Source organism: Salvelinus namaycush, chromosome 5 (genome assembly GCF_016432855.1).
Source record: "Salvelinus namaycush isolate Seneca chromosome 5, SaNama_1.0, whole genome shotgun sequence".
NCBI classification, from domain to species: Eukaryota; Metazoa; Chordata; class Actinopteri; order Salmoniformes; family Salmonidae; genus Salvelinus; species Salvelinus namaycush.
Genome location: NC_052311.1, coordinates 52,416,778 through 52,705,135, shown reverse-complemented (window position 1 = coordinate 52,705,135; position 288,358 = coordinate 52,416,778). Strand labels below are relative to the sequence as shown.

The 288,358-nt window shown below is 43.1% G+C and overlaps 10 protein-coding genes, 1 non-coding gene and 2 pseudogenes across 16 annotated transcripts in view; 8 read left to right on the top strand and 5 right to left on the bottom strand.

Annotated features, from left to right (window-relative positions):
• Positions 1–6,784, bottom strand: part of LOC120047648 (immunoglobulin superfamily DCC subclass member 3-like) — an 11,077-nt gene extending 4,293 nt beyond the window's left edge. Inside the window, exons 1-5 of the mRNA XM_038993193.1 lie at positions 6,457–6,784; positions 5,607–5,751; positions 5,376–5,518; positions 5,098–5,235; positions 4,574–4,732 (exon numbers count right to left, since the gene is read on the bottom strand). Coding sequence (XP_038849121.1) covers positions 4,574–4,732; positions 5,098–5,235; positions 5,376–5,518; positions 5,607–5,751; positions 6,457–6,784 — 913 coding nt within the window. The remainder of the gene's footprint in view (positions 1–4,573; positions 4,733–5,097; positions 5,236–5,375; positions 5,519–5,606; positions 5,752–6,456) is intronic.
• A 17,703-nt stretch (positions 6,785–24,487) lies between these two features.
• Positions 24,488–66,126, bottom strand: LOC120048469 (DENN domain-containing protein 4B-like). Its single transcript, XM_038994460.1, has 27 exons — positions 65,868–66,126; positions 46,163–46,480; positions 45,393–45,645; positions 45,215–45,284; positions 44,827–44,996; positions 39,643–39,884; positions 39,424–39,490; positions 38,643–38,701; positions 38,314–38,458; positions 38,015–38,190; positions 37,790–37,890; positions 37,286–37,501; positions 36,921–37,066; positions 36,542–36,675; positions 36,059–36,173; positions 35,226–35,561; positions 34,966–35,110; positions 34,667–34,819; positions 32,370–32,607; positions 31,971–32,253; positions 31,533–31,813; positions 30,984–31,134; positions 30,645–30,884; positions 30,433–30,532; positions 30,166–30,331; positions 27,716–27,774; positions 24,488–27,608 (listed from the first exon to the last, which is right to left on the bottom strand). Exons 2-27 carry the CDS (start codon positions 46,459–46,461, stop codon positions 27,463–27,465), a joined length of 4,491 nt encoding a protein of 1,496 aa, XP_038850388.1. The 5' UTR covers positions 46,462–46,480; positions 65,868–66,126; the 3' UTR covers positions 24,488–27,462.
• A 4,111-nt stretch (positions 66,127–70,237) lies between these two features.
• On the bottom strand, positions 70,238–87,611 carry LOC120048468 (CREB-regulated transcription coactivator 2-like). The gene is made up of 14 exons (XM_038994459.1): positions 87,219–87,611; positions 83,846–83,947; positions 83,524–83,637; positions 83,226–83,287; positions 82,059–82,127; positions 81,548–81,648; positions 81,326–81,352; positions 81,058–81,187; positions 79,952–80,190; positions 77,535–78,013; positions 76,292–76,837; positions 73,467–73,541; positions 73,134–73,335; positions 70,238–72,859 (listed from the first exon to the last, which is right to left on the bottom strand). The coding sequence occupies exons 1-14, from the start codon at positions 87,390–87,392 to the stop codon at positions 72,660–72,662; spliced, it is 2,520 nt and encodes an 839-aa protein (XP_038850387.1). The 5' UTR covers positions 87,393–87,611; the 3' UTR covers positions 70,238–72,659.
• Positions 87,612–87,947: 336 nt separating this feature from the next.
• LOC120048467 (zinc transporter ZIP1-like) lies at positions 87,948–92,506 on the bottom strand. The gene is made up of 4 exons (XM_038994458.1): positions 92,350–92,506; positions 91,614–91,905; positions 89,874–90,004; positions 87,948–89,501 (listed from the first exon to the last, which is right to left on the bottom strand). The coding sequence occupies exons 2-4, from the start codon at positions 91,801–91,803 to the stop codon at positions 88,806–88,808; spliced, it is 1,017 nt and encodes a 338-aa protein (XP_038850386.1). The 5' UTR covers positions 91,804–91,905; positions 92,350–92,506; the 3' UTR covers positions 87,948–88,805.
• Positions 92,507–102,928: 10,422 nt separating this feature from the next.
• On the top strand, positions 102,929–107,500 carry LOC120048466 (cyclic AMP-responsive element-binding protein 3-like protein 4). 2 transcript variants are annotated; one of them, XM_038994456.1, is made up of 10 exons: positions 102,929–103,096; positions 103,837–103,965; positions 104,148–104,412; positions 104,529–104,671; positions 105,101–105,190; positions 105,405–105,511; positions 105,784–105,852; positions 105,954–106,038; positions 106,134–106,230; positions 106,322–107,500. In XM_038994456.1, the coding sequence occupies exons 2-10, from the start codon at positions 103,840–103,842 to the stop codon at positions 106,645–106,647; spliced, it is 1,308 nt and encodes a 435-aa protein (XP_038850384.1). In that variant the 5' UTR covers positions 102,929–103,096; positions 103,837–103,839; the 3' UTR covers positions 106,648–107,500. The 2 variants fall into 2 exon arrangements, with proteins under 2 accessions (XP_038850384.1, XP_038850383.1); XM_038994455.1 differs by having other exon boundaries at positions 103,837–103,980.
• An 8,129-nt stretch (positions 107,501–115,629) lies between these two features.
• LOC120047647 lies at positions 115,630–119,405 on the top strand (annotated as a pseudogene).
• Positions 119,406–130,842: 11,437 nt separating this feature from the next.
• On the top strand, positions 130,843–191,649 carry npr1b (natriuretic peptide receptor 1b). Its single transcript, XM_038994454.1, has 22 exons — positions 130,843–131,709; positions 132,708–133,522; positions 151,191–151,378; positions 152,666–152,779; positions 157,294–157,429; positions 174,425–174,519; positions 176,919–177,054; positions 177,259–177,343; positions 177,499–177,619; positions 177,723–177,797; positions 177,923–178,000; positions 178,123–178,227; positions 178,455–178,526; positions 178,763–178,922; positions 179,086–179,241; positions 187,769–187,937; positions 189,634–189,780; positions 189,982–190,105; positions 190,235–190,303; positions 190,429–190,603; positions 190,699–190,797; positions 190,924–191,649. Exons 2-22 carry the CDS (start codon positions 132,757–132,759, stop codon positions 191,079–191,081), a joined length of 3,228 nt encoding a protein of 1,075 aa, XP_038850382.1. The 5' UTR covers positions 130,843–131,709; positions 132,708–132,756; the 3' UTR covers positions 191,082–191,649.
• A 7,685-nt stretch (positions 191,650–199,334) lies between these two features.
• Positions 199,335–227,276, top strand: gon4l (gon-4-like (C. elegans)). Of its 4 annotated transcripts, none has more exons than XM_038994452.1 (31): positions 199,335–199,415; positions 199,944–200,200; positions 200,413–200,505; positions 201,176–201,405; positions 201,516–201,590; positions 201,725–201,757; positions 201,873–201,923; positions 202,058–202,156; positions 202,235–202,351; positions 202,685–202,861; positions 203,530–203,737; positions 204,277–204,378; positions 204,496–204,536; positions 204,620–204,741; positions 214,805–215,024; positions 215,218–215,304; positions 217,403–217,595; positions 217,776–217,929; positions 218,346–218,496; positions 218,610–218,726; positions 218,849–220,993; positions 221,181–221,448; positions 221,592–221,752; positions 221,915–222,112; positions 223,366–223,509; positions 223,600–223,896; positions 223,986–224,096; positions 224,193–224,400; positions 225,974–226,298; positions 226,388–226,490; positions 226,609–227,276. In XM_038994452.1, exons 1-31 carry the CDS (start codon positions 199,402–199,404, stop codon positions 226,726–226,728), a joined length of 6,621 nt encoding a protein of 2,206 aa, XP_038850380.1. In that variant the 5' UTR covers positions 199,335–199,401; the 3' UTR covers positions 226,729–227,276. The 4 variants fall into 4 exon arrangements, 3 of the variants coding, with proteins under 3 accessions (XP_038850380.1, XP_038850381.1, XP_038850379.1); XM_038994453.1 differs by having other exon boundaries at positions 201,725–201,775; positions 225,998–226,298; XM_038994451.1 differs by having other exon boundaries at positions 201,725–201,775.
• Positions 227,277–227,492: 216 nt separating this feature from the next.
• LOC120047184 lies at positions 227,493–232,621 on the top strand (annotated as a pseudogene).
• A 2,367-nt stretch (positions 232,622–234,988) lies between these two features.
• LOC120048462 (T-complex protein 1 subunit gamma-like) lies at positions 234,989–239,300 on the top strand. The gene is made up of 14 exons (XM_038994450.1): positions 234,989–235,089; positions 235,710–235,771; positions 235,897–235,947; positions 236,043–236,105; positions 236,217–236,313; positions 236,574–236,691; positions 236,817–237,003; positions 237,119–237,268; positions 237,392–237,524; positions 237,633–237,714; positions 237,817–237,997; positions 238,182–238,427; positions 238,518–238,649; positions 238,987–239,300. Exons 1-14 carry the CDS (start codon positions 235,062–235,064, stop codon positions 239,077–239,079), a joined length of 1,623 nt encoding a protein of 540 aa, XP_038850378.1. The 5' UTR covers positions 234,989–235,061; the 3' UTR covers positions 239,080–239,300.
• Positions 238,749–238,882, top strand: LOC120048925. The gene has a single exon (XR_005477074.1). It is a non-coding gene; the product is annotated as a small nucleolar RNA SNORA15 (small nucleolar RNA).
• Positions 239,301–251,871: 12,571 nt separating the features above from the next.
• Positions 251,872–255,844, bottom strand: LOC120047646 (transmembrane protein 79-like). The gene is made up of 5 exons (XM_038993192.1): positions 255,747–255,844; positions 254,343–255,185; positions 253,891–254,085; positions 253,554–253,770; positions 251,872–253,350 (listed from the first exon to the last, which is right to left on the bottom strand). Exons 2-5 carry the CDS (start codon positions 255,034–255,036, stop codon positions 253,149–253,151), a joined length of 1,308 nt encoding a protein of 435 aa, XP_038849120.1. The 5' UTR covers positions 255,037–255,185; positions 255,747–255,844; the 3' UTR covers positions 251,872–253,148.
• An 8,432-nt stretch (positions 255,845–264,276) lies between these two features.
• On the top strand, positions 264,277–277,631 carry LOC120047645 (death-associated protein kinase 2-like). 2 transcript variants are annotated; one of them, XM_038993190.1, is made up of 12 exons: positions 264,277–264,686; positions 271,933–272,064; positions 272,341–272,562; positions 273,381–273,519; positions 273,695–273,824; positions 274,680–274,728; positions 274,854–274,880; positions 275,143–275,295; positions 275,408–275,453; positions 275,647–275,736; positions 275,973–276,059; positions 276,401–277,631. In XM_038993190.1, the coding sequence occupies exons 2-12, from the start codon at positions 272,003–272,005 to the stop codon at positions 276,479–276,481; spliced, it is 1,086 nt and encodes a 361-aa protein (XP_038849118.1). In that variant the 5' UTR covers positions 264,277–264,686; positions 271,933–272,002; the 3' UTR covers positions 276,482–277,631. The 2 variants fall into 2 exon arrangements, with proteins under 2 accessions (XP_038849118.1, XP_038849119.1); XM_038993191.1 differs by lacking the exon at positions 275,143–275,295.
• The last annotated feature ends 10,727 nt before the right edge of the window (positions 277,632–288,358 follow it).

Sequence of the window (288,358 nt, the reverse complement as noted above, 5' to 3'; positions counted from 1 at the left end):
GTGAAGGGGCTGGGGGCATGGGGGGTTGGGGCGGCCATCAATCAATGGCAGGGATGGATTTTATTTCTAACCAGGGCGCTGGGCCTCAATCTCTTTGCATTAACAAGGGACAGGAAAATAAAAGATGACATACAAGCTGGGCCTCTAAAGCTTGTGGACCGAAAAGATAAACATAAATACTTGGTTTAATCTTGTGGAGATTTGAGGATATTGAGGAGATATATATCTGTTAGGGTTCCCAGGGTAGCAGAACTTGGATATGACAACAAATTGTGCTAAACGTTTTTATATTACCACAGGAACATGTTTAGTCTGCCTAAAAGTTTTTCTTCTGTCGTCTCCCTAACAGAAATCCACCTGAGAGCAAAGCATAGGGCCAAATATTGGTTTAAGGAAAATTGAAACAGTAAGCTGCCATATATGGCCCTCTAGACATATCCATCAGCAACGAACTGTCCAATTCCTTATGCCTAGACTGACAGGAGTACTCCAAACAGTCTAGAATAAGTGTTTAATAAGTGTGTATTTCACTTCAGCTCCAGCAGTGTGGAGAGCTGAAATTGAGTTAGAGTAAACCACATGGTGGATGTGTGTGAGAGCCTGGTGACAAAACGGCAGTCAGGGTCATTGTCATTGTCATTCTGTTTGCAGAGAGAGCTCCCCAGCTGTCCCAGCCTGCCCCTCTGCAGAAGGGACCGAGGGGGTAGAAAAGAGGTGGGAAAGGGAGACTGTGGTTAGGGTGCAGGTTTGCTGGTTTGCTCATTTGAGAGCAAAAAAGATGGCTCCAATTGTGAGAGTGAATGGGGGCTGCTCCATACTACTGCATTTGGGGGAAGGACAGGTAATGAATCTACCCTCTAGCATCCCTCTCTCCTGTGCAAGAGTGCACTTCACACTTGGGCGAGGCCATTTATTTAGAGTAGAGATGCATTCAAGCCCTGTTATTTCAATGAGGGTTAGTGGTTCCTTTTGTTTCAGTGAACTAGAGGAGAAACCTGCAGTGAATGCTTTTCTTTGGGTCTGCCTGTCCCTCCGTCTAGATGTTTGCCTACCAAAGGTGTGGCTGGACTATATAGAGTTTTCTGTGTTCCTGTACGTTGCTGTGACTCTTATTGAATACAGCAGACTTCGGCATCCTGGTCATACACACATTTAGGTCCTCAATCATGAAAACCAATCACGGTCATAGATTGGTTTTCAACTGTTTCACATCATTTCTCATACAGAACTATACCGAAATATATTGAACTATCCAGAAATATACTGAATGTGCTTCCCTCTCTGTAAACCTGATTGCAGTGTCATCAGAGCAATACAATGAGTTGACCATGACCATGGCTAAAATCGAACACAACTTCCATCATGACAAAGTTCACGACACATAGGTCCCAATTAAACACCACATGGCAATTGTGAATTGTCCTAACTTCCCTGGAATATTATGCACATTTTCAGAAGGTGTGAATGAAAAGTAACTCTCAGCTCTCCCTATGCATGAGGATGCTAACCAAAAGCCATGGGAATGGCCTGTAGGCCTACACATAGATGTCCCTTAGAATAAGCTGTTTTGCAAACACACAATGGCTGTCATGTCCCTTTGTGTCCTGAGCCCTTCTGTGTGTCTGTCTGGCACTCGGTGGCCTCTGTCCCCTGAACTTGGCCTTGCCTGTGTCTGTCGCCTGCAGCTGTGACAAAGACAAGTGTCCCCACAGGCCAGGGAGGTGGAGCGGGGACCGTCTCGCTGCTCTATCAAGGCCTGCCAATCATAGGCCTATAGCACCAAAACCCCCATCATAGCCCCACCCCTACCACCAAAACTCAAACACCACCCCCAACCATCTCACGCATAATTTCCTTAGGGCCTGCAGGGAGAGGGTCAGGGGTGGGAGATCAGAGGTGATCCCTCACTCTGGCATGATTACTCTGCTCCTCCTCCTGCACTTGGGGTTTGCTAGCACTGACTGTTTTATTCTGTTTCTATATCTTGTTATCTTTTTTCAGTTCTATGTTTTACAATTTCTTCTGTATCTGTTCTCCCTATATCTCTCTTTTTCTCTCTGTCAACCTACAAATGTAGGATCTTAAATTGATCACCCTGTTGCAGAAAAACTTTCCTGCAATGCACTTGTAGTGTATTTGGGGTTAAAAAGGCTTCTTATGAGGCTTGGTTGTAAGTTCCACTTTAATATTTCAGACTTGATTTTCCCCTTTTTTTTATTTATTATCAACCCCTACAAAAATGTCCATTAATTCTAATCCACATAGTAATTCACATTTCCTGTTGCTGAAGCATTATTTTCCTTCTGTAGCAAACTGGCTCGAAATAAGATCCTACATCTGTATTTCTCACTGTCTGTTTTCTAATTTATTATTTTAAATCGTCCCTTACTCAACCTCTCTCTGCTTCCCTGTACATTATATCTCTCCTTGCTGTCTATGAGTGTGTACAGTATATCTCTCCTTGCTGTCTATGAGTGTGTACAGTATATCTCTCCTTGCTGTCTATGAGTGTGTACAGTATATCTCTCCTTGCTGTCTATGAGTGTGTACAGTATATCTCTCCTTGCTGTCTATGAGTGTGTACAGTATATCTCTCCTTGCTGTCTATGAGTGTGTACAGTATACTGCAATACTCCATTTCTGTATGCCTTTGTTTCCCTTCTCTCTTTTGTGTTTAGTGTATGTGTACATGTCCCACTATTTCTATATTTCTCCATGCATCTTTCTCTCTCTCTGTCTCTTTCTCTTCCCCACAGATGGTGGCTATGCAGCCATTGTCTGACTGTGGCCTGCATCTGTCCTGGTCAGGTGGTCCCCTGGTGCAGCCAATTTATGACCCCCAGCAGCCAGCACCCCAAATTAGTTTTGGGGAGGGGGGCAGAAGGCAGACGCAACCAGGGAGATGAGGTCTGAAAGGGCATCCCATAATATGCAAAGCCAGCCCAGACTTCATAAGACCGAAAAGGTCTGCAGAAGGTAAAGGCTGGTCAAGTAGAATCAGTGAACTTAGGAGATTTTCAGGCACATTGAGGCATATGGTATTTGACATGAGATATCAAGGGATTGAGTTAACTAGAATTAATATGGTATGTTTTATTGATGTTCGATTTGGGTATAGCCTGAGTCCCTGATATAGATGGTGTTAACATTATGGACTGGATTTTTGATATCTACCCCCACATTAACTGTATGAGTGGTTTTAGAAAGAGCAGCAATTTTATCCACACTGTAACATACATACATGTGTTGATCAAGTTATGAAAAAGCAAGGGAAACTAAACCGATTCATATCTGTATATGAACGCTGACTGCAATTGTACTCCTCCAAACCTATTGATGGTTTGACCTCGTTGTTTTCAATTCAAGTTATGCTCTTTGTGCCTTTTCCAACGTCAATCAATAAATTAATGAATATATTCACCAAGCCCAATAAGGGTGCTATGCCAGATCCTGATTTTGAAAGACACAGAAAGCAGATATTGATTGATTGAGTTGGGTGGCGAGGACAAGCAGACAAACTCAGCCATTAACACCAGCTACCAGTATACATTTACAAATGTGTGTACTATCGTGCCATTTGGCAGTGTATTACTGATGTACAGGAAAGTATCACCTGACTAAACACTCCAACTATGAACACATACACACACTCACTCTGAAACTCAAATTTGAGTGTGTTTGTGTTTGAGTGTTACTCTGAGTTTATATTTGTGTAAAGCATAATTGTGAGTTGAATCCATGGGATGAACCACCATTAAGATGCTATAGTATAAAACAAGGTATTATGAGCTAAAATAGATAGAGCAGAGAGGTAGGTATATAAAGTCTCGGTGAAGTAGAGGGAGGGTCACCAATAAACGGTATCTCCTCCTTCATCTTTGTCCAGCTGGAGCCCAATGCCAATAGAACATGTTGGCCAACAGCAGAACACTAAGGCCCCGTGCCATGAGGTCAAAGGTGACCAAAAGAGTTGGGGGATGTCAGTTCACCCTTAAGGTCATGGTCAGATCTACCAAAGGTTAATATAGTCTGACCTTCCTAAAATAACCCCAGCATCCCCACCATCCTCCATCCTGCTTATTACCTCTCTCCCTCCATCTCCCCATCCCTCCCCCACACCCCTCTATCTCTACCCCCCAAAACAGAGCCCTGGGAGAGCCAGGTGCTCCCCTGAGGGAGACTTGAGATTAATTTCCAAATGGACTCCCAGACCCGACTCCCTCAGGCTCTTCTGTAGATCTGGAAAGACCACATAGGTTTCAAAAAGATGCTAATAGCTTCACCTTGTCTCTTGAGTGGCTGGGTGGAATGTCTGACATGTTTTTTCTACCTATCCACTCATTTCAGATCTACAGAAGTGTTTTCTGGGTAGGGGCTAGGGGGGCATTCAGCATAGGCCTGGGATGCACTGGTCTAGGGGTGATGGTTGAGTGGTTTCCTGGAGGCTGGTAATGGTGGCTCGTAGATCTGAAAAGTGCTGTATCAACAAAGCCAATATTGCATTGTGTGTATTTGGTGTTTGAGGGTTAATGCTAGTGTGTTTGGTGTGAGATTGATGGGTACCACGACTCACCCTGCACCACCAGTCTGCCCAGCGCGGTACGCCTCATTCTGGTGCCAGGGCGGTTGGCAGAGCACACGTACACCCCAGAGTGTTGCAGGTTGGCATCTGAGATCATCAGGTTCCCCGTACCCAGCACCTGGATACCCTCCACCCCGATGGAGCGCCCGTCTGGAGGAGAAGAAAGAAAAGAGAAAGGGGGAGAGTTAGAGTGCTGAAAGTCTCATCTGTAGCAAACATGGATGATCTATTTAGCACAGAACTACTCAACAATATTAAGGCAGCATTCAGTCAATGTTCAACTACCAAGGACACATTGAAGTCTTATATCATGTGTATGTTTGCTGTCACTTCTGTAACCCGAATAGGTGTCAGAAAGGTGACAATAACAAATAGATTTTAACGGTTAGCGATAACAAATTGATGTTACGAGACAATACTCTCTGTGGTAGAATAATTTGGTATTGGGTTTGGACAGTGATGTAGGTTGTGTGATAGGGAACAGTGATGTAGAGTGAGAGGGGGCAGAACCCTACCCAGCCGACTCCAGGACACGATGGGTCGAGGGTTGCCAGTGGCGATGCACTCCAAGATGGCGGTCTGGTGCACAGTGATGGTCAGGTTCTGAGGACCCGACAGAATCACTGGCTCCTTGTAGATCCGTGGAGCTGCCACTGTAGAGACAAAAAGAGAGAGAGAGAAGACAGGAAATGGTGACAAAATAAAAAATACAGATATCAGTAAATACACAAACAGATAGGCATATTTGTTATTAGCAGATATGATCACTGACACATACAGACTCAGAGAGGACAGCTTCTCTTACCAGTGACAGTGAGCTGGGCCTCGTGGCTGTAGCGAGTGTTAGCGATGTTGGTGGCTACGCAGCGATACACACCACTGTCAGCCCGCCTTACACCGGTTATCTGCAGGATCCCTGTGGGTAGGATGGTGTACCTGAATACAGGAAAGGAGAATTATAGTGTGTGCGTGCGTGTGTGTGTGTGTGTGTGTGTGCGTGTGTGCGTGCGTACCCATGCGTTACCTGTTATCATCAGTATTCACAGCGGTTCTGTTTTTCTCCCAGGAGATGCTGGCCTCTGGGATTCCGTTCACCTGGCAGGTCAGTCTGGCAACGCCACCCTCATCCACCGACTTGGACTCTGGGTGTATGTGGAACTTAGGGAGAGCTATGTGTGAAAGAAAATAGATCAGAGATTTTAAATAGACATGTCCAAGACGGTTTTCAATGTCCTAGAACCCGAAAAACAACAAAGTCCCTGGAGACAGTTCTTTCTGATAGGCTTAGAGCAACTGCGTTTTTCTTAAATGAAAGTGAATCACCATGGTAACCCCTTTCCCTGAGGGGAGCACCACCAATCCTTCCAATAGCCATAATTCTGCTGGTTTACCAAAAATCCCCTGCACCTCCCAACCCCCAACTGCCCACTTCTGGTTTTATTTGGCCAGAGGGAGGGGTCAGGGGAGTGAGCGAATGAAAGGTTGTCCACTCAGTGGGGCGTTTAGAGTGGGGGGAGGTGCTGTGGTTATTAATGTTCAGTCCCAACTGGGGACAGATAATGGAGGAAGGGGTGGGAAGGAAGGATTAAAGCAGTCAGGTATGATTTAAAGGCACAATGTGCAGTATCAAATGAATGAACACACATGAAGAATGTCTTGACCAGCATGGGAGCCGGTTTATGTGAGATGCTATGTTCACTTCAATGGCTTGCTAGCCATTTCAAAGAGTTTACATTTAACTTCTGCATGCCATGTAATGTGTCACACATGACTCTTACAGTATACAGTATGTGTATCATCTGTCTTATGTATGACTACTAATGTGTGTGTGAGCACTCCAATATGTATATGTGTCTGTGGTGTGTGTAACTTACATGCCAGCTGAACCCTGGCCTTGCGGCTGATCAACATGCCATAGTGGTTCTGAGCAGCACAGTCATACTCCCCAGCGTCCGTCTCATTGCTCTCTTTCCTCTTCTGGAAGCTCTTGATCAGGAGAGTTCCGTTGGTCAACACGCTAGCCTTCGGCCCGGTGGGAACGGGCACTCCGTTGCGCCGCCACATCACAGAGATAGGCCCCTCCCCTTCCACCTGGCAGTCCAGCATCAGGGGCCGATCACGCACGGCGATGACATCATTGGGCTCCTTCAGGAAGGCCAGCTCAGAGGCTCTGCCCAACACTGGGTGAGAGAAGAGGAGCATGGGAGGTCAGGTACTGCTGAAGTTCTCCTCCATTCAGATGATGATAAGGATGATGATGGAGGTAAGAGGGCTGATGTAGATGACAAAGGAGATCCTCAGGACAGAATGGAGCATCTGATGACGATGATGGTGGTGGTGGTGGAGTTGATGATGAAGAGGAGGACAATGATGGAAGTAAGAGGGCTGTTGAAAAATGACAATGATGAAGATGAGAATGAGGATGATAATAATGATGACACACACACGCACACACATGCACATACACACACACGCAAAAGACTCTTAAAGCTGAACTGACATCAGGAATATGACCTATCACATACTATTACACTACTACACCAATCAATCAGTGATTCCAGTACAGAGCCTTCAGAGGGCCAGAGGTTGAATCTCTCCCTGCCTGCAGGCTATACAATGTTAACCTCAAGAAGCAGAGAAGGGCCAGGGGTGGTGCTCCTCAGTTTATTGAGTCATGAACGAATTGAAGACCACATTTTACAATGCCCATTCAACGTTAAGGTGAGGGGAGGAGGAGGGAGGAAGACACTGAAAGATGGCTGATGAAGCCATCCAAGTGCTGATGTCATCGATCTAAGTGGACTTTGTTCATAAATGATTCTCTGTTAACGACCTAACTATTGGTTTGGTGTAGTGCCTTAAGCACATATCACATTGTGTTAGATCACCATTGTAAAATATAGCTCCTATATAGTTAGCAAGTTTAGGAGCTTCCAATACCGACAATATATGGCCATGTGGTTCTGGGGAAATACATTGAAGCACCTTTCTTGGTGGATTGATTTATAACAAATAAACAGTGGGTCTTAGAGTTCTTGAGGAATCTACCATTACGACCCATTCTCTACTGACATTTCGTATCTTGTTTAATGTATTTTCCATTATTCATCTTGCGCTACAGCTCCTTTATATTGAAATATCAAGTAAAGGTTAAGTCAAAAACTGGAAAAAGACCCAAACTTTTCCAGTGCTCTATCTAAACCAAGTTGTGCATCTCTGCCCAACTAGATGTTGGACATAATCCAGGCCCTTGTGTTCTTAATAACACCTTAATTACCGCTGAATAACAGGGTTGTTAATGAGAGATTAAGAGGGGAAAAAGAGGACGCTGGATTACTGCTTGGCTGGGTTTATAGCACCAGGCTGGGAATCACACACTGATAAATGGCCAGTTTCATTGAGTAAGAGCAGACAGCCTGAAGCCCTAACTCTTTCCCCACAATGAGACCCTGTGAAAAGTGGGACTGCCGCTCTCAGTGGTGTGCCCCACACACAGTGTGCACTGGTGACAGCTTCATTCTCCAGACGGGGGTGTGCATGAGTGTGTGTGTGTGAGAGTGAGAGTGAGAGTGAGAGAGAGAGAGAGAGAGAGAGAGAGAGAGAGAGAGAGAGAGAGAGAGAGAGAGAGAGAGAGAGAGAGAAGGGGGTATTGGTCTGAAAAAGTGAGAAACAACAGCGCAGAGGGAGGGGAGCAAAGATAATGTCTTCAGAGGAGTCTGTTTGGGTAGTTTTCAGAAGGGTGAACTTGCACTTGACTTTCCTCCAGCCTGATTGATAGCTCTGTTAGTCACCTCCACCCCCCATCCTATTCTGCCTTTCACAGTGCCCCCCCTCCTTCTCCCACACGCAAACACAATTAATTCCCAAAACTGCCTTACAATAGTGCCGAATGCCATGGAGCCATTGAAGCAAGAGAGGGCCTGAACAATGCAAGAAGTGGGGAAGAAGGGGGGAGAGGGGTTAGGGGTCAAGTTTGGATGACTTCAATGAAGTCTGGGTGGATGACTAGTGATAGCCCCCCCACACACCCCCTTTCCCCCTCTGTCCCCTTTAGTCATCGCCCACTCAGATGAGAACATCTGCCCCCCTCTCGCCAGCCACTCTACTGCACCCCCCTGTCCCCCTCTCCCCTTTTTAACTTGAACTTGGAGGTGACTTTCCCATGCCACCCCCATCGCTCACACTTCGCTGAACCCCGTCACCGATTCCGTCGACACGCCCGTCGCCCCATTATACGCACCATTTGGCGATACCCCTTCTGTTCCCCCTGATTTTTAACCCTCTCCCTTTCCCCTTACCCATTCTAAAGTCCAATCCACCTTTCCCAGATGTTCAAGATAAAAAAAAAAAGGAGAGATGCTGAGAGGAAGAAAAGGTTCAGTTAATTTTCAGTCTCTTATGTTAATATGGCGAGCTGTGGAATTGTAGCGTGTGACGTCTGGATCCCCTGACCCTGTGACCCTTCTGAAGAACAACAATACACACTACCCAGACACAACAAACCCCCTCCAACATCAACACGGCCGACCACAGCGAACCTCTGCAACCGTCAAACATCCCACCAAAACACGCCAGACAGCTGCTCTTTCTTTCCTAACTCCTTCCCCCCATCCATCCATAGTCTTCCCATCCTAGCCATAGTCCTCTCCCATAGCCCCCTCACCCACATCAGCTCATTCTGGGAGACCCAGTCTAAACTCCAACTCCTGGCTCTGCTCCAACACATGCTGTGTAATCTCCACTGCCTCCAGTTGTTTTTTTTGTTTGTCCAATTAGCCTCCCTTTACTCCATTTAATCCCTCCCCCTTTTCCCATTAATCCACCTCCATTGACTTTCTCTGTAACAAATAACAACTAACCAGAAACTACAGTCTATTCACAGTATAGCTGTGCATCCACAGGACAGATCCTTAAAGCATCTTAATCTAAATGAAGATATCTTCTCGCTCCAGTAGATACCTGATCATTACATTTACATTCTGGTTATACACCTTTTAATCACTGACATACAATTATTCTCAATCACCTGCACCTTCCAACAACTATATATTATATGAGTGCTTGGGCCATTCAGGGTAAAACTCCATCATTTACACAATCAATGCACACATGGATGCATGCCAAACAAGCAGACACAGTACAAGAAATCTTAAACCCTTCAAACTTATTTTACAATCTCCTTCATATCTGCTCTGCAAAATATATAAATTCTGGATTTCAATACTATGACCCAGGACCAGGTCGAAGCTTAAGTGACTCTGGCCTGGAGTCTTAGAACAGGCCTGACACAGCTGGGAAGCTTGGGCCCCAGGTCTTTGTAGTTCAGAACGACTGCTTGCGCTACCCAGAGACACTCAGTCAAGCTTAACATCTGATGTAAGGGGTAGCAGTGGATAATGGAATACCTGGGATGCTGGGGATGTAAAGAGAGTGAGATGTCGGTCACGGTAACTAAGGATTAGCTGCATGTCAAATCTTCTGTGGGGACATATTGGATTAGAGATATCTGGGGACTTCCATGCTGGGGATAGAGGGAGAGTGTAATGTAAGAAGGGACTATGAGGGAAGCAGTTAAGTGCACAGTTAAGACTGATGTCAAATTGTGTTGACTGAGGCTTTGAGGGGTGAGAGTGCTGTAATCAGCACATTATTTTTGGGTTGCTCAATTAGGAAACCTTAATCATTCGTTTGTGCTTGAAATCAGAGGCATAAAGCGAATTATGATATTATTTATTATCTACATGTATGTATGCCATATAAAAGCAGCCAAGCCCAGCTGTGCCTTATAAATTCCCAGCCATATTCCACAGTCAAAATGCAAAGCCCATCTTTACCACTGCAGCCCTGCATTCACCCCTGTGCCGCGGAGTGTGATTAAGTGTTAAGTTTAGGGATAAATTCACCACCCATCTGGTGCTCATAATAAGCAGAAGGGGGGCTATCCAGAACACTGAGGACAGGGACCCCCGGCCCCATCACCCAGCTTTCCCTCACACTCCACCCCACCAAAATCCCAAATCTCCACCCCTCAGCCCCAGACTGTGACCCCAGACCCTAAAAGGTCATGAGAGAGTTGGCTGAGAGGACTGAGGGGGCCGGGGTGGAGGACAGCTTGCATTCGGTCACCAAAGCACCCCCCTACCCCAGTCCCTTCATTGTTTATTGTCGCCTCAGACTTGGCAGTGAACTTCACAGTTTCCATTGTGACTGTGGCGTGAAGGTCGCTAAGCCCCCCAGGACAATGAAAAGGGGGTTCAGGGTCAAGGCAGAGAAGGCAAACAAGTAAATCCCTTCATTGGTTGCGTCCTCTATATTTTTCCCTGTGTGGGATTGTATGTTTTTTGTGTGTGTGTGTGGGGGGGGGGGGGGGGGGGGGGGGGGGGTGCTGCTAGTGAGTCAAGCCCAGTTGCAAGTCTGTCGCTGAATCCTTAATTGACTTGTCCCATACTGTCCCCTCTCCCTGACCCTGGGAACCCCTGCATGAAGGGGAGAGGCCGACTTTGGAGATAGACGGATGCCATAGTGAAAATGAACGTCTTTTATGTGCGCTTCACTTATTGTGCTTTCCTAAATGTTTACAGTGTTGATAAGCTCCATTAGGTGAAATGGATAAGATCAATGACCATGCTATAATAAGCATAGAATTCTAAAGGCTTAGTTGTATTATCAGCTCAAGTTGTACCACAGGCATACCCTCTGGTATAGGCTTAAACATGTTTTATTACCAGTGGATATTGCTATAGCCAGCAGCTCTCCCTCTCTCTTTTCACCTTTTCCTTCACTAGCCTCCTTCACTCTTCATCATAGCAGAGGGATAGGCACAGATGATGTCTACTGAATTAGGCCCATGCAGGCAGGCATAATGGATGGAGGGGAGGGGGGTAGATAGGCCTGTATAAGTATTGGGGTCTGACTCCTAGGCCCAGCTGGGATTGAGGATTGGGGGTGCTGGGGCAGGGGGCTGTGGATTTGGGGACTGACGTCGCAAGGCTGGGCCTATTGTCCCACTAATAGAAGTTAAACTCCCCTCTCTACCCCTCTCCCAGCCCCAACCTTGACTAGCTGCGTGGCACGCTCTTCTTTATGGCTGGCGATGGTGCACCAGCAGATCTGCTCCCAGCATAGCTCCTCTCCTATTGTTTAAACAGCCACTTCTTCATTAATTGCCAGCCAATTTGGCATTAGTGTGTGTGTGAACACGAGACCCTTTTCCCAATGCGCTAATTAATTCACTTCCGCCTACAAGCACTTCCTTACACACCCATGGGTTCATTCAGCAAGTGTAGGGGGCATTTAAGGACCAATTACAAGGGGTGGCATTGTAGGAATGTGGGCAATGTTGGCAACAGACCAAGCATCCATTATGCAACGTTTGGAGATAAGCTAAATATGTTATCTGGTATTCATCATTCAACAACCCTTAATGGCCTAGTTAATGACAATACATTCTAATGACAACACACAGTGATGATGAAATCATCAGTATTTTAACACTTGTTCTAACTACTTAGAATATGCTGCAAGCATATGTTTTATTTATTTTGGCCAGAGTCTGTATTAAAGCGAAAATAATTTTCCTCAATTTTTCTCACCCCCAGTTTGCTGTAAGTGGGATAGGCCTATACTTCGTTCAACACTCTGTGGCCATGTAAAAACAGCACAATCAAAATAAGACAGATCCTAAACTAACCAACTTCGCTTTCCCTTTGCCTCAGCCTGAGTTCCTCAGAAACATGTTAGAGAGATGCAGTGGAGCGCATTTTGTCAAAGTAATTGCAACCCCGAATCGAGATGACCAAAATGTATTGACATTGTTGGACAGAAATTGCCTATGTCATCTTGTACTGCTGCTTGTGAAAGTGGCTTCTGTCAAGAAGTCAATATCAGGTCTCATTGACCACCAGCAGTTGATTGAATGGATTTCACTTTTAATAACAGGAAGTCTAGTTTATGTTTAATCGAAAACAATGCCAGAACGAAGGTTGTTTCATGTTTCTATTCAGTAAAAGGGGCATCGGTATTGTTTCAATTAAACTGGTAGATAGAGATGGACATGTTTTTCCAATACTGTCCTCAGAATTCACTTTTACACACTTTGAGGTTAATAAACCTCAGTGTGTCTTTCTCTTTCTCTTATAAAAGGTTTCATTGTATAGTGAACACAATGTTATTTTCAGTCTCTGTACATCCCACCTCAAAGGGCCTTGGGAGAATTTTACTCTCAATGTATGATACTCGTGGTGTAAATTGTTCTTTCACCAAGCCCATGATACACAGGCAATTTGTTTTGGCAATATTAATCTTATTGACTAGGTGGCCCTGCCGATTAAATTTCCCCAGATAATAAAACGATTTTCATTTGCAATGGAAAAAGTTTCGGGAACCATTACTGGCAACATTGCTCTGCAATATTGCATCAAATCAATGGCCAGTGTTGCCTTTGGGTCTTGCTTAAAGTCCTATAAAATGTAATACATATTGAAACGCATACCTACAAACTATATGTCATTCATAACTGCTGTCAAAAAGGGTTGAATACCTGCATTTTATATTTGGTCTATGCATGTAATTAACTCAGTTTTTAAACTGTGGGGAACTTTCTTATCCCTGATACACACAGCAATAACAGCCAGCAGCACTGTTTCTATGAGCCAACTTCAGTCTTATTAGTTATATATGAACCCAGGGTGGGTCCAGCCACATAAGTGGTGAAGAAGTGGTTGAGGCCACCAGGGAAGGCTATGAGGCTATGGCACAGAGAGCAAATATGTCTGAAGGAACTAAGGCCAAGCTTTTGAGCCTCATGGCAGAGTAGCGCCTTGGCCCTGATTCTACCTCATTGTAGATCTTTGGGATTAACACCCCCAGTCAGAAGGGTGTCTGGTTGAGATTAGGAGAACACTGTCTGTGCAGGCTGGGGGAGAATGTTAGTGTGTGTGTCTAGGTTTTAGGGGATGTCTAGTAAGGCGGCTACAGGGGGATTACTGAACACCCAATCCCACACACCATCATACCCCCAAATGAGGTGTGGGGTGGGAGGCAGACAGAGAGGGTCTGTCTGCTTTACGTAAATTAAGGTGTGAGGTCGTCCATCAATGTTTGACCCCAATGTTCAGTCCACCTGGCTGCCCTGTGTCTGACCATGGCCATGAAGGGTAGATGAGTCTGATCTGACTAAATATCCCTGACCAAATATCCCTGAGATTTCAATACACAAGTGGTAGCCAAAACATTGCCATTTCCCATTATATAGTTATTGGATTTACAGATATGTTCCTTGCCTGAGTTTGACACTATTTTATGAGAAGTGTAAACATGGTTCTTATGGAAACAGTTACAAACTGCACATCTTGGTTAAAGATGATACAGTGTTTTGAATCAGATGGAGACTTGAACAGCCAATACCTGATTAAGGAATAAATGCATGAGAGGCAATAGTCAGGTTCAGGGGATGAGTCAAATTTACTAGCATGTTCAAGGTTAGTATTGAAAAGTTGTATTGGATTATTGTTGTGATGATTATGTGAAGTTTGTTTGATGGATAGCCATTGTCATTAATTGGTATTAAGTGGTGTAATCAGAGAAAATAATGTGGGAGCTGACTAAATTTAATAACATGAAGCCTGACATGATAAAGCACCGTGAGTTCCTGTCCCCAAATTGTCTTATTGAGAAGTAAACTTGTGCGTAAAAGGAGAGAGAAAAGGCAAGTATCTTTACGCATCGGCTGAATGGTGCATCATACTAGCACACGTTGAACTCTCTGATCAAACATGTCAACTTTTGTGCTGATAACACACAATTAATGAAACAAATTGGAATAAAAAACGTTTTAAAAAAGTATCTAATGCTCTTGTATTTCACCTTTCCCGAATCAATAACAACAATGTTTTCTATTTTTTGAAGGCTCTTCATTCTGATTTCCACGCATAATGAAAATATTAACACTATAGACATGTATGTTGAAGGTCAAAAGCTTCCCTCCAAAGACACAGTTGTAAATATCCTGACGGTTCCAACTTGGCCATTCATCTTTACGCGCGCCTTAATAGCCCCCATTGATTTCTCTAATTACACCCATGGTATCCCAGAGGCTGCAAACTACACGTCCCCTAATCGACACCAATGACTTTATGGAAGACATACACAGACGAGATGGAGTCGACAGGAAAGGAAAAATAGCTTTTACGCACTGCAATAGGCTAGAGAGGCAGGTGCACACTAAAGACTTGTCTTCACGTTCACCTCAAATACAGGAGATAGTGAGGCTGCATGCTAAAATCATTTCAAAGTCACATGCAAGTAGCAAGCCATTCAGTTGGTTCCGCATGGAGCACATTTACTTGACGTTTACTATCGTTACCTATTCAAAGCTCGAACACTCATGCGCTTAAATATGAAAAGCAGTACCTGAAGATATGACCACCAATAGAAAAAGCAGAAAAATCCTCGTCTGGTTCATGTTTTAGTATTAATCCCTTTTAGTTTGAGGTCTAACTATTATAGCGACGCTTTAATAGCGAGCTTCACTCCTTAAAATGTATTAAATAAAAATCCCAACAAAATCTCAAAAAATCATTTCCGCAGATTAAGTTCCACTGTCCAGCGAACGGCTGGCTTCTGAACGCGTTCAAGGCTGCTTTGAGAATGTCCTGTTTGCTATTGTAGAAGGGCCCTCGCGGGGTTCTGGGGCTATTAGTTATGCGTAAGGTATTGTTGTCCCCGCTGACATCCCGGTCAATGAATGGACACTGATACCAACAATAGAACTGGCCAGCGGAGACTGGGGCATGTAAACGAGCCAATGGCAGGATGGGGGCCAGTCAAAAGGGGTGGCCCCTTCTGCACCCCAAAGCATCACTTGAGGGGACCTGCTAGAAAGAAGCTCCAAAAACCAAATGTTGTCTTAATATGCAGGTCATCATCATTATATTGTCAACCTACAACTCTATACATACACTTTAATGCTGTTATAGTGGTTATTGCTGTCAGTTGTGGAGGTGCTGGCAATGACAATGTTACTAGTACTCCAGTAACCACTTTCCAAATTACATTGTGAGCATCTGTAAAAAAATAAATATATATATATATACAGTGCATTCAGAAAGTATTTAGACCCCTTGACTTTTCCACATTTTGTTACGTTACAGCCTTATTTCTAAAATTGATTAAATAAAAAATGTTCCTCAATCTCCACACAATACTCAATAATGAGAAAGCGAAAACAGATTTAGAAATGTATGCAAATGTATTAAAAATAAAAAAAACAGAAATACCTTATTTACATAAGTATTCAGACCCTTGCTATGAGATACGAAATTGAGCTCAGGTGCAGCCTGTTTCCATGGATCATCCTTGAGATGTTTCTACAACTTAATTGGAGTCCACCTGTGGTAAATTCAATTGATTATACATGATTTGGAAAGGCACACACCTGTCTATATAAGGTTCCATGGTTGACAGAGCATGTCAGAGCAAAAACCAAGGTTTTTGAGGTCGAAGGAATTGTCGGTAGAGCGCCGAGGCAGGATTGTGTCAAGGCATAGACCTGGGGAATGGTACCAGCACATTTCTGCAGCATTGAAGGTCCCCAAGAACACAGTGGCCTCCATCATTCTTCAATGGAAGAAGTTTGGAACCACCAAGACTCTTCATAGAGAAGGCCGCCCGGCCAAACTGAGCAATCGGGGGAGAAGGGCCTTGGTCAGGGAGAACCCGATGGCCACTCTGACAGAGCTCTATAGTTCCTCTGTGGAGATGGGAGAACCTTCCAGAAGGACAACCATCTCTCCAGCACTCCACCAATCAGGCCTTTATGGTAGAGTGGCCAGACTGAAGCCACTCCTCAGTAAAAGGCACATGACAGTCCGCCTGGAGTTTGACAGAAGTCACCGAAAGGACTCTCAGACCATGAGAAACAAGATTCTCTGATCTGATGAAACCAAGATTGAACTCTTTGGCCTGAATACCAAGCGTTACATCTGGAGGAAACCTGGAACCATCCCTACAGTGAAGCATGGTGGTGGCAGAATATTGCTGTGTGGATGTTTTTCAGCGGCAGGGACTGGGAGACTAGTCAGGATCGAGGGCAAGATGAACAAAGGACAGAACAGAGATCCTTGATGAAAACCTGCTCCAGAGCGCTCAGGATCTCAGACTGAGGTGAAGGTTCACCTTCCAACAGGACAACGACCCTAAGCACACAGCCAAGACAACGCAGGAGTGGATCTGCAGAGAATAATGGGAGAAACTCCCCAAATACAGGTGTGCCCAGCTTGTAGTGTCATACCCAAGAGACTCAAGGCTGTAATCGCTGCCAAAGGTGCTTCCACAAAGTATGAGTAAAGGCTCTGAATACTTATGTAAATGTGATATCAGTTTTTTATTTTTAATACATTAGCAAACATTTCTAAAAACCTGTTTTTGCTTTGTAATTATGGTGTATTATGTGTAGATTGATGAGGAAAATCAAACAACTTCATAAATTTTAGAATAATGCTGTGACATAACAAAATGTGGAAAAGTGAAGGTGTCTGAATACTTTCCAAATGCACTGTATATATATATATAAATATATATATATATCCTATATGTTAACACTTAACTTGACACCCAGCATCATAACCTGTTATAATATAGTCATAACACTGTCATGACATATTAAATCAAATGTTATTTGTCACATGCGCCAAATACAACAGGTGTAGACCATACAGTGAAATGCTTACTTACAAGCCATTAACCAACAATGCAGTTTTAAGAAAAATAAGTGTTAAAGTATTTACTAAAATAAACTGAAGTAAAAAAGAAAGAAAGAAAAAAGAAAAGAAATGCAACATAAATAGTCCAGGTCGCCATTTGATGAATTGTTCAGCAGTTTTATGGCTTGGGGTAGAAGCTGTTAAGAAGCCTCTTGGACCTAGAGTTGGTGCTCCGGTACCGCTTGCCGTGCGGTAAGAGAGAGAACAGTCTATGACTAGGGTGGCTGGATGGCAGGAAACTTGGCCCTAGTGATGTACTGGGCCATACGCACTACCCTCTGTTGTGCCTTGTGGTCGGAGGCTGAGCAGTTGCCATACCAGGCCGTGATGCAACCAGTCAGGATGCTCTTGATGGTGCAGCTGTAGAACTTTTTGAGGATCTAAGGACCCATGCCAAATCTTTTCAGTCTCCTGAGGGGGAATAGGCGTTGTTGTGCCCTCTTTATGACTGTCTTGGTGTGTTTGGACCATGATAGTTCGTTGGTGATGTGGACACCAAGGAACTTGAAGCTCTCAACCTGCTCCACTACAGCCCCGTCGATGAGAATGGGGGCGTGTTCAGACCTCTTTTTCATGTAGTCCACGATCATCTCCTTTGTCTTGATCACATTGAGTTAGAGGTTATTATCCTGGCACCCCACACATATATTTTTAGACCTGTTGTGACATACAGTACCGCAAAAGTTTTAGGCAGGTGTGAAAAAATTATGTAAAGTAAGACTGCTTTCAAAAATGGATATGTTAATAGATTATATTCATCAATTAACTAAATGCAAAGTGAGTGAACAGAAGAACAATCTAAATCAAATCCATATTTGGTGTTACCACCCTTTTACTTCAAAACAGCATCAATTCATGTAGGTACACTTGCACAAAGTCAGAGGTTTTGTAGGCATATAGTCAGGTGTATAATTAAACAAGTATACCAAATAGGTGCTAATGATCATCAATTCAATATGTAGGTTGAAACACAATCATTAACTGAAACAGAAACAGCTGTGTAGGAGGAATAGAACTGGGTGAGGAACAGCCAAACTCAGCTAACAAGGAGAGGTTGCTGAATACAGTTTACTGTCAAAAGTCATACACCATGGCAAGACTGAGCACAGCAACAAGACACAAGGTAGTTATATTGCATCAGCAAGGTCCCTCCCAGGCTGAAATGTCAAGGCAGACAGGGGTTTCCAGATGTGCTGTCGAAGCTCTTTTAAAGAAGCACAAAGAAACGGACAACGTTGAGGACCGTAGACGCAGTGGTCGGCCAAGGAAACTTACTTCAGCAGATTAAAGACACATCATGCTTACTTCTGTTCGCAGTCATGAGATGTCCAGCAGTACCATCAGCTCAGAATTGGCAGAAAACAGTGGGAACCTGGTACACCCATCTACTGTCCAGAGAAGTCTGGTCAGAAGTGGCCTTCATGGAAGACTTGCGGCCAAAAAGCCATACCTCCGACATGGAAACAAGGCCAAGCGACTCAACTATGCACAAAAACACAGGAACTGTGGTGCAGAAAAATGGCAGCAGGTGCTCTGGACTGATGAGTCAAAATTTGAAATATTTGTCTGTAGCAGAAGGCAGTTGTTCTCCGAAGGGCTGGAGAGCGTTACACGGATGAGTGTCGGCAGGCAACAGTGAAGCATGGGGGAGGTTCCTTGCAAGTTGGGGTTGTATTTCTGCAAATGGAGTTGGGGATTTGGTCAGAATTAATGGTCTCCTCAATGCTGAGAAGTACAGGCAGATACTTATCCATCATGCAATACCATCAGGGAGGCATCTGATTGGCCCCAAATGTATTCTGCAGCATGACAACGACCCCAAACATACAGCGAAAGTCATAAAGAACTATCTTCAGCGTAAAGAAGAATAAGGAGTCCTGGAAGTGATGGTATGGACCCCACAGAGCCCTGATCTCAACATCATCAAGTCTGTCTGGGATTACATGAAGAGAGAGAAGCATCTGCCTAAATCCATAGAATAACTGTGATTAGTTCTCCAAGATGTTGGGCCAACCTACCTGCCGAGTTCCTTCAAAAACTGTGTGCAAGTGTACCTAGAAGAATTTATGCTGTTTTGAAGGCAAAGGGTGGTCACACCAAATATTGATTTGATGTAGATTTTTCTCCTGTTCACTCACTTTGCATTTTGTTAATTGATAAATATAAACTATTAACATTTCTATTTTTGAAAGCATTCTTACTTTACAGCATTTTTTCACAACTGCCTAAAACTTTTGCATAGTACTGTATATTGCGTTATTGTCTGGTTATAATACCTACATAAGAGTGCAAAAACCCACAAAACCTACCACACAAGGCAAAACATTCCATTACACCTTAACCTACGTTTCAACAGTATGTTTATGTTGTAATTTTTTTTGTTAAATTGACCATGTTAAATTATCCTTGTAATTGAGCACACAATGATGTCAGACATGCACGTACCCCAATGCTCTGTTGCTGATGACTGGGATGAATGCAGGAGCAAATATCAGGAGCAGGACAAGACACCCTCTTTTTGATTGATGACTGACATCAGGGCATGTACGGCAAAATAATAATGCTTCTTGACAGTGTCATAAAGTTTATTTTCTTGGTCAAAGTAAAGTGACACAGGATGGTCATAATGCTTCATGACAGTGTCATAAAGTGTATTTTCTACAAGCTATTTAAAATATGATGAAAAAAACATCACTGTAAAGAATTCATCACAACAACAACAAAGCATTTAAGAAACAAACTTTTAAACGAAAGGAAACTTCTTAGCAAGGGAAAAACTCATTTGAATAAATGTGGGTTTTGACACACTCACTTGTAGGTGTCAAAACCAGCCATAAAATAACATAATATATGTCACAACAGGTGTAAATATGGGTCATGACAGTGTTATGACCATATTATGACATCGTTATGACACTGGGTGTCAAGTAAAGTGTTACCCATACAGGTAGTGAAGTAAGAACATTTAACATGAAATTACAACATAGGTATTGTCATCATGTTGTTCCTCTTTGGTGTTTTTTTTCTCCCCTAAAAAATTAGATTCTTGATGAGAAGGGGAAGCATATTGTACTGCAGCTTTACTAAAAACACAGTCATAGTAGCTACAAGCAAGTTGAAGGTCTGTTCAATGAAGACCATTCACCAACTCAAATCATCTCAACTCCACCAGCCTCAAAGAAGTTCTCAACCTTGGGTACAATAACGAATGTTTAAATAGAAAAACACATTCAGTCACCCTCTGCCCCAACGGTCCTCACTATGGAGTTGTAAAGGAAGGGGCTCCATTACCCAAGCTGTTGGAATGCGGTGCGGCTCACAGCAGGACAGACCAGCCAATTAACAGGCATCAGCCCCGATAACACACACAATACGCACCCCTCTTAAGAGAGAACAACAGGCTAGTAGCAGCGTGCTATTCATTAGGTAGTCTTCTGTTCATATAAAGGGATCTAATTGGGGATCGGTCCAAGTGGGAGTGGCCTGGTCTATTATGAGGGAGATATCAACATGCAAAACAAGGATCTGGGAGGAGAATGAGATGCATGTTTTTTAGCCATCTGAGGGAAGAGGCATAGAGCCTACCTACACACACAGTTTTTGTTATTTTCTTAACTAGCTCATTAGTAAGTAGCTCAGTGACTGTTCCTATACTAATACCCCTGGTTCTCACCATCATTAAACCATCAAAAATGATCTGATCTTCTGGTCACTCATCCTACTCTATAATCAAGCTTATGTTCCCATGCTCCCCACCCACAGTACAACTTTTATTAAACTCACCATACAATGTAGTCCCCATTTAAAACATTCTTTTTTACACATCTTGAACACCAAATATAATGTTTTACACAGTCTGGTAAGGGAGTGAAGGTGGTCATGCTTGCCAATTATACAGGACAGCATCAATCAACTGTCCCCCATGGGCTCGTTAAAACTATACTACAGCTGTATCAGCATCTCATATCATACATTCTCCTAATCTGGCCATTAAAGTTGCTTGGGAGATAGAAAGGTTAGAGGACATGAAAAAATATATATAATCAGGGGTCTGGTCCAACTGGGAATGTCCTGAGATATATACATGCAGAGTCAGAGAGAAAGAGACAAAACATTCCAGGTTCTTTGAAAGGGTATAGACATAGTCCCCCCTCAGCCCCCCCCCCCTTATGATTTTCGTAGCTAACTCATTAGGCAGCCCAATTCTGATATTTTTTCCCAACTAAATGGTCTTTTGACCAATCACATCAGATCTTTCACATCAGCTCTTTTTCAGAGCTGATCTGATTGGTCAAAAGACCAATTAGTGGAAAATAAATATCAGAATTGCGCTGCCTGTCTAAACGCAGCTTTTGTGATTTCTCATAATCACCCTGGTTCTTCTCACCACCATTAAATCAGTTCCTACTGAAAATGTACCTTCATCTGCTGAGCCAAGAATGTTTAAATCTACATACTGCAAGTATCATATGGTGTCAATGTGTACATAATGTTTTGTAGACTTGTAGTGAAGCCGATCAGGCGTTACTGTGCAACATCACTCAAATATCCCTCATTGACAATAAACCTCTGTATGATGCAGTTAGTTTAAGAACAAAACATCTAACCTCATATATTACTAAAATTAGTCAAATTCATATTTTGTAGCACATACACTTCTGTTTATGGTATCACAAATTAAAGGAATTCAGCGCTTTAGAATGAAGTTACTTTGGATTCAACAATCAAATTACAGGGATGCTCAACACTCAACAAACTGACATGAACCTTCAACCTGTAATGCATCAGACGATGTGAATCAGTAATCTTACCCTGCAGGTACATCAGCTTATAATAGCCTATGATATTTCACCCAAGAGAAAATGGCAAATGTGCATTTCAATCGATAGGAGCACTTTATCCTCCATAGTATGCATACAGAGACTAATAGAGTTATTCCCAGGCCTCTGTGGTTAAACAGTGTGCAGTAAGCATGGCTGTATTGAGAACCCTTTGTTGCTCATTGTCCGCCCAGCAGTAGCGAAGCTTTATCCTATTAGCCACATAATGGGGTTTAGGGTTTCACATAGTGACGATCACAGTGGTCTAATCTGAGCTGGCCTGGCAAGACCTCTTCTCACTGCATGCATACGGCTCAGATTTTTACACCATTCCTCTCTACAAGGCTTGTGGTCATGGAGGAAATAGGATGGAGAGGAGTAGAGATAAAGATGAAGATTATTTGCTTCCCCACCTTTGACTTTTCCCTGTTTACATTTGAGAAAAACACTGTTTCCTGCAGCAGACTTGTCCTTGACTACACAATGTACCAGAAACTACATTCCAATTCATGGAATAGTAAGTAATCAGAAAATAAACAAGCTGAGGCGTATAGTATAAAGACCAAAAAAAACAGAGGCAAAACAACCCCAACACATTTTGTGCCCAACCGCCAGGGAAGAAAATACCACTTTGATATATTGTTCTTGAAATAAAGGTGTCATGTACAGACTTATACTGACTGTGGAATAAAAAGGTCCATGGCAACTGGACCAGATTAATTGGTTTGGAATGTATACCTCACTGGGCTATTCCAACTACTGTACAATGTAGATCAGAGCTTTACTGTAAGATGACACCGCTACCTAACCTTATGCAGGATATGATGATCTCATACTGACTATACATAGTTCCCACATACGGTGAGCACTTGTTGGCTGCTTTTCCTTCACTCTGCGGTCCAACTCATCCCAAACCATCTTAATTGGGTTGTGGCCGGGTGATTGTGGAGGCCAGGTCATCTAATGCAGCACTCTCCTTGGTCAAATAGCCCTTACACAGCCTGGAGGTGTGTTGGGTCATTGTCCTGTCGAAAAACAAATGAGAGTGGGACTAAGCGCAAACCAGATGGGATGGCGTATCGCTGCAGAATGCGGTGGGAGCCATGCTGGTTAAGTGTGCCTTGAATTCTAAATAAATCACACCAGCAAAGCACCCCCACACCACCTCATCCATGCTTCACGGTGGGAACCACACATGCAGAGATCATCCGCTCACCTACTATGCGTCTCAAAGACACAGCGGTTGGAACCAAAAATCTCAAATTTGGACTCATCAGACCAAAAGGACAGATTTCCACCAGTCTAATGCCCATTGCTCGTGTTTCTTCGCCCAAGCCAGTCTCTTCTTCTTATCGGTGTCCTTTAGTAGTGGTTTCTTTGCAGGAATTGACCATGAAGGCCTGATTCACGCAGTCTCCTCTGAACAGTTGATGTTGAGATGTGTCTGTTACTTGAACTCTGTGAAGCACTTATTTTCTGGGCTGCCATTTCTGAGGTGCAGTTAACTCTAATGAACTTATCCGCTGCAGCAGAGGTAACTCTGTTTTCCTTTCCTGTGGCAGTTCTCATGAGAGCCAGTTTCATCATAGCTCTTGAAGGTTTTTGCAACTGCACTTCAAGACACTTCAAAAGTTCTTGACATTTTCTGGATTGACTGGCCTTCATGTCTTAAAGTAATGATGGACTGTCATTTCTCATTGCTTATTTGAGCTGTTCTTGCCATAATATGGTCTTTAACCAAATAGGTCTATCTTCTGTATACCATCCCTACCTTATCACAACACAACTGATTGGCTCAAACGCATTAAGGAAAGAAATTCCATACAAATAACATTTTAAAGGCAAACCGGTGCGCTGCCCTATGGGACTCCCAATCACAGCCAGATGTGATACAGCCTGGAATCAAACCAGGGACTGTAGTGACACCTCTTCCACTGAGATGCAGTGCCTTAGACCGCTGCTCCACTCGGGAGCAGTTTAACACTTTTTTGGTTACTACATGATTCCAAATGTGTTATTTCATAGTTCTGATGTCTTCACTATTATTCTACAATGTAGAAAATATTAAAAATAAAAACCCTGGAATGAGTAGGTGTGTCCAAACTTTTGACTAGTACTATATATATATATACACACTTACATTTTTGTAATATACACACAATTGAACAATATTTGCGGCTTTATCTAGCCTGAAAGCTTTTCAATAGTTCAGAACAAAGATGGATCAGAGAATACTATTTGAGGATGTAATTTAGAGCAGCTCTAATACTATTGTTAGGCATAGAGAAAATCATACTGTACATTAAATCACAAGAAAACTAAACTTTGGGGAATCGGTGTGTATTTTCTTCTATAAAACAAGACATTTACAACTGAAGTCACATCCATATAAATTACAACAGCAAACACAATATATTTTAAATACAGATCTCCTCTCTTCATTCCTTTGCTCACTTGACCAATAAAAGAACAGACAATATAAATGTCCCTTATATTCACTTGCAGTCAGATGCATTGAAATAGCAGCCATAAATGTAATATTGCCTACGTTGGAGAACAAATCTACCTACATTATTTTTTATCTAACTCTGGGCTGGGAAATCTTAAATTATATACCATTTTATCAACCTACTATCTATACAGATCACTACTTTTGACCAGAGCCAAATAGGGTGTAATTTGAGACGCTGACGATAACTCAGTCTTAACTTTTAAACAGCATTCCGTCTTGGGTCTCCTTTACGTTATGACCACTGATAGGTCATTTGAATAAACAGGTTCCCACCATGTTATTACTAAAGACATGTCAATTCCAAGACCAGGGTTGCCTTAGCCTGTTCAAGCCCAATTCCACTACCAATGGCTAGAACTGGACTCTGTATGCCCTACTGCCCTCTAATGGTAGAGAATGCTCAATGCTTTGCTCCAGTCTGTATATCCCTGTTGACTGGATGGCTGAGTGCAAACAATGTCTCTCTTGTACTTTAATGATATATGGGTACAATATCACACAATGATATCAGTGCCATCTGAAATATCTCACCCTAAGGTTAAGACTAAAATATGAGATATGAAAATTGTTCTCCCTACAACTTCACATCCCTAGTTGTAATTACAGCTTTACTCCCCAGGTGGGACAATCATTTATGTCACTCACACAATCTTCAAAGGCAGAACACAAGGTATTCTCTCGTGACGCTGCTATATAACACTGCAAGAACAAAAACAAGGTATGACTGTAACAGAGGCATTTAACAGTGTGACAATGAAATTGAAAGAAAATGAAATGGTAAAAAATGAAAAAAATGATGTTTTCATATACCATGCTGAACAACAAATAAAGGGTTAAAATATGAGGGGAAGGCCTCACAGATATTGTACATGAAAACAAGAAGCTAGTAGGTAAGTATGGGCTCCACGGTGAAGTACCTTCCTCTCTTTAAATCCTTCCACTCAAGTGGATCTTCTGAAGTTCTTTAATCTCTGCCAACAATCCATAACATACTAGTGCCTAAATGTGTGGTGAATAACTGTGTGGTAAATGAAAAATTGGTGATGTGTGACTAAAGGTCCATCATAGTCTACTACTACTAAAGATCCATCACAGTCATTCCTTGTGGACCATCCTCCCAGACAAATCACTCCCGTTTAACACGGGAAAAGAGGTGTGAGATGAGGTAAATATGCATAAAAGGTGAGAAAACACTTGACATCGTACATACCATAATAAACCCCCCTTCCACACGTTTTTCTTTTTTTCTTCTGTCAGCCACTTTTCTGGTACAAATACCTCGATCACTGACAATCAGTTCTTGAACTGAGAACCCTCAATCACACTTCGAATTCACAAGAACAGTACAGGGAATTAAAAACACAATACAACTGATAAATCTTGTATGCGATATGTATGTGTGTCCGTGTATGAAAAGTCCTTCCTGGTTGTGACTTGTGGATTATCCTCGACTGTCAGTGTCTGTTCCCAGTCACACCCTCCCTCCACTTCCTGCCTAACATAATGTTGCAGGCATAGAGACGCCTGTGCAGAGTTCCCACTTCCGTTAGGTTGAAAATACTGTATCCCTGAAAACTGGATGTTAGCATTTTCTGCCGATTCTGCATAGGCTATTTCCTGCCTTACCCAAAGTTTGACCATAGCTCCATTCCACACCATGAGCTGGAAAACACACACACTAAGGAAACCATAGTGATAGTGATCAAACCATTACATTGCTGATCCACACTGCTACCATCTGCTCCCAAAACCGATAGTTAACATCATCCTCTCCAAAAATCAATAGGAAACATCATCCTTTCCCAGTCGACATCCTCCTTTACCAGAGTTGACATCTCCCAGGTTTGACATCATCCTTTCCCAGTCGACATCCTTTTTTAGTTGACATAATCCTCCCGAAGTCGATAATCAACATCATCCTCTCCCAGAGTAAACATCCTCGTTTGGATTGGCTGAGACTTGCTGAAGCGGTCTCATCCGAAAGTTAGACTTTACCACGAATGTCCAGTTGACAGAATTCTTTCCAGAGAGTGAAAAAGAAGCAAGAGAGGCATGAAATGCAATCTAATCTAAAAGTTTTGACTGCGACTGTGAGTGATTAGTATGTACCCTTGCAATGTAATGTGTTACAGTTCGATGATATTGGCACTTCCCATCACATCAAGAATCACTAGACATCTCCCACTCTTATGAGATTTTCTGTCTGAAAGCAAAGCAATGCAAGTTATAGAATATGTTCACATTGAATGCATAGATTGCAGGTCGGTAATATTCCTTACAAATTTCATACATATGAAATGCATGGTTTATGACCTACAAACCAGTATGAGTTATACAGGTGAGGCAGAGACCATGTATATACGAGCAATGAGCAAAGTCCAAGGGGGCTGGGTTGTATGTACAGTACCAGGTCCAATAATCCCTATAGCTAAACTATAGGCCGAGAGGGTTGTGTTTAGTTGTTGAGGAAGCTGTCCATAGGCCAGTTGCACAATGGAAATGAATGAAGGTCAAATGTAGATATCTGGCTCACACAAACAAGGACAGTGAGGTACAGTTGCACAGTTGGGGGGCTTTTATAGTGTGGCCAGGCTGTGCTAGGGGAAGCACAGCGAAGAAGTCTAAAGTGAAAGGAGAAGGCAGAATTTTCTGTCTGTTGTTTTCTGTCTAGCTTTTCTCATCCCTTCTTCTTGGCAGCTGGGTATCAGTGTTCCGAGGGAGCGGAGGCATCAGCGATGGGGGTGGATCTGGATTTGAGTGGGTGGAGGCTGCAGGCTGGAGGTGGTATCAGCACTCGAGGGGCAGCAGGAAGCTCCGTCTGCAGTCCACAGCCTTGGGGCTAGGTGGCTGGGCTCGCTTCCTGCGGAGCTCCTCGCGACCCAAGGAGCCACTCAGCCGTTGGTACGCAGCCTTGTATTTCTTATCAAACGCAGCTAAAAGACAGAGAAAGTGCTGTAAGCAATAAGCCTGGTTGGTCTGAAACTATAGTGAAGTTCTAGTATTCCAACTGTGTTTAAAGTGTCTTAAAGAGGCTGCTTACCAACGTGATCTCTACCCATGGCAGCAAGCGTGAGGAAGAGCATCTCTCTGTACAGACTCCTGGACAAACAACACAAAGTAGTATCGATCACAATTGTGCAATCACATAACCAATACATTGCCTTGACAAAGTACAGTATTCACACCCCTCGACTTATTCCACATTTTGTTGTGTTACAGCCTGAAGTCAAAATGGATTAAATAGATTTTTTCTCACCCATCTACACACAATACCCAATAATGACAAAGTGAAAACATGTTTAGAAATGTTTGCCAATATATTGAAAATTAAATACAGAAATCTCATTTTCATAAGTATTCATACCCCTGAGTCAATACTTTGTAGAAGCACTTTTGGCAGCGATTACAGCTATGAGTCTATCTAGGTAAGTCTCAAAGCGCTTTCCACACCTGGATTGTGCAACATTTGCCCATTATTATTTTCAAAATTCTTCAAGATATGTCAAGTTTGTTGTTGATCGTTGCTAGACAACCATTTTCAGGTCTTGCCATAGATTTTCAAGTAGATTTAAGTCAAAACTGTAACTCGGCCACTCAGGAACATTCACTGTCTTTTTGGTAAGCAACTCCAGTGTAGATTTGGCCTTGTGTTTCAGGTTATTATCCTGCTGAAAGGTGAATTCCTCTCCCAGTGTCTGGTGAAAAGCAGACAACCAGGTTTTCCTCTGTGCTTAGCTCCATTCCGTTTCTTTTATATCCTGAAAAACTCCCCAGTCCTTAATGATTACAAGCATTCCCATATCATGATGCAGCCACCACTATGCTTGAAAATAGGGAGAGTGGTACTCAGTAATGTGTTGTATTGGATTTGCCCCAAACATAACACTTTGTATTCAATACAAAAGTGAATTGCTTTGCCACATTTTTTGCAGTATTACTTTAATGCCTTGTTGCAAATAGGATGCATGTTTTGGAATATTTTTATTATGTACAAGCTTCCTTCTTTTCACTCTGTCAATTAGGTTAGTATTGCACAGTAACTACAATGTTGTTGATCCATTCTCTGTTTTTCCCTATCACAGCCATTAAACTCAAACTGTTTTAAAGTCACCATTGGCCTCATGGGAAAATCCCTGAGTGGTTTCCTTTCTCTCTGACAACTGAGTAAGAGAGGACGCCTGTATCTTTGTAGTGACTGGGTTTATTGACACATCATCCAAAGTGTAATTATTAACTTCATCAAGGATATTCAATGTAATAATTTAAATGTTTTACCCATCTACCAATAGGTGCCCTTCTTTGCGAGGCATTGCAAAACCTCCCTGGTCTTTGTCGTTTAATCTGTGTTTAAAATTCACTGCTCAACTGAGGGACCTTACAGATAATTGTATGTGTGGGGTACAGAGATGAGGTACCAAAAATCATGTTAAACACTATTCATTCAACATTTTTACTCATGAACTTATTAGCCTGTAAAAAATATAAACGCAACATGCAACAATTTCAATGATTTTACTGAGTTACAGTTCATATAAGGAAATCAGTCAATTGAAATAAATAAATTAGGCCCTAATCTATAGATTTCACATGACTGGGCAGGGTCGCAGCCATGGATGGGCATGGGCCCACCCACTGGGGAGCCAGGCCCAGCCAATCAGAATGAGTTTTTCCCGACAAAAGGGCTTTATTACAGACAGAAATACTCCTCAGAAGTCAGATGTGGAGGTCCTGGGCAGGCGTGGTTACATGTGGTCTGCGGTTGTGAGGCCGGTTGGACGTACTGCCAAATTCTCTAAAAAGATGTTGGAGGCGGCGTATGGTAGAGAAATTAACATAAAATTCTCTGGCAACAGTGGACATTCCTGCAGTCAGCATACCAATTGCACCCTCTCTCAAAACTTGAGACATCTGTGGCATTGTGTTGTGTGACAACGGCACATTTTAGAGTGGCCTTTTATTATCCTGGGCACAAGGTGCACCTGTGTAGTGAGTATGCTGTTTAATCAGCTTCTTGATAGTCTATCCACCTGACAGGTGTGGCATATCTTGTCAAAGGAGAAATGCTCACTAACAGGGATATAAACTAATTTGTGCACAACATTTTAGAGATATTAGCTTTTTGTGCGTATGGATAATTTCTGGGATGTTTTATTTCAGCTCATGAAACATGGGACTAACACTTTACATGTTGCGTTTATATTTTTGTTCAGTATATTTAGGCTTGCCATAACAAAGGGGTTGAATACTTATTGACTGAAGACATTTCAGCTTTTCATTTTTAATTAATTTGTAGAATTTTTGAAAAACTTTGACATTATGGGGAATTGTGTGTAGGGCAGTGACAAAAAAATATAAATGTAAAATTCTGAGTATAACAACAAAACGTGGAAAAAGTCAAGGGGTGTGAATAATTTCTGAAGCCACTAATACTCACACAAACAAAAAATGTAATAAACAACTGATTATTCAGAGGCCATTTCCTGCACTCACCTTTGTATCTTGGGCGTGCCTGGTTGCTTAGCAATGGTTTCCAGGAAGAGGGTGATTCCCTTGTGTACCTCGTTCATGCCGACCCAGCGCAGCACTTCCTCCAGGAAGGCCAGGGTGAAGGGGTGGTTGTGCCTCCGCCAGCTGTGGTTCCGCATGGGTACGCCACCTGAGAGAGAGAGAGAGAGAGAAAGAGAGATATGTAACTCATGAAAGGATCTGAACCTGTATCATCTGACTATTTCCGTGTGAATAACGTGTGTATCTTACTGTGTATCCTCCACAGGATGTAGAGGGGGGGCCAGTGGTCTGTGTCAGGGGTCAGTGTGTCCCACAGCAGCCTCACCCTCACTGCTGAGTTCTCTGAAGTCTGACATACACACAGACAGGAGCTCAACATTAGAATGAGGACATTATGTATTGTAATATACTAATGCTAATAATTCATCACTAGGCCCCAAGAAGCCTGGGAGCGGAGTTACCTGTGCTAGTTGGTTGGCCAGCGGTGAGGAGCGAACCAGCTGCAGCAGGTTGCTGGGAAGGCCCAGGCGATGGAAGTACCACACCAGGTTCCAGAAGATGATGGAGTGGCTGTCCAGGAGCTGGCCCTGTGCCAGCACCGCCTCGCCCTCGTTCTCCAGCAGGCTCTCAAGCTCCTTGCGCAGCACCAATGGGCTCAGGTAGGCCACCGTCACCTGGGGAGACTCGCCCACCGATGAACCCTGGAGTCAATAACACATTAACTGTGGATATAGCAAGACTGAATATTTCCCAGAAGCCAACAGATAAAGATGAGAAATAAACCAGTGTTGGTAGAGTACCATGGTAGCGCTGCTGCTCTCAGAATAACTGCTGGTCTCAGAGCTGGAGTCCTCACTCACACCGTTGTGACCCAGGATGGCCTCCTGGCCACCAGGGGGCTTGGCTGCGCTCTCCACCTCCTCAACCGTGTTCCAGTTGGTACGTTCCAGGCTGTGGTGAGCGCTTTGTTAGTCAAATTGAAAAGATTGGGTGACAAAAAAGTCTAACGTTCATTCAGTTTAAGAATCATACAGTCCTTACCATACATTACACAGTCCTCACCATACATTACACAGTCCTCACCATACATTGCACAGTCCTCACCATACATTGCACAGTCCTCACCATTTGTATTTAGACAGTAAAAACCGTAGCTTCACTTTCCAAATACATATGGTGAGGACTGTACATGGCCCTGAATAGACAGATTGAATAAGAATAGGAGTCAAAATGAAGGGATTTTGACTTCTACGGGCCCTGGTCAAAAGTAGTGCACTATATAGGGAATAGGGTGCCATTTGGGGGACACAAACGTTTGGGTGATGTTATGATGAGAGGAGTAGTTCTACCTGCTGATGGGTCCTAGGTCACAGATCTCAGCGTTGAGAAGGGGGACGAAGGTGGTCGAGCAGAAGGGACAGTTGGAGTTGAGGTTGGAGTCGTCAGACGTCCACCCGGCCATTATCTCCTCGTCATAGACCAGGGAGTTACAGCTCCGACACAAGGAGCAACTCGACATCAACACCTGTAGTCCCGCTCCGTCTTGGTTGGTGTCCCAGGACTTGCGGAGAGGAAAGGCCAAATTGGTGGTGTCAGGGAGTTCGACGTCACTCCCCACCGACAGAGAACTCTACAGAGGGAAAGGATGGAGGAACATTAAGCATGTTTTGACAGGTTTGATAACTCCCTACATCTGCAAATGCATTTTACCACAGTAAACTAAATCAGCTGGCCAATACAGTGTAGTTAGACTATAAGCTACAACAACCCACATGTTGTCCCCTCACCTCAGAGGTAGCATTGTAGAGCCTCTCCTTAGCCTTGAGCAGGCTCTCAGCCACCTGGGCTTTTCGGGACTGTCTCTGTTCCGACACCCTGCGCACCGGCCCGTTTTCTCCCCCCGAGCGCCGGGCGTCTACACTGGCGGCCCGCCGCCCCGAGACTCGATGGCGAGTAGGCGTGAGCAGCTGCTGCAGTTTCCCCGTCAGGCTGCCCCGACTCGGCGGTGACACATTGTTGTAGTTCTCGTCCACGGCCTTGCGGCTCACAGTGTCTCTAGGCCCAGGTGGCCTACATTGAGAACAGAAGAATGGGAGATATACTCTTATAGTATATCAAAGTGATATTCAAACTGTAATCCAAAAACATATCAGAACATATCAGTCCCAGCTTCTCCACCCCCTCACCTGCCGTCTCTCTCCCCAGGCTGGCAGCTGCAGTCAGGGTCAGAGTCGGCCGTCTCGGCACAGTCTTTGTAGAAGGTGGACAGGCACACCTGGTCGCGGCGCACCAGGACACCACCAGAGGGAAAGGGAGACGGGGTGGCGGTGTCTCGTGGCCCCACGGGGGGTTTACGGGAGGCGGGATCGCTGCAGCCATTGGCACCTGCGTTCCGGAGCACCGCCTTCATTGAGAGCTTAGACTCTGTGGGGTGGAAATTGTTAGGAGGGTGGTTCCCAAACAGACACAGTGGTTTGATGAGAGTGTTATGTTACATTAAACCAAATCAATTTTTATTTGTCACATGCGCCAAATACAACAGGTGTAGACCTTACCGTGAAATGCTTACTCACAAGCCCTTAACCAACAATGCAGTTCAAGAAATAGAGTTAAGAAATTATTTAATAAATAAAGTAACAAATGATATGTAACAATAAAATAACAATAACGAGGCTATATATTGGGGGTACCAGTACCGAGTCAATGTGCAGGGGTACAGGTTAGTCAAAGTAATTTGTACATGTAGGTACTGGTAAAGTGACTACGCGCAGATAATAAACAGCGAAAAGGGGGAGTGGGGGTGTCAATGGAAATAGTCCGAGTGGCCATTCGCTTAATTGTTCAGCAGTCTTATAGCTTGGGGGTAGAAGCTGTTTAGGACCCTTTTGGACCTAGACTTGGTGCTCTGGTACCGCTTGCCGTGTGGTAGCAGAGAGAACAGTCTATGACTTGGGTAACTGGAGTCTTTGACCATTTTTTGCGCCTTCCTCTGACACGGTTTGCTTAGGGGGAAAAGGCGGTGTCATGCCCTCTTCACGACTGTCTTGGTGTGTTTCGACCACGATAGTTTGTTGGTGATGTGGACACCAAGGAACTTGAAACTCTCGACCCGCTCCACTACAGCCCCGTCCATGTCAATGGGGGAGTGTTATGCCCTCCTTTTCCTGTAGTCCTCGATCAGCTCCTTTGTCTTGCTCACACACACACTGCCATGTCTCTCACCTTCTAGGCTGTTTCATCGTTGTTGGTGATCAGGCCTACCACTGTTGTATCATCAGCAAACGTAATGATTGTGTTGGATTTGTGCTTGGCCATGCAGTTGTGGGTGAACAGGGAGTACAGGAGGGGACTAAGCATGCACCCCTGAGCGGCCCCCGTGTTGAGGATCAGCGTGGCAGATGTGTTGTTGCCTACCCTTACCACCTGGGGGTGGCCTGTCAGGAAGTCCAGGATCCAGTTGCAGAGGGAGGTTTTTAGTCTCAGGGTCCTTAGCTTAGTGATGAACTTTATGGGCACTATGGTGTTGAACGCTGAGCTGTAGTCAATGAACAGCATTCTCACATAGGTGTTCCTTTTGTCCAGGTGGGAAAGGGCAGTGTGGAGTGCGACAGATTGCGTTGTCTGTGGATCTGTTGGGTCGGTATGCGAATTTGAGTGGGTCTAAGGTTTCCAGGATGATGGTGTTGATGTAAGCCATGACCAGCCTTTCAAAGTACTTCATGGCTACCGACATGAGTGCTACGGGGCGGAAGTCATTTAGGCAGGATACCTTAGTGTTCTTGGGCACAGGGACTATGGTGGTCTGCTTGAAACATGTAGGTATTACATACTTGGTCAGGGAGAGGTTGAAAATGTAAATGAAGACACTTGCCAGTTGGTCCGTGCATGCTCTGAGTACACGTCCTTGTAATCCGTCTGGCCCCAAGGCCTTGTGAATGTTGACCCGTTTAAAGGTCTTGCTCACATTGGCTACGGAGAGCGTTATCACACAGTCGTCCGGAACAGCTGATGCTCTCATGCATGCTCCAGTGTTTCTTGCCTTGAAGCGAGCATGAAAGACATTTAGCCCATTTGGTAGGCTCGTGTCACTGGGCAGCTCGCGGCTGGGTTTCCCTTTGTAGTTCGTAATAGTTTGCAAGCCCTGCCATATCCGACGAGCATCAGAGCTGGTGTAGTAGGATTCAATCGTTGTCCTGTATTGACGCTTTGCCTGTTTGATGGTTCGTCTGAGGGCATAGGGGGATTTCTTCTAAGCATCCGGATTAGTGTCCTGCTCCTTGAAAGCGGCAGCATTTAACTCGGTGCAGATGTTGCCTGTAATCCATGGCTTCTGGCTGGGATATGTACGTATGGTCACTGTGGGGACGACGTCGTCAATGCACTTATTGATGAAGCTGGTGACTGAATTGGTGTACTCCTCAATGCCATTATATAACTTTCCAATGACAGTGCTATTTCTATATAATAGATATCCATCACTCACTGTCTGTTGAGCCTCTCATGCTGTTCAGGCTGTTGCTCTTCACCATAGACCCCGTCAGCGATTCGTGGCTGGAGCTTTCACTCAGGCCGCTCCAGCTGGACTGACGAATCAGGTTAGATTGTGGGCGGGATCGTTGGTTACTGTCCATTGTATCTTTTTAAAAAGACAAAACATGTTTCACCTCTGTTTTTACATATATATATTTTTTTTTAATCATTAAAAAGGCCACTCTAAAACCAATGACCATTTTTTGTTACAAAAAATAGTAAAAAATAAATAATATGTAAATATGTCCTGACCTGTCCGCGAGCCTACTGAACCACTTTTCTGCCGTTGTCTGACTGGCTGTCTGAACTGCGCCACGGCCATCAGAACGTTACGCAACTTGGCCCAGCGCAGACGGCCACCCTGGTTGGTGGAGGGCCACTTGCTCTCCAGCACTGCCTGAGGAGAGCGGGCAAAGCCAGAGGTGAGTCAATATGGAGAAAAAATATATAAACACTTACAGATGGGATCACAGACGGGGTTCAACTTTTAATTGAAGTAAATAATGTCTCACCTTGTTGTAGTATGCATAGGTGATGGTGTTGGGTGTGATCCCAGCTTTCTTCATCTCCAGAAGTACCCTAACAGCGAGCACAGGCTGCCCGTACTGCCCACACAGCTGCATCAGGATCCTGTAACACACCTCATCCGGTAGTACCACCTTCCTGGTCTCCATGTGCTTGAGCACCTCGTATGCCGTTTGCAAGGCACGCACCTTGGCACTCTCCGCCCGCACAAAGGTGGGCAGGTAGATGAACCACAGCCCATAGCAGTGGCCCAGCAGGCATTTGGACCACATGTCGGGCACTGCCGAGTATATCTGTGCCCGCTTCTGTGCCAGCTTAATCTCCTAAAGGAGAGAGAAAGATAGAGGAGTTATGTAATCCAATCTAGATTTACTAAAGCTGTAATAATGTGGTTCCTATGTGTCCTAGTAGGCCAACTTAACAACCCTGAAGGGTGCTTGGGGTATTCACCCAAAATACACAGCCGCCACTGTGCTTCCTGCTTTGAAATATTGAATGAAGGATGAAATATGAATGCTCATTAAATTCAAATGGCACAGAAAAACAGTGAAGCATGTTCCCTCTTAGCTGTGGAAAACTGGGTTATCATAAAGCTAACTGGGGAGTCTTGAACAGATCAAGTTGATTGATGCTAAAACATTTTGATTTGCTGGCAGGGTAATGCTCTTAATAGAATAATAAAGATTGAAATTAAACAGCGTGAGTCAGCCTCTTATTATTGTATAGTTCTTAGTGGTTTTGATAAAGTGGATCCACTGGGGTTGTGTTGGCTTTCAGTGGGGTTGCATTGGGGCTCTGGTGCGGAGGTTGAGGTCTGTACCTGTTTGGTCCGTCGCGGGGCAGGGCTGCTGGGGGCACTCCCCTTGGTAGGGACACGTAGCTGGTCCTGAGGCTGGTCAAACAGATCCATGCAGAGCACAGGGAACGTCTCATAGCTGTAAACAGACAAACACGCACTGGTCACAGCATCAGACAGTATAAAGTGCCAGGGCCCTTATTTGTGCTCATCTAGAATCAGATCAACCCTCTTATTCTTTAAAAGACTAAACTGATCCTAGTCCCAGCCCTACTCTGAGAAGCTTAGTGAACACATACCCTGCTATATGTAGCGCCTGTGTTACGTGTAGTGAGTGGGGCACTCTGAACCGTCTGGCTCCTGGGGTTCCTCTGGGGGCATGATGAAGACCCTGCTATATGTAGAGCCTGTGTTACCTGTAGTGAGTGGGGCACTCTGAACCGTCTGGCTCCTGGGGTTCCTCTGGGGGCATGATGAAGACCCTGCTATATGTAGAGCCTGTGTTACCTGTAGTGAGTGGGGCACTCTGAACCGTCTGGCTCCTGGGGTTCCTCTGGAGGCATGATGAAGACTGTGTGCTCCCCACTGTGGGCCTCGTCCAGGTCTATCAGACGCACCTCCTCAGGCTTCTCCACATCCGACTGCTTACACACACCACATATATATATATATATGTAGATACATGCCGCAAACACAGGTCACATACACAGGTATACACAAACATTGACAACATAGAGGGCAGGAATGGGATCACACACATTTCCATTAGCTGCGCAAATACAAAAAGGCTCATCCAGTTTCAGTATTAGAATCAACACACTAAAGGCTTCCATAAGATATGGTGCATCACTAAACATCCTGTAAAACACGAAGATGTGATTCTGACCTTCTGGACACACTCGTCGAAGAACTCCAGACAGGCGTGGCGGTCACTGACGAATGAGCACTCCTCGATGAACTGAGTGAACATCTGGGTCCTGGTCAGCTGGGTGTAGAACTTCTGGTGGGTGCGTTCACGAGACTTCAGGAAGCCTGCAAGACCCAGGGAGGGGTTAACTTCAGAAACACATTAAAACACTAGCTTCACAGGGATGCTGGTTATCAACACAGTAATAAGTAGGTGAGGTAAAACACCCACACACACGTACTCAGCTAGAAAGTTATATAACATTGTGTACACTTGTGTACATTTTTTTGTGAGTTATGAGTCACACACACAGGCAGTCACCTCCCCCACCCCCCCACACTGACCCTGCAGGTTGAAGAGGGAGCTGCAGTCGGTGGTCCTGTCTGAGGGGGCCTGGGTGATGGGCAGCAGGTAGGCACGGTAGCCCCTCAGCAAGCAGCTCATGAAGCGCAGGAAGGCCTCCTGGATCTCCAGCTCCAGCTGCTTCTGACGCCCGTAGATCAGGTCATAGTCCGTCAGCAGGAACTCCAGGGTGGCCTCCTCTTGGCCAGTGGTGTAGACTGATGGAGAAGAATGTGGGGAGGGGGTAGAGGAAAAGTGAGGGAAATGGGGATAGTGGTGGAGAAAGGCACAGAGAGAAAATTATGAAGATAAAAAGCATTGGCACATTGAATTATCAAGAGTCAGATGTATTGCACCAATATGTTTTAGCTTGTACTCATTTTCCAGCATCAGTCCCTAGATGGGCTTCAGAATAAGTAGGCTAGATGATGTAAAAAATGATTGACAGAAAAAGGGAGATGAGAAGAGAATGCATGTCATGAATGGAGTCTCCAGCCATCACCCACTTTTCTCCAGAGTCTTCATCAAGTTGGTGAGGGTATTCACCAGCATCTTGCCATGCTTCCTTGGTAGCGATCGCCATGACAACGGCTTCTTGTCCTCTGCTCTGCAGGAGAAGAGAAAACAAAACTATGGATTTCATCCTTTCAAACGTTCGTATGTTTGGTTTTGTTGCTTCCTCTTCCATCAGTTGCATCCTGGTCCAGGTCCTTCAAGGTCAGTGTACTCACTGAAAGATGGTGTTGGTGTCCAGGTCAACACACACCACGTCAGTAGGGGGGTCATAGAGGTCAAAGTAGCTGGAGTGGACGCCCACGATGAAGGGCATGGGGGCACACAGTACGTCTGCCAGCCGCAGCGGGCACAGGGGGATGTACGGGCATTGCCAACGCAGAGGGAACGTCATCTGGAGGGATAGAGTGCATTCTTTGATTGGAATGAGTGTGTGTGTGTACGTATATGTCTTTGTGTGTGTGGCGGTGTGTGTGCGCATATGTGGGTGTAGGTTTGGCGTTGGTGTGTAACTCACAGACACCAGGGCCTCGCTGACGGAGGTGAGGACGTCAGGGCGGAGAGAGTGTAGCAGTAGTTTGTGCTCCGTCAGCACGGCCAGCAGCAGGACACAGGCGTTCTCAGGGCCCAGGTTCTGCAGCAGCTTCACAAAGCTGGCACCACTACAGACAGAAAAGAACAGCCTCTTTATCAATTCATTATTGTTTTAATGGATTCACTTCAACATAATAGAAATCCCTCAGGGGAAACTAAGCCATTGTTGGAGCGATAGCTCCTAGCGCAAAATAACGCATTCCACCACATAGTTTATTGCAACTCGACCTAATGCAGATTTACTGTACTGACCTGAGCAGTAAGGGGGAGGAGACAGGCTGACAGAGGAGAAGGTTGTCATAGGGGGAGAGCTGAAATGACACACACACACATTTTTCCATTAACAAACCTACATGGTGGACAATAATCTATAGGTCTAAGGAAGAAAGTTTAGCCATGCTTCAATTTCATAGACCACCATTCACCAAATTGATATCTGTTGATTTGAAACAAGCCATAAGGAATCAAGTTTGAAAAGCCCCATTTGACTCGATTTGAGTTTGAGAAAACCCCAAACAATTGTCTCTACTTTCTAGAGCCGGAAGGATCATTCAGTGATGTGAAATTATTTTAAATCCACAGTAAATTATAGATTGTTTTAATTGGGTGTTATTTTTACCCTGTCCATCTGCACACACTAACCAGTGAAACCATCAATTAATCCATGCCCATTTCCTGTGGGGGAGGAAGTCAAATCTTTAGTGAGAAACACCACAATGCTACTGGTGTCAAGTTCAAATAGAACTCAAGCTGAGGTTCTGCTTGTAACGCACACACAGGCATATACAAGCACACACAGAGCAAGCAAGCTTTTGTTCTAAACTAGCACTAAAACACCTGACTCAACTAATAAATCACAGTCATGCCTTACTTGAATTAGCAGTTTTAATGCTGCCTTCTGTATAGCCCTGAGCTAAACCAATGCTTAGCAAGGTTTTCCATTCCACCTTTCTGATGCTTTAAAGTGCTTTGATGTGTTAATAAGGAATAAAGATGAGAGAATGTGAATTGAGTTAAAGACAGGTGTCCCTACCTGCACTAGGATGCGAGGCCGCTGAGGCGAAGGGAACGGAACGTTGTGCATGAAGCTGGAGATGTGCCTGGAGAGCAGAGTTCATGTTAATAAATCAACCAAACAACCAACCATAACATGAATCAAAAGCCAATAGGATTACGGTTTGTTAGCCAGTAGATTAGCCAGTTTAAGTTCATAAAGACACATTGCTGATATTTGCCATGAAGGGCCACTGACTTCTCGAGGGGCAGCACGTGGGGTCCGGAGATGGAGTATCGGTAGACAAAGGTGAGGAACTTCTGGAAGACAGTGAAGAAGGGCCAGTGGGAGAGAACACACACGCTCTTCTTCACTTGCAGGGTGCGGTTGGTGATAGGCCGCCGATCCACCACGCTCACCAGGCCCAGACGGACACTCTGCCGCTCCGAGAGGCACTCCCGTGGGAACGCCTCATAGAACTGGATAGCAGCACCGTAAACCTGGGACGGGAAGAGGAGAAACAGGACTGTTAAAAAGGATTCAGCTAACGCTAGATGCTTTGAACTGTGTGAACAGTTAGCATTTAGCAAATGCTAGATAGATTTATTTTTAATTAAACTGTGAGCGAGTTCATACTGGACTCATTTGCATCTCAATGTTTTTGTTGTTTTTATAGCTTCTTGCTGCTGTCGCAGATAAAGTCTATATAGTGGGCCAATTTACAACTTGTAATTTAAGTAGGCAAGCATGATATTGAATAGCTGCATTGATAAATAACTACACACAACTCAATCAACAGATAGTTGGTATTTATCAACATTAGAACTTGTCAATGTTCATATATCACACTTGATATGCATTTCTTTGTGAGTGTGTATTTCTGAACCTTGTCAGCCACTGTAGGTCATGGCATTTTGTAGAATTAGAAATATTTCAGCCCATTTGGTCCTAGAATTAGTTTTTGTTGTCGCAACCATAGAATTAGCAACATACTCCTTACTGGTGGCCTCACTGGCGTGTGATTGTGATGTCATCACTCATGACGCTGATTCCCTGATCATAATCAGATTAGTTCTGAGTTACCATAGTGATGATTACTATATCAAACAAAATCAATGGAACATCATATTGCAAAATCGTCAGTCTGTGAAAAATCCTTTGAAGAGTCAACTTTGCTATTTCTGCAGATTTTTTCAAGCTGATTTTTCACATTCATTGGAACTTCTGTTCAACAAACCAATGAATCGAGGACCAAGTGTGTCCATGTCCCGAAGAACTGCAGTTTCTGATGAAGAGAAAATTGTCAGCCGTGCGAGAGGTCGATCCAGGGCTAGATGCCACTGCCCTACATCGGTAAACCAGCCAATACATAAGACTGTACTTATTAGTAACACAGACGTTCTGTAATAAACTTTTTCAGTTCTGTTTCAAATGAAAGCAAATTTGAGAGTGGTCTTGGCTGAGAGTTGTTTAATTTTGTCCATACAAAGGAGAGAAGGCACTGACTGACTCTGTGACCCAAACAGTGAAACACCCTCAGAAGGCAGAAAAGGACATAATGAATCGTGGACGTAGTGAGTGTGTCCCTCGAAGAAGGGGAAGATCTGTAAGTTTAAAAAATCATATGAAAATGTTGTTTTAACACGATAGCCTAATCTTAGATTTATTCATCTGATGCCATATGCAAATCATTCCTGATCTATGTCATGTTCATGGTGATAAAACATGTTCTATTTTCAGGAGGATGAGAAATCTGTCTGCGTGAGAGAGGCAGATCCAGGATCAGACACCACTGCCCAATTTTGACAAACCAGCCCTTATTCTCATTGGTTAATACCGTATGGAGGAACACTGACATTTTCTGAAAAGTTATTTATTTATTTTGACACCTGATTCCACCTCAACTTTCAATCTAGGCTAACAGTTATTTCATTGTCTTAACAGATCCATACAAAAGAGAGATGGCACTGACTCTGTGTCCCAAAAAGTGGACTACTCTCAGAACGCAGAGAGGGACGTTATGACTCGCGGACGGAGTGTGTCGTCTATCCCTCAAAGAATGCCAACTGTGAGTTAAAAAAAAGTACAATAAATTTAAAACATGCTACACTAATCTCAAATCTCATGCCATACGCCAATCATTCTTGATCCATGTCATGTTCTTGTCATAATGATAATTGAAACCTATTATTTTTTCAGAAAGACGAGAAAACTGTCTGCCGTGAGAGAGGCAGATCCAGGACCAGACGTCACTGCCCATCTTCGGTAAACCAGCCCATACATTCATTATGGCACTAGGCATTTTCATTTTTTCAGATCTGTTTCAAGTGAAGGCAAATGTGAGAGTGGTCTTGGCTATACTCTCCATATAGGCTAAGTGTTGTTCCATTTGCACTAACTCTGTGACCCAAACAGTGGAACACCCACAGAAGGCAGAGGGGAATGTAATGAATTGCTGACGTAGTGCGTCTATCCGCCCAAGAAGGCCAATAACTGAATTTAAAAAAATGTAAAACTCAAATATTTCCAAAACACTACAGCCTATTGCCATACGCTAACCATTCTTGATCAATGTAATGGTCTTGTTTGCATGATTATATGGAAACCTATTCTTTTTTCAGGACGACAAGAAAATTGTCAGCCATCAGAAAGGTCGTTCCAGGACCAGACACCACTGCCCAACTTCGGTAAACACTGGCATTTTCTGATTCGCTTTTCTGCTCCGTTTCAAGTGAAGGCAAATGTGAAAGTGGTCTCGGCTAAAATTCCATATAGGCTTATAGTCGTTTCATTTTGTCTAAACAGATCCATACAAAGGAGAGATGGCACAGACTCCCAAACAGTGAAACCTGCACTGACTCCCAAACAGTAGCGCACCCTCAGAAGGCAGAGGGAGATCACATGAGGAAAAAACAGGACCTAACCCTTTTTGAACAGAAATGTGACAGAATGTTCAAGAGAGAGAGGGAGTGGTTAGAGGACAAGAGGAGACAGATCAGAAAGAGGGAGATCCTATAGAGACAGAAAACTGGAAGTAGAGGGTAGATACCTAGCCAAAATGGAGGGATTGCTAGGGGACATGGCTTGGCAAGTCCAGGATTTGTCCAGAGAAAGACGGAAAAACAAAGGGTGGTCAATCAAAGGTGAGCTTTAGTGACTAAACTCAGCAAAAAAATAAACGTCCCTTTTTCAGGACCCTGTCTTTCAAAGATAATTAGTCAAAATCCAAATAACTTCACAGAACTTCATTGTAAAGGGTTTAAACACTGTTTCTCATGCTTGTTCAATGAACCATAAACAATTAATGAACATGCACCTGTGGAACGGTCGTTAAGACACTAACAGCTTACAGACGGTAGGCAATTAAGGTCACAGTTATGAAAACTTAGGACACTAAAGAGGCCTTTCTACTGACTGAAAAACACCAAAAGAAAGATGCCCAGGGTCCCTGCTCATCTGTGTGAATGTGCCTTAGGCATGCTACAAGGAGGCATGAGGACTGCAGATGTGGCCAGGGCAATAAATTGCAATGTCTGTACTGTGTGACGCCTAAGACAGCGCTACAGGGAGACAGGACGGACAGCTGATCGACCTCGCAGTGGCAGACCACGTGTAACAACACCTACACAGGATCGGTACATCCGAACATCACACCTGCGGGACAAGTACAGGATGGCAACAACAACTGCCAGAGTTACACCAGGAACGCACAATCCCTCCATCAGTGCTCAGACTGTCCGCAATAGGCTGAGAGAGGCTGGACTGATGGCTTGACGGCCTGTTGTAAAGCAGGTCCTCACCAAACATCACCGGCAACAACGTCGCCTATGGGCACAAACCCACCGTCGCTGGACCAGACAGGACTGGCAAAAAGTGCTCTTCACTGACAAGTCGCGGATTTGTCTCACCAGGGGTGATGATCGGATTCGCATTTATCGTTGAAGGAATGAGCGTTACACCGAGGCCTGTACTCTGGAGCGGGATTGGTTTGGAGGTGGAGGGTCCGTCATGGTCTGGGGCGGTGTGTCACAGCATCATCGGACTGAGCTTGTTGTCATTGCAGACAATCTCAACTCTGTGCGTTACAGGGAAGACATCCTCCTCCCTCAAGTGGTACCCTTCCTGCAGGCTCATCCTGACATGACCCTCCAGCTTGACAACACCACCAGCCATACTGCTCATTCAGAGCGTGATTTCCTGCAAGACAAGAATGTCAGTGTTCTGCCATGGCCAGTGAAGAGCACGGACCTCAATCCCATTGAGCACGTCTGGGACCTGTTGGATCGGAGGGTGAGGGCTAGTGCCATTCCCCCCCAGAAATGTCCGGGAACTTGCAGGTGCCTTGGTGGAAGAGTGGGGTAACATCTCACAGGGAGAACTGGCAAATCTGGGTCAGTCCATGAGGAGGAGATGCACTGCAGTACTTAATGCAGCAGGTGGCCCCACCAGATACTGACTGTTACTTTTGATTTTGACCCCCCCTTTGTTCAGGGACACATTATTCCATTTCTGTTAGTCACATGTCTGTGGAACTTGTTCAGTCCATGTCTCAGTTGTTGAATCTTATGTTCATACAAATATTTACACGTTACGTTTTCTGAAAATAAACACAGATGACAGTGAGAGGACGTTTCTTTTTTTGCTGAGTTTATTTCAGCACTATAATGTTGTTTCTACTATACTATCCTTCTGTTGAGTAAATTATCATCTCTTCAACGTTGCCATTTTAGAACGAATAAAGTAGTAGCAGTAGTACAACTAAACAAGAATCAGTAGCTATACTAGTATTCTGTTGTTTTTGCAGTTAAACAATACTTGTTATCTTTCTTAGAAAAAGAATGGCCAGGTCCCCCAGGTGACAGGACAAGGCAGGGGATAAGAAAACACGGCTTGAGAGCAAGGCTGAGAGGAAAGAGCAGAAAAGGAAGGATAGGGAACAGAGAAAGGAAAGGGGAAGAGGGTGGTAATGGAGATGATGGTGCAGGGAAAGAGTACAGGGGTGATTTGGCTTGAAATAGGTCTGAGGAGGGTCTGGAAACAGTTGAAGAAAGGTGTCCGGATCTAATAGGATGATATGATTTACTTTTTGGAATAAACTGAGCTTTTATTATAAAAATGTTTGCTTGTTGTCTGGATTTAATATGAATTAGGAAACTTTACTATTACCATTATGATTGGTACTGTTACTGCAGGCATCATGGATGGAGTGAAGAATTTCAATGTCTGACAAATAATGACATCTTAAGTTATTGTTATTTGTTGAAATTGACTGAACCGGTGACTTGCAACGAGCTAAAATAGATTATACATTCACCTGATATTATATAGAGAACCTTCCTACACAGCTTAACACATAACCCAATGGACTCAATAGCTTAGCCACTGCGCAGTGTTAGAGTGTTGGAGAGTGTGTGTGAGAAGAAGGCAGGTAGGCGGACCCACCTTGTCGCCACAGGCGCTAGTGAGGACGAAGGTAGAGAAGACAGGGAGCTGGTACTTGGTGTTGAGGGGCCAGCTCTCCACCGTCACACCCATGGGCAGACAGAACATAGGCACAGACTCTGGCAGGGGGAACGACTCTACGTCCGCTTCCGGATACCGACTGATCAGACCTGGGGAAACACACACAGAGACAGACGGTTAATAAAAGTACCATTTTGATTAGTGACTACAGAGAGACTTTCATTTTTGGTAGAAAGTCTCTTTCTACTTCTAAATGTATTAATTGTGAGAAGTAGGTCAATAGGCCTTCTCTGTTTACAACGTCACATATCCCGACGCAGCAGAATAAGTGCTGTGATACCATCAGAAAGGAACAGTCTACCCTCACCTGCTTCATAGACTAGGGCGTTGGCTTTGGCTACAGCTCTCTTGTAGCACAGGTATAAGGCTGGACCCCACTGTGGAGCCAAAACAACAAAGCACAGTGAGAGAGAGAGGGATGGAGAGAGATTAAGAATTAGGTTAAAAAAAAAACACAGTAGAAAAACAGAGCGCTTCAAACGCACTATGCCAGTGTTGAGGTTCTTCTCCACCCGGCAGAAGGTGTGGGGGGCCACCTCCCCCTTACTGGGCAGCAGGAGGGAGATGTCTGTGACCCCCAGGGTGTGGAGGGCCTGGGACTCTGGGGCCCGGCGGTAAGTCAGGAAGGTGCGGTGGGTGGCGGGCCCCCCGGAGCTCAGGCTGGCTGAGCGGCTGTAGGGGGTGGTCTCGATCAAGTACCAGCCCTGCTTCACCACCTCTTTGCCCTCGTACAGCACCCTGGGGACCGGGGGAGGGGGCAGAGTCAGGACAATGAGTCAGTCAATGTCACTAGTTATACAGTTAACAGAAACCAATTTCTATCACTCATTCAAGGAAAGCTTTTCTTTTCATGTTTAGAAGACATCCCGCACTTTGTCCAGAATTAATGTATCATGTGACGTGCATAGCTCTTTCCATTAAAGAATCTATGGGTATGTATACAATTACATTTTGCAGTCATGTAAGGCTTGGCCAGACATGCTTAATTTAATGATTATGGCGGTTCAGGGCTACATAGCAATAGCATACAATAAAACCTTTGTGGTCACACGTACATGGTTACAGCATGCAGTATGTCGATAATTGCAAAATGCAAGCTCAAAGCATTGTTATGCATTAACTACAGTATGTGAACTCCAGTATGTGAACTCCAAGCACCATGCATAGCTTTAAATTGATGTTGTAGCTAATGTCTGACTCCAGCACACATTAGAATAGAATGATCATTTTTTTCATCACTGCTGGAGTGTCTCACCCGAGGTCAAGGATGGGTGGCTTGTCATGCCCACGGCGGTAACACAGGTACATGTGGGGGTTGTTGATGAGTCCGGTGCTCAGCTCGGCCGGGTGGCCCCCCTGGGTCTTCTCGATGCAGGTGAAGCCCTCGGGCACCTCCTCTCCCAAGCCCCGGGCGATCACCGCCAGGTCTGTGACCGGCTCCACCACCCGGCCCCCTCTCTGCTGGCCCTCTTCGTCCAGTAGGGCCGAGCCCCCCGGAGCCAGCCCTGCCACCACAAAATAGTCCACTAGCTGGGGGCATTTCTCCTCCGTCATGCCGCCTGTCTGCCAACTGCTGTAGAGAGGGAGGGAGAGTGGGAGAAAAAGAGAGCGAGAAGTAGAGGGAGGGGGAACCAAGGTGAGATTGCGCGATCTTGCTTATGTAAACATACATCTGGCTGAGCAGTTGATGATGAATGGATTTCTTCCTTCCGACAGTCATATAGAAACAAAACCTTATTATTCAAACTGACAATATTTGGTTCTCATCATTGGCAATAGATAAACAACCAGGAGAGTGATAACAATATCATTGCACGTGGATGCCGCACAGTCCCACACACACAAATATTTATTTTTGACTCAAAGGCCTTGAGTCATTCGCATTTCATACAGATATGACCCGTCAGAGGTAGTCTGAGGGTCAACAATAAGCTGCTAAGTTCTGCTGAGAGGGGAGATCCAACCAATTACCACTCATCCTCTCCCTACCCATTAGTTGAGTTTGTTTATTTCAGTATACATGGCAACTAAAAGTTGGATTTCATATGCATCAGGAAATACAACAAGAAAACAAAACAATAAATGTGAAACAGTTAGAAAATCAAGAAAGTTAAGAAGTTGTGGATGGGATCAGGCTTGCACTTCGGATGGTCAGCGGAGGTCCGTAGCCTCAGCAGCACAGAGCACACCTCTCCATTCCCAACTTCCTCTCTGTGCGTCGGGCTTCGTAGATAAGTCTATCCCTACCCTAACCCTTTGTAGATGCCAATCCTGCCACTGGCGCACAGGCTCACCATACATTTTGTGACAGTCAGAGTAGTGGACAACCTTCACTACTGCAAGCCATCTCTGCTAATGCAGTCCTATTTACTTCTGTAGTGTTGTGGCATTCAAAGCTAACTAGCCAACATCACTAGTAAGGTAAATCAAACCAAACGCCAACAAATACGTCAAATCTATTTAAAAGCTCATCAAAAAACTAAAAGCGATTCAGCGAATTATTAGAAACAAATTATGTGGATTCCTTCTCCAATCATTTCAGAGGGAGCATTACTGTCTAGAGAGCATTTATACAGGATGGATAGGCCTTCCTCACAGAGTGGATGAGTCGATAATTCACTGCTAGGAAGACAGGCCAGTGCAGGAAACTGCAGTCATTTTCATTATTCTTAGCAATGATTTAGGAATCCTTGTGAGTAAGTATTAGCTAGGTTGCCACTTGTTCGCCAATTGAAATTTAACTTCAGTTCATGGAAATAAATAGCTAGCCAGCTACTTAACCCTGTTGCCCAAAGATAAAGCTAGCTGGCTGCTTATAACGTTATCTGGCTAGTGAGGCTCGACCGGACCGGTTTATGTGTTGTGAAGCTAGCCATAGTAAGGATTAGGCACAAGTGGAATATGCGGTTTGCCTTCAAAATAAAAGTATGTAATTGACAGTGAATACATAGTAGAATTATGCCATACTTTTATTTTAAAGGCTAGCCGCAAAGTCCACTATTGTCCGACCACCATTAATCAAATAAGAACTGTCTTATAAATTAGGGTTATTTTAGATGATGACACCTAGCTATATAGTTAGCTAGCTAACTATTGCTACTGAAACATATGTCGTTTTGCTATGCTTTTGGGGAAGAACATTGTTTGCATCCATGAGCTATTTAGCTTTTTTTTAATGACCAGCACTGTAGGTGGGCGAGACAACTTTACCAGCATCATAGCATACGTATCGATGAATCGTTGTGACATATGAAATGATAGTGTAATAACTACGTAAAAAATGTAAGGTCCAGATTGGTCAACAAACTTATGACAGTCAAATAGTGTTATTTGACACGTTAAACAGTATATTTGACGACACGCAAAGACCCAAACGCGTTCCATAGAAATCCTGGTTGAGAATGAAGCGACTGAACAACGAAATAGCACAGCAAGTAAGGAAAATATTGGATATTGGTATCGGCCAAAAATGTCATATTGGTGTATCACTAGTAGAGGTCGACCGATTATGATTTTTCTACGCCAATACCGATTATTGGAGGACCAAAAAAAGCCGATACCGATTAAGAATCGGCCTATTTATATATATATATATGTATGTAATAATGACAATTACAACATTACTGAATGAACACTTATTTTAACTTAATACATCAATAAAATCAATTTAGTCTAAAAAATAATGAAACATGTTCAGTTTGGTTTAAATAATGCAAAACCAAAGTGTTGGAGAAGAAAGTAAAAGTGCAATATGTGCCATGTAAAAAAGCTAACGTTTAAGTTCCTTGCTCAGAACATATGAAAGCTGTTGGTTCCTTTTAACATGAGTCTTCAATATTCCTAGGTAAGAAGTTTTAGGTTGTAGTTATTATAGGACTATTTCTCTCTATACCATTTGTATTTCATATACCTTTGACTATTGGATGTTCTAATAGGTACTTTAGTATTGCCAGCCTAATCTTGGGAGTTGATACGAGCCTTAGATCATTAATATGGTCAAATCCGGAAACTATCATTTCGAAAACAAAACGTCATCATTTCGAAAACAAAAATAAGGAACCTTTCCGTATTTTATCTAACGGGTGGCATCCCTAAGTCTAAATATTGCTGTTGCACAACCTTCAATGTTATGTCATAATTATGTACAATTCTGGCAAATTAATTACGGTCTTTGTTAGGAAGAAATGGTCTTCACACACTTCGCAACGAGCCAGGGGGCCCAAACTGCTGCATATACCCTGACTCTGCTTGCACAGAACGCAAGGGAAGTGACAATTTTCCTAGTTAATAACCTGTTGAGGACAGAGGGCGCTGTTTTCACTTTGGGGGAAAATCGTGCCCAATTTAAACAGCTTCGTACTCAATTCTTGCTCGTACAATATGCATATTATTATTACTATTGGATAGAAAACACTCTCTAGTTTCTAAAACCGTTTGAATTATATCTGTGAGTAAAACAGAACTCCTTTTGCAGCAAACTTCCTGACAGGAAGTGGAAGATCTGAAATCGATGCACTGTTCTCGGGGCTGCCTATTAAAGTCCTTGATATTTATTAGTTTAGATGCACTTCATACGTCTTCCACTAGATGTCGACAAGCAGTGAGAGAAGAAATTGAGTGTGTAACTTGATCTGGGCTCGAATAATAGCTCTTGGCATGACGTGTCACCAGTTTCCTGTTTTCTGGAGAGCGCGAGAAGGGACCTGGATTTGCCTTCTGATAAGCTGTCGTTATGGACGACTAATATCTCCGGCTTTGATTTTATTTGATACATGTGACAATATCATCGTAAAGTATGTTTTTTCAATATAGTTTAATCAGATTATTGAAATTTTTTCGGGAGTTTTGCCGTGTTCCGTTCTCTGAGTTTGTTAACGATGGAGAGATTCGCGCCACTTGGCAAGTGTGCTTGCTAAATCGAGAGGGAAAAAGGCCGTTCTAAAACCAAACAACGATTGTTCTGGACAAAGGACCCCTTGTACAACATTCTGATGGAAGATCAGCAAAAGTAGGACCCATTTTATGATGTTATTTCATATATCTGTCGTACATGTGAACTAGTCGTTTGCGCCCAGAGTTTGGGCACTCTCTCGCTATACCTAAGCTGGATGTCGTAATGAAGTTATTTTTAGAATTCTAACACGGCGATTGCATTAAGAACTAGTGTATCTATCATTTCCTACTCAACATGTATTTTTTAGTTATGTTTATGAATAGTTATTTGGTCAGAATATGTGTCAGAAAAAGTGTCAGAAAAATATCCGGACGTTGTGGGAAAAAGATGCTACGTTAGCACAATGTATAACCACTGATTTCAGCTCTAAATATGCACATTTTCGAACAAAACATAAGTGTATGTATAACCTGATGTTATAGGACTGTCATCTGATGAAGCTTATCAAGGTTAGTCAAAAATTATATATCTTTTGCTGATTTATTCGCTATCGCTAACGTGCCTATTGCTATCGCTAACGTGCCTTGATGAATGAATGCGGTAGTGTGGTAGGCTATTGTAGTAAGCTAATATAATGCTATATTGTGTTTTCGCTGTAAAACACTTAAAAAATCGGAAATATTGGCTGGATTCACAAGAGGTTTGTCTTTAATTTGCTGTACACCATCGATTTTTCAGAAATGTTTTATGATGAGTATTTAGGTATTTGACGTTGGTGTCTGTAATTACTCTGGCTGCTTCGGTCCTATTTGTGACGGTAGCTGTGATGGTAGCTGCAATGTAAAACTGATTTATACCTCAAATATGCACATTTTTCGAACATAGATTTATTGTATAACATGTTATAAGACTGTCATCTGATGAAGTTGGTTCTTGGTTAGTTAGGTTGGCTTTGTGCATGCTACCTGTGCTGTGAAAAATGTCTGTCCTTTTTTGTATTTGGTGGTGAGCTAACATAAATATATGTGGTGTTTTCGCTGTAAAACATTTTAAAAATCGGACATGTTGACTGGATTCACAAGATGTGTATCTTTCATTTGCTGTATTGGACTTGTTAATGTGTGAAAGTTAAATATTTCTAAAAAATATCTTTTGAATTTCGCGCTCTGCCTTTTCAGTGGAATGTGGGAGGAGTTCAGCTAGCGGAACGCCAGAGCCAGACAGGCTTAAAGAAATTCATGTTAGCAGGCAATATTAACTAAATATGCAGGTTTAAAAATATATACTTGTGTATTGATTTTAAGAAAGGCATTGATGTTTATGGTTAGGTACACATTGGTGCAACAACAGTTCTTTTTTCACGAATGCGCTTGTTAAATCACCCGTTTGGCGAAGTAGGCTGTGATTCAATGATAAATTAACAGGCACCGCATCGATTATATGCAACGCAGGACAAGCTAGATAAACTAGTAATATCATCAACCATGTGTAGTTAACTAGTGATTATGTTAAGATTGATTGTTTTTTATTAGAAAAGTTTAATGCTAGCTAGCACCTTACCTTCTCTCCTTGCTGCACTCGCATAACAGGTAGTCAGCCTGCCATGCAGTCTCCTCGTGGAGTGCAATGTAATCGGCCATAATCGGTGTCCAAAAATGCAGATTACCGATTGTTATGAAAACTTGAAATCGGCCCGAATCGGTCAACCTCTAATCACTAGTATTTAGCACATTAACGCGTAAGAGTACTATGCGTAAGAGTACTATGAAAAAGTGAGAGTAGAGGAAATCGATGGAGGTTGGGCTCCAAAGGTTAACTGGCAAACAGGAAGTGGCCACTGGCAGCCTGTTTCCTGTTATATTCCAAGAGTTCATCAGTAGCTTCCTAGTGACACTGGAGCACGGTGACACTTCTCCAAAGGGGAAATTATGACAGGCTACAGTAGGTGATAATATACAGTGAGCTCCAAAATGACAATTTTTTGTTGTTTTGGCTCTGTACTCCAGCACTTTGGATTTGAAATTATACAACAAATACAATAACTTTGAGGTTAAAGTGCAGACTGTCAGCTTTAATTTGCGGGTATTTTCATCCATATCGGGTGAACCGTTTAGAACTGTTTTTGTACATAGTTCCCCCATTTTAGGGGACCAAAAGTATTGGGACAAATTCACTTATATGTGTATTATATGTGGATGCTAGCATGACGACGGACAATCCTGAATGAATTGTGAACAATGATAAGTGAGCAAGTTAGACCCACATATATAATACACTCCCCCCCCAATAATGCCGACCTCCCGTTATTGTAATGTTGAGAGGTTAGCACGTCTTCGGGGTATGATGTGTGTGCATCTCTAACTTTCTCACTCATCATTATTCACAATTCATTCAGGATTATCCGTAATAATGGTAGCATCAAAATGTCATCCAATTCATAAACAGTTCACCCGATATGTATTAAAATACCCTCAAATTAAAGCGGACAGTCTGCACTTTAACTACATAGTCATTGTATCATTTCAAATCATATGTGCTGGAGTACAGAGCCAAAACAACAAAAAATGTGTTACTGTCCCAAAAGTTTGAGCTTTTGAGTCTTATTAATGTCTTATAAAAATAAATATTTCAGTGCAGCATTTGATGCAAAACAAACACACCAGTATAACGGATCTGTTAGGCCCTAAGGCCTACAATGGTACTATAATAAAAGGGTGTTGCCCTGCTGGGAGCTTGTCAAGGACACTGAACCTCAGGGTTTTTCAGAAATTGCTGATGTAGGCTAATAATTGCTGGTTCCCTTTTTCATAATACCCTACGTGCATGGTAACGTGCACTTTCTATCTCTCACACACACACACGCTTGCGAATGTACACACAAACACACACACACTGGAAAACCCCTTTTGAGTACTGGATTGCCCCAATGTCCAACATGTCTTAATATTAGTCACAATCCTTGCGACTGCAAGTTATTTCAATATGTTTGTCAATATAACTAAGAAATTAATTCATTAAAACTGTCAGTGGTTTGAGCGAGAGAGCAAGCTCTGGGACTAGAGTGCCCACATCCTGACAAGAGGCTTTTGAAGTCCCATTCGTATGAAACCCAGTGCATCATAGATATAGAATTGAATACGCCATATTTAGACAAGCAACAAGAGAGAAGTAAAGGTCTTATTCCCCAGAATTATGACATGTCTGACAGTGCACTTCAGCCTGGAAGCAGTGGACCACCACCATGATCATACAAACTGACATCAATGTGAAGTATTAGACCATGGCCTACTACTGAAGAAGAGGGGTTGTTTTAGGGCAGGGGTTCGGTCTGTCATTCTGCTAGTTCCTTGCGGCCGTCAAGGACTAGAGTTGTGCATCCCTGCTTGGTTGAACTAAAGTCAGAGTTTCTGAGTCATAACTCATGAAAAACATCCACAGGCGTACACAGATGACATAAGATTCAAACAAGTTGAGCACATGAATTCGGGTCGCTACCCACTTCTCCATCTAGTCTGTATTGCATCTTGAACATATCAGCCAGCCTCTCCCTCTGGCTGCTTTTCAAGTTATTATAATAATTTACTGATGTTATTATTCAGTGGGGTGATACAATACTTAAACATACAAAAACAAAGTCTGTTGTGTGCACCCTGAGGGTTCACCAAGAATTCATTGAGAAACAGTGGCTTACACAAATTTGTCAAAATAGGCTAGCTAATGCTCAGAAACAAAACTGCAACTGAAAGCCTTCCAGCCACTCACATCATACCTCAACCTCCTCAGAAAAGTAGTTTCAAACAAGCAGGAAATAAAAAGAGCCACAAGATATTTAAAACAGATCATGAGTTTGGTTCTTCTTTTAATTCACCTGCTTTTGTTGAGCACCAGCCAGGCTGGAAGGCTTGAATATATATTTCCACAAGATTATAAACCTCTAATGCAAGCTACTGAGGAATGAGTCATTTCAATGAAAATTTTCTAGGAAAGGAGAAATTTACTCTACCTTACGTAGGTTAAATCCCCATATCAGTCAAATAAAGCAGTTAGTTATAGCTCACTGTGTATGTGAATTACAGTGTAGCCTTGCCCCCAACTGATTGAGAAGAGTTATTTCTGAGCCAGTGCAGTGACAACACTCAACCCGTACCCCCACATCTCTACAGGTGTGAGCTCCTGATAAGGCCACTCCAAACGGACAAGGAGAGCTCTGTTCAGGCTTGGCAGCTAGAAATCCTGCCCCCGAACTGGTAGACTGGCACTCTCACTATACAGCAGGTTCTCAAACTCCTGACATGTTTGAGAATGTGTGAAATGATGTATGTGAAGAGGTGCTACGCACATCATTTCACATGTCAACATTTCTTCATAGCTTTGTCAATAACACCCTCGAAAGAACAGATTTTTACTTTGTGTTTTGTAATACCTGGGGGAACATTTTGACAGCACAAAAGTGTGGAGATATTTAAAAAAACTCCCAGAATTGCCAATACTCACCACAGCACTCACAGAATGTATTTGAAATACAGCAGAATGTACAGTGCTAACAGCTGTTATGAACACTTGTATCTTGCAACTTAATGCCATACATTCTTCCTCAAAATATGCTTGCCAGCTGATTTGGGGAGTTTTTCCTAGCCACTGTGCTTCTACACCTGCATTGCTTGCTGTTTGGGGTTTTAGGCTGGGTTTCTGTACAGCACTTTGTGACATCAGCTGATGTAAGGGCTTTATAAATATATTTGATTGATTGAAATAAATTTGATTGAAATAAATTTGATTGATTTGCCTGTCAAAACAATGCTTAAGATAAAGTTGTGAGGGATGAATGCTGTCCAGAGGCAGTGCCTTTGCTCTTGTCAGAATGCTGCTGCCCATAGCTGGCCTTCAACCAGAGCCACAGCTAGTGACAGAGGAGGTATTCAGGGTCGCTCTTCCCAGCGAGATGATGCTGGAAGTCAGCGACAGGGAGAGAGATGCCTGGTAGCTGGTACAGCCATGCCCACGCCAACTCAGGGGCATCGCCACAATACCATTCTAAAATGGAGGCCCGGATGGCCCACAATGCCCCTTTTGTATGCACGGGGCAAGCACGTGATGACGTTAAGAGGGGACATACATTCACACAAATGCGTGCATAGCCTACACACACACCGTGAACAGAGTGAGGCCCAGAGGGGAGTACTGTACCACAATGGTCATTTCACAAGCGCACCACAATAAATAGCATTATCCAAAGTGTTGACAGTGTGAAAAAGCCATTATCACACACTGTTTACCAAAGACCACAACTCTGACTTAACAGAGCTGCTTGGAGGAAAAAAAAGTGTAGGCCTAGAAGAGCGATAGTGGAACAACACGATAGGGAACACTTCCATTAGTGTGAACTTAACTTGAAGGGGTATGATGATTAAATATTGTAGGGTGGTGGGGGGACAAATCCTTCTCTGTCCAGTCAGCATGTTGTTATGAAGGTGATCTTGGCCCATTAGACCACTAAAGAGAAGGCATGACCTACACCAGTGTTTTTGGCAGTTATCAGGAATCGACAAGCTATGCTCCTCCTTCTTGGAGTCAGTGTTACTTAACTAAAACTAGCACTAGAGGGTAGACTAAAATTGGTGTTAGATCATCGGATGTACGAGTAAGTGACATCTCATGGGCCAGTGCCAGTCCACAGTCCAGGGGTTGAGAAACACTTAATGACACCTCTCTAGATGACACGAGTCATGACTCCGAAAGGGGGGGTGGGGGGGGGGTTCATAAATAGCGGGCTGGGGATAGACGACAAACTAGGTCAACAATCCAACCTAAACATGGCCTGGCTGAGACATTCTAACTGAGCCATGGTATACCTGAGGAACAGGTATAAGGTTGATAAAGATTAGGCCTAAGCCTACCTAATAAGCTTCATGTGGATACTGTGTTTAATTTTTAATTCATCACTTTGTATTCAGCAAGTCAATAGTAGACAGCACGCACCATGTGTTGTTCTATATTTGACTCTGGGATTTTCAAAGTAGTTCTTAAACATTGTCTTGCTGATGTTGCAACACAGACTGGCAGAACTAAAATGATCAGGGTATAAGAGTGTCTTCGATGTGTATAACTTGCAGAGTTGATCCTTGATAATGCTTTGATAAATCTAAATGCCATCCACAATTAAATTCAGGAAACTTGATACAGGCAACCACAGTGGGAAAGGTTAGTCATTTCGCTTACTCCAAAAAAACAACACGACTAGGCCTACTTAGTCTCAATTCAAACAAAAGGTTTTCCTCTGCTAGTCACTCTCCTCCTACTCACTTTCCTAGGCCATAACAAACTAAAAGGGGTCGAGAACAAAACCAACACAGAGAGCCTCTCAGGCTGCATGGTCCCCTGACCACGTCACAACGCAACATTGTCCAGGGTGTCTGAATTCACCCTGGTAATACCTCAGGGCAAGGAAAACACACCATTCTCAAGACCACATAAGATTATAACAACAGTTCTGGTTGGTTCACCCGAAGTCAGAGAGCCAAACAGATTCCGAGACCTCGGTGGCCCTAACAGCAGGGTTCATGCTACCAGCGCTGTTAATTCCGCTCCAGCAGCGTCCATTGAGCCACGTGGCTGGCACTGTCTCTGACTGTCAGCACTCCTGAGAAATGGTTATTTCAAACGACGCTTCTATTTAAAGCCTGCTCAGAGAGTCAGTTCTGCCTCTCTCTAATAAAGAGACCTGCTTCAGAAGCACTCTTCTTCTCTCGCTGTTGCTGCTGAAGTATTAGAATTCAAATTCAAACGTCTCCAGGTATTGGTGTGATAACTGACTTCAACATACAGCAGCTTCCCAGGATTTCTGGAAAACTGTCTCCCGTGGGCCTCGTCAAAATGTAAAGGATTAGCCTATTGCCAAACAACAACATGGGAAAAGACAAGAGACCTAACTGTTGAAATGAGAGGGAAAAAAAACAATGACAGACACTTGAAGGAGATTAAGATATCTAGCTATAAATATCCAAGACTCCCTACTGGGCGAGGCTGAGAGCATCATGAAAGGCACTTCAGTCAATGCTGGCTTAAGTGTACAATATGATGCACCAAGCAACGATCTCATTATCTCGGATTTGGATACTATCCATGAAAATAAAAAGTGTCCGTAATTTTTTTTAGATGCTAGAACCAAGATGTATCCATCCACATTTAACAGTTGGTAGGGTACTAGACAATGTTAGAGATTTTGGTGTGGGCAATTGCCAATTATTGTGATTGTTCTACCAAGATCAAATGCCCATATTGTCCTTGTTGTGGAGCACTGGGCTTTGGCCTAACCCCTATGGTAATGTGGCTAAAGTGTTTATGCTAGTTTAGTGGATAGAGGACGGAGGGACAGACTTTGCCTTTATCTGGCAGAGATGGAGTTCGGAAAGAGAAAGAAAGGTAGAGGAAGGAGGGATGAACTACAGGCTGTAGCAAGGGAACTGGATTTGTGTGTGTACGACAGGGGGGATAGACACAGTGTGTGTGTGTGTGTGTAGGTGACACACTGATGGTTGCAAAGTCAGCTAGGGCTGAGAGAAAGTATGAGCAACAGAGGAAGACAGGATTGAAGGGACAGATGACAGGGAAGAGGCAGAGAGCATGATAGCCAGAAAGAGAAAAGGAGAGGAGAGAAAGGAAGCGTAGAGAGAGAGGTTTATTTTAAGCAGTTGCCAGGTTTGATTTAGCCAGCACAAGTGGGATGATCATTACATTGCAGTGGACAAATATATTCCTTGACGTTGAACGAGGTGGACTATAAAATGTGGCTATAACTGATATTCATGCATTTCTCTAGTAAAACTTTACATAATTTCCCCTCTTTGTGTTGCATAATGCAGCATACAGTAGGCCTACATATTACACACAGTATGAGTCTTAAGTGATGCTCTCTTTTGAGAACAGTCATTTACACTGCGTTAGCCATAGCTAGTGAGGAAAAGATACAGGATGCAAGTGAAAAGAGGAGACATCCATCGCAGATGGATACATAATCTTGACACTGGCCATTTACCAATGGGGCTCGAGGCTATAGAGCTGTTCTCAAAACTAATCAGAGTGTATGTGAGTGCAGACAACCCAACAGTAGCGATACGGGGCTAAGCATTGTGAACCAGGCCCTATAGCACAGTGTATTATGCGGCTGTTACAGCAGTACAAAGGAGAGATTCTTGGACAGGTGACAGACTGGCTAACTGTTACTAAGCCCGTTTCTACAACAGCATCAGGTTTGCTGTTAGGAGTAACCCGTTTAGAGAGGCTGACAACGATACACAGGTTTAGGCTGACAGAGGGGTTACATGAGTTTCAATGGCCTCCCAACCTGACTTCATTGTGGAGTGAGGAATAACAAAGTCTGTTTGCTTTCCATCTGCATTATCAGTGATCACAGTGCACCTGGACTCCACCAGGAAAAGTAGACCCAACCTGCATCATCTCACAAATGTATTCACATCATATTCTCCCAACACGACACCCACTTCCTAATCCGATATTCACTAGTTGGATGACGTGCCACTTCCTCAGATTGCCTAAGCACTTTCAACACATGAATGTAAGACCTCATTCCTCTTCTCTTATGATGACGAGGGAGGGCCATACACATCTGAGAAGGACTCTCTAGCCTTTCCTCAGAATCAAATTGTATTTGTCACATTACGGTGAAATGCTTACTTACAAGCCCTTAACCAATAATGCAGTTCAAGAAATAGAGTTAAAATATTTACAAAATAAAGTAAAAATAAATAAAAGTAACAAGAAATGTACATAATAATGAGGCTATATAAAGGGGGTACTGGTACAGAGTCAATGACTGGGGGTACGGGTTACTCGAAGTCATTTGTAAAGTGACTATGTATAGTTAATAAACAGAGAGTAGCAGCAGTGTAAAAACAAAGTGTAGACCGTCTGGGTGGCCATTTGATTAGTTGTTCAGCAGTCTTATGGCTTGGGGGTAGGAGCTGTTAAGGAGCCTTTTGTTCCAAGACTTGGTGCTCCGGTACCGCTTGCCATGCAGTAGCAGAGAGAACAGTCTATGATTTGGGTGACTGTAGTCTGACAATTATTTGGGCCTTCCTCTGACACGCCTAGTATATAGGTCCTGGATGGTCCTTGCCATACTAGAAGGTGATGCAACCGGTCTGGATGCTCTCGATGGTGCAGCTGTAAAACCTTTTGGAGGATCTGAGGACCCATGCCAAATCTTTTCAGTTTCCTAAGGGGGAAAAGGTGTTGGTGTGCCCTCTTCACAACTGTCTTGGTGTGTTTGGACCATGATAGTATCCACATCACCAACAAACTAAGGAACCTGAAGCTCTCTACCCGCTCCACTTCCGTCCCGTCGATGTGAATGGGGGCGTGTTCGGCCCTCCTATTCCTCTAGTCCAGGATCAGCTCCTTTGTCTTGCTCACATTGAGAGAGGGGTTGTTGTCCTGGCACCACACTGCCAGGTCTCTGACCTCCTCCCTATAGGCTGTCAGGCCTACCACTGTTGTCGTCAGCAAACTTAATGATGGTGTTTGAATCATGCTTGGCTATGCAGTTGTGGGTGAACAGGGAGTACAGGAGGGGACTAAGCACGCACCGCTGAGGGGCCCCAGTGTTGAGGATCAGCGTGGCAGATGTGTTGTTGCCTACCCTTACTACCTGGGGGCAGCCCGTCAGGAAGTCCAGGATCCAGAGGGAGGTGTTTAATCCCAGGGTCCTTAGCTTAGTGATGAGCTTTGAGGGCACTATGGTGTTGAATGCTGAGCTGTAATCAATGAACAGCATTCTCACATAGGTGTTCCTTTTGTCCAGGTGGGAAAGGGCAGTGTAGAGTGCAATTGAGATTGTCATCTGTGGAACTGTTGGGGCGGTATGCAAATTGGAGTGGGTCTAAGGATTCCGGCATGATGGTGTTGATGTGAGCCATGACCAGCCTTTCAAAGCACTTCATGGCTACCGACGTGAGTGCTAAGGGGCAGCAATCATTTAGGGAGGTTACCTTTGCTTTCTTGGGCACAGGGACTATGGTGGTCTGTTTGAAACATGTAGGTATTACAGACTCGGTCAGGGGGAGGTTGAAAATGTCAGTGAAGACACTTGGCAGTTGGTCCGTGCATTCTCAGAGTACACGTCCTGGTAATCCGTCTGACCCTGCGGCCTTGTGAATGTTGGGATGTTTAAAGATCTTGCTCACATCGGCTACAGCGAGTGTGATCACACAGTCGTCTGGAACATTTGGTGCTCTCATGCATGCTTCAGTGTTGCTTGCCTCGAAGCGAGCATAAAAGGCATTTAGCTCGTCTGGTAGGCTCGCATCACTGGGCAGCTCGCGGCTGGGTTTCCCTTTGCAGTCTGTAATAGTTTTCAAGCCCTGCCACATCCGACGAGCGTCAGAGCCAATGTAGTAGGATTCAATCTTAGTCCTGTATTGATGCTTTGCCTGTTTAATGGTTCATCTGGGGGCATAGCGGGATTTCTTATAAGCATCCTAATTATTGTCCTGCTCATTGAAAGTGGCCGCTCTAGCCTTTAGCTCAGTGCGGATGTTGCCTGTAATCCATGGCTTCTGGTTGGGAAATATAAGTACGGTCACTGTATGGACGACATCATTAAGGCACTTATTGATGAAGCCGGTGAATGAGGTGGTATACTCAATGCTATTGGATGAATCCCGGGAAGATATTCCAATCTGTGCTAGCAAAACAGTCCTGTAGCGTAGCATCCGCGACATCGGACCACTTCCGGGTTGAGTAAGTAACTGGTACTTCCTGCTTTAATTTTTGCTTGTAAGCAGGAATCAGGAGGATAGAATTATGGTCAGATTTTCCAAACGGAGGGAGAATCTGTGCGACACTGGGTCATAAAGCAAAGGTCAGTGGTTTGATAAAGTTGGTGAGGAATGAGGCCAAATTTCACTATTGAGATGAAATGGTATATGACTGCTGGCTGGTATGATGACATCATACTGACACACTCCCTGTATTAGCCAACTGAACATGTCTCAAGATAAACCCTGGTTCCTCCTTCTAAACATTCCGTTTCCACTTCATTGTTATGACATTCAACATGGACCATTATATTTTGCATTAACTTACAGGTTTATGTAAATGTAGCACTAGTGTGAAAGGTTAAGCAGAAACATAAGCAATCCCTCATGCACAAAGCATAGCCTACATCTGCAATGAGATATGATGTGAAAAGGGAACTGGGAGATAGCATTCCACCTTTAGTGTTTACACTGAGGAGATAGTCTGAGTGAGGCAGACTGTTGGAGACTAGACATGATTTCAGATAAACATTCTTTACGGAAGGCTCTAACACTACTGACCAGACTATACCTTGAAAAATCCTAATTCAAAGTAAATAGCAACCTTCAATTCTGGAATTTGAGCTTCTTGACTGAATTGAAATGTAATTGACTCCCAACCCTAGTGCCCAGAGAGTTATGAACACTGACAATGTGTTGCTTTGAGGTTCCTTTCTTCAAGAAACATTCCCCAGCTGTAGCAAACCCCTAACAAGAGGTGACAGGTCCCAAGTGTGATCGCAATCTCAGGTATCATGCAGACAGACTACTGTCTACTGACATGAGGAGGAGGCGGCTGTGAAAGAACACTGGAGAGCCATAGAGAGGTATAGTTAGCAAAAGCTGATAAGTAGGCCTAAAAGAGGACAGAGTACCCTCTGCAAACTATTTCCCAAATTCAACTACAAGGTTACATTGAGTGCTTTAGATGCATAAGGGGCTTTGAGAAAGTTGCCTTTATGGATTTTGTGACGATAAGTGGAAACAGTCAGTGGACTTTTAGTTGTGTCACAAAAAGACTTGCTAAATCAATGATGATTAATTAGTTGGTGCATGGCTAATCTAACTAGTCACTCATTTTCCACTAGTGTAAGTGGTGAGGATATGGAACAATCAACAATGCAAGCCTCCGTTGTCTATGCAGAGGAGTAGCTAAGTAGGCCTGCCAGCAGCGAATAGCAGTTGTAATATTATATTACTCATTTCATGTCAGGTAGCTGTAGGCTCAGTTCCTCTACTACTTAGAACAGCTTCTCTTCATTTTAGAAATTAGTGTAAAGAAATGAATCATCTAAACCATCTGTCCAAACCTGTACCCACAGCATCTACACATACATTTAGACTAAGTGTGCTATTTTTTTTATTTAACCTTTATTTAACCAGGTAGGCCAGTTGAGAACAAGTTCTCATTTACAACTGCGACCTGGCCAAGATAAAAACAAAAACAAAAAAAACAACAGAGTTATACATAAACAAACGTACAGTCAATAACACAACAGTCAATAACACAATAGAAAAATCTAAGTACAGTGTGTGCAAATGTAGAAGAGTAGGGAGGAAAGGCAATAAATAGGCCATAGAGACAAAACAATTACAATTTAGCATCAACACTGGAGTGATAGATGTGCAGTAGATGATGTGCAAGTAGAGATACTGGGGTGCAAAAGAGCAAGAAGATAAATAACAATATGGGGATGAGGTAGTTGGGTGTGCTATTTACAGATGGGCTGTGTACAGGTACAGTGATCGGTAAGCTGCTCTGACAGCTGATGCTTAAAGTTAGAGAGGGAGATATAAGCCTCCAGCTACAGTGATTTTTGCAATTCGTTACAGTCATTGGCAGCAGAGAACTGGAAGGAAAGCCAGCTAAAGTAAGTGTTGGCTTTGGGGGTGACCAGTGCAATATACCTGCTGGAGCGCGTGCTACGGGTGGGTGTTGCTATGGTGACCAGTGAGCTGAAATAAGGCTGGGCTTTACCTAGCAAAGACTTATAGATGACCTGGAGCCAGCGGGTTTGGCGACGGATATGTAGTGAGGGTCAGCCAACGAGAGCATAGAGGTCGCAGTGGTGGGTAGTATATGAGGCTTTGGTGATAAAACGGATGGCACTGTGATAGCAAACTGGATGTAGTCTGAGTAGAGTGTTGGAGGCTATTTTGTAAATGACATCGCCGAAGTCAGGAATCGGTAGGATAGTCAGTTTTACGATCGTATGTTAGGCAGCATGAGTACTTCTCTGTGCGAGCTCAGTACACCACAACAAAGTAGGCCCACAAACCTACAGCTTATTTTCCCCAAAATGAAAATCTAGGTGTGTCAAGTTGAAATCATATTTATTATATTTTGTCTGGAATTGAGTCATCTGTAAGGAATGAATGGGCAAGAAAACATGCTGAGGATTACTGACAGCATGTCGATGTTGAGCTCAATTGACATGTGCAAATTGTTATTTTAACAGGGGTTTGTACAGCAATGTTTAAACATCAGGAACAGATAGCGAGGACATGTCATGAGACCAACACAACAGTGTTCAAAACATTCCATGACAGACTGACCTGGTGAATCCAGGTGAAAGCTATGATCCCTTGTTGATGTCACTTGTTAAACCCACTTCAATCAGTGTAGATGAAGGGGAGGAGACAGTTTAAAGAAGGATTTTTAAGCCTTGAGACATGGATTGTGTATGTGTGCCATTCAGACAGTGAATGGGCAAGACAAAATATTTAAGTGCCTTTGAACAGGATATGGTAGTAGGTGCCAGGCGCACCGTTTGTGTCAAGAACTGCAACGATGCTGGGTTTTTCACACTCAACAGTTCCTGTGTGTATCAAGTATGATTCTCCACCCAAAGGACATCCAGCCAACTTGACACAACGGTGGGACGCAATGGAGTCAAAATGGGTCAGCATTCCTGTGGAACGCTTGACACCTTGTAGAGTCTATGCCCCGACGAATTGAGGCTGTCTTGAGGGCAAAAGCGGGGGGTTGCAACTCAATATTAGGAAGATGTTCAGGCTAACTGTTGTAGAAGATAACATCGCATGAGCATTCCAAAAATCATGTTTGTGTTTAGCCTACAATTCTCCCCGCCAACAGATATTTGACCCTAAACATCACCTATGAGCTTTAAAACAGCTCTATCATTGGTCCCTATTCAATATCAGCACAAAAAAATGCTACGGGCAAAATATTTTATTCCATATGCTGAAACATGAAACACATGGGGTTAACATTTGTTTGAAACATTGTAAATGGGGAAGAATATCCAAACAACCGTATTGCCAAAATGATAAATAAATCAAATCAATGACAGGTGTGAGGCAAGATGCATGACGCTGTCAAAATAGTAACGTTATGCATCGAGAGTATCATTCTTTGAGGTACTCCCCAATGGCATAGCACACACCCCCGCAAGGCGAGCTCAGAGATTCTTTTCCGGCAAGGAAGCTTTATTTATATAGTTATTTGAGATTAAAATTTACATTTTTGTGGGGGATCATAATATTTATTCATCCTTTATTTAACTAGGCAAGTCAGTTAAGAACAAATTCTTATTAACAATGACAGTCTAGCCCGGCCAAACCCGGACGACGCTGGGCTAATTGTGCGCCGCCCTATGGGACTCCCAATCACAGCCGGATGTGATGCAGCCTGGATTCGAACCAGGTACTGTAGTGACGTCTCTTGCACTGAGATGCAGTGCCTTAGACCGTTGCACCACTTGGGAAAATATTTGTTAAGGATTTTCAAAATACTTCCATTATTACTCATTTCCATGTCGGCTCTATGCCTGGAAATGCCCTTGTCCGGTGCAAAGGATTCCTATTTCAAACAGTCCAAAAAAAGTGTTAAAAAAATTATAATTTAACTGCCAATATTGGATATTAACTGAAAAATGTTCTTATGTAGTTTCTTGCAATATCCCTCTGTGACTTTAAAGAATAGCTCTCCCAAAACTGTTATTCCTAAAAGACGTGTCCCGGGGTTTGGTCAACTCCGCCAGATTTCTCTAAAATCCTAAATTAATCAGGAATGAGCAGGGTCAGCATAAGGAACCCTTATTCATGTCCTCATTACATGTAGTGCAACAAGACCATTCACTGTCTGTAAAGTTATCAACTTTTGACATGTTTAAACAAACAATATTGGAATCACCATGGTCAGAACCATAATCTGTCAACTGCATCTGCCTGATAAATTAATATTCTTTGTTCAAATATGCTACATTTAGTTAGGTTTTAGAAATCATAAAATAACTGGAAAAACAAAATTGATACAGTCTGTGTATACCACTTGAAAAGACGAAAAACGTACTATTCAACTCGTAAAACAAACTCCATCAGATTTTTGTCTAACGTCAACTCCATGAGAACGCTGAAAGATCAGACAGAATGGTTGTTTTTAATAGGGTATTTTCAAATGAATAATTTTCTATATTTTACAAATGTATTTATCTTTTTTTTGAGACACAAATATGTCTGTCTTGAGTGTCTGTTGTCAACTCCTTCAATATTTGAAGTCAATTTTTTTCTGGTCAATATTCTGAATAAATATTGCTCGGACCTCGAGGGGCCCACGAAACTACGCTACACTACTGGTATACCCAAATCGTTGTGGAAAATTAAGCATTTGCAGGATGTAGGTATGCTTAATACTCAAGCAGAAACACGATAAATGCACAAAGTACCATGAATGGACAACACAGTATATGAGATGGCAAATGCAGAGAAATGCGTTCCAATGCAAAGCATGACGCACGCGCAGTACAACGTCAAATATCCTTGATCAATGTCCGAGCTGGCAACATATTTTTACATTTTGGACTAGGGGCAGGGAGCACCAGGCGATGTAGTATTACTACCAACCTTTAATTGCTTTAAAATCGGTTGTACCATATACATTTGGGTCAGTGCTTGGTACCACTCATTGGATCACGACACGGGCCAGCATGAGAAATAGCCTAACGTTACACACACCACACTACTGTTTTATCGCTTCGCACATTAGCCGGTTAGCGCAGCACTACGGCCACAGATACTTTGGTATTTTGGCTAACAACTATTATTGTGGGTTTCGAATAAAAAACTCGAGGGGGTTTGAGTTGTCACCATACCTGAATTGTGTGACATTAATCCAGAGCAGAGACAAGTATTAGCTAGCTGACGTTACTTAGCTTCCTAGCTAGCTAACAAACAAAATATTGTGGGGACACTAACGCTACTACCACAATTTAACTAGCAATATAATTTACCTTGTAATCCTTGCTGGCAGTTCCGATTGCTCACTTTGGATATCATCCTGTTTAGGACATATTTAGACATTTAGCGTCCATGTTTGCGGTCGTGTGTACCATAGAGTCGGTTTCTAATTAGAGCCAGTGCAGATGTCTGTCGTATCAGTCCGCTTCTTGCTGGTTGGGAGGTTAGCTGCAAACAGCACCTTCGGTCGAGATGGAAACTAAAACACTGTCGTACTTCCAGTGCCACAGACCGAAAGAGCTCTCAGAACACAGAAAATTGCGCCTTGGTAGTGCGCTACTATTTTACTAATAGATACAAACTAGTTATTAATTTGTTCAACACCCTGCCGTCTATTGTTGTGCATTTAAAAACACGTTTGCTGTGGCAATATTCATTATAAAACTAAAGGAAATTGCGAGGGTAAAAACAATTGGTGGACACCCCCGCGTGCATGCAGCTGTTGGGTTTTGTTTACAGCTGTCACTGTACTGAAGACCAGTGAATCTGTTATGACAACGCGGATAATAATACAATATAAAACCAGCCTTTGACAGGATTTTTTATTTTTTGTAAAATAATGTTAAGGTACAAATATTTTCTTGTTAGGTTTAAAGATGCACAGTGGTTTAGGAACAGTATTTACATCATACATGGGTTCCCTGGATATTACAATTTAAAAATAAAGATGTAAAATAAACATTTAAATGTATTCCTCTGAAAACGCAAAATACATATGGTTTTGACCCTAAACATAAAGCAAAAATGTTTTTATTACAACCGTAAAATATACTGAACAATAACACAGCAATTAATATGGCAATCTGACTGATCCCTATCACACATAACTTCACTGTTCAACAGCAGCCCCTACTGGCAGTGTTATTGCCGTGCATGGTCTTCAACTACACTGTTATTGCATAACAGACAGATGCTGAGAGATCTATGAAATTGTAAGCGCAGAGCCTCCATGTAGTCCTAAAAATCGGAAATGAAACCTCAGGTTCGTTCAAGCCGTTCCTATAGAGGAAATTAATGAGGTTTGGGGCTAAACGCCGCAAATAAGGTCCGAGGTTAACACATCCTTTGATGATTTTATATGCTTTGTCTGTTAACATGACCTTTATGAATTATGAACCCTTTATGTGCTTATTTTGATTACATAAATGCTTCAAAATTCACAAAAAAGTAACTTTAGGTGATGAAGATGATCTCATAGAACAAAACATAAGATCTCCTAAGCCTGTGTTTTCCACACAGGCCTTGTTTTTTGCATTTATCAAAACAAACCCCAAAATAATTTCTCCATAGGCTTTGGCCAACAAGCCATGGTGGAGTAAGCCTAGCTCCAATAGTGCCTACAAAAAGACCACATTACTATTGCTCTCTATAGGCATGACAGCTGAAACATCAAATTGCAGCTGTGAAGAATTGCCAAGACGTGAGACAAATTCACTTGGTATAACTAACTAATACTGAGGGGGAAAACATAAATGAGCAAATATTGCTCCTTTTCTCAGTAACTAAAAACTGCAGTGTACATATTCAAACTTTAGGATACACATGATAATTTTGGGCTCCTGAGTGGCGCAGCGGTCTAAGGCACTGCATCACAGTGCTAGAGGTGTCACTACAGACCCTGGTTCGATTCCAGGCTGTATCATAACCGGCCGTGATGTTGTGTGCAGCAATTGGCCCAGCGTCGTCCGGGTTAGGCTTTGGCCAGGGCGTCATTGTAAATAATAATTTGTTCTTAACTGACTTGCCTAGTTAAATAAAAGTAAAATAAAACATTTAAATAATTGCATGAAGAAAATGTTTCAACAAGCCAACTATATTGGCAAAGTGACCGATATCTCTCTGATGCATTACGTAACATTGTCACAGATTCTAAATCAAACAACTAGTAGAGCTTCACCCTGGACTAATCAAGCAGGACAACCAATGGCGGGCGTGCTCTTGGGTTTTCAAATGACAAATTGCAGAATAATAGTGAAAACAATAAAAATGACTTTCTCTGCATTTCAAGCCTTTTCTCACACCAGGGGAAGATAGAGATCATATAATCATCACACCTCTTGAGTCAACTGCCAGCGCTGACCCTGAAACTAACTGGTACTTCATCAGAATACCCTTCAGACCCAATCTAAAATATACTAGCCACACTTACATGATTCCTTCTAAACAGACAAGACATTTCATCCACTCTACCCTACAGTCCAATTAAAAAAAGGCCTCATTCAAATCTCCATTATATAGCCTATCAATTCAAATAGCACTTCAAAATAATATTTTCAGTTTAGGTTGGGAATGCTCCACAGTGCAGAACTAAACAAAATCAGAAAATACAGGAAACATGCCACAGAAAATAGGGAACACAGGACTAAGCAATGCAGAAAAACTTGTAACACTTTCAAATTTGATTTTCACGCTAACTTGATATTTTTTATACCTCCTCATTAATGGCTAAATTGGAAATGCATTATTATGACTCTTCAAAATGACTTGTGGTCTTACCAACACCACCAGCCTAGTAAGAAACAAGATATAAACTCAGCAAAAAAATAAACGTCCCTTTTTCAGGACACTGTCTTTCAAAGATAATTCGTAACAATCCAAATAACTTCACAGATCTTCATTGTAAAGGGTTTAAACACTGTTTCCCATGCTTGTTCAATGAACCATAAACAATTAAAGAACATGCACCTGTGGAACGGTCATTAAGACACTAACAGCTTACAGACAGTAGGCAATTAAGGTCATAGTTATGAAAACTTAGGACACTAAAGAGGCCTTTCTACTGACTGAAAAACACCAAAAGAAAGACGCCCAGGGTCCCTGCTCATCTGCGTGAACGTGCCTTAGGCATGCTACAAGGAGGCATGAGAACTGCAGATGTGGCCAGGGCAATAAATTGCAATGTCCGTACTGTGAGATGCCTAAGACAGCGCTACAGCGAGACAGGACAGACAGCTGATCGTCCTCGCAGTGGCAGACCACGTGTAACAACACCTGCACAGGATCGGTACATCCAAACATCACACCTGCGGGACAGGTACAGGATGGCAACAACAACTGCCCGAGTTACACGAGGAACGCACAATCCCTCCATCTGTGCTCAGACTGTCCGCAAAAGGCTGAGAGAGGCTGGACTGAGGGCTTGACGGCCTGTTGTAAAGCAGGTCCTCACCAGACATCACCGGCAACAACGTCGCCTACGGGCACAAACCCACCGTCGCCGGACCAGACAGGACTGGCAAAAAGTGCTCTTCACTGATGAGTCGCGGTTTTGTCTCACCAGGGGTGATGGTCAGATTCGAGTTTATTGTTGAAAGAATGAGCGTTACACCGAGGCCTGTACTCTGGAACGGGATCGATTTGGAGGTGGAGGGTCCGTCATGATCTGGGGCGGTGTGTCACAGCATCATTGGACTGAGCTTGTTGTCATTGCAGGCAATCTCAACCCTGTGCCTTACAGGGAAGACATCCTCTTCTCTCATGTGGTACCCGTCCTGCAGGCTCATCCTGACATGACCTTCCAGCATGACAATGCCACCAGCCATACTGCTCGTTCTGTGCGTGATTTCCTGCAAGACAGGAATGTCAGTGTTCTGCCATGACCAGCAAAGAGCCCGGATCTCAATCCTATTGAGCACGTCTGGGACCTTTTGGATTGGAGGGTGAGGGCTAGGGCCATTCCCCCTCAGAATTGTCCGGGAACTTGCAGGTGCCTTGGTGGACGAGCGGGGTAAAAATCTCACAGCAAGAACTGAGAAATCTGGTGCAGTCCATGAGGAGGAGATGCACTGCAGTACTTAAATGCAGCTGGTGGCCACACCAGATTCTGACTGTTACTTTTGATTTTGACCCCCCCCCCTTTGTTCAGGGACACATTGTTCCATTTCTCTTAGTCAGATGTCTGTGGAACTTGTTCAGTTTGTCTCAGTTGTTGAATGTTATGTTCATACAAATAATTTCACATGTTAAGTTTGCTGAAAATAAACGCAGTTGACAGTGAGCGGACGTTTCTTTTTTTGCTGTGTTTACGTCGAGGCACAACATTGGCTCACAGTGGTAAAAGAAGACTTTGCAAACCCACACTATTACTGTTGGATAGGGGGCAGTAGTGAATGGGTTTTACCATAGGTTTGATACTCAAACCACTTCAACCACCACTCCTGTCAAAACAGATTTGCATTTGGCTCATATGATCAGTGTAAAAGCAATATGGTTGAAATAAAGCATACCGGTAATTAGAGGTACTTCAATATCTGTCAATAAGGGGGTTAAACTCTATGTTAGCACAACTTCAGAACAGCACTACTTCATTTTAGGATGATGTTTTAACAATCTATGATGTAACAGTTGCACACAGCTTTCTATATCCAAATTGCAATGCTTGTGTTTTATTAAGTCTGTCAACCATGGCCTCTTTCAGTCCACACTGTAAAGAAGGGCTGATTTCCATAATCTTTGTCATTATGAAAGTTAAACGATATTATCTCAAGCGCTCTAACTTCCTGTTGCTACCACACAATGTCAAACTTACAGTAGTCGTCAGACACCAATATCAAACATTGTCACCAAAGCAAAATACGACCATTTAAAAACCGATAAAAAAGCAAAAACATTTTTTTCAATGTATTTTCAATACAATAGTATAATGCAAATGTACTATTTGTAAATGTACTAAATTAAAAAAAATATTTCACAACTCCCAGACAGTCACACGAGACATGCACAAGAACACTTTGCATAGCAAATGGACTACATTGTTCAGAACCTGTTGCTTTTCAAATCATGCAACCGGTTTAAGGGTGTTGCGGAACCAAAAGGCTTCTCTTCTTAAATATACTCTCAGTTATTTATACATTTATATACAAAGACATAGACCACCTTTAATTAAAAAATAAAACTTCATAGTAATAACTACTTTGTTACATAAAAATATGTTACTATAATCTGGCTATGGCCCTTGCTGTGGCAAGACAGGTGCAGCAGGTGGGAGGGGTTAGAGGTGTCAGTCACAGTGGCTAGAATTACCTGACTAAAACGGACACTAAAGCTCCAAGGCCTTAGGATAGTAGTAGCAGTTAAAATATATACTATGGCAAAAATGTTGCTATGCATTAGTCTACTTGGTTTTGGCCTTGCCGTTTCCCAATTACTCAAAGATAAAAAATACAACTCCAATTCATGTAATTGAAATGTATTGACGGATTTTCCTTTTCCATATCAACAACGCCAATTCTCTTGATGAAAGGCAGACACTTTGTCAATAGCACACATTTAAAAACAAACAGTCCCTAGTTGCTTCAAAGGGAATGTGCAGAAGAGGGTAGGTCTAAGATCTGAGGGGGAGGTAGCAGGCACACAGGGGTGGTACATAGCAAAAGGTCCTCGGCTTAAACTTACTGAGAAGCTCAATGGTATAGAAGCAGGCTGGCAGAATGGCAACAGCTGCCATGTTGGGACATATAAAAATTTAAAAAAGAATACAAAAATATTTTGTCACACACCAGACAGGTGCAATGAAATGTGTTATTTTCTGTGTTGTTTTTATAAACAGGAGAGTTGGATAATGGATTCTGTGGACTACTTGGTTCAATATGAGGACAATATCCTTAGACGATTGATTTAGTAATTTTTTTAGATTCGGAACCATCAAGACGATTCAAGTTAAGACGTCAAATGAGAATGGTCAACTTAGCTGGGTCTTGAACACAGACACAGTGATAATCTTACAGACGAATATGCCATCCAGACACTAAAATGGCCCCTTAAGTGCCAACTTGTCCTGAGGGACTGAGAAAGTCACATCTCCAAAAAGACACTTTCTTCTCTTGTCCGTTGAAAGACTGAACTATATCTGAACTATAGCTAGCAAGGTCCGCCATTGAATTACCTTCACCAAACTTATATAAAATAGAAACACTTAATGACATGTCAATTGGCAACTATTGGTTGAACAGTCTCTGGTAGGGTTGATGTAATCCATAAAATACCCCAGATCTACTGTATGTTCTTGCAGTAGAAAGATGGCGAACATGGCCGATATTCCAGCCTCCCCATACTGGCGTTGGAATGATGGAACACCGACAGACAAAGCCGAAAGACCAGTCGGGAAAGTCCTGTCTCATAGAATGCATATTGTATGGTTTTTAAGACGGCATTTTCAAGTGCAACTGACCTCATGCGTGATCCCTGCGTTTATGCATTATCTGAAGTGCATTTGTTTACATGCAGATAAGACTCGTACAAGCTAATGCCTATATTTTCTTTTTTTCTCTTAAGCATCACAAGTGCATTTTCGATAACTGCCTGGATGTAACGGAAAGAACCGTAAACGAACTTGCTCCACCACTGACATGTCAGTCCTGTCCTCCAACCTTCCCTACCACCACATCACCTCACAAAAAGCATGTGGCGAGGTCCCCACTAAACCAGGTGCCTCCAACTCTGGTCCTGGAGAGCATGTAGAATTCTATTCAAGCCCAGCACTAACACACCCGATTCAAATAATCAAGGTCCAGATTAAAGACAGTGATTAGCTGATTATTTGACAGGTGTATTAGTGCTGTGGTAGAACAGCCTGCTCCCCAGTTTCTCTCCTGGACCAGTCAGAGATCCATGCACTAGACTGTCCAAAACCTCCCACCTGACCTTTTATTTGCAGATGCTGTGGTTGCGTCAATCGCCAAGGAGGGGGAAACGAAGCAGGGCTCAACCCCACCTGTTCCACTTCAGTCTGGGGTCGTTCCAACCCCCTTCCCACCTCACTCCTCCGTATCCACTCCTGGGAGTGGTTACTTGAGGCGGTCGGAGCGGAAGGAGTCTTCCACGGCGGGGTCGGTCAGCATGAGGTCCCCGTCCAGCATGCCCAGCCCCTCAAGGGCCAGGGGGTCCATCCTGAGGGGGTCTTCCAGAGCAAAGGAGTCCATCTCAAACCCTGGCACGTGGGACAGGGCGCTGGCGATCTCCTTGGAAAGGCCCAACGAACTGTCTCCTGGTGAAGAAAGAAAAAAGGGCAAGTAATACATAATAATAAATGTGCCATTTAGCAGACGCTTTTATCCAAAGGGACTTTCAGTCATGTGTGCATACGTTTTCGAATGGGTGGCCCAAGCGGGAACCAAATCCACAACCCTTTACATTGTAAGTGCCATACTCTACCAACTGAGCCACTCAGGGTTAGTGTTAGTTGTAGTTATAATTATGTACTTGGAAAGCATTCCTCTCCGACAGGCGAGTAATAGCCGAAGTGGTAGCCCAGATCTCACCTGGGAGGATGATGTTAGGGACGTTGTGGCATCCCTCTCCCCCAAAGTTCTGGTTGTTAAGGTGCCGCCTATCCCCGGAGTCGTGGAGCTCCAGGAAGCCATGGTTGGGGTGGTAGGATTCCTCCTGGCCTTTTCCACCACTCCCACAGCCCAAGCCACCGTGGTTGAACGACAGGCTGTCTCCCGGAGTCTCCATGTTGAACTGAGACAAAACACCAAACGTGAATTCAGGCAGACAAATACAGTACAACAGAACTCCGCAATGAAAGCAGAGGTACAGTAGTCAATACAAATGAGCCTGAGAGAAATAAAGTGTCTGCAGAAATGGTATACCTGCTGGTTCTGTCTGGAGGCGATCTGCAGGCCCAGGTAGGGATCATCCAACAGAGAGTTTAACAGTAATGTGTCCTACAACACAAAACACAGGTACTTTAGTGTAAAGACAGAACAACACGTCATACCAAGTTATGTTGAATGACATCACCTACAACATGACTGTAGCAGTGAAGTGGAGCTTCATTGATGCGACATCCTACAGGCCAATTTCACTGTGGTCCCAATGTCACCGCCCTTCAGCACACTAAGACAGTCAGCTCTCTGGACTGCTATTAATAGAGACATTCAACAACAGAGCCCAGGATTCATTTCACCTCACTTGGGCATGACATCAGCGTTCCCTCTCAAGTTTCACACACCGCATTCTGCAGCTAAAAAAATTGTGTGCATGTTCAATGTCAGAAGGATGTTGTGAAACAATCTCCAGTGGCAAGTTATGGAACCAAGTTGAGACTTGAGTGAGCATTGGAAATGTATTGAGAAGCTATACAGGTCCAGGAAATGTGAAGCATCATGTAGGAAATTATTGAGCCACAGTTATAACAAGATGGCCTCTTGAATAGCCTAAGTTCTGTTTTGAATACAGTACCAGTCAAAAGTTTGGACACACCTACTCATTCAAGGGTTTTTCTATATTTTTTACTATTTTCTGCATTGTAGATAATAGTAAAGACATCAAAACTATGAAATAACACATATGGAATCATGTAGTAACTAAATAAAGTGTTAAACAAATCAAAATATATTTTATATTTGAGATTCTTCAAAGTAGCCACTCTTTGCCTTGATGACAGCTTTGTATTCTTTCAACCAGCTTCATGAGGTAGTCAACCTGGAATGCTTTTCCAACAGTCTGGAAGGAGTTCCCACATATGCTGAGCACTTGTTGGCTGCTTTTCCTTCACTCTGTAGTCCAACTCATTCCAAACCATCTCAATTGGGTTGGGTGATTGTGGAGGCCAGGTCATCTGATGTAGCACTCCATCACTCTCCTTCTTGGTCAAATAGCCCTTACACAGCCTGGAGGTGTGTTGGGTCATTGTCCTGTTGAAAAACAAATGATAGTCCCACTAAGCCCGAGCTGACAAGGTAAAAATCTGTCGTTCTACCAGAGCAAGGCAGTTAACCCACTGTTCCCCAGGCACCGAAGAAGTAGATGTCGATTATGGCAGCCTCCCACACCTCTCTGATTCAGAGGGGTTGGGTTAAATGCGTTAGACACATTTCAGTTGAATACATTCAGTTGTACAACTGACTAGGTATCCCCCTTTCCCTAAGCGCAAACCAGATCCGATGGCATATTGCTGCAGAATGCTGTGGTAGCCATGCTGGTTAAGTGTGCCTTGAAGCAACCCCACACCATCACACCTCCATACTTCACGGTGGGAACCACACATGCAGAGATCATCCGTTCACCTACTCTGCGTCTCACAATGAGACATCAGACCAAAGGACAGATTTCCACCGGTCTAATGTCCATTGCTCGTGTTTCTTGGCCCAAGCAAGTCTCTTCTTATTGGTGTCCTTTATTAGTTGTTTCTTTGCAGAAATTCGACCATGAAGGCCTGATTCACGCAGTCTCCTCTTTACAGTTGATGCTGAGATGTGTCTGTTACTTGAACTCTGTGAGGTGCAATCTGAGGTGCAGTTAATTGCCGATTTCCGAGGTGCAGTTAACTCTAATGAACTTATCCTCTGCAGCAGAGGTAACTCTGGGTCTTCCTTTCCTGTGGCAGTCCTCATGAGAGCTAATTTCATCATATCGCTCAATGGTTTTTGCGACTGCACTTGAAGAAACTTTAAAAGTTCTTGAAATGTTCTGGATTGACTGAACTTCATGTATTAAAGTAATGATAGACTGTCGTTTCTCTTTGCTTATTTGAGCTGTTCTTGCCATAATATGGACTTGGTCTTTTACCAAATAGGGCTATCTTCTTTATACCACCCCTACCTTGTCAACACAACTGATTGGCTCAAACGCATTAAGGAAATAAATTCCACAAATTAACTTTTAACAAATTGAAATGCATTCCAGGTGACTACCTCATGAAGCTAGTTGAGAGAATGCCGAGAGTGTGTAAAGCTGTAATCAAGGCAAAGAGCGGCTACTTTGAAGATTCTCAAATGTAAAATATATTTTGATTTGTTTAACACTTTTTTGGTTACTACTTGATTCCATGTGTGTTATTTCATGGTTTTGAGGTATTCACTATTATTCTACAATGTAGAAAACAGTAAAAATAAAGAAAAACCCTGGAATGAGTAGGTCTCCAAACTTTTGACTTGTACTGTATATCCCATAACAGCAGAGTAATGTGTCAAGTGTAATGAGATGATATTATACTATTTGATACTTGAGGATGTCACACACTAAGAGGCTGAACAGTGATCAATTTGCATGGCCAAATTTATAAATAAATTAACTGATTACACAAATATACAATACAAAATAGTGAGCTAATTCTAGCTAGATGACAGAGTAAACTCTTTAAAAAAATATGTCCTGGTGTGCCCAGAAGCCATCAGGCTGTCACTGGTTATGGTCTTGATAATAGCTGTACAGATGATTACATCATCCGGATCATTCTATTGACCTCAGTTTCTATCACAACCAACGTTTACAACATTGCGCTTGCTTTAAAAACACCATGCGTTTACAAAGACATCAAGCCATGGTGGCAGTCATGCCCCTCTGCCCCAGAGAGGTGAGGTAGGTTAACCGTGACGGACCGATAGTAGGAGGACATAGAGGAAATTGTGGCTTTATTGGGCCAATTGGCGGCAGTGTGTTGTGTGTATGGGCTGGCACTGACTCCACTCACGTTGTAGAGGCCCAGGTCTGTGGCCAGAGAGTGGCTGATGTGTTGCAGCTGGGGCAGACTTCCCTGCTGCCTTTGCTGCTCCATCTGCTGCTGTTGGTCTTGCTGGTCCTGTTGTTGCTGCTGCTGCTGCTGCTGCTGTTGATGTTGGGTAGACTGCGGGTCTTGCGTTTGCAGGCACTGAGAGTTCTGGCCCTGCTCACCCTGCTTCTCAATTTTGACCGACACCCTATGCTGCTGCTGCAGGTGCTGCATCTGGGCATTGCGCAGGTTCTGCAGGTGCAGCTGCTGGAGGGCCTGCTGAGACTGGGCACATTGCTGCTGGTGCAGCTGGTGTTGCAAATGCAGCTGATGGTGTTGGTGTTGATGCTGTTGTTGATTTTGTTGTTGCAGTACCACGGACGACTGGGAGAGCTGCTGTCCTACCTGAGAGGCCTGCTGGGGCTGATGGGATGCTGGAGGACCTGGCTGATGAAGCTGCTGCTGGCTAAAGGGGTAGGGAGGGAGCCTCTGGTCCATGGGGAGTTTGCTGGTGTCCAGAGGGACACCCTGGGAGGAGATAAACACATTGATTGGAAATGGAATACAAACTCAATTGGCATGCAGGTCGGCCAATGTTATGGTGCCTTGTAGGCTTGGGCGGTTTACAGTATAAACTATATATACACCAGGGTATTTTGAAATACTCATGGTATGATTTCAATACCGTCAAAAGAATTGGGCAATTTTTCTCAGCAATTTGAATATATATATATATATTTATTTTTTTAATACCTACAGTCAACTTGTGCACTAGGTTAATAGATAAAGCAGCATTAACTACCCTTGCATGCTGACGAAAATGGCAGTTTAGTTAACCAACAGTATTTCAATCTACTCGATTCATCATAATTAGGAGTACAGCGCCATCTCCCATTCCTGGATTGATGTACGTTTTCCGAGCCATATCTCGCGCCGGCTCCGGGGTGTCCACATTCTAGCATAGCACAGTTCCAACCAGAAAGAGAAGTAATTAACGTCTAGTCAGGTTCTTTTGTCTAACTAAGTGGCTAGCTTGCAAGATCAATCTTCTTGGTTACAGCAGAGACAAATCCCCTCCTGGATCAAGATCCCTGACGTCTACTATTTGTTTTGTGTGTGCAGCACAGGAACGGTATGAACATCTGGATACCGCCCAACCCCAGGGCAGTGCTTATTCTGGCCTGTGATTAAATCATGGTAAAAGGAGAATGTAGGTAGACATTACCTGTGTTATGGAGGACAAGTTAGGAGAGATGGTGGGGGAGAACTGTTTGGAGTGGTGCCGGCGAGTCTCCCCTCCCATGGGTAGGATCAGAGGGGAGAGCTGAGCTCGTCTCCGTGGCAACGTGCTGAGAGGCGACTGCCCCTGGCTAGTTAGCAGTGGCGAATAAGAGGAGCACGAGCCGGACCCTCCCACCCCGCTACTGTAACTAGGGTTACTGGATGCGGTGTGGAGGGACTGGCCACTCAGGGAGGAGTTGCTGAGGGAGGAGTGCAGGGATTGGTTGCTCAGGGAAGACTGGAGGGAGGGGGAGGAGCTAAGGGAGGACTGCAGGGAAGGGTTGCTAAGTGACGAGTGCAAGGAGGTGGAGCTGAGGGAGTTGGGGAAGGAGTGGCTGCTGAGAGATGATTGGATGTTGGGGTTGCTTAGCGAGGACTGCAGGGAGGGGTTACTGAGAGTGCCCTGAAGAGATGCCAGGAGACCTGTTCAAATAAACAAGACCGATAAACAGATTTGAATATAGAGCTACATAAAATAATACACACACATTGAGTCCTGGTGTGAAAAGTTGTGGTAATGCGTACATAATAGACTGAACAAAAATATAAACGCAACATGTAAAGTATTGGTCCCATGTTTCATGAGCTGAAATAAAAGATCACAGAAATGTTCCATATGCACAAAAAGCTTCTCTCTCAAATTTGCACACAAATTTGTTTGCCATTGAAAAGGAGTGGAACAAAATAGTACAGGCCACAATCAACAGCCTGATCAACTCTATGCGAAGGAGATGTGGGGAAATGGTGGTCACACCGGATACTGACTGGGTTCTGTTCCACGCCCCTACCTTTCTTTAAGGTACTGTATCTGTGAGGAACAGAAGCATATCTGTATTCCCAGTCATGTGAAATCCATTGATTAGGAATTTATTTCAATTGACTGGTTTCCTTACATTTCAAATAACTAAAATCTTTGAAATTGTTGCATGTGGCGTTTATATTTGTATTCAGTGTAGAAGACTACAAACATCTAAAATTCAATGAAAATGTATTGCAACATTTCATCGTTTTAACATTTAATATGACAAACTGCAAACACAGTTTGTCTCCTGGCGATCATATCAGGAGGTACAACGCTAGCTCAGCTCAGGTGCATCTCAAGAGTCAAACTAGGTTTCCTTTCATCATCTCCTATCCTTAATTTGCACTGATGTGAAAGAACTAGAATAATACCAGCAAATATCTGGTAAGCATTCACCATACTGTTTTCTCAAGAGATGAGATGAGAAGAGCAAGCCACCTCAGACTATTGACATGCACCCTAGGCCTTGCCTCAAGACTGAAGTTAACATTTCCTGTGTGTGGTCGGCCAAATCACCTCAACACAGATAAGGTCAGTAGGGCCATATATATACATATCTGTTAAATTTCTTGCCTGATTGCGTTAGTTATTTTTACACAAATTCCGTTGAGTTTTACAGGTCTCTGTTTACCCCGGTTTCTTTCAGGCTTTCACTCTACAAATTACACTTGAATTGAAAAACAACTAAATGAGATTTTAAGTCCACAACAATGCTTAAACCACATTAGGAGACCACTTTTGAGGTCTGGGAATTGTTTTTGAAATTTAGATTTTTGGGTGTAGTTACCCTTTAATTTGATTGCACACCTAGCAAGAGGCTGTTCAGCTGTGTTTTTGTTATGATAGTTTGCAAAACAAACACCCACTGGCCTGATGCAAATAATCATGATATCATTCTGCCAGGTAGGCATAGGCTTTGTTGTTAACATTTAATTTAGAAGGTTTTTGGGAAAGCCTTTCCATCTACCAGAAGACTGTTTTCATTAGCATCAACGCTAATAGCTACACAAAGTGGTAACTGCGCACACCGCACATACACAGATGGGGGAATTCTCATTGCCTCTTCAGAAAGTTGCAGGAAATACAAATCACTGATGCATTCTGTTCATGTCTTATGATAAACCTGGGCTAATTAATAAATGTTCAATACATTTAGTTGACTCCCTACTAAGATCTATAAAAAAAAATTATATTGTTGAATTCCGCTTTATCTGGATTCTCTGATTCTGTCCGCGTTCTCTGCATCAGGGATTTTATAGGGCCCTAGGACAGCTACTTTTTCAGAATGCACAGCCCTGCACTTTACCTCCATTTTCTAAATACATCTTACCCACCTAAATGAATATTGGCCTGTCTCCCTCTTGCACCAACACCCACTAGCTTCCTCCGTTTGAGTCACAACTTAGACATTTTAACTAGTGTGACGGAAAGGGTTGTATTGTTCCTAGCATGCCTGCATGAGCACACACACTAACATACACTCAAGAGAGAAGTGCTGAAGATCAACATGGCACACACACACACTCCCTCAGCCTCTGTCCCACAGTCCCTCCCTGTACCTGGCGAGTGGCGGAAGGCGTTGCTGGCATTGATGCCCAGCTGGGTCAGGGTGGAGGCCAGGTTGCCCGTGCTGCTGCCCCCACTCAGGGACGAAGGGTAGCCCGGCTCGTCTGGGTCCAGCGGGGTGGGCAGCGGCGACGGGAAGTGCAGGCTGGAGAGGTCGGGCAGGGAGCCCCCCGTGTTCAGGGCTGAGGGAGCATGGGGGGTGCTGGACTGCTGATCAGGGGAGGGGAAGATACTGGAGGACGAGATGGAGAAACTATTTAGAAAGACAAGAGAAACCACAGTGGTGTCTCACATTCGTCAAGAATTAGACACTGGGGCGTGTGTGATTTCCAGACAGGATGACCTCAGCGTCCCAGAGCTAAACTGATCCACACCAAACAGCAGCCTCCAGACACACGCAGAGAGAGAGAGAGAGAGAACGACAGAGAGAAAAAGAACAGAATAGACCGAGAGGGGAGAAAGCGAGCGAGAGAATAAATTACAGAGGAGAGAGAACGAGAAAAAAAGAAAGAAATGGAGAGAGATAGAGAGCAAGTGAATGAGGAATAAATAAAGATTGGAACGTGTGTGTAGTGGACAATCTAAACCCCAGCTATGAGAGAAAGATAAAATAATGCGCAACGAAAGTCATGCTAGTCATGACGAAGAAGAGGAGGATAGACAGAGGATGAAAACGGAGGAAGATATTTAAAATGGATGTTTCAATGGAAAACAAATGGAGATTGAGCTTGAGGCTTTTACATCAACAGAAAGTGTTCAACAGAAAATCAGCCATGCATTCATATGTCATACCTGAGGGCACACGCTAGCCATAGTACAATACTATGTCTCCTATCAGACTCCCCTCAATATATTGCTGCTTCACATTAAATTAAACAAATTACCTTAATGTAAGCAGCAACAACAAATTCCATTAGTTCTAAATGAATGCACAACATCGCAGGTTTTTAATAACTGTGTGTCTGCAATGAAACAAATTACTGTAGATAATTAATTGTGTGAAAACTTCTAGAGCCACAGACATTTTCACATAAGTTATTCTGTCCTGTGAGAAAAGCTGTAGAAATGACTTGGATGTGTTTTAGAAGGATTTACTTACTTGATACCGGGAACTTCACAGGACTTGGGTCGAGAAGACAGCAGGGGCAACTTCTTGGTGTCCCAGGGCTTGAGCAGTTTGCCCTGATCCAGAATGTTATCCTCAATGGGGGGAACTGGGTACGGAAACACTGTGGATGACAAACAACATGATCACAAATCAAAGTCTCCTAGTCATAAGCATTTCTTTCCATTGTCAAGATTATTTGTGGTGTGTTTAAAGTAGGACCGAATTGTTAGTGTACAGCGAGTGTGACTGTTAGACTCACTTCTTCTCCCCTCTCCTTCACTCTGACCTAGAGGAGCACAGAGAGATACAAGTCAGAGTACTGAGGCAAACTGGGAATGGGCTTAAGGCACAATCACACTTAAACAATTATAACAATATGGTAATTTAGCAGACACTTATCTCAGTGGGAAACCCTCAACTCCCACTCCGATGTGTTAACTAAACACATATGCTGTTGGTTTAGTCTTTAGTGAGTCCTCACCAGTGAGTCTGCCCTGAAGGGTGAGTGTGTGTCCAGCGTTGAAGAGGTCTCCTGCAGGGGGGTTCATCACACTGGTGTGGAGGGCAGAGTCTGAGTTGGTCCTGCATAGACAAAAAGCATTAGGAGAGGAGAAAGATATATCCAGGAGGTCTCTTTCCATTGCCACATCAACCCACATACACATTCACCAAACAGGAACCAACTACTCAAGTCAATCCATGACTCATTAGAAAAGTCCTCCGGTAACCACATCATGACAATCACCACCTTACTTTTGCTTCTGCTCAGCCACAAACTAACTCCATCCATGATATATTGGAACTCAGTCTTAAATATCAATTCATTCAATATAAAAAGGAAAAACTCATTCAATATACAAGCTCTTGGAAGATCTTTGAATGGTCATATCTTGCACTGGCACAATCGTCTGTTAATGTCTGCCCCAGGACAGTGAGTTGATGCCCTATGTTGAGGGGGAGAAGAGAAGATAGATGGAGAGGGTGGGATTCACCTGTTGAGTGCCATGGTGGGGAGGCGAAACAACTGGCTTTTGTCTCCTGGGAAGTTGCCCGAACAGTTCCTTTTGTGATCAACAACAAAAATGGCCGTTATTCTCCAGAGAAGGATTAAAAGAGAGAAAAAAAGAGAGTGAAGGCTTGGGACGAACGGCTAGCATAAGAGACGCAGAGATAGAGGGAGGAAGAGAGGGATACTGACAATCTACAGAACACATGGCCCATCCATAGATGCTTTTTTGGGATACAGAGAATATTGAGTGAATTGAGTGCATTTGTGGGTGTGTGTTACTGCATGCTCATGTGCACAAATATATGCATTCACAAGAGTGAGCTTGCGCTCATGCGTGTGTGCTCATGTGCTTCTGTAAGACTGGCTATTATGAAAGAGGTTCTTAAATTCTCTGCTAAACCGGGGTCTCGCAGCGATCGGTTCAAGTCAGTTGAATTTACGAAGATGTTTATCAGTGTTTCCAGCCCCAGTGCTGATCTGGAAAGAATCGGACAGACGTGTGCCAAATCCACCACAAACAAACTTCAGGAGCAGCTCCCTCCATTCACCTGATTGATGGAGGCTATTTCCCAAAGCGCAGCATCCAAGCGAGCAGGGATGAGAAACGCTGGTTTAGAGCGGCCTTCATTTCATTCATGCATCAACGCTGCTTTATAAGTCATCTCGACATGCCTTTATTTTTTCAGACAATAAGATAAACAATGGAACTGTTGGGAGGTGTGTAAGAGTCATATAATTTCATGTCAAAGCCAGTTTCCCTTTCTCAAAGAGTTTGTCCTTTTCCATTTAGCAGAGAAAGAAAGAAAAGAAAAAGAAAAAAGAGGACTGGCAAGAAGGAAAAGAGGTGGGAGTTTCTTTCCAAAACTTGAAGAAAAAAAGAGTGTAAGTGTATTCGTATGCCAGAAAAAAGGGAGGAAAGTGAAGAAAATAAAACTAAAAGTTCTGAAAAGCAACTAAATTCAAGGCTATGAAGGAAAGCTAAAATCAGGCGTCTTGTTAGTCAGTCCCAATCGCGTTAGCATGCATTGTTACCGTGAGACCAAGCTATAATGCTGCAGAGAAAAACTACTAAGCAAAATACATAAAAATAAAACAGGCTCCCTGAGGACACCCATGTCTCTGCAGATTGGGGTCCACTCCAGATCATTACCTTCTCCAACTGGTGTCCGGAGGCGGGGACAGATAGGCTGAGTTGTACGGAGAGCTGTCCACCTGAGGAGCACACAAGTCAAGGCAACAACTAAATTGTTACACTTTTTACTCTTCTCATCCACAATCAGAGATTAACAACCAGGGATTTGGTCAGTAATATAATATATCAGGGTTATGGTCAATAATATATCATCAAAGCAGTTCTTTGCCAAAGTAGAGCAAAACTCTGGATTAGCTCCTAGATTGTGCAACAAGGTCTGACGATGTTCTGGTCTCAGATGTATTGTGAAGGATACTTGTTTCCTGTAGGGGCGCACTGGGGAGATGAAGCGTCTGTCCCTCTGGACCCGCTCTACCAGGCCGTGGTGCCGTGTGGAGCGACTGGAGTCCAGGTTAGAGTGGAACAAACCCTAAGAGAGGGGGACCGATGATGGAAATAAGTAGGAGAAGCGAGAAACATAAAGGGAAAGAGCATAAAGAGGGGTGCAAGAGAAGAGGGAGAGACGCCATGGTGTTTATATTGGTGTCAAGTGATTGTATGGATAGATTTTTAGGCTATATATTAAATGTGGACCCACACACACACACTGAGGATAAAAAAAGGTGAACCTCTCTCACCTGAAAGTCGCCTGGGTTCCTGCCGATCTGATTAACGTTGGGTAGGGAGCCCCCATAGTACGGGCCCTGGGTTCTAGCCAGACGCACTTTCTGAGCCTGGATCTGGAGAACAAAGAGGAGATGAAGATTTTATGAATACCTAATGTCTTTTGTAAGACAAACTGCAATACTTGTGCCCTTGACATACTTCACTGCTGGATTGCTGCATAGCCTACACAGAGACAGAAGCCACATCAGTGGATTGAGATAATCAAGTGGGTAACAAGATCCTCAAGAGTTTGTTGTAGTGTGCTTTATCACCTGCAAAGCTGTGGTTGTCCTACGTCACGATAGAATGTTTGAAATGAGCTGGCCCGTTCTTTTAGTAAGACACTGTCTGGCCATTTTCATTAATGACAGCCAAACATCTTGGTGTCTTTTCAGACCTTGTTCTTTTGAGTAAAAGCTTGACATTTTATAAAATGTGCTGTCCTGCCTCTGACATCTTTCATGCAGTCTCTCAACCTTTAAAACAGACGGCAGTGAGTTCATCATTGTAAAAAATAAAAAATAAAGGACAATCATTCACAGGGAAAACCACAAGTATTGAGGAAAAGCTGTAAAAAAATAAGAACTTTGAAAACAGTCACAAAGCAACAATATCCCCACCAGCATATTGGATATCGCTAATAACACCCAGGAGTTGCCTAATACATTCCAAGTAGGACAAAACATTTCCAGTGAGGTGACAGTGAGAAAATACTGCTTTGTGTACCTCCCAAATGTGACATTGGCAGTGTAAAATATTATGACAGCAGAAGAATGAGACAAGGTCTTCATAGGACATAAGATTAAATCTGCCCTTACAAAGTTCCCTTCTAAAATGGATTCATATGAACCACTACTGTTCCAGCATACAGATAAGATAGGCCGACTGTGTCATATTTTACAAACCCATCTAAAAATGTCCAAAAGCCTTAAAGCTTGAATCCTTAATTGTGAAACTGCGATATTACAACAACAAAGAAGTTAACACAGTTTCTTTCCCCTCTGACATCATTGCACGAGCGATAGAACAGCAGAATATGTGATACAATTTTTACTATGATGGGTGACGCTCCTCACCTTTGCTTCGTCAACAAAATAAAAGCAATAACAACGGCCATGCGTTGTAGCGCTGTTTCCCCTGTGCGGATTCCATCTTTAAATCCCCTTTCTCTTTTGCAGGCGAAGACGATTTAAGTAGCTAGCGCTTTCAGTATTCATCACACTGATGACAATATGAATTCTCCACACATATACAGGTTGTACAACCAAACTGATTCATAAATACAATGAATGAATGGAAGTCGGTAAATCCATGGTAACGGATTTACACACTCAGATTTTTCACTTTAAAATGTATACAAATCAAATTTATTTATATAGCCCTTCATACATCAGCTGATGTCACAAAGTGCTGTACAGAAACCCAGCCTAAAACCCCAAACAGCAAGCAATGCAGGTGTAGAAGCACGGTGGCTAGGAAAAACTCCCTAGAAAGGCCAAAACCTTGGAAGAAACCTAGAGAGGAACCAGGCTATGAGCTATACCAAACAAAAAACATTGATTTATAAGTTTAACAACCCATAGAACTCTATTCACAAGTACTACTTTTAACAATTTCCACTGAGCATTTTACAAAAGTACATTTACAGGATGGGGGTCCTAAGTCTGAAAACAAATAAAACTGAGTGAGAATTTACCATAATTCTGTTACGAAACTTTGACCCTGTACAGTTTTTCCAGTAAAATGATTTTTTATTTACTATGTAAATTGTTCAAAGTAGTCATTGTGCATCGAATTGTATGGTTTGTTCAACTTTGAAATCAATGGTTTTTGTTTGGCATACATTTTAAAGTGAAGTATCAGCCTAATTCTGCATTACTCTACTCCATAGTTTGTGCCTTCTCTCTCACACACAGCACATCAGTTTCACAGCTTGCTCCGTCTCCATTTACCGGTAACCACATGCCTGCCTTGCTATTAGGCTGATTGGACCACCCTGACAAAAAGTATATTAGATGGGGAGGTTGTAAAGGACAGGACTCAAAGGAATTCCCAGAAACTACAGTGGTTGAGATGGCAAAGGGGAATTACCATGAATGAAGAAAGTGGGGTGCTATGAGGGGTTTGGATGAGTCAGTGTAAGACTTGAGCCCTTGAATGTGCTGCCCAACAATGCAATTTAGGAGGGTGAGTCGTAACTGAATTTGACTTGCCCGCTCTTCTCTATTCCTCCCACCCAGTCTGCATCACATTCACCTCAAAATGTATAGGATATTCATAGAGGTGGGGAATTCTGGCCATTATCATGTTTCTAAAATATTGAATGTTCAAAAAAATATGTTGAATTCATTAATAACCAAATTAATAATTAGTATCTGTTTGAAAAGCAGTTCAAACTTTATTCACTTCAAATTGAAAGATCCTTAGAATGAAATCTGGGGTGTATGTATTATGTCTTGCAACGGAAACACGTTAAAGAATCAAACTTACACAAACAGAGCAAACTATTAAAAACGGCGAGGGACCTACCTGAATTTGTCCAATAAACTAGTTTTCGTTGAACAAAAATGTATGTTTGGAGTAAACGGTTAACGTTGCTAAACGTTTTGGAACAGAATCGGTGTACTTACTACAGCAGTGGAGTTCCTATAAACACACAATTTTGTGAATGTTAAACTCAGTGGGAAAATAATGGAGTGGGTTTCAGTTATGCCAAGAGATTGCAATCTGTTCTGCTGTGGTGGTTGACAGCAACCACTATGTGCCACTTCACTTGATGCACCGCCTGTCTGACCAACTAGCTAGCTAAGCACTGAAAAACTAACGTTAAGCCAAAACATGGCTGGTAACTAACGTTATCAACCAGTCACACAGTTCAGCAGGTTTGAAAATGTATTAAAACTGTTAGTTACAATATATCGTTAACATTAGCTTGCTAAGTAGTTAGTGAGCTAACGTTAAGTAACGTAACGAACTAGTTAACATTAGCTACTGAATTTGAAATACTACTTAGCCACATATGGCTAATTCAGGGCTAGCTAACTCGTTTATTTACGCTAACTTTAGTTAACTAGCTAGCTGGTTCGCATTACACTTTTGACAAGTTAGATAAGATAGCAATCAACATCGTAGTTAGCTAGTTAACGTTAGGTAGGTGAAATAACTAGAAGACATTCAAACTCCAACAGATAAAAGGCAAATCGTGGATAACGTTCATTCTTGGCTAGAGTTAGCGCGCTAAACTTATATTGGTTTATCATTTTCGTATTTTTTGTTTACCCTCTTGACAAGCCCCGGGCCTGTACTTACTCCAGCTTTCCTCTCCTGCCTCCCCCTCCGACTTACCCTGGTAGAGGTGATGTCCATCATAACCTCCTGAAAAGCGGCAGTCTCTTCAGCCTGACGTTGGGTATGTAGAGCTATTTTCTCGCTAAATTTTCGAGGGTTTGATGCCCCGGACCCAACACCCGAATTGGGTCCTGCTCCGGGTCCACAACCGCCTACATCCGTAGCAGACATCTTTGCCGAACGACTTCACGCAGTGGGATGATCTGACTTGGTCGTCACTAACGTTAGTTACTGTAGCCACAAAGTGATACGGGCTGCCTATTTCTACAATTTATCTTCTTAAAATGTGATTTTAAACCTAACATTAACACAGTAAACCTTAAGTGAAGACCAAAAAGCTATTTTTGTTTTCATGAATTTGTACGACAAATCATTTTGACTTTGTAGCTGTGGTAACTAGCTAGTCGAAACCATCTGACTTGGTGGGGGGAGGAGAAAGTGAGCGCCCAAGCCAATCTGGGGCATGTAGTTTATTTTATTTTTATGCAAGGCTAGGTCAACACAGAAATTACAGTACTGTGTAATGGATATTTTGGATATTGATTAAAAAACGTTAAATTGTTCCAAAATACAACTATTGTATTGGTTGATTTTCTCAAAATAAAAAGGCTGCATATTAACCTGATTATTCAGTAGTAAAATACACTGCCAGACTGGTTGTCTGATCACTATCATACTCATCACTAATCCTATCGCTCTCCAGGCGAAAAAGAAATAGGAAACATGTTCAATTATTTCAGATTACTTTTAATCAGTAAACCAGGTACAGATAAACAAGTGCTGATATAAAAGTGAACATAAAAACAAGAGCAGCCATTTCAATTATTCAAACTCAAGTTTTACAAGAGAATAGAGGATGAATTCAAAGCTCTCACCACATGGCAGTGAAATAAGGGCCTATATTTAGATCTCAATGTAAGGCTCTGACAAAGAGCAACCACTCCATGTATCTTTTTAAGCATTTAAAGTAGTAGCCAGCTGTATATGCTCTTATGTTTTTTTTAGGGGCTAGGCAGTCATACTACTGAACAAACAAATGTGTGTACAATTCAGGACACAGCTAGTTAGATTTCACAGCCAGCAAAACATTAGGTATGCTATAATATCAAACCAGGAGTTATATAATGCTCATATTACCTTTTTTTAAATCAGGTCATTTTGACCACATCACGGTATACAGAAAGCCATTTGTGAAGTATGTTATTGTTAATATAAAAAATATAGATACATTCAAATTCTCATATCTAAAATAGAAAATGTTATATGATGTTAATTTCAAAGCATGGCAGGATTAGCATATCCTTTTTTAAATCTGAATGAATAACATTCATCTACATATTAAAACTAAAAGAATCAAGTTTCCAGTGCAAGGCAAACCAGCATTCTCCCTGCACCTTAAGAAAACTTGTTTGAATTAATAACACGCTTGAGTATCTTTTGGTCTCATGCTGTAAACATTGTTTAATGCTTATCAGTCCAAATTGCATTCTCACGGCGCAAGACGAAATTTGTTTTTGTCTTAACTCCCAGAAGGGTTGTCAGTTTTTGATCGAATCAGACCCAAAAGATTGATCTACAGAATATTTACATTTTGATGAACAGCATCCCAGTGACCACTGCGAACCCAGTGAGAATCATGGCCACCTTGGGGATGCGGTTCTGCGGGGAGCTTAGCTCATGGGGCAGGATCTCCATGAAGGTGATATACATAAAGGTGCCAGACGCCAGGCCTTCTAAGGTGGACCTGGCCAGCTGGTGCTGGGGGGATGACTTGGTCTCGGTGAGGGCAATGCCCAGCCCAATGCCCATTGGGGACATGAGGGCAAAGAGCAGGAGGCAACCTACCACGGCTGCCCGCCGCAGCTTGCCCTGGGCCAGCTTTAGGGCTAGACTGAAAGAGATGATGCTCTTGTGGAGGAGTAGAGCAACACAGATCTCCAGCACCTCTTGACTGTCCTCCTGTAACCCCACAGCCAGGCCCTCGAACACTGAGTGCAGAGATAAGGAAAATACTAGAATGAAGGCCCGGATGGCCGAGGTAGAGTTAAAGTCCACATGGAAGTGGGCATCCTCTCCCCCTAATTCCTCCCTACCATGGGAGTGGTGGGAGTGTCTCCGGCCATCTCTGTCATGTGATTGGACGCTGGAGTCCACCAATAGTGCGCGTCTTTCTTCAGAGTGGCCCGCCGATCGGTCTTTGAGGGCCAAGACTATTTGCTCCAGCACCAGGACCAAGAAGAAGCCCATGGCTATGATAAACTCAGGTAGAGGGAACTGAAGCTGGAAGGGGTAGATAGACAGATAAGAGGATAACACACAGTTTATAACTTACTTGGAAGAACTAACAACCGCAAAGATAGCCTAATCAGTCAAATTAAGCTGACAAATGTAACATTAAAAAAAATCAATTAAAAAAAGGTGTCTGCGAACAGAAATTGATGACTCTACAATGACTCTCTCTAAGTCATTCATCTGTATTTTTCTCAGCATTCAAATTTGACAAAGATTAAAAATGTAATTCTGACATCAAGTAATACAGGGCAGGCCAAGATAACGCTGTACTTCCTAAATACTAATCAGATGTGAAATGACTAACAGAAGGGCAGAAACCAAAAAAAGACACCGCTAATGGGGACTTCCCCAAATTCTTACTGTGATGCCCAGGCTACTAAATGCTTCATTGATCCCAGATAGGTAGTCAGGCACCAGGTCCAGAAGGCAAGTAGCAAAGAACACTCCTCCAGCGAAGCAGCTCACCAAGCTCACTACCTTGTGACGCGTTTCTGTGGAATACAATAGACCCAACTCAGCCACAAATGTATCAGCCAGTCATGCAAGTTTATTGAATGGCTCTACAACAATGTCAATGTTTTAACCTGTTTGTCTTCATCTGGTCTCCATGGAAAAAATATACAGATTTGACAGACTACATCTGACAACATCCGGGAACAGATTACACAAAAGTGAGTAGGTATGTCTTCCTTTTACTAATTTATCTGCACTTTATTATTCAGCCCTGTGCAAAGTTATCAGATGTGCATGGAAGTTGAACCCACTTACATGCTACTGTCTTTACATGGATTTGGGGGTCTTTCTGTTTCATGTAGGGTTTGTGAAAGGAAGGAACACATAGGAGTCAACAAGTAAGTTTACACCCAGGACTTCCTTTCGGATAAATCCGTTTGAATTCAATCACTTTTTGACAGCATCCCTTTTGATTTAAACAAAACTTTCCTACATGTTTTCCCATGGAAGAAGTGGTCAGAAAGTGACTTTTTGGACCTCGATCCCAAAACATTCAGGAGATAAGTGCTAAAAATTGACCCATTTTGCATACCCCACCATACAATAAGACATCCATGTCTTCATCACTGGAAAAAATAAACGGTTGAGTTTGATGCCATTTAAAAGCTTACAAACAGGGTTATCAAACTACTTAATAATTTACTGAAAAATGTTTTTAATAAATATTATTTTACCTTAACATCAATTATCTAAAAAATAATCTTCATGGTCACATACATATAAAATATATTTTGATCTGTTTAACACTTTTTTGGTTACTACATGATTCCATATGTGTTATTTCATCGTTTTGATGTCTTCATTATTATTCTACAATGTAGAACATTTTAAAACTAAAGAAAAACCCTGGAATGAGTAGGTGTGTCCAAACTTTTGACTGGTACTGTATGTTGTAGCTTAGACCCTATTTTTACATCTGAGGTTTTTTGTGTTGTGCCTGCCATCGGTTGAGACGCAACATGCTCTTGAATACAGGGTGGGTGTCATTTCAATCATAGAAATATATTTCATAGAATGGACCTATCCCTTTAGACCTCTGTAATTTAGCTGGTACACCATTGACATTTTAATTTAAATGACATTTTTACTTCTAATTACTAACAAAGATTTCCGCTGGTCCACCCATTGTCGAATGTCAATTTAAAATGGTCATGTCTATTCTATGATCTATATTTCAATAGGTTTCCTATGGAGGATTGACAGTATAATATAAAACTATTGATATTCCCATCCAAGTCAACATTGTGTGTAATTGACATTTAAGAAAAAAAAATGTTTTAAAAACATGTTCATAAGCTTTTAAATATGTAAATCTCAACTGTTTATCTTTTCCAGTGATGAAGAGATGGATGTCTCATGGTATGGTGTGTATGCAAAATAGGTCAACCGAGTATTTTATCTCTTGACTATTTTGCCATTCAGGTCCAAAAAGTAACTTTCTGAGCACTTCTACAATGGGAAAGAAATGTAAGGAAGGTTAGGTTCTATTAAATTCAAAAGGAGTACTATCAAATTTTTATTTAATGCAAATGGATTTACCTTTAAATCACATTCTCAAAATTCATTCTGATCTAAAGTACCACTTACCTGGGTCTACATTGCACCTCCCTGCCCCCCTGACTAAGCACAAAGGGGCGAAGCCACAGACCAGTGTGATGGAGAAAAGAACAACCAGTGCTCCCAGCTTTACCTCCAGGCCAGGGACATAAGCTGGGTTCATCTGCACTTCAGATGGCCACCCGGAGAGGGCAACAGAAGATCCTTTTCTGAGAGCCATCTCTGCACTCCCTGCTTCTCTTTCACGCCTGAGTGAAACAGCAAAGAGTAGCTCTCAGACGCCCTCCATTGGCTTACAGTCGAATGGGGAGGGGTAGACCACCTGCATCAGAGAAGTTTGAGGAACATTTACCTACATTCAAATCAAGTCAATACAAATAAACGCAGTTTGACATTTATTGCATACATTTTTTCATAGTGCCCATGGTTTAGGGTGAGAGACTTCTGTGACAATGTCACATTGTAGCATCTGCTCTGGGATCTTGGCAAACAAATAACATGAATTCCCAGATACAGTATGTGAAAGGATAGAAACGTACAGTTTGTGAAGGAAAGGGGGGGCATAGAAAGTATGTGACTGATCTAACATCAGATAGATAACATTAAATTGCTTTACCGGGACTGTTATAATATCATGTACAGCTGTTTAGAAAGTTAAAAACTATCGCTAGTCCATAAAAAGTTTTCAACAATTTGACTAAACGTATAGCTTTCTGCCTATGGCATCTCTCACATTATAAATAGCAAGCAATAAATAATGTACTACCTTCTGTCGTATTCTCTCATAAAAGGACAGCCTTGGTGAGCAGCTTGTATTGGCACAGACTTAATAACAAGTGGAAAAAAGGCAGCAAAATTACATTACTGCTATGCCAAAAAACTGCACTCTGTACGGGAAGTGATGATTCAACTGATCAGAATGAGGCTGGGACGACCTCGAGGGAGGGGCATATCCCGGATTCATCAACGCTCAGTGAAATCTGATCTCAAGTCAGATCTGCGTTTTAGCTGTCGATAGTTCATCTCAAGATTGGGGGTCCGATAAACAGATAATTTATCAGTTGTTTCGGAGCAACTTCGAACTATCGCGGTCTATTCATTCGTGGACTTTTGATACAAGAAATTCTGTACATTGTATCACTTATTAAATCGTACACAATTGCAACAGATGAAGGATTGAGGGGACATCATGTGCCATCTCTAGACTTTGTATCAGTCCAGTAAATGTGCGAAATATGACAATGGCATGCGTTCCAGTACCACACCTCTGCTGCATTCCCTAACCTAGTAGGCTACATACTAGCTAAGCATTTACCGTCAGGCAATGTCATTTGGACGTCGTTTTTTCTGGTCCTGTCTGGACCAGTGGTATTTATATATATTTTTTTGCTGCGGTCCGGACTGGCCTTGATTTCAACGTCAACAGACGGCTATGATCGGTTTAGATTAGGTCTGGTCCAGGCTGGCGTTGATTTGGCTACATATATACTTCTATGATTGGTCCGACAGGGTGTTTGCCTTTCACGCCAAGAACCGAGTTTGTTGTTTGCTACACCGGTGTCAGAAATGGGATGACAGCCATGACAATGAAACATGACGAGTAGCCTAAGAAAAATGCTGGAATCTCCTACTATCCCCAAATTCCACTGATCCTGCTTTTAGATTTGTGGGAAGTACTATAGTGAACAAGTATAGGCCTACACTTACCAACCAAGCATTTACAGACGTTGATGTCTTTTTTTTATTTATTTTTTATAGTGCTCTGTATTGTACCCTACTTTACTCTAATGTACTCTACCTGTACTCTATTGAATAAAACTCCTGTACCGGGCCATACCGTACTGTGCTCTACTGTACTAAACTGCCGTACTCCAATGGGATGTTTAAACTTGTTAAACATACTGGCTGAGCGTACCACCCTCGTTAGAGCCTTGCGGTCAGCGACGGTGGAGTAGCCATACCAGGCAGTGATGCAGGGTCGAGTGTGTCAGGGACGGAGGAGGTGATGTGGTCTTTGACTAGCCTCAAAGCGTGAGTGCTACGGGTTGGGATGATAGTGAAGATCTTAAAGCAGGAGGGGATAACGGCCTAAGCTAGAGAGAGATGAAAATGTCCGAAAACACATCAGCTCTGAGGTTGCGGCTCGGGATGCCGTCTGGGCCGGCAGCCTTGCGAGGGTTAACACGTTTGAATGACTTACATATGTCCTCTGTGGCGACTTAAGCACGTAGCCCTCCTTGGGGCTCTCCTCGGCAGATCAGAGTCGTTAACGCTCGAAGTGTGAGAAAAAGGTGTTTACAGTGCCTTGCAAAAGTATTCATCCCCTTGGCGTTTTCCTATTTTGTTGCATTACATCCTGTAATTTAAATTGATTTAAATTTGGATTTCATGTAATGGACATACACAAAATAATCCAAATTGGTGAAGTGAAACGAAAAAAATAACTTGTTTCAAAAAATTACAACGGATAAGTGGTGCGTGCATATGTACAAACAGGTCAGGAACAAAGTTGTGAAGTACAGATCAGGGTTGGGTTATAAAAAATATCCGAAACTTTGAACATCCCACAGAGCACCATTAAATCCATTATTAAAAAATGGAAAGAATACGGCACCAAAATCTAACATTAAGTGCATGTGACAGATGGGAGCAATAATAAATATTCTGTTGCAGTCTTCAGTTGCAGTCTTTCCTATATTATTGTGATAGAATACATACTTCATTGAGAATGTATGTGCAGTTGAAATTTGTCCATAGCATCAATGACAGAAAAATACATATGTTTCACGTCTGTAAATTGTCTTTTTGACATCCATTACAGACGTATTTTTTATGTCCGTATAAGACGTCTTCAAACCTTTCATTCAGCACATGAAAGGCACGTGATGTCAACGTATGGAAAACTATTTTCAAAGTAATTTTGCTCAGTGGGTAATGTATGTTATTACTTCCTGTATAGAATAAAAATATATTGATTGCATAGTATATTGTTTAGAATTTAGGCCCATCTGTGTTTTTCAAAAGATCACCAACACAATGTTTTTAATGTTTTTATTGAGGCAGAAATTGCTGATGCCACAACCCAGTTCTTATGAAGTGAGATCATAAAGAGACAAACTTTGCCTTGTATAAAAAAAGAGAAAAACAGAGTTCCATGAGTCATATATAACTGTCCTATTTTGCCATAGTATACAGGAGATCCTATCCAATTTATATTTGCCATAATATGAATAAACCATGAAATACAGTATAAAGGACATGAATATATTAAACACATTGTCTGACATTTTGGCTAAAGGCCTGGTTTGGAATTCAGTATGTAGATACGGCTTTTGAATTTACGGTGTTATTATATGTACATGCATGCTCAACGACACAATCCGACACAGCGGATCCAAGATGGCGTAGCAGTAGGACATTTGTATTTGTCTTATCCCGTATCTTATCCTGTGTAAATAGCCGGTCTTTTTCGTATATATCTTAATCTCACTTTCTATCTACGAACTAAATATACTTTTTTGCAACCCGCCTCACTCAATGTGGTACGGCTCTGCTATTTTTATTCCTTATAACTGGAACTTCCATCAGGAGCTAGCCAGCTAACTAGCTACTAGTTCTTGTTAGCCGCGGCTAGCGGTCTTCACCTTTTTCTCGGTCACCAACCAGCCTTAGCTCGGACAACACCTGCCAGTCTGCACAGCGCGATATCAACCCAGAACATATCGGACTGCCTCTCTCTACCACAACACCGGATTCCTGCCGCTCTGGATCATTACACCGGATCATCGCAGCTAGCTAGCTGCAAACGAGTGGCTACTGTTAGCTAACGGCTCTGTCCCGAAGCAAGCACCATCTAGCCTTTAGCTAGCCTCGAGCTAGGCCCATATAGCAGCTAATTCTAGGGCTACAATACCTCCTTTGCCAATTGGCTTGGACCCTTTATTGTCGACATGGAGACCCGCAGATCCATCACGACTGGACTGCCGACGTAATCGCCCGATGTGGTCTCAACAGGCTATTCTGTTACGATGTTGCCGAAGAACCATCTACAAGCCCCGGCCCGCTAGCTTTTCTGAACGCTGTGTCCCCTGCTCGCCTAGCGTAGTAAGTGACTACAGAACGGCACCCTGGCTCAAATATTGCTTCTCTTTTGCCCCTATGATCACTCGGCTGTTCTGGCTAGTTCTTATTGTTTTATTTCACTGTAGAGGCCTCAGTCCCGCTCAAAATGCCTTAGATACCTCTTTTGTCCAACCCCACACACATGTGGAGACCTCACCTGGCTTAATTGGTGCCTCCAGAGGCGAAACCTCTCTCATCGCCACTCAACGCCTAGGTTTACCTCCACTGTACTCACATCCTACCATACCATTGTCTGTACATTATGCTCTGAATCTATTCTAACATGCCCAGAAATCTGCTCCTTTTATTCTCTGGCCCCAACGCACTAGACGACTAGTTCTTATAGCATTTAGCCGTACCCTCATCCTACTCCTCTGTTCCTCTGGTGATGTAGTGGTTAACCCAGGCCCTGTAGCCCCCAGTTCCACTCCTATTCCCCAGGCGCTTTCATTTGTTGACTTCTGTAACTGTAAAAGCCTTGGTTTCATGCATGTTAACATCAGAAGCCTCCTCCCGAAGTTTGTTTTATTCACTGCTTTAGCACACTCCGCCAACCCTGATGTCCTTGCCGTGTCTGAATCCTGGCTTAGGAAGGCCACCAAAAATTCAAAAATTTCCATCCCCAACTACAACATTTTCCACCAAGATAGAACTGCCAAAGGGGGGGGGGAGTTTCAATCGACTGCAGTGTTATGTCATGCTATCCAGGTCTATGCCCAAACAGTTCGAGCTTCTACTTTTATAAATTCACCTTTCCAGAAATAAGTCTCTCACTGTTGCCGCTTGTTATAGACCCCCCTCAGCCCCCAGCTGTGCCCTGGACACCATATGTGAATTAATTGCCCCCCATTTATCTTCAGAGTTCATACTGTTAGGTGACCTAAACTGGGATATGCTTAACACCCCGGCCATCCTACAATCTAAGCTAGATGCCCTCAATCTCACACAAATTATCAAGGAACCTACCAGGTACAACCCTAAATCCGTAAACACGGGCACCCTCATAGATATCATCCTGACCAACCTGCCCTCTAAATACACCTCTGCTGTCTTAAACTAGGATCTCAGCGATCACTGCCTCATTGCCTGTGTCCGTAATGGGTCCGCGGTCAGACGACCACCCCTCATCACTGTCAAACGCTCCCTAAAACACTCCAGGGAGCAGGCCTTTCTAATCGACCTGGCCTGGGTATCCTGGAAGGATATTGACCACATTCCATCAGTAGAGGATTCCTGGTAATTCTTTAAAAGTGCTTTCCTCACCATCTTAAATAAGCATGCTCCATTCAAAAAAAATTGAACTAAGAACAGATATAGCCCTTGGTTCACTCCAGACTTGTCTGCCCTTGACCAGCACAAAAACACCCTGTGGCGTACTGCATTAGCATCGAATAGCCCCCGCGATTTGCAACTTTTCAGGGAAGTTAGGAACCAATATACACAGGCAGATAAGAAAGCAAAGGCTAGCTTTTTCAAACAGAACTTTGCACCCTGTAGTGCAAACTCCAAAAAGTTCTGGGACACTGTAAAGTCTATGGAGAATAAGACCACCTCCTCTCAGCTGCCCACTGCTCTGAGGCTAGGAAACACTGTCACCACTGATAAATCTACGATAATCAAGAATTTCAATAAGCATTTTTCTACGGCTGGCCATGCTTTCCACCTGGCTACCCCTACCCCGGTCAACAGCTCTGCACCCCCCACAGCAACTTGCCCAAGCCTCCCCCATTTCTCCTTCACCAAAATCCAGAAAGCTGATGTTCTGAAAGAGCTGCAAAATCTGGACCCCTACAAATCAGCCGGGCTAGACAATCTGGACCCTCTTTCTAAAATTATCCGCCGCAATTGTTGCAACCCCTATTACTAGCCTGTTCAAACTCTCTTTTGTATCATCTGAGATCATTAAAGATTGGAAAGCTGCCGCGGTCATCCACCTCTTCAAAGGGGGAGACACTCTAGACCCAAACTGTTATAGACCTATATCTATCCTACCCTGCCTTTCTAAAGTCTTCGAAAGCCAAGTTAACAAACAGATCACCGACCACTTCGAATCCCACCGTACCTTCTCCGCTATGCAATCTGGTTTCAGAGCTGGTCACGGGTGCACCTCAGCCACGCTCAAGGTCCTAAATGATATCATAACCGCCATCGATAAAAGACTATACTGTGCAGCCGTCTTCATCGACCTGGCCAAGGCTTTCGACTCTGTCAATCACTTCATTCTTATTGGCAGACTCAACAGCCTTGGTTTCTCAAATGACTGCCTCGCCTGGTTCACCAACTACTTCTCAGATAGAGTTCAGTGTGTCAAATCGGAGGGCCTGTTGTCCGGACCTCTGGCAGTCTCTATGGGGGTGCCACAGGGTTCAATTCTTGGGCAGACTCTTTTCTCTGTATACATCAATGATGTCGTTCTTGCTACTGGTGATTCTCTGATCCACCTCTACGCAGATGACACCATTCTGTATACTTCTAGCCCTTCTTTGGACACTGTGTTAACTAACCTCCAGACGAGCTTCAATGCCATACAACTCTCCTTCCGTGGCTTCCAACTGCTCTTAAATGCAAGTAAAACTAAATGCATGCTTTTCAACCAATCGCTGCCCGCACAAGCCTGCCCGTCTAGCATCACTACTACTCTGGACGGTTCTGACTTAGAAAATGTGGACAACTACAAATACCTAGGTGTCTGGCTAGACTGTAAACTCTCCTTCCAGACTCACATTAAGCATCTCCAATCCAAAATGAAATCTAGAATCGGCTTCCTATTTCGCAACAATGCGTCCTTCACTCATGCTGCCACACATACCCTCGTAAAACTGACTATCCTACCGATCCTTGACTTCGGCGATGTAATTTACTAAATAGCCTCCAACACTTTACTTAGACTACATCCAATTTGCTATCACAGTGCCATCCGTTTTGTCACCAAAGCCCCATATACTACCCACCACTGCGACCTGTATGCTCTCGTTGGCTGGCCCTCGCTTCTTATTTGTCACCAAACCCACTGGCTCCAGGTCATCTATAAGTCTTTGCTAGGTAAAGCCCCGCCTTATCTCAGCTCACTGGTCACCATAGCAGCACCCACCCGTAGAACGCGCTCCAGCAGGTATATTTCACTGGTCATCCCCAAAGCCACCTCCTCCTTTGGCCACCTTTCCTTCCAGTTCTCTGCTGCCAATGACTGGAACGAATTGAAAAAATCACTGAAGCTGGAGACTCTTATCTCCCTCACTATCTTTAAGCATCAGCTGTCAGAGCAGCTTACCGATCATTGCACCTGTACACAGCCCATCTGTAAATAGCCCACCCAACTACCTCATCCACATATTGCTACTTATTTTTTGCTCCTTTGCACCCCAGTATCTCTACTTGCACATTAATCTTCTGCACATCTATCACTCCAGTGTTTAATTGCTAAATTGTAATTATTTCGCCACTTTGGTCTATTTATTGCCTTACCTCCCAAATCCTACTACATTTGCACACACTTCATATAGATTTTTAGTTTGTGTTATTGACTGTACGGTTGTTTATCCCATGTGTAACTCTGTGTTGTTTGTGTCGCACTGCTTTGCTTTATCTTTGCCAGGTTTCAGTTGTAAATGAGAACTTGTTCTCAACTAGCCTACCTGGTTAAATAAACGTAAAATAAATACAAATTGTGTTTCCTCCAGCTCCAGATATTGATAAAGGTCTCCAGCAAAAGCTCCTTCCAATAATCCTTGAAGAACATGACACTGGAAGGGTTCTGACAAAACTGCTTTAGCCCAGGATGGATACTGGGATGCACATACAGTACCAGTCAAAAGTTTGGACACACCTATTCATTCTGGGGATTTTCTTTATTTTTACTATTTTCTACATTGTAGAAAAATAGAAGACCTCAAAACTATGAAATAACACATATGGAATCATGTAGCAATAAAAAAAGTGTTAAACAAATCAAAATATATTTAAGAATGTTGATTCTTCAAGGTAGCCACCTTGATGCCTCACTGACAGCTTTGCACACTCTTGGCATTCTCTCAACCAGATTCATGAGGTAGTCACCTGGAATGCATTTCAATTAACAGGTGTGCCATGTTAAAAGTTAATTTGTGGAATTTCTTTCTTTCTTTATGTATTTGAGCCAATCAGTTGTGTTGTGACAAGGTAGGTGTGGTATACAGAAGATAGCCCTATTTGGTAATTGATCAAGTCCATATTATGGCAAGAACAGCTCAAAAAAGCAAAGAGAAACAACAGTCCATCATTACTTTAAGACATGAAGGTCAGTCAATTGGAAAATGTCAAAAACTTTTAAAGGTTCTTCAATTGCAGTTGCAAAAACCATCAAGCTATGACGAAACAGGCTCTCATGAGGACCGCCACAGGAAAGGAAGACCCAGAGTTACCAATGCTGCAGAGGATAAGTTCATTAGAGTTACCAGCCTCAGAAATTGCAGCCCAAAAAATAAATGCTTCACAGAGTTCAAGTAACAGACACATCTCAATATCAACTGTTCAGAGGAGACTGCGTGAATCAGGCCTTCATGGTCCAATTGCTGCAAAGAAACCACTACTAAAGGACACCAATAATAGGAAGAGACTTGCTTGGGCCAAGAAACACGAGCAAGGTACATTAGACTGGTGGAAATCTGTCCTTTGGTCTGATGAGTCCAAATGTGAGATTTTTGGTTCCAACCGCCGTGTCTTTGTGAGACGCATAGTAGGTGAACGGATGATCTCCCCATGTGTGCTTCCCACCGTGATACATGGAGGAGGAGGTGTGATAGTGGTTTGCTGGGGACACTGTCAGTGATTTATTTAGAATTCAAGGCACACTTAACCAGCATGGCTACCACAGCATTCTGCAGCGATACGCCATCCCATCTGGTTTGCGCTTAGTGGCACTATCATTTGTTTTTCAACAGGACAATGACCCAACACACTTCCAGGCTGTGTAAGGGCCATTTGACCAAGAAGGAGAGTGATGGAGTGCTGCATCAAATGACCTGGCCTCCACAATCACCCGACCTCAGCCCAATTGAGATGGTTTGGGACGAGTTGGACCGCAGAGTGAAGGAAAAGCAGCCAACAATTGCTCAGCATTTGTGGGAACTCCTTCAAGACTGTTGGAAAATAATTACAGGTGAAGCTGGTTGAGAGAATGCCAAGAGTGTGCAAAGCTGTCATCAAGGCAAAGGGTGGCTACTTTGAAGAATATACATTCTAAAATATATTTTGATTTGTTTAACACTTTTTTGTTTACTACATGATTCCGTATTTGTTATTTCATAATTTTGATGTCTTCTATTATTCTACAATGTAGAAAATAGTCAAAATAAAGAAAAACCCTTGAATGAGTAGGTGTTTCCAAACTTTTGACTGGTACTGTAAGTATAGAAGATGAGATATCCACTCAAGCATCAGGGCAGGTTTCTAAGCTGTGCCAGGAACAGAGTACTGACTGAATCAAGGCTGTGACCAAAAAATGTTGATGTTAAAATAGAGGGCAACGTGGCAATAGGGCGCTGGGTGTGGTCTGGTGCGGAGACTGAGGGTATTGGGCCTGAGTGGGCAGTCTGCTACCCAGGTTAGCCCCCTCCTGCAAAGCACTTCCAGATTAGCCTCCATAAACTTCAGTGGCTCTCAGTCGTTGATAATGGTGCAACCCGGCAGTAGGTTTGCAACTACGTATGTGCTCAGCACTGCTTTTTCTGCCTCTGCTTGGCTCAGGGTCACTGGGTTGAAGGCCTCAGCCTTGTACTCTTGGTCGAGTCTCTGTTGTAGTTCCTCAAGGAAAGGTCCTATGTCACCTACCTCACAACACAAATAAAGAACAATACACAATAGGTGATTCAAGAGAGAAGGCTATTTCAGCTCAAGATACATTGCATGATGCTTGTCCATACATACACTACCGTTCAAAAGTTTGTGGTCAATTAGAAATGTCCTTATTTTTGAAAGAAAAGCTAATTTTTCTGTCCATTAAAATAACATCAAATTGATCAGAAATACAGTGTTAATGTTAATGTTGTAAATGACTATTGTAGCTGGAAACGGCAGATTTTTTATGGAATATCTACATAGGCCCATTATCAGCAACCATCACTCCTTTGGCACGTTGTGTTAGCTAATCCAAGTTTATCATTTTAAAAGGCTAATTGATCATTAGAAAACCCTTTTGCAATTATGTTAGCACAGCTGAAAACTGTTGTTCTGATTAAAGAAGCAATAAAACTGGCCTTCTTTAGACTAGTTGAGTATCTGGAGCATCAGCTTTTTTTTTTCCTCGGCACAGTCTTCGGGCAAGTGACCTGTGGAAAGTGACTGCAGGCATACACTGCAGGCATCTCTGGATGGCACCAGTAATCCCCTGGCCACTCACACTAGGAGCCACCCACAGCCCTTGCACTACAATGGTCTCCCCACCATCCACCAGCAGGACAAACTCTAACGCCACCTACAGGGTAAAGGGAATGATACAATTTCACAAAGTTGCATTCAAGATCGCAACATTTGGCTGCCTTTTCCATTCTTGATCAGTCAATCAACTACAAAGAATGGCGAGACAAAAAGATTAGTGTCTATTTGAAATAGATAAGTGCAAAGAGAGCAGTGAACACATACAAAGATTGACTCACCACTCTGCTATCCATTTTTGCAAGGAACACCAACCGACCAGGCTCTTCCAACCATCATTGACGTGTCAACCATGTAGTCCAAACCATCAAAACTGCTTTGACATATCCATGACCTGTTCAAAGTCAGAACTCCAGATGGTGTGACACACTTTTAGATTTTGCCATGATCCCCTGGTTTTGCTCTGACTTTCCTACTGCAAAAACGTCTCATTAGAGAATGTTGGCAAAAGTATAGGTCTTTTGAGTTCAATACGATACTGTAACTGTTCTTTTCCAGTATGTCCAGTACAATCTCTAATTCACTGCTACATTGTGCCCACACATTTTTCACACATAAATTGCCCTGCCGAATCAAAGGCGTAAAGTGGGAGGGACTTCGGGGTTATTTGACGTTTATGAACTGTACAATGTTGGTGTAAATGTACTGATTTATAAAAGGGACATGTTTTTGCATTATGGAATAAGTAAGAAACAGAGAGAAATCCACATACTCTATCAGTTAGTGATTTTAGAGCCAACGGTTGCGTATAGGCGACGCACATCCGTCGTGTCAGTATGGTTATTCGCCCTCCGGGATGATTGACATGAGAATTGCCAGCTGGATTTTTGGGAGAAATGCGTCTTACACTGGTTGATCTTTAAACACTACTCGTCTGCATTTTTCTCCTCACGTTGGGCCTACTATTGTTGTAATGTTCTTGAAGTAGACCTATATATATATTCGGAAGAATCATCGCTTCTGAAAACAGCAGCAGACAAGTAAGTTGTTTGTGGTGACATGAAGTTATAGTCGGAGAGTACAATGTAACACTTGTTTATCCTGCTTGACAGGGAACGGAATCCTACACATGACCGAGGTGTCGTGTCAAACTCAACATCTAATACGAACCAAGAAGGAAATCGTTTACGAATGTTGAATTTTAATGGATCAACTTTATTTAAGTTCCGGCATTTAATAGTGTGAGATCATTATCTGAACAATTGGCTGAAATATTCATGCAATAGCCTACGATATAGAAAACATACGTGTAGACAGACTATAGTTTATTAAATACTAATGGTGTGGGTCACGTGCTATTATTATTTCTGCTAGCCTAACTAGTAGGCCTACATATTAAATATGAGGCCAAAAAAGGGTAACAGTTGTGATTTTATGAGGGGGTACAATTGCTATTGAGAAAGCCTATCAGTTTTTAATACAACTGTGTGTGTGTGTGCGTGCGTGCGTGTACCAGGATGCTGATATCCTCTTGCGAAAGGACTCCCACTGATCAAACAGTAATAATAGATATAGCTCCACCCTTTAACAGCTCTCTGAGCAGTTGCCACACCTTCTTCATGCTTTATAAATCTTAACTTACAACAACATAGATATGAGTTTCAAACACTTTAATAACAAAGAGTTGTAACATTGACAGTGCAATAAGAGAAGTACACAAAAGTGAACTGAATTGATAAATATTTTGTAATACTTCTAACTGCTGTTTTGTTTCTTCTAGGACATGGATATAGAGAATGGAGAGCTGTTTTTCGGACACAAAGCAGAGGAGAGTTGGGGACTGGAAGGGCCATTTTCTTGCTCTGATGTTATCTATGCTGGCTCTGAAAAACCCCTGGATGAATGCACGGTAGACCCCCAAAGTGTGCGGATGGTTTCCCATTATGACTAGTTGTACAAAATAGTGAGCCAAGTTGTAAAGACCTGGGGCAATATTTACTCAACTTTATTTATTAACACATTATTAACATGTAATAATGTATTATACCCATTTGCTTAAAGTATTACCAAATTCCTCTCCATATGTTACAGGGTCTAAACGACAGCGAGCCAGAGGATGTGCTTTATGCCATCAATCCAAATGACGTCTTCCCTACCAGAGACCCAGTGGAGACCTCCTCAGAGAGCGACAGTGGCATCTCTGAGGAACCCTGCTCCAAGAGCCCCCTAACTGCCACGGTGGACCCCTCTCAGGTCCCCACAACTATCTATCAGGTGGTCTATGACATCAGCACCCTGGCCAACATCAAGACGGAGCCAGAGCAGCATAGTGTTGATGTCATTTCCATAGAACTGGGTGAGTGTGTGTGTGTGTGTGTGTGTGTGTGTACGCTAGCGCACACGCATATGTGTGTGTGAGTCCATGTGTGTTGGGTGGGAGTTTACTCTCTTTTCCTATGTCTTCTGCTACAGATGAGTGGAGTTCTCAGATGTTGATCTCGGAGTCCTGTATCGTCAACGAGTTACCCCTAGTATCCGCTGGTAGATTTGACCATGGTCACCTTTCTACCCTCTCTGGTTCCACCTCAGGCCCCACCAGTCCAGACAGCCCGCTGGTGAGACTTAAAAGGGGCAAGTTGACTCCAAAATAAGAGTTTTTTGGTATTTTCACACCACAAAAGTGGTCTTATGCCAAGATAAATCCATATTCAATGGCATCTGTTGTGAAGATCCCGCCGTATGCATTAGGACAAAGCTGCAGGGCTCAATCCCAAATGAATAGGGAATGTTTTTACCATCTAATTAGATGTAATTACATAGTGACAATCTTTCCCGCTTATTTATAATGGAGGCCTGCAAATTTATTGTAAAGATGTGGTGAAATCCATAGGCCTCAATCCCTAATGAATGGAGAAGATAGGCACAATAAGAAGATAGTGGGGGAGGGGGATTGTTAGTCTGAGACCCCGGTGGTTGTTCAAGTGTCTCTCTATGGGATTATGGCGGTGAGGATTATAAACACAATATCCTCTTCTCCTGATCAGCTTTACCCTGACCTCACACTGACTGAGGAGGAGCAGAAACTGCTGAACCAAGAGGGGATCTCTCTGCCCAACAACCTGCCCCTCACCAAGGTCAGACACACACGCACGGTAGATGGTACACTATTCTATGTACCCCAAATCCATTACTTCCCTGCATGCACTTGGATTACATTACTTTTGCATAACAACTTTGACATAACAAATTACTTTGCTGTATATTTTATATGATTTGACTGAAATTGAGGGAAATTGTTTAGCTCTGAGTTGAATTGCATCTAAATGTACTGGACTGAATTCCTTCTAGGCCGAGGAACGGATTCTGAAAAAAGTGAGACGCAAAATACGCAACAAACAGTCAGCCCAAGACAGCCGTCGCAGGAAGAAGGACTATGTGGATGGGCTTGAGAGCAGGTGAGGCCTGAGGCTTCGATTAGGCTCCATGAAAATTGGACCCACTTTGTAGTCCATGGTGGATAATATCCTCTATAAACAACTCACTTGCATTTCCTTAGCATTTTCATTTGTGGTACAACAGTGAGGCATGTGCAGTAGGAAGTCCTGACAATGGGTCCTTCTGTTCTATTCTGCCACTGAGTTATTGTTGACTCTCCCCAATGGGGTGACACTGCCGGACAGTAGGAATACTTTTCTGTCAGTGACCCTAGGTATTTTCTGTGTCTCAGGGCAGCAGCTTGCTCAGTGCAAAACAAAGAGCTGCAGAGGACCGTGGAACAGCTGGAGAAACACAACATGTAAGTAAATTGGCTAACATCACCTTTTTGCACTGATGATGCTCAATGAAGATGTCTGTGTCTTGTTAGTTCTGGTGTTTTTATAATATCTCCATGCACAGGTCTCTCCTGGCTCAGCTGCGCAGACTACAGTCGCTGATCAAGCAGACGGTCACTAAAGCAGCACAGACCAGCACCTGCGTCATGGTGAGATCAACATGTCTTTCATCCATGCCTTTGGGTACTTTCAGGGTGATCTTTAAAAAAAGTTAATTGAATGTGTGTCTGTTGTTTCCCATCAGATTATCATCTTCTCTCTGGGCCTCATCATCTTCCCAAGTTACAGCCCCTTCCACTGGGGCGCCTCATCCATAGAAGAGGACTATACACCAAAAGGAGGTTAGTTATCTATTTAGGAATTAATAATGGATCATTTTTCTTCTGAAAACTATGAAAGTTAAATAGCCTTCCCTCTTCTTTACCATTTCAGTTATCTCCAGAAACATCCTCACAGATCCTGCTTCATCCTTGCAAGCTGCTGAGGATGTGGACAACCGTATCATTCAGCCCGATTCCCTACCCGTTTCCCGTGACCTCAGCCAATCAGATCCCCCGGATGCTTCCATAATACTAAAGCAACCAATAGAAAGTCCCAAAATCACTGACATTGAGGGTGTGGCCCTGGAGGAGAGCCAACCAGGGAACAGCTCGACTCTGGTTGACGGGCTTACTGAACCTCTGGCCCTGGTGTCAGCAACAGGAAAAGGGAGTGCAAGCCTTGACCCCACCAAACCAGCCCACACTGATGAGATGTAGACATTGTTGATGAACTAGTTTGACAACATTCCATTTGCTTTATAGAGCTCTTCAAAGCTCCTTGAATTCATTATGAACAATGGACAAGTCCAATATGCGGCCCCATTACCACATTGGTTTTCAACAAGACCCCTTTGGGTGCCTTCAATGCCTAACCATTGCCTTACTCTTTTTTGGTGCTGTGGTGCAAACAAAGTTTAATCTGGGATTCGGTGGAATGGTCCTCAAAATGGGTTAAACATTTTTGACTGTTTTGACTTTTCTATTTAAGCACCACTTCTTAATGTTTGTATGGTAAAGGTTTCAGTACATTTCTAACTTTGAACTCCGAGGAGTTAGTTAGTACATCCTGTGGGAAGGATGAAGGTTGTTAGATTGTAGCCTCAAAAACACCACAGATATGAATATATTGTTTTGGCTATGCATACTTTAAGCAAGTCTTAGTGTACACCACACACACACTCCTTGAAAGTGAGCCTACACCGATGGATTATGTTTTGGACTAACTACCTACTCGTGTGCAAACTGTTTGTGAAACTGCCTAGCTAGTTTCTGACTGACATCTGTGCTCAATGTAGTTTGCAGCTCCCATAACTGAATGCTGAGAGACTCATTTTGCACTGTAAGCAAACTGTCATATCTTTTGCGTGTACTTAAAAATGTCCTTTGGCCCTCATTCGGTTAAGAGATAAACGGTGTGTACAATCCAAACATGTCCTTATCTTAAGCATGAAATTGTGGTCCAAATGTATACTCTTCACAGAACTTGCTATCCTAATTTTAGTGGTTGCTGGTGTACTATTTTATGTGCTTTACTTTACTTTTTATATTTATTAAAATGGGAACAATACTGGTTTTGCTTTATCGTAATTATACAGCCTACCTGAAGTTTGACTATTCAGAGCATTGAAGAAATCCATGAAAAAATGTATTGACAACTGCCATAACTACGCTTGCCCTGAGGATAATCTCATGCTTTTGAATGCTGTTGAAGATGACGAGTTCCCCTCTTTACCGGTTACTCCGTGCAAACCTCCACCCTCCAAAAAATCAAACATGGACTCTGACATCGTGGCTACCCTCTCCTTACTCATCAACTCCAGGTCTGACACCATTGAGACAATGGTAGGTGCGAACACCGTGGTAATCAAAGGCTTGAAAAAGACTGGAGTTTGCATGTGGTGTAATCAAGGATGTCAAAATGAGAGTGGCTAAAGTTGAAAACGTGCGTTAAAGGTGGAACAGGACGGGACGTAGACCCCGCTCCACCTCTGGCTCACCCCCCGTCGCAGGAGGCCCCGGACTGGAGACCGTCGCAGGAGGCCCGGACTGGGGACCGTCGCTGGAGGCCCCGGACTGGGGACCGTCGCTGGAGGCCCCGGACTGGGGACCGTCGCTGGAGGCCCCGGACTGGGGACCGTCGCTGGAGGCCCCGGACTGGGGACCGTCGCTGGAGGCCCCGGACTGGGGACCGTCGCTGGAGGCCCCGGACCGGGGACCGTCGCTGGAGGCCCCGGACCGGGGACCGTCGCTGGAGGCTCCGGACCGGGGACCGCCGCTGGAGGCCCCGGACCGGGGACCGCCGCTGGAGGCCCCGGACCGGGGACCGCCGCTGGAGGCCCCGGACTGGGGGCCGTCGCTGGAGGCCCCGGACTGGGGGCCGTCGCTGGAGGCCCCGGACTGGGGGCCGTCGCTGGAGGCCCCGGACTGGAGGCCGTCGCTGGAGGCCCCGGACTGGAGGCCGTCGCTGGAGGCCCCGGACTGGAGGCCGTCGCTGGAGGCCCCGGACTGGAGGCCGTCGCTGGAGGCCCCGGACTGGAGGCCGTTGCTGGCGGCCTGGTCTTTGGAGGAGGCACAGGATGGACCGGGCTGTGGGGGAGCACTGGAGATCTGGTGCGGATCCCTGGCACCACTCTTCCCGGCTGAATGCCCACTTTTGCCCGGCACCTCCAGAGCGCAGGCACAGGTTGAACCGGGCTGTGGGGGAGCACTGGAGATCTGGTGCTTGACACTTGCACCTCTCCTCTTGGCTGAATGCCCACTTTAGCCCGGCATGGGCGGAGTGCAGGCATAGGATGCACTGAGCAGTCACAGCGCACAGTGCGCAGAGCCGGCACAGGATACACTGGGCCGGAACGGCGCACCGGAGACCAAGCGCGCTGAGCTGCCACAATCTGCCCTGGCTGGATGCCCACTCTAGCGAGGTACTTGCGGAGAGCTGGCATATAGCGCACCGGACTATGAGAGCGCACTGGAGACACCGTGCGCTTTACCGCATAACACGGTGCCTGACCAGTACCATGCTCCTTACGGTAAGCACGGGGAGTTGGCTCAGGTCTATACCTTGACTCTGCCAATCTCCCTGTGTGCCCCCCCAAAAAATGTTTTGGGGGCTGCCTCTCGTGCTTGCTCCGCTGTGCCAACTCCTCGTACTGTCGCCGTTCCGCCTTTTCTGCTTCTAGCTCCTCCTTAGGACGCCGAAATTCACCAGCCTGTGCCCAGGGTCCCTTGCCTTCCAATATCTCCTCCCATGTCCATTCCTCCAGAAAGCGCTACTCCTCCCGGCCACGCTGCTTGGTCCTTTGGTGGTGGGTAGTTCTGTCACGGCCGTCGAAAGAAGTGGACCAAAGTGCGGCATGGTGAGCGTACATTTCCTTTTATTATAGAATGTCGCCAACAAAACAAGAAACAAAATAAACGACCGTGAAGCTTCCGAGAGCTATAGTGCCACTAACAAAGTCAACTACCCACAATCACAGGTGGGAAAAAGGGCTGCCTAAGTATGATTCCCAATCAGAGACAACGATAGACAGCTGTCCCTGATTGAGAACCATACCCGGCCAAAACATAGAAACACAAATCATAGAAATAAAGGACATAGAATGCCCACCCAAATCACACCCTGACCAAACCAAAAAGAGACATAAAAAGGCTCTCTAAGGTCAGGGCGTGACACAGAATAGTCCCTGATAACACTAAAGAGGGTTTTTTAGTCTCTCTTACTACAGAGAACCCTTGGTTTGGTTTTGAAAATCATTTTCTGTTAAGTTGAATTTCAAAAGCCGGATAACAACTAGCTCAGAGTTTATGGGATAAGCTATTTTCTCTTTAAGTTGACTTAAATGGTGCAGATCTCAGTTCCTTATCGCTTACGTTCACTGCTCCAACGTTTTTGACTCATCCTACAGTTTATACTTTTATATTGTCTTGTTTTGTCTTTGTCTGTAGTTTATCTTAATGCTAGGGGGTTACGAAACAATGTGAAGCGCAAGGTCTTATTTTTATTTGCTAAACAATTTCGAACAGATTTTTGCTTTTTTCAAGAGTCTCACTCAATTTCTACTGATGCCAACTTTTGGAGGTCACAGTGGGACAACGATATTAGGCTATCTCATGGATCTGAACGCTCCACTGGTGTCACTACAATGAAAAATATCTTTGGTGGTAATATTCTACACTCGGAATGTGACCCCTTTGGTCACTTTATTTGTCTTGTGATCAGTTACAATGACATTACGCTCATTACTGTAAACTTCTACGGGTACAGCACCAAACTTGAAAATGATGAGTTGCTTGAATCTATAGAGAAACATATACTTCATTGGTTATCTAAATTTGCCAATTCGTTATTATTTATAGGAGGGGACTTTAACATTACTATAAATAATTCATCTGATAGATGGCCCCCAGGTAGGCCAACCAGTCAGAATGTGAGTTTAATACTTTTTATGGAAAAGTTTGATCTTACTGATATATGGAGAGAGAGGTTCCCGGCCGACAGATCGTTCACTTGGAGTAACAAAACAGGTTCCAGAGAGTCCAGAATAGATTTTTGGCTCATATCCAAATGTATTGATAGTGAGTGTGTTACTACAAATATTTGTGCTACTCCCCTCACAATTGATATTAAAATATTTACCCTTGATACTGACCTTGATAGAGCATCCTACTAGAAGCTAAATAGCTTGTAATTAAATAATAATATAGTTAAGTTTGAGGTTAAAGATCTGCTCTCACACTTTTTGGGAAAGGGCTTGTGAAGAAAAATCATATTACAATAACTGGGAGCTCTTTCAATTTGAGGTGTCCAAATACCTTAGAAAATATGGTAGGAATCTTGCTACGACCAGAAGAGCTGAGGAGGAAAAGGTGATCATTTAGATAACTTCCCTTTCTCAGAGGTCCCCAGTCGGCCTCTCAGGGGAGGAGAAGATGGAACTAATTGAGTTACAAAATAAACTGGATAATATATATAGATTAAATAAACTGGATAATATATATAGATTAAATAAACTGGATAATATATATAGATTAAATAAACTGGATAATATATATAGATTAAAAGCATGAGCTTTTATTAGATCTAGGAAAAAATGGCTTGAGGGAGAACAGAATTCATCCTAGTTCTTTAGACTTGAGAAATGTCACTCTACAAATAACACTATCCATTGATGGTGTTATTACAGATGACCAAAAATGAGTCGCTAAATATGGTAGCAATTTTTACAGGAAATTGTATAGCTCTATGTACTCCCAGGAATCCACATATATGTTTTTTGACTCACTGAATAATGTTCACTCTATCAGTGATACAGAATCTAACAGTGTGATGAACCCATCAAAGTTGAAGAGATTATAGAGTCTTTCAAACATCGAAAGAACAATAAATCCCCAAATGTTGATGGAATTACATCTGAATTTTTGAAATTATTTTCTGAACAAGTAGCTCCCTTCCTACTTGAAGTCTTTTTAACGAGTATTAAAAACAATGTTCTCCCTCCTACAATAAGTCAGGGGTTAATAACACTGATACCTAAGCCTAAAAAAGAAATGGTGCTCATCGATAACTGGCGTCCAATTTGACTTCTCAATAATGACTATAAGATATAAGCCTTACTACTTGCAAAAATAATTTAATAATCCTGGATGCAATCATTGATGAAACACAGTCTGGCTTTATGAAGAACTGTCATATTTCTAACAATATCAGCCTAGTATTAGACACACTTGACTACTCAGACCTAATAACCGAGGATAGCTTCATATTATTTTTTGATTTTTATAAAGCATTTGACACAGTAGACCATCAGTTCCTCTTCCACTCCCTTGAGAAATTTGTCTTTGGGGATTTTTTCTGTAAGGCTATTAAGACTCTCTTTAGAAATGGTAACAGCTCTGTCAAACAGAAACATGGCACCTCACCTAGATTTGAGTTAAAGAAAGGAATTAGGCAAGGTTGTCCTATCTCTCCGTATCTGTTTTTATTAATCACCCAACTTCTTACAGAATCTTTAACTAATAGTCCTGTACAAGGTATTTCCATAGCTGGTAAAGAAATGATTAAAAGCCAGCTGGCTGACGATACTACACTTTTTCTGAAAGACGCTAACCAAATTCCCATATCGATCAATGTGATACAATCCTTTTCCAAAGCATCTTGTCTATATCTTAACATGAATACACGTGAACTCATGGCTGTCAAAGATTGTGACACCTTCATATTATGGTATTCCAGTGAAAGAAGAACTTACATATTTAGGCATAACCATTACTAAGGATCACAAGTCTCGAGGCTTACTAAATTTTAACCCTCTTATTAAAAAACCCCAGAAGAAGCTAAATCAATGGCTACAGAGTGACTTAACTTTAAAAGGAAGAGTCCTAATAACTAAGGCTGAAGGTATCTCTAGGCTAGCATATGGCGCTTATCTTTATGTCTTGACTGTAAAATAAGCAAGGAGATAGACCAGATGCTTTTCAACTTTCTGTGGAGAAACCGTACCCATTACATTAGGAAAACTGTTAAACTGTTGTAATGAACACTTATGAGTATGGTGGGATGAATTTTCTGGACTTTACTACCTTAAATAATACTTTTAAGATCAATTGGAAAGAACAATTCCTAAGAAGAACCACTTCTATGTGGAATTTTATTCCTCATCATGTCTTCTCTACTTTTAGTGGCCTTAACTTCATGTTGGTTTGCAATTATAATATTGACAAAGTTCCAGTGAAACTCTCTGCTTTTCATCGGCATGTTTTCTTGTCAAGGTCCTAAATTTATAAGCATAATTTTTCTCCACAGATATTATTTATGGAATAATTGGGATATATTGTATAAAAACACCAAAGTTGTGGTTAATATTACCATCCTTGAGCTTCCACATTTCTTCTCACCACCCTGCTCCACAACACTCTTTAGATGCAGAGTTTCCTTCTACTAGAAATAATTGGACTGATGGGAAGATGTTGCTACTTACATAATACAACATGATGTGTTAATAAATATCTATTTCCCCTTGTCTCAGTGTGAAATAGCCTTCCCTTGCCTGCCCCTGATGAGACAGCCTTCAGTGAGGCCCTACTGAAGAGGAACCAGGACCTTGGCCCCACCTCTGTTGAACAGGTCCGTTACTAAGCGCACACGTGTTTACATGACCATTTACTATTTTAAACATGTTCACAAGCAGCAGACTGTACAACTGGAGTAATTCAAGTGAGGTGGCCTGACCAGACACTACAGCAGCAAGTGCCTTTTTTTAGTTGTGTGTCTGTAATATAAGCTGGGAATAATATCCACTTATGGTAATGGTCGCTTTCCTGCCGAACTAGATGCGCCGGTGCAGCATTGCATCAACCAATGGTAGCATGCCAAGTCAATCGACTGGGCATCAATTGCTATATCATATGATGTGGTTAGCTAATATGTCTAATACTGTAACGGGAATTTCCATGTGAAGAAAAAAAGCAGGCAGTCATTGATAAAATCTCTGGTTTATTACAAGTTGCAAAGGAGAGACACCTCCAGAACAGGAGCAGAGAAAATGTCTAACAATCCTTCTCTGAGAAGGCCCTTCTATATTAATCACACCGTACCGAATGTTCTTTAAACACAAGCCCGAGAGGCTTGTAGGAAGTCACAACATCAGGGTTGTATATTCATTACGTTTTGCAACAGAAACCGTTTACCTTTAAGAAGCAAATGGAATGAAATGGGGAGAGGCCTACTTGAATTTGTCAAATAGAAACACATTTTCTGTTTGGAGTAAATCGTTTTTGTTGCAAAACATTTTGCAGCAGAATCATCGTAATGAATACACCCCTGCTGCTACAGAATCACACAGTTACCAGGTTTCCATCCTACCTTCTTATGCAAGTAAAGTACATGACGGATAAAAAAAATGTCACGACAGGTCTGATGGAAACAGCAAATTTGTTAACTTTCCAAATGTCACCAAAACAAAATACACTAGACGAGGTGGGATCTTTTTGTGTCGGTAAAATTAAGTATGTGAGAGATGGCGGTAGAAATGCCTTTATGTACAAATATTTATTTACTAACCATATCAAAATAAACTGCGATTCACAAAAAAATATTTTATGCTCCTCTCACTACGACTCGGGAAAACATGGTTTATTTGGCTACAGATGAATTATGTTATGAACATTACAGGGTGGTTAAGCGCACGGTGATGAGCTTGATGTTCCTTTCCAATAAATATTGAGGGTTTTATTCTGATGACATGATGATCAATGTTTGGCTACCATTTAACAAACAAAAATAATCTCTCTCTCATCATGTAGGTAGCCTACCTGGACTGTATCTGTGAGCTGTTGGCTAAAGTGCACGTGCCAAGACCAGAGATTTGCTGTATAACGCAACATTTCTTACCAAACCAACAGTCGATTTGAGAATGTGATAGAAACCCATTTAACTTGTATTTTTGTATTCAGTACATGAGAATTGAACCGCAAAAGTTATTATGTGCACTACGTCATCACGCAGAGACTGTTATCCGTAACAAGTCAATTTGATGGAAACACATCTCTGAGAATTGATTTAGTTTGTATGCAGATTTTAGAATATTCACATGAAAATCTGTTGCCAATTGGATAGAAGCCTAACTACTGTCAGTAAAAACTAAATGCACAACATTCAACACTTGGCAGACATTTGATACAGGTCAAAGGTAAAATCATCAGTACATAGTTACATCAGATAATGATAGATTAACAGGCGCCAAATGGCTTCATTAAATATGGTACTTAAACATTAATGGTTAACTCCTTTTTCCCTTCCCCAAGGGAATGCTTCTGTCTGCATGGGGAGCCACAGATACAATCTACTGCAGCCATCATCCTCCACATACCACACCCGTTCTGCCAGTCACATTCTGTTAAAGGTCCCCAAAGCACACACGTCCCTGGGTCGCTCGACTTTTCAGTTCGCTGCAGCTAGGGACTGGAACGAGCTGCAACAAACACTTAAACTGGACAGTTTTCTCAATCGCTTCATTCAAAGACTCAATCATGGACACTCTTACTGACAGTTGTGGCTGCTTTGTGTGATGTATTTGTAGTCTCTGCCTTCTTGCCCTTTGTGCTGTTGTTTGCCCAATAATGTTTACCCTGTTTTGTGCTTCTGCCGTGTTGTGCTTCTACCATGTTGTTGCTACCATGCTGTGTTGCTGCCATACTATGTTGTTGTCTTAGGTCTCTCTTTATGTAGTGTTGTCTCTCTTGTCGTGATGTGTGTTTTGGAGGAGGCCTTTTGGTAGGCTGTAATTGTATTAAGAATTTGTTCATAACTGGCTTGCTTAGTTAAATAAATACAAATAAATGTTTATTACCTATCAATCCATATCCACAGTAACTCAAATACAGGTATATAGTTACTATAATTTCCCATTACAAATACCTAATTGTTGTAAGATCTGGCATGTGTCTGCAATGTTTACGGGCAAGAACTGTTGTGGCTGTGATGTAGGTTTCAAGTGCTCAAGAAGTTGTGTGTGTTTATGGCAGTTTGATTTCAGACACTTGGTGGCAGCCTACTCCATAGTTTAGTGGTGCCCGATGTGTTACTTCACTCCAGCTGTGTGCTTCATAGACCAGTGTTTCTTAACCCATTTTGAACCAGTATCCAGGATGACACCAATTAAACTAGCACATTAGAACTGCCATCAGACAGTAGTTTTAAAACCTTTTCTCTCTGTCTTCTAGTCATCCATCTTGTCACTGGTCAACAGGATCACCAACGTCATTGACAACGTCATCGTTTCAGCTGGGGCTGATGAAGTGGTACGTACTACAGTGTCAGATTTGATCTCAACAGAGAAATAGTTTGGTGAATCCTCAAATGCAGGGATGAGGGAATTTCAAACAAGTTAGTTGAGTTGAATATAACATTGTTTTCATACTTTTCTAACTCTAGGAAATTGAGGAAATGAGACAGGTGGGCGGGCTCCTACAAGAAAGGCACCATGACAACAGGACACAATGTTGCAGACCTTGCTGTCATTCTGAAGATATTGCCTTCTGGAAAGTTTTTACCTAAATGCATTTCTAATGCCCCTATTACTTGATAATCACTACTCTGAGGAAATGGGGTAGTGGATGGAACACGGTCAAAACTGACCACTAATATGACTTTCTCCCAGTGGAGACAGTGACCGCGCTGGGCACCAAGGTGGTGGAGACCCTACGCACACAGGACCCTTCGGAAGGTAATGCACATCACTTTTCTTTACATTATCATCAGTCTTTTCCTCATACATCTCCCCTCAGAAACAATCTGAGATTATGACCTTGGTAAACTACAGTATGTGTTTGAATATGTTTCCCCAGTACTCTCCATGCTGCCCAATGAGATGGGCTTTGAGATCAGTTCGGGCCGATGCCACCGTGAAGATCCTCATTGCCACCGTGCCCCACAACATGCGCAAGCTGGAGCCTGATGTGCACAGTACATATAGTTTAGCGAGGATTAACAGTCACACTCTTACAATGGATGGGGGATGAAGGGTGGATGGAGGCATCCAGAGATATGGGGATGGTTTAGCTGTTAACCTTTCACCTCTACTGTCTGTACCCTCTGATCAAAGAAGCCAGTCGCTGAAGTATTGCTATTACAGCTGACGTGAGGGACTAAAACATCAATGTCAGGCAGGTTTAGCCAGATATATTGAGTGATTTCTGTCTGCCTCCCTTCTCCACAGTCGATATGAAGCTCCTGCAGAACTCCCTGGCTGCTGTTCGCCAAGCTCGCTGGTTTGAAGAAAATGCCTCCCACTCCACGTGAGCTGCCACTGCGAACACCCACCCACCTATGGTTTCATCAGTAGTTTATTTTTTTTCCTGTAAATTTTGGAATGACATATTGTTTATGTTTAATGTACCTATCCAAACATGTCAATTTGTCTGTGTGTGTGTGTGGGGGGGGGGGGTCTGGTTCTGGCCTATCAGGGTGAAGGTCCTGGTCAGTTTGCTGAAGGACCTGAGGACCCGCTTCCCAGGGTTTGAACCCCTTACCCCCTGGATGTTGGACTTACTGGTGAGCCCCATGCACAGCTGTTTGCATACACTCAATTTATCGATTTTATGTTGTATGCCTGTCCTGACCCTATTTTAGCAAACTGGTTGTAGAGTTTGTGTGTTAAACCTGAAGAGGTGTAAAAACCACTCCCATATGTTAGTGTCCTCATTAGACTTCAGTGCATAATATTTGGATTTCCTGGACCTCATGTAGTGGACATGCTCCTGACAAGCTTCATTTGGAGGAGAGGTTTTGGTTTGCTCAGCAGTTGGATACGCACTCAAGAGTCTCTGGGTGTCATTCATTACCCAAGCAAACTGCACTTTATGAGGCCGAAGAAATGGCCAGCCCTGCTATTTTAGCGTTGACACAACAGTCAATATGTGTACTGGCACAAGATGCTGCCTGCCTGCTTAGTCTGTTTTTCCGTGGTGAAGATTTTCGGTTTCTCTCTCTCTCTCTCTCTGTCCAGGGTCACTCTGCAGTCATGAACAACCCCAGCAGACAGCCACTAGCCCTCAATGTGATCTTCAGGCGGAGCCTGCAGATGCTGTCATCAGGGCTTTTCTTGCCTGGTTCAGCTGGGATCGCAGACCCCTGTGAGAATGGACACTACCGTGTATTCACTGTCATGAACCTGGAGCAACAGGTACTTACCTGCCGGCCTCTCTCCATTACATTTACATGTTTTGTCATTTAGCAGATGCTCTTATCCAGAGCAATTTAACAGGAGCAATTAGGGTTGAGTGCCTTGCTCAAGGGCACATCGACAGATTTTTCACCTAGTCGGCTCTGGGATTCAAACCAGCAACCTTTTGGTTACTGGCTCAGCACTCTTAAGCGCTATGCTACCCGCCGGCCTGTCTCTTATCCTATCTTGTAAGAGTGTAAACCTGTACTTTCTGAATGCAATCTTGAATTATTGTTTGATTTCTGTTTTTTTTGCTTGTCTAAACCGTAGTCTGCGAGACAGTAGTCGTGGCCTAATTTGTAATACTAAGGTAACAAACAATACATTTTCAGTGTGTTCTCCACATTATACCAAGATGCTGACATAATATTTGCTCTGTCCAGGACATGGTGTGCCTCACTGCTCAGACCCTGGTGAGGTTGCTGTCTCATGGCGGCTACATGAAGATTCTGGGTCTGGATGGAGACGCTAGCTGTAAGTCAACTCACCTGAACATGAGGCATTTGCAGCACTTTTATTAATGATTGAACTTTCTCCCCCACGCACGTTTACCTGTTCTGTCCTCTCTGGTCAGATCTGGTGGTGGAGACATCCACGTGGGATGGAGTGACAGTGAAGCCTTCTGAGAAGGCGTATGAGAAGATGCCGGAGTTGGAATTGGAGGTGGATGATGTTGATAGTGATGTAGAAATGGAGGGCATGGATGCTAAAGAGGGCATGGACGCTAAAGAGTGATTGTGGTAAAGGGCTTTATTCAGTTTATCATTCGACTGTGTTGCATGGTCCCCTTCTGAGGAGGGATGGGGATTTATATTTTATTTTTGTACCGTCTCCTACCCGCGCCCAGTTTAAGGGCTTGTTTTGTTTTCAGACAAACCTGATACTAGGAACACAAGGTGTGGCTTCCTATGTTTCATTTCATATCAAGTCTTGTTAACAGAAATTGAACTATTTTCTCTTGGCTTATTGTGTCAAAGATTTTGATTAAAAAAAAGTTGAATTGGAAAATCTTATTTCTATGGTCACTCCCAATTGATGGTGCTCCAGTGTACAGTTTCTCACTGAGCTGGCTGTCAAAAATGGATAGATCATGTCAGTTTGGTGTCTGAAGATACTGAGCAGCCAGTGGAGACCAGACGTGTCTCTGTTTATGTTATCTGGACTATTACATACAGCGGTGGTGTTGTCAGTAATAACTGGGCTTTAATCAATGAACCCAATTACGGAGTCCCTTGACAGAAGAACTGCAAAATGTCATAATCAGTTAGAGGAGCTGTGATGGGAGGGGGAGGCAGTAAGCTGCTAGCACTCAGCAATTAAACCCAAGGCTGGCTAATTGAGGTTTTCTCTGGCTAGACGGAGATCGAGCCATGGCTGATAGAATATCATCAATTTTGTTTGATATGAGTGCACAAAATACTATGCTATTGGTATGAAATCTTTAAAGTATCTGTTTCAGTGCTTTCGTAAGCCATTAAACTCAAGGATTTATTCTGTCCCACACATCGAACAGAGCTTTTTCAATATTTAAACTTTTTCTTGAATAATTAAGCTGAAAAAACATGCCGTAGTTATTGTTGATTCTCCAGCTGACTAACCACATCCTCTTCAAATGGAATGTTGCAACTGTGGTTTTGGAGTACTTGTCCTCAGACGGCAGAGGTTTAAACTTTTGCATCCTTCTGGGGGTTCCAACCATTCTGAGAAAAAACATAGCTGGATGTTAAAGGAATTTTATTCCTATATGTTAGCAACCAATTCAATTAAAACACTCTGCCCATACATAAGAATTTGTAAGATACTTATTAGCATAAAATGGACAGAAACCAGTCTCAAAATCAATCAATCAATAGCGTTTATTCTCGAGAGTACTGATCATAGTACAATTTAGATCAGGTTATATAATAAAACTGACGTCATAGGTTTTAAAATGTCCTTCCTCCTCTCGGATACAATGGCAGTACAGTTAGCGTTCTTATTGTCTGCCACCTGTTAAACAATCTGCAACCAGCCCAAGGTCTCACCCCTCCCTGGGTAGAGACAGAATTTCCTGTAAGGAACACATCATTCCAGCCAGTCTGAAGATAACTCCATTCTTTCTAACAAGGAACACATTATATTCAGCATTATGATTATAATAAGATTCATTCATCCATACAGTAACATAGTAGTATTCTGTTTAGTTATAATTCTAAGTCAAATGTATACATATTTAGTCATTATCCATAAAAATCCCGTAACACTGGATAGACTACTTTTGTGTCAAAATAACAGAAATGATGCTGTTTTTTTTTCTCTTGGACCTTGACCATGGTTAGCTTTTCAATGGGTTGTTGATTTGCAGTATTTGTCCACTCGTACCTGTATGCAGTTTGAAAATGGCGGATTTGGACACTAATAAGCTTCTAAATTGGAACGCTGTACAGTAACATGCTATACGTGAAATCAGAGCTCTGGATCTGCGTTTCACAGCTCTATATTGGTTTTGACAGACAGCTCTATATTGGTTTTGACAGACAGCCGTTCTGAACTTGAGCAGCGCGTAGGACAACAAGTTGCCCCCATCCTTCCCGCTAATTGGGCAGGTAGCCTAATGGTTAGAGCGTTGGGCCAGTAACTGAAAGGTTGCTAGATCGAATCCCAGAGCTGACAAGGTAAAAATCTGTCTTTCTGCCCCTGAACAAGGCAGTTAACCCTCTGCCATTGTAAATAAGAATTTGTTCTTAACAGACTTGCGTAGTTAAATAAATGTTAAATATAAAAAATAAATTACGTCTTTTGTATTCTCTATGTATTTTCAAAGATGGGACATTGACAACTATTAATAAATATGGCTTTGCTGTCATACAAGCAAGCCAAACACCGTGAGTACAAATGGGCACTTCACATTACCATATGAAACTTGTAATATACAGTGTTCATGTTTATGATCACTATGTTTGTACAGTTACAATATGTTATGTGGTTATACCCTGGGTTGTACTGAACAGAATGAGTCCATGTTTGTTGTATTGTGAAGAACATTTGCTGTGGACCATGCATCTGAATGCACTCATGACAACATTCTATGCTCACAAATTACAACCTGCTTCTCTGAATTGCCTTGTGAAAGCATAACACTGTAAGATCATATTTTATCATTTTGCTAGTCATATTGGCAATAGAACAAGCTTTCAAATTATGCCCACCTGACCCAGATTGCGATTTATATTGGACAGTTTTTTGATTGCGTAAACAACCGTAATTGTGTAAAGGATGGATGAACTGCTGTGTTCCAAACAACTACAAGTGTTCTTGCTCTAGTTCCTCAATGGCAGAGCAAGGAGACAGTAAATATAAAATGCACCAAAAAAATCAACAGTCATGTTTGGATTGTCCTGTCAGGTGAACTGTTGTCCTTACCTTTAGTCTTAATATCCCCATAATCTGAACTGTTCCCTTTTAATAGCTGCCATGGGTATACATATGATTTCCATATTTCTTCTGTAAGAAACATTTAAATTCATCCCTATCCATATAGGCCAATTCCCACACATGTAATTCAGCAATGTATGTCTATGGAATTCAATGACTGGGGACAATGTAATTAAATCTGCATGATAGAATTTGGCCTTCAGCAGTGGCTATCCCGTTGCTATGCTGTAGCAGAGCCATTCTGATAAGAATATAAAAAAGTAAAATGACTGCAGGCAAAACAATTAGAATTCAAAACCGATTTGACATGTTGGAGCTGATATGTGACGAGAGAGGTGTGTGTATGTATGTTATATATATATATGCCTAGGGCTGTGACTGTCATGGAATTTTGGATGACGGTTATTGGTCAGCCATATGACCGTGGTCAAAATTATAATCGTGAATAGCAAAATATATATATTTAATACGCACATTCTCTCGTCCGCTCTTGACTGACTGAATGTGCTGTGCTGCTGCAGGGAGGGGGTGTTACCTAGGAAACTAGACTTGTTTGCTACAACACCATGTTGTGCATTACTGAAATAAACAAAGTTTCATGTTGCAAAGGGTCCATGTTACTGCGGAAACTGACTCAACCGCATGAATGCCCGGCCGTCCCGTCTTCAGTCAGCTGTTGTTTTTTTACGGTTATGGCAGTTATTTTATTTTCATGACGGTCTTCATCCTTAATCGTTGGTTACACAATTATACGGTAATTGTGTCAGCCTGTAAATAAAAAAAGATCTGATGCTTTAAAACAAAAAAACTACCTAACATCTCATCCCAAGCTTTTGAACATGGCTGTCTGCTATCATCATGGAGCCGTGACTTTTCCTCTGGTACATACTAGCCTACATCCCCGTTTCCACCAGGTTAGGTCTCACATTCTGTAATGGAATTAAAAATTAATGCTTTGGTTCAAGTAAAACATTTTAACAAAGTTGATTATTCTACTATTTATTTTTAGTGTGTGCTGGCTTTGTGACCCTAAACTCATTTTTAAACTTAGAAAACTGACTTATCTTTTTATTTCAAAAAGTAGGATTTCTTTCCAATCTAATAAAATGATGCAGCACAGAAAGAAGATGGATGTCAAATTCGCTCAACAGCAAGCATTAATATGTTTTGTTGACGTTCAGGGACACTGATGAGCATCTTGCCCTGAGCCGATGGGGAGGGTACGGAATGTGAATTTTGCACACAATCTACTGAGACAGATTGAGTGAACTGAGTCGTTCTTTCACTCAGGAACTCTCTTCTTCCCTCCCAGTCGGCATTTCATGGGAACAACAGTGAGACGTAACAGAAACCTAATTTGCAGCAGGGTATAATGCTGTCCCAGTGCCATATTCATTTTGCCAACCAGGTAATCTGTTAATGTGGCACAAAATGCACCTTATATGAGCTTCTTTTGTGGTGATCTTCTGGAAAACGGCCACCCATAACTATTGTAACATGAAATCTTTAGTCTTCTACTGGCAGCCCGGTGAATGTGATATGGTCATTGATATAGATCTAATTAATTACATACAATTGAAGTCGTAAGTTTTCTTACACTTATGTTGGAGTCATTAAAACTTGTTTTTCAACCACTCCACAAATTTTTTGTTAACAAACTATAGTTTTGGCAAGTCGGATAGGACATCTACTTTGTGCATGACACAAGTAATTTTTCCAGCAATTGTTTACAGACAGATTATTTCATTTATAATTCACTGTATCACAATTCCAGTGGGTCAGAAGTTTACATACACTAAGTTGACTGTGCCTTTAACCAGCTTGGAAAATTCCAGAAAATGATGTCATGGCTTTAGAAGCTTCTGATAGGCTAATTGACATCATTTGAGTCAATTGGAGGTGTACCTGTGGATGTATTTCAAGGCATACCTTCAAACTCAGTGCCTCTTCGCTTGACATCATGGGAAAATCAAAAGAAATCAGCCAAGACCTCAGAAAAAGTTTTTTTTCCAAAAGCCTGAAGGTACCACGTTCATCTGTACAAACAATAGTACGCAAGTATAAGCACCATGGGACCACGCAGCCGTCATACCGCTCAGGAAGGAGTTGCGTTCTGTCTCCTAGATATGAATGTACTTTGGTGCGAAAAGTGCAAATCAATCCCAAAACAACAGCAAAGGACCTTGTGAAGATGCTGGAGGAAACAGGTACAAAAGTATCTATATCCACAGTAAAACGAGTACTATATCGACATAACCTGAAAAGCCACTCAGCAAGGAAGAAGCCACTGCTCCAAAACCACCATAAAAAAGCCAGACTACGGTTTGCAACTGCACATGGGGACAAAGATCATACTTTTTGAAGAAATGTCCTCTGGTCTGATGAAACAAAAATAGAACTGTTTGGTCAGAATGACCATCGTTATGTTTGGAGGAAAAAGGGGGAGGATTGCAAGCCGAAGAACACCATCACAACCGTGAAGCATGGGAGTGGCAGCATCATGTTGTGGAGGGTCTGGTGCACTTCACAAAATAGATGGCATCATAAGGAAGGACAATTATGTGGATATATTGAAGCAACATCTCAAGACATCCGTCAGGAAGTTAAAGCTTGGTCACAAATGGGTATTCCAAATGGACAATGACCTCAAGCATGCTTCCAAAGTTCTGGCAAAATGGCTTAAGGACAGCAAAGTCAAGGTATTGGAGTGGCCATCACAATGCCCTGACCTCAATCCTATAGAAAATTTGTGGGAAGAACTGAAAAAGTGTGTGCGAGCAAGGAGGCGTACAAACCTGACTCAGTTACACCAGCTCTGTCAGGTGGAATGGGCAAAATTCACCAAATTTATTGTGGGAAGCTTGTGGAAGGCTACTCAAAACGTTTGACCCAAGTTAAACAATTTAAAAAGGCAATGCTACCAAATACTAATTGAGTGTATGTAAACTTCTGACCCACTGGGAATGTGATGAAAGAAATAAAAGCTGAAATAAATCATTCTCTCTACTATTATTCTGATATTTCACATTCTTAAAATAAAGTGGTGATCCTAACTGACCGAAGACAGGGAATTTTTACTAGGATTAAATGTCAGGAATTGTGAAAAACTGAGTTTAAATGTATTTTGCTGAGGTGTATGTAAACTTCCTACTTCAACTGTATATACCATATATATCTTGGCTGTATTGGGTACTCCTATTTATCCTAAAATAGCCCAATACTGGAAACTACAGTACATGGAAAAATTGCCACAGCCGCACTTAGGTTTGCTTAGCATGGAGCCCTGAGGAGTGGTGCAGTAATCTGTTCTTGGGTACTCCTTCCTACACTTTCCCTGATAAGGAGAGAGAGGTGCAGGGCTAGAGGGCACCAGAGAGGAAGCTGACATGACAGACTCCCACACTTTGTTAACCCACTAATGGACATTCCTCCCCACCACTAACCCCTTCATTGCACGGACTTGTCTGTGTTAGCAAAAATGAGGAAGGAAACATAATGCAGGAACAGATAGATCGAAATTGTGATGAAAAGCAACTATATTAACCATAGATGAAAATGAAATAGAATGTATACATATCTAGGTGTCCATCTAATTGGTGATAGATTTTCATGCAAATATTTTCAAAATCTCCATTAAGAAAATATGTGTATTTTCCCACCAGTGGTGTTTCCACCAAACTGACTTGTTGCGGATAAAAATCAGTACGTGATGATGTAGTGCACACAAAATTGAAAGTTCAATGTGTTTCCATTGCTTTTTCAATTCTACAGATAGTTTTGTCACAAGAACTGTTGCTTTAAATAGCAAATTTGTCTACTCTGGTCTTGGCACGTGCACTCTAGCCAACAGCTTGCAGATACAGTGCAGGTAGGCTAGTCTACATGATGAGATTATTATGGATAAGAGCAAGAATTGTTTTATTTGTCAAATGGCAGTCTAGCATTGTTCATCATGTCAAGACCCTTGATATTTATTGGAAAGGAGCATCAAGCTCATCGTCCACTTTCACAACCCTATGAAGTTCATCATAATTTATTTAATCTTTAGCATAATAAATGGTATAGTTTCCTGAGTCATAGACCAACCGCCATATTGAGTGACTCTAAGTTTGCTTCAATATGATGGTTATTATATCAATATTTGTGAATAAAGGCATTTCTACCGCTATTTCTCGCATACTTAATTTTACAGACACAAAATGATCCCACCATGTTGAACGAACAAATTCTGTCGGTATTTATAACATTGTACTGAAACTTCCTGTTTCCATCTCTAAGCTGTTGTGATTTTTTTTTTGTATGATATGACTTTACTCTAAAAACTGTGGATGGAAATGTGCTAACAGAGACAGAGGAAATAATGTTCAATGCTATGGTGGCACAGTGCCAGAGCTCTCCATGATTTCCCTCGTCTGTAGTGGAACAAGAAAAGGTTTTCTTGTTACCGGTTGGCTTTGATCCAAAGGTCATGGTTAAATATGAAATATTCAGTGATCAAGCAAGTGAAAAGGGTATATAGCAGCATCTGCTAGTCTGTGCTTGCACAAAATACAGTGCCTTCAGAAACTATTCACACCCCTTGACTTTTTCCACATTTTGTGTTACAGCCTGAAATTAAAATGGATTAAATAGAGATTGTTTGTCACTGGCCTACACACAATAACCCATAATGTCAAAGTGGAATTATACTGAAGAAAAATATAAATGCAATATGCAACATACATAGGCCCACCCACTTGGGAGCCAGTACCAGCCAATCAGAATGAGTTTTTCCCCACAAAGGGCTTTACCACAGACAGAAATACTCCTCAGTTTCACCAGCTGTCCGGGTGGCTGGTCTCAGACGATCCCGCAGGTGAAGAAGCAACATTTGAAGGTCCTGAGCTGGCGTGGTCACACGTGGTCTGTGGTTATGAGGCCGGTTGGACATACTGCCAAGTTATCTAAAATGACGCTGGAGGTGGCTTATGGTAGAGAAATGAACATTTAAATTTGTGCAGTCAGCATACCAATTGCGCACTCCCTCAACTTGAGACATCTGTGGCATTGTATTGACTGACAAAACTGCACATTTTAGTGGCCTTTTATTGTCCCCAGCACAAGGTGCACCTGTGTAATGATCATGCTGTTTAATCAGCTTCTTGATATGCCACACCTGTCATGTGGATGGATTATCTTGGCAAAGGAGAAATGTTCACTAACAGGGATGTAAACAAATTTGTGCACAAAATTTGAGAGAAATAAGCTTTTTGTGCATATGGAACATTTCTGGTATCTTTTATTTCAGCTCATGAAACATGTGACCAACTCCTTACATGTTGCATTTATATTTTTGTTCAGTATATGTTTTTAGATTTTAAATTTTTAATTAATAAAAATAAATAGCTGAAATGTATTGAGTCAATAAGTATTCAACCCCTTTGTTATGTCAAGCCTAAATAAGTTCAGAAGTAAAAATGTGCTTCACAAGTCACAAATTGCATGGACTCACACTGTGTGCAATAATAGTGTTTAACATTATTTTTGATTGACTACCTCATCTCTGTACCCAGACATACAATTATATGTAAGGTCCCTCAGTCGAGCAGTGAATTTCAAACACAGATTCAACCACGAAGACCAGGTAGGTTTTCCAATGCCTTGCAAAGAAGGGCACCTATTGGTAGATGAGTATACATTTCAATAGCACACATTGAATATCCCTTTGAGCATGGTGAAGTTATTAATTACACTTTGGATGGTGTATTAATACACCCAGTCACTAGAAAGATAGACAGGCATCCTTCCTAACTCAGTTGCCGGAGAGGAAAGAAACTGCTCAGGGATTTCACCATGAGGCTAATGGTGACATGAGTTTCATGGTTGTGATAGACAACTGAGGATGGATCAACAACATTGTAGTTACTCCACAATACTAACCTAAATGACAGAGTAAAAAGAAGGAAGCCTGCACATAATACAAATATCCCAAAACATGCATCCTGTTTGCAACAAGGCACTAAAGTAATAGAATAAAAATACATGGAATAGAGCTACGTGTAACGGATGTGAAATGGCTAGTTAGTTAGCGGTGCTGCGCGCTAATAGCGTTTCAATCGGTTACGTCACTTGCTCTGAGACTTGAAGTAGGGTTTCCCCTTGCTCTGCAAGGGCCGCGGCCTTTGTGGAGCGATGGGTAACGATGCCTCGTGGGCGACCGTTGTTGATGTGTGCAGAGGGTCCCTGGTTCGCGCCCGGGTCGGGGTGAGGGGATGCCGTAAAAGTTAAAACTGTTACATACGTACAGGCTATATCATATAGGAAAACCTAGTTCAGTATGCTTTCCAACAGACATTGGGAGACAAATTCATCTTTCAGCAGGATAATAACCTAAAACACAAGGCCAAATATACACTGGAGTTGCTTACCAAGACAACATTGAATGTTCATGAGAGGCCTAGTTACAGTTTGGACTTGAATCGGGTTGAAAGTCTATGACAAAACTAGAAAATGGCTGTCTAGCAATGATCAACAACCAACTTGGCAGACCTTGAATCATTTTTTAAATAATAATGTGCAAATATTGTACAATCCAGATGTGGAAAGCTCTTAGAGACTTACCTAGAAAGACTCACAGCTGTAATCGCTGCCAAAGGTGATTCTAACATGTTTTGATTCGGATGTAAATACTTTTGTAAATTAGATATTTCTGTATTTCATTTTCAATTCATTTGCAAACATTTCTAAAAACATATTTTAACTTTGTCATGTGATTATGGGGTATTGTATGTAGATGGGGAAACAAAATCTATTTAATCAATTTAGAATTCAGGCTGTAACACAATGTGGAATAATTCAGAGGTTATGAATACTTTCTGAAGGCACTGTAATTGGGGATGTGTTCTCAAACCACAGCCTTGGAGAGTAATTTAGAGATTGAAGAAAAAGTGACAGCGATTCTGGGGGAGAATTCGATAATGAGTGTGTTAGATATAGATATGGGGAAATAAAGGGACATATAGAAAGGAGAGTAGTGTGTGTTAATAGGTTACAACTGTTGCATCCTGTTAAGTGGTACTTTATCTGCATTTTACATGTGCTCTGTCTATGCATGTCTATAAGTGAGCAGGGTAGAGGCGAGGGAAACCGACATGGCACAGCACTGGTGTCATCTTGGCCACAAGGGAGATAAACCTCTTGGTTGAATGCCAGTTCATTGGCAAATGTGATTTACGTGGGGCGTCTCCCTTTCTTGTTTTTCTCCTAGAATTGTTTGTTTGTCAAAGGGATTTGTTGAGTTTATTGATCTGTAAACTGCTGTTGGGTAAGAGGGCATAGAAGAGAGGAAAGATAAGCCCTAGAGAAAGAATAACACAAAAATATGAGGGGGAAGGAAGACATTGGGGTGAGGAAAAGACTGCAGGATTCTACAGCTCTTCAGGGAACAGAGGAAGGATTAGAACGGCCACAATGTTCATGGCTTTCACATGGAAATGTACAGAATGCATTTTTCACTCAAAACGGCATTTTGCTTCACCTACACAGCTATAATGTACGGGGTCCTAGCTTTATTTTAAATTGAATATCGGAAGGCAATAACTATTATCTGCCCACGCCAGGTCTCAAGAAATGTCTCTCTGCTATTACATATGCCTGATGATGAAGAAATGGCAGTAGGTTGTCAGTCAGTCACCAAGCAACACTTTTGTCTTGACACAATGAAAATATTTTTGAAAAGGTATGACAATCATACATTTTACATGAGTGAGAGTTATGACTTGCACATGCACAAAATAGGGAAAGGGGGATAGGTAGTCAGTTGCACAACTGAATGCTTTCAACCGAAATGTGTCTTCTGCATTTAACCCAACCCCTCTGAATCAGAGCGGTGCGAGGGGATTCCTTAATGGACATCCACGTCATCAGCACCCAGGGAGCAGTTGTTAACTGCCTTGCTCAAGGACAGAACAGCAGATTTTCCCACCTTGCTGGCTCGGGGATTGGAACCAGCGACTTGCCTAATGCTCTTAACCGCTAGGCTACCTGAGGCTGAGAGACAATGTTTCCGTTTTAAATCTAATAGCTGTAATGATCCCGCGGTGAGGGAATCAGCTCAGTGGCAGTTTGACCACGAAGAGATTGGGCACTCATACAGCACAGCTTGTGCCTGCTGTCTCATGCCTCCAGAGATCAGGGACTAAAATACTGCCTAGTTTAAAACCGTTCAACTGATGTCTCCTCACTGGACAGATGTGCTGTTCAGAATGAATGAATGAAATGTGAGTTCTGTATATGCTGTATAATACTAGTCTATTTTATTAAGCACTTAATTTAAAATGGTTTTTAGATGGCCATGAGGTGTTTTTGGATTTTGAGTTCCTCCTGTGTGCATTTTGTTTTAGACTTTTTTTTAAATCTTTTTTTTACCAAACGGGGATGCAGAGCACGTACCCCGGGGCCCCGGCTCCAGGGTCAGGGGCCCCCAGATAGCATATGATAGAAAGATGTGTAGCATTGCAGGAAATTAGCTTTAAAACTGCAATATTTTGTCTCAGCCTCATGGAAAAATGTAAACAAACGCATGAGATGAGCTGTAAAACAGCACATTTTCCCCCTGCCCTGTGGCAACAGTGTAGAATTGCAGGAAAGGTGCTTTATAACTACACTTTTCTCTCTGCACCATGGCAATATGTGTTGAAATGCAGGAAGTTAGCTGATTTCCTGACCTCCTCAGTGGGCCCCTGAAGGCCGTTGCCTCGTGGCCCCAAATGCAGTAGTCAGGCGGCCCTGATCATGGACTTCACATGTCACAAACAGTTGCTCTCAGAAAATATATTCGCTCACATCATGAGTATGGTTACCTGCACACAATAATGACATTATTGTGGATAGTCAGATTAATATAACAGTTCGACTAAAATGTTACGTTAGTTAACCTATATGCATTGCAAGAAGAACGATTTCGCCTAATAATCCTGTTTACTTGGACACATCTGAAATCAGGCTTGATGGCACTCTGATAAATGCAGAAAATCGGCAATCAATATAAACGTTATACAACAGCGACTGTGGTATTTTTGGGATGCATATTTGATTCTGAGTTCGGACATATAAAGTTTGTTTGTTAAAACTACTAAACGCATTCATTCAGTTGTTCGGAACTCACTTCAAAGAGGGAGGCTCTCTAAGCTAGTGCTAGCACAACCACAGATCAAATACACAGCTGGAACGCCGGTGTTTAGGTCTACATAATTCGAAAGATTGCTGGTGTTTTAGTTGGCGTATGCTTACTTCGATTTTGACTTTACGCCGATTAAGATAAACAGAGTAAGGTTTTTACATGACTATTGCATAATCTGCCTACTGCCATAATCAGTTTAATCTATAATTATTACTGTGCATGTAAACGTACTGTGTGTGTGTAACCTGATATACATGTTCAACCCCCGATATTTTATGAGAAAGATGCATGCACTCAACAACTGGTATAATTTCTCTCAACGTAGACTGTTGGACATGCTTTTAAATACAGATCCTCTGTGGTATAATTATTTACCACTGTGCTAATTGCGCGATAAGAAATATTTGTATAATAGATCCACTCCTCCTCTCTCGCATTCTCTCTCTCCTCCCTCCCGCTCCAGTGGAAACGAAAGCCTACCCCTGTGCCCGAGTAAAACGGCGCCACGAGATGAACACACACACTTTCATACAAGCACATACACACTGTTCCAGCGTCAGGCAGTCAGTCTCTACTCCGACTGGCCAAGGCTGCCTCAGGCTATCCAGCGCAACACTGAAATAGACAGACAGAGTACAAGGAATACTGTCATGAAACCAGACATACACACACAAACAACAGGGGGTCACAAACACAGGGATCTACAGCTGTGTGAGAAGCCGGACACACCCTCAGACCAGACGAAGGGAGGTAGAGTGTGTGTGCGCGTGTTTCTTTGACCTGTGGCTGTAGAGGATTATCCTGGTGTGTGACGGCACACTACTTTTGTCATCTCGTTTTCTCTACCTGATGCGGTGGGATTTCCTGACCCTGGAGTTCAACAGCTGACCCATGCAGGCCTAGAATCCGCTTCCCTGAGTTGGAGACCTGCAACACAGCTAAAGGTGCTGAGCAGTGCTGGTACTTTGCTAGCCTTTCCCTGGACTATTTTCTAATTCAGGCAAAAAGTTACACCTTCTCATGCTACAACTATGAAACAACAGGCACATTTTCTGCAGAGATAGGCTACTCTGTCTGACACAGCAAATAACCAACGACTGTCATGGCTTAGCCTAAAATAATTGAATCGGGAAAGCCAACGTCAACTTTGTCCAGTCTGTTTTCTTTGGTAATAAGAGGTGGGAGCTAGTACCTCTCAAATGACTGACTGTGGCTGTGCATTCATTCGGTTGATTTTCCAATTTTATTTGTTTCTTTGGGCGCAACTAAAAGGAAAAACTTAATTGACGTTTTTTTGGTCGATATCCCCGGCTTTCGAACCACGCGTTGCCTTTTCGCGGGTTTCGCTTGCCCATCAGTACCTCTGCCCACGCACGACTCGAGCCTCCCAGCTGATATTTCACCTCAGTCACTGACAGTCACACATGCCAAGACGTCGTAATAAACCAGAGTTTGACATGGAGGGAGAAAACTCAATTTAAGGTAATTGTATTGTATTTAGGCAGATGTCAAATATGTTTTTGTAGCTGCAACAAATTATATCGGCTACAGCCAGACAGTGCACCACGTTTTCCAAAATTACTTTTGAGTGTAGGCTATGATGTGAGAACAAATATTTAGGCTTAATATAAGGCTAATAGCTTTAAAAAACCAGGCATACCGTCCTTATAACGTTTTAGGTTTTGTTATGTATACATTTAGAAGTTTTAAATATGTGTTATCTACTAGAAAAAGCCTTTATCTGATTTCAGACATCAGTTTATCATAACCCTATGCGCTCTATTACTCAATTGTTTTTGTTTTTGATAAAATACTTTATAAACAAGATGTAGCCTATAGCTTCAAATGAATCAAAGTAATTGCCCTCAGATTGAACACTGTTCTACCAAGCCTACATGCATGTGAAAATGGCATGCAAGGCAACTTCGATTATTGCTAAATTGTTTAGGTATTTGGTGGTGTACCAGGCTTTGATGCTAAACAAATCTCAACGAGTGCAGTTTAACAGTTAAATCAATGCATATCATGTCAGGTGCAAGCACAATGATCTACCAGTTTGATAGAGGCAATTAACAACCATGTAATTGTCTAAGAAAGTTCACCTTCACTATAACTTACTAAAGGAAGCTGTGACAAGTATTTTGTCACACATGTTGACATTCTTTGATGCATGGTTAATTATTCTGTTTATATTCTCAACTCCTGAGTATAAATCTGATTTGAGGGATCATAACTGCCCAGTAACTCAGTAACTTCAGTCTGGTATAAGGGAGTCACCCTCTCACAGATGTTCTATAACATGGTAGTGCAAAGGCCATTCAAACGTGACATGAAGAAAAATAGTTTGAGGGAATTCAGTTGTGACGAAGCAAAACAGCTCTTTGAACAGAGTTGAACAGACATGAAGAGACTTAAAACTGAGCCTTTTGTGTGTGTGTGTGTCTCTGTGTACAAATGTCTTCCTATGTCTCCCTCTTTAGCTCGACAGGATAAATAATTCACAAGGACATTATTCAGCAGCCTAGCAGGATGAGGATGGAGGGAGTGAAACTGTTGCTGGTTCTTCTTCTGCTGCTGGGTGCCTGTCTCCAGTGGGTCCAGTCTGGCAAGTCCTCCCAGCACCGTGATTCACACCGACGCCCCAGAGAGCACCGGGACCATCGGCAGCACGGGAACATCACGCTGGCCATCATCCTACCACAGAGAAACACTGCCTACCCCTGGGCCTGGCCCCGTGTGGGTCCGGCTCTGGACCGAGCCATCAACACCATCAACGCTGACCCAGCGCTCCTCCGTGGCCACCACCTGGGTTACGTGTTTGAGAACAGCGAGAACGAAGAAGGCATCTGCTCTGAGTCCATCGCCCCACTCATGGCTGTTGACCTCAAGTTCGCCTACGACCCTTGGGCTTTCATTGGGCCGGGCTGTGACTACACCTCCTCCCCAGTGGGCCTCTTCACCACTCACTGGGACATCCCCATGGTAACTGCGGGCGCCCCAGCCGTGGGCTTCAACGGCATCAACATGTACCCGTCCATCACCAACACGGGCCCCACGCACAAAAAGCTGGGCAAGTTCGGCCTCCATATCTGCAAGCACTTTGAGTGGAAGGAGCAGGTGCTGCTCATGTTCAGTGACAACAAAAAGGATGACCGGCCGTGCTACTTTGCTGTGGAGGGCCTCTACTCAGAGCTGCACTTGAACAACATCACCTCGGTGGACCTGGTGTTTGAGGAGAACACTGGACCAGTCAACTACTCTGACCTGCTCCACAACATCAAGCAAGATGGCCGAGGTGAGTCCCCTATGTTCACTACACTTTATTCACAGCTTTGTATTCTACATATTGTGAGAGCAAATCCGTTAATGTTCAGTGGGTTGGCACAGTGGAACTTATTTCATTATGGTTAGCCTAAGAACAGCCTAAAAAGAACATTCTTGGAGCATGTTATTTATTCAGCCGAAGCCCTCATGACATAGATTTCTTTGAATTTGTTTGACACAGCTGTACAAAAATAGCTAAGCTGTATGTGCTTGTTTTCACATTTACGATTGCATGTGTGTCTCACTTATTACCTATGATATTTGTTGTCTCCTGCCCTCTGAATGATTCGTAGCAGCATGGCTTGTTAAGCGTGGATATTAGCTTTTGATCGTTGCTGCAGGGCATGAATGCGCCGGCAGCCTGAGCAAGAATTATGAGCTCAATCGATGCTTTGCAGTTCAGACAACTCACTGCTGCAAATGGCCTGTCCCCAGGACAGACAGAGATAATAAGATCGGCGTCATTTGATGATACAGCAGTTTTATGGACCCCTCAAATTTTGTCCATCGAATGAAAAAAGAAATATATATATATATATAGATATATATATTTTTTAATATTTTTTTATTTTTTATTTAAAAAAATAAAAAATTCCACTGTATTTTGGTTCAGTTTACCCTTCTGCTGCCTTTGAGGAAATGGGCACAGTGAGTACTGTACAAAGCAAATATAATTCATTGCTACTCCAATCTATCACTTTCTTTGCAAAGTCAAGTGAGTCAACAAATAGATAGATAAGCCTCTCGATTGGTTCCCTATGAGCTTCCCTCTCCCGTTCCCACACGGGTATAAAAACGTCTCCAGAGAAGACATTTATTAACAGAGGTCAAGAGCCCTGCGACCTTATAAGGGAGCTGCAGTCAACATATCAGATCTGTAGGTATTTCCTGCTAAACAGACTCCGTCATTGGGCTAATTACCCTGGCCCTTTGCTTTTTGTTGGTCTGCAGTTCATCATATTTAACCAGAGGTGAGCAAATTATGGACTTAGTCAAATTAGGGATTTGTTCAAACAAAACTGGTAATCCATGTCCTGGAACAAATATTAAATATGAGTATTTTTGTTCAACAAGAAAGCATGTGAGACTTAACATGTTTCTTTTTGTTTTCACACTGTGAACTTTGTTGTTTTGGTTACATGGACCCAAATGTGTACTTTATGGAGCGCCAGAATACTGTTGTCTTTGGCTTATTCCAAATTCACAGTCAACAGGGTGTGATTGATTAGGGCTTTTAGTTAAGGTTGTCTGACTGAGATCTGGTAGAATGGCCACACTAATTTGAAAAAGGACATGGGACCAGAGCTGATTGTAAAGCCATGCATTTTGATGGAGTGTAGTTGACCTGTGTGTGCAGACCTTATGAGTTGTTTTATGTATTTAGGTTAAAAGGGCAATCTGCAGTTGCTACATCCATGTTTGGACTTATAAATTAATTATATGTACTCATTGATTCTTGAAGAATATAACTTATACATGCCTCATTTATAAGCAAAGTAAATATAAACTATATAGCCTCAAAACATGGTTAAATATATTATTTTGATATCATGGATGGTCAGTCCTTGCATCCATAGCTCTGTCTATGAATTTGAGAGTGGTTACATTTCTCCAGCCCCATCCCTTAGCTTTTTACCGAAACAGGGACCGGAGATGACTTTATTGTTTTAACTACTGATTGCCACTTTAAAGTGTCTGTTTGGCATTAACAGTCAGGAAATGTTTAACCCAAAGACCTTCGTAGACATATGTTTTTTATTGCTCATACACCTGCCTGGGAAAAAGCCATCATAGGCGATGCAATTGTTCATTAGATTGGGACCGGTGTAAAATATAATTAATATCTGAGTAAAAAGGCAGTTTCCTGAATATAACCTCCGCCATGGCCCAGTTAGGAATCAAAATAAACTAAACTCCCACGGTATTTATCAGAAAATCTCCTATGCTTGAAACAGCCATTTGTACAACTCCATTTAGAAGAATACCCATGGAAGAGTTATAGTGGAAATATGACTGACTCAAAGGAGAAAAGACTAAGTCATAAAGTAGCAAGTGGAACATTTGGGTTAGCCTACACAGTATATGAGAGTACAAAAATACTTCCTGATTGTAACTCTGTTCTGTCAGAGCACACAATCAGCAGCTGATTTACATGTTGTTGTGGTGGTTGTCAGTTTGTTTCAGAACAGCAGATGGTTTGAGGATCAGACAGACCTGCTTTATATTCAGATTTCATGTACTGTATTGCTTTTCTCCACGTGTGGAAACTCTTTTCACAGCTCAGAGACAAGTAATACCACAACAACACCAACACTCATCTCACGCTATGGTTGGAGAGAGTGAGGGGCAGGAGTGCTTAATGTGCAAAAAAATTATAATGTGTGTGGGGTGCGAAAAGATAATGTAACAACCTCCCCAGCCCACCGTAACACATAGACACACATCTGTCACACTCACCAGCAGTAATGTGACCTTTTCCTCAGCACTCATCAAGAGAGAGGAAGCCTTTCACAATATGTCCCCCCACCTCACCACCCCCTGCCGCCATCCCCAGGGACCAATAAATAAATACCCACACCATTATGATGAGGAAATGACGCCAGAGACGGTTTGCGTGCTGCAGGAACCTCAGTCTGTTGTTTGGGTGCATTCATTGTCTCACCAACTGTTGCTTCTCTCAATTGCCCCCTTTACTGAAAAATAACATGGCTTGGATTGTTTTAGACTGGTTTCATTGTTGCTTCAGGGGCCTTAACAATAATCCAGGAAAAAAAGACTGAAAGTGTGGTCTCTCATATCTCTTTGTGTGTGTCTACACCCAAAAATGAAAATGTCTTAGATTTTCCACAGACCTCAAAAGTGGTCTCCTGATGTGGTTTATGCATTGTTGTGGTTTTAGAACAGGGATGGGCAACTGGCAGCCGCATTTGAAGGCAATCGAATCAACCCCCCCCTCAAAAAAGTATATATTTTTTTGAACTCAGTCGAGGTCTCAACTTACTTGAGTTAAAATACTAGAATATACAAGGTGAAATTTCTAAATATGGTTGTGGATCAGCTGTTTTTCTCTTGTTTTGTCAGTCACTGATAGTCAGTCAATTAGCCCATGTCAGCTAAAATTATTTTAGATTGCTAAATTAGTTTAGCTGCCAGCTATCTATACTTGTTACGCATGGATGTGGGTGTGCAGAACCGTGAGCAACCTGTGGCCCCTCATGATGAGTTCAGATTTTTGTGGCCCCCACCCCTATCAAAGTTGCCCATCCCTGACTTAGAACATCCAGTTTTGTTGATTTTGTATAATAAAAAAACTAATTTTGAGAGCGAAAACCTAAAAATAGGGAAAACAAAACTGAGAAAAATAAATTTGGGAAACACTAAACAGAATTAGTCAAGAAATAAAACAGATTTTATAGGAACAGTACAAATGCCCTTTAGCTGATTGAGCACTTTGACCCCCTGTTCCAGCTCCTTTCAAAATAGGATCCCTACCAAACCACCACTGCTGCACTGCAGGGAGCAGGATGGAGATGGTGGTGTATTGAATATTGATCAAGTTTAGGGGTTTAAATAACTCAACGTTGGTAACTCATCATATAACTTGGAGAAGAGCTAAGCCCAGTGGACTGGGTGGGTGTACATGGTGTGTGAAATTTAATAAGGGGCCATTTTCTGAAATGTCAAAAAGATTTAGTCAACAACAACAACAGAAAATCAGCCATTTGTTTCCCCCAAGAGTCCTTTCTTGAGCACAGCATTTATCAGATGCAATAATTATAACCATAAATATAATAATGGAGATAATCTTATACAGAAAGGAAGAGTTGAATATTGTGAAGGGTCATGCATATTTTATGAGTGGATTTGCACAGTCGACTGCACTTCTTGTCAATTATTTTGGTGTTAATTCCTTAAAATTAACCTGTTAATGTTGTTTCCTGTCAGAAATGGTGTTTCTGGGAGTAACAAAGCTCTGTCTCTGTGATGGTAGTGTAACAGTGTTGCTTCCGTCCCTCTCCTTACCCCAACCTGGGCTCAAACCAGGGACCCTATGAATATATCGACAACTGTCACCCAGGAGGCATTGTTACCTATTGCTCCACAAAAGCCGCGGGCCCTTGCAGGGCAAGCGAAACAACTACTTCAAAGTTTCAGAGCGCGTGACATCACTCATTGAACGCCATTTCACATAGGCTCCAGTAGGAGTAGTTCTCCTCTGGGGAGGTTGGCCTACATAGACTAATCGATAAATGAATGCTGTGTGTGGAAGGAGCACAGTTTATTTCAGGACAGCTCTGTTTGGTTAGCTGTTTTTAACATCTGGAATAGTAATCTTCCCCACATTGTGTGTGTGTGTGTGTGTGTGTGTGTGTGTGTGTGTGTGTGTGTGTGTGTGTGTGTGTGTGTGCGTGTGTGTGTGTGTGTCTTTCATCTTTATCAACCAACCCAATTGACTACGCTAAAAAAGAGCAACAGCCAAAAACATTTGGCAAAGTCTGAATTTTTTATCTACTTTGCTGAAATGGTTGGACAGAACACAACAATACATTTATCAGTTTCGTAACCTTTTTGCACAATATCTGGTATTATGAAAGACCAGATTGGTTCTTGTTTAATTACACAAGCCATGGAATCATGTGAGTGGGGCGTTTATCAACACAGTCCTGACCTGAATTTAAAGTTTCTGAGGTGACATAGAAAAAGTGTGAAAGTGACTTTTCATTTGGACTTTGATATTAGCAAATATATTTGAGCAAAGGTGAAATGTATCACTAAATGATGGACCCATGTGGACACAGCTCTCCCCTTGCCACCCCCTCTCTGCCCCACCTCCATCTTGCCCTTCTCTTTGCTCTCCTCACCTCCACCTTGGTATGCTAATCAGTTATATTTTGGAACAGGCTGTTTTAATCAAGGACGGTGTAGCTCCACGGGTGGTTCAGTATCAGTCCCATTCATCTTATTGATGAGAACTCTATCTTTTGTCAAAGCCATACAGTAAAGATAATCACTTCCAAAGAAAGACGATCAAAGAAAGGCTGAGTTATTTTCCTTTTCACTACACACACCCACATGCCCAGTGATTACATAACTTCTATAGGTTAGTGAGAGTACAGTATGCGAGGAGAAAAACTATGCACTGCGTATCCAAAAGCAACGCATGGCTTGTTAATCATTAGTTGAGGAATTATACAGCACCCAATTGCTTGACGAGATAGGAGCACTCAATTCATCCCAATGGGATTACCTGTCTATAAAGAAATTTATTTTACGCTACTGCTACTCTCTGTTCATCATATATGCATAGTCACTTTAACCATATCTTCATGTACATACTACCTCAATCAGCCTGACTAACCGGTGTCTGTATGTAGCCTCGCTACTTCTATAGCCTCGCTACTGTATATAGCCTGTCTTTTTACTGTTGTTTTATTTCTTTACCTACCTATTGTTCACCTAATACCTTTTTTGCACTATTGGTTAGAGCCTGTAAGTAAGCATTTCACTGTAAGGTCTACACCTGGTGTATTCAGCGCACGTGACAAATAAACTTTGATTTGATTTGAAATGTCTATACACAGTTCCAAGAACATCACACTACCTGTGAAAGGGGGGGGGGGGGGGGGTTCAATTACCTTTCATGGTGGCAGATCTTTGTAGAAAGTGTTGATGAGCGAGAGAGTTTTGGCAGTTGAGCTTGTTAACACAGTGTTAAGAGGGTTGTTGACATCACCCTTGCCTCCACATGACTCCTTCACCCCATAGCTTGGACTTCCCAAAAGGGGTGACGCAAGACCCTGGAGCTTCCATCTCTTCTAGCTCACCTCCTCCTGTCGCTATGGTTGCCGAGGCAGAAGGTGGCCATGCTGAACTTAACTACCCACAAGGCCTTGCCTTTCCCTTTTCTCCCCCTCAGCCCCCTCGGCCCCGTCCATCTGGCTTTAGTTAAAAATGTATATTCTGGAATCCTGGAGAGGCAAGGAGAAGGAGGGGAGCCAGACATGTAGGCCTATAGTTTGCCTTAGAGCCTGGGGGAGATAGTAGTGGTGATGGTTTTGGGTGGTTTTAGATTTGTTGGTTTGCATGAATACACATAGATGAGTCAACACACACGTTTAGTTATCTTGGTGAGTTTAGGCCTGCTGTTCATCACAGGTGGAGTCTAGAGTCCTGGTAGGGACGGAGGCTGCTTCTGCCATAATGGTTCAGCTTTGAACACACTCCTATCCCAGTTTAACATCTAACAAAGCTTTTTATAGTTAGACATTGTATAATTGGATGTTTTCTGTATGATGTTGGATATTCACTCTTAGAAAAAAAGGTGCTATCTAGAACCTAAAAGGGTTCGTGTCAGATGGTGAGTGTAGCTGGTGCATGAAGTCAGGCGCAAGAGAGCAGAATGAGTGAGAAATGTACTTTACTCAACAAGGCACAAGGTAACAATTACACTTGACCAAAACAAGACGGTAAAGATAACGCACGGGCACCCGTCAAAAAACCAGCCATCAAAATAAACCTAACTGAACATGTAATAATCCCGCACAACACCATGGGGGAAACAGAGGGTTTAAATACAGGAACAAATAATTGTGAAATGGAAAACAGGTGTGTGAAAACAAAGACAAAACCAAAGGAAAAAGAAAAGTGGATCGGCGATGGCTAGTAGACTGGCGACGCCGCCCGAACAAGGAGAGGCACCGACTTCGGTGGAAGTCGTGACAGTTCTTCTGTTGTACCCATAGAATAACCCTTTGAAGAACCCTTTTGGTTCCAGGTAGAATTTTTTTGAAACCAGAAAGGTTTCTATATGGAACCAAGAAAAGGTTATCCGACGGGGACAGCCAAAGAACCCTTTTGGAACCCTTTTTTCTAAGTGTTTAGATAAGAGAGCACAGCTCTAAACTAGACACTGAATTGTGTTTAGTCATGGCTGTTAATTCCATGCTGGGGACAAATCTACAGACTTCTCTACCACGTGTGGGGACACTGACACACACACACACATACACACTGATACACACACATACACGCACACATGCACACAGTCTCTCTGAGTGCATCTCCTGCTGAGGAAAATCATGATGTCAGAACCTGAAGTGTCATAAAAAATAACACAACCTTCAACATTTGTTCTTAGAGAGAGATAGCACAGGACTAAATTCAAAAGACTCTTGTATCTCTCAATTAGCATAAGAGCATTTTACATTTTGAAGGCTGACCCTGTTTAGACTGTTTTCCACAATTTTCAGCATTCACAATTCATGAAAATAGTGAACTGAGGAAATGTTCCTCCACAGACAGAAGTGAGCAAAATCATTATAAAAACAAAAGTCTGTGGGACTCAATGTTCCGAGTAACTTTTATTCAAACCTCTGGTGTGGCCTCTTGTACCATCTCATCTTTGATCAGAAAGTCAGTTCCACTGTTGAATCAACCAGATCATTTCTCCCTGGGGTATTTTCCAAGGCTTCCCAACCTGTTTGTGTTGCGTGTTTGTGTCAGTATATATCCATCTAAAGCTTGTGAAATTGTCTTTTGAGTCATCAGATAAACAATACCATATTTCTGGTCAGATCACTGCAGGCCTAACCTGCGATACAAGAGGCTTTTGCTGATCTCATCCCACCTTTCAATAAGGCCCTATTGGGTTTGTTTTGTGTGCTGTGGCTGATGGCAAATGAAGCAAAACAGAAATTCAGTATGAATGGGTTGATAGTAGCCACAGTCTAAGAGAGGTATAGTATCTCAATAGTGTTCACTTATAGATATCCCACTGGGCACAAATGTTGTTCAAAGTATTTTGATTTACATCTGATTGGATTGTCAACTAATGAGAAATGAACCAAAATTTGAACCATGTCATTGGATTTGGGTGAAAAATTGGGTGAAAAAAAGACAAACATTCCCAAAATACTTTTAATTGAAATGACGTGAAAACAACGTTGATTCAACCAGTTTTTTTCCCAGTGAGATGGTGACTGCATGGACACATAGAGGGGTTGTTTGGAGTGAAGTACACAGTGACATACTGGTACATACTGTTACATCATTCTCATTTAATTTGCCTGCTTCTTGCTTTCATTCAAAGATCCCAATAGGTATGCCTAGCAGCAATGTTTCTAAGTAATATCCCGCATAATAAATATGAATTGGGATTCACTTCCACTGTCTGCATATCACAATTTGTAATTGTAATGCAACTAGATAATGTAATAGTTAATCAAGAACCATGGAAGTCTGCTGTCTCTGTCACTTGACTGCAGAATTGTCTGTGTGTTCAGGAGGAAGTTGACAGGTTCTACATCACAGTAATTCAAAGACTTAATCAAGTGTCTTTGTTTCTCTGGAATGTTTTTGGAGATTACACTGACACAGAGGGATTGATTATGTTATCACTCACCAATTTATAGGAAAGGAAGAAGTTGTGTGGGGTTGTGAGAGACAGAGTAAAGAAGGCTACAGAATTCAACGTGGCGAACATACATCCGTGACTCGATAACAGCCAATTAAGTTATTAAATAAAACATTTTAAAAAGTTTGTAAATATATAATAATGGTCCATCAGCCTGTCGCTACTCTGCGGTTGTGGACTCTGAATTAAGTTAAGAAAAATAAATGAAGGTGGAGGGAGAGAAGGAAATAGAAAAAGTAAGAAATGTTCTTATTCCTTCCTTTCATCACCCTCCCTCTCCTTCTAACACCCCCCTTATCTCTCAATGTCACCTTCTGCTAACCTTTTGTGAAGGTAAGAAAATCAGACAGGATGGTGTGGTGACGTGTGACAGACATTCTATTCGCTATCTCCGCCTCACTCTTGCTCTCTCAGCCAATCGTCATGGTATCAGCTGGGCTGTCCACAGTGAAACCACTACATCATCAGCTCTTCTGAGGTTCGAAGTTCAAAGGAAGTGTCAGACCGTCTGAAGATGATAGTGGAAGTGTGTGTGACGGTGCACTTATCAGGCATGAAAGGTATGTAAAGTCACAGTGTTTGCTCCGCCTGGTGCCGGGATCAGGGGTCAGGCCTGGGCTTTGCCCCCTTGTACCGCTCTACACTCCTCTAGCCGTGATGCCATCCTGGTTTGTTTCCATCCACTCATGTTGCACATTGGGTCAGCATTCATAACAAAAGCAAGGGTGTCAACAGCTTGTCTTACACCAAATGTTATATATCTTGGTGCCACTAGAAGTTGAGTGTGGCACCAAACAACTGGTGGCGCCATTGTTTGTAGGGGATCCAGATAAGGATGGAGTCTCACCAGGAGGAGGGCACTCAGACCCTCCTTATACTTATAAGTCTCCTGAGCCCAGGGCAACCCGGGAGATCCCTTTTAGTCTCCTTAGGTTTGTTGGTTTGGTTCCACTGCTCACTTCCTGACCAGGGCCATTAAACCCTGAAACAATAGAGCCGCCAGGACAGGAAGTGCGTGCTACAGGAATGTCATCACATCCCTGGAGACTTCCTGTGCCACTCTTCCAAGCCACATGGTGCCAGACCAGACCACAATAAACTAGATAAGACCCTAAATAGACCATAACACAATAACCCATCAGACTAGACCAGCCCAGAACACAATACACTATGACATTGACACGTTAGAATAGACTAGACTAGACTAGACTAGATCAGCCTAGACCTACCTGTACTAGAACAGGCCACACAGGATCACAGCAGCACAACCTGCTTATGGGGTATAGGGCTTAAGGGTTGTTTTTGGACCAGGCAAAACTAACACAATGGCGCACAGAGAATGCTGAACACGGTTTGACATCCACACACACTTAACGTGTGCTGCCGTGGCAGTGCCAGGTACTTGGCAGCCTGCAGTAATTACCCAGGCTAATGAAGGGTCTGACCGAGGTAGTTACCCTCTAGCTGGGAGCAGAGCTGATCATAGAGCTAATAGAGCCCTGTTTCAGATCACTGTCTCTGACACACCACCGCAGGCACTACTAAACCCCAGCACAATTAGCCTGCGGGCTAACATTGAGTGTCCCCCCTCCTTTCTCTCATTAGCCCTATTTACAGTACCTTAAGAAAGTATTCATACCCCTTGATTTATTCCACAGTTTGTTGTGTTAAAGCTGAATTTATAATGGATTAAATATATTTTTTCTCTCACCCATCTACAAAGAATACCCCATAATGACAAAGTGAACAATTTTTTTGATATTTAAGCAAACTTATTGAAAATTAAATACAAAAATATCAAATTTACATATAATACCTGTCAACATTTTGGACACACATACTCGTTCAAGGGTTTTTCTTTATTTATACTATTTTCTACATTGTAGAATAATAGTGAAGACATCAAAACTATGAAATAACACGTTTAGTAACCAAAAAAGTAAAAACATAAATATATATTTCTTCAAAGATTCTTCAAAGTAGCCACCCTTTGCCTTGATGACAGCTTTGCACACTCTTGGAATTCTCTCAACCAGCTTCATGAGGTAGTCACCTGGAATACATTTACATTAACAGATGTGCCTTGGTAAAAGTTCATTTGTGGAATTTCTTTCCTTCTTAATGTGTTTGAGCCAATCAGTTGTGTTGTGACAAGATTGGGGTGGTATACAGAAGATAGCCTTATTTGGTAAAAGACCAAGTCCATATTATGGCAAGAACAGCTCAAATAGGCAAAGAGAAACGACAGTCCATCATTACTTTAAGACATGAAGGTCAGTCAATCCAGAACATTTCAAGAACATTGAAAGTTTCTTGAAGTGCAGTAGCAAAAACCATCAAGCGCTATGATGAAACTGGCTCTCATGAGGACTGCCACAGGAAAGGACGACCCAGAGTTACCTCTGCTGCAGAGGATAAGTTCATTAGAGTTAACTGCACCTCAGAAATTGCAACCCAAATAAATGCTTAACAAAGTTCAAGTAACAGACACATCTCAACATCAACTGTTCAGAGGAGACTGCGGGAATCAGGCCTTCATGGTCGAATTGCTGCAAAGAAAGCACTACTAAAGGACACCAATGATAAGAAGAGACTTGCTTGGGCGAAATCTGTCCTTTGGTCTGATGAGTCCAAATTTGAGATTTTTGGTTCCAACCGCCGTGTCTTTGTGAGATGCAGAGTATGTGAATGGATTATCTCTGCATGTGTGGTTCCCACCGTGAAGCATGGAGGAGGAGGTGGGGGTGCTTTGCTGGTGACACTGTCTGTGATTTATTTATTATTCAAGGCACACTTAATCAGCATGGTTACCACAGCATTCTGCACGATACACCATCCCATTTGGTTTGCGCTTGGTGGGACTATGGGACTAGTGGGACTATCATTTGTTTTTTCAACGGGACAATGACCCAACACACCTCCAAGCTGTGTAAGGGCTATTTGACCAAGAAGGAGAGTGATGGAGTGCTGCATCAGATGACCTGGCCTCCACAATCACCTGACCTCACCCAATTGAGATGGTTTGGGATGAGTTGCAGAGTGAAGGTTAAGCAGCCAACAAGTGCTCAGCATATGTGGGAACTCCTTCAAGACTGTTGGAAAAGCATTCCAGGTGAAACTGGTTGAGAGAATGCCAAGAGTGCAAAGCTGTCATCAAGGCAACGGGTGGCTACTTTGAAGAATCTCAAATATAAAATATTTGTTTAACCCTTTTTTGGTTACTACATGATTCCATGTGTTATTTCATAGTTTTGATGTCTTCATTAATATTCTACGATGTAGAAAATAGTAAAAATATAGAAAACCCTTGAATGTGTAGGTGTGCCCAAACTTTGGACTGGTACTGTAAGTATTCACACCCCTGAGTCAATACTTTGTTGAAGTCTTTTTGGGTAAGTCTCTAAGAGCTTTGCATACCTGGATTTTTCTTGATTTTTTTTTCAAGCTCTGTCAAGTTGATTGTTGATCTTTGCTAGACAGCCATTTTCTTGCCATAGATTTTCCAGACAATTTAAGTCAAAACTGTAACTAGGCCACTCAGGAACATTCAATGTCACTTTGGTAAGCAACTCCAGTGTAGATTTGGCCTTGTGTTTTAGGTTATTGTCCTGCTGAAAGGTGAATTTGTCCCCCAGGGTCTGTTGGTAAGCATCCTGAACCAGTTTTCCTCTAGGATTTTACCTGTGCTTAAAGCTGTATTCCGTTTCTTTTTATCCTAAAAAAAACTCCCTAGTCCTTGCCAATGACAAGCACACCCATAACATGCTTGAAAATATGAATAGTGGTAGTCAGTGATGTGTTGTGTTGGATTTGCCCGAAACATGTTTTGCAGTGCCTTGTTGCAAACAGGATGCATGTTTTGGAATATTTTTTATTCTGTACAGCCATCCTTCTTTTCATTTAGGTTAGTATTGTGGTTAGTATTGTTAGTATTGTGGAATAACTACAGTGTTGTTGATCCATCCTCAGTTTACTCGAATCACAACCATTAAACTCTGTAACTGTTTTAAAGTCACCATAGGTTTTTGTCCTCTGAGTTAGGAAGGACGCCTGTATCTTTGTAATGACTGGGTGTATTGATACACCATTCAAAGCCTAAATAATAACTTCACCATGCTCAAAGGGATGTTCAGCGTCCGTTTTTTCATCTTCTACCAATCGGTGCCCTTTGTGAGGCATTGAAAAACCTCCCTGGTCTTTGTGGTTTAATCTGTGCTTGAAATTCATTACTCGATTGAAGGACCTTATACTTATCTGTATGTCTGGAGTATAGAGATGGGGTAGTTAAATCGTGTTAACCACTATTGAACACGGAATGAGTCCATGCAACTTATTATGTGGTTTGTTATTTTGACTCCTGACCTTATTTAGGCTTGCCATGACAAAGGGGTTGAATACTTATTGACTCAATACATTTGCTTTTTACAAACAAAATTCTACTTTGACATTATGGGGTATAGTGTGTAGATCATTAAATCTACATTTAATAAATGTTAAATTCAGGCTGTAACACAACAGAATTTGGAAAAAGCAAAGGGGTGTGAATACTTTCTGATGATTCTGTATCTCAGTATCTCACACCGCAGTAAATGCCTGGTGACTCATTATTATTGGTATAATATGACTTCCGTGGTACATAAACCATTTTTTTTTTAATGCTTTACTTGATGGACTTTACAAGCCTGAAGTGGGTGCGTCTTTGAAGAAAGTATGATTTGAAGTGCCTATTAGGTGTTGGTCTGTCTGTTTGTCTGTTTGTCTAGACGTCATGTGTAGGGTTGCACATTTTGGGGAATATTCAGAGGTGGAAACTTTCCTTGGGAATATATGGGAATTAATGGAAATATATGCAAATTAATATTAATACCATTTCAATGTAGATGTTTTTTGCATTGGATATATTTACCATATATGGAGAAAGAAACATAAACCTTTTACCTTATCATAAGTAGACATAATTGCAAATTATTAAATCCTTCCAATATAAATAAAACAAACTATTTAGTTACGAATTGAACTTTATTTAAATAAGTTGACTCTTCACATGGGATGATTTCGCTGAACAACAAAAGGGAATATTGAATGATTCCCAATGATCCATCCATCGCATCTCCCAAAAATGTTTTCAACATACATCTGTAAAATGATAGTCTAGAAGCTAAAGCTTTGGCTGTCTTCCTCTCAGGCTTCCAAGTCTTCTCCCTGGACCTCCTTAATGTCCACCTCTTGAACATAGGACTCTGAGGCCTCATCTTCACTGTCACTTTCCAACCTTTTTGAGGATGGCTCAAAAAGCCTCAAATTTGCCCGGATGGCCACCGATTTTTCAACCCTTGTATTGGTCAGCCTGTTGCGTACTTTGGTGTGTGTGTTCCCAAACAAGGACCAGTTGGGCTCTGAGGTGGCTGATGTTAGTGGGATTTGGAGGACGATGGAAGCAACAGGGGAAAGAGCCTCAGATCCACAAAGTCCCTTCCACCAGGTGGCTGTTGAGATATGTTGGCACTACTGCCATATTGCATCTCCATCTCAAAGCCCTTGCTTGGAAGTCTACTTCGCCAGACTGCCAAGAACCTTGCCCTCATCCATGCCAAGGTGGCGAGACACGGTATTGATGACACCATGTTCTTGCCAGCATACTGGGGTCCAACATGTATGCTGCAGCGTGTATGGGCTTCAGGCAGAAGTCTTCATGTGTTTTGATGTATTTCAGAACTGCAGTTTCCTCTGCTTGGAGCAACAGTGAAGTGGGCAGGGCAGTATGAATTTCTTCTCTTACATCTGCAAGCAGAGTCTGAACATCAGAAAGGATGGCGTTGTCTCCCTCAATCCGTGCAATGGCTACTACTATAGGTTTCAGGAGTTTCAGGCTGCTTATCACTCTCCCAAAATACATCATCCAGGAGGATCCTCTTGATGGGGCTGTCCATATCGGCAGACTGTGAGATGGACATTTCTTGGAGAGACTCCTTCCCCTCCAGGAGACTGTCAAACATGATGACAACACCACCCCAATGGGTGTTGCTGGGCAGCTTCAATGTGGTGCTCTTATTCTTTTCACTTTGCTTGGTGAGGTGGATTGCTGCTATAACTTGATGACCCTTCACATACCTAACCATTTCCTTGGCTCTCTAGAGTGTATCCATTGTTTTCAGTGCCTGAGCAGCACAGCCAATGGGTGTGATGTGAGGGTAGGACTCCTCCACTTTAGACCAAGCAGCCTTCATGTTCGCAGCATTGTCTGTCACCAATGCAAATACCTTCTGTGGTCCAAGGTCATTGATGACTGCCTTCAGCTCATCTGCAATGTAGAGACCGATGTGTCTGTTGTCTCTTGTGTCTGTGCTCTTGTAGAATACTGGTTGAAGGGTGGAGATGATGTAGTTAATTATTCCTTGCCCACAAACATTCAACCAACCATCAGAGATGATTGCAATACAGTCTGCTTTCTCTATGATTTGCTTGACCTTCACTTGAACTCTGTTGAACTCTGCATCCAGCAAATTAGTAGATAAAGCACGTCTGGGTGGAGGGGTGAATGCTGGGCGAAGAACATTCAGAAATCTCTTCCAATACACATTGCCTGTGAGAATCAGAGGTGAACCAGTTGCATACACAGCTCGAGCAAGACATTCATCAGCATTTCTCTAAGTTCCTCAATTGAGTCAAAAAAACTTCTGATTCCAGGAGGACCATGAGCTGTTGCTATCGATAAGGTGTCTGATTCATAATTTTCACCTCAAATAGAAGTAGAGGGACTTTGTCAGAGGTTCCTTGTTGTGAGCGCTGAGGAAACTTTATGCACCTGGCCAGATGATTCTGCATCTTTTTTGCATTCTTCACATATGATTTGGCACAGTATGTGCAAATGTACACAGCTTTTCCTTCTACATTAGCTGCAGTGAAATGTCTCCACACATCAGATAGTACCTGTGGCATTTTCCTGTAAAGATTTGAAAGAATGTGTAAAAAAAAACATACAATTCCATGTACAGATAAATAGTTAAGCAGTTAGATTAAACAATTCCTTTGTAAGATAAATGTTTTAAAATGAAACATGTATGGAAACAGGTGAATTAACACTCCTCAGGTAGCAGGCTCAAGCAAGCTAAAACCCACATGGTAGCAAAAACTAACTAGCAGAAATTGTTAACAAGTTTGAAATGATTTAAACACACTTTACTGTAGGCTATTATTTACTAGTTAACAAAAAATCATGTATGTCATATAAAATATATTCACCCCTCCCAGTATTGTAATCAAAACGTAATCATGTTGTCCTTGGCTCAGACAGTGTAGTAGTGTGGGCTCAATAGCACCTCATTAGTGTGCAAGATCTTGAGAATCAGCTGTATATGTGATGGAAGAGTGCACTGCACATGTGATGTAAGAATGCACTGTGCATGCAGAGGGTTGAAATTCTATTGAATTGGGGATAGTTTAACCAAAATATGCCACAAGACCTAGAATTGCCTTTTGTGTATCCAACAAAAAAGGTTCACTGTTATAAGCTAACTTTTTTGATGAATTTAAGCAGAATTCCCGGAAAAATTCCACAAATTTACCGTAAAGATGCCGACCCTTTGCAACCCTAGTCATGTGGCCAGTGGTTGTTGTGTAAGGAAAATAAATAGATGGTCATGTATGCTCTCATTGTACTGGGTTGGTATACTGAGTCACCAAGGTGTAGTAGGGTCAATCCGATTAGGATATTGATCACTTATGCATTGTAAATGGGTGGTTGACACAATAAGCCCTTGGACTAAGCGGTGCACCATTCCTGGTTCCAAGGATTGTAGTGTTTGCTGGTTTAAAATGCATTTAGTGTGTTATTTCTCATCATACAGATGTAAGATCTTAATTTGATCACCCTGTTGCTGGAAATGTTAAACTTGTAGTGTATTTGAGGATTAAAAAGGCTTCTAAAGTTTGTAATTTCCACTTAGAAATTTCAGACTTGATTTTCCCTTACGAAAAATGTATCAACGACTACAAAAATGTCCATTAATTATAATCCACATAATAATTTACATTTCCTGTTGCTGCCGGATTATTTTCCTGCAGTAGGAGACTGGCTAAAATTAGCTAAAATCATACATCTGTATGATGATAAGTGTGACTAGGCTAACCAGAGTGACTAGGCTTGTCACGTTTGTCATAAGGAATGGACCAAGGCGCAGTGTTCGTAGAGTTCCACATATTTTAATAAATAGAAACTCACCAAACAAAACAAACAAGCACAAACGAAACGTGACGTTCTGGACTACTCACAGGCAGCTACACAAACACAAGATCCCACAAAGCACAAAGGGGAAATAGCTGCCTAAATATGATCCCCAATGTCGATGTTGGCCTGTTATGGTTCCCAATCAGAGGCAGCTGTTTATCGTTGTCTCTGATTGGGAACCATAACAGGCCAACATCGACATATAAACACCTAGATGTCCCACCCTAAATCACACCCCGACCTAACCAACATAGAGAATAAAAGCTCTCTATGGTCAGGGCGTGACAAGGCTAATAAAGCATTTCAAATACAATTAGGAGATTCTTAACCTAATCTATTTATGTGTTTTTACTTTCCTCATTCTGCTCACACAACATTGGCCTGCAGGTTGAACTAAATTGAAGACCTGTCACATTGTTACAGATGTAGGATCTTTATTTGAGCCAGTTTGCAACAGCAGGAAAATAACACTGCAGCAACTGGAAATGTGAATTATTATGTGTATTATAATTCCAGGATTTTTTTTGTAGGGGTTAATACATTTTTTTTAGGGGCAAATCAACTCTGAAATTTTGAAGTGAAAATTACAAAATTTAGAAGCCTTTTTAAACCTTGAATACACTAAAAGTTTTCTGCTATGCAGGAAAGTTCTCATCAACAAAAGAGTGATAAAATTAAGATCCTACATCTATATGCTCTGTTTAAAGGATGGTTTTTAAGATGCTTGTTGAATACACTTGAAAGAAAATTGACATATTACCTTACATGCTTTTGCTTCAGAATTGGTTGAATTGCTCATTCATTTACAATATTCTTCTTATTCCTACATGTATTAGACAGGTCTATAATTTAAAGTCAGGACCTTGGTTGTTGTGTATTTTGCTAGAAAAAACAATATTTGACCATATGTGCAATAACTATCATTACACTCCCATTGTCTTTACTCTCTTCTTTTTATAACCCTTTTATAACCCTCTCTCTCTCTCTCTGCCCCCGTAGTGGTGTTTGTGTGTTGCTCTCCGGACACGTTCAGGCAGCTGATGGTTCACTTCCGGCGTGCAGGCCTTCCTCAGGAGGAGTTTGTTTTCTTCTACATTGACATGTTTGGACGCAGCCTGGACTCCCAGAATGCTCAACCGTGGGCCAGAGGGGACCAAGACGACCTTGTCGCCAAGGAAGCCTTCCAGGTAAGCCTTGGATCAGAGTCAAGTGTATCATCTCATTCCTCATCTCTTTCCCATCATTACCTTGGAAACAGGTATGTGCTGTATTCTCCGCTGACTTACATAGCAGGCCCTGAAGCAATCATATTTTGATATCCCTATGTTTCCCCATGGCTGTCATTGGTGTTAAGTGTGCTGCCAGGCAGATGAGAAATCTAATCTTGTTTATTTTCCATTCTCTCACTGTGAAGTACTTTCATTTTCTTCTCAATTCCCTAGTGAGTAACAGACTCTCCAGCGAGGGGGAGAGAGGCAACATAACTATATGTTTTGTGACATCCCGTCAATGTGTTGATATCAGTCTCATCTCACAAAGCCTGAAAGAGCAAAACAAATGGGCCAGAGGTTTAAAAATGTAACTGATGCATGTACTGTACTGGTGGGTTGTGGTCATATTTCTTAGGTTGAATCGGATTTTAAGTGGGTTCTTATCGTCTGGGAACCAATGCCATAACCCATACTGTCACGCCCTGACCATAGTTTGCTTTGTATGTTTATATGTTTTGTTTGGTCAGGGTGTGATCTGAGTGGGCATTCTATGTTATATGTCTAGTTTGTCTGTTTCTGTGTTTGGCCTGATATGGTTCTCAATCAGAGGCAGGTGTTAGTCGTTGTCTCTGATTGGGAACCATATTTAGGTAGCCTGTTTTGTCTTTTGGTTTGTGGGTGTTTGTCTTCCGTGTCAGTGTTTGTCGCCACACGGAACTGTTTCGTTTGTTCACATCGTTTATTGTTTTGTTTAATTAAAAAACATCATCATGAACACTTACCACGATGCGCTTTGGTCCTCCTCTCTTTCTCCCGAAGACGATCGTTACACATACGTATGAACACTTCTCTCACTGCTGTGTTTTTACAAGTTATCCTTCTCAGACCTTAGTTTTCTGCTTGAATGAGGTTGGGCCTGTATCTACACAGACTGTAGGAATGGGAGGGGGGAGATGAGATGATTTTATGAAAGTTATTGGGTGTTTTGGAGGATGTGTTTTGGATGACTGGTCGTATTGACAACATATAATATGCCAACTAGGGTCTAATAACAGTTTATAACTGTTTATAAAACTGTTTATAAAAAGGACAGGCCTGGGTAAGAGGAACATACTGTTAATTTCTACCACAGAAGTGGTGTTTCTCACACCTGTGGTTCATTCATTCATTATCAGAAATCATCATGTGGTATGATTCTGTATAATTCAGTGAAACCTTTGTCTTATGAATCACAATCGTTTTTTTTCTTTGTGTCTGTCTCAGAGTGTGAAAATCCTGACCTATAGAGAACCACAGAACCCTGAATATAAAGATTTTGTGAGGGACCTGAAGACAGATGCCAAGAGAATGTTCAACTTTACGGTGGAGGACTCACTGGTAAGGGGCTGCACTGTGTGTGTGTGTGTGTGTGTGTGTGTGTGTGTGTGTGTGTGTGTGTGTGTGTGTGTGTGTGTGGTGGGGCTCTCTTGGAGAGAGGGAGGGAGGGAGGGAGGGATGGAGGGAGGGAGGGAGAATTGAGATCAAAAGGAGTATTTATAAAAGCAGACAGAATTTGATCTCAATGTGGCACAGACTTGAGGCAATATGAAGGAGAAGATTTATGCTAAGGCATGAAGACTTCTACTACACAGAATAAAGCTCTGTATAATAATCTATACACTGAGAGTACAAAACATTATTTACTTGACATAGGCTGACCAGGTGAATCTAGGTAAAAGCTATGATCCCTTATTGATGTCACTTGTTAAATTCACTTCAATCAGTGTAGATGAAGGGGAGGAGACAGTTTAAATAAGGATTCTTAAGCCTTGAGACATGGATTGTGTATGTGTGCCATTCAGAGGATGAATGGGCAAGACAAAATATTTAAGTGCCTTTGAACGAGGTATGGTATTAGGTGCCAGGCGCACCGGTTTGAGTGTGTCAAGAACTGCAACGCTGCTGGGTTTTTCACACTCAACAGTTTCCCATGTGTATCAAGAAAGGTTCACCACCCAAAAGACATCCAGCCAACTTGACACAACTGTGGGGAGCATTGGAGTCAACATGGGCCAGCATCCCTGTGGAACGCTTTCGACACCTTGTAGAGTTTATGCCCGACAAATTTATGCTGTTCTGAGGGCAAAAGGTGGTGCAACTCAATATTAGGAAGGTGTTCCTAATGTTTTCTACACTCAGTGTAGGGCTATCAGATTTTAGAGAACATCTCATTATGAAACATTTGATTGAGCCACATCTGACAGGCAAGCAATACATACAACACATACAATGAACTAGTAGTACTAGTTCATTTAGCAGTAGTACTAGTTTATTTAGCAGTAGTACTAGTTCATTGGGGTTTGCACATCTGAGAGTGTGTTTGTGCGTAGAAAGTGAAGATGGAGAGGCTGCAAATAAGTAGGCTTATATGTAATTGGCTCGCCTGCAATGCTTGGACAATTGATTCAATTTATTTTGGAAGAGAAAAAGCTGATTTAGTTAGTGGAGCTTATCTTCTTATTATGTTCCCTACAAAGGTGCACAATGATGATATTCTACACACTTCTGCAGCTGAATCACTGGTGTCTTGTTTAGGGGATGAGAGACACACACACGTATGCGCACACACACACACACACTCACAAAGATTGGCACGATACATCCACCTATCCTCAATATGGCAGATTGACTGCATTCAAGTCCATCTTTCATCTCTGACTCCGGATGGAGGTGTCTGTCCTTGCATGCATGTGTGGGCTTTCGCGTCAGTGACAATTTAGGAAGCAAAATAAAAACAAAGAGCTTGACAGGCCACGTCATCTAACTGCCCTCCCCGTTCGACACACACAAATCCAGAATTGTACGTCAGGGCTTCTATTCCATCCCCGGGAGGAAGGGAGGCTCGCCATTGGTCTGTCTGGCACACCTCACAAGCCGATGAATCACTTGTACCAGACAGCTAAGTGCAGTCAATGTGATAAATAGACACGTCTGACTCTGGAGGATGAGAGAGAGGCACAGAGCATGAGAGCTCTGCCCTGGTCTACCTGGTCCTCATTCACCCTGTCTGAACATTGTGTCTGTACGTTTTCAATTGATGCAACTGAACTGAGTGAATTGTCTGAGTGGGTTATTGTCCTCATATTCCATTTTGTGATTGACGTGGACAGTTCTTTTGGTTTGGGGCCATTGTTTGGAGAGATGATGAGATAGAAGAGGAAATTGTTTCTCAGGCAGAATTGTGAAATTAATAAAGGGGTAGAAATAGGTACGGAGATGATAGGAAATATTTATCGTTGGAAGAAATAGAAAGTGGTATTAACTTGAAATATATCAAACACTGTAGAGAAGCTTGTAGAAGAGACAAGTAGTTAGCAGAAGAAGTTCTGCTCTCCATGGCAGTGTCACAAATATACAGTTGAAGTCGGAAGTTTACATACACCTTAGCCAAATACATTTAAAAACTCAGTTTTTCACAATTCCTGACATTTAATTCCAGTACATATTCCCTGTCTTAGGTCAGTTAGGATCACCATGTCACGCCCTGGCCATAGAAAGGCTTTTATTCTCTATTTTGGTTAGGCCAGGGTGTGACTAGGGTGGGCATTCTAGTTTCTTTATTTCTATGTTTTCTATTTCTTTGTGTTTGGCCGGGTGTGGTTCTCAATCAGAGGCAGCTGTCTATCGTTGTCTCTGATTGAGAACCATACTTAGGTATCCCTTTTTCCCACCTGTCTTGGTGGGAAGTTGACTTTGTTTAGGGCACATTGCCTTTAGCTTCACGGTTTGTTTTTGTAGTGTTCGTTGTTTTGTTAGGTGTCTTTTTTTCCAAATAAAGAGAAAATGTACGCTTACCACGCTGCACCTTGGTCCTCTTCTTTTAACGGCCGTGACACACCACTTTATTTTAAGAATGTGAAATGTCAGAATAATAGTAGAGAGAATGATTTTTTTTAATTTTTTTTATTATTATTATTATTATTTTTTTTTAAATTTTATCCCCTTTTCTCCCCAATTTTCGTGGTATCCAATCGCTAGTAATTACTATCTTGTCTCATCGCTACAACTCCCGTACGGGCTCGGGAGAGACGAAGGTCGAAAGCCATGCGTCCTCCGAAGCACAACCCAACCAAGCCGCACTGCTTCTTTAACACAGCGCGCCTCCAACCCGGAAGCCAGCCGCACCAATGTGTCGGAGGAAACACCGTGCACCTGGCCCCCTTGGTTAGCGCGCACTGCGCCCGGCCCGCCACAGGAGTCGCTGGAGCGCGATGAGACAAGGATATCCCTACCGGCCAAACCCACACGACGCTAGCCCAATTGTGCGTCGCCCCACGGACCTCCCGGTCGCGGCCGGCTGCGACAGAGCCTGGGCGCGAACCCAGAGACTCTGGTGGCGCAGTTAGCACTGCGATGCAGTGCCCTAGACCACTGCGCCACCCGGGAGGCCCCAAGAGAATGATTTATTTAAGCTTTTATTTCTTTCATCACATTCCCAGTGGGTCAGAAGTTTACATACACTCAATTAGTATTTGGTAGCATTGCCTTTAAATTGTTTAACTTGGGTCAAACATTTCGGGTAGCCTTCCACAAGCTTCCCACAATAAGTTGGGTGAATTTTGGCACATTCCTCCTAACAGAGCTGGTGTAACTGGGTTAGGTCTGTAGGCCTCCTTGCTCGCACACGCTTTTTCAGTTCTGCCCACACATTTTCTATAGGATTGAAGTCAGGGCTTTGTGATGGCCACTCCAATAGCTTGACTTTGTTGTCCTTAAGCCATTTTGCCACAACTTTGGAAGTATGCTTGCGGTCATTGTCCATTTGGAAGAACGATTTGCGACCAAGCTTTAACTTCCTGACTGATGTCTTTAGATGTTGCTTCAATAAAACCACACAATTTTCCTACCTCATGATGCCATCTATTTTGTGAAGTGCACCAGTCCCTCCTGCAGCAAAGCACCCCCACAACTTGATGCTGCCACTCCCGTGCTTCACGGTTGGGATGGTGTTCTTCGGCTTACAAGCCTCCCGCTTTTTCCTCCAAACATAATGATGGTCATTATGACCAAACAGTTCTATTTTTGTTTTATCAGACCAGAGGACATTTCTACTAAAAGTATGATCTTTGTCCCCATGTGCAGTTGCAAACCGTAGTCTGGCTTTTTTTATGGCGGTTTTGGAGCAGTGGCTTCTTCCTTGCTGAGCGTCCTTTCAGGTCTTGTCGATATAGGACTCGTTTTACTGTGGATATAGATACTTTTGTACCTGTGTCCTCCAGCATCACAAGGTCCTTTGCTGTTGTTCTGGGATTGATTTGCACTTTTCGCACCAAAGTACGTTCATCTCTAAGAGACAGAACGCGTCTCTTTCCTGAGCTGTATGACGGCTGTGTGGTCCCATGGTGTTTATACTTCTGTACTATTGTTTGTACAGATGGACGTGGTACCTTCAGGCATTTGATTTGTCGAAGTCAGAAGCTTCTAAAGCCATGACACCATTTTCTGGAATTGTCCAAGCTGTTTAAAGGCACAGTCAACTTAGTGTATGTAAACTTCTGACCCACTGGAATTGTGATACAGTGAAATAATCTGTCTGTAAACAATTGTTGGAAAAATTACTTGGGTCGTGCACAAAGTAGATGTCCTAACTGACTTGGCAAAACTATAGTTTGTTAACAAGACATTTGTGAAGTGGTTGAAAATCGAGTTTTAATGACTCCAACCTAAGTGTATGTAAAATTCCAACTTCAACTGTAGCTAGACCTACGCAGTAGATTTCTAATTATAGAAAATAATATCTATTGGATGAGGGAAATAGATACATGTGTGGTATGGTTGATCTAAGCGATCTCATAAAAAAATAGGTGATAGATTTAATAACTTTTCTACAATTTCCTCTTGCTTCCCTGCAGATGAACATAATCTCCGGAGGGTTCTACGACGGGCTGATGCTGTACACACACGCCCTGAATGAGACCATGACCTCGCCAGAGGACAGACCTGTGGGGAAAACCGTAACCAGGAGGATGTGGAACCGCACCTACAACGGTCAGTCCACTACACGCACCTCAGTTCATAACCTGGATCTTTATTCCATTGAATCAGGGGTCCGAAAGGTTCTAGGTTTTTTTTGGAACATGTGTGAATATGTTTTCAGTCTAGCACTAGCTCTGTGCTCTGTCTCTGGTAACTACAGTGGTCTGCGTTTTGTCACAGAGACAATTTCAAAAGATTTGTGTGAAGACAAAATGTTCCATGTCACTGGATTAACTCTGAGCTCTGGCTTACGATCTCTTGTCAGTTTCCACCTTTGAGGAGGTAGTTCTGTAACAACAACACATTCAATGTCTTCCTTGCAATTTCTCTGTAGATGAATTATTGAGTGATTTGTGGCAGAATGAGAGAGAACCAGCACGATATAACAATACTCCCCATTGCTTTGTGTCTTTAAAATGAGATGTACACCTCCTCAAGAGCTCTTCAAGACAAGACATTGATTTAGTTGCAGGCCATAAGAAGTCATATGGCTCTCAAATGCCTGCTGGACATGTACACTACATTACCAAAAGTATGTGGACACCTACTCGTGGACACCTACTCAACAAAAAAAAATCATAGGCATTAATATGGAGTTGGTCCCCCTTTGCTGCTGTAACAGCCTCCACTCTTATTGGAAGGCTTTCCAATAGATTATGAACATTGTTGCAGAGACTTGCTTCCATTTAGCCATGAGCACTATTGAGGTTGGGCATTGGACCTGGCTCGCGGTCGGCGTTCCAATTCATCCCAAAGGTGTTTGATGGTGTTGAGGTCAGGGCTCTGTGCAGGCCAGTTAAGTTCTTCCACACCAATCCCGACAAACCATTTATGTATGGACCTTGCTTTGTGCACGGGGGCATGCGTTGTCATGCTGAAACAGGAAAGGGCCTTCCCCGAACTTTTGCCACAAAGTTGAAAGTAGAGGTCGACCGATTAATCGGCATGGCCGCTCTCGGCCATGGAAACCCATTTCATTAAGCTGCCAACGAACAGTTCTTGTGCTGACATTGCTTCCAGAGGCAGTTTGGAACTTGGTCGTGAGTGTTGCAACTAAGGACAGAGGATTTTTACGCGCTATGCGCTTCAGCTCTCACCGGTCCCGTTCTGTGTGCTTGTGTGGTCTTCCACTTCGCAGCTGAGTCGTTGTTGCTCCTGGAAGTATCCACTTCACAATAACAGCACTTACAGTTGACTGGGGCAGCTCTAGCAGGGAAGAAATTTGACGAACTGACTTGTTGGAAAGGTGGCATCCTATGACAGTGCCACGTTGAAAGTCACTGAGCTCTTTAGTAAGGTCATTCTACTGCCAATGTTTGTCTATGGAGATTGCATGGCAGTGTGCTCGATTTTATACAGCTGTCATCAACGGGTCTGGCTGAAATAGCCGAATCCACCATTATTGTATATACAGTATAGTGTAGGTTTACACCAGTGGCGGTCAGTGCCTTTTAACATGAGGTAGGGCGATTCTTTTTTTTAATGAGCATGGCCGTATTTCTATTAAAGCACATTAGATGACTGTCATTCATATTCCATTCAACCAGCTCAATGTAACATTGATAGGTTTAGGCTACTACATGATACTCAAATTTTCCCTATACCCATCTTGAGGTTGCTACAACCTAGCCTATGAATGAAAGTTTACAACTTAGGTGCACACACAGGTCGAGAGAAATGTTTGTAATCAATGTGACAGACAATCTTGCCTCTCTAGCTGATCTCGGGTGTAATCATTAGTCCAACAGTTGCAAGCGAGAGTTTCTGTTGGACAAATTCAGGTATGTTTATTCCTGTTTCGTTCCATTTGCTTTCGTTTAAGAAGCGTTTTTCAGCAGAATCGGCGGAATGAATACACTCCTGATCACCACAAACACAATTCACTTTCATAGCAGCCACATACATACAGCATGATCCCTTTTATCGTTGGATTATTCCTTATCGCATCTATGCGCTGCTAACCGCTACACAGAGCCTACATCATTGTCACCATATTCACTAACGTCAAGACAACATAACCACTAGAACTAACGCCTTAGTAAACCCGCTACAATCATGCAGTACAGTGTACAGTTAGCAATAAATTATTAAAACCAAAAGCTTACCTTGACTTGGAAGAGTTCCAGTGTGGGATAGCCATAGCCAGCTAGATAACATAGCATCCCTCTCTGAGCCTGGTGTTTGAGTAGGTTAAACTAGTTAGCTGCATTGGCTAGCTAAGTAAGTGAAAGGTAAACAAATAAGAAATATAGCTAGCTCTCTCTCTTGCTTCTCCTTCATTTTTTAAGAAATGTATTTGTTAAAAACGGTTCAACTATTGTCTTTCTCTCTCTTTGAATCAACTACTCATCACATTTTAAACACTGCAGTGCTAGCTAGCTGTAGCTTATACTTTCAGTACTAGATTCATTATCTGATCCTTTGATTGGGTGGACAACATGTCAGTTCATGCTGCAAGAGCTCTGATAGGTTGGACGACATCCTCCGGAAGTTGACAACATTTCTGTGTAAGTCTATGTAAGGGGGTGAGAACCACCAGCCTCCTAGGTTTTGTATTGAAGTCAATGTACCCAGAGGAGGACTGAAACTAGTTGTCCTCCAGCTACACCATGGTGCTTGTCACACCAGCCTTCACTTTGGCTCGCCCTCTTGTCCAGCTCAGGCGTTCGGCGTCGCCGGCCTTCTAGCTGCTGCCGAACCTACTGCTGGCAAACGCGCTTCACTCATCAACCCCGGACTTGTCTCGTCATCATTACACACACCTGGTTCCAATCCCCACTCTATCACTGTATATATCAAATCAAATCAAATTTTATTTGTCACATACACATGGTTAGCAGATGTTAATGCGAGTGTAGCGAAATGCTTGTGCTTCTAGTTCCGACAATGCAGTAATAACCAACGAGTAATCTAACCTAACAATTCCACAACTACTACCTTATACACACAAGTGTAAAGGGATAAAGAATATGTACATAAAGATATATGAATGAGTGATGGTACAGAACGGCATAGGCAAGATGCAGTAGATGGTATCGAGTACAGTATATACATATACATTATATTAAGTGGCATTGTTTAAAGTGGCTAGTGATACATTTTTGATCAATTTCCATCAATTTCCATTATTAAAGTGAGCTGGAGTTGAGTCAGTATGTTGGCAGCAGCCACTCGATGTTAGTGGTGGCTGTTTAACAGTCTGATGGCCTTGAGATAGAAGCTGTCTTTCAGTCTCTCGGTCCCTGCTTTGATGCACCTGTACTGACCTCGCCTTCTGGATGATAGCGGGGTGAACAGGCAGTGGCTCGGGTGGTTGTTGTCCTTGATGATCTTTATGGCCTTCCTGTGACATCGGGTGTTGTAGGTGTCCTGGAGGGCAGGTACACCCTCTGCCATTTGTCTTTATCTTTCATTGTAAATGTTACTTGTTTTCCTGAGAGGAATCTCTCCTACTATTTCCAGAGTACTTTATATTTTTGTTTGTGAAGATATATTTTGAGCACAACAGTGTTTGGGTTTCGTCCCGCTTTGATCTATGGTGCTTAAATAAATTCAGTAGTTCTAAACCTTCGACTGCTTCCTGCCTACTCCTCTCTACACCAATGACAATGCTACCCTACAGAGTGATGTTGAGACCTTCATTGCAAAACCGTGTATTTTTATCAATTATTTGGTGACATGCGAATATATGTAGTCTAAAAAGGATAGCTTTTTAAATGTTTCACTATTTTTATTTTTATGAAATTCACTGAGGAGCATGGTCCTCCCATTCCTCTTCTGAGGAGCCTCCACTGGTTTACACTGTAGATACCATTTATGTTAGATGTTATAAGGTGGGAATAGGCTTTATAACTGTGGACATGTCCTTTGTGGGGAAGTTTTGCCAAAAACAGAAATCTCCTCAAAGCAGGGAAAATATTAAATGGAAAGGATCAATTAGCGGGCCATGGTTGTGTCATTTGGCCTTTTGAAGAGAGGTAGATGTTTCCTCTCCATATCTCTGCAAGATCTTGGAAAAGAAAGAAATAGCGTCAAAAAGAAACAAAAAATGCCAACATTGTTATTGAACAACATTGTTATTGAACAGCCTTCTTCATCTCCGCTGGCAGCTGGTTTGTAGTCAAGCCAAGGTCTGTAGCGGAAGAAAATTCATCTTCACGTTAGACTTCGAGCAAACACATTCCCGGACACTGCAAATGAATGTGTCCCTCAAATCCATTCAAATGAATTTAATTGTGTCCAGTTCAGTAAAAAAAGGAAGGAAAAAGGAATTTAGCACAGAGTCCTTGGTATCTCTTAATGGAATGTCACTAGCTGAGTCAATCTGGTGACATCATTGTCTTTTAAAAGCGAATTAATCCATTAAAGAACATCTTTATGACCACAAAACACAAAACTTTTCCCCTGTGTTATGCATTCTGGAGGAGGTAGTCCCCTTGCTGAACATTTCTAAATTAAATCATTTAATCACCCTTTTACTTTCTGAGGAAGGCCTCCATTGTGTTTTGTGTGCCAGTACCCCACTCCCCCCAAACACACACACCTCACTGACTAAGCCATAAGGTTACGTGTGTTTACCCAGACTTGTGGGTTTGCACTAGTGTTTGACATTATTAATGGCCGATATAAAAGATGGTGGTCTCAAAGCTTGTAGCAGGATGTCATCACCCCTTCTGTCCCAGTCCCAGTCCGTTGTGAGGGACCTGAAGACAGATGCCAAGTCATAGCAACCTCTGTTTATTGGGACTTGAAGGGAATTTGAAGGGTTGGGCTGTTGATCTGATGTTTGTTTGGTTGGTCACAGAGTCCAAGGGTCAGAGAGTCAGATTATGTGTGAGGTCACAGGAGACAGTGAAAGGCGCTTGACACCAAGTCAAAGGTAACAGCAAAAACAAATACGTTGAATCATTGGAAGAGTACACATACTTGAGGAGGTGACATAAGTCATCAGGGACATAAGTTATCCCTCCATCCATCTCAGGTAAGTACCCAGGTTGTTTGCTCTGCACTCCTCTATCCTTCCCTCTTTCACTCTGCTTCCCTATTTCCCTTTTATTCCCTCCATCTGTCCTCCATTACTACCCGCCTGCTCCCTCTTTTTCCTTTAATCTCCTTGGCTGACCTCTCTTTACAAATGTCCATCCTTCTCTCCTCAATCACTATGAGTTGGACCAGAGCACACAAACAACAGAGATGAACACTTCAGACAGACAGTGGGAGGGCAGAGCGGGCAGCAGCCAAGAACAGATGGAGTCTCCTCACACTGATTCTGTTAGCCCATCCGAACATAGGCATTGAAATGCTGAGGGGTTTGTTTGGTTGCATGCGAGGACAACGCTTCTTTTATTATTTTTGCCCACACCGTTGCATACTGAAACGTAAGCTGTTTGGTAGCTTTAGTTCATTGTTATGCTTCCGATTCAGTGCTTTTTAGTTATATTCTGTGTTATGTTTTGTTAGAAAGTGAAGACAGCTTTAAGTTGGTCTAGTGAAATACAAACCTTCATCTGAAACTTGACTTCAGCGTTTAAACTACAGTATATGACTCATGAGTAATTGTACGTTATAAACTTGTGAAAGTGTGTGAAAATAATATTTCAGTGTCAGAGGTGGATGTCCTGCTGTGTACACCAGCTTGTTAATGCCAGTCTCCCTATCTTTTCTATCAGTCATTGTCCTTACTCATTGTAATTCCTTCACACCTTCTTCTCATCTCATTATTTCCTGGTCTAGCGCTCCTCTCCTCTGCTCTCAATCCTCTCCTCTGTGAACAGTTCTCTAATTCCATCCCACGGGATCTGCCTTCCTCTTTTTCCTTCTTCCTCCACCAATCTGTCCATATTTTCTCTGTCTTATCAAGGTGTTCCTCCTCACTTCACTGCTCTGTCATATTTTTCCTGTCTCAATGTGTCTTATCCTCCCGAACTCTTATTTTACCCTCTTCTCCTCTCCTACATGACCTCTCTGTCTCCTCTAAACTCTCTGTCCTTTGCCATGGAAAGATCTAATTTCTCTTTTGGCTGTCATGTTACAAAAAGTCCCCCTGGAAAAAAAGAGGAAATCCCCAAAATAGGAGAGTAATCTAATCAGGTGAAACCAGAGCTCCCGTGGCCGTGTCAGCAGGAGCCATCTCCCTCAATCTCCCTCTGACGTCAGCCTCCACCCTCCGCTCATCCCTCTATCTCTCTCTGTCCATCTGTCTCCACCTCCTTCTCTTTTCCCTTTCTCTCCCTACCATCCATCACTCATTGTCCTTTTTCTCTGTCTTCTTTGCAGTGGCTCTGGTCACTTAGGCAGCTGGTATTTCCAATGGAAGGTCTGGCCTGGGTCGACCTGATAATGAGCTGTGTGAATCTGAAGCCTTGTCATCCGAGCCACAGTGGAGCACAGGGCTGGAGTGTAGAGTGCACTGTAGAAAGGAGACAGGCAGACAAGTGGGCAGAGGGGGATAGGAACAGAGAGAAAGAATGAAGCACTCTTGTGCTTGTGCCCTTTGGTTCATCATGTGTACGGAAACTCTACAGCTACATGGTACATGGTAGGCCCCCATTGTTCCAGAAGTCTTTGGTAACTGGAGAATCTTGTCAATGCTATTAGTGGGCAACGGAGTGCCTGTAAAAAGGATTGACAGAGACCCTACAGATCTTAGTCTAATAGCATTTAGCGAAAGAGACCCTTTCATGTCATTCATAACTAGAGGTCTTGCTCTCTATTTCTTTCTCTCTCTCTCTTTCTCTCTTTCTCTCTCTCCCTCCCATACTCCCTATCCCTCCATCAGAGGCTAAGAAAAAATCCCATGATGAGTCTAGATGAATAATGAATACTATACATTATTCATAAGTAAGTCCTAGAATAGTAAATTTTTCCATCCTTAGTTACCTATATATTTCATGAAACAACTATGTTTATTTATTGACTGTTGTTGACTGATGTGATAAGGTTCAAGGTAATCAAAGTAAACACATAGATTGCTGTACATTTTTGGACATGACAACAGGTGTGTGCCATCCTTAGTCTGTTAGGCTGGGGCTGTTACAGTTGAAGTCAGAAGTTTACATACACCTTAGCCAAATACATTTAAACTCAGTTTTTCACAATTCCTGACATTTAATTCTAGTACATATTCCCTGTCTTAGGTCAGTTAGGATCACCACTTTATTTTAAGAATGTGAAATGTCAGAATAATAGTAGAGAGAATGATTTATTTAAGCTTTTATTTCTTTCATCACATTCCCAGTGGGTCAGAAGTTTACATACACTCAATTAGTATTTGGTAGCATTGCCTTTAAATTGTTTAACTTGGGTCTGTCACGATCGTCTGTAGAATAAATGGACCAAGGCGCAGCGTGCGTAGAGTTCCACATGTTTAATAAATGAAACTCACCAAAACAATACAGAACAAAACGAACGTGAAGCTATGCAGTTGTCACGCCCTGACCATAGAGAGCTTTTATTCTCTATGTTGGTTAGGTCGGGGTGTGATTTAGGGTGGGTCATCTAGGTGTTTATATGTCGATGTTGGCCTGTTATGGTTCCCAATCAGAGGCAGCTGTTGATCGTTGTCTCTGATTGGGGATCATATTTAGGCAGCCATTTCCCCTTTGTGCTTTGTGGGATCTTGTCTATGGATAGTTGCATGTTTGCACTATTATTTGCTTCACGTTTCGTTTGGCATTTTGTTGTTTTTGTTCGGTGTTCATTTAATAAAGGAAAATGTACGCCTACCACGCTGCACCTTGGTCCATTCATAATGACGAGCGTGACAGAAGATCCCACCACAAACGGACCAAGCAGTGTGGACAGGAGGAACAGGTATCCTGGGCCTGGGAGGATATCCAGGAGGTAAAGACATCCTGGACTTGGGAGGAGATAATGGCAGGAGACGAAAGCCTTCCATGGAAGCAGACGCAAGCGGTGAAGGAAGGAGAGCGACAACGCCGGGGTTCGCGGCCACGACGCAAGCCAAAGAAGCCGCCTCAAAATATTTTTTTTGGGGGGGGGGGGCACACCGGGTGGTCGGCGAAGTTGAGGTGTGAGACCGAGGAGTTATTGGACAAATTGGAGGAGAGTGAACGGAGGGGAGAGTTAAGGAACTTCGAGGAGTTGTTGGACAAATTGGAGGAGAGTGAAGCGAGAGAGCTATTGGTTTGGCGTAGTATGCACGGCATTCGTCCTGAGGAGCGTGTTAGCTGTCCGATGCCACCTGTGCCAGCTTCCTATACTCGTCCTGAGGAGCGTGTCATTTATCCGGTACCATGTGGGCCGGTTCTACGCACCAGGTCTCCAGTGCGCCTCCACAGCCCAGTACGTCCTGTGCTAGCTCCCCGCACTCACCGTGCGGAGTGTGTCATCGTTCCGGCACTATCTGTGCCAGCTCTACGCACCAGGTCTCCAGTGCGCCTCCACAGCCCAGTACTTCCTGTGCCTGCTCCTCGCACTTTCCCTCAAGTGCGCCTTCCCAGTCAGGTACGTCCTGTGCCTGCTCCTCGCACTCTCCCTGAAGTGCGTGTCTCCAGTCAGGTACGTCCTGTGCCTGCTCCTCGCACTCTCCCTGAAGTGCGTGTCCCCAGTCAGGTAAGTCCTGTGCCTCCTCCCCGCACTCGCCCTGAGGTGCGTGTCATCAGCCCGGTGCCACCTGTACCGGTCCCACGCATCAGGCCTCCAGTGCGCCTCCACAGCCCAGTACGTCCTGTGCCTGCTCCTCGCACTCTCCCTCAAGTGTGCCTTCCCAGTCAGGTACATCCTGTGCCTGCTCCTCGCACTCTCCCTGAAGTGCATGTCCCCAGTCATGTACGTCCTGTGCCTCCTCCCCGCACTCGCCCTGAGGTGCGTGTCATCAGCCCGGTGCCACCTGTACCAGTCCCACGCATCAGGCCTCCAGTGCGCCTCCACAGTCCTTTACGTTCTGTGCCTCCTCCGCGCACTCGCCCTGAGGTGCGTGTCATCAGCCCGGTGCCACCTGTACCGGTCCCACGCATCAGGCCTCCAGTGTGCCTCCACAGTCCAGAGCTTCCGGCAACAGTCCGGAACCTCCTGATACGGTCCACAGTCCGGAACCTCCTGAGACGGTCCACAGTCCGGAACCTCCTGAGACGGTCCACAGTCCGAAACCTCCTGAGACGGTCCACAGTCCGGAACCTCCTGAGACGGTCTACGGTCCGGAACCTCCTGAGACGGTCCACGGTCCGGAACCTCCTGAGACGGTCCACGATCCTGAGCCTCCTGAGACGGTCCGCGGTCCAGAGCCTCCAGCGACGGTCCGCGGTCCAGAGCCTCCAGCGACGGTCCGCGGTCCAGAGCCTCCAGCGACGGTCCGCGGTCCAGAACCTCCAGCGACTGTGGCTGTGGAGGCGCACTGGAGGTCTGGAGTGTAGAGCTGGCACAACGTGTCCTGGACAGATGACAACCTTCGCACGGCAAGTGCGGGGAGCTGGCACAGGACGTACCGGGCTGTGGAGGCGCACTGGAGACACGGTGTGTAGAACCGGCACACATTGTACCGGAACGATAACACGCTCCTCAATGCGAGTGCAGAGAGCTGGCACAGGACGTGCAGGGCTGGGGAGGCGTACTAGAGACCTTGTGCGTGGAGCCGGTACAGTCTTCACCAGACGGCTAGCACGCTCTTCAGGACGAGTACGGAGAGCTGACTCAGGTGGCATTAAACTGAGGACACGCTCCTTAGGGCGAATGTCGTGCCTCATGCACCAACACAACAGCTCTCTCATAACTCTCTCCTCCAATTTCCCCATCAATTCACTGACTGTCTCTGATTCACTCCCTTCACTTCCCTCCAAGTTCACCTTCCTCTCCCAGACTGGCTCTGGTTCACCCCTCGGCTCCGCCGACCACCACGTGTGGACTGGCTCTGGTTCACACCTCGGCTCCGCCGACCACCCCGTGTGACCACCCCGTGTGCCCCCCCCCCCCCCCCCCCCCCCCAAAAATGTTTTTGAGGCTGCTTCTTGGGCCTACGTCGTGGCCGCGAACCCCGGTGTCGTCGCTGTCCCTCCTTCGCTGCTTCCGCCTGCTTCCATGGCAGGCTTTTGTCTCCTGCAATTACTTCCTCCAAAGTCCAGGATGTCCTTAACTCCTAGATCTCCTTCCAAGCCCAGGATACCTGCTCCTCCTGGGCACGCTGCTTGGTCCTGGGGTGGTGGGATCTTCTGTCACGATCGTCTGTAGAATAAATGGACCAAGGCGCAGCGTGCGTAGAGTTCCACATGTTTAATAAATTAAACTCACCAAAACAATACAGAACAAAACGAACGTGAAGCTATGCAGTGCTCACAAGCAACAATACATAAACAAGATCCCACAAAAACCCAGTGGGAAAAGGCTGCCTAAATATGATCCCCAATCAGAGACAACGATAGACAGCTGCCTCTGATTGGGAACCATACCAGGCCAACATAGAAATACAAAAACTAGAGTACCCACCCTAGTCACACCCAGACCTAACCAAATTAGAGAATAAAAGGCTCTCTTAAGTCAGGGCGTGACAGGGTCAAACATTTTGGGTAGCCTTCCACAAGCTTCCCACAATAAGTTGGGTGAATTTTGACAGAGCTGGTGTAACTGAGTCAGGTTTGTAGGCCTCCTTGCTCGCACACGCTTTTTCAGTTCTGCCCACAAATTTTCTATAGGATTGAGGTCAGGGCTTTGTGATGACCACTCCAATACCTTGACTTTGTTGTCCTTAAGCCATTTTGCCACAACTTTGGAAGCATGCTTGGGGTCATTGTCCATTTGGAAGACCCATTTGCGACCAAGCTTTAACTTCCTGACTGATGTCTTGAGATGTTGCTTCAATATATCCACACAATTTTCCTCCCTCATGATGCCATCTATTTTGTGAGGTGCACCAGACCCTCCTGCAGCAAAGCACCCCCACAACATGATGCTGCCACCCCCGTGCTTCACGGTTGGGATATTGTTCTTCGGCTTGCAAGCATCCCCCTTTTTCCACCAAACATAACGATGGTCATTATGACCAAACAGTTCTATTTTTGTTTTATCAGACCAGAGGACATTTCTCCTAAAAGTATGATCTTTGTCCCCATGTGCAGTTGCAAACCGTAGTCTGGCATTTTTATGGCAGTTTTGGAGCAGTGGCTTCTTCCTTGCTGAGCGGCCTTTCAGGTCTTGTCGATATAGGACTCGTTTTACTGTGGATATAGATACTTTTGTACCTGTGTCCTCCAGCATCTTCACAAGGTCCTTTGCTGTTTTTCTGGGATTGATTTGCACTTTTTGCACCAAAGTACGTTCATCTCGAGGAGACAGAATGCGTCTCCTTCCTGAGCGGTATGACGGCTGTGTGGTCCCATGGTGTTTATACTTGCGATCTATTGTTTGTACAGATGAACGTGGTACCTTCAGGCGTTTGGAAATTGCTCCCAAGGATGAACCAGACTTGTGGAGGTCTACAATGTTTTTCTAAGGACTTGGCGGATTTCTTTTGATTTTCCCATGATGTCAAGCAAAGAGGCACTGAGTTTGAAGGTAGTCCTTGAAATACATCCACAGGTACACCTCCAATTTACTCAAATGATGTCAATTAGCCTATCAAAAGCTTCTAAAGCCATGACATAATTTTCTGGAATTTTCCAAGCTGTTTAAAGGCACAGTCAATTTAGTGCATGTAAACTTATGACCTACTGGAGTTGTGATACAGTGAATTATAAGTGAAATAATCTGTTTGTAAACAGTTGTTGGAAAAATTACTTGTGTCATGCATAAAGTAAATGTCCTAACCGACTTGCCAAAACTATAGTTTGTTAACAAGACATTTGTGGAGTGGTTGAAAAACGAGTTTTAATGACTCCAACCTAATTGTATGTAAACTTCCGACTTAAACTGTGTGTATGCAGAACACACTTTGATCCAGGGACATAAGCTGCAGGTGGTTTGCAGACTGGCAAACTATTTCACGTCTGCCTGGGTAGAATAATGCCATAGTTATTTCTCACAGTAAATGCAATTATTTCAAGGAGAGGTGCTTGTGGGGAGGCATTAAAAGCATTCCAAAAAATAATTATAATTAACCGATTAATTTTTCGACAAAAGTAATCACATTCTTCTCCAATGCAAGGCCAAAATTCCAAGCCTGTGTTTTCAGACATCAGACAACTAAGTAGAGTGAACAGAAAACAGCCTGCAAGTTAACCTCCTGGTCTAGCTGATGTAGAGCTGCAATATCATATCACACTACAGTGAGTGTACAATAAGGTCAATATTTGCATATACTATATGTGACAGGAGTGCTCCCACGTTTAGCAGCAGTGATAATAAATACACAATATATCACCTATTCCCATGTGTTCACTCTGTAGATAAGAACAAAGGCTGTTTATGTGGCTCTAATGGAGCTCTATCAGCAGCTGCTCTCATGGCTTCACAGCAGCTAGGGATTGTAATCACCTGGTTGGCACCATACATATCCATAAACTACACTGTGACTTGGTGGAATATCAAATGGTGCAGTGACACTTCCACTGTGCACTTTGTTAACGGTTGTTGTTATTCATAAGTGCTTTCTCCAGATTTAAAGTCAAAGTACTTTCCAGTTATGCCCTGAATTAGAGAAGTGTTTGATTGTAGGTTTCATTAATGTCTAGGGGCACACTGCGACAACCTGCATTGTGTTGCTAGTCTTCCCTCCGTGTGCCCTTTTCAAATGCCTTGACAGTTGCCTTGTGCATTTATCGACCAGAAGCCTAAAAACCACAACATGCCACTAATATGGACTCACCTCTGGCTTTTTCATGGACATTTTCTTTCAGACACTCTACCTTTATTTCTACCTTGTCAATATGTTTCTGGAATCTTTTGTTTGACTGCGAGATCTTCTTGTTATACCCCAACAAAAAGAGGACCAGACTAAAACGATGTGCGTTGTGCAGTCTTGGATGGAGGGAGTTGACACCTGATTTAGGAATAGGCAGCCCAGGAGCATGTGCCTGGTGACATCTCCCCCAGGTTAGCCGTCAGTACGGAACGGGTCATGCAATGTTTTTTCAATCAGATGTTAACTTCCTCCATCAGGATCACACTGCTGTGCAAATCAAACATACTTGGAAAGGCGCAGAGGGGAAACTGATTCCCGTTTTAGTTTAGGTAATTACAAGGATTTGAACAGTGAGGGGAATAAGATGAGACAAATAGGATGTTTTACTGTTGTTGATGATATATGAATTTACATAATGTACCAAGATACTGTATATACAGTACATAAAGATAGGCAGCCAGTATAGACCTTATACATAGAGAGAGGGAGGATGTCAAGATGGAAGGATCAGGTTACAGCTGCTTTTCTCTCTGGCTTCTGTTCCATTAACTAATGGGCCTGGATGGGTGAGAGAGATTCAGACACTCTAGGAGGACAGTGGAAGATGTATAGAACTTGCTTCTTCATTATTGAAAACCGCATGTTTTGGCAATACAGCCTTCATGTGATATACTGTACTTCCAATACGCATCACTCATGACTTTACATCAATACAGCCTTCATGTGATATACTGTACTTCCAATACGCATCACTCATGATGTTACATCAATACAGCCTTCATCTGATATACTGTACTTCCAATACGCATCACTCATGATGTTACATCAATACAGCCTTCATCTGATATACTGTACTTCCAATACGCATCACTCATGATGTTACATCAATACAGCCTTCATCTGATATACTGTACTTCCAATACGCATCACTCATGACTTTACATCAATACAGCCTTCATGTGATATACTGTACTTCCAATACGCATCACTCATGATGTTACATCAATACAGCCTTCATCTGATATACTGTACTTCCAATACGCATCACTCATGATGTTACATCAATACAGCCTTCATCTGATATACTGTACTTCCAATACGCATCACTCATGATGTTACATCAATACAGCCTTCATCTGATATACTGTACTTCCAATACGCATCACTCATGACTTTACATCACTACAGTCCATTTGAACTTTTTAAGAAAGCATACAGGTAGTTATAATTTACCAAACTAACACACTAGCTGTCAAGCTACTGCGCTGTACCGTAGCTCACAATGTGCCACCTTTCTCCACCCGCTCTGAATGCCTGCTCTGATTGCTAGCACATTGTGCAAATGCCCCCCCCCCCCCCCCCGGCTCTGTTTTTTGCAGCACAATTAAAGTCTGTCAGCACTACCAGACTAATACAGCTCTGGTGGACTGAGCCTCCATCACTGCAGCCCACTAAATTCAGCCCTCCCCCCACCATTTCCATTCAAGGTCTAAGAATTATAAAAGAGTTATTAATAAAGAGTAAGACAGCAGTAAAAGGTTTGTGAGGCTAAGAAAAATTGATGGGTGGAGGGATGGATACATGGACGGACAGAGGGATGGTTAAAGGACCCTGGGACTAAACAGCTCCCTCTGCAACTGGGTCCTAGACTTCCTGACGGGCCGCCCCAGGTGGTAAGGGTAGGTAACAACACATCCGCCACGCTGATCCTCAACACGGGGGCCCCTCAGGGGTGCATGCTCAGTCCCCTCCTGTACTCCCTGTTCACTCATGGCTGCATGGCAAGGCACAACTGCAACACCATCATTAAGTTTGCTGATGACACAACAGTGGTAGGCCTGATCACTGACAACGATGAGACAGCCTAAAGGGAGGAGGTCAGAAACCTGAACATGTGGTGCAAGGACAACAACCTCTTCCTCAACATGATCAAGACAAAGGAGATGATTGTGGACCACAGGAAAAAGAGGACCGAGCACACCCCCATTCTCATTGACGGGGCTGTAGTGGAGCAGGTTGAGAGCTTCAAGTTCCTTGGCGTCCACATCAACAACAAACTAACATGGGGTCAAGCGCACCAAGACAGTCATGAAGAGGGCACAACCAAACCTATTCCCCCTCAGGAGAAAATATTTGGCATGGGTCCTCAGATCCTCAAAAGATTTTACAGCTGCACCATCGAGAGCATCCTGACGGGTTGCATCATTGCCTGGTATGGCAACTGCTCTGCCTCCGACCGCAAGCGCCAAGTCTAGGTTCAAGAGGCTTCTAAACAGCTTTTTCCCCCAAGCCATAAGACTCCTGAACAGCTAATCAAATAGCTACCCAGACTATGCATAGCCACTTTAACAACCCTACCTGCATGTACATAATTATCTCAATTACCTCGACACCGGTGCCCCCGCACATTGACACATTGACTCTGTGTCACGTTCTGACCTTAGTTCCTTTTTTATGTCTTTATTTTAGTTTGGTCAGGGCGTGAGTTGGGGTGGGCATTCTATGTTGTTTTTCTATGTTTTGTTCTGTTGGTAGATTTCTATGTGTTGGGCCTAATATGGTTCTCAATCAGAGGCAGGTGTCAGTCGTTGTCTCTGATTGGGAGCCATATTTAGGTAGCCTGTTTGTCATTGTGTGTTGTGGGTGATTATTTTCTGTTCTGTGTTTTTGCTTCACCGTACAGGACTGTTCGTTTGTCGTTTTATTGTTTTTGTTCAGTGTTCAGTTTTCTTATTAAAACAATATGGACACTTACCACGCTGCGCATTGGTCCTCCTCTTCTTCCACCCACGACGAGCGTTACACTCTGTACCGGTACCCCCTGTATATAGCCACGCTATTGTTATTCACTGCTGCTCTTTAATTATTTGTTTTTCTTATCTCTTTTTTCTTAATTTAATTTTTTGGGGTATTTACTTAAAACTGCATCGTTGGTTAAGGGCTTGTAAGTAAGCATTTTACTGTAAGGTCTACTACACCTGTTGTATTCGGCGCATGTGACAAATACAATTTGATTTCATTTAAAGGCTACATTTTTTACTGTAAATGTGTCTCCATTATTTTATATACTTCCCATACCTAGTTTGCCTTAACACAGACAGACCAGCCAGGGACCATCCCCCAAAAAAGTGCTACTCCCAATTCCTGGAAGTCGTGATGACATCACCCACATGACTCATTGGTCAATGTTAAGTGTATAATGTTCTATTAAATAGGTACTAAATCATGACTCCACTCCCCTTACTTCCACACCTTAACCTGTCCCAGACAACCAAACACCATGCAGCCCCCCATGCAGACGCTGGCCAAATGTCATTTTCCCAGACCAACCACAAGGTTAATCATTCTCTAACCACTGCCCGCCTGTGTGTGTGTGTGAGTAGGGCAATAACGTCTGTGGGAAAATGTGTGTTCTTGAGTATGTGCGTTTGTGCACGCGTGCATGCTACCCTATCTTCTGCATGTCCCTCTAGCCGATAATCCGTCCCATATCATAGCACATCTCTCAGGCCCTCTCTCCTCTGATTAGAGGGATGACGCCTGTATATTTCTTTATTACTAGGATAACCCCATTTGGATTGGACATTTCCATGCTGGTAATGGCATCGCCTGTCATGTAATTTCTCCCTATAGACACCTCTTTCCATTCACACTCAATATGGAATGGCTCTCAGGCTATTATCTGCACCTCCAAACCAACCCTGGGCTGTTGTCTTAGCCGGAAATGAAAGTAATGTTATACAAGATGGCCATCTACTAGATTTATTAGCAAGATAGCCCAGCTATATTACTGTGATTATGGATGAATACTTTTGGGTGGACCTAGGGTGTACCAACTTATACTGTTTGTGTTTGCATCTGTGTATCTCCAACACCATCATTTTAAGTGAAATTGTTGTCATGACCAATGTTTGTTTTGATAGTTATGGCTGTTTATTTTTTACGTTTGAGATGTTGTTATGGGTGTTCTAACTTGCACAATGGTTGAGATTTTTTTCCGGTGTTAGCTAATCGGGACAACCTCAAATGTAAATCTGCTCTTGTTTCGTAACGACAGTAATAATTTGTAATAATTACTGTTACCCGCTGAGTGCTTTGATGATTATTTTCATCCCTGAACTGGATATTAGTGTAAGATAACATTAATTTGGTCCCTTTAAATATTGTCTGACTCCTCTACCTCCTTTTGGCTCTTCTCCTTCTGGTCCTCTCAACAGGTGTAACAGGCCTGGTGCAGATAGATGAGAATGGGGACAGAGAGACAGACTTCGCTCTCTGGGACATGACTGACACCAACACCAGTATTTTCCAGGTACTGAAAACACACACATCTCTCTCACTCACTCACTTACTCTCACTCTCACTCTCTCTCTCACTCTTTCTCTCTCGCTCTCTCGCGCACTCTCTCGCTCTCTCTCTCGTAAACTAAGGCTCCTCATCTCTTTCATTCTGCCAGTGCTCATGAAGCTGCCTGCCTGTGTACACAGTCTCTGTGTGTTTTGGAGATGGGTGCCAATGTGTTTCTCTTATGTAATGACAGAATGATAAATATTAATTGGTGGCAAGCCACTGAGGTTAATGACCAACTGATCCAGCGAGATCTAGAGTATGTACATGTACAGTTGAAGTCGGAAGTTTACATAAACTTAGGTTGGATTCATTAAAACTTGTTTTTGAACCACTCCACAAATTTCTTGTTAACAAACTAGTTTTGGCAAGTCGGTTAGGACATCTACTTTGTGCATGACACAAGTAATTTTTCCAACAATTGTTTTCAGACAGATTATTACACTTATAATTCACTGTATCACAATTCCAGTGGGTCAGAAGTTTACATGCACTAAGTTGACTGTGCCTTTAAACAGCTTGGAAAATTCCAGAAAATGATGTCATGGCTTTAGAAGCTTCTGATAGTCAATTGCAGGTGTACCTGTGGATGTATTTCAAGGCCTACCTTCAAACTCAGTGCTTCTTTGCTTGACATCATGGGAAAATCAAAAGAAATCAACCAAGACCTCAGAAAAAAAATTGTAGACCTCCACAAGTCTGTTTCATCCTTGGGAGCAATTTCCAAACTCCTGAAGGTACCACGTTCATCTGTACAAACAATAGATCGCAAGTATAAACACCATGGGACCACGCAGCCGTCATACCGCTCAGGAAGGAGACGCATTCTGTCTCCTAGAGATGAATGTACTTTGGTGCGAAAAGTGCAAATCAATCCCAGAAAAACTTCAAAGGACCTTGTGAAGATGCTGGAGGACACAGGTACAAAGTATCTATATCCACAGTAAAACGAGTCCTATATCGACAAGACCTGAAAGGCCGCTCAGCAAGGAAGAAGCCACTGCTCCAAAACTGCCATAAAAAAGCCTGACTACTGTTTGCAACTGCACATGGGGACAAAGATCATACTTTTAGGAGAAATGTCCTCTGGTCTGATGAAACAAAAATAGAACTGTTTGGTCATAATGACCATCGTTATGTTTAGTGGAAAAAGGGGGATGCTTGCAAGCCGAAGAACACCATCCCAACCGTGAAGCACGGGGGTGGCAGCATCATGCTGTGGGGGTGCTTTGCTGCAGGAGGGTCTGGTGCACTTCACAAAATAGATGGCATCATGAGGGAGGAAAATTATGTGGATATATTGAAGCAACATCTCAAGACATCAGTCAGGAAGTTAAAGCTTGGTCGCAAATGGGTCTTCCAAATGGACAATGACCCCAAGCATACTTCCAAAGTTTTGGCAAAATGGCTTAAAGACAACAAAGTCAAGGTATTGGAGTGGCCATCACAAAGACCTGACCTCAATCCTATAGAAAATTTGTGGGCAGAACTGAAAAAGCGTGTGCGAGCAAGGAGGCCTACAAACCTAACTCAGTTACACCAGCTCTGTCAGGACGAATGGGCCAAAATTCACCCAACTTATTGTGGGAAGCTTGTGGAAGGCTACCCGAAATGTTTGACCCAAGTTAAACAATTTAAAGGCAATACTACCAAATACTAATTGAGTGTATGTAAACTTCTGACCCACTGGGATTGTGATGAAAGAAATAAAAGCTGAAATAAATATTTCTCTACTATTATTCTGACATTTCACATTCTTAAAATAAAGTGGAGATCCTAACTGACCTAAGACAGGGAATTTTTACTCAGATTAAATGTCAGGAATTGTGAAAAACTGAGTTTAAATGTATTTGGCTAAGGTGTATGTAAACTTCTGACTTCAACTGTACATGTGTGGATGTGCGAGTACGTGCGTGTGTGTGTGCGTGCGTGTGTGTGTTTATGTGTGTGTTTATGTGTGTGTGTGTGTGTGTTTATGTGTGTGTTTATGTGTGTGTGTGATAAGGGAGAGAGAGTGGATGCTTTTCACCCAGTGTGAGGGGGTGAGTGTCAAGTCTCTGGGCTGATTAGTGGCTCATTGAAAGTCGTCTCCCATTATCACCCTATGCTAATGCATTGCATTGAGAATAATGTGTCAATCTTGCCAGCCTACCATCTCACTGTCTAAGAGGACCAAAATGGAAATAAGCCTTCTGGCTTTATTCTGTTTTTATCCTCTAAAATGTTTAATTATGTAATGTTGTCCCCGGCTGGAACAGCCTACTGCTTTAAATGATCTAATACATTCAATCAATCAATGTGTGGTATGTTATTTGTCTATAACATTAGACATGTAATAGTAAGTTATACTGTGTTCCTTGCCAGATTGTGTTGGTGTACAACGGCTCTCAGAAAAAGCTGCGGGCCTTGCCTGGGATGGACATCCAGTGGCCAGGGGGCGCTGCTCCTTTAGATGTGCCCGTCTGTGGCTTCAAGAACGACAACCCAGCCTGCCTCGCACGTCAGTGGACTCCGTCTGTCTCTCACTCACTTTTGTATACACTGCCCCCCCATAAAATGTCTTAGTTTGCATGACGTAGCAGAAGTTATAGTAGTCATAACCAGTCAAAACGGCTTACGATGACTGACTTTACACTGTCATGCAGTGGCTGTATTGAAGGAAACCAGGGGACCATAAAAATGTTTCCCCTGTCTCTTTTTCCAGGAACCATCACAATCCACCAGATGGTAACAATTGTGGTGTTCTTCATCATTATCATCATCCTCACCATTACTGTCTTCATATACAGGTGAGTGTAGACAGGCCAGTTCACGCTCAATCAGCAAGTATGCACAGGGCCTAGAATCTACGGGAAGAGTTTTATGTTATTACATTTATAGCATTGTTCACATATCTAAAAGAGCAATCTTATCATCTCTCTCTCTCTCTCTTTCGCACACACAGGAAGCTGAAGCTTGAAAATGAGCTGGTGGCTCAGCTGTGGAGAGTCTCCTGGGAGGATATTCAGATGAGCAACATGGAGAAAGTGCTGCGAAGCGCAGGCAGCAAGCTCACTCTGTCCCTGGTGAGTCCACACTCACATGCACGCTTGCAACAACACACACATTTCACAATACACACAGTCTTGCACAAAACTGATCCCATCCCACCTTTCGCTTTATTTACAGAGGGGCTCCAACTACGGCTCCCTATTAACAGGAGATGGAAACTTTCAGGTATTTGCCAAGACAGGCTACTACAAGGTAAGTAGGGTGTGCGTGTGTGTATGCGTGTGTGCCTGTGCGTGTGTGTGTGCGTGTGTGCATGAAAGAAAGTAACCTTTTAATGTCAACTGGATTGAATGCATAATGTTTTCTCTGTCTTTCAGGCGAATATTGTGGCCATCAAATACATCAACAGAAAACGCATTGAGCTCACCAGAAACGTGCTGTTTGAACTGAAACATGTGAGTCCTCATGAGGTTGTAGTGTGACTTGTGTATTCTCCAGAAAGCATATGTGCATCAGAGAATAGCGCTGTCCCTAAATGTGTAAAACACATGGTGTCCTCCTTTCCTTCCCTCTCCAGATGCGTGATATTCAGAATGAGCACCTGACCCGCTTCATCGGAGCCTGCATCGACCCCCCCAACATCTGCATCATCACAGAGTACTGTCCTCGGGGTAGCCTACAGGTAGCCACCCTTCACCACATCTCCACTATAAGATAGTCCACTGACCCATTACAAGTCTTTAGGAAACATTTTCCTTGTCTAAATGGTGTGTGTGTGTGTGTGTGTGTGTGTGTGTGTGTGTGTGTGTGTGTGTGTGTGTGTGTGTGTGTGTGTGTGTGTGTGTGTGTGTGTGTGTGTGTGTGTGTGTGTGTGTGTGTGTACGCATGGGTGTGTGTTTCATCCTTCAGGACATCATGGAAAACGAGAGCATCACACTGGATTGGATGTTCAGATACTCTTTAATCAATGACATTGTCAAGGTAACCACTGCTCTACACACTCTCCTGCTTATCTTTCCATATGTCAGCTTCAATTGACTTCAGATAACACATTTGCATCATTCAAGTGAACGTCCATATGCTTTGCCAAACATTTTTAGACTAAAGCTGAATATAAATAACTCATTTATATCTAATCTCTCCTTTTGACTATCCCTTTCTCTTCTCTTTCTACATTTTACCCTCTATCCCTACCTCCCTCCTCTTCTCCTTACCAGGGCATGGCTTTCCTCCACAACAGTGTCATCGTCTCCCACGGCAACCTGAAGTCGTCCAACTGCGTGGTGGATAACCGCTTTGTGCTGAAGATCACTGACTACGGCCTGTCCAGCTTCCGCACCGAGAGCAACACAGACGACGCCCATGCTTACTATGCCCGTTAGTCACCTGGCTCTGCAGGAAATTGCCCTTTAGACACAGATCTAGGATCAGCTTAACCTGATCAAATCCTTAAGAGGGTGAAATACGAAACTGACCTTAGATCAGTGCCTGTAGGCAAATTGATTATGCTTTTAGTCAATTTATCCATCTATGTGTGTAGGGAAGCTGTGGATGGCCCCAGAGCTGCTGAGGTTGGAGAGACCACCTCCATGTGGCACACAGAAGGGAGACGTCTACAGCTTTGGCATCATTCTCCAAGAGGTGGCGCTACGCCACGGTGCCTTCTATCTGGAGGGAGAGCCGCTCAGCCCCAAAGGTAACACACACACACAGACATACACACGCACTCTCTCTTTCTACATGACAGACATTTGGGACCGATTTGATCCTATGTAGCAAAATTTGAAATTGTGTTTTTTTTTTTTTACATTGGATAAAAGTAGAGATTCAGAGCGCGAAAGTTATAGATAATACACTACAGTTGAGGAACAATGGGAAAGTAATTTTGCTTTGAAAGTTGATAAACTTGTAACCCCACTTTTGAGAAAATGGCTCTTGAATGTTTTGGTACACCTACTAGAGAGCTCTTCTTTGTCTAAACCCATTCAGGATCATTCACAACCTCTTAAGCCTTAGCCCCACCCATCTCTTTAAGGATTCACATGTGAGTCCATGTGCTAAACAGAGTGAGTAAGTTCCCAGACAACTGAGAACTTGGAAAAATACAAGGTGAAATCATGACGTCAGTGATCTTCAGGTCAAAAAGTCAGGGCTCTAGAAAGAGGCCCGAGTTCCTGAGTTGGAATTCTGAGTTGGATGACAGTTCAAAATGATTTTTCCTAGTCGGAGCTAGTTTTCTGAGTCCCCAGTTGTCTTGAACACACTGAAGTCGGAAGTCGGAAATTTCTGAGTCCCCAGTTTTTGAACGCAGCAATAATCCCAAACCATACTACTAGCAATACAAACTGATTGTCATAGCTAGCCACCATGCATGAATATCCAGGTAGCTAAAGCTAACCAACTAGGTTCAATGTTAGCTAGCTAGCTAACATTAGGTTATAACTAGCAATGCAAATAGATTTCGGAGATACAAATAATAATATTACACAGATCATACACGTAACGTTAGCTAGTGAGCCAGCCAGCTAACGTTAGCTAGCTAGCTAACACTACGCTTTAACTTAAAATGAAAATGACATTCTGACTAAATTTGAAATGTATAATATCTGAAAATGTATCTAGCTAGACTTTCTTACCCGTATACATGGATGAACGCTTCTCCCTCTCTGTCACCGTTGCCATGGTTGCCCTTAGTTTGAAGATGTAATCCGGAGACAGGTGTTTTATACAACAGCTTTCTGTGTTCTCTTTTCGACTCCCGCTGCATATTTGCAATCAAACGCTAGAATTTACTCCATCTCCATAGCAATCATACTCCGCTACCACCGGGCATTCAACTTCTTCCGTGACAACAACATTGTTGATCGCTGTTTCTGAAGACTCTACAATGTCTGGTTCAATTAAAATGTTTTTATCTAAATCAGGGATTTCCTCATCGTCTGATTCATTTTCAGAGTCAGAGAGAGTCAGCATGGCACGATCGTCCTCCAGACAGTGGAGAGCAGTAGCAATACTTCTGCAGTTTTTTATGATATCTTTCAAAAAAGCTGTGGTAGAAAGGATTACCTACACATACTGAGCAGCTCATGTTATAGACAGAAGCATGCTACATGGCTACATACTCATCTCTCTATAAGAGCTCAGGGCCAGACCCAGATGCAGACACGGGAGGCAGATGGTTTGAGTGTTTGATATTTATTAGTTCCAAAAAGGGTAGGCAAGAGAATAGTCATGGACAGGCAAAGGGTCAAAACCAGATCAGAGTCCAGGAAGTACAGAGTGGCAGGCAGGCTCGAGGTCATGGCAGGCAGACTGGTCAGGCAGGCGGGTTTAGAGTCCAGAAAACAGGAAAGGGTCAAAACCAGGAGGACTAGCAAAAGAGAGAATAGCAAAAGCAGGAGCACGGGAAAAACACGCTGGTTGACTTGAAACAGACAAGACGAACTGGCACAGAGAGACAGGAAACACGGGGATAAATACACTGGGGAAAATAAGCTACACCTGGAGGGGGTGGAGACAATCACAAGGACAGGTGAAACAGATCAGGGCGTCACACTCTCGGCATGTCCAGCCCATCCATTATCTCAGCCAATCATGGCTAGCTGGAAGGTTCCTGTCTTTTCCCGTGGCTAAACCAACTAGGCTTGTAATTTATTCATATTTACAGATGGCAAACAAGTTTGTTATTAAGGCACAGGAAAGTTCATTGTTCCAGAAGGCATTTCTGCACAAAAAAGCATTTTGATAAAAAATTCAAATGTTCATGTTCAAATGCCTCTCCTGTGAAGTAGTGACATGCGACATACTCCTAGTTTCCTGAAACTAGTCACATTTGTGCTCCCATACACTTTTGGTCATAAGCACACTTATTTGCACATAAACACAGATGTATTATAAAAGAAAGAGAGAATACCATTGCTGCTGAGTAAATTATACTCCAGATTGTGTCCAAGATAAACATTGTTTGTATGTTTCTTCCATCAAAAGCATAACAAACAAACCTAACAAGCCTCCTTCTTCTCAAGGCTCTGTGGTCTTTGCTGACTGCATTATCGCCGAGTAGCGATAAGGCAATTAGAGCAACTCAAAACAAAAGCTGTTATTCTGCACATTGCACCCGCAAGTCTGTTTACTCAGGAAAGCTCTGTAGAAAACACAAACCTATCAAAAAACACATAACAGCTCCAGTGACTCAACAAAGCTACAGTATGTCGTTACATTTTACTCCATGTGAACTGTATTCTTTATATTTCAAGGTTCCTCCTTGACTCTACTCACAAATAAACATGACATGAAATTCAACAAATGAAGTGTAGACATCCAAATATTGACACAACCCAATGTTCATTTCAGAGCTGCTGACCAATATGCCACGACGTTAAAATGGAGACATGGAACAGTTTTGCAATTGCAACCATTTGGCAACTTCAACTAGGGAAAGTTCATGAATTTGTCGAACACGCTCCCAAAAGTGACAGATTTTTTGCCTCCTTTTCTATTTTCTCACTCAGCCCCTCTTGCACCCCACTTACCCTGAAGAGCCTACTCTAATGATATGGAGGACGAGAGCTAATATACCTCTCTGCTTTGTACTAAGGATAGTTAAGCCCACACAAACACTTGTAGGGACAAACACACAGTCACATGCTTTATATAACACAGAAACATATTATATTTGTTTACCTTCCACTGTACTGTTTTCTGTGTCTCTGTCTTAGAGTAAAGCAACACAATTTTAATAAAATATCAGATTGTAAGTACATAGCTGCAACCAAGATATTTATTTTTCATTTGAGCAGGGGTGTGTGACTCTTTAGAACGTTTTTTATTATCAGTCAAGATTTCAGATTAAATTGTAGTTAGTTTGGGAACAACAATCTGTCCTATCTTCCTTCTTTAGAAAACTGAAAAAGAAAGAGATTGGATTTCTTGCTATACAGATCAGCAATAACAGCTGTTGTTGTGTTCCAAGTCAAGTCTCCGTCACAACGTGTTGAGGAGAAAACCTTGCTGTCACCCATGTCTGCCAACCACCACTACTCAGTGAATTCGTTTTTTTTCAAAACCATAATTGCATGAAATTGTGCAAAGTTGTAGAAAATTGAACGTGATTGTAGTCGATTGCAAAAGTGGTGTACTGAGAGAGAAGCAAGTGTTTGTATTTGCTCATCAGAGTGTAACACGTTGTACTGGCAGACAGCAGCTGTTGTGTGACAGAAAGACAATGAACTGACTTAGAACCAGAGCATGCCATTTATGCCACTGACACCACTTTATGGTCTTAACTCAATTAGGCTGCATGGACTGCTGTTGGGTCTCTGTGTGTGTGTGTGCGTGAGTGCGTCTGTGTGTGTGTGTTTGCATGCTTAATTTTTTTTCTGAATGAGCGCAGAAACAGGGGAATAGGGTGAGAAATGATGAAAGTGTGAAGGAGAAGATAGAATACCTTGGGAGGGAGAGATAATGGAAAGATTGTGAAAGCATATGAACACAATGGAAAGGAAATTGGACTGGAATCTCTGAGAAGATGAAAGCAGAAGGAATGACACTAGATAGGAAATATAACATTTTACCATCTATAGGAATGCTTTATACACTGTCACGTTCTGACCATAGTTCTTGTGTGTTTTACTTGTTTTAGTGTTTGGTCAGGACGTGAGCTGGGTGGGCATTCTATGTTGTGTGTCTAGTTTGTCTGTTTCTATGTTTGGCCTAATATGGTTCTCAATCAGAGGCAGGTGTTTTGTGTTGTCTCTGATTGGGAATCATATTTAGGTGGCTTGTTTTGTGTTGGGGTTTGTGGGTGGTTGTTTCCTGTCTTTGTGTTCGTTTCACCAGAAAGGACTGTTTCGGTTTGCCACGGTTGTTATTTTTGTATTGTGTAAGTGTTCACATTTATCGTCTGTCATTAAATCATGTTGAGCACGAACTACGCTGCGTCTTGTTCCGATCCCTGCTACACCTCCTCTTCAGACGAGGAGGAGGACGGCTGCCGTTACAGAACCACCCACCAAACTTGGACCAAGCAGCGTAGTAACGGGCAGCAGCGACAGCAGCGGCCCATTACACAGGACTCCTGGACATGGGAGGAAATTCTGGAGGGTAAGGGACACTGGGCTAAGATTGGAGAATATCGCCGGTCTCGTGAAGAGCTGGAGGCAGCTAAAGCCGAGGAGCGGTGGTATGAGGAGGCAGCACGGAAGCGTGGCTGGAAGCCCGAGAAGAAACCCCAAAAATGTCTTGGGGGGGAGCTAAAGGGGAGTGTGGCGAAGTCAGGTAGGAGACCTGCGCCAACTTCCCGGGCTTACCGTGGAGAGCGAGAGTACGGGCAGACACCGTGTTATGCGGAAGAGCGCACGGTGTCTCCTGTACGTGTGTATAGCCCGGTGCGGTACATCCCAGCTCCACGTATCGGCCGGGCTAGACTGAGCATTGAGCCAGGTGCCATGAAGCCGGCTCAACGCATCTGGTCTCCAGTGCGTCTCCTCGGGCCGGTGTACATGGCACCAGCCTTACGCATGGTGTCCCCGGTCCGCCAGCACAGCCCAGTGCGGGTTATTCCACCTCCCCGCACCTGGTCGGGCTACGGGGAGCATTCAACCAGGTAAGGTTGGGCAGGCTCGGTGCTCAAGGGAGCCAGTACGCCTTCACGGTCCGGTATATCCGGCGCCACCTCCTCGCCCCAGCCCAGTACCACCAGTGCCTACACCACGCACCAGGCTTCCTGTGCGTCTCCAGAACTCTGTTCCTCCTCCACGCACTCTCCCTGTGGTGCGTGTCTCCAGCCCGGTACCACCAGTTCCGGCACCACGCACCAGGCCTACTGTGCGCCTCAGCAGGACAGAGTCGGCCGTCTGCCCAGCGCCATCTGAGCTGCCTGTCTGCCCAGCGCCGTCTGAGCTGCCCGTCTGCCCAGCGCCATCTGAGCTGCCTGCCTGCCCAGTGCCATCTGAGCTGCCTGCCTGCCCAGCGCCATCTGAGCTGCCTGCCTGCCCAGCGCCATCTGAGCTGCCTGCCTGCCCAGCGCCGTCTGAGCTGCCTGCCTGCCCAGCGCCGTCTGAGCTGCCTGCCTGCCCAGCGCCGTCTGAGCTGCCTGCCTGCCCAGCGCCGTCTGAGCTGCCCGTCAGTCAGGAGCCGCTAGAGCCGTCCGTCAGTCAGGAGCCGCCAGAGCCGCCCGCCAGTCAGGAGCCGCCAGAGCCGCCCGCCAGTCAGGAGCTGCCAGAGCCGCCCGCCAGTCAGGAGCTGCCAGAGCCGCCAGCCAGTCAGGAGCTGCTAGAGCCGCCCGCCAGTCAGGAGCTGATAGAGCCGCCCGCCAGTCAGGAGCTGCCAGAGCTGCCCTCCAGTCATGAGCTGCCCTCCAGTCATGAGCTGCCCTCCAGTCATGAGCTGCCCTCCAGTCATGAGCTGCCCTCCAGTCATGAGCTGCCATTCAGTCCGGAGCTGCCATTCAGTCCGGAGCTGCCATTCAGTCCGGAGCTGCCATTCAGTCCGGAGCTGCCCCTCTGTCCTGAGCTGTCCCTCTGTCTTAAGCTACCTCTCTGTCATGAGCTGTCCCTCAGTCCGGAGGAGTTTTCTCAATCTAGTGGGGACCGTTGTGAAGGTTCCTAGGCCAAGGTCGGCGGCGAGGGTCGCCACTCAAAGGACGCTAAGGAGGGGGACTAAGACAATGGTGGAGTGGGATCCTCGTCCAGCGCCGGAGCCGCCACCGAGGACAGATGCCCACCCAAACCCTCCCCTAGAGTTTTAGGTGGTGCGTTCGGAGTCCGCACCTCAGGAGGGGGGTTCTGTCACGTTCTGACCATAGTTCTTGTGTGTTTTACTTGTTTTAGTGTTTGGTCAGGACGTGAGCTGGGTGGGAATTCTATGTTGTGTCTAGTTTCTATGTTTGGCCTAATATGGTTCTCAATCAGAGGCAGGTGTTTTGTGTTGTCTCTGATTGGGAATCATATTTAGGTGGCTTGTTTTGTGTTGGGGTTTGTGGGTGGTTGTTTCCTGTCTTTGTGTTCGTTTCACCAGAGAGGACTGTTTCGGTTTGCCACGTTTGTTATTTTTGTATTGTGTAAGTGTTCACGTTTATCGTCTGTCATTAAATCATGTTGAGCACGAACTACGCTGCGTCTTGGTCCGATCCCTGCTACACCTCCTCTTCAGACGAGGAGGAGGACGGCTGCCGTTACATACACTGAGTGTAGAAAACATTAAGAATACCTTACTAATATTGAGTTGCCCCCGCCCACACACACACACACACACTTTCTCCCTCAGAACAGCCTCAATTTGTCGGGGCATGGACTCTAAAAGGTGTCGAAAGCATTCCACTGGGATGCTGGCCCATGATGACTCCAATGCTTCCCACAGTTGTGTCAAGTAGAGGTCGACCGATGGCCGATTAATTAGGGCCGATTTCAAGTTTTCATAACAATCGGTAATCAGCATTTTTGGATGCCGATGATGGCCGATGACATTGCACTCCACGAGGAGACTGCGTGGCAGGCTGACCACCTGCTACGCGAGTGCAGCAAGGAGCCAAGGTAAGTTGCTAGCTAGCATTAAACTTATCTTATAAAAACAATCAATCTTAACATAATCACTAGTTAACTACACATGGTTGATGATATTACTAGTTTAACTAGCTTGTCCTGCGTTGCAAATAATCAATGCGGTGCCTGTAAATGTATCATCGAATCACAGACTACTTCGCCAAACAGGTGATGATTTAACAAGCGCATTCGCAAAAAAAGCACTGTCGTTGCACCAATGTACCTAACCATAAACATCAATGCCTTTCTTAAAATCAATACACATCTATATATTTTTAAACCTGCATATTTAGTTAAAAGAAATTCATGCTAGCAGGCAATATTAACTAGGGAAATTGTGTCACTTCTCTTGCGTTCTGTGAGTCAGGGTATATGCAGCAGTTTGGGCCACCTGGCTCGTTGCGAACTGTGTGAAGACCATTTCTTCCTAACAAAGACCGTAATTAATTTGCCAGAATTGTACATAATTATGACATAACATTGAAGGTTGTGCAATGTAACAGCAATATTTAGACTTATGGATGCCACCCGTTCAATAAAATACGGAACGGTTCCATATTTCACTGAAAGAATAAACGTTTTGTTTTCGAAATTATAGTTTCCAGATTTGACCATATTAATGACCTAAGGCTCGTATTTCTGTGTGTTTATTATATTATAATTAAGTCAATGATTTGATATTTGATAGAGCAGTCTGACTGAGCGGTGGTAGGCAGCAGCAGGTTCTTAATTCAAACAGCACTTTCCTGCGTTTGCCAGCAGCTCTTCGCAATGCTTGAAGCACAGCGCTGTTTATGACTTCAAGCCTATCAACTCCCGAGATTAGACTGGCAATACTATAGTGCCTATAAGAACATCCAATAGTCAAAGGTATATGAAATACAAATGGTATAGAGAGAAATAGTCCTCTAATTCCCATAATAACTACAACCTAAAACTTCTTAACTGGGAATATTGAAGACATGTTAAAAGGAACCACCAGCTTTCATATGTTCTCATGGTCTGAGCAAGGAACTTAAACATTAGCTTTTTTACATGGCACATATTGCACTTTTACTTTCTTCTCCAACATTGTGTTTTTGCATTATTTAAATCAAATTGAACATGTTTCATTATTTATTTGAGACTAAATTTATTTTTATTTATGTATTATATTAAGTTAAAATAAAAGTGTTCATTCAGTATTGTTGTAATTGTCATTATTACAAATATATACAGTATATAAAAATCGTACGATTAATCGATATCGGCTTTTTTTTGTCCTCCAATAATCGGTATCGGTATCGGCGTTGAAAAATCATAATCGGTTGACCTCTAGTGTCAAGTTGGCTGGATGTCTTTTGGGTGGTGTACCATTTTTGATACACATGGGAAACTGTTGAACGTGAAAAACCCAGCAGTGTTGCAGTTCTTGACACAAACCGGTGCTCCTGGCAACTACTACCATACCCCGTTCAAAGGCACTTAAATATTTTGTCTTGCCCATTCCCCCTTTTAATAGCACACATACACAATCCATGTCTCAATTGTTTCAAGTCTTAAAAATCATTTTTTTTACCTGTCTCCTCCTCTTCATCTACACTGATTGAAGTGGATTCAACTAGTGACATCAATAAGGGATTCACCTGGTCAGTCTATGTCATGGAAAGAGCGTAATGTTTTGTACACTCCCCCTTCCTCTAGAAATCATGGACCGGGTGGCTCTGGGTGAGTGGCCGTGCCTGCGGCCTGCTGTCAACCCTCAGATCCACAGCCAGGAGCTGGGCCAACTCATGCAGCGTTGCTGGGCAGAGGAGCCCACCGAGAGGCCCGAGTTCAACCACATCAAACTGCTGCTACGCAAACAGAACAGGTGGGTGTAGGGGGGTGGAAGTGGGGAGTGTGTTCCATGATTCCATTAATGGCTGTGCGTCTCCATTCCAAAAAAAGAGTATGACTACAGTACCAGTCAAAAGTTTGGACACACCTACTCATTCAAGGGTTTTTCTTTATTTTTTACTATTTTGTACATTGTAGAAGAATAGCGAAGACATCAAAACTATGAAATAACACATATGGAATCATGTAGTAACCAAAAAAAGTGTTAAACAAATCAAAATATATTTTATATTCTTCAAAGTATCCACCCTTTGCCTTGATGACAGCTTTGCACACTTTTGGCATTCTCTCAACCAGCTTCATGAAATATGCTTTTCCAACAGTCTTGAAGGAGTTCCCACATATGCTGAGCACTTGTTGGCTGCTTTTCCTTCACTCTGCGGTCCAACTCATCCCAAACCATCTCAATTGGGTTGAGGTCAGGTGATTGTGGAGGTCAGGTCATCTGATGCAGCACTCCATCACTCTCCTTCTTGGTCAAATAGCCCTTACACAGCCTGGAGGTGTTGGGTCATTGTACTGTTGAAAAAAAAATTATAGTCCCACTAAGCGCAAACCAGATGGGATGGCATATCGCTGCAGAATGCTGTGGTAACCATGCTGGTTAAGTGTGCCTTGAATTCTAAATAAATCACTGACAGTGTCACCAGCAAAGCACCATCACACCTCCTCCTCCATGCTTCACGGTGGGAACCACACATGCGGAGATCATCTGTTCACCTACTCTGTGTCTCACAAAGACACGGCGGTTGGAACCAAAAATCTCATATTTGGACTCATCAGACCAAAGGACAGATTTCCACCGGTCTAATGTCCATTGCTCGTGTTTGTTGGCCCAAGCAAGTCTCTTCTTATTATTGGTGTCCTTTAGTAGTGGTTTCTTTGCAGCAATTCGACCATGAAGGCCTGATTCACGCAGTCTCCTCTTTACAGTTGATGTTGAGATGTGTCTGTTACTTGAACTCTGAAGCATTTATTTGGGAATCAATATCTGAGGCTGGTAACTCTAATGAACTTATCCTCTGCAGCAGAGGTAACTCTGGGTCTTCTTTTCCTGTGGCGGTCCTCATGAGAGCCAGTTTCAGTAATAGCGCTTGATGGTTTTTGCTACTGCACTTCAAGAAACTTTAAAAGTTCTTGAAATTTTCCTGATTGACTGACCTTCATGTCTTAAAGTAATGATGGACTGTTGTTTCTCTTTGCTTATTTGAGCTGTTCTTGCCATAATATTCACTTGGTCTTTTACCAAATAGGGCTATTTTCTGTATACCACCCCTACCATGTCACAATATAACTGATTGGCTCAAACGCATTAAGAAGGAAAGAAATTCCACAAATTCCAAAACTTTTAACAAGGCACACCTGTTACTTGAATGCATTCCAGGTGACTACCTCATGAAGCTGGTTGAGAGAATTCCAAGAGTGTGCAAAGCTGTCATTGAGGCAAAGGGTGGCTACTTCGAAGAATCTCAAATATCAAATATATTTTGATTTGTTTAACACCTTTTTGGTTACTAGATGATTCCATATGTGTTATTTCATAGTTTTGATGTCTTCACTATTATTCTACAATGTAGAAAATAGTAAAAAATAAAGAAAAACCCTTGAATGAGTAGGTGTGTCCAAACCTTTGACTGGTATTGTATATATGTGTGTGCGTGTGTGTGTAGGGAGTGCAGCACTAACATCCTGGATAACCTGCTGTCCCGTATGGAGCAGTATGCTAACAACCTGGAGGAGCTGGTGGAGGAGAGAACCCAGGCCTACCACGAAGAGAAACGCAAGGCTGAGGCCCTGCTCTACCAGATACTACCACAGTGAGTCTCTGCTATACACACACAAACACACACACACACACACACACACACACACACACACACACACACACACACACACACACACACACACACACACACACACACACACACACACACACAAACACATACACACACACAGTGAGTCAATGCGATATATACACACACACACACAGTGCGTAATGTTACTGTCTGTACCTGCAGTTCAGTGGCGGAGCAGCTAAAGAGAGGGGAGACGGTACAGGCTGAGGCCTTTGATTCCGTCACCATCTACTTCAGTGACATTGTGGGCTTCACAGCCATATCAGCTGAGAGCACACCTATGCAGGTGAGAGAGCACGATCACATTGACACTACTCCCACAGGTGTGACAAGTTACAAAGATAGACTTTACAAGGGAGGCCATAGTCAAACCAAACAATTCCTATTCTGCTCTAAAAAATGTTTGCGTCTTTAGGTTGTGACCCTGCTCAATGACCTCTACACCTGTTTCGATGCCATCATTGACAACTTTGATGTTTACAAGGTAACATTATATTTCTCATCAATGTGCAGATGAAGGAAAGGAAAAGAGGAGATGAAGCCTCTATTGAGATCCTCCATGAGGACACACTGACCTCCCTGCCCCTGCTGTTTCTGTGGCGCCCCCAGGTGGAGACCATCGGCGATGCCTACATGGTGGTGTCCGGCCTGCCGGTGAGGAACGGGAAGCTACACGGCCGAGAGATCGCCCGCATGGCCCTGGCTCTGCTCAACGCCGTACGCACCTTCAAAATCCAACACCGGCCTGACCAGCAGCTCAAACTACGCATTGGCATCCACAGCGGTGAGCGGCACGCAATGGTCACATACTAGCAGACTCAGTGGTGATATACCAATTTCAGTTGTGTGATTGACCAATTCACTCCACTCTATATTCAGGCCCTGTGTGTGCAGGAGTGGTGGGGCTGAAGATGCCACGTTACTGTCTGTTTGGAGACACAGTCAACACCTCTTCACGACTGGAGTCCAATGGTGAAGGTAAGCCACAGAGTAGTCATACAACATGTGGGTTTTAAATCAGTTCCACAGATCTGCTGGTTTTCATATCTCTGTGGTAGTTAATTGACTAATTAAGGATTGCTCTCCTCACCTTCTCCCTCACAGCGCTGAAGATCCATGTGTCTGCGGCCACGCGTGACGTCCTGCAGGAGTTCAACTGCTTCCAGCTGGAGTTGAGAGGAGATGTGGAGATGAAGGGGAAGGGGAAAATGACAACCTACTGGCTACTGGGAGAGAGCAAGAGCAACGAGTCAACGAGCTAAGGGGACGAGCCAAGGGAAGGAGGGAGGAAGGTCATGAATGAAGAAGTGGTGGAGGCAAACATGAGCAAATAATGGGAACCACTGATTTGAAGTGCTGAAGCAAGTAATCAAATGAAGAGGCCTGGTGAATGAATGAGGTGGGGAGGGGGGAGGTAGATGAGGAAGAGGACAAGGAAGGAGGATGTGGAGAACTTTCTTCACTTCAGCCCTCCTGCACTCGAACATCTAGATTCTAAGGACATATAGAAAGCTACATGCTCTGAGTGTGTGTGTGATGTTCTGTGTCTACGTTTTTCCAGTTTTATTTCTATGTTGGAGGTTTTGGATGCAACACTGATGGTATTTTAGATCGGTAAAAAAAATTGATTCACAAACACACCTTTACAGGAGGTTGTGGATATTGCTACCTGGTGGTCACATTATGTAACTGTTTTTTGAATTCATGTATTTTATGAGTAGTACACAGTATCCCACTGGGCACAGACGTCAGTTCAACATCTAGTTTTGATTTAATTTTGGTTGAGTTGTCAACTAATGTGAATTCAACATGAAATAAACAACAAATATCACTATGTCATTGGATTTAGGTTAAGAGTTGGGTGAAAAAAATACGAAATGCCCTTACGTTGATGACTTTTTTACAAATCCAATCAGTTTTCCATGTTGACTCAACATCATCACATACATTTTCGGGGTTGAAATGACAGAAATTACGTTCAAACTTCTTTTATCCAGTGGGATTTATAATTTGATTAATTTCCACTGTAGTCTTTGTGATTATGTATCCCCAGACCCCAACCACAATAACTGAGCCTACTCTGGAGTTAAAATGACTTGTTTGATGTGTGGGTGTGCGTGTGTGGGTGTGCGTGTGTCTAATGTCTCATCAGTGTATATGATTTGTATGTTTACAGTCATATCGGTCTTATTATTTTGTATAATACAGATGTTGTTTATTTCTCAATAGATTACTTTTCTATTGCCTAAAGGGCAATTCACAGAAATGCACTTAAGATAAAGTCAAGCATTCCACTTCTTCGGCACCATATACAGTTTCATTATTTTCACTGAAGTGTACGATTGCCTATGAATCTGTCTTATGAAGATTCAGTTTAATGCATTATTGTTGTTAGTGAAAACATACAGCTGAGCTTACATCATACACATCATACACATATGCCATGGCCGTCTCAGTCACCAGATCTCAACCCAATTTAATACTTATGGGATATTCTGGTGCGTTTTCCACCACCATCAACAAAATACCAAGTGATGGAATTTCTCGTGGAAGAATGGTGTCGCACTTGTAGAATTTATGCTAAGGTAAATTGAAGCTGTTCTGGCTCAACGCCCTATTAAGCAACTTTATGTTGGTGTTTCCTTTATTTTGTCAGTTACCTGTATTCAACAGTGATTGAAGACAGGTAACCGTTTTCTGCTGGAAAGACAGGCTCTTGACAGAGGATAGTTTTATGACAATTGTGGCTGGACAGCTGGACACACACTGGCTCCTGATTTCTGAATGGATTTGTCTGAACTGCTACTCTGAAAACACCCTGGAATAAAAATTAAGAGGTCACCAGGGAACTTTTAGAAAGGGTTCGCACTGAGAACCTCTGTAACTTTGCAATAACTAACCGCGTCGAAAGGACTTAATGAATTCTGGGGTAGATATGTATAAAGGACTAAATTAATTCTGGGGTAGATGTGTATAAAGGACAAAATTAATTCTGGGGTAGATGTGTATAAAGAACTAAATTAATTCTGGGGTAGATGTGTATAAAGGACTAAATTAATTCTGGGGTAGATGTGTATAAAGGACTAAATTAATCCTGGGGTAGATGTGTATAAAGGACTAAATTAATTCTGGGGTAGATGTGTATAAAGGACTAAATTAATTCTGGCGTAGATGTGTATAAAGGACAATTAATTCTGGGGTAGATGTGTATAAAGGACTAAATTAATTCTGGGGTAGATGTGTATAAAGGACTAAATTAATTCTGGCGTAGATGTGTATAAAGGACAATTAATTCTGGGGTAGATGTGTATAAAGGACTAAATTAATTCTGGGGTTGATGTGTATAAAGGACTAAATCAATTCTGAGGTAGATGCATATAAAGTTCCATATTTTGGTTTGGTGTTCACAGTAACCTTTGCGTTTCAGAGTCATGGAGAATGGTATTGTTTTTTGCGTCTCAAGACAACAGTGTTCATCATCTGTTGAGAAGTGTTGAACAGATCAATATTGTCTGTAAGACCTCATAAATCAGCCTGTCGACATGTATTTTCATCTCGTTTTTTCTGTTTGAATCAGTAAATATGGTATAAGTGTATTAGTGGCTGTTTTAGTTCTGTGTGTCCCTATCAGTGGTGGGGTGTATGTAAGTGTATTCACTATTCAGAGCATGTGTGTGAGAGGAGGGTAAAAAAAAGCAGACACCTTTACAAGTCTTTTACAGGTACGTTTTCTCCACCAAACCCTTTCATCACTTATCGAATCTCATTTAAACTATATCTGATCCCCACGTTCACTATTATCAAATATCTTTAGATTACTTCATTAAACCCTCCTCTAATCCAGGGCAGCCTAGACAAAATGAGCAATACTGTAGTTTAGGGTTCTTTCTCCCTGTCCCTGTCCCTCTTTTCTCTTTCTCAGTCAATCATCTCTGACTAATCTCTCTCTCTCTCTCCCCAAGGATCAAATGTAACCCTTTCCCTTAGATCAGAGCCCAAAGGTGGGTATTAGAATAAGCCTTAAGCTGTAACCTGTCATCCATCATAAGGTAATGTAGTCATTATCTAATGTGTCTTGAAGCCTGTGAAGTATGTGTTTGATCTCTGTAACATCAAGTGCTTGAGTGAAGTAGACAATATATATATATAACTGTTTCTATTTTGCTTTGAAATGTGGTACTAAAATGTATTTTACTCTATTTCCTTTATCTTGCTTGTTGGTTGATTCATTTCAACTGTCATATTTATTGTGGTAAAAACTGAAATAGACAAGGTACATTTTTATTTTTAATGCATTCATTTCTTCAAGTCAAGGACATGGATAAGTTAGCACAGAAGGAAAATAGGCCATATAGTAGGACAGTATACTGAACATTGTGTTCAAATGTTTGTGAAATTTATATGGGAAACCTAGACAATGTTGTGGATTGAAAGATCAGCAATGTTATGCCTCTCTTGAGAGGTATTTTGAGGGATATATGGGTGTATTTTGAAAACACAGTATAAGTGGAAGCCCCCCCAAAAAATAATTGTTGGGGAAAACTACTTTTTCACCTGGATTTCAACACATTTTGCCATGGGGCAGAGAGAAAAATGTGCAGTTTTATCATGCTACTCTATATGTTTTGTCATGTGTCTGAGAGAAAATGTTGCAGTTTTAAAGCAAATGTTCAACTATTCTATACATTTTTCCACGGAGCAGAGAAAACGATAGCTAATCTCGTGCAATTCTTCACATTTTGCCACGAAGACGAATCGACCTGTACTGAATATTGGGGGCATCCTCCGTGCCAATTTCGCCAAGTGGCACATCAAGAGTCTGATGCCTGGATCCCTGTTCCCAAAATGTTGTCGCTCTGCACAAATGGAGCGTCTCTTTTCGCCGACCGGTACATAGCCCGAACTGAAGCCAGACGCTTCTCGAATAGTCGCTTTATTTGTCCATTCCCCGGGGAACACAGTGGCAGAGGTCCGGGATGATCAGTGTCCAGACAGAGATGCTCAGAATGTCGATAGTTTTCTGACTGACGTGAGGCGCAACTGTGAGTTGACGCCGCGTTGTACGAAAAGGAGTGCGCTATCCTCCTAGAGCCAGGGATCGTTTAAAAATCTGACAGAGGGCGTCTGATCTTTAGTCGACGAGGGTGTGCCGGCCCGTTGTGTCCCGTTGATCATCGTTGATCATGCAAGACTGTGTAAAGTCATCTTCAAAAATGAATGACTCCCACCTTCGGACGCAGGGTGAGGAAGCCATATGGTGTTGTGATTTTGGGTAAATGCGGAAGAGACATTGCCGCCCGTGTCGTTGGATCCACCAAATCTTCTCTTGCCATGTATTGATGCTCCGGGAGAGGACCGTCGTGATTCAGTGCTCGACAGAAGACAGATGTGAGCGCGGTAACAGTGGAATTGTATAGCGACGTCCGTGGACCAGCGAGCATCCTTCCCGGTCCCTTGGAGTTTGCAGACATCGTGCGTGGCGCGCCTGTCCGGGGGGTGGAATGGTAAACTCTGGGATGCGGTCAGGTGTCATCACATGTCCTTAAAATATATATGTTTTTGTCTTTGCAGCCGTCTAGGTCGGTTGCAGTTGCGTTGACATTTTCGATTTTTCGGAATGGGATCCGATTACTTTTACGCACATCCACTTTTACGCACATCTAGACGGCGTTAACGAAGCCAGTAGACCTCACTGTTGGCCTGCTGTAGCTTATTGTTTTACATTTGCTAATCTTTTGCTGTTGATTTAGTGTAAGACTTTAGGACCATATTCGACTGCAGACTAGATATGGAATGAAGGAGTGTCCAATTTCTCGGAGATATGCTTCTGAAGTGACAGATAAAGCTGTGCCCATATATTTAAATTACAGGTATATCACATGCCTCATTGGTTCTCAGATACTATCACTTACTTATTGACGTCAACAAGCGCTGTCTTTTTCAGTCAACATCTGAACTGAACTCCTCCCACGGGGTTGGCTAACAGATGCCCTTGCCATGCTGAAGTTGACTTTATAAGCACCTCTGTGCATTCAAATCATCAATGACACTGTCATAAACCATTATTTTACAAGTGCTAAAAGCAGTGGCGGTCAGTGTCGTTTAAGATGAGGGAGGAGGATTTTTTTTTTCATGAGCATGGCCTTATTTCTATTACAACATATTGGATGACTCTCATTCATATTACATTCACCCAGTTCAATGTAAGAGCGATAGGTTTAGGCTACTATATGATACTCAAATTTTCACTATACCCATCATGAGGTTGTTACAACCTAGCTTATGAATGAAGTTTACAACGTAGGTGCACACAGGTCGAGAGACAAATTTGAGGTAACAGACAGTGACATTCAATACCGCCTTGCACACTCTTGCCTGATATAGGGTGTAATCATTAGTCCAACAGCTGCAAACAATGTTTATGTTTATCCCTGTTTTGTTTCGTTTGCTTCCGCTTAAACGTTTTTCAACAGAATCGGCGGAATGAATACACCCCTGATCACGTGTAAACACAGTTCACTCTCATAACAGCCATGTTGTATTCCTTCTCTTCCCTTCACTTGTGGACTTCAACGCACAACACATCAGCTGAATAGTCAGCATAGCTAATAGTAAACCCGCTACAATCATGCAGTAACATTAGTGTACAGTCAGTAAGCAGTTACACCAGTAGGCCCTGGTGGCAATAAACTTGTAATGCCAAAAGCTTACCTTGACTTGGAAGAGTTCCAGTGTTGTGTTGGAAAGTCATAGCCAGCTAGCTAACATAGCATCCCTCTGTTTGAGCAGGGTGTTTCTGTAGGCTAAACTAGCTTGCTGCATTTGCTAGCTAAGTCAGTAAAACTGAAAGGGGGAGAAAAAAATGACTCTATTTCTCTCTTGCTTCTCCTTCACTTTGGAAGAAATTAATTTAACTGTTCAACTATAGTCTTTCTCTGTCTTTGAGTCAACTACTCACCACATTTTATACACTGCAGTGCTAGCTAGCTTTAGTTTATGCTTTCAGTACTAGATTAATTCTCTGATCCTTTGATTGGGTGGACAACATGTCAGTTCATGCTGCAAGAGCTCTGATAGGCTGGAGGATGTCCTCCGGAAGTTGTCATAATTACTGTGTAAGTCTATGGAACAGGGTGAGAACCATGAGCCTCATAGGTTTTTTATTGAAGTCAAGGAGGACGGAAGCTGGCTGTCCTCCAGCTACACTATGGTGCTACCCTCAGAGTGCTGTTGAGGCTACTGTAGACCTTTTTTACAAAATAGTATGTTTTAATCAGTTATTTGGTGACGTGATTATATTTAGTATAGTCTTATCTAAAAAGGATAACTTTTTAAATGTTTTACAATTTAAATTTTTATGAAATTCACTCAGGAGGACGGTCTTCCCCTTCCTCCTCTGATGAGCCTCCACTAGCTAAAAGATTACCAAAACGTTCAACCATTAATCGTGTTGATTAATGGTTTATAGAGCACAAAAACAACTTAACTAGGTTATATCTATTTTGTAGTCTCGGAAATCCCAGACCTAGCTAGGGCACCAGCACTGTGCTGGAACATTGTAAGATTGTGGGAGGCAATCCATCTGTCTAGAGACTCTAGTGAGACTAGCTACAGTATTTAGTGGCTGGGGAGAAATACTTTTTTCTCCTAATATATAGTAGGAGAAATTTAAATATATGGCTGCAAGTTCTCATGTATATAGCATTAAGAAATTATATATATATATTTTTTTTAAGCTTTTAGTCAAGTCAAGCGTTGAAGATTTTATCAGCAGTACAGCTCTAGGGTGGTTACATTACTACATTACATGTCCATTGGGCAGCTCTCTCTGGCTGTTGTTGCTAAGAATAGTGATTCTCAACACACTGACTGATGACTGTTATGTGACTTTTTTTTAACCAACTTTATATTGTTGCAATCTTTAAGTTAAGAACTATTCTTGTGTGCATATGTGTGATCGGCAATGTGGCTGGGTGCAAATACATATGAGTAAATATCAATGACTCTCAACTTCTTCTGGCTGGGAGGTATATTGAAGAAGCGTTTGGATGAGTTGAGTTCTACTTGTTCCATCTGGCTGGCTGCTCTTTTCTGTCCCCTTCCAGATGCCTCTAAGGTACAGCTGCTTTCTCCTTCCATCTGGCTGGCTGTTCTCTTTTGCCCCTTGTTGCTAGCCGCCTTATCTGATGTACGGGCAGAGCCCCCTTCACTCTGGCTGGCTGTTGTCTTCAGTCCGCTGCTGCCATGGACGGGTTTTGTCCCCTGTCGCAGCTTGATGAGCTTGAGGATCCATTTAGGCCTCTGCAGCTGGCTCCATTTCTTTTCCAGCTCCTTTCTTTTAATTTCTTTCTTTTTGATATCGTCCAATCTTTTAATTTCTTTCTTTTTTATGTTGTTCAGCTGCTTCTCTGTCAGGGGGAAGCCAATTGTCCTCAGGATCATCTTGATTTCATTGGGGTTGATGGGGTCAACAAGCAGGATGGACTCATATAGGACTTTAGCCTTTTGGGGCTTTGGGAGGTGGTACGGGTCAGCAGTAGCCCTGTGATCAGCTTTGCCCTTTGAGCCAAAAGATGGAGGTGTTGCTTCGCTGTTACCCATGGACACCAGAGACTTGACCTTTAGGCCCCTGTCACTTTGGAGCCTGGGGTTCCCTGACTTGTATGCTATGGATATCTGTAAATTGGAGAGAGAGAATATTCTGAGTTTACAAACAAGTTGAATTTACACTAAATACATGAATATTTTGATTTGGAAGGGTGAACTTTGACCAGTACTGAACATTTTAAAGCACTTTTTTAGAATGGCTTTAACAGGCAAAACCAGTCCACTTTGACAATTTTTTTTGCATAAAAGTAGCTTAAACTTGTTTATTGTAAAGAGTACAAATAATAATAATACTCACAGTTTCCATTTCAGGCATTCATATGTAGAAGATTTTATTTAAAAAATGACTTTCAATGGAAGTTTGTTGATAAAACAGTTATTTTAGGTTTGATCCGTGGCTATGTTTATTCCATATTCATATTCTGTGTTGGTGCTTTTCCAAATATTCTGGAACGATGCATCATAATAGAGGTGCGTAATAATAGTCTTTGGGAGCGTCCATTCCTAGTAGCTCGCAGCTTTGCTGTCATATGGTTTGTTTCAGGTATGAAGGTGCAAGATTATCCAGATCCCTCCAAATAAGTAATATAAATAGAGTAATTTTTTGGGGTGTTATTTATTTTTATTTTTTTACAAAAACAACCACGACAAATAATCGAATAAATAATCTAAGTGCGTGTGTGTGCATGTGCGCACGTGCCATTGTCAACGTTTCCTCCATCCATTAAAACCACTGTAAGAAAACATAACCTGGTGAATCAACTTGAAAGATTGTGTGTGGTTAATAACACAAACATTTAATGTGGGCTGCTGAAACAACGTGAATTGAATAGTCTAACCTTTCACTGTACTTGAGGTAGGATCTCTAATGCTATGGGGAAATTAATTGGGGGTGGATTTATCTGTGACACGCGGGAAAGGGCGCTGTAAATTATTTTGAGATTTGCTTAGTTCGTTATCTTCTCATGGCACCAAATGCCTATTTGCGGGTAAGTGACACCAAGAAAGTTACTAAATTTGAAAGGTCAATGTACTGTCAACCTAGAAAAGTCGGGCGTCCAGTTCCGAGACACACAAACACACAAGGATTGTTGTTGACAAATATACGTCGTTAGCCAGCAAGCTAATAACAACAACACAAGCTAGCTAGCTAACTACCCAAACAACTACTTCAGGGTCATTAGCGTGACTTTTATAATACGATTATTTTAGCTAGTAAGAAATGTTTTCTATAGCTGTGTTGACTTGGTTGTGCTTTTTGTACTGCAACTGAGAAAGCGGCAACACTAGCCTGCTAACTTGGCTAGATAATAACAGCTAGCTAGATAGTATCTTGGATTGCACACACATGGGACACATTCGTTAGCTGTTTTACTCGGCTATATACATTTTGTCTAGCTAGTAACAACTGCAAATATTTCATCATATTGTCATATTCTATGACAGAGTATATTTTACTGTCTGCTAACGTTAGCCCCCTCATGTAACTGTAACGTTAAACTGTTGTGTTCTTTCAGGCCTCGAAGCATGAAAGCCCAGAAACGCAAATCGAGCACCCCAGAACCACGGCCCATGCGTTCTAAAGCCTTAAAGAGGGATGAGACAACCTGTGCCCCCCAGATCTCCAATGGTGGTCCACTCTGCACACTCTCTGTTAACAGACATATCTCAATTTCCACCCCGGCTAAGGGAAAGGGCTGTGGGATGACGGTCACAGATGGGCTGTCACCAATGAGACACTCTCCCAGGTTCAAGCAGAGGACCATTGCTTCAGGTACGAGGGATGAGAAAAGGAAGGGGGAATGGAGAACTAGAGAAAGGGATGACAAGTAACGCATAGTGTGTTGCTGAGATATGAAGGGATGTGGGAGTTTATGTGCAAGGGCATTTCATTGGTTTTACATTTATTGGTTTTACATGCTTCAGTGGTGGGAATGTGATTAACTCCTATCTCATTGTGAAATCTTTGTTTTGTGTCTGCTGCAGGCCAGCTTAAGAATGGGGAAGATTGTCAGCTATCTCCCAGCCCCTCTGAGGCAGAGGAGGAGGACACAGAACTGGGCCTGGTAATCACCTTAGGTGAGCTTCTCAACTCTGCTTCTTGTGACACGCCGATTTAAACAAGAACAATTTCCAAACCCCCCCCCCCCTGCCCAGACAACCCTCAGATATCATATTCAAAACTGCAATAATTTCTCTTCACCGTATGGCGAAATTAGTATAATTGCAGGAAATTAGCTGTAAAGCCCCCCAAAAAATATCTTTGCCCTGTGGCATTTAAAAAAAAAGATTTGCATGAAATTAGTTATTAATTTGCTAAATCTTCTCTCTGCCCCATGACAAAATATGTAGAATTGCAGCAAACTTGCTTTCCAAACCCCTTGGCAAAATGCTTTCACACCCCTTGGCAAAATGTGTGGAATTTAAGGAAATTAGCTCTCTCCATTGTCAAGAGTGGGGGCTGCTAAAATGTTTTGCTCCCAACAATTTCACTTAGGGCCCCCAAAAGTCTAGGGCCTGCTCTGACTGCATGTGTGGGTATGGATGTTGGTATGCAGACCCGTGAGCCACTGCAGCCCATCATGAGGAGTTCAGATTTATTCTGGCCCCCATCCCCATCAAAGTTGCTTATCCCTTCTTTATAGGAAGTGGACATACCCACCATTTTGGAAACACTGAATCTGATTTCTAGTGTATGAGAATTGGGTTTCTGTTTTGATGTGCACAAATTCATTACTTCTGTCTGAAGATGGAGAGGATTGTGGGGGCCAGAGGCTGTCAACGAGGAAGAGCAGCTCGAAATTGAAGAGCACTTTAGACAATGGGCAGGAAGAGGGACACTCCGTGGCTGGAAAAAGGTCGTCGGAAGATTCATCCAGTGACAGTGAGGAGGATGAGTTTGAGCAGCTGGATATGGATCTGGAGAGGAAGTCACAGCAACACAACTTGACTTCTGTCAACGTACGGACCATCCTCCATGTGAGTTACCTGGAGTCTCAATCCGGGCAAAAGAGGGGTTAATGCTAACTGCTAAGTATTAACGTTAGTGTTGAACATTTTTGACTGACACCTGTGAATGTTGCCCTCAGGAGGTGATAACCAACGAGCATGTAGTGGCCATGATGAAAGCAGCCATCCAGGAGACGCAGGACCTACCCCTATTTGTAAGCGTCAACATACAGCAAGTTATACTGACAGTACAACTCAGAAATTGGTTGCTGATATCACTTGCAAGTTTTTAATAATTTCTCTCTCCTCTGCCTGAATTATGTTTTTATCTTCTATTTGCATCCCTCAGGAGCCCAAGATGACCCGCTCCAGACTGAAGGAGGTGGTAGAAAAGGGGGTGGTGGGTTTCCAGTAACACAACTTGCAGCTAGCTACCTTTTAATATTCTGTCCTGGATTCATCTCAATAGTCTAAAGCGGCTTCCTCTTCTCTTGCAGGGGATCCCCACCTGGAATATTTCTCCTATCAAAAGGGCCCTTGAAGTGAAGGTATGTCTCTGTCACACATAGTGCTAGTGTCATGTCAAATACTTTATTACTCCTCACTGTTGTTTCATCTCTGTTGCTTTCTCTCTCTATTTCGCTCTTTCCCTCTCATCTCGCTCCCTGCTTCCTCTCCCCAGCCCCCCCAGTTTGTTGACATCCCTCTGGAGGAGGAGGAGGACTCCTCTGATGAAGAGTACTGCCCCGATGAGGATGAGGAGGATGAGACTACAGAGGAGGTGAGAAGAGCATTTTCAATCAGTCAAAAGTGTGTGCTACGTGACTACGATGTCATGCCTGTGACATTGTCGTTTCAGATGTTTTGGAGTGATGTGGACAGCACAGCCTCGTCCCCACGGTGTGCCCGAGGGGCGAGGCCCAGGACCCCTGGACACTCTGAGTGTGAAGAGGACAGATTTGACAGTCCCAGACAGGTAACACACCGCACCTCTGCATTTGGCCTTTGATTGAAAGTTATTGAAATAATTGGGGGGGAAAGAATGCAATTATTATTTTATTATTTTTTTGTCACAAGTACAGTGAAATGCCTTTCTTGACACCTCTAAACCTAACAATGCAGTAATCAATACAAATGTAATACTAAAGATAACATAAGGTAGAACAACAACATACGAGAAATATAAATAAGAATACAAGAAAGTATGTTAACATACTATATACAGGGTCAGAGTTAACTGAGTTAATATTTACAATGTGCACTGGATGAGTATGAGTGTACTGTAATGTTGGTCTTGGTTTATGTTTAGAAGCCAAGGCAGCCCAGACATCTGAGGGTGGAGACTGTTCCTATGGGGCCCCCTCCACCCCCATCTTCCACTGGCCCCTCCCGGCCCCTCAGGGCCCAAGACTGTACCTTCCTGGAGAAGCTTCACGCAGTGGAGGAAGAGCTGGAACTCAGCCCCATCTGCACCGAATCCTTCCAGGTACTGAAACTGTTAAACTATTAATGGGTTGCACTTCCGTCACTTAGTCGCATCGTTGCCATTGTTAAGAACTTAAGAACTTTCTACAGACGCCACAGCCATATTGGTCCCCGACTGATGCCAAGTCATTTTGGACGGGGGCTAATGCCTATTTAGTCTAAATTACAATACAGTGGCTTGGAAATATGATGACAGTGCTAAAGTAGGAAATAATTAGTCAAAAACAACTTTTCCATCATTATGTCGTCGAACTTACTTTAGAGAGAGGGCAATGTTTCCATTAGCTAGCAAAGTTTGTCAAAAATAGCTAGCAATGCTGGCTAGCTAGATAAAGTTATACTGCATCTAAAGTCAATCTGGCGACATCACAATTATGACAAAAGGTTTTCCTACTAATTATTTGCCTCCTTTTGAAATGTCATAGGGTTTTCAAGCAACTGTAATGCTCTTTTGATGAAGTCTTCATCACCGCCATTGACAATGCATTGAGTAGAACGTTCATTCGGTCATCAGTCCTCAAGAGAATGTTCAAAACAATACTGTGACGAAACGTTCAACCCATGAATACTAGCAGACTATTCAGCTATACCAGGAAATCACCTGACTCTTATCAGGACCAATGTCAATGTGAATCTCTTTCTTCATTGGTTCCATCTCTCTGTTTCCAGCCTCTGACTGGAGGTGCAGGGTCTAGCCTGGTGGCGTGTCGTACCCGCTCCAAACGGACCCTGAGGAACGTGCCCCTAGGCAAGCTGGAAGCGGAGCTACATGCCCCTGACATCACGCCTGACATGTACGACTACAGCTTGGCCCTGGAGGACCGCGACTGGAGCGAGTGGCTGCAGGGCCTCATGACATCCGACATGGAGAATGAAGGTTAGGATTCAAAGAAAGGGATGATGAGGGAGGATTCAAGGATGGGCGGTGTACTATTGAAATGGAATGGTCCAACCATGTAGAAACCAATGCAACAGGATTTTACATCATTCTCAAAAATGGGCCATGAATTCAGTTTTTCCTGGAGCAAATACTTCATTAGTGAAATACACAAAAAGTTGGCACTCCTCCAAACACTGAAAAGTGTGAAGCAGGTAGACTTGAGACAGGTGGAGCTGCATTTAACCTGTGTGTGTGTGTGTACACGTTTTACGGGAGATGTGTGTGTGTTGCTGGTTTAATTGTTCTCTGTTTGCTCTGTCATGTTTTGCTCCTTTTGACTCCCCCCTCCCCCCACTGCTCTGCTCCTGTTTGTCTCCCCCACACTGCCTCATCTTTCCCATTTCGTCTTCACTGGTTATTGTTGTGTGTGTTGACAGCCATTTTACCCTTAGGCCACATACCTTTCTTAACTTTTAAACAGTTTAAAATAACTTTTTCTGTCTCTCGCGACCTCCACCTTCTCTTTTCTCTCTCAGAAGAGGGTGATGATGATGACGACCCAGAGTATAATTTCCTGGAGGATCTGGATGAGCCTGACCGAGAGGACTACAGGAACGACCGGGCCGTACGCATCACCAGTGAGTCTCTGTAATATTGTTTCCATACATCAACCCTAACCACAGATATATATATATATATTCCATTTTGTTCAAGGGAAAAAATCAAAAAAACAATTTTCTTTCTCCCTCTTTCAGAAAAGGAAGTGAACGAGCTATTGGAGGAGCTTTTCGAGACGGTGAGGAGGATTATGGGATCATATCTGCAAGTCTCTCTTTAAAAAAAATCTCGTTCTGAATCTCACTCTTTTTACCCCTTCAGTTCCAGGATGATGAGCTAATAGTGAATGGGCAGGATGACGATGGGCACGAAGAAGATGAAGAGAGGGAGGAAGCTGCTCCACCCCCGAGTGCTCCGCAATTCAACGTTCCACAAGCCATTCGGTATGATTCCACCCTGACCTGCTCCCTATTTCTCTCGGGAAAGGGCTTTCAAAAAGTGTACCGCCAACCCAGTAAGTAAGTAGCCTTGAGCTGGAACAGCTTGTAGGAGCAGATCTCCTGTTTCTGTAGCATGAGGCAGCTTGATGTACGATTAGACCCCCTGGACAGGACGCTAGTCTATCGCAGGGCCTTACCCCCAATCTATCTCCTTAATGCTGAGTGCCAAGCAGAGGCGCATTGGTTGCTATTTTTACGGTCTTGACTCGGCCGGGGATCGAACTCCCAACATTCCGATCTCAGAGTGGACACTAACCACAAGGTCACTGAGTTGGTCCACTAACCCAGTACCTCATATTAATAATGATAGAGCTTTTAATGCGGCGCAAACAACAAGATGAAGCAACTAGACTTTTGAGATGCGCTTAAAATGCCAACTGTTTCATAAAATAGCATTATGATGAGCCAAATAATCCATTGCTTCCTGGTCCTCCTTGAGTCAACAGTGCTATCTATCCCAGAACTGAATGGATGTGAATGTGTGACCGTTTAGCTCACCCTTGCTTTTTTTCTACAAACACGGTCCTCCTCTTGTTGACTTTGTGCTGGTTGCTGAGCCAAATTGGCCATCTGTCGTATGTGTTATGAACAACTGCAGGATACGTGACTGTAGCCGCTCATGCGTTATACTTGTTTACATTTTTTTATTTCACCTTTATTTAAGAGAAAAAGTTGAGAAAAAGTTCTCATTTACAACTGCGACCTGGCCAAGATAAAACAAAGCAGTGTGACAAAAACAACAACACAGAGTTACACATAGGATAAACAAACGTACAGTCAATAACACAATAGAAAAATCTGTATACAGTGTGTGCAAATGAAGTAAGGTGGTAAGGCAATAAATAGGCCAATAGTAGCAAAGTAATTACAATTTAGGAATTTACACTGGAGTGATATACAGTTGAAGTCGGAAGTTTACATACGCCTTAGCTAAATACATTTAAACTCAGTTTTTCACAATTCCTGACATTTAATCCTAGTAAAAATTCCCTGTTTTAGGTCAGTTAGGATCACCACTTTATTTTAAGAATGTGAAATGTCAGAATAATAGTAGAGAGAATTATTTATTTCAGCTTTTATTTCTTTCATCACATTCCCAGTGGGTCAGAAGTTTACATACACTCAATTAGTATTTGGTAGCATTGCCTTTAAATAGTTTAACTTGGGTCAAATGTTTTGGGTAGCCTTCCACAAGCTTCCCACAATAAGTTGGGTGAATTTTGGCCCATTTCTCCTGACAGAGCTTGTGTAACTGAGTCAGGTTTGTAGGCCTCCTTCCTCGCACACGCTTTTTCAGTTCTGCCCACATATTTTCTATAGAATTGAGGTCAGGGCTTTGTGATGGCCACCCCAATACCTTTGTTGTCCTTAAGCCATTTTGCCACAACTTTGGAAGTATGCTTGCGGTCATTATCAATTTGGAAGACCCATTTGCGACCAAGCTTTAACTTCCTGACTGATGTCTTGAGATGTTGCTTCAATAAAACCACACAATTTTCTTGCCTCATGATGCCATCTATTTTGTGAAGTACACCAGTCCCTCCTGCAGCAAAGCACCCCCACAACATGATGCTGCCACCCCCGTGCTTCACGGTTGGAATGGTGTTCTTCGGCTTACAAGCCTCCCCCTTTTTCCTCCAAACATAACGATGGTCCTTATGATCTAACAGTTCTATTTTTGTTTCATCAGACCAGATGACATTTCTCCAAAAAGTATGATCTTTGTCCCCATGTGCAGTTGCAAACCGTAGTCTGGCTTTTTAATTACGTTTTTGGAGCAGTGGCTTCTTCCTTGCTGAGCGTCCTTTCAGGTTATGTCGATATAGGACTCGTTTTACTGTGGATATAGATACTTTTGTACCTGTTTCCTCCAGCATCTTCACAAGGTCCTTTGCTGTTGTTCTGGGATTGGTTTTCACTTTTCGCACCATCTCTAGGAGACAGAACGCGTCTCCTTCCTGAGTGGTATGACGGCTGCGTGGTCCCATGGTGTTTATACTTGCGTTCTATTATTTGTACAGATGAACGTGGTACCTTCAGGCATTTGGAAATTGCTCCCAAGGATGAACCAGACTGGAGCTCTTGGCTGATTTCTTTTAATTTTCCTATGATGTCAAACAAAGAGGCACTGAGTTTGAAGGTTGGCCTTGAAATACATCCACAGGTACACTTCCTATTTACTCAAATGATGTCAATTAGCCTATCAGAAGCTTCTAAAGCCATGACATAATTTTCTGTAATTTTCCAAGCTGGTTAAAGGCACAGTCAACTTAGTGTATGTAAACTTCTGACCCACTGGAATTGTGATACAGTGAAATCTGTCTGTTAACAATTGTTGGAAAAATTACTTGTTTCATGCACAAAGTAGATGTCTTAACCGACTTGCCAAAACTATAGTTTTTTAACAAGAAATTTGTGGAGTGGTTAAAAACGAGTTTTAATGACTCCAACCTAAGTGTATGTAAACTTCAGATTTAATGTGCAGATGAGGATGTGCAAGTAGAAATACTGGTGTGCAAAAGAGCAGAAAAACAAAAACAAATATGGGGATGAGATAGGTAGTTGGTTGGATGGGCTATTTACAGATGGGCTGTGTACAGCTGCAGCGATCGGTAAGCTGCTCTGACAGCTGACGCTTAAAGTTAGCGAGGGAGATATGTCTCCAACTTCTCCAACAAGTGATTTTGCAATTCAATCCAGTCATTGGCAGCAGAGAACTGGAAGGAAAGAAGGCCAAAGGAGGTGTTGGCTTTGGGGATGACCAGTGAAATATACCTGCTTGAGCGCGTGCTACGGGTGGGTGTTGCTATGGTGACCAGTAAGCTGATATAAGGCGGAGCTATACTTAGCAACGACTTATAGATGACCTGGAGCCAGTGGATTTGGCAACGAATATGTAGCGAGGACCAGCCAACGAGAGTATACAGGTCACAGTGGTGTATGGTATATGGGACTTTGGTGACAAAACGGATGGCACTGTGATAGACTGCATCCAATTTGCTGAGTGTTGGAGGCTAATTTGTAAATGACATGGCCAAAGTCAAGGATCGGTAGAATGGTAAGTTCGGCAGCATGAGTCAAATAGAAATGCAAAATAGGAAGCTGATTCTAGATTTTACTTTGGATTGGAGATGCTTATTAATGTGAGTCTGGAAGGAGAGTTTACAGTCTAGCCAGACACCTAAGTATTTATAGTTGTCCACATATTCTAAGTCAGAACCGTCCAGAGTAGTGATGCTAGTCAGGCGGGGGGGTGCAGGCAGCGATCAGTTGAAGAGCATGCATTTTCCACGGAAGGAGTGTTATATGGTGTTGAAGCTCAATTGGAGGTTTGTTAACACAGTGTTCTAAGAAGGGCCAGATGTATACAGAATGGTGTCGTCTGCGTAGAAGTTGATCAAAGAATCACCCGCAGCAAGAGTGACCTCATCGATATATACAGATAATAGAGTCGGCCCGAGAATTGAACCCTGTTGCACCCCCATAGAGACTGCCAGAGGTCCGGACAACAGGCTCTCCGATTTGACACACTGAACTCTATCTGAGAAGTAGTTAGTGAACCAGGTGAGGCAGTCATTAGAGAAACCAAGGCTGTTGAGTCTGCCGATAAGAATACGGTGATTGACAGAGTCGTAAGCCTTGGACAGGTCAATGAAGACGGCTGCACAGTACTGTCTTTTATCGATGGCGGTTATGATATCATTTAGGACCTTGAGCGTGGCTGAGGTGCACCCGTGACCAGCTCGGAAACCAGATTGCATAGCAGAGAAGGTACGGTGGGATTCAAAATGGTCGCTGATCTGTTTGTTCACTTGGCTTTCGAAGACTTTAGAAAGGCAGGGCAGGATGGATATAGGTCTGTAACAGTTTGGGTCTAGAGTGTCTCCCCCTTTGAAGAGGGGGATGACCGCGGCCGCTTTCCAATCTTTAGGAATCTCAGACGTTACGAAAGAGAGGTTGAACAGACTAGTAATAGGGGTTGCAACAATGGCAGTGGATATTTTTAGGAAGAGAGGGTCCAGATTGTCTAGCCCAGCTGATTTGCAGGGGTCCAGATTTTGCAGCTTTTTCAGAACATCAGCTGTCTGGATTTGGGTGAAGAACAATCAGAGGGAGGGGGAGGGGGGGGGGCTTGCTTGGGCCAGTTGCTGCGGGGGGTGCAGAGCTGTTGGCCGGGGTTGGGGTAGCCAGGTGGAAAGCATGGCCAGCCGTAGAGAAATGCTTATTGAAATTCTCAATTAGTGTGGATTTATCAGCGGTGACAGTGTTTCTTAGTCTCAGTGCAGTAGGCAGCTGGGAGGAGGTACTCTTATTCTCCATGGACTTTACAGGGTCACAAAAATGTTGGGAATTAGTGCTGCAGGATGCAAATTTATGTTTGAAAAAGCTAGCCTTTGCTTTCCTAACTGACTGTGTATATTGGTTCCTGACTTCCCTGAAAAGTTGCATATCGCGGGAACTACACTGCTCAAAAAAATAAAGGGAACACTTAAACAACACAATGTAACTCCAAGTCAATCACACTTCTGTGAAATCAAACTGTCCACTTAGGAAGCAACATTGATTGACAATAAATGTCACATGCTGTTGTGCAAATGGAATAGACAACAGGTGGAAATTATAGGCAATTAGCAAAACACCCCCAATAAAGGAGTGGTTCTGCAGGTGGTGACCACAGACCACTTCTCAGTTCCTATGCTTCCTGGCTGATGTTTTGGTCACTTTGGAATGCTGGCGGTGCTTTCACTCTAGTGGTAGCATGAGACGGAGTCTACAACCCACACAAGTGGCTCTGTTAGTGCAGCTCATCCAGGATGGCACATCAATGCGAGCTGTGGCAAGAAGGTTTGCTGTGTCTGTCAGCGTAGTGTCCAGAGCATGGAGGCGCTACCAGGAGACAGGCCAGTACATCAGGAGACGTGGAGGAGGCCGTAGGAGGGCAACAACCCAGCAGCAGGACCGCTACCTCCGCCTTTGTGCAAGAAGGAGCAGGAGGAGCACTGCCAGAGCCCTGCAAAATGACCTCCAGCAGGCCACAAATGTGCATGTGTCTGCTCAAACGGTCAGAAACAGACTCCATGAGGGTGGGATGAGGGCCCGACGTCCACAGGTGGGGGTTGTGCTTATAGCCCAACACCGTGCAGGACGTTTGGCATTTGCCAGAGAACACCAAGATTGGCAAATTCGCCACTGGCGCCCTGTGCTCTTCACAGATGAAAGCAGGTTCACACTGAGCACATGAGCACATGTGACAGACGTGACAGAGTCTGGAGACGCCGTGGAGAACGTTCTGCTGCCTGCAACATCCTCCAGCATGACCGGTTTGGCGGTGGGTCAGTCATGGTGTGGGGTGGCATTTCTTTGGGGGGCCGCACAACCCTCCATGTGCTCGCCAGAGGTAGCCTGACTGCCATTAGGTACCGAGATGAGATCCTCAGACCCCTTGTGAGACCATATGCTGGTGCGGTTGGCCCTGGCTTCCTCCTAATGCAAGACAATGCTAGACCTCATGTGGCTGGAGTGTGTCAGCAATTCCTGCAAGAGGAAGGCATTGATGTTATGGACTGGCCCGCCCGTTCCCCAGACCTGAATCCAATTGAGCACATCTGGGACATCATGTCTCGCTCCATCCACCAACGCCACGTTGCACCACAGACTGTCCAGGAGTTGGCGGATGCTTTAGTCCAGGTCTGGGAGGAGATCCCTCAGGAGACCATCCGCCACCTCATCAGGAGCATGCCCAGGCGTTGTAGGGAGGTCATACAGGCACGTGGAGGCCACACACACTACTGAGCCTCATTTTGACATGTTTTAAGGACATTACATCAAAGTTGGATCAGCCTGTAGTGTGGTTTTCCACTTAAATTTTGAGTGTGACCCCAAATCCAGACCTCCATGGGTTGATAAATTTGATTTCCATTGATAATTTTTGTGTGATTTTGTTGTCAGCACATTCAACTATGTAAAGAAAAAAGTATTTAATAAGAATATTTCATACATTCAGATCTAGGATGTGTTATTTTAGTGTTCCCTTTATTTTTTTGAGCAGTGTATTTGATGCTTGTGCAGTACGCCACAGGGTGTTTTTGTGCTGGTCAAGGCCAGTCAAGTCTGGAGTGAACCAAGGGCTATATCTGTTCTTAGCTCATTTTTTTTTTGAAAGGGGCATGCTTATTTAAGATGGTGAGGAAAGCACCCAGGCATCCTCTACTGACAGGATGAGGTCAATATCCTTCCAGGATACCCGGGCCAGGTCGATTTAGATAGGCCTGCTCGCAGAAGTGTTTTAGGGAGTGTTTGAAGTGATGAGGGGTGGTCATTTGACCGCGGACCCATAATGGACGCAGGTAATGAGGCAGTGATCGCTGAGATCCTGGTTGAAGACAGCGGAGGTTTATTTAGAGGGCAAGTTGGTCAGGATGATATCTAAGAGGGTGCCCATGTTTACGGATTTGGGGTTGTACCTAGTAGGTTCTTTAATAATTTGTGAGATTGAGGGCATCTAGCTTAGATTGTAGGACAGCCGGGGTGTTAAGTATATCCCAATTTAGGTCACCTAGCAGTACGAACTCTAACGATAGATGGGGGGCGATCAATTCACATATGGTGTCCAGGGCACAGCTGGGAACTGAGGGGGGTCTATAAAAACAGTGAGGGACTTATTTCTGGAGAAATGGATCTTTAAAAGTTGAAGCTCGAACTGTTTGGTCATAGACATGGGTAGTATGACAGAACTCTGCAGGCTATCTCTGCAGTAGATTGCAATTCCGACCCCTTTAGTAGTTCTGTCTTGACGGAAAATGTTGTAATTGGGGATGGAAATTTCAGAATTTTTGGTGGCCTTCCTAAGACAGGATTCAGACATTGCTAGGACATCAGGGTTGGCAGAGTGTGCTAATGCAGTGAATAAAGCAAACTTAGGGAGGAGGCTTCTGATGTTAACATGCATGAACCCAAGGCTTTTATGGTTGCAGAAGTCAGCAAATGAGACCGGCTGGGGACACACAGGGCCTGTTAACCTCTACATCACCAGAGGAACAGAGGAGGAGTAGGATGAGGGTACGGCTAAAGGCTATAAGAACTGGTCGTCTAGTGCTTTGGGAACAGAGAATAAAAGGAGCAGATTTCTGGGTGTGGTAGGATAGGTTCAGGGCATAGTGTACAGACAAGGGTATGGTAGGGTGCGAGTACAGTGGGGTTAAACCTAGGCATTGAGTGACGATAAGAGAGATTGCATCTCTGGCGGCGCCAATTAAGCTAGGTGCGGTCTCCGCATGTGTGTGGGGGTGGGACAAGTGGGCTATCTGAGGCATGTTGAGCAGGACTAGGGGCTCCACAGTAAATTAAAACAATAAGAGCTGCCCTAAACAACAGTATACAAGGCATATTGACATTAGAGAGAGGCATAAAGCAATCACAGGTGTTGATTGGGAGAGCTAAGACAACAGGTGAGACAACAACGGGTAAACAGCTAAGACAACAACAACAGGGAAATGGCGATAAATGGGCAGAGAGGGTCAGTTAGCTACACACAGGGCCTGAGTTCGAGGCTGGGGCTGACAGATAAACAAAATGAAGTACCGTGTTAATGAACAGTCCAGCAGGCATCAGCTGTGTAGCCGAGTGAATCTATCCATCTATGCCATTCTAGGAATTACTTGAAGTTACATACACACACACACCAAGGCCTCCCTTCGGGACAGAGCAGCATAGGGGTGCTGTATCTGCTTGGGTAGGGAGGCAGAGAAATGCTCTGGTGTTTTCTCTTCCTCTGAAGTGTCAGGAGGTGGACAGAACTCACAGTAGAGCTACAATCCACAGTAACACACAGAACTCACAGTAGAGCTACAATCCACACTAACACACAGGACTCACATTTGAGCTACAGCTACTCAGACTAACAAAAGACACACACACACCACTAACAAACTCACTTTGTGTCTCACACACACATACACTCCCAGTGTGCCAGGTTTTCAGTAGCTGGTTGGCACATGTGCATACTTTGATGTTTGAACTGTGACGTCTGTTGAGAGGTCTCTGTGTGTGCGATGTACAGTTTTCAGGCCACTTCTCTGAGCTGATGGGAGCAGAGAGCATTTTACTTCCTTCCAGCAACCCTCTACGCATGCACACGTTTGCGCCACTGTGTCCTGGTCCTGGCTGTAATGGGTGTCTCTAAATGTTAACGAGGCGGTATGACATGCAGAGAGACAGACAGGTTTTTCCACACTGTGGAGTAAGGGCTCTGTGACAGTGCTACCACTGATGACTCAGCAACGTTAGGGAAATTAGAGGAGGATAATAAAGGTGGGTAGAGAGGGTTAAGTCTCACCACTGTGATTTCAGTCTGCGCAAGCGGAGCTACGCTTTCGTCACATTCCAAAAGTTCAGTGCACAAAAGTACGTAGAGCTACGCAAACGAATCTCCATCAGATCCCCTTGTGTAGACTAGAGCCTTTTAAGCAGAATATTGCATAATCCAAACATATACTGAACAAAAATAAAAATGCAACATGTAAAGTGTTGCTCCCATGTTTCATGAGCTGAAATAAAAGATCCCAGAAATGTTCCATATGCACAAAGAAATTATTTCTCTCAAATTGTGTGCACAAATGTGTTTACATCCCTGTTAGTGAGCATTTCTCCATTGCCAAGATAATCCATCCACCTGACCAGTGTGGCATATCAAGAAGCTGATTAAACAGTATGAACATTACACAGGTGCCCCGTGTGCTGGGGACAATAAAAGGCCACTCTAAAATGTGCAGTTTTGTCACACAACACAATGCCACAGATGTCTCAAGTTTTGAGGGAGCATGCAATTGGCATGCCGACTGCAGGAATGTCCACCAGAGCTGTGAATTGATTTTCTCTACCATCCTGAGCTGGCGTGGTTACCATTAATTTCTCTACCATAGGCTACGTCGTTTTAGAGAATTTGTCAGTATGTCCAACTGGCCTCACAACTACAGACCACGTGTAACCACGCCAGCTCAGGACCTTCAAATGCGGCTTCTTCACCTGCGGGATCGTCTGAGACCAGCCACCCGGACAGCTGGTGAAACTGAGGAGTATTTCTGTCTGTAATAAAGCCCTTTTGTGGGGAAAAATGTATTCTGATTGGCTGGGCCTGGCTCCCCAGTGGGTGAGCCTATGCCCACCCATGGCTGTGCCCCTGCCCAGTCATGTGAAATCCATAGATTAGGGCAGAATTCATTAATTTAAATTGACTGATTTCCTTCTTTGAACTGTCACTCAGTAAAATCTTTGAAATTGTTGCATGTTGAGTTTTTATATTTTTGTTCAGTATAATTCCAGTCAAGTGTGTCTTCAGTCCCATCTCCCACATTGGCCACATGTACTGATATTTTTGGTGATAAAGCCTGCTAAATGACCATAATCGAATACCAGCCAGTGTCCAGAGGTTTGGGATGGAGAGAAACCTGAAAGCAAGACGGCACAGCAGAGGTGTGCAGTGTTGAGGATCGTAGGGAGGACTACTCCCGACAAGGCTACTCTTAAATTGTTATTGAAATGTGGTGTGCTTTCTGGCGCCACATGACTATCTTAGATTCACCCAATGGGTACTTAATTTTGGTAGTAGTGAAGGAGTAGCTAGCTAGCGACACCTAACGTTACTACGGAGTCCATAAACTGCAGTAGCTGAGCTCAAACTTCATCCGAGCCCTACTATGGAGAAGCCACACAGACGGAAGGGACAGTGAGACACCTTGATGACACAGTGCTGCCTGCCTGGCCATCTTTGCTTGCTCTCCCCTTACGACCACCTTTCTCCGATGACCACTCAAGCCATGAACTTTCCCCACCCTCTCAGGACCTTCCATCTCATGAATGATGTTTTTCTAAATTGCTTGTCTTTTTTATGCTTTAAAGCACTCTGAGATGATTTATGCAATGAAGTGCTATAAAAGTTGAACGTATTATTATGTCATCAATATGATTATTATTCCCTTTCCTGACCCCTGCCCTCTGATCTCTGCAGGTTTCAGGAGCCACTGGCTAACATGCTAACAGAGAGGCGGCGTACTGTGAGGGAGCAGATGGAGGCTCTGCAGCAGAGGAGAGCCCTCCAGGAGACCCCTGGCCGTTCCACCCCCACCGTCACGGTATCACCCCCCATGGTGCTGCTGCCACCTCTGCCCTGCCCCGTCCTCACGCTCGACCACACCCAGAAACTCCAGCTGCAGCAGCAAGTCCAACAGGTAGGTTGGCCCGCTCGTAAAACTTAAATGAGGAACTGAAGTTGGTGGAATATAACATTTCGATTTTCAAAGTTGCCTTATTATTGACACCAATAATTTTTATTATTTTCTAATTGTTGAAATATTGACACATGACACTGTTAGACTCACTGACCCCCACCCCCCCTTGCCTGTTTTGTCTGTCTCTGTTCAGCACATACAGCTGCTGACCCAGGTGCACCTGCTGTGCAGCCCTGTGGAGGCCTTGCACCACAAGGCCCACACCACCAAACAATACCTGGTGAGTTACTGATTCTCGCTCTCTCTCTCTCTCTCTCTCTCTCTCTCTCTCTCTCTATATATATATATAGAGGTCGACTGATTATGATTTTTCAACGCCGATACCGATTATTGGATGACCAAAAAAAGCCGATACCAATTAATTGGCCGATTTAAAAAAAAAAAAAAAAAAAGATTTTTTTTATTTGTTTATTTGTAATAATGACAATTACAACAATACTGAATGAACACTTATTTTAACTTAATATAATACATCAATAAAATCAATTTAGCCTCAAATAAATAATGAAACATCTTCAATTTGGTTTAAATAATGCAAAAACAAAGTGTTGGAGAAGAAAGTAAAAGTGCAATATGTGCCATGTAAAAAAGCTAACGTTTAAGTTCCTTGCTCAGAACATGAGAACATGAAAGCTGGTGGTTCCTTTTAACATGACTCTTCAATATTCCCAGGTAAGAAGTTTTAGGTTGTAGTTATTATAGGAATTATAGGACTATTTCTCTCTACCATTTGTATTTCATATACCTTTGACTATTGGATGTTCGTATAGGCACTTTAGTATTGCCAGTGTAACAGTATAGCTTCCATCCCTCTCCTCGCCCCTACCTGGGCTCGAACCATCGCTCCACAAAAGCCGCGGCCCTTGCAGAGCAAGGGGAACAACTACTCCAAGTCTCAGAGCGAGTGACGTCACCAATTGAAACGCTATTAGCGCGCACCCCGCTAACTAGCTAGCCATTTCACATCGATTACACCAGCCTAATCTCGGGAGTTGATAGGCTTGAAGTCTTGCGAAGAGCTGCTGGCAAAACGCACGGAAGTGCTGTTTGAATGAATGCGTACGAGCCTGCTGCTGCCTACCATCGCTCAGTCAGACTGCTCTATCAAATATCAAATCATAGACTTAATTATAACATAATAACACACAGAAATACAAGCCTTTGGTCATTAATATGGTCGAATCCGGAAACTATCATTTCAAAAACGAAACGTTTATTCTTTCAGTGAAATACGGAACCGTTCCGTATTTTATCTAACGGGTGGCATCCATAAGTCTAAATATTCCTGTTACATTGCACAACCTTCAATGTTATGTCATAATTACGTACAATTCTGGCAAATTAGTTTGCAACGAGCCAGGCAGCCCAAACTGTTACATATACCCTGACACAATTTCACCTGGTTAATATTGCCTGCTATCCTGGATTTCTTTTAGCTAAATATGCAGGTTTAAAAATGTATACTTCTGTGTATTGATTTTAAGAAAGGCATTGATGTTTATGGTTAGGTACAGTCGTGCAACGATTGTGCTTTTTTTCCGCAAATGCGCTTTTGTTAAACCATCCCCTGTTTGGCGAAGTTGGCTGTCTTTGTTAGGAAGAAATAGTCTTCACACAGTTCGCAACGAGCCAGGCGGTCCAAACTGCTGCATATACCCTGACTCTGCTTGCACAGAACGCCAGAGAAGTGACACAATTTCCCTAGTTAAAAGAAATTCATGTTAGCAGGCAATATTAACTAAATATGCAGGTTTAAAAATATATAATTGTGTATTGATTTTAAGAAAGGCATTGATGTTTATGGTTAGGTACACATTGGAGCAACGACAGTCCTTTTTCGCGAATTTACACCGTATCGATTATATGCAACGCAGGACACGCTAGATAAACTAGTAATATCATCAACCGTGTGTAGTTAACTAGTGATTATGATTGTTTTTTATAAGATAAGTTTAATGCTAGCTAGCAACTTACCTTGGCTTCTTACTGCATTCGTGGTTAGAGCGTTGGACTAGTTAACCGTAAGGTTGCAAGATTGAATCCCTGAGCTGACAAGGTAAAAATCTGTCGTTCTGCCCCTGAACAAGGCAGTTAACCCACCGTTCCTAGGCCGTCATTGAAAATAAGAATGTGTTCTTAACTGACTTGCCTAGTTAAATAAAGGTGAAAGAAAAAGAAAAAAAACGATTTCCGTTTATGAAAACTTGAAATCGGCCCTAATTAATCGCCCATTCCGATTAATCGGTTCACCTCCTTATATATATATATATATATATATATCCTTCTCAAGTCCTAGTTTCTGTGTGCCTCCCACTCAGGAGGAGCTCCAGACGTTTGCCCAGCGTGAGGAGGCGATCAGGTCAGTCCGGGACCCAGGCTTCAGCAGCATCTTCAGGGCCTGTAACCTCCAGGGGGCGCTGTCTCTGGTCCAGGAGCAGGAGAGCTCTGTCTCGCCATCCGCTCCTTCTCCTCCAACCCCCCCTGCCAGGCCTCAAACACGCTCTAACAATGGTAATGAACTGGGAGGTCTGGTGTGTGTGTGGTTCATATGTAATGTGAAGATGTGAGAGTCTGAATTGTATGTACTAAAGATGGTATTGATAGCCTGTGTGTGTAGCTGTTTTGTGTTATCTATGTGTGTCAGAGGGTGGGTTTTGTGAATTGCGTGTAAGTGTTTGGTTGTCCCTGCAGTGCGTACATACCCTCTGCTGCATGCTGAGACGGCCTGGCTGCTCGCCACCCGCTCCATCTTCCTCTACCCAGAGCTCCTGCCCCACTGCAGCCTGGACCCCGCACTGCACCCTCCACGCACCAAGAACAACTTCTACACACGCGGAGAGGACAGGTACACGTGCACACACACACACACACGTTTACACATGCTGCACATCCTGTGTGGGGACACAAACTCCACAGGAGCTCATGTTAACAAACAAAAACAACCTGTTAAAAAAACAATCCTCATTTTACACACAGTCCCTGGTCAAAAATAGCCATGCCAAACGTGAGTATTTTGTCAGTGAGTTGCCTGGTCAGTATTGAGCTGAATATTAACACTTGAAGGTGTGTTACCCTTTGCTGAAAAGAGGGTCTCTCTCTAGCTATCTCCAAACCTATTCAATGACCATTCACCGACATAGTTAGAACTATGAGGGCCTATGTCATCTTTACTCCTACAACCAAGCATCAAATTTCTCCTCGCATGTTTGAATGTTAGACTCAAGACTAGATATTTACTCGCAATGTGGATTTTTGTTCCAGGCTCATTGTACTTGGGCTGAAGCACTTCAGCCAGACAGAGCTCCCCTACCAGCTCATGTGTCGCTACCTCATCCGTACCAAGAAGCAGGACCAGCTACGCTCCCGTGTCAAGGAGCTGTGTGGCCACAAGACATCTGACAACGCTATCAAGGTGTGGACCTCACAACTCATTAATGCTTATCACAGTCTTTCTCAATGTTTTGATCATGCCTTGATGTTATCACCTATTTCCATGTTGGGCTTTATCTGTTATTTTCTTCTCAGTTGTACTGTCAGCACAACATAGTTCCTGCCATGCAGGAGACCTGTGGCAGGGTGATGCCAGGGGAGGAGCGCCCCCCAGTGGAGAGAGAGATGTCCGTCATGCCCAACTGGCTACGGGTACAAACTCACCTACCACCACTCTCAGTATTTACTTATCAGAGAAAATGTAATTCTCCATTTTACTTCCCTTTTACTACTAATAGGTACTAATTCCTATGTAAATGGTTTCTCCTCTACAGAAGAGTCTACCATTCATCCACAGGGCGGTGATGGAGTATAATAAACCACATGGGAAATCCCCATCCAGAATACCTCCACCTCCTCCAGCACCTCCTTACACGTTCGCCAATGGGACGCGATATCCCCCATCTCTCCCTAGAAATGTCATCCTACGCCTACACCCCTGCATGAACTACAAAGGCGAGCGCCCACCCATCGCCCCTAAACCTCGTCCCTTCTACGCTTTCACCCATTCTGCCCCGCTTACGCCCCTAGCCAAAGCCCTGCCAGATACACTTCGCTTTCTGGCCCATGTTCCTGGACCTATCCCCTCACAAGGGGTCATCCTATTGGCCAAGGCCCCCAGCACTCCAATCCGAAGGGCCCTGCCATTGTCCCAGGCTCCTGTCACTCCTGCCCATGGAGCAGTGCCATTGGTTCAGGTCTTACCCTCCATCCCGGTGGGAGCCCCCCTCTTTGTGATGCAAACGAGTCCCAATCAAACAGAGAAAAAAACACCCTACCGGGCACCGTTTCGCAAACTGCTGCCCATCCAGCCGGCTACCCCAAATCCATCACCCCCACCCCCCTTGTTTGCTCTTCCAGCAGAGAATGGTGGTACTCCCTCATTGGTCACTAACTCAGCCCGTCGTGCCTGTGCTGCTCCAAGATTGGCCAAGCGGCCCTCACGCTCCACCCCTTCCCACCAGGACACTCAAGCTAAGACCAGAGCAGCTCTCGCCCGTACTCTGCCCAGGCCCCTCCTGCCTGCCCCACCCAGCTTGGAAGTTTCCCTGAACTATCCCCCCACACCTCCTGATAGCAGGCTCCAGCTAAAGTCTAGCCCTGTGTTCTTCTCTCACACGCCCTCCCCTCCCCTTAGCATCAAAACCAGCCCTATGAACCCCTCCCTCGACAATCAGAACAGCACCTGGGGGCAACCAATCCATGCAGAGGTCAAAGATGAAGTTGGTTTTGACCCATCCTTAACCTACTCCCAAAACCTTTCTGGATACACTCCGAACATTACTAATACAGACACTTTCACACTCCAGTCTAGCAGCTCCCATGCTATTATGTCTCCGTCAATCATCCAGAGCCTCTCAGCCCCTAAGAATGACCAGTATGTACTGGTACAAACTGCGACCCATGGTTCTATGCAAATGCTATGGGTGCCCAAACACTGCCTGGTTTCAAACGGGTCCGTGTCATCCAATGCTTCAGAGAATGGGTTTCACCGGTCTGAAAGCCTCCCGTTTGGTCTGTCGCCTGCACCCCAACACAATATTACTGGGTTAACGAATGGCATACCTTCCTGCATCTCGCCACTCACCACTTTACCTAATGGCACAATGGGCTACCAGCAGGCACTGAGTGTCCGGTTGCCCAGCAACAGTGTTCTGACCAGCGGAGATGCTTCCGGGTCGAGTTTAGAGGAGCAGCTGCACCGATTGGTGGAGGGATTACGGGAAGAGGGGGAGCTGGAAGAGAAGGAGGGATGGGGGGATGTGGAGGGTCCTCTACTGACACTTTCTGAGTCACCCTCTGGGAGCCCCTGCTCCAGCCTGGAAAGCCATGCTGACGCCCTGGAGAGAATGATGGTTGGTGAAATGGAGGGAGGGGAGGATGGGGTGGAGAATAACAGGATAGGGGGAGAAGAAGAGAGGAGAGAGGTGGGGCTAGAGAGGTGGTGCATGGCAGCTACATCAACGCACATACCTGACATACCACCTGAGAGAAATTGTGGTGAAGAGGATGAGAGAAGGGAAGAAGAGGAGGGAGATTGTGGTGTGCATGGCATGGGCATGCTGAGTGGAAGGACTGTAGCACAGGAACAAACTGGAGGAGGAGGAGGAGAGAAGAATGGTGGAGAAGAGGGTGACCAAAGAGAAGGAGACAGTGGAAGAGGGGGAGAGGAGGAGAGAAACGGAGAGAAGGGTGAAGATGGAAAGGGAAGTGGAGAGGGGGAAGAAGAGGGAGAAAGAGATGGAGGACAGAATGGAGGAGGAGAGAAGGATGGAGAGAAAGATGGGGATGGAGAGCAGGAGAGGCAAGGGGAGGAGGAGGAAGAGGAAGACTTTGATGACCTTACTCAGGATGAAGATGAAGAGGAAGTGATGTCATCAGCCTCAGAGGAGTCTGTTCTCTCAGTGCCCGAGCTACAGGTACGTAACTTAAAAGTTTAAGTCTGAATTTTTTGGCATGAAAGTAGCATAAGGTTACCTGTTCAGACAGCTAGCAAATGTTTCTATTTTTACAACATTCTACCTTAATATATCTAGAAAGTTAAGAATATTCTCTTCATTAGTTCTTCATAAGCCTGCTAACGGTCGCCCACCATCCATCCCACAGGAGACCATGAAGAAGCTGACATGGCTGGCCTCAGAGCGGAGGCTGTGTGACTCTGAGGAGGACAACTCTCCAAACTCCCCCACCTCACCCAACTCCCCCGTCTCCCAGAACTCCCAGGAGGAGAACTCTGAGGAGGAGGAGGGGCCCACCAAGGGGGAGGGGCTGGAGTCTGGGGACGGCGGGGTCAGTAAGGTCCCTGGAGAGGAGGACGTGCCCCCTGGGGAGGGAACCCCCAGAGCCAGTGGGAAGGGAGCTGGACGTGGCAGAGGTCAGTCTAGGGGTGATGGAGACCCACTACAAAATGTTTTCATGTTCTCAGAAATGGTCTACTAAGTATTCACTTCCATATAAGTACTGATTTTAATCCTTGTTTTGTATCTTCTCTCTTTTCCTGTGGTTGGGTACCCTCAGGGCGAGGCAGGCCTCCTCGCAGTCTGAGGCGTAGTCGTCGTCCGGAGAGGGACAGTAAGGACACGTCCAAGCTGCTGCTGCTCTATGATGACCACATTCTAGACAACGACCCCCTCAGAGAGAGCAAGGACATCGCCTTTGCACAGGCCTACCTCAACAGGGTAAGGAACAAAAATGGATTGTGTTTTTGTAATGTGGATTTTGAATCTCGGGTAGCATACTCTAAATGACATACTTCACAACAAGTTGCAAAGCATTAGTAGCAGTTATCCAATAAAAAGAAAAGGTTAACTTTAACTCTCGAACCCGTCTTCCTCCCTCAGGTGCGGGAAGCCCTTCAGGGCGTACCTGGTAAGGTGGAGGAGTTCTTGGGGCTGCTATATGAGTTTGAGCAGGAGGGTGAGGGGCGCAGCGCAGTGGAGCTCTTCTCCCAGCTCCGTCCTGTCCTGGGGGAATGGCCAGACCTCCTCAGAGACTTTGCGGCCTTCCTCCTCCCGGAGCAGGCTTTGGAGTGTGGCCTGGTAAGGATGACTTCACAGCCGCTTATCATTTCGTATTGGATATTTTCATAGATGCTTATTAAGGATCAGGCCCAATGTAACAGAGTGTTCACTAGAGGTCGGCCGAGGATGATTTTTCAACGCCGATAGCGATTATTGGAGGACCAAAAAGTGCCGATACCAATTAATCGGACGATTTTTTAAATATATTTTTGTAATAATGACAATTACAACAATACTGAATGAACACTTATTTTAACTTCATGTAATACATAAATAAAATATATTTAGTCTCAAATAAATAATGAAGCATGCTCAATTTGATTTAAATAATGCAAAAACACAGTGTTGGAGAAGAAAGTAAAAGTGCAATATGTGCCATGTAAAAAAGATAACGTTTAAGTTCCTTGCTCAGAACATATGAAAGCTGGTGGTTCAATATTCCCAGTTAAGAAGTTTTAGGTTATAGGAATTATGACGCGTCGACTATTTCTCTCTATACCATTGGTATTTCATATACCTTTGACTATTGGATGTTCTAATAGGTACTTTAGTATTGCCAGCCTAATCTCAGTAGTTGATAGGCTTGAAGTCATAAACAGCGGTGTGAATCAAGCATTGCTAAGAGCTGCTGGCAAACGTAGTAAAGTTTGAATAAATTCTTATGAGCCTGCTGCCACCTACCACTGCTCAGACAGACTGCTCTATCAAATATCAAATCATAGACTTAATTATAATATAATAAACACCGAAATACGAGCCTTTGGTCATTAATATGGTCAAATCCGGAAACTATCATTTCGAAAACAAAACGTTTATTCTTTCAGTGAAATACGGAGCCGTTCCGTATTTTATCGAACGGGTGGCAACCCTAGGTCTAAATATTGCTGTTACATTGCACAACCTTCAATGTTATGTCATAATTATGTAAAATTCTGGCAAATTAGTTCGCAACGAGCCAGGCGGCCCAAACTGTTGCATATACCCTGACTCTGCGTGCAATGAACGCAAGAGAAGTGACACAATTTCACCTGGTTAATATTGCCTGCTAACCTGGATTTCTTTTAGCTAAATATTGATATAAACTTGAAATAGGCCTTAATTAATCGGCCATGCCGATTTAATCGGTCGACCTCTAGTGTTGATATATAATTATGTTCAACAAAAATTATTATTTGTCTTGTAGCCTAACACATTGTAGTGAATCTGCAAAGTTCTCACTGCTGATAAAGCCATTAATACTCTTCGACTATGATGTTTTATGTCCTGTCCAGTTTGAGGAGCAGCAGGCATTTGAGCGGAGTCGGCGCTTCCTGAGGCAGCTGGAGATTAGTTTTGGGGAAAACCTTTCTCACTACCAGAAAATCGTACGTGCTCTGCAGGGGGGACCTGGCCTTAGTCCTGCCAGCATAGAGGAGGTATGTCAGTATTCTACACCATTCACATTAGTTGTCAGCACAGTAAACCAATGTTAAATCACCAGTGTAATCCACCTCTGTTTTCTACAGCTTAAAGCACAGATGTCCTCCCTCCTGAAAGGCCACACCCACTTGCAAGGGGAATTCTGGGTATTCTTTGACGAGCTCCGCCCACCCTCAGCCCGTCCAGGGCAGTTTGAAGAGGCTTGTTGGCCAGAGGAGGCAGGGGGCGGAATAGATGGAGGCGAGGGTGTTGGCTTGGGGTCAGGGGGAGGGGCAAGTGGTGGTTTTGAAGAAGTGACCCTCCCTGATCTAGAGGAAGAAGAGATTCCACCAATGACAGGTCGCAGCCGGAGGAGAAAGATGGGTTCTCATGGCATCTACAAGGTTTGAGGAAATGTGGACTGTGTCGTTTATTGATTTCTAATTGCGTTTGCAATTATGATTCTGATTTGGCTGGTTGTCTTCCTTCACAGGAGTGTGATTGGCCAGAAAAGGACTGCTTCTGCCTCTGTCATGGTGCCAGCCATGATGCCAAGCTTCGCAGACACAAGAGGAAAGGATGCTCTCGCTGCCATGGCAACAAGGTAGCTTCGTAGTCTAGTGTTTTGTTGTTCTAAACTACCTGTGTGAATAAAATGAGTTATGGAGATGACAGAATGTGACATGCGGTCTTCGCTCAGGCTTCCGATGGCATCCCCAGGGCGATGAAGAGCCTTGACCCCTTGTACCCCACGGCAACCAGCCCCACAGCCAACCTCCACATTGAGACAGGCGGGGAGGAGAGGGAGGAAGAGAGGGAAGATGAGAAAGAGGAGAGGGAGGAAGATAAAGAGGTGGACGCTGAAGTAAAAGATGAAGTCGACAGTGGGGCCAACAGTCCACATCCTGGTAAGAATTGCACTACCTATGCTGTATGAATTAAGGTTGTTGTCATTATTTGGTCAAAAGCAACTAAAGTAAAACCAATCTACATAAGTAATATGGCTGAAAATACATTGTATGTTGCCTATAGAATGCAAAACTTTAAAGTGCGACTGCCCCTAAAAAGCAATTTCTCGTTTTGAAAACGGCATTGTGGCATCGATAAGAGTCATAAAGTCAGTCTTGTCCAAAACTGAGATTTGCGAGATGATAGGAAAAAATGGTATGTCATGGAATGAAGGGTACTGTTTTCCTTTTGGGTTTATTTCAATCCTGCCCACAGCTGTCAGCATCCAAGTAATCATCAATTCGGAGCGCAGCTGCATACAAGCTGATTTTAATGCCTTTGGTCAATTTGGTTTGACTTTCAATATCCCTATGGGGCTAGTTGGGGACCATCAGTAAATGACAATGTACATGGACAAAATGTTTGTCAATGCTGCCAAGTTTCTATGACTTAAACGTCAAACCAACTATACATTTTAGAATTGCATATGCAAATATTGGAAGCATTTAATGAGACAACTAAAAGATGTGCAACATAAATAATTGTCCCATTTCCATTGTGTAATTCATTGACTGTCCCTAACTAGCTCCAGAGAGGCTATTCAATGTCAAACCAATTTTGCCACGGTCGCGAAATAAGTAGGCTAGCACTATCTAGCCTAGACGACTTCAAGACCTGGTCAAGTTATCTATACTGAACCAAAATATGAACGCAACATGCAACAATTTCAAAGATTTGACTGAGTTACAGTTCATATTTTGAAATCAGTCAATTGAAATAAATGAATTAGGCCCTAATCTATGGATTTCACATGACTGGGAATACAGATATGCATCTGGTGGTCACAGATACCTTAAAAAAAAAAAAGGTGCGTGGATCAGAAAACCAGTCCGTATCTGGTGTGACCACCATTTGCCTCATGCAGCGCCACACATCTCCTTCACATAGAGTTGATCAGGCTGTTGATTGTGGCCTGTGGAATGTTGTCCCACTCTTCAATGGCTGTGGGAAGTGGCTGGATATTGGTGGGAACTTAACACGCTGTTGTACACGTCGATCCAGAGCATCCTAAAAATGCTCAATGGGTGACATGTCTGGTGAGTATGCAGGACATGGAAGAACTGGGACATTTTCAGCTGCCAGGAATTGTGTACAGATCCTTACAACATGGGGCTGTGCATTATGCTGAAACACGAGGTGATTGGGGCGGATGAATAACACGACAATGGGCCTTAGGATCTCGTCATGGTATCTCTGTGCATTCAAATTGCCATTGATAAAATGCAATCGTTGTCTGTAGCTTATGCCTGCCAATACCATAAACCACAGCCACCGTGGAGCGCTCTGTTCACAACGTTGACATCAGCAAACCGCTCGCCCACACAACGCCATACACGTGGTCTGTGGTGGTGAAGGCCGGTTGGACAACTCTCGTTTGGCTTCAGTCATGGCTGCTGCATTTCTGAACGAGACAAAAATCTAGAGTCAAATCAGGAAGTTCAGCCCCCCTTTAAACTCTTTCACACGTTGCAGATAAACAACCATTATGCTTTTCAGAAAAGCATAGAGCCCCTTCATGGGAGGGTCCTGAGGAAGGCTCACTCCCCCTCACTGAGAAGGAGGATGATGAGGAAGAGTGGAAGGATGGGGAGAGAGAACACAGCCCCTCGCCAAAGAGGAGTAAGGGGGATGGAGAAGGCTCGGGGGTGTCTGATGGCCCCCCAACAGCCTTTAGCGGGGAGATGGAGAACCCCCTGACCCCCCTGCAGCCTTGTCCCAGCCCCTCTTCCGATCCCCCGGTGTGTGCCAAAAACATCTCCCTCACTGCCAGTGGGGAGAAGGTCATACTCTGGACAAGGTGAGAGAGACGAGCCTGAAAATGTTTGGTCTTTGTTTAATGTTTTAAAATGTTTTTGTTAAAGAGTGATAATCCTCTTTGGGTTACAGGGAGGCTGACCGTGTCATTCTAACCACCTGTCAGCAGCAAGGTGCCAATCAGAGTACTTTCCAGGCAATTTCCACCCAACTTGGCAATAAGACACTCAATGAGGTAAAGATTGTTTTTTTGTAAGCGAACTCTAAAAAATCCAACAGTAATACACTTGTTGAAAAGTCTTGGCTTGTGAAATTAACCCTCGTCTACTGACTCTTATCTCTTTCTTGTCCAGGTGTCTCGGCGGTTTCGGGACTTGATGCGCCTGTTCCACACCGCTGCCCGCCAGGTCAACTTAGAGGACGACGCTGTGACCACCGAACAGCAGACAGTCACAGATGAGGAGCAGGACTGAACTTGACAGATCCAACCCAAAAAGGACAGAACTAAGTTCAGATACTTCAAAGGAGAGGAGCAGAGAAGATACTTGACTGCAGTATATTCATACTAACCAGTTCAAGGCTGGTGAAATCTGGAAGCAACATTGAGGGCATATGAACGCTTTTAATAAACTCATATCAGAATCATCTGAGCCTTCACTGAGCTGAAGCAACACCAGCAGCTCGAAAGATAGCAGCTTTTCAATTTTGACAGAACCAATTTTGACAGTGAGCACTGTAACTGTACATCACTAATTTATTGAAAGAAATCCACCCTTTGTCTAAAAGTTATCACTCAAATGCACTACTGAGGGACGAGGGAACATAGTCTCTTAGTGTGGCAAAAGTTGTATAAATACTATTAATAGACAATTGGTGTTTAGTCCAATAATGTTTTTTTAAATACTTTTTTCAATTCCCTGAGTTGTGCATGTATGGCACAATATGGGAATTTTGCACGGTAATACTACCTGTACAAGAGTTATATATTTTAATACAAAATAAACGTAATTTATCCGTTTTCCTTTTTTGATTAATTCCTTTCGTTGATGACTGAGATGTTATAAGAGTGCAATCTCCAAGGCGCACATCTAGACGTCTACTAGACCCACACAGATGTTCCTGGTAACGGCTCTACTACACTCACGCCCACCCGGCAGTGAACTTGAATGTAGAGCAGTGAAAAGCAGAGGGTATCAGCTACAGTATATCGCTATCGGGAGCAAGTCAATCTGCTGCGATGGGTACCTTGGGTCCATTTAGCCTGTTCTTGCTTTTTGCGTTGGCTCAGCAGAACGTCTTTGTAGCCGCCAGCGACGTGCTCAAGCTCGGGGATTCTGATTTCGATTACACGGTAGCAGAGTACGAGACTGTTGGAGTTAGTCGCGCCTTGGTAAGCAATGTTATAGCTAGCGTTGTAGCTAATGAATTAGCATGCACGAACGACAGCCATCTAAACATGTTTAGTAAATACAAATTCATTCCTGATTTTAATATAGATTATACCGCACAATGTTGTAGATAGTTTAACTATTTACATTTAGAACTGTGCAGCTAACGTTAGCCGATAAAACTGTCTTACTCTAGATCGCTATATTGTGACTCAATGTGTCTGCTCAGCTGTCACACTTGCCTCTAGCATTTGTGACATTTTATCATTCTCTTCCTTTTCTTTGTATGGCGCCTCCCTTCATCTCATCTCTCTTTCAGGTGTGGTCACTGCCAGCAACTAGCCCCAGAATATGAAACTGCAGCAACAAAACTAAAAGGGACAGTGTCTTTAGCTAAAGTGAGTATACTAGTTTCTCCACACACGACACCCCAGGGGATGCATTGCATTTCCTTGCATCCAGATTAGTTACAATCCATTTTTGTTCGACAGGATGGGTATTGCTTAAAATGTGGGGGTTGTGAACGCTGCGTGTAACACATCCGGTGTCAGGATAAATAAAAAGCAAGATCTGCTAACTTTCGTTAATTATGTTTAATTACCGCAAACAATGAATGGCAAATGCAATTTTCGTATATACGGGTTCGCTGTATCACCACGCAGGGTTAACAGGGAACTGCAGGAAGTACGTAAACAGCTGTTCTTATACCGTGATGACATAGTTCCAACGCGTCTGTTGGCCTATCACAGTAGAGGCTGGGCGTGGTTTAGACTTTGCCCCGCCTTTGCTTTGCGTTCCTTTTGTCCACATCTGGTTGCTGGGTAGATTAGATCCGTCTTGTGTCTGTCGATTCTACACTGAAACAGTTCCTAATATGGTATTGTCCAGTATTCTAACCTCTTGGTTGGCCTAGAGAGATGCACCCCTCCCCTCTCCAGACTGTCCACAGCTTTTATGGCCTGTGTTGGTCAGTCCTTACACTTACACACACACCCCCCTCTGTATTGTTTGTGTGTGTGTGTGTAACAAAACAATATTCATCTTCAAACAATATGCTAACAGGCTACAGTGCATAAACATAAATCCTAACAGGGTCAACTGTCCATGATAGCTCTGTTGTTTCTCTTTTATCTTTATTGGTGAATTGAGATCAGTTCCCACAGTAGCTTTAACATCAGGGCTGCTTCTGCATACCGCCACTCTGAATACACTGCTATTAAACAGTATTTTGCTAAATTGATAAATGGTTTCTGTCATTTTCCCCAGGTAGACTGCACAGTGAACTCTGAGACGTGTGGACATTTTGGGGTCAATGGGTACCCCACACTCAAAATCTTACGCAATGGAGAGGACTTTGCTTCTTATGATGGACCCAGGAGTGTAGGTGGCTACTTTAAAATCATTGCTGTTCTGGTCTGTGTTTTAGTGTATGACTCATCTAATGTTGTCCCATGTTCCCATAGATGGCATTGTGAGCTTCATGAAAAAACAGGCAGGTCCCAGTTCCATTCCTCTGCACAATGAGAGAGACCTGGATGCATTCATCAACAATTTTGAATCCAGTGTGGTTGGTGAGTTCACTTTTCATTAATCACAGCAAAGTAGAGATCCTTTAGTCTATTGAAATAAAACAATTGCATGTATATTTTTTGTGAACTATATGAGGAATTTATATTCTCCCTCCCTGCTGTCAGGTTTTTTCTCAGGTGCTGACAGCTCTGATGGCTGAGTTTCTGAAGGCGTCTAGTGCCATGAGAGACAGCCACCGCTTTGCCCACTGCAGACCTGAGCCTGGGCCTCAAACACGGCGTGGAATCAGAGTATGTGCTGTAGCTCCCCTTACATATAATCCCACCTGGGTTCTGAACCTTCAGCCCTCTGGTCACTAGACTATGAGGGCACATTAGTTGGATTTGACATCATAGATTATTGCCAAGTAGTAGTACCTTATGATGATGTCACTCTCCTCTTGTGTCTCTCTTAACCAGAACGGTGGTGCTCTTCCGGCCCCCACGACTCAACAGCAAGTTTGAGGACAGCGTGGTCAAGTCTGATGAGGTTGTCTCGACCGCCTCTCTCAGTCAATTCATCAGAGATAATGTGTTTGGGCTGTGCCCCCATCTGACTACTGAGAACAGAGAGAACATGAGGGGACGGGACTTGCTGGTGGCCTACTACGATGTGGATTACCTCCGCACCATCAAGGGCACCAACTACTGGAGGAACAGGTGAGAGCTGCTCTCAGAATCACCTTTATTCTCCAATTACATTTACACATACCTGGAATTGGAAATGGTGCTGCCATCTATAGACAATGTACAGAATACAGACAGAGGAATTTGCACAAAGTCTACATACAATATAAATATAGTAAGCATAGAACTCTACAGTATAAGCTGATTTACAGTGAGGATATACAATTTACAGTAGAAATGTATCAATATATGCACAGGGAAGGATTCGTGTATGTATGTGTATATGTGTTGTGCAAAGGTGTACAAAGTGCATTTGCAGTATAGCACGGTTTTAGTTTTTACAGAATGATGATGGCATGGTGCAAAGTCACTTAGTCCCTATAAACCTGATGGCCAGCTGGTGAGGGCTACAGCACGGGAAAAGAAACTGCTCTTACCTGATACCAACCTCTCTCTTTTTCTCTCTCCATCACTTTCACTACCCCTTCTCTCCCCCTAGGGTGATGAAAGTGGCCACTCAGTTCCAGTCTCAGGGGCTGAGCTACGCTGTAGCCAACAGGTCAGAGTTCCAGGATGAGCTGGAGGAAGAGTTTGGCCTGGGGCCGTCCGACATGGGAGAGCTACCTCTCATCACCATCAGGAACAGGGAGAGCCATAAGTACAGCATGCAGGAGGAGTTCACGTGAGTTACTCCAACACATTACCATCACAGACCCTTCCTTATGCAGTCTGGCCAGCTGTCACACTGCTAATCTGTCCGTCCGTTGCAGACGGGACGGGAAATCCCTGGAGAGGTTCTTGGAGGACTACTTTGCTGGTAAACTGAAGAGACAGGTCAAGTCAGAGGCTGCCCCCGAAAACAACGACGGACCAGTCAAGGTGTGCGGAATTGTTATGAGAATTTTGTTCTTAATGTTCTTAAACTGAACTTCAATTAAACTACTCAGTCTGCAATCCAGAGTTTGTAAGACTATGGTTGAATTAAACAGACAGAGTCCCAGCTTACAATAGTCAAAATGTTTATTCACGAGAGCGCTCTGAAGTCCCTTATACAAAGACATCCATTTTATAACTTGCTCCTTACTTACGCACATACTTCCACACGAACAGTAGATATCCTACGCACATACATACACACGAACAGTAGGTGAGTTGTATGCTTCTCCAGAGTTCTCACCACTGTGTATCACTACCCAGCTGAGAATTTCATTCCCCTGAGATTAGGGAAACCTTGAGAAGTACTCCCTGTCCTATCATAAGTTTCTCAGAGTTCTAGCTAGGTCAGGTCAAACACAGTTCAATTGTTCTTGGTATTTTCTTAGGCACACATACACACACATTTCTCTCCCTCACAGGTCTCTTCTGAACCAAGTTGGACTTACGTTTAATACTTTAATTATTCCTTATACATGCTACATAAACTATAATCACTAATAGTTAGGTTTCAGTGTGGAATTATTTAATCATTATTTTTAAACATATAAATTCCCTTATCAGGAATAGAACCAGCAAACGTTTGCCGCTTTCAAAGGTGGTAGGAAGACATTTAAACAAAACCCTTTTGCCTCTGTAGGTGGTGGTGGCAGACAACTTTGAGGAGATAGTGAACAACCTTTCCAAGGACGTGCTGGTGGAGTTTTATGCACCCTGGTGTGGACACTGCAAAAGCCTGGAGCCCAAATACACAGAGCTTGGGGAACAGGTGAGGTTCACATCTGCAAGTGTTGCTTACCTGGTTTTGAAAGTTACAAAACATCATCGACGCTCATTATTTTGAAATGAATTTTTCTTCATTACAGTTGTCCGCCGACGTCAACATTGTTATATCAAAGATGGATGCCACTGCTAACGACGTTCTTCCAACCTACGATGTCCAGGGGTGAGCCTCTACTTCTTCTTATGTAGTTTGATTTTGTCTATTTCAAGTCACTACTCTGTAATCTGCTATTTTAATCTCATCTGTTATTGTCCTTCCCAGTTTCCCCACTATTTTCTTCGTCCCAGCAGGACAGAAGGACCAGCCTCGGAAATACGAGGTTAGGCTACAACACCACTTTTCCTACTCCAAAGGACATGGATTAAATAACACGTAATGCTCTGTAATCAATATTCTGATACATTCCTTCACGCTTTTAACCATCCGTATCTGTCAATAGGGTGGCCGTGAGGTGAATGATTTCCTCAGCTATCTGAAGGAGGAGGCCACACATCCCCTTGTCCTGGGCACTGCCAGAGAAGACTTGTGAGAGCGCAATGAAGAGAAAGAAGAAAAAACAAGGGATGAGTGGGTGGACTGGCAAAGAAGCAGAAGACATGAACTATAAGGCAAAAAAGGAGCCATCCATTGCAATACACAGTTTCAGACCAGAAGATCACCTTTGGTTTTCTGTGTCTTACCAGCAACACTGAATACTCATAACATAGATGATTTCTAAATGAAACAATCAGCAGTTTTTTCATGGGGCTTCAAAAGAGTAATGTTCTCAATGTGAGAGGATGGAGCATCTGCAAGTACAGTAATAGGCAACACGTGCAGATTGGTTTTGCAGTTAAACTGGTGACTTGGTGGTTGCTATTAATATTCCCAAGAAAGGCATACTAGTGTAGAGTCCTTGACTCTGAGTAAGGTACCTCAGTCAGACAATAGATAAATGTAGAAAAGGAAAAAATATGTGTAACAGTTTTTGCAAAGTTGCTTACAGGTACAAATAAAAAAGTGCCTGCTAAGCAAATAGATAAAAATAGAATAAAATGTCTGATACAGGGGCCTCCCGAGTGGTGCAGCGGTCTAAGGCACTGAGGTGTCACTACAGACCCGGGTTTGATCCCGGGCTGTATCACAACCGGCCGTTATCGGGAGTCTCATAGGGCGGTGCACAATTCTCCCAGCGTTGTCCGGGTAAGGGGAGGGTTTGGCCGGGGGGCTTTACTTGGCTCATCACGCTCTAGCGACTCCTTGTGGCTGGCCGAGTGCCTGCAGGCTGACCTCTGTTATCAGTTGTGTTTCCTCCGGTGTTTCACAAGGTTGTTTCCTCCGACACGTTGGTGCAGCTGGCTTCCGGGTTAAGTGGGTGGGTGTTAAGAAGCGAGGTTGGTGGGTCATGTTTCGGAGGATGCATGACTCGACCTTCGTCTCCCGAGTCCTTTGGGTAGTTGCAGCGATGAGGGAGAAAAAAGGGGCTACAAATACAAAAAACAAACAAAGAATTACAAAATATCTGATATAAAAAGATTTAAACAAGAAAATACATTTGACATTACATTTTGGTCATTTAGCATGTGGTTTCCCAATCTCGGTCCTTGTGTAACAGTATAACTTTAGTCCGTCCCCTCGCCCCGACACGGGCGCGAACCAGGGACCTTCTGCACACATCAACAACTGACACCCACGAAGCATCGTTACCCATCGCTCCACAAAAGCCGCGGCCCTTGCAGAGCAAGGGGAACCATTACTTCAACTCAAGGTCTCAAAGCGAGTGACGTAACCGATTGAAACGCTATTAGTGCGGACCACCGCTAACTAGCTAGCCATTTCACTCACCCCCCTTTCGACCTCCTCCTTTTCCGCAGCAACCAGTGATCCGGGTCACGGCACCAATGTAACAGTATAACTTTAGTCCGTCCCCTCGCCCCGACCTCGGGCGCGAACCAGGGACCCTCTGCACACATCAACAACAGTCACCCACGAAGCGTCGTTACCCATCGCCCACAAAAGCCGCGGCCCTTGCAGAGCAAGGGGAACCACTACTTCAACTCAAGGGTTCAAAGCGAGACGTAACCGATTGAAACGCTATTAGCGCGGACCACCGCTAACTAGCTAGCCATTTCACATCCGTTACACTTGGGCCCCCCTGCGTGCACATGTAGTTTTTTCCCCCTAGCACAGTTGTTTCAAATAGTCAAAGCTTGATGATGAGTTGGTTATTTGAATCAGCTGTGTAGTGCTAGGGCAAAAAACAAAATGTGCACCCGGGGGGGCCCAGGACTGAGTTTGGGGAAACTCTGTGTCTTAGCAGACACTCTTATCCATTTTTGTGTGAAAATAGGGTGACGACTACTGAAGCACTATGGACAGGTTTAGATTTCAGTTGGACTTTTATGCCAAGCATCTCATCTGGGTATGTCTTTCTTTTTGACATGCATCTTCCAAAAATGCTCTTCTTGAGGAGAGGCAACCTAGTTGGGCCAGTAACCTAAAGGTTGCTGGATTGAATCCCCGAGCTGACACGGTAAAAATCTGAAGTTCTGCCCCTGAACAAGGCAGTTAACCCACTGTTCCCCGGTAGGCCATCATTGTAAATAAGAATTTGTTCTTAACTGACTTGCCTAGTTAAATAAAAAAATAAAGTTTGAAATGCTTCATTGTACCGGATTTATCAAATTGAACTCCATTTGATTTTACATACTTAAATACACTCAATATCACTATTTTGTTTTGTGTTACATACACAATATAGCACATAATCCACATATTAGTAATTTTTGTTAGAGAGACATCTGTTTATTTGTTATCAGAAATTACAGTGATATTTATTGGAATTATTTATTTTCCTAGAATGTATAGTTACATCAGCTAGCCCCTCTTCTGAGATTTATGTTTTATATAACATTTGACTGTTAAGTCTCGTTTAGCTTTTATTTGCATTTGTGTAACTACTGCAATAATTAGAGGTTTCTTACATGAAAAGAGAGTTATCAAGGTCGGGCAATGTCCAATGCATGGGTATTATTTGATAAATAACAAAGACGTTACAGAATGGGCTTGTTTCTTTCTGGACCACATATCCCAAAATGCAATACCTGTGCGTTGTAACAGTGATGAAGGTTGTACGGAATACAGTTTCGTACAGTGCACCAAATGGTAAGCCTAGTTAATGTAGCTGAACGTTTGAAGATACAGGTAGCTTTATGCCGTCATGCACATAATTGATACCACAGAGCTGGTCATTTATTGGGTTTCTATAGAATGTCCATATGTACTGCGACATAGGATTTGATTTGCTAGGGTAATCACACGAGGAAAACTATATAAACTTGAAGATAGCGCCCACTGGCGACTTCCTCTTTCGTAGTCACGCAGATTGGGTTGTATGGCTGTTCATCAAAATTCCCTCGTCCTTAATTGGTCATTTTTTGCCCAACCCGCCCAGCCACAAACAAAGCAGCCTTTCCTGTGCTGTGTTTGAGAATTTGGTAGCCGGTTGATCTACGCACGCTGCCAAAATGATGGGAAGACCAATCGTCGTGTTGAGTGAGTGATAAACAAAGTTACAACATGTGTCAGTGAATTAAATACATGAGTGTTTTAAGTGTATTTTATATCTTGCTATATTTGTGAGCTTTTTCATTCACGCGATGTGATGCCCGGCGTTCAGGCCTAGCTAGCCGGTGATGTCTCGAGTTGTGACAGTCATGCTACGTAGTTAGCGGAGCAATCGGCTATAAACTTTTATCAAATTTGGGGAATAAACAGTGATACTGTTCTATTTGGTAATGTTATGCACAGCATCTAACGTAGTTAACAAACCCTTCGGGTAATTTTAATGGATAATAATTTGCTAGCTGCCTTACTAGAGGTAAGTTACATTTTAAGGTGAGCTATTTCCCTGGTGTCTCCCCGTTTTGGGGGTTGGTCTCAGTATCTGGTTTGGGCAGTGGCAACACGGTAGCTAACGATGGTGCAGACAATCTTGCAAATGTCATTTCAAAAATTAAATGTACTTATAACTACACACTTGTTGGCCTACCATGTTGTCCGTCAAGTTGCCAAATACACTGTACAAACCGCAGCATCATGGTCAGTCATTTTGAGTATAGGCCTAGTTAAGAGACTGCCCCTATGTCGCCAAATCAATGATCTTCTCTCTTTAGGCCAGAATATGAAAAGAGAGTCTGGACGCAAGGTTCAGAAAGGGAACATCGGTGCAGCAAAGGTAAAGATGACACACCACTCAGACTTCCCCTTCCCATTACCCAATCATTTTATTTCTGACTGACGTTTAATTGCAGTAATGAAACATTAGAAATTCCTGCAGCCTTACAAAGTCTACTTTTACAGGCAATAGCAGATGTCATCAGAACATGCCTGGGACCAAGAGCCATGATGAAGGTTTGTACCAAGACACAATTCCTGGCCCATAGATACTTAAATCCCAAAGTGACACCAAAATACAACTGTCTTAACCTTTCCCCATCTATTAACAGATGCTGCTAGACCCCATGGGCGGCATTGTCATGACCAACGATGGCAACGCCATCCTCCGAGAGGTGAGGTTTCTGCACGACATTTCCCATAAGCACCCTTACACTGTTTTGGAAGATGGTGAATGTAAACAAATTCAGGTTTGTTAAAGTTACCTTTACTGTAAACAAACACAGATCCAAGTGCAGCACCCGGCAGCCAAGTCCATGATTGAGATCAGCCGCACCCAGGATGAGGAGGTGGGAGACGGCACCACGTCAGTCATCATCCTTGGTAAGTGGCCTGGTAGTGGAAGTATTTCATTTCCCTCCGTTGACATGGAATTGACTGAGATCCAGTCAATCTCTTCAACATAGTCAATGTACCCTTTTGAGCTTCAGGCTATTTAGGATTGGATGTTGTGGCACTCCTACTCTGAGAGGGCCACGTTGATGATGCGTAAGAATCAATCGTCCTCTAAGCCATCGTACTGAGTGCACATTTTAAAACAGCTCTTGGTTAACCTATTTTTTCAATCTTTTGTCTGTCTCTAGCTGGGGAGATGCTGTCTGTAGCAGAGCAGTTCCTGGAGCAGCAGATGCACCCCACAGTCATCATCAGTGCCTACAGACACGCCCTGGACGACATGCTCGACATGCTCAAAGACATCAGGTATAGATTGCATACACTTACACACTTGCTGATGAACACTCAATTGCATTCACTTGCACACACAATCCTCCCTCGCAAACTTTTACACTCCGTTCTATTGACCGACTGTCTCTGTTCCCTCCCAGCACCCCGGTGGATGTGAATGACAGGGCGCAGATGCTGAAGATCATCAACTCTGCCATCTGCACCAAGGCCTTGAGCCGTTGGTCTACCATGGCGTGTAATATTGCCCTGGACGCCGTGCGCACTGTGGAGTTGGAGGAGCACGGACGCAAGGAGATCAACATTAAGCTGTACGCCAAAGTGGAGAAGGTAAGCGTTAAAGGTCTTGCAGTTACAAGATTGACATCTAAGTATGACAGAGGTGTGGTCATTGGGAAAATGACACCAGGTTGGTTGATTCCTCATTGTTTTGCTATGGTTATAGGTGCCTGGTGGCTTCATTGAGGACTCATGTGTGCTAAAAGGCGTGATGGTCAACAAGGACGTCACTCACCCCCGCATGCGCAGAATGATCAAGAACCCCCGCATCATCCTGCTGGACTGCTCCCTGGAGTACAAGAAGGGCGAGAGCCAGGTACTGAAAACACATGTAGACAGTGTCATTCATACATGCACACACATGCATTACCAGCACACACATACAGTATAAAAATAACAGTAGTAGGTACTAGCCAATAAATGTTGTGTTCCTATGCAGACTGACATTGAGATCACACGTGAGGAGGATTTTTCCAGGATCCTTCAGATGGAGGAAGAGTACATCCAGACGATCTGTGAAGATGTCATCCGCCTCAAGCCAGACCTCATCTTCACCGAGAAGGGCATCTCAGGTACTTGACGTACAAAATCTGTATGTACAATTTTAGGAACCGCTCTTAATCCACCAAAGCTCCCCCTGCACTGACCAGAGAAACTAATCTCTCCACTCATCTCCCCAGACCTGGCACAGCACTATCTGATGAAGGCCAACATCACAGCCATCCGCCGTGTCAGAAAGACTGACAACAACCGCATTTCAAGGTAAGGTCCATTCCACACAGTATAGTATTCTGAAGATGTGCTAACTATTAATCCTTTTAAATTGTTAATTGACTATTAATGCTGATATTATTATATTCTCAGGGCATGTGGGGCTCGCATCGCCAGCCGTACAGATGAGCTGCGTGAGGAGGATGTGGGAACTGGCGCCGGCCTGTTTGAGATCAAGAAGATTGGAGACGAGTACTTCACCTTCGTCACAGAGTGCAAAGACCCCAAAGCCTGCACCATCCTGCTGAGAGGAGCCAGCAAAGAGATCCTGGCTGTACGTAACAAGTTACCCCTCATGCACAATAATATGTTAAGACGTCACCGTTACGGCAGAAGCAGCTCATTTTCAGGCAGACCGTAACAAAACAGGATGATTTGATCCTCATGGTATCCTATTACGCTCAATGCTTCATTGTGGAACCAAACAGTGTTGATGTGTGTCTCTCTCTGTCCCTCAGGAGGTGGAGCGTAACTTGCAGGATGCAATGCAGGTGTGTCGTAATGTGCTACTGGACCCATCTCTACTCCCTGGAGGCGGGGCGGTGGAAATGGCTGTGTCCAAGAGGCTGATGGAGCGTTCCAAGACCCTGACTGGGGTGGAGCAGTGGCCCTACCGTGCCGTGGCCCAGGCCCTGGAGGTTATCCCCCGTACACTCATCCAAAACTGTGGAGCCTCCACCATCCGCGTGCTCACCTCTCTCAGGGTACGTGTGGTTTTTACTCTAAAATATGCACCTTTGTCATTTTGTTGGGCACAGCTGAATTGTTTTATTTATCTTACCCCCCCTCCGTAGGCTAAGCACACCCTGGAGGCCTGTGCATCATGGGGTGTGAATGGAGAGACTGGCACCTTGGCAGACATGATGGAGCTTGGCATCTGTGAGCCGCTGGCTGTCAAGGCCCAGACTTACAAGACTGCTGTGGAGGTAAGAGGGGCCAATGGGCTGCTGTTGAAAGTGAGATTCACCTCAAATGTATCTGCAGCAATCTACTGTATCTACTGTTTTTAAAACATATTGTACAAGGCATGGACGAATTCTGTTTTACTTTCAGTAGTGAATGCAGTCAGACACCATGCAAAAACATTTTCACTCCTACTACTCTAAAGGATGAGTGCTTTCCAGTGCCTTTTCTCCTTCACATCAAAGTGAATACAGTGAAACTCAGGGCACCTTTAGTATCTCTTGTCGTTTTATGACTTTAAACAGTCACTGGTTTCAGTGAACCCCACTAATGTAATTTTGATCTTTTCTTGCCTTTCAGACGGCCATCTTGCTGCTCCGCATTGATGACATTGTGTCTGGAATCAAGAAGAAAGGCGATGACCAGGCTGGAGGAGGACAGGGAGCAGAGTGAAGATAAAGGAGGAAAGGAATGGGTTGGTAGACCAGTGGGCAAACAGACCGCTAGTGTACATAGTACAGCCTACTGTTCTCTTTTGGGATGCTATTTTGCAAAAATACAAAATGTTTGGCCTGGATTGTCTGTTCTCAACCAAGTATGTGTGTCGATAATCAAGCATCACAGTAGCCATGTATGTTTGATTTGCTATAAAAATCGAATACGGTCTGACTCACTCACAGTTCATTGTATATCTTTAGTTGTGGCAGATTAAATAAGTATCTTCCATGAGTATTGTTAATAGCACTGTAGTACCCAGTGAAAGTGGAAACAGGTTATACTGTTATGAGCCTTTTTAAGAAGTATAGTTTTCTCTCAGCAACAGACATAAAAATATCCTCTTCAGCTTTATTAAAGTTAAATGCATAAAAAAAAAAATGCAATTCACCACAGCATATTGAAATAAACAAGATCTGAGTACACAACAGATAATAAAATATTACTTCCGGTTACATCAAGGTTCTATTTTATCTGGGCCAAAACTCCCATCCCAGAATGTGTTGAATAGGCCTATTAGGCAGTCATAAAACCATGCAATAGGTCATGGTTTATTATTTTTTGACTCAGTATGTTTGCAACTTTACACACATACAGTACCAGTCTGGACTAGAGGTCGACCGATTAATCGGAATTGGGTGATTAATTAGGGACGATTTCAACTTTTCATAACAATCGTTAAATCGTCATTTTTGGGCGCCGATTACATTGCCCTCCACCAGACTGCGTGGCAGGCTTTTACTACCTGTTATGCGAGTGCAGCAAGGAGCCAAGGTAAGGTGCTAGCTAGCATTAAACTTATCTAATAAAAACCAATCTTAACATAATCACTAGTTAAATACACATGATTGATTGATATTACTAGTTTATCTAGCTTGTTCTGCGTTGCATAGAATCGATGCTGTGCCTGGTAATTTATCATTGAATCACAGCCTACTTCGCCAAACGGGTAATTTAACAAGCGCATTCGCAAAAAAAGCACTATCGTTGGGGCAATGTACCTAACCATAAACATCAATGCCTAAGTATATATTTTTAAACCTGTATATTTAGTTAATATTGCCTGCTAGCATGAATTTCTTTTAACTAGGGAAATTGTGTCACTTCTCTTGCGTTCTGTGCAAGCAGAGTCAGGGTTTGGGCCGCCTGGCTCGTTGCGAACTGTGAAGACCATTTCTTCCTAACAAAGACCGTAATTAATTTGGCAGACTTGTACATAATTATGACATAACGTTGAAGGTTGTGCAATGTAACAGCAATATTTAGACTTAGGGATGCAACCCGTTAGATAAAATACGGAAAGGTTCCGTATTTCACAAAGAATAAGCGTTTTGTTTTCTAAACGATAGTTTCCGAATTTGGCCATATTAATGACCTAAGGCTTGTATTTCTGTGTGTTATTATAATTAAGTCTCAGACTTGATAGAGCAGTCTGACTGAGCGGTGGTAGGCAGCAGCAAGCTCATAAGCATTCATTCAAACAGCACTTTGCTGTGCTTCAAGCATTGCGCTTTTTATGACTTCAAGCCTATCAACTCCCGAGATTAGGCTGGCAATACTAAAGTACCTATTAGAACATCCAATAGTCAAAGGTATATGAAATACAAATGGTATAGAGAGAAATAGTCCTAATAATAACTACAACCTAAAACTTTTTACCTGGGAATATTGAAGACTCATATTAAAAGGAACCACCAGCTTTCATATGTTAGCTTTTTTACATGGCACATATTGCAGTTTTACTTTCTTCAACACTTTGTTTTTGAATTATGTAAACCAAATTGAACATGTTTCATTATTTTTGAGACTAAATTCGTTTTATTGGTGTATTATATTAAGTTAAAATAAGTGTTCATTCAGTATTGTTCTAATTGTCATTATTACATATATAAAATCGTCCGATCAATCGGTATCGGCTTTTTTTGGAACTCCAATAATCGGTATCAGCGTTAAAATCATAATCGGTCGACCTCTAGTGGACACCTACTCATTCCAGGGTTTTTCTTCATTTCATGGCAGAATAATAGTGAAGACTATGACATGACACATGGAATCATGTAGTAACCAAAAAAGTGTTTAACAAATCAAAATATAGCCGCCCTTTGCCTTGACAGATTTGCACACTTGGCATTCTTTCAACCAGCTTCATGAGGTAGTCCCCTGGAATGAATTTCAATTAACAGGTTTGCCTTGTTAAGTACATTTTTATGGAATTTCTTTAACTGCGTTTGAGCCAGTCAGTTGTATTGTGACAAGGGAGCCCTATTTCGTAAAATACCTTATGGCAAGAAAAGCAAAGAGAAACGACAGTCCATTATTTTAAGACATGACAGTCAGTCAATCTGGAAAATGTCAAGAACTTTAAAGTTTCTAGAAGTGCAGTAGCAAAAACCATAAAGCGCTATGAAACTGGCTCTCATGAGGACCGCCACAGGAAAGGAAGACCCAGAGTTACCTCTGCTGCAGAGGATAACTTCATTAGAGTTACCAGCCTCAAATTGCAGCCCAAATAAATGCTTCACAGAGTTCAAGTAACAGACACATCTCAACATCAACTGTTCAGAAGAGACTGGGTGAATCAGGCCTTCATGGTCGAATTGCTACAAAGAAACCACCACTAAAGGACAATCAGACTGGCTTGTACCAAAAAACACGAGCAATGGACAATAGACCGGTGGAAATCTGTCCTTTGGTCTGAGTCCAAATATGAGATTTTTGGTTCCAACCGCCGTGTCTTTCTGAGACAGTGTAGGTGAACGGATGATCTCTGCATGTGTGGTTCCCACGGTGAAGCATGTGTGTTGGAGGAGGTGTGATGGTGTGGGGGTGCTTTGCTGGTGACACTGTCAGTGACTTATTTAGAATTCAAGGCACACTTAACCAGCATGGCTACCACAGCATTCTGCAGCGATATGCCATCCCATCTGGTTTGCGCTTAGTGGGACTATCATTTGTTTTTCAACAGGACATTGACCCAACACACCTCCAGGCTGTGTAAGGGCTATTTGACGAAGGAGAGTAATGAAGTGCTGCATCAGATGATCTGGCCACCACAATCACCCAACTCAACCCACTTGAGATGGTTTGGGAAGAGTTAGACCGCAGAGTGAAGGAAAAGCAGCCAACAAGTGCTAAGCATATGTGGGAACTCCTTCAAGACTGTTGGAAAGTAATTCCAGGTGAAGCTGGTTGAGAGAATGCCAAGCGTGTGCAAAGCTGTCAAGGCAAAGGGTGGCTACTCTGAAGAATCTAAAATATTAAATATATTGTGATTTGTTTAACACTTTTTTGGTTACTACATGATTCCATATGTGTTATTTCATAGTTTTGATGTCTTCACTATTATTCTACAATGGAAAAACACTTGAATAAGTAGGTGTGTCCAAACTTTTAACTGGTACTGTACATGTCAACAGACTGTGCAAGTACATGGATTCCTGGGCTTCGTCTCTATACGCTGACCTGAGAAGACCATTCAAAGCAATATGAAGGGAGCCTTCTTTGTTGACTCATCTGGCCAGTGGCTCAGAATATGAGAAAAGGGAGCAATGAAATGCCATTAAAGTATTTAAAGGTTTTCTTTTCCCTGCCCTGTACAGAAAGAGATGGCAGTGTACCAAAAGCCTCAATACACCCTAATAAAAAAACTTCCCCTCATATTCCTTGATGGATACTTTTAAACGCTTGTTCACCTACCAATGTAAAGGAGATGAGAAAAGTATTTCACAACATTGGGATAGTCTGTACAGCCAGGTTCCAAACCACTTGACCTGTTCTAGACATGAATTATATCTGCAACACTGAATATATCAGACCCAGATCTCCAGGATCAGGCCAGTAGAAACAGCGGAAGAGCGGTGTTGTCATCTCTGGGCTCTCTCTCCAGTCTCTGGGTCGACACCGCTGTCCAGCTCTGGAGAGGAAATCGGCACGTTAGTCATCGTTACAAAGCAATGAAGGTATTAGCATCTGAATTTTTCCAAACTCTTCCAACAGTGTGAGTATTTATCCTTTAATTTATCTTTTTGAGCCTATGACTTTTTAAAACCTACGCACTTGTGTCTGACACCGTTTTAATTAAGGGGGAAAAAACTTAACAGATGGCACCCGCTGTTAAGTGTGTTGACTCACCCATGCTGGCCTCACTGGGTGCTGCGGAGGGGAGGCGTCTGTGCTGGCAGGCAGGCTGGAGGTTGGGAACCAGAGGCCCTGGAGTCAGTACAGAGGATGGGGAGAGACTCATGACCCCCGTAATAGGAGCTTGGGGTCGGACCACCTCCATATCCACGCCTGCTCTCAGCGGAGGGCCAGAAAAAAGGGAAGTGATCAGTGAGCAGTACAAAGTATAAACTGAGCATACCAAACATTAGAAACACCTTCCTTGGACTCTATAAGGTGTCGAAAGTGTTCCGCGGGGATGCTGGCCCATGCTCGCTCCAATGCTTCCAAAAGTTGTCAAGTTGGCTGGATGTTCTTTGGGTACTGGACTATTCTTGATAAACATGGGAAACTGTTGAGCGTGAAAAACCCAGCAGCGTTGCAGTTCTTGACACAAACTGGTGCGCCTGGTACATACTACCATACCCCGTTCAAAGGCACTTAAATCTGTTGTCCGGCCCATTCACCCTCTGAAAGGCACACATACACAATCCATGTCTCAAGGCTTAAAAATAATCCTCCCCTTCATCTACACTGAAGTGGATTAAAGGGATCATAGCTTTCACATGGATTCACCTGGGGTCTCATAACCGTTTGTGTAAATGTCACACTAAAAATCTGTGTGCGGCATTTCTGAAAAGACTGAGCACATACAAAAATAGAGATTTATAAACTTGGTGCAGGTTTCCATTATAAATCAGACCCGTTCTGAAACTGCGCGCGTGAACAAGCATTACAATTCTGCCTGAGAGGCCTCCCACGTGATGCAGTGGTCTAGGGCACTGCATCGCAGTGCTTGAGGCGTCACTATAGACCCGGGTTTGATCCCAGGCTGTTTCACAGCAGGCCGTGACCGAGAGACCCATGAAGTGGCGCAGCGTCGTCCGGGTTAGGGGAGGGTTTGGCCAGCCGGGATTTCCTTGTCGCATCGCGTTCCAGCGACTTCTTGTGGCAAGCCGGGCGCCTGCACGCTGACTTCGGGCACCTGCCAGCTGGACGGTGTTTCCTCTGGCAGGGTTGTGTTTCGGAGGACGCATGGCTCTCGACCTTTGTTTCTCCCGAGTCCGTAAGAGAGTAGCAGCGACGGGACAAGACTGTAACTACCAATTGGGGAGGAAAAGGGGTAAAAAATACGACAAAAACATTATACAAAAATTTTTGCCTGAAAAATGCCCATTATTCATATTTTTATGGTGACAATAGAGCCCTTATTTTCTATATACTTTGGAAGTATTAGAATTAACCCGAGGAAGTGTTCTAAAGGAAATAGCAATAGCGAACTTGATCAAATGTCTTTGTAGGTGACGGCAGAATGTTAAACTTTTGCAGTGAGATTTGCTGTAGGCCCAGGCTATCCGACAGACAAAACGTTTATGAAAGACATCAACTGTGAATTTAATTTAATAGGGCCTAATGTTTTGCATTGACTTTTTCTCGAACCTATCCTTTGCTGCACTGCCCAAATGTTGAAACATTGTCTGCTTGCAGTGGTAGCCATACACACTTCAATGCAAAATATCAAGTCTGTTCACTTGTTCAATTCTACTGTATGTTATAAACCATGCTTCCTTCCTGATGCATTGAGCAAAATACTTTAAATAAAAGCATATCTAATAGGCACAATTGACCCTTCACTCAACCCGCCCCTCTTAGTTTTACTGTTGCAACCTCGGGCATCATTTTCCCGGGAAGCCAACAAAAAAAAACATTGCACCCTGCAATTAGAAAATATCCTGATTAAAAATAAATATCCTATAAATCACATGGGATACGTACAGTTGAAGTCTGAAGTTTACATACACTTAGGTTGGAGTCATTAAAACTTGTTTTTCAACCACTCCACAAATTTCGTATTAACAAACTATAGTTGTGGCAAGTCAGTTAGGACATCTACTTTGTGCATGACACAAGTCATTTTTCCAAAAATTGTTTACAAACAGATTATTTCACTGTCACAATTCCAGTGGGTCAGAAGTTTACATACACTAAGTTGACTGCCTTTAAACAGCTTGGAAAATTCCAGAAAATTATGTAATGGCTTTAGAAGCTTCTGATAGACTAATTGACATCATTTGAGTCAATTGGAGATGTACCTGTGGATGTATTTCCAGGCCTACCTTCAAACTCAGTGCCTCTGCTTGGCATCATGGGAAAATCAAAAGAGATCAGCCAAGACCTCAGAAAAAAAATTCTAGACCTCCACAAGTCTGGTTCATCCTTGGGAGCAATTTCCAAACGCCCGAAGGTACCACATTCATCTGTACAAACAATAGTACGCAAGTATAAACACCATGGGACCATGCAGCCGTCATACCGCTCAGGAAGGAGACGCGTTCTGTCTCCTAGAGATTGACATACTTTGGTGCGAAAAGTGCAAATCAATCCCAGAACAACAGCAAAGGACCTTGTCAAGATGCTGGAAGAAACAGGTACAAAAGTATCTATATCCACAGTACAACGAGTCCTACATCGACATCACCTGAAAGGCTGCTCAGCAAGGAAGAAGCCACTGCTCCAAAACCACCATAAAAAAGCCAGACTACGGTTTGCAACTGCACATGGGGACAAAGATCGTACTTTTTGGAGAAATGTCCTCCGGTCTGATGAAACAAAAATAGAACTGTTTGGCCATAATGACCATTGTTATGTTTGGAGGAAGAAGGGGGATGCTTGCAAGCCGAAGAACACCATCCCAACCGTGAAGCACGGGGGTGGCAGCATCATGTTATGGGGGTGCTTTGCTGCAGGAGGGACTGGTGCACTTCACAAAATAGATGGCTTCATGAGGAAAGAAAATTATGTGGATATATTGAAGCAACATCTAAAGACATCAGTCAAGTTAAAGCTTGGTCGCAAATGGGTCTTCCATATGGACATCGACACCAAGCATACTTCCAAAGTTATGGCTTAAGGACAACAAAATCAAGATATTGGAGTGGCCATCACAAAGCCCAGACCTCAATCCTATAGACAATTTGTGGGCAGAACTGAAAAAGCGTGTGCGAGCAAGGAGGCCTACAAACCTGACTCGGTTACACCAGCTCTGTCAGGAGAAATGGGCCAAAATTCACCCAACTTATTGTGGGAAGCTTGTGGAAGGCTACCCGAAACGTTTGACCCAAGTTTAACAATTTAAAGGCAATGCTACCAAATACTAATTGAGTGTATGTAAACTTCTGACCCACTGGGAATGTGATGAAATAAATAAAATCATTCTCTCTCTTATTCTGACATTTCACATTAAAAACAAAATGGTGATCCTAACTGACAGGGAATTTTTACTAGGATTAAATGTCAGGAATTTTGAAAAACGGAGTTTAACTTCTTATGGCTGGGAGGCGCTATTTTCACGTTCGGATGAAAAGCGTGCCCAGAGTAAACTGCCTGCCTCAGGCCCAGAAGCTATGATATGCATATTATTAGTAGATTTGGATAGAAAACACTCTGAAGTTTCTAAAACTGTTTGAATGATGTCTGTGAGTATAACAGAATTCATATGGCAGGCGAAAACCTGAGAAAAATCCAACCAGGAAGTGGGAAATCTGAGGTTTGTAGTTTTTCAAGTGATTGCCTATCCAATATACAGTGTAAATTTGGTCCGATTGCACTTCCTAATGCTTCCACTAGATGTCAACAGTGTTTAGAACGTTGTTTCAGGCTTCTACTGTGAAAGGGGAGAGAATAAGAGCTGTTTGAATCAGGGGTCTGGCAGAAAGCCTTGAGTTTAGTCACGCGCACAGCCGTGAGCGCGAGCGCCGTTCCTTTTCATTTCTGAAGACAAAGGAATTGTCCGGTTGGAATATTATTGAAGCTTTATGATAAAAACATCCTAAAGATTGATTCTATACATCGTTTGACATGTTTCTACGAACTGTAATAGAACTTTGTTGACACTTTGTCTGGACTTAGTGCCCGCGCATTGTGCATTTGGATTACTGGACTAAACGCGCGAACAAAAAGGAGGTATTTGGACATAAATGATGGACTTTATCAAACAAAACTAACATTTATTGTGGAACTGGGATTCCTGGGAGTGCATTCCGATGAAGATCATCAAAGGTAAGTGAATATTTATAATGCAATTTCTGACTTTTGTTGACTCCACAAAATGGCGGGTATCTTTATATCACTTATCAGCTTCTGGAATCAGTTCCAATTGCCCTGGGGGGTACGAACAAAGGATCTGATTCAGGAAAGTCGTATTCCTGGTCGTAATGCTGGTGAGTTACCGCCGCTCTGATATCCAAAAGTTCCTCCCGGCTGTATGTAATAACACAAAAAATGTTCTGGCCTAATAATGTAAGAAATAACACATACAAAAAATGAAATACTGCAAAGTTGCCTAGGGGCTAGAAGAACGGCTGCCCTCTCTATCGGCGACCATTTTATATATGTGTTACGACTCGACTAAAAAAACAACAACAATTCACCAGTCAACTAATTGGGGTCAGCCCTATAGGAATCACAGTAGCAAGTACCCCTGGTGCCCTGTCAAATTATTTATCCATTTAAACAATGTTTTTGTAAAGCCCTCAATGGCTTTTGATGCGTTTCAAACATGAGCTTGTCCAAGGTGTTGGACTCGACAACAGTTGCTATCCATTGGAGGACTGCGATTGGTTGCCCAAAATTCTGGGGCGGAGCTTAGTGAAGGGTCAATTAAATGAGAGATGCGCATGGTAATTTGTTGTAGGCTATGGCTACTTCGGGAATATGAACCCATCATGGCCAGAAAAAGTGACACATTTATTCTGCAATGGTTATGAAAATATGGAGTGTGTATAAATGAAATATTGTCTCCTCGAGAAATGTGAAAGTACAGTATTCAGACGTAAGCTACAGAAGTAACCTACAACCAACCGCCTGTTCCACCGTTAATAAACTTTGCTTCGGATCAGATGGCATAGAGCAAAATACTTGAAATGGCTTATCTATTTACTACTATGAAGTGGGTTCAATTAAACCAGAGATGGGACAAATGGTATCCTTGTTGTAGGCCTACGCTACCCCGTGAGTTTGAAAACATCACAGAGAAGGTGAGGAATTTATTATAAAATGATGATGGAAATTAAATAAATAATAGGCTAGGAAATAAATGCCTATTTCTAATTATTTTCAAATGCAAAGACAAACTAAATAGATTGTCTCTCTTCTCACTAATGGCAAATGATTGCATCTTGTTATTAACCTGTTTAACCTGTTCATTTCCTTCACTTGCAGAAAATACTAATCTACTTGCCTGCTTGCAATGCAATACTTCAACTACTATAAACTGTGCTTACGCATGGTCTAAGGTTTGTGGGAAGGTGAGCACATTTTCATGTCAAGTTAGGTTTTTATAAATGCCAACTTTTGTGTGAAACCTGGCACAAACGTTTAATTTCCATGATCATTGCATAATAAATTCCTCACCTCTCTGATGGTTTCATACTCATGAGGTACATAGGCCTTTTTTTAGTATTTTTTTTTTTACTTCAGTTTATTTTAGTAAATACTTTCTTAACACTTTTTTTCTCAAAACTGCATTGTTGATTAAGGGCTTGTAAGTAAGCATTTCACTGTTGTATTCGGCGCACGTGACAAATCAAATTTTATTTTTGATTTGGGGTCTATTTTGTACATACGCACGGTTTATAAAATGAGGCCCCTGGTCAGTCTGTCATGAAAAGAGCAGTTGTTCTTAATGTTTTGTATACTCAGTGTATGGCTCTGTGAAGCACTTCCCAATAGCGTACATTCTTCCTTACTTCAACAAAACAATCCCTGATGTGACAAGCTAAATAGGTGAGAGCAATGTTCCCAAAATATTGTTCCCATTTATAATAGGATTATCAGAGAGATTGAGGTAACTACTAATAAAAACCAGTAACTACCATATCAAGGTTCCTGATAAAGGAGGTCAGTTAACTATTAGCCTTTGGAGACCATTCAACAAGAAATTTGGAAAGATGGCCATGCATGTGTTTTAATGGTCTTACCAATGGGGTCCTGTGATTGATGAGGATGGTAAATAGACTGATAGGAGGGAGGGAGGGGCTCTACATAGATGGTGCTGATAGGTCTGGTTTTGGATGCAGAAATGTGGTGCTTACTGAAGTCTCCCCAACACATTCCACCACCAGCCGAAGATACATCTGCCAAAGGGATAATTTAAAAAACAACAATTAGGCCTAAGTATCAATACTCTGAAGTGATTTCCTCTCCTTATCTAATTTCATTCATCTGCACTGATGTGAAATAATTTGACTGGAGGAAGCCATTTTCAGTAGTTAGCTTAAACGATTTTACTTAAAATTATGGTCAGATCAGTCCAGCTGAAGGAGAGGAGACCATGCAGGAAGCCTTTTTACACTGCTGACATGCACCCACCCTGGGCACCCAGCTCTTGACAGTAAGTGCAACTGAAGTACTTGACAGGAGGTGTAGGCGTAGACTAGTGCGGGTACTTTCTGACAGGTATGCCAGTATTACGTCTTAAGCAACCACGTGATACATTGGGACTAAATGTTGCCTTGCTACTTTGGCCCCAAACTTCCTCAAAACTGTGGCAAATAATGGTGGAGGAGCATCAGCATTGGCAGTTAACAACACTGACTACTTATATTAAAGCCACAGTCAGATTTCCAGTAATTTCAACTAATGCAATATAGCCCACCCCTTAATTTGGAAGAATATGACTTATTATTCATAATTTGATAAGTACAGTAGTCTTATCATAATATTAGGATATATAACTCCATTGTTTATGTTTATGTTGACATAAAATGTATACAGGTAAACACATGATGTAATGTTTATCTTCTAGAATGTTATTCCTTCAGCACTATATATATAAAAGGTGTTTGCATGTGGAAAAGTCGTGCATTTGCTCCCTTGATATACACATTTTATAGTGTGCCTTTATAGTAAATAAAACTTTAAAATGTAAGATTATTATTTATAATATGCCTACCCCTAATGTATTATCAGGCTATAGCATTGAGGCCTATAGAGCCTACCAAACAAATTCAATAGACGTTTTACTGTCAAATTTATACAGTGCAAGGCCGACTGGGATCTATGAAGTGTCAACTTCAACCCTAACTTCCTGGGTGGTATAATTCGTCTGTAGGTTAATTTTATGCATTTTTATAGGCTATATGTTTTTATCCATCAATTCTTGAAAACAATCATGTTCTTACCGTAACACCTGTTTTTCTTAAATGTTCGCAATGGACAATTTTCTTTGATTCGAAGCAGACACGCTCCGTGTTTTCTTCTAGCTGGGGCAGCTGCCATATTCTCCTTCTCTTGTCCCTTCACTTCGATAACTTTAGTGGTAAATACCCCTGGGGTACAGATGAAATAGGCCTACTTTGAAACTGACGTGCAAGGGGTTGCTTTCTTGTAATTCCGAACCCAGACTTCCCTGTGGCCAGACCAATAAATACACGAAAAGTTTGGTTAGACGTGAACAATATTTGACCACCGACAAAAATAGCCCGTTAGTCGAAAAGTGTAGTCCTACGTCATAGGTTCGATGTTATGACGCCTTCAAAACAACTGGGAACTCGGGAAAAAACGAGCTCCGACTGGGAAAAAATTATTTGAACGGTCATCCAACTCGGAATTACAACTCGGGAACTCGAGTCTCTTTAGAGCTCCCGACTTTCTGACCTGAAGATCCCTGAAGTCATGAGTTAACCTCGTATTTTTCCGAGTTCCCAGTTGTTTTGAACAAGGCAATATGTTACGTTCATTACCAAGTGGGAAGGTGGTGAATACCAGTGGTGACGTTGTAAATACCAGTTGGATGCCTTGAACTCGTTGACAAACGCCGGATAGCTAATGGCCAACAAGCTGCGTCAACTATAAACTAAAAGTGCAGCTATCATGCTTGTAAACAAATTATAGTTTTCAAAAAACACATCAATATATTGCTTTTTTATAAATAATGTTTTGTTACATTTAACTGCCGAAAATCCTGTTATCAAGGTCATTTCCTTAGTAGGTGAGGTCAGCATGTGGGAGAAGTCTGCGATCAGGGGTGATAGACGAGTTTCCCACATATAGAGTCCTCTAGTGCCCAAAAGCAAGTTTTAGCATGGGCAGCACCATTAGTATTTTCACCATTTTGAAGTAGTCAACTGGGTGGGACTTCCTACTGGTTAAGGAAAGATGATATATTTCCATCCAGGTCATCAGGAGGGATCAGCCAATTAATTACACTTGTGAGCAAACATTCCATAACTGCAGGTGGCAATAAATCGCCAAACTTGGCTTTATACCTGTTCAAACAACACACTCCAAGGCATGTATGCACCCTTCAGTTTGTTTACCAACTCGTAGTAGAAGAAAATGTACTTCTTCAAAATGGAGATGGCCTCAATGGCACAGCGCATGCTCTCACAGAAGCCAAAATCTGACCGATACAATGTTGCGTCCTCTATCGATCTCTATGGTTTTCCACTAGTAATTACGAGTTGGAGGGGTGTTCAAGTGGATTTCTCCCAGTCGTTTGTGATAAATACCACCTTCCCACTTGGCTACGAACACAGCAATAACACAGTCCGAAAACAGGTGCCCATTTCAAACAACTGTAATGCACAAAAGTCTACCTTAAATGCTTGTTCATTTTTATTGGTCACTAAAAGGCTTTCAAACCAATAGAAATGTCAGCTTCACAAATGAAAGGCCAATAAAAACATCACTTGTTAAGTATAATTGATCATTTTGAGTCATAAATTTTAAAATATGTAAATCATAAGAAAAGACTGATAGACATTAAATAGACTCTACACTTTGTTTCAGACTGTAATTAGCTGAAGTTTACTTGGAAATGTAGAAAGAAATCAGCGTAGTTATACATTTTATAAAGTCGATGCCTACACTGTAAAAATCAGATTTCATACATAACATTTTAAAATACAGTAACAACTCAATTCACCCTTACAGGGCTGTGTATTGTGAAAGGATTCGTTTTCAGAGATAAAGGCATGGAGGTTGGGCCACCTGGGCAGGTAGGTACTTGTTGGATTTCTATAAGGTCACTGACATTTTGGGGAGGGGGGGACACAAAATGCTGTGAAATGGTTCTCAATGTCAAAATCTTTGTACTAAATCAATTATCTTTCATTTATTTGTTAGCTGTTATGACATTGCTTATGTGTGGATGTCCTTTTAAAAGGCAATACAGTCATGAAGATGAGACAAAATGTCCACTCAGTAGTCGATGACCTTTTCACAGAACATGATTTTATGATTGGTTATATTGAACATTTTCAAGAGGAAATTGACTAAGAGGTCTATAGCAAGTCTCAGTTTCTCTATAAACGTCCCAAATGTCAATGCAATTGTTATTAGCTTGTAATACCAGATTCATAACCAAATGCAATACAGTAGAGTACAGATATACTTGTCAAACAGTACAGTTCAGCAAACTATTTTTCTGCAGCAGGCCTAGCTAGATATTTCTGAGGAAAACAGTGGTTTGGTTATTTTCAAAACTTCCAAGTGGCACAATTCTGTGTGGATCTACAAACTATTTGCATTGAGACAATTGTGATTTCAACATTATTCCATGGTACTTAGCTGTCAATTAGCAGATCTTCTACAGAATACATTCTACTGTTTCACTAGTGACGGTATAATGCCATGCAAGAAGATGAATTATTACGTAGAAACTTTCTCCAATAACTGTTTGTACATGCTCTATCACTGACTACCACTGCCCAGTCTATTCTACACATCATCAATGTGGTTTAATCACACTAGCACGATCCACTACCGTTTACATAGTAACCATTTGAAAGTTAAATTCCACCAGTAGGTAAAACAAATCCTGTCCCTCTTCCCCATCCTTCCATTCCTTCGGTCTTTACTCCATCCCCCTATCCCCAGAACCTCTGGCGGGAGGCTGGGGGTTGGTCTTGTTGGTGAATCACATTCTGGGCAAAGATGGTGCCCCCAGCATCCATGGTGAAGATGAAGTAGAGATTGGCACCCAGCATGGCCACGGTGGGCAGGAAGGACAGACCGAAGCCAAAGCCCCGAACACTGCTGCCCAGTGCAGCTGCTACCCAGTACATCAGCCTGTTGGCACAGAAGAGAGATGGACATTAGACAGATGCAGTCATTTCTATAGTCTGCCCAGACTGTATTAAATTGAGATCACATGTCATATAGGGTTATGACTGACTGGGCACTGAAATTGGACAACAGATTTCACTGCATCTCTCTGGTGTATGTGACAAAATAAATAAAATAAATGTTTTTTTGTATTGTTGTTTCTTTACCTGCCGAAGGCGAAGATGATGGTGAGCAGGGGCACCAGTTTGAGCAGGTCCTGGCTCAGGTAGGGCGCCATTACGGCCAGCTGCAGGAAGTAGAGCAGGAAGAGGGTGACGGAGTCATCCACATAGCGCCGGTGCACACCCACCTCCCTGGCCTCCATCTCACACAGCGGCTTCACATTCCCCAACCGCATCCTGGAGACACCCAGCACCATCCAGCCTGGGAGGACAACACAAGTGTTAGCTTGTGATGTTAGTGTTGTTGTTCAACCCACCTTGCTGTTCACACTGGAGTAATTCTTGTAAAGAACATATGCTGAATGACCAATGAGACACTCACCCAGTATGATGGGCACTACAGCGAAGACAGAGCAGCGCAGTGTGTAGACCAGCCTGAGGGGGGCACTGTCCAGCAGTGGGGCATCAAAAGGCAGGAAGACATAACCCCCCCACACTAGGAGGGGGAAAATCAGAGCTGCAGTGAACACAGACACCCCCACTTTGAGAGCATCCCTGTTGGCACAGTCACACCCACCTGGAGGGGAGAGGAAAGGAGAGACTATTAGTCTTTCTGCCCTCTGAGGTAAAAGAAAGCTAACAGAAACGTTAACACCTTCTAGATCAGATTACCACAAAATAAGGGAGGAGTGGAAGGATGAATTTGCACTCACAAAACTATTTGAGCAGAGCCACAGTGGCTGAATGAACAAGGGAGAGAAGAGAAAGACAGACAGAGAGAAAGAGGTTGGAGGTCAAAAGACAGAAAGATGAAATGTTGGTGCATCTCTTTACATTTTGAGGACCCCCCCTCCACTGGCCAGTCGTGGTAGTAGCCATCAGGTGGGGTTCCCTGGGGAACGAGGAGGAGACTCTTCTCTGCGTCCACATCCCAGAATGCCTCCCTTTCTCTGGGAGATGTCGGAGCACTAGAGGAGTGTAGGATGGTGACAGATGGGTTGAAGACCTGTGCTGCCTTCTCAGGCAAAGAGTTCATACCATCTTCCACCTCTATCTCTACCTGCACCTTCTTCCCACTCTTACACAGCCCTGGGTGCTGCACCTCTCTCTCCATCCATTCTTCCCCCGTTCTCATTCTCTCCACTCCCAAACCCAGCCCTCTCTCGCCCTCCATCCGGCTTCCTCCTCCTTGAAGAGAGGTGCACATGGAGTGCACGCTCCTCCTCTCTCCCTCAGGGTCATCCCCCTTTCCCCTTCCCTTATCTTCTTTCACAGTCAATGCACTTCCGTTCTTTGTTGCTTTCTCTACATCCCGGTCACCCGGCCATTGCAGAGTGGTAGGCTCCAATTTAGCCGAGCTAACCATTTCGTCTTCCTCCACCACTCCTTCCCTTCCCCTTTCCAATTCTTTAATCACCTTCTCCCCCTCTGCCCCCCATGTTGGGATTTGGGGTTCAGCAGTCACCCCGCTGGTTTTGGAGGGTCTGTCTTCTAGCAGCTCCAGGTTTGACCTTAGGATCTCAGACATAGTTTTTTTTTAGGTATTCAGTGTCTCCAGACTTCGTCAGTAAGTCTATGCTTGATTGAGTGTTTTTACTTTGACTGAAGTTGCATCACATTGTCTGTTTCTTTCTTTGTGTCCCAGCTCTATTAGTTTGATGGTAAACAGCTCTTCACCTACAAAGAATAGTAAATTTTACAGAGTGCACATTCTATAGGTCATACATGTCTTCCCACGCAATGATGCCCCAAAACCGACAAGCTGTAACTCCAGACAGCATTCTAGTGTCATTAATCATCAAACAATAGTCTCTAAGGTTGAAATTTTTCCACGACAGGTGAGGTAAGCCAAGAACGATAAAACAAGTAGAATCCCTCCCTGTCCGTTGCAAACAAAGCTCCGCCCAATGCATCTCATTATGTCCTGTGCTGTTTGAGTAGTCTAAGAAAATAAAGGCCCTATTTACGCATGACTACCAAAGAAAATACGCTTGCAATATTAAACCACTAAATAGAATATTGTTGACATACAAATAGCGTTGTAAAGTTCCCCGAATGTGTTAACTGTCCAGACAAACGTAGTACGCAGACCTTCAAAGCGCACTCCATATCACAACACGGAAGTTTCTCATACCAGCGCACTAGATAAAATGTTGGACTTTCCGACCACGTAAGAAGACCGCTAGCTATACAAAGCTGGAAAATACAACTGAAAACATATAAAAATGTAATACTCACCCAACCTCTGGGCTTATCAAACAACGAGTATGGGAATTTTATGGAATGTCTCTTACATCGTTTTTCCACTTCTGTTGTTATTGTGCAACTTATTTTCAGTGGGTGGAAATTCAGGTGTGGCCAGGTAAATTATTAAAGGGTATGTTCCTAAAAAAACATTAAAGGAAAAGTACGATAGGAACTATCAGTAGGAAATTATTTAGTTCCTATCAAACTTGTCCTTTAATGTCTTTTAGAAACATACCCTTTAATAATATAATTTTTCTATTTAATCATTTAATGTACAAAAAAAACAGCAACGTGTGTATTTCAAGCAGTCTTATATTTATATGTTACTTTCTTGGGGTGAAAATAATTAGTGAGAAATTGTGGATATAGCATACAGTAAATGTTTTGTTTCATGTTATGTGTTTGTTATTGCATTGGTGTGTACTATTTTAATCACTTTATGTTGGTTACCCTTTCTTGGATCTATTTCCAAAAGCAATATTGGTGGAAACACAGCCCTGTCACTGACAGAATGAAGTATAGATGAACAGAGAAATGAACATGTTGGTGTTATCTACAAGAGGCCTATCATATTTCTTCAGTAGATGTTATTTATTTAGTTGCCTACCATTTAAAGGGATAGTTCACCCAAATCACAAAATTGCAAATTCGTTTCCTTACTCTGTAAGCAGTCTATGGACAAGGTGTGACAGCAATCCATGCTTTGGTTTAGTTTCCCTGATTGTTTCCAAATGCATTTGTGGCACAAATCCCATTTAAGTCATGAGACCGATATTAGCATTCTTTTGCGCATCATGTTCAAATAATCTATTAGCGACTTTGATAAACTTCACGATACATTTTTTTTTTTAATTTTTTTTTTTTTAATGATTTGTAAATTATGCACGGAAAATGCTTATATCGGTCCCATGACTTTAATGGGATTTGTGCCACAAATTCTGAAACATTAGCATTTGGAAACAGTGCCAGGGAAATAAAACCAAACACAGGAGGTTGGTGGCACCTTAATTGTGGAGGATTGCTGGAGCGGAATAGGTGGAATGATATCAAATACATCAAAAACATGGTTTGTCCTCCCATCAGCAGCCTCCACTGAAACCAAAGCATGGATTGCTGTCATATGTTGTCCATAGACTGCTTACAGGGTAAGGAAACCAAGGGTAAGTCATTTAGTAATTTGTGTGAATTATCCCTTTAAAATAGGCTAATTAGGCAATATTCCCGCATATAAAAAAAAATTTCGGGAAGACATTTTTTTTCTGTATATCTAGACTACTTCATTGAACACAGCCTAGGTCTGCATGGTAATACGATTTTATTGTGGATAGCTTCCAACTACTTTCTCTTCAGATTAATCAAATGCCCCAGCCAAACATTTTCCATACTCGTCATGGATCATATACTCGAGGTATTATACATAAATGGCATAATAATTCGTTTGACATTGTGTTATAACCTTATGAAACCAGTAGAGGTCACAATAGCGTTAGCTGAACTTTACACACAATGGGGGGCCGAAAGTTAACCGATGACACCAGTGATGTATATAAACCCTGGATTGCAAATGCTGTGTATTGGCCAGCGAGATGTTTTGAAGCCACTGGTCGGCCATATTGGCACTCCCCAGAAGAAGCAGCCCTCCATAGGAATGAATGGAATTCTGCAGTATTTTAATTAAATGTTTCAAGGAAAAAATACCATGTATTTAAACATTTTGTGTTGTGGGGACTGTAACATTAGAACTTTCTAAAAATTATACTTTAAGGAAAATGTTTTTATATATATATATTTATTTATTTAGCTCACAATGTAATTTAAACGTATGCATTAAGGTATATTTCGCAACACCCGCAATAACATCTGCGAAATATATGTATGTGACCAATAAAATTTGATTTGATTTATATGGAATATAATAAACATGGCAAAAATAGACTTTAATAAATTGACCGAACTCAGTCAGCTGTATAAGGAAATAAGCAAACAGGAAACCACTCACCCAGAGGCGGCGCTCCTACTGGCCGGAGACTTTAATGCAGGGAAACTTAAATCAGTTCTACCAAATTTCTATCAACATGTTAAATGTGCAACCAGAGGGAAAAAAATTCTAGATCACCTGTACTCCACACACAGAGACGCTTACAAAGCTCTCTCTCGCCCTCCATTTGGTAAATCCGACCACAACTCTATCCTCCTGATTCCTGCTTACAAGCAAAAATTAAAGCAGGAAGCACCAGTGACTCGGTCTATAAAAAAAGTGGTCAGATGAAGCAGATGCTAAACTACAGGACTGTTTTTATATCACAGACTGGAACATGTTCCGCGATTCTTCCGATGGCATTGAGGAGTACACCACATCAGTCACTGGCTTTATCAGTAAGTGCATCGAGGACGTCGTCCCCACAGAGACTGTACGTACAGTCTAGGCCAAAAGTTTTGAGAATGACACAAATATAAATTTTCACAAAGTTTGCTGCTTCAGTGTCTTTAGATATTTTTGTCAGATGTTACTATGGAATACTGAAGTATAATTACAAGTATTTCTTAAGTGTCAAAGGCTTTTCTTGACAATTACATGAAGTTGATGCAAAGAGTCAATATTTGCAGTGTTGACCCTTCTTTTTCAAGACCTCTGCACTGCAATCCACCCTGGCATGCTGTCAATTAACTTCTGGGCCACATCCTGACTGATGGCAGCCCATTCTTGCATAATCAATGCTTGGAGTTTGTCCGAATTTGTGGGTTTTTGTTTGTTGTCCACCCGCCTCTTGAGAATTGACCACAAGTTCTCAATGGGATTAAGGTCTGGGGAGTTTCCTGGCCATGGACCCAAAATATTGATGTTTTGTTCCCCGAACCACTTAGTTATCACTTTTGCCTTATGGCAAGGTCCCGAGCAAGCTCTGTACTGGTGGTGCCCCGATCCCGCAGCTGAATCAACTTTAGGAGACGGTCCTGGCGCTTGCTGGACTTTCTTGGGCGCCCTGAAGCCTTCTTCACAACAATTGAACCGCTCTCCTTGAAGTTCTTGATGATCCGATAAATGGTTGATTTAGGTGCAATCTTACTGGCAGCAATATCCTTGCCTGTGAAGCCCTTTTTGTGCAAAGCAATGATGACGGCACGTGTTTCCGTGCAGGCAACCATGGTTGACAGTGGAAGAACAATGATTCCAAGCACCACCCTCCTTTTGAAGTTTCCAGTCTGTTAATCAAACTCAATCAGCATGACAGAGTGATCTCCAGTCTTGTCCTCGTCAACACTCACACCTGTGTTAACGAGAGAATAGCTGACATGATGTCAGCTGGTCCTTTTGTGGCAGGGCTGAAATGCAGTTGAAATATTTTTAGGGGATTCAGGTCATTTGCATGACAAAGAGGGACTTTGCAATTAATTGCAATTCATCTGATCACTCTTCATAACATTCTGGAGTATATGCAAATTGCCATCATACAAACTGAGGCAGCAGACTTTGTGAAAATGTATATTTGTGTCATTCTCAAAACCTTTGGCCACGACTGTACATACCCCAACCAGAAGCCATGGGTTACAGGCAACATTCGCACTGAGCTAAAGGGTAAAGTTGCCGCTTTCAAGGTGCGGGACTCTAACCCGGAAGCTTACAAGAAATCCTGCTCTGCCCTGCGACAAACCATCAAACAGGCAAAGCGTCAATACAGGGCTAAGATTGAATCATACTACACCGGCTCCGACGCTCGTCTTATGTGGCAGGGCTTGCAAACTATTACAGACTACAAAGGGAAGCACAGCCGCGAGCTGCCCAGTGACACGAGCCTACCAGATGAGCTAAATCACTTCTACGCTCGCTTCGAGGCAAGCAACACTGAGGCATGCATGAGAGCATCAGTTGTTCCGGACAACTTTGTGATCACGCTCTCCGTAGCCGACGTGAGTAAGACCTTTAAACAGGTCAACATACACAAGGCTGCGGGGTCAGACGAAATACCAGGACGTGTGCTCCGGGCATGTGCTGACCAACTGGCAGGTGTCTTCACTGACATTTTCAACATGTCTCTGATTGAGTCTGTAATATCAACATGTTTCAAGCAGACCACCATAGTCCCTGTGCCCAAGAACACAAAGGCAACCTGCCTAAATGACTACAGACCCGTAGCACTCACGTCCGTAGCCATGAAGTGCTTTGAAAGGTTGGTAATGGCTCACATCAACACCATTATCCCATTATCCCAGAAACCCTAGACCCACTCCAATTTGCATACCGCCCAAACAGATCCACAGATGATGCAATCTCTATTGCACTCCAACTGCCCTTTCCTACCTGGACAAAAGGAACCCTTATGTGAGAATGCTATTCATTGACTACAGATCAGCGTTCAACACCATAGTACCCTCAAAGCTCATCACTGAGCTAAGGATCCTGGGACTAAACACCTCCCTCTGCAACTGGATCCTGGACTTCCTGACGGGCCGCCCCCAGGTGGTGAGGGTAGGTAGCAACACATCTGCCACGCTGATCCTCAACACTGGAGCTCCACAGGGGTGCGTGCTCAGTCCCCTCCTGTACTCCCTGTTCACCCACGACTGCATGGCCAGGCACGACTCCAACACCATCATTACGTTTGCAGATAACACCGACAACGAAGAGACAGCCTATAGGGAGGAGGTCAGAGACCTGGCCGGGTGGTGCGAGAATAACAACCTATCCCTCAACGTAACCAAGACTAAGGAGATGATTGTGGACTACAGGAAAAGGAGGACCAAGCACTCCCCCATTCTCATCGACAGGGCTGTAGTGGAGCAGGTTGAGAGCTTCAAGTTCCTCGGTGTCCACATCAACAACAAACTAGAATGGTCCAAACACACCAAAACAGTCGTGAAGAGGGCACGACAAAGCCTATTCCCCCTCAGGAAACTAAAAAGATTTGGTATGGGTCCTGAGATCCTCAAAAGGTTCTACAGCTGCAACATCGAGAGCAATCTGACTGGTTGCATCACGGCCTGGTACAGCAATTGCTCTGCCTCTGACCGCAAGGCACTACAGATGGCGTATGGCCCAGTACATCACTGGGGCTAAGCTGCCTGCCATCCAGGATCTCTACACCAGGCGGTGTCAGAGGAAGGCCCTAAAAATTGTCAAAGACCCCAGCCACCCCAGTCATAGACTGTTCTCTCTACTACCGCATGGCAAGCGGTACCGGAGTGCCAAGTCTAGGACAAAAAGGCTTCTCAACAGTTTTTACCCCCAAGCCATAAGACTCCTGAACAGGTAATCAAATGGCTACCCGGACTATTTGCATTGTAGCCTCGCTACTTTTATAGCCTCGCTACTGTATATAGCCTATCTTTTTACTGTTGTTTTATTTCTTTACTTACCTATTGTTCACCTAACACCTTTTTGCACTATTGGTTAGAGCCTGTAATAAGCATTTCACTGTAAGGTCTACCTACACCTATTGTATTCGGCGCACGTGACAAATACACTTTGATTTGATTTCTATAGCTCCCCCCCCAAAAAAATTACAATGGTGGGAGAGTCCCAAGATGGAGGCGCGGTGGCTTCAAAACAGCGCCCCCTGTCAGACATCTAGTGTATATTTAAATCATTGTTTGATGTGTCTAGACTCAAGGCTTGCAGAAAAAAATGGTCTGGTATGAGTGTTATGAAAAGTAAGATTAATTAATTAAATGCCATGCGCTTTTGGATCAAATTTATAGGCTACACATAATAGCAGTGCACAGAGGGGCCTGTTCCAAAATCGAGGTAATTTGGTCATATACTGGGAATACTAATGTTCATGTGTGGTGTTGTGGAGTAGAAACCATACTGACTATTCTTCTGAATAGGCTATAATACTTGAAAGATTCACACAATTCCATTTGGGCACTGTGTCAATGATGAAATGTCCTTCTCTCAACTCGGGAAGCATATAGTCTACCCTACCACAGTGCGCATCCTCTTATGTGTGTCAAGCATTTCCATCCAGGAACGACACTTTTATAACAGCTTTTGTTTATTTTCCTAGGGTTTCCTAGGGGAAGGTTGGCTTGTATATTTCATCTCTCCTCCTTCGCCTTATTTGGTGTAATGAAACGGTTTCCGAGAGAGTTGATTATAGACAGAGCGGAGGTCCTAGAGAACAGCCCAGGGATATTTTAGGCCTAGCCTATCTGTAGACAGGGTTGAGGAGTAATTGATTACATAATCAGTTACATGTAATCTGATTACAAAAAAAACAATAACTGTTATCAGTGACGTTATCTGCCAAAATATTGTAATTGTTTTGTATTAGGGTTGTACTATTTGCACAGTAGTTGTATACGCAGAGCATCATGGGTAATGTGTGTTGAGATGAGCACGTTCATATAAATGGTTGAACTGAATTCCTGTTTCCTTATCATCACTATTGAGTTGTTATAAACACGTGGTTATGAAACCCACGAGACATAACAATAATCAGATTACAGATACTTTTGAAAAACTAGATGATTACTTCTTGGATTACTTTTCAATTCAGAAATTATGCACTGAAAGAAATTCACAAATTTAAGTTTGTTCCAACTGAGCAAGTGTGAACAAATGATGTATATAAACCCTGGATTGCTGATGCTATGTATTGGCCATTGAGAGGCTTTGAAGCAACCGGTCGGCCATATTGGCACTACCCTGTAAGAGCAGTCCTACATAGGAATGAATGGAATTCTAAAGTATTTCAATTAAATGTTTCATTTTTTGTTATCGTGGGGACATTATTTAATTTTCTATTTTATTTAACCCTTATTTTACCAGGTAAATTGACTGAGAACATGTTCTCATTTTACAGCAATGAGCTGGGGAATAGTTAAAGGTCATTGAGGGGGGATGAATGAGCCAATTGGAAGCTGGGGAGGATTAGGTGGCCATGATGGTATGAGAGCCAGATAGTAACATTAGTCATCTCTAAAAATGATACTTTAAAGATGTCCTACAGGGATTTAAAAAAAACTTTTACTGTTGAAAAGCAACATCCCAAGTATAATTACAGTAAAGTACACACACTAAAGGGGAAAAAAATAATTAGTGGTGCAGCGGTCTAAGGCACTGCATCGCTGTTCCTGAGGCATGACTACAGACCCGGGTTTGATCCCGGGCTGTGTCGCAACCGGCAGCGACTGGGAGACACATGACGCGGCGCAGAATTGGTCCAGTGTCGTCCGGGTTAGGGGAGGGTTTGGCCGGCCAGGATGTCCTTGTCCCATCGCGCTCTAGCGAATCCTTATGGCAGGCCAGGCGCATGCACGCTGACTTCGGTCGCCAGTTGTATGGTGTTTCCTCTGACACATTGGTGCGGCTGGCTTCTGGGTTAAGCGGGCAGTGTGTCAAGAAGCAGTGCGGCTTGGCAGGGTTGTGTTTCGGAGGACGTACGGCTCTCGACGTTCGCCTCTCCCGATTCCGTACGGGAGTTGCAGCGATGGGACAAGACTGTAACAACCAATTGGATATCACTGAAAGGGGTAAAACAAAAAATGTCATTCAAGGAGTTGGTCTGATGGGAATCCGTGATGTCATTGGCCTCCCACTTGCTTGAGGAACAATAGAGCAGCAGTAGAGAACAAAAGAGGAAAGGCCCACCCCCCCCCACTTATGTCATGTCTTTACTTACCTTGACCACCTATTGAGATTTGTCTTTTGTTAAATAAATCAGGTGTGAAATGAGGTGAAAATGAGATATATTAAAATATATATGTTTAACTCACATAATATAATTTCAAATCAAATCAAATCAATTTTTATTGGTCACATACACATGGTTAGCAGATGTTATTGCGAGTGTAGCGAAATGCTTGCGCTTCTAGTTCCGACAGTGCAGCAATATCTAACAAGTAATATCTAACAATTCCACAACAAATACCTAATACACACAAATCTGAGTAAAGGAATGGAATAAGAATATATAAATATATGGATGAGCAATGTCAGAGCGGCATAGGCTAAAATGCAAAATATAGTATAGAATACAGTATATACATATGAGATGAGTAATGCAAGATATGTAAACGTTATTAGTGGCCTTATTCATGCATTAAGGTGTGTGTAATAGAATAAATGAGGCAAAAACTAATGTAGACATTAATAAATGCATTTCTATAGTTTCCAAAATATTTTCCCAATGGTGGGGGGCCAAGATGGAGGCATGGTGGCTTCAACACAGAGCCCCTATCAGTCATCTAGTGTATATATATATATATATATGTGATCGTCTGACCAAAAGTCAGAGACACCACTATGATGACACACCAAATGTGTTTGATGGATCCTTTGGTCTTCTTCTAATGCCTCTTAATGGTAATCTAAAAGTAACTGAAAGTAGCCTAATCAGATTAATTTACTGAGTTTGGGTAGTCAAAAATTACGTTATTGATTACAATGTTGGACAGGTTACTTGTAACTGTAACGGATTACATTTAGAAAGTTACCTACCCAAACTTGCCTTTAGGGTACTTTTTTTTTTACCACATCACACAATAGGGTATAACTCCAGTGTACTGTGCAGTGGGTCTATTTGCAAATTGCACGCAACATATCCAAGAAATTGGATTGTACTAGACTAATCAGTGGATTGATTCAGGGCCACCACAGGCACCTTTTATAGTCTACAGGAATATTGATGTGGTTTAAAAATGTAAAAGTATGCGAGGGTTTGCCATGCTGTATGTCGCGTATCTCTAGCTCCCCTGTAGGCTTGGGCTACCAAAGAGCATTGAAATAAAGCGAGCCGTCGAACTAGTCTGGCTACTACTCTCTCCCCGGCACGGAAACCGGTTGCTGTCAGAATACGGCACAACCTAATTATTTCATTTCAAGGGAGACAAATTTACTTTAAATTCGGGAGTTCGTAAAGCCTACTACACAGGTGAAGAAGACCAACCTCACATCAAAGCGGCGCCCGAGATTATCGTGAATTTATTTGGGTGAGTAGCTTTAACTATTAACCACCGCCTACAGACCTTTTTCCTCAAACAAAAGGTGACCCAAAATCCGTTTGTTTGAATAGGCCTATTTATGAGGAGCCATTTCTCTCTTGTCTGTCTGTTGGTTCCAACTGATGGAGATCAAGCGATGTTGGCCATTTTTTTTTAATTTAGGGATGTGTAATGTCATACTGTATACAAAACCCATGGACGCAGCTGTTACAATGTCACAAATTACGCATCAATTTGTTGCAGGCTTGAATGGATGATGCCACGTTAGACTCCATCTTTCACACACAAGTGGCCAAAGCATCCCCCTCCCCTTCTTCATGTCAATTCTCAATATTGTTTGATATAAATAACCCACTTCTCATTCATGCAGCATCTCTCAATCTCTCTCTCTCTCTGTCTTTCTTTATCTCTTTTTCTAGTTGTCTAGTGGGACATAGATTTGGTGATACCCTATCTGTGTCCTAATCTCTGGGGCTATACAGATGCCATATCTTAATTTGATCATCCTATTGTTGCAGGAATGTTCCTGGACAACAGGAAATGCAAACGTGTAGTGTATTCAATGCTTAGAAAGGCTTCTAAAGTTTGTAATTTCCACTTAAAAATTTCAGAATTGATTTGCCTTAATGAAAAATATATCAACCACAGGAGGTTGGTTGAACCATAATTGGGGAGGACAGGCTCGTGGTAATTGCTTGAGCGGAATTAGTGGAATGGTATCAAATAGATCAAACACATGGTTTCCATGTGTTTGATGCCATTCCATTTGCTTCGTTCCAGCCATTATTATTAGCCGTCCTCCCCTCAGCAGCCTCCTGTGGTATCAACCCCTACAAAAAATGTCCATTGATTATTATCCACATAACAATTCACATTTTCTGTTGCTCCAGGATTATTTCCTGTTGTGTGAAACTGGCTCAAATTAAGATACAGCATCTGTATATGTTTTCATTTGGACAGTCAGTCCTTGACAATGGATGTACTGGAGTAGACATTTTACTAGTGTTACAGTAGTCTAGTGGACCAGAATGGGTCATGCATATGATATGCAGTCAAATACACATGCACATACACATACACAGAGTGACAAGTTCACACACAAATTAACTTTAAGGCACACCTGTTAATTGAAATGCATTACGGGTGACTACCTCAAAACTATGAAATAACACATATGGAATCATGTAGTAACCAAAAAAACAAATCAAAATATATTTTACATTTGAGATAATTCAAAGTAGCCACCCGTTGCCTTGATGACAGCTTTGCACACTCTAGGGATTCTCTCAACCAGCTTCACCTGGAATGCTTTTCAAACAGTCTTGAAGGAGTTCCCACATATGCTGATCACTTGTTGGCTGCTTTTCCTTCACGCTGCGGTCCAACTCATCCCAAACCATCTCAATTGGGTTGAGGTCAGGTAATTGTGGAGGTCATCTGATGCAGCACTCCATCACTCTCCTTGGTCAAATAGCCCTTACACAGCCTGGAGGTGTGTTTTGGGTCATTGTCCTGTTGAAAAATAAATGATAGTCCCACTAAGCGTAAACCAGATGGGATGGCATATTGCTGCAGAATGCTGTGGTAACCATGCTAGTTAAGTTTGCCTTGAATTCTAAATACATCACAGACTGTCACCAGCAAAGCACCCCCACACCAGCACACCTCCTCCTCCATGCTTCACGGTGGGAACCACACATGTGGAGAGCATCCGTTCACCTACACTGTGTCTCGCAAAGTCACAGCGGTTGGAACCAGAAATCTCAAATTTGGACTCATCAGACCAAGGACAGATTTCCACTGGCTTAATGTCCATTGCTCGTGTTTCTTGGTCCGAGAAAGTCTCTTCTTATTATTGGTGTCCTTTAGTAGTGGTTTCTTTGCAGCCAATTCGACCATGAAGACCTGATTCACGCAGTCTCCTCTGAACAGTTGATGTTGAGATGTGTCTGTTACTTGAACTCTGTGAAGCATTTATTTGGGCTGCAATCTGAGGTGCATTTAACTCTAATGAACTTATCCTCTGCAGCAGAGGTAACTCTGGGTCTTCCTTTCCTGTGACAGTCCTCATGAGGGCCAGTTTCATCATAGCGCTTGATGGTTATTGCGACTGCACTTGAAGAAACTTTCAAAGTTCTTGAAGTTTTCCCGATTGACTGACCTTCATGTCTTAAAGTAATGATGGACTGTCGATTCTATTTGCTAATTTGAGCTGTTCTTGCCATAATATGGACTTGATCTTTTACGAAATAGGGCTATCTTCTGTATAACCACCCTACCTTGTCACAACACAACTGATTGTATCATTAAGAAGGAAATTCTACAAATTAACTTTTAACAAGGCACACCTGTTAATTGAAATGCATTTCAGGTGACTACCTCATGAAGCTGGTTGAGAGAATGCCAAGTGTGTGCAAAGCTGTCATTAAACGCAAAGGGTGGCTACTTTGAAGAATCTCAAATATATTTTGATTTGTTTAACACATTTTTGGGCTCCCGGGTGCGCAGCCGTCTAAGGCACTGAATCTTAGTGCTTGAGGCGTCACTACAGACACCCTGATTCGAATCCAGGCTGTATCACAACCAGCCGTGATTGGGAGTGCCATAGGGTGGCGCACAATTGGCCTAGATGATTCCATGTGTTATTTCATAGTTTTGATATATTCACTATTATTCTACAATTGAGAAAATAGTAAAAATAAAGAAAAACCTTTGAATGAGTAGGTGTGTCCAAACTTTTGACAGGTACTGTATACATGTGTAATGAATACGAGGGGAGACAGAGAGCTGGTTTCAAGTGCACGGCGCAGCAGGTGTTTATTGTAAAAGCAGGTAGCTGGGTCCAGGGGCAGGCAGAAGGTCATACACAGGGGGTCCAACAAGGCAACAGACAGGCAGGGAAAAGGCTAGTAACGTCGTCCGGGAGATCAGGCAATAGGTTGATAACAGGAAATCCGATAGGCTAAGGTACAGGCAGGGAATAGGCAAAAGGTATCGTTAGAGAGGCAGGCAAAAACTATCATACACGGGAGGAGTAAATTACGGGAAAAACAGAGCTCCGACTAGAAGTGTGTCACAAAACAAACAACACTTCACAGTGATAAAGTGCAAAGAACTGAACTAAATAGTGCGTGATAATGACATACAGGTGTGTGAACTGGTGATCAGAATTCAGGTGATTGGGATCTGGAGAGTGAGCTGCGCTCAGGGGATCTAGTTGTTTGAGAGTGTGAGCTGGAAAGTGGGCTGGAAAGTGAGCTGCTTTCAGGGGATCTACGTGTTTGAGAGTGTGAGTTGGAAGCAGACGTTACAACATGTCACATGTCCTGCCATTGTCTTGCAACAAAGACACAAACACCCTGTCATCACAGACTCTTCTCTTTTCAAACTAGCACACATACAGACACGTTGTCATTTCACACATGCATGCATGTACACCACACAGACTGTTTTTTTACCATATTTTCCCCAATTTGCATCAATGCATATCGTCAGACAGACATTTAGACAGATAAACGCACAGGTGCGAGCTCACACACACAACACGCAGATACACACACATAGACAGACAAGCCCATAGCCGCAGGAAGGTGTTTGGGGGTGCTGAATTACAGGCAATATTCTCACTGGGCTAAAGGCCAGAGTTACCGCTTACAAGGAACGGGACACGGACATGGACGCATACAAGAAAGGCCGATACGACCTCTGACAAGACATCAAACATGCAAAAGAACAATATAATAGGAATCCTATTACACCAGGTCCAACTCTCATTTTATGTGGCAGGGCTTGTTGACGATAATGGATTACAACGGGAAATCCAGCAATGAGTTGCCCAGCGATGCAGAACTCACAAACAAGCGAAATGCCTTTTATGCTCGCTTCGAGGGAATATAACATGGTGCCTTGCATGAAAGCCCCTGTTTTTAGGATTACTGTGTGATCTTGCTCTCCATGACCCATGTGAGCACGGGGTTAACAATCACAAGGCCGCCTGCCAGACATAATACCAGGGCGCGTTCTCCAATCATGCGAAAACCAGCTGGCAAGCGTCTTCACAGACATTTTCAATATCTCTTTATCCCAGTCTGTAATCCCAACATGTTTCAAGCTGACCCCCATTGCCTAAATGACTGTAATTATGAAGTGCTTTGAAAGGCTGGTCATGACACACATCAACAACATCATCCCAGACTCCCTAGACCCGCTCCAATTCGTATACTGCCCCAACAGATCACACTTCACACTGCACTTCACACTGACCTCTCCCACCTGGACAAAGGGGGAAATAACTATGTGAGAATGCTGTTCCTAGACTACAGCTCAGCGTTCAACACCATAGTCCCCTCCAAGCTTATCACCAAGTTAGGGACCCTGGAACTGAACCCGTCCCTCTGCAACTGGATCCTGGACTTCCTGACGGGCCGGCCCCAGGTTGTGAGGGTAGGCAACAACACCTCCGCCACGATGACCCTCAACACAGGGCCCCCCCCAGGGCTGTGTGCTTAGTCCCCTCCTGTACTTCCTGTTCACCCACGACTGTGTGGCCACGCACGACTTGAACACCATCATCAAGTTTGCTGACGACACGACGGTGGTAGGCCTGATGACAGATGGCGATGAGTCACCCTACAGGGAGGAGGTCAGAGACTTACCAGTGTGGTGCCAGGACAACAACCTCTCCCTCAACTTCAGTAAGACCAAGGAGCTGATCATGGACTATAGGAGAAAGAGGGGAGAGCACGCCCCCATCCACATCAACAGGGCTGTTGTAGAGCGGGTCGAGAGCTTCAAGTTCCTTGGCGTCCACATCATTAATGACTTAACATGGTCCACACCCCACAGTCGTGAAGAGGGCACGGCAGCGCCTCTTCCCCCTCAGGAGGCAGAAAAGATTTGTCATGGGCCCTCGGATCCTCAAAAAGTTCTACAGCTGCACCATCGAGAGCATCTTGACTGGCTGCATCACCGCTTGGTATGTAAATGACAGCAAAGCGCTACAGAGGGTGGTGTGAACAGCCCAGTACATCACTGGGGCTGAGCTCCCTGCCATCCAGGACCTTTATATCAGGCGGTGTCAGAGGAAGGCCCGAAATGCCATAGACTGTTCGCTCTGCTACTGTACATTGATCTGGTACTGGTACTCCCTGTATATAGCTCCACATTGATCTGGTACTGGTACTCCCTGTATATAGCTCCATTCTTGTGTATTTTCTTTTCTTCCTCTTGTGTTACTATTTAGTTATTATTAATATCTTTAAACTCTGCATCGTTGGGAAGGGCTCATAAGCAAGCATTTCATGGTAAAGTCTACACCAGTTGTATTCAGCACATGTGACAAATACAATTTGATTTGATATGTGGTGATAGAACTTGCCATGACTGAGTGTGAGGAGTACATTGATTTATTATCCGACTATTGATTGGAACCCGTTATCATGCCATGCATCACTCATACACAGTAGAAACCCCTAGGCCCTGCATACAGGCCACATACTGTACATGCACAGGGCATATGGACACACCTCTCTGTCTTTCTCTTTTTCACAGAAGTATTCTCATCTGTGTTGTGGTTAAGCAGAACACTTTGGCCCCTGGCTAGTTGGTGTGTGTGTGCTGACAGCACATTGGGGCGTTCACTGATAAATGAATGCTATTTCCGGTGACATGTAAATATTTACAGATACAGAGCATGCCTTTGTGCTCCAGCATCAGCAGGGAAGGATGTGTGTTGGTGGTTGGGTGGTTGTGTGTAAAGAATAATTATTTGATTTTTGTTGCTAAATTAACAAGCCGTAGTGGAACATTTGTTCAGCATTGATTAACGTGATGTAATAACATCTCTATTAACCACTACCATTCATAAACAACTTCCATACCTCATGCAAGGTGATGTCATCAAACACACACACACACACACATATATACAGACACACTGCAGAAAATGTCTGTTCTATATAAAACATCCGGATAAGGGCGCAGTCAGTGGCTGCTTTTGTCCCAGTTATCAGTGTTCGTGCAAGACTGACCATCAAACACACACATGAAATGCAAGGAAGAGGTGTAGTTGTCTATTGACAGTTTTTTTTCTTCAATCGCTTTGGTGCTCTTTTCACAAGTATATGGTGAATTTTCTAAACTCTTAGTAAAAAACTCCAAACTGGTAAGACTTGTAACACAGCTAATCTTATATTCAAAACCTTTTATTTTGTATTAATTTTAGTTTGTAGACTTTCACCACACAACCATTGATCCAAAACTTAATTTTACTGTGAAATACCATGAGAACATTGATTTAATCACCAAAACACATCATGATATCTTCTCAATGTAGTTGTTTTAACTAACAGTTGATCTAATAGAAAAAAATGCAAGATGCAAAATTGTTCTTTGAATGTAATATGCTACAGTAATGTATATTACACTGTTTTCACATTAGGCAATTCACTGGCACTACCCATAAACATTTACTGAAAATGTCCTTGATTTCTATCCCAATGTGCGATCAAATCGCTATAGCGTGATTTAAATTTAAAGGCACTGTTCCCGCGTTCGGGGAGACTGCATTCACGGTAAACGCTGCATATGTCGCCTCAATCAGAAATGACCTATCAATTTCAATCGCGCTACAGCGCTGAACTTTCACAATACAAATTGAATTGTGGCCTAGATTTCAATCGTGCTACAGTTCAAATCTTCAGCACTAAGTATTGAATCAAGTCAATTGAAAAAGTGCTTAGAGTTTTGAAACAACTGCCTTTTTGAGGATCTGTTTTGAGTTGTTTACTAACCGTTGTGACATACTTGGGAAAATCTCATCAAAGTGATTGAAAAAACTGTAACGTGATACAAATCATGGGGGTTGGCTGTTTTCTTGTGTGCATAGTTGCGCAAAGTAGGGATGATGATAAATACATTTTAAAAAATCGCTCTAAACCCCCCTCCCCCTATGCCAACCCAAAACATCTGCCAGCGACCATGGTTGTGTGGGTTGGTGTGCGTGTGTGTGCCTTTTTCAATTTATGTCCATGTTTGTTTCCATTAGTTTATAGTTTATCTGCTGCTATACGGTTGTCATAATTCTATCTACACACAGAGTTCTGTTTATTGTCCCGGCATTCTTCCATGGTTCCTGATGCTGTCTGGTGACTTACTTGCTTCTATATTTGAAATACATTTTGGTTTACCTTCCACATCTATTCTGTCATCCCTCATTCTTCCCTCACTTCTACAGAGTGCAGTAGCTCTGGAAAACAACCAGAAAAAGAGTGTGAGGGGGGGGAAGAGGGAAAAAGAGCAAGACCATGGCTCAGATTAAGCTGCAGAATGTGGAGGACTACTATGAGATTGGAGAGGTTCTTGGCAGGTGAGTGAGAAGGTTTGGAGTAGAGAATGGAACAGCACTAGACATTAATTGATGTTCATTTGAATTGATTTGAATTGAACTTAATTTACATATAATTCTAGGAATACACTGCTAAGTAAATAGTACTAGAAAGGTGCAATGTCCCTCTCTGTTACTCTCTCTCATCTCACATTCAAACAAGCTTTAGGCCTATTAGCATCACAGGAGTAGTTCAGCGTAATATAGAGCTCAATGCAAAAGTTCCCTACGATATCATCCCTCTCTGCCCCCCTCTAGTGGTCACTTTGGGCAAGTGCGTGCGGTGCTGGAGCGGGCGTCCGGCGTCCACTGGGCGGGGAAGTTCCTGAAGCTGCGTCGGAGCGCTAGTAGCCGCCTGGGCCTGGAGAAGAAGAGTGTGGAGACGGAGGTGGAGATACTGCAGAGCCTGCAGCACGCCAACGTCATGGCCCTCAGGGACGTGTTTGAGAGTCGCGCCGAGGTGGTGCTCATCGTGGAGCTGTGAGTCAAGTGGGGACAGATGGAGGGAGGGGGAGACCTCTGCTGGTCTATGTCTATGTCTATCTGTCTGTCTGTCTGTCTTCCCCCTCAGCCCACAGCAGGTGGGATGGAAATAGTTGTGTGGAGCACAACTCTAACTCCCACCCTGTTTAATGGGAACACAATGAGAAGCACTTGGTCCCGTCAGCCCATCTAATCCTCCTGTCATTACTAGCATTGATCTAATAGTCCAGGCCAGACAGACAACCCAAAGCCTATTAATATAACTGAACAATAGCCCCCCCAAATACAGACACACTCACAACTGCAACCAAACTGGTGCTGCACTCCAGGAAACAAGAGTTCATGAATAAAAGATCTTGAAGCAAACTTTTAGGCTGATTCACTTTCGAGTAACTTTAATAGGAATGAATGCGATGCCATTTTTATAACTTGGTCTAGTTATTATAAGTCGACAGATGTAGGATCTTAATTTGAGCCAGTTTGTTACAGCAGGGAAATAATCCTGCAGCAACAAGAAATTTGAATTATTATGTGGATTATAATTAATTGACATTTGTGTAGGGGTTGATACATTATTCTTAAGGGAAAATCAAGTCTGAAATTTCAAAGTAGAAAATACAAACTTCAGAAGCCTTTTAAACCTCAAATATATTACAAGTTTTAAATGTCTCCTGCAACAGGGTGATCAAATTAAGATCCTACATCTGTATGTGATGAAGATATTGCCCTGACAAACTTCTACTTAATTCTATCTCCTTTTTTTTACCACTTCTTTCTCACTGCCCCCCCCCCCCCCCTCCCTCTCTCTGCTCTAGTATCAGTGGTGGGGAGCTGTTTGATTTCATAGCAGAGAAGGAGAGCCTGTCTGAGGAGGAGGCCATAGAGTTCTTGAAGCAGATCCTCATGGGAGTGGGCTTTATGCACACTAAGAACATTGCCCACTTTGACCTCAAGGTGAGACACACAGGAATAGAGCTGATAGAAAGCAGTGCTTCCCTGTACCATGAATTAGGTGGGACGGGCCTCCCGTTTCCTGACTCTGTTGCCCCTTGACCAAACCCATTTGGGCTGTTTTTCATTCCATCAGGATTTGGCATTGTGTGTGCAACGCTCTCTGTTTTCCATTTAGCCAGAGAACATCATGCTGGCTGACAAGACGATTCCACACCCCCACATCAAGATCATTGACTTTGGACTGGCCCATCGCTTCAAACAGGGAGAGGAGTACAGGAGCCTATCTGGGACCCCACAGTACATCTGTAAGTGGAACTTTCCACATGTTTACTGTCTGTGTTTGTTTGGTGGAAATTGTGTCAGTCAGTATGTGTGTCATGTTGTGTGAGCATTTTGTTAGTGTGTGATTATGGTGTGTATGTTTGATGTGTGTACAGTGTATCTTCCTGTCTGTTTTAGTTTTTATTTAGCATGAGCCTCTAGAAAGGTGCTGAGGTTTCCATGGAGACAGTTTCCAAGGGGTAGTAGTGTGGTTGTGGACAGGATGTGACATCAGAGCGTGTGGTGGGGAGCTGGGGGTAGTGAGAGAGACGTGTGACTAGGTGAGAAGTTTCAACAGACATGAAATGCGTGATGCAACCTGAGTCGCCAACACAAAGAGTGTAACGGAATGATTACTTTAAGTGTTGCATGGGTATTATTGTCGGGCCATGGGTTCTACCATAACCCACTCATTCCCCAACTAGTTGCCCATTTTCATGTGTTTTACTGTAAGATTTTAGGATTTATTTATATTTTTTATTTATTTAACCTTTATTTAACTAGGCAAGTCAGTTGAGAACAAATTCTTATTTACAATGACGGTCTTAGAGCATTTAACATCGTTAGAGAATGCCATTATGTTGTGCAACAGCAGTGTTAGCATCACCCAGTGTTTCCTAACACAATGACACAGTGACTGTTGTGACAAAAGGAAGTTACACTCTCTTCTATTGTATTCTCAGGTCCTTACAAAAGATCTCTCTCTTACTATCTGTTATTTTCCTCTCTTACACACACTCTGTTTTTCTGGATAAGGCTGGATTGTGTTATGTGTATCTCATTATCTCTCCCTTTCTCTCTTTTGCTCTCCCCCTTCTCCCTTTCCGTTTTCTTCCCAGCCCCTGAGGTGATTAACTACGAACCCCTGAGCGAGGCAGCCGACATTTGGTAACCATTACTAAAATATTATTCATTAGAAAAACAAAACAAAATGTCCCAGCTGCCTTGACTGTCAGGGTAAAAAGTTTTGTGCACACAAAGTCACTCATATCTCTCTTCTCTTTCATCTCCAGGAGTATTGGTGTGATAACCTACATATTGTGAGTATGCAAAACAAGTGGACAATTTGAAATTTACATACCATAGCTACCAGTGGAGGTTGGTGGGAGGAGCTATAGGAGGACCGGCTAATTTTAATGTCTGTAATGAAATAAATGGAAAGGTATCAAACATGAAACCACGTTTGACTCCAATGCAATTTATTACATTGCAGCCATTACAATGAGCCTGTCCTCATATAGCTCCGCCCACCAGCCTCCTCTGGTAGCTACACATATTCTCTAATACCCCCCTATTCTACAGGTTGAGTGGTTTGTCCCCCTTTCAAGGAGATAATGATGAGGAGACACTAAAGAACATCGTGGGGATGATCTATGATTTTGAAGAGAACTATTTCAACCAGACCAGCACCATGGCCAAAGACTTTATTGAGAAACTGCTGGTCAAAGACCCAATGTAAACAAACGATCACTCATTCATTTATTAGTTTAATTGATATGGTTATTGTCTATAACCTCTGTATACTATGCAACAATCTATTACTTAATGATGTGTGTCCCTCCTACAGAGAGAGAATGACAGCGGATGAATGTCTAGTACACCCTTGGATCAAGGTGAGAGAAGAGAGAATTGTGATTTGATTGGGGTAACTTCAATACATAAACCCAACATAAGCACATTATAAGGTTTGAGTAGGAAAGCTTAAGTTGTGAGTATGATTCACACTGAAAAGCTGTGAACTGCATGTCACTTTGGATAAAGGCTAAAGCGTCTATTACAATATCACGTTCATTCCTTGTTTATCAGCCCCTCACGCGCAAACAGGCGGATAACAGAAGTCGATCGTCCATCAACATGAAAAGCTTCAAGAAGTTCAACGCCAAAAGGAAATGGAAGGTGAGGCCCAGTGGTGCATCTCAATATTCCAAAGTAGCTTCCTCTTCTTTTCTCCTACCCTGTATCTGCATTGGTGTGCAGCAGTAGTCCTACAATATTGGTGAGAGCCCGACACCTGCTGGTCCGGACATTGTATTGCATCATATTTGCCTTTTTCTTTCCAAAGTCCTGCTTTCCTATGGACACCTTCTCTTTTCATACCCTTCTTTAAATCCTCCCCCCCTCTCTCTCTGTAGATGTCGTATAACATGGTGTGGGCGTGTAACAGATTATTTCGCCTGCAGTTGCAGTGTAAAAGCAGGTCCCAGGAGGACCCAGAACTGGTAAGAGAGAGCAGAAAGGACTGGGTCTAGACCAGGGGACATGCTGGCTTCTGCCCTGTTCTTAAAGTCTGACTAAGACCTATATAACTAGCTGTGTGTACTGTCTGGGCCATCAATAACACCAATTTTAATCAATCGTAATATACTAATCAATTATATGCCAGGGAAAGAACAAAAACAGGAAAACTACAATGAAATATTGCACCCATATTTCATCATAATGTTACAATCCCTTTATTTGAACTGTTATAAATCCCTTTATTATACTCTCAATATCAACATATCGATGAGGCTGTTGATATGCTTATGTCTGAATATCTCTGCAATTGTCCCCTTGTCAGAGGCAGTGTGAGAGCGACCAGGAGGACACGGAGACCAAGCCTGCTTCTCTCATTCGCCGCAGACTCAGCAGCAGTTCTTAAATAAGACCACTGGGGTCACTAACACAGCCTCAGACCACCTCTATCCATCCCACCATGGGGAAATGGAGAGAAGCCTTTTGTGAGTGTACCAATCACAATACGAGTAACGAACCCGTGATGTACCAATCACAATACGAGTAACGAACCCGTGATGTGCAGGTGCCTAAAGCCAGTGTTAGTCCACAGAGTTGAATCTTAATGTCTCAGACACGGTTCCTGATAAAACCACTGTAGTTTACCAAACTGCTTCTGTTACACTTCACCCCCATTTGACCTAGTATTTCCCTGTGCCTTTTATGTATTTGCCTGTGCCTTTTATGTATTTGCCTGTGCCTTTTATGTATTTGCCTGTGCCTTTTAAGTTTGACACATTTATTTTCTGAAAATGCCAAAACTTTTCTTTAGGTTTGATGGTGCACGGGATAGAGTTTGTCACACTTATAGCTAACCTCAATTGCAATTATTATGCCTTACAATATTTTGTGGTTAAAAGCCTTATCAAACTTCATCTTAGATATACTTTATTGAACATTTCAACTATCTTTGGCTTATGTCAAAGGTCAAATTTATAGTTGTTTTTGAAAGGGAAAGCTACTTTATAACATTGTGTAGGCTTGTTTTTTATATATAATAATGAGAGTTTAATACTGACAACAACCATGTTTTGTGAATTGTGTGATGGTGAATAAGAAAATGTTAGTCTATGATGTTAAAGCTATCACAGTATATACGTTTGTTACTTTGAAAGCCCACAATTTTTTAAAGACAGCAGACTACTTGTACTGGTTGAGTTATCAGTTTCTGTGGCACATGATGTTACCATATTTGAACCATGAGGTCAAGATAGTCAGTGAACTGCAACCTGTATCTTACTTGACCACTGCGAACCTATAGTTAACATCACAATCATTGTAAAAGTTCATTGTAACAGACAAACGGATTAGAAGAAGTGAGGCCTACAAACTTCAGTCTTTCAGTTCTTATTCTAAATGTTCTAAATTGTTTCCAGGCTGTCAACCTCATATTCTTATCAAAGGGTGGGGAATTGTTGCCATTTTCCTCTGGGTTTATACAAGGGTATGGCGGTTTTGAAACGGGGTTGAATAGTTGGCACTTCCAAGATGAGCAGGATCCAAGGAGTCAGCAGCATTCTTGGAGAGAGGGGGCCAAGGAAATAAAGAGCTTTCACACACTGTAAATTCCTGAATCTGCCCATGCCCTCTCTCCTTCCAATGTGCATCCTACAGAGCACATGCCCGTTGCCATAGAGGACTCACCAACAGACGCACTCGAGCATGCAAGAGAGGTGAGTTTGGAATTAGGCAACCATTAAAATTGAAGTAAAAGTGCATAATATAATAAGTGTTCAAGGTGTTCAGTATATGTGTAATTCGTAAGCATGAACACCCACATATACAGTACATACAGGTGAGAGGAGATGCGCAAACAACCATGTCTAGCGAAACGGAGTAACAGGCTAACAGGCTACACACTTAGAGCTTGCCAAGCATTATCGTGGGAGTGGCGACTCGTACACAGAGCGAGACAAACAAAACGTCAAACGGGTTTCCTTCTCGAGATCAAGTGACACATGGCACTTTACCTGTAGACGTTTGAGGAATTCGGATGGTCTGCATTTATTTTTATTAATTGGACAAAGTTAAATGTAAAAAACATATCAGGAAGACTGTGGTAAACCTATAATTAAAACGGCTATTATACTGTAGTTTTTCCGACTAAACCGTAAGAAGACGTGAAAAGCACAGGACAATCATTACATCTGCGCGCTGGTTGGAAAGTTGGCTATCGCAGCAGGTGCAGCCACCAAACCGGTGAGTCATTTGCAAGTAATTTATACATTTTTTACCTGACCATGAACTAAATGTCTATTAAAAAGTCTATGTATGTATACTGAACAAAAAAGAAACTCGGCATGCAACAATTTACTGAGTTACAGTTCATATAAGGAAATCAGTCAATTTAAATAAATTCATTAGGCCCTAATCTATGCAGTTTTGTCACACAACACAATGCCACAGATGTCTCAAGTTTTGCGAGCATGCAATTTGCATGCTGACTGCAAGAATGTCCACCCAAGCTGCTGACAGGCATTTGAATGTTCAATTCTCTACCATAAGCCACCTCCAACATTGTTTTAGAGAATTTGACAGTACGTCCAACCGGCCTCACAACCGCAGACCACATGTATGGCGTCGTGTGGGCGAGTGGTTTGCTGATGTCAACATTGTGAAAAGAGTGCCCCATGGTGGCGGTTGGGTTATGGTATGGACAGGCATAAGCTACGGACAATGAAAACAATTGCATTTTATCAATGGCAATTTGAATGCAGAGAGATACCGTGACGAGATCTTGAGGCCCGTTGTCATGCCATTCATCCGTCGCCATCACCTCATGTTTGAGCATGACAATGCATGGCCCCATATCGCAAGGATCTGTACACAATTCCTGGAAGGTGAAAATGTCCCAGTTTTTCCATGGCCTGCATAATCACCAGACATGTCACCCATTGAGCACGTTTGGGATGCTCTGGATCGATATGTACATCAGCGTGTTCCAGTTCCCACCAATATCCAGCAACTTCGTACAGCCATTGAAGAGGAGTGGGACAACATTCCACAATCAACAGCCTGATCAACTCTATGTGAAGCAGATGTGCCTTGCTGCATGAGGCAAATGGTGGTCACACCAAATACTGACTGGTTTTCTGATCTACGCCCCTACTTCTTTTTAAGGTATCCATGACCACCAGATGCATATATGTATTCCCAGTCATGTGAAATCCATATTTTAGTGGCCTTTTATTGTCCCCAGCACAAGGTGCACCTGTGTAATGTTCATGCTGTTTAATCAGCTTCTTCATATGCCACATCTGTCAGGTGGATTGATTATCTTGGCAGGAGAAATGCTCACTAACAGGGATGTAAATAATTTGTGCACAACATTTTAGAGAAATAAGCTTTTTGTGCGTATGGAACATTTCTGGGATATTTTATTTCAGCTCATGAAACATGGGACTAACACTTTACATGTTGTGTTTATATTTTTGTTCAGTGTATTTTCAATGTGTGATCTAGTTTATTTAGTCATGGGACATTCAAGGCATCCAGCCAGGTTCTCCAATAATTTTGTAGCAGCCTACCAAGGGGACCATACTTTTCTAAAATGGGTTGGAAATTATAATTATTTCATCACCATGGTTCGTTTGACACAATTTAAATATTCAAATTACACCATTATCAGACATGATAACATCTATCAGTATGATGACTGTATGACGACAGGCAGCCTACTGTATTTACAGTATAACCAGGGAAACATTGATTTAAAAAAATCTCAAATTGACTGAAATGTATTTTAAAGAACAAATTGATTGGGATATTTTAGTTTGGTTTATTCAAGTTGTGTTAACACCATTGACAGTAACATGACGTGTTTCTCCCCATCCTTCCCAAAGGACTTCATGGTTCATAAACTCATGTCTGGTTGGTCTGTAAGAAGAAGCTAGGTAATGATTTAAAGGTAGACAAACCTTAAAGGTATATCAAGTGTGTTTGCATACTTTCAAGTTAAGTATTAGGTTGGCCACAGGAGTCATAAAAAATTCCCAATTGATGGCACTGATGGATGGGATGTTGGGATGATGGGAGCTTCTTCATCAGCCACAAATGTTTGAAGTTAAAAAAAGGACAGTGAAAGGAGGAACAGGGCCAACAGGAACGCTCAAGATATATATAAAAAAAGCTTATATGGACATAAGGTCACATAGACATTTTCAGCATGGTTGTACGTACGTTCCCGATAGGCCGACGCAACCCCAGTTAATAAGCCTCACCTTTAATTAGGCATGTAAGTCATTGACACCATGAATTCAAAGGATGCTGGGTAGTACAACACATTGCCCATGTGAAGCAACTGTGTAGAAACATTGGAGTGCATTAGAGCACCCTGAATGTAAAGCTGGATTAAAGAGAGAAATGTTTGAGGGCTTGAAGAGCGGATGACACATCATTCTTCAGAAAGAAACATGACATGTCTGTTGTTTCAACTCCTACTGTTTACATTCCCGGAAAGAGTCCTGTCTATGGTTAGAGATGAGGAATGTGAACGATGGAGGAAGGGGAGTCGAGATCTAAGAGGGGGAGGTAAGGAGAGAGATGGTGTATGTAGAGGGGAGAGACAGTAGATGGCAGTCAACCATTCAATTCACCTTAAGTGCTACCTGTCCCAGACCTGCTGTTTTCAACTCTCTAGAGACCGCAGTAGCGGTAGAGATATTCTTAATGATCGGCTATGAAAAGCCAACTGACATTTACTCCTGATTATTATTTGACCATGCTGGTCATTTATGAACATTTGAACATCTTGGCCATGTTCTGTTATAATCTCCACCCGGCACAGCCAGAAGAGGACTGGCCACCCCTCATAGCCTGGTTCCTCTCTAGGTTTCTTCCTAGGTTTTGGCCTTTCTAGGGAGTTTTTCCTAGCCACCGTGCTTCTACACCTGCATTGCTTGCTGTTTGGGGTTTTAGGCTGGGTTTCTGTACAGCACTTCGAGATATTAGCTGATGTACGAAGGGCTATATAAAATAAACTTGATTTGATTTGTCTTAAAGCAGATATCCACAGACTTCCAGTCATCAGCTAATGCTAGTTAGCATTGTCTTGCAAAACTACCTCTAACTTCCTTAATAATGGACACAGAGACATGAAAATGGTATCCACAAGTTCATCTGACTTTGGGGAAGTAGATCCCAAAGTATCCCTTTGAAGACATTTTGGTTTGACAAAAGAAAAATAGTTTTCTCACAAGTTGTGGAAAAGGCAGACGAATTAAGAGGAATGTGAGAAATGGAAGAGAGCAAAAATATGAATAGGGAGAAGGAGACAAGGCAGCTAGGCACAGAGGCACAGTGACATTGTTACCTACCTTTAGCCCATGCAGAGGGAGGCACCTGTCTGTTAATACACTCAATCACTTAATGGCACATGTATATTTAATCACTCTTGTTTTCAGTCTCAACTCGGTAACACACAGGAAAGCACATACGAGAACACACGAGCAAGCACACACGCATGCAAACACACATCAAATCAAATTTTATTGGTCACATACACATGGTTAGCAGATGTTATTGCGAGTGTAGCGAAATGCTTGTGCTTCTAGTTCCTACAGTGCAGCAATATCTAACATGTAATCTAACAATTCCACCACAACTACCTAATACACACAAATCTAAGTAAAGGAATGAAATAAGAATATATACATATAAATATATGGATGACCAATGACAGAGCGGCATAGGCAAGATGCAATAAAATACAGTGTATATACATATGAGATGAGTAATGCAAGATATGTAAACATTATTAAAGTGACTAGTGATCTATTTATTAAAGTGGCCAATGATTTCAAGTCTGTAGGCAACAGCCTCTCTGTGTTAGTAAAGGCTGTTTTAACAGTCTGATGGCCTTGAGATAGAAGCTGTTTTTTAGTCTCTCGGTCCCAGCTTTGATGCACCTGTACTGACCTCGCCTTCTGGATGGTAGCGGGGTGAACAGGTAGTGGCTTGGCTGGTTGTTATCCTTGATGATCTTTTTGGCCTTCCTGTGACATCGGATGCTGTAGGTGTCCTGGAGGGCAGGTAGTTTGCCTCCGGTGATGCGTTGTGCAGACCTCACTACCCTCTGGAGAGCCTTACGGTTGTGGGCGGTGCAGTTGCCGTACCAGGCGGCGATACAGCCCGACAGGATGCTCTCAATTGTGCAGCTGTAAAAATTTGTGAGGATTTTAGGTGACAAGCCAAATTTCTTCAGCCTCCTGAGGTTGAAGAGGCGCTGTTGCGCCTTCTCCTCCACACAGTCTGCGTGGGTGGACCATTTCAGTTTGTCCGTGATGTGTACGCCGAGGAACTTAACCTGCCAACTTCTCCACTGCTGTCCCGTCAGTGTGGATCGGGGGTGGCTCCCTCTGCTTTTTCCTGAAGCCCACGATCATCTCCTTTGTTTTGTTGATGCTGAGTGAGAAGTTGTTTTCCTGACACCACACTCCGAGTGCCCTCACCTCCTCCCTTTAGGCTGTCTCGTCATTGTTGGTAATCAAGCCTACTACTGTTGTGTCGTCTGCTAACTTGGTGATTGAGTTGGAGGATTGCATTGCCATGCAGTCATGGGTGAACAGGGAGTACAGGAGGGGGCTGAGCACGCACCCTTGTGGGACCCCAGTGTTGAGGATCAGCGAAGTGGAGATGTTGTTTCCTACCTTCACCACCTGGGGGTGGCCCATCAAGAAGTCCAGGACCCAATTGCACAGGGTGGGGTTGAGACCCAGTCCCTCAAGCTTAATGATGAGCTTGGAGGGTACTATGGTGTTGAATGCTGAGCTATAGTCAATGAACAGCATTCTTACATAGGTATTCCTCTTGTCCAGATGGGATAAGGCAGTGCGATGGCGATTGCATCGTCTGTGAACTATTGGGGCACTAGGCAAATTGAAGTGGGTCTAGGGTGACAGGTAAGGTGGAGGTGATATGATCCTTGACTGGTCTCTCAAAGCACTTCATGATAATAGAAGTGAGTGCTATGGGGCGATAGTCATTTAGTTCAGTTACCTTTGCCTTCTCGGGTACAGAAACAATAGTGGCCATCTTGAAGCATGTGGGGACAACAGACTGGGATAGGGAGAGATTGAATATCTTCGTCAACACACCAGCCAGCTGGTCTGCACATGCTCTGAGGACATGGCTAGGGATGCCGTCTTGGCCGGCAGCCTTGCGAGGGTTAACACGTTTAAATGTCTTACTCACGTCGGCCACGCAGAAGCAGAGCCCACAGTCCTTGGTAGCGGGCCGTGTCGGTGGCACTGTGTTATCCTCAAAGCGGGCAAAGGTGTTTAGCTTGTCTGAAAGCAAGACGTCGGTGTCTGCGACGTCGCTGGTTTTCCCTTTGTAGTCCGTGATTGTCTGTAGACCCTGCCACATACGTCTCGTGTCTGAGCCGTTGAATTGTGACACCATTTTGTCTCTATACTGACATTTCGCTTGTTTGAATGCCTTGCGGAGGGAATACCTACACTGTATGTATTCGGCCATATTCCCAGTCACCTTTCCATGGTTTAATGTGGTGGTTTGCGCTTTCAGTATTGCGCGAATGCCGCCATCTATCCACGGTTTATGGTTAGGGTAGGTTTTAATAGTCACAGTAGGTACAACATCTCATATGTACTTCCTTATAAGCTCTCTCACCGAATACGTCAATATTATTCTCTGAGGCTACCCGGAACATGTCCCAGTCCGCATAATCAAAACAATCTTGAAGCGTGGATTCCAATTGGTCAGACCAGTGTTGAATAGTCCTTAGCACCGGTACATCCTGTTTGAGTTTCTGCCTATAGGAACGGAGGAGCAAAATGGAGTTGTGGTCAGATTTGCCGAAGGGAGGGCAGGGGAGGGCCTTGTATGCATTGTGGAAGGTAGAGTAGCAGTAATCCCATGTTTTTCCAGCGCGAGTGCTACAGTCAATATGCTAATAGAATGTAGGTAGCCTTGTTCTTAAATTTGCTTTGTTAAAATCCCCAGCTACAATAAATGCAGCCTCAGGATATATGGCTTCCAGTTTGCATGAAGTCCAGTGAAGTTTCTTGAGGGCCGTCGTGGTATCTGCTTGAGGGGGAGATATACACGGCTGTGACAATAACCAAGGAGAATTTCCTTGGGAGATAATATGGTCGGCATTTGATTGTGAGGAATTCTAGGTCAGGTGAACAGAAGGACTTGAGTTCCTGTATGTTGTTACAATTACACCATGAGTTGTTAATCATGAAACATACACCTCCGCCCTCACGTGAGTGTGTCAGTGAGGGTTGTCCTCAGTGTGGGGCAGTGGTGAAAAGTACCCAATTGTCATACTTGACTAAAAGTAAAGATACCGTAATAGACAATGACTCAAGTGAAAGTCACCCAGTAAAATACTACTTGAGTAAAAGTCTAAAAGTATTGGGTTTTAAATATACTTAAGTATCAAAAGTAAATGTAATTGCTAAAATATACTTAAGTATCAACTGTAAAAGTATAAATAATTTCAAATTCCGTATATTTACCAAACCAGACAGCACAATTTTCTTGTTTTTTTTTGTATTTAAGGAAAACCAGGGACACACTCCAACACTGACAATTTACAAACAAAACATTTGTGTTTAGTGAGTCAGCCAGACCAGAGGCAGTAGGCATGACTAGGAATGTTCTCTTGATAAGTGTGTGAATTGGACAATTTTCCTGTCCTGCTAAACATTCAAAATGTAACCAGTACTTTTGGGTGACAGGAATATAAAGAATATTTTCTTTAGGAATGTAGTGATGTAAAAGTACAAGTTGTCAAAAAATATAAATAGTAAAGTACAGGTACCCCAAAAAGTACTTTAAAGTACTTTACACCACGGGTGTGGTTCGGTACAGTACCATGCAGGGCTGGAGTCTGTATCAGTGTTATCTAAACCTCATTACATGAAGCATGATACACGACACATGGTTGAAGGAATTCATTAAATATACAACCTCCCTACTACTCTCTTGTCTCTCGCTCTCAAAGGCATGCAGCACACACACACACCACTCGGTAAGGATTCAGTATTTAAATGTTTCATTTTTCTGTCGTCAAAAGGAGTCCTATAGATTGTGATGTCCATGACCTTGACAAGACATCACCTTTAGAGGTTGCTGTGACTACATTATTCAATGGGCTCTGAGCACAGTCCTACTCTCATACATATGGTATGGATTCCATTTTGTATTTGTTTATGCTCAACTAGAATAAAGAAGTAGTTATGATTACATCATAAAACAAACCAGGAAGAGGCAACAGTTCCAGGCATTTGACACACTGCTATTAATTTGGTTCCCAAACGCAGATCATCTTAACGAATCTATAGGTCTTAATCCTTCTTAATCTCATTCCAGTTGTTTAGGACAGTGATGTCATTGAGAGTGTGGCATCTATGTATCAAACGTTTCACATTGTTCTTGTAAAATACAGAAGGTTGAAACAGTATTTGGCTGCATTTTGTTTCACCTTTTCTCTCAAGTGCGCTAGTTGCAGTATCTTTTTGTTTTGACGTGACCTCATGTTGTTTCCATGACAGCATAACAAGTCCAACATGCAAACCACATAGTGAGTTAACAATTTAGTAGCAACTTCAACTTTTGAACGCTTCCTCAAAATCTAACATGTACTACATTGTAATTATAATCTAATAGTTGATTCTGTAGCTGCCATGAGATGTATTTTGTAAATAATGAATTGCAGTGAAAGTATGAATAAAGGCCTTTACATAACATCTGTCCATTCCTCTCCCTCTCTCTCTTTCACCCTTCCTCTCCTTTCCCCTTTCCGTCAGATGATTGCCACACCTCCTCACTCCCCTCGTCTCCCAGGCTCCCCGTCATATCTGGGAGGCCGCTGCGTCCCATGTCCGGCCCCCCCACCCTCCTCTCCTTGCCCCTCCCCTCCCTCCTCTGGAGGGGTGACACTATGTCGGACCCCCCCCCCCCCCCCCCTCCTACTGTCTCACACACACAATCTGGACCACCTCCGCAGGCACAGCTGGTAGCCTGGAGCCATGATGTATGGCTGCCCCCCGCAGTACTAGCAACGCAGGTAGGGGGCACACTAACGACCAATACTTACTAGTCCAGTGGTCAACAACCCGCTTTAGGTACAAGACTACAAGTTGCCCATAGAGACAGATCTAGGATCAGCTTACCTTCCCCAAATCCTAACCTTTATCATTAGGGCGGGGAAACCCAAAACTGACCTCACATCAGTGTCGAGGGTAGAGGCTGATGGTGCCGACGGAGAAGGGCGACATCTTACGAGTTCCAACCCAACTTTGCTCAATAGTGACTTTTATCGCAAACTTACACACACACTTTTACACACAATTTGCTGCTGCTACTCTTTATTTTACTCTTATTATTATCTAACCTGATAACTAGTCACTTTACCCTGCCTTCATGTACATATTTACCTCAAATAACTCGTACCTTTAAACTGCATTGTTGGTTAAGGGCTCATAAGCAAGCATTTCACAGTAAAGTCTACACCAGTTGTATTCGGCGCATGTGACAAACAAAATTTGATTTAGATTTGATTTGAGTGTGAGATAGTGATTTGAGTTAAATTCACAGCTTGCAACTCAACCATGTTCCAGGAGGGCTACAAGAATTTAAGAGTGAACTGTGTAGGATTATGCTAGCTATGTTCTAATATTTGTTTTAGGGAATGGCTGATCTAAGACCAGTCCTACCAGTATATAACTTCCCACACATATAGTCAATGCTGTTGTTATCTCTGGCATTCCTGCTCTAACTGCTGGTGTTCTTATCAGTGCTGTTTTAGCTGGCCCTCTCCTACTCTCTTATTTGCTAATCTCTTCTGCTCCTAATTCACTGGGCATGGCAATGTTCTCTTTCCCCTCTCTCTGTCTATCCTTTATCTATCGTTCTTTTTTCCACCCATTTATCCAAGATGTTGGCAACAATTTAGAATTCTTTTTTTATTTTTTATATAAAAAATAAATAAATTCACTTACCCTTCCACTCCTCCCCTGATTGGAGTAAACAAATTAACAACAACACTTCTACTTCCAGCTTATACTATCAGGAATCAAGGTAAGATGCAGACACGTCAAATTGACAATGGTTTAATATTCCAGACATATTTACAGACATGTATACTTTTGTACCTGTTTCCTCACCAGACATCACCGGCAACAACGTCACCTATGGGCACAAACCCACTGTCGCTGGACCAGACAGGACTGGCAAAAAGTGCTCTTTACTGACGAGTCGCGGTTTTGTCTCACCAGGCGTGATGGTCAGATTTGTGTTTATCGTCGAAGGAATGAGCGTTACTCTGGAGTGGGATCAATTTGGAGGTGGAGGGTCCATCATGGTCTGGGGCGGTGTGTCACAGCATCATCGGACTGAGCTTGTCGTTATTGCAGGCAATCTCAACGCTGTGCGTTGCAGGGAAAACATCTTCCTCCATGTGGTGCCCTTCCTGCAAGTTCATCCTGACATGACCCTCCAGCATGACAATGCCACCATACTGCTCATTCTGTGCATGATTTCCTGCAAGACAGGAATGTCAGTGTTCTGCAATGGCTAGCGAAGAGCCCGGATCTCATTCCCATTGAGCACGTCTGGGACCTGTTGGATCGGAGGGTGAGGGCTAGGGCCATTGTGAGGGCTAGGGCCCCCAGAAATGTCCGGGAACTTGCAGGTGACTTGGTGGAAGAGTGGGGTAACATCTCACAGCAAGAACTGGCAAATCTGGTGTAGTCCATGAGGATGAGATGCACTGCAGTACTTAATGCAGCTGGTGGCCACAGCAGATACTGACTGTTACTTTTGATTTTGACCCCTCCTTTGTTCATTGACACATTATTCCATTTCTGTTAGTCACATGTCTGTGGAACTTGTTCAGATAATGTCTGTTATTGAATCTTGTTATGTTCATACAAATATTTACTCATGTAAAGTTTGCTGAAAATAAACGCAGTTGACAGTGAGAGGACATTTATTTTTTTGCTTAGTTTACATACTATGTAAATGTTACGGACACAATCTATTTTACAATAGTTATCTTTTTTTTTTTTTTTTACTCCTGTCCTTCCTCGACCCCTCCCATCTATTTCTGAAGACCATCCAGTTTGACTTCTATTTGCCTTATATTTGTAACTGTGCTGTTTAACAAAAGTTCTGAACCTATATACATTTTACGGACACCGGCTACAATTTGGGGGAGGGAGAGATGGGACAGAGACAAACCAGAAGTATAAGTGCAGCCGCCAGCGAATAAAGC

Bases quoted from the DNA above. Each gene is read 5' to 3' on its own strand.
- LOC120048469 (XM_038994460.1), bottom strand. From the start codon at position 46,461: ATGACGGAGGAGAAATGCCCCCAGCTAGTGGACTATTTTGTGGTGGCA. The intron at 39,491-39,642 runs GTCAGTGGCCCT...TCTGCTCTCCAG, and splicing joins CACGTGCTGCCCCTCGAGAA to GCACATCTCCAGCTTCATGC. The intron at 38,702-39,423 runs GTAGGGACACCT...GTGTCATTTCAG, and splicing joins GGCCTCGCATCCTAGTGCAG to CTCTCCCCCTATGACAACCT.
- LOC120048468 (XM_038994459.1), bottom strand. From the start codon at position 87,392: ATGTCTGCTACGGATGTAGGCGGTTGTGGACCCGGAGCAGGACCCAAT. The intron at 83,638-83,845 runs GTGAGAGAGGTT...CCCCTCTCTTAG, and splicing joins GGAACCCAGGCGACTTTCAG to GGTTTGTTCCACTCTAACCT. The intron at 78,014-79,951 runs GTACAGGGAGGG...TTATTTGAACAG, and splicing joins CGCCTTCCGCCACTCGCCAG to GTCTCCTGGCATCTCTTCAG.
- LOC120048467 (XM_038994458.1), bottom strand. From the start codon at position 91,803: ATGGCTCTCAGAAAAGGATCTTCTGTTGCCCTCTCCGGGTGGCCATCT. The intron at 90,005-91,613 runs GTAAGTGGTACT...TGTATTCCACAG, and splicing joins GAGGTGCAATGTAGACCCAG to AAACGCGTCACAAGGTAGTG. The intron at 89,502-89,873 runs GTAAGAATTTGG...TACCCCTTCCAG, and splicing joins TTAGTAGCCTGGGCATCACA to CTTCAGTTCCCTCTACCTGA.
- LOC120048466 (XM_038994455.1), top strand. From the start codon at position 103,840: ATGGATATAGAGAATGGAGAGCTGTTTTTCGGACACAAAGCAGAGGAG. The intron at 104,672-105,100 runs GTGAGACTTAAA...TCTCCTGATCAG, and splicing joins CCAGTCCAGACAGCCCGCTG to CTTTACCCTGACCTCACACT. The intron at 105,512-105,783 runs GTGAGGCCTGAG...TCTGTGTCTCAG, and splicing joins GTGGATGGGCTTGAGAGCAG to GGCAGCAGCTTGCTCAGTGC.
- npr1b (XM_038994454.1), top strand. From the start codon at position 132,757: ATGAGGATGGAGGGAGTGAAACTGTTGCTGGTTCTTCTTCTGCTGCTG. The intron at 178,923-179,085 runs GTTAGTCACCTG...CTATGTGTGTAG, and splicing joins CGCCCATGCTTACTATGCCC to GGAAGCTGTGGATGGCCCCA. The intron at 190,304-190,428 runs GTAACATTATAT...TGGCGCCCCCAG, and splicing joins ACAACTTTGATGTTTACAAG to GTGGAGACCATCGGCGATGC.
- gon4l (XM_038994451.1), top strand. The intron at 204,537-204,619 runs GTGAGGAGGATT...TTACCCCTTCAG, and splicing joins TGGAGGAGCTTTTCGAGACG to TTCCAGGATGATGAGCTAAT. The intron at 215,305-217,402 runs GTGAGTTACTGA...CCTCCCACTCAG, and splicing joins ACACCACCAAACAATACCTG to GAGGAGCTCCAGACGTTTGC.
- LOC120048462 (XM_038994450.1), top strand. From the start codon at position 235,062: ATGATGGGAAGACCAATCGTCGTGTTGA. The intron at 235,090-235,709 runs GTGAGTGATAAA...TTCTCTCTTTAG, and splicing joins AAGACCAATCGTCGTGTTGA to GCCAGAATATGAAAAGAGAG. The intron at 237,715-237,816 runs GTAAGGTCCATT...TTATATTCTCAG, and splicing joins GACAACAACCGCATTTCAAG to GGCATGTGGGGCTCGCATCG.
- LOC120047646 (XM_038993192.1), bottom strand. From the start codon at position 255,036: ATGTCTGAGATCCTAAGGTCAAACCTGGAGCTGCTAGAAGACAGACCC. The intron at 254,086-254,342 runs GTAAAGAGATGC...TCTCCCCTCCAG, and splicing joins GGAGGGGGGGTCCTCAAAAT to GTGGGTGTGACTGTGCCAAC. The intron at 253,351-253,553 runs GTAAAGAAACAA...CTGTGCCAACAG, and splicing joins ATCATCTTCGCCTTCGGCAG to GCTGATGTACTGGGTAGCAG.
- LOC120047645 (XM_038993190.1), top strand. From the start codon at position 272,003: ATGGCTCAGATTAAGCTGCAGAATGTGGAGGACTACTATGAGATTGGA. The intron at 275,296-275,407 runs GTAAACAAACGA...TCCCTCCTACAG, and splicing joins CTGCTGGTCAAAGACCCAAT to AGAGAGAATGACAGCGGATG. The intron at 275,454-275,646 runs GTGAGAGAAGAG...CTTGTTTATCAG, and splicing joins TAGTACACCCTTGGATCAAG to CCCCTCACGCGCAAACAGGC.